Genomic DNA, 287,068 nt, shown 5'->3' with positions numbered 1-287,068 from the left:
CAACAAGAAAATCTGCTCTTTCAGTGGCCACAAGGACAGCATGGATTTCTTGTGAACCTTGTAGGAGTTCAGGGCCAGTCTGTGGGGAATCTTTTGGGGGCACATTAGGGGTGGGCTCCAGACAGAGGACCAAGTTCAGGGGAGTCTGCTGACTGGGCTCGGGTGAAAGGGGAACTGTGTGGAGCAAGTGCTCCTGAGGACTTGGCATAGGAGGGGATGAAGCCGAGTTCCACGCTGGAATTCCACAGAAAGTTCCTGCTCAGGGTTGGCCGAGAACTGGTATATGCTCCTTGCCTGCAATGGTCTCAAGCTCATGGAGGAATCACCTGTCCTTGCTGGCCCCCTGAGGCTCATTTCCATGGGATGGGTCTAAGCAAGCAAGGGCTAGGGTAGCAGATGCTGTTGAAATCAAGGTAGGCTCACCCCAGAGCCGCTCAGAAAGCGAGCTTTGGGATCATATATATGTGGCAGGAGGGGATGGGAGGTGATCTGGTTGGCTGTACTGTACCCAAAGGCGCCCACAGGACAGGGTTCAGTGGGATATCTACCTAGGGGTGATTTATTTATTTATTTCAGGCCTTAAGACAAAGGACCAGTGTGGTTGCAGTGACCCAACCGTATTATTATTATTACGGTCCTCTAGAGTCACAGCAGCAAGAGAAGCGGTGACTTCATTTGCAGTTCAGTCAGTATAAACAGACTGGTGTTAAAATGTGGTTATGAGGGAGGGCCCTAATTCAACATCCTGGCATCAAAAGGCCATGCATGACTCATAGACAGGTGAATACAGGGAGCAGACACCCTGAGTCTGCGGGTAGAGAGGAGGTGATGAATCTGTGAGGCAGGGAAGGCCAAATGGTGTCACAAATCAGCCAAAGTGGGGGAGAATGGGAGTGGAAGGGAGTGCGCTCTCGCTCCCAGCTCGCATGGGATGTGGCCCTGCTGACCCTTGACCTCAGGCTTCCAGCCTGCGGAATGGAGACAATTCATTTACTGGGTGAGGTCCTTTGAGATGGTGGTCACAGGAGACTAGCTGTGGGGGCCAGCTCTGTCATTCAGTGACCCTAATGGAGACGCTCCTGTCACAGCTTGCCTCAGGTGGTATCTTTCCTTCTGAGGGTGGAAGTTCTGTGAGGTCAAGGTCTGCGTCTGGTTCACCACGGTTCACTCCTCCTCTGTTCGGTACACATAGAGGTTTGAACACACCATATGCTCAACATGCATTTATTACACGAGTGAATCCAAGTGTCAAGATTCCATGTTTGCTCCCTCAGCCAATAAGCACTCCATACAGGGCTGTCCCTGGAGTGTTTGCCCCATTTCCCCCCGTCCCCCCCAGATGCCCATAGCACACTGATACAAGTGTGCTAAGATGACTCTCTTTTGTTCAAGTTCACGGATGACCCACAGGACTAACCTGATTGAATCACAGCAGGAGGTTCAGGGTGAGGAGTAGGAGAGAAAAATCTTCCTCTGTGTGTCAGGAAATAGGGCCTTGAGGTCCGGGGCAGGGAGGAGTTCTTTGGGGTCTCTGTGAAAGATGTTTCGTGAGTCTTTTGTTCTGCTTAACTGGGGTACTGGACTCCATGGGAATAACTCGGTGTCGTGTTTGGTGGTTGTGGGATGGCCACTGGGTTTGCTGGATACATGTTGGGGAGGATGGCATCCACCTGGAAGACAGGTGCATGGGGTGTAGATGATGGTTTGGATGCCCTTCAGAGGCTCGTATCCTGGAACCTCATCCTTCTATTTGGTGGTGTATGAGAGGTGGATTTGATTCATGCTGGTCTCAGGGAACTAAAGGGAGGTCTCAGGGGCCAGTCAGTTTTCACAAGAGGGGGTTGGTTGTTTTAAAGCAAGCTTACCTCTTGTGCCCCAGTTGTTCCCTTATCACTGTGATCTACAGCCAGAGAGGGCTCTTGCCAGCACCAACCAGCCAATGCCATTTGGACTCTCTAGTCACTAGATTTGAGGGCTCAATCAATGTTTTACTTTATAACTTGCTCAGCCTCAGGCATTTCCTTATAGCACCAGAAAAAGGAACTCAACACACCCAGCAATAAAGGCAAAATAAAGAGAGACATGCATGGAAGCCTTTGGAGGTTGCATGCTTTCTCCTGCTCCTGGGCAAGGAGGGGGAGAAACTTCGCATCTGGTTTTCCCATCATCTGGGGCGAACCAGGGACTCACGTGGCTGTACCGACAGCAGACCACTCGGCAGCCAAAATGGGAGGCTACACACGCCACGCACAACTCCAGGACGCAGAATATGAGCAGCACACTGGAAATAGCCACACCTGCGCTCTGAAAGCAGAAGGAATCGGGAGGGGGGGGGGTCTGACTATCTGCGCTCAGGCACAGGCTTTAGCCTCACCTCCCATCCTCTCTTGTCCTCATGAGGACAGCAGCTCCCCAGGTTGTTATGAGGAGCAACTGTGTCTCTTATTCCCAGGATAGGGGTCCAGGCTTCAGGGAGAGTTTGCTCTGTGAAATGAGTTTTGAGCAGGGAAGTGCCGTCACCTTGCAGGTGCAAGAAATTCGCTGAGTGTGAGCAAAGGAGAAGGTTGAAGGGTTCTTTCAGAAGCAGCTGCATGGATTGGGTTGTTATCCGTGGGAATGAAAACGGAGTGGAGGTCTTAGGATATGGGGTTTGGGGATGGGAGTTCGGAGCTCACGAGTAGACCAGTGGGCACACATGCCAGAAGATTGGGGTAGAGCTGTGTATTTGGGTATTGCTGTCATGGGGAAAGTTGTTTTGAGCCTTTGGACAGAGAGAGAGGGTGGGGGAGGGGAACAGAGATGAGAACAAGAATGGAGCAGCAAAGGAGATAGAGAAAAGAGAAAGCAGCCGGTGTGGGGTCTGGAGTCAGATACACAGTGCAGGAGGTGGCTGGAGGCAAAGAGTAGCGGAGATTTATGGAGAAGTAAGGCTGAGGAGGGAATTGGAGATGGTGAATGTGTATAGTTCTTTTGTGGATTTTTTCTGCCAAGAGGACTAAAAAAAAAAAAAAAAAAAAGAAAGAATGGTAACTGACAGGGGAAAATAAAGCCAAGAGGTAGGATTCTCTCTCTCTCTGTGTGTGTGTGTGTGTGTGTGTGTGTGTGTGTGTGTGTGTGTGTGTGTGTACTGGGGCTTGAACTTGGGGCCTGAAATAATGTTACATCAGAACACAGCCATACCTGGGCACCAGTGGCTTATGTCTGTAATCCTAGCTACTCAGGAAGCTGACATCTGAGGATCAAAGCTCAAAGCAGTCTGAACAGGAAAGGCTATGAGCTTCCTAATTCCAGTTAACCACCAAAAAGCTGGAGGTGGTCTTTGGTTAAGAGAGACACTTACCACATCCCAGCTCCAATGGGGAGGATAGTAACTGAAGTCGGAATACGTGCTGGTGAGGCCTAAATCTGTGATGAGAAGTGTTATTCCAATGGCAGAGAAGATGGCGCTGAAGATGTTCAAGCCCACACTGCTGCTCAACTGCAGAAGAAGGTGCAGAGGGTGAGCGTAGAGGAGGAAAGGGCTGGGCACGCGAGCGTCTCACAAGGACTCTTTCCCTAACTCCTTATTGTGTTAAAATACACAAAACCCAAACTTGACCATTTCTGAAGTTACAGTTCAGAGGTATTGAATATATTTATATTGTTAGGCCATCCAAACTACTTCCATAACTCTTTACCAAAATGTTTTCTATTTTTTTTTAAGTGTGAATAGCTGGAACCCCTAGCTCTTTAACAAGAAGCGTGGTGTTCTGTGTAAAAGTGCTGCAGTAAATTAGCTTTGATAAAAGTAAGCAGGTCTTTGCTATAGGACTTTTCATAGCCTTTTCTTTTCTTTTCTTTTTTAGGTCCCAGAGTAGGACTTACACTCAATATCTGACACTTTGGTTCACTGCCTAGTGCTCTACCAACTGAGCTACTCCCCACAACCCCTTTTCCAAGCTGTTCATGGGAACCATGGATATTCCAGAGAGGATGATTAATAGATTTCCTCCACTTCATCTCAAGATCTTCACTGAGCATACTGGGCCTAAGTGAGCTTATGAATCATGATTGGGAAAACGCAATCCACAGATGCCTAAGGGGGAAGACAGTCCTGTTCGTTTGCTGTCTTGGAATATGACAGGCCAATCATGCACCATGATTTTGGGTCATGTACCAAATAAGATAGGCCAATGCATAGGAAGCAAACTCTTGGAGGTTTTCAAATAGGTCTTATATACAGGATCATAGGGACATGGTTACCCCGAGGCCTTTACCCCGAGGTCTTTACCCAATGAAGGTTGGTCCATGGCTGTAGAAGGACAGAGTGTTGCCCATGTTGGTGTCAGAGCTCAGTGTTTGGATCTTTAGAGAAGCAGGTGCCAGACCAAACCCTCAGGGCCCCTGCACCCCTGCTGGGATGGCAGGAGGTCCACTCTGTGCACCCTGGGCAAGCATGGCTCCTTGCTCTGCCTAGGAGAGCCCTGAAATTTTTCCTGTGAGGGCCTCTTAGAGAGGCCCACTGTCTCTCCCTCTGCCTCTCCCTTTCAGATGGCTTCCTCTGTCACCCATCCTCTCTCACTCCTCGGGGGCTGTGTCTCTTGTGCCTCCTGGGCAGGGTAGGTGTGGCCTGGATGTGGGAATGGGCATGTATGTCAGGGCCCTAGGACAAGGACAAGGAAGGGGGCATTGGTTAACCTTCCCCATGGGGGCCCGTGCCATGGGATGCAGCACGGAGGGTCAGCCCCAGGACGCACCAGGCAAGATGAGTTCCGCTGAGTTTCTGCAGCCATTGATATGGACCCTGAAATGATAAACTGGTACAAGAAAGAGGGGCTTAAAAGAGTTCAGGGTAGGATTACTCCCCCCCCACCTGAGGGGCTGGACACACACATTCACTCACACTTGGAGGGGGGCTATTAACTCAGCATCAACTCAACATGGGAGTGGAAGGGAGCAGCTGATTAGCATAGCCTGACAGGGCAGTGGGTGGGACGGGACAGACAGAATTTAGGGTCCTGAAGATGTGTGTGTGTGTGTGTGTGTGTGTGTGTGTGTGTGTGTGTGTGTGTGTGTATGTGTGCTCTGATGCTTGAATTCAGGGCCTGGGCTCTGCTCCTTAGCTTTTTAGCCCAAAGATGGTGTTCTACCCTTTGAGCCACATTCTATTTCCAGCTCATTGGTGGCTCATTGGAAGTAAGAATCTGATGTATTCTCCTGCCTAGGCTGGCTTTGAACTGTGATCCTCAAATTTCAGCTTCCTGAATCCGTAGGATCATAGATGTGAGCTTCAGAGCTGGTTTTATTATTTTTATTTTTATTAAGTTTGTTCTTTAAATTATCTTTAGGTAGTTGTCTAAAGAAGGTCTACCCCTTTCCAGATCTGGTTTTAAATTCTAGCCTGAACTGTATATGTCACTTTAAATTCTTGAAATATTTATAGTTCTTCATCTGAAACATGGGCATATTTATGTCCCTCACTTCCCTTTAAGGTTCTCTGATTAAAAATAACCTTATTCATCTCTATACTCACATTTATAATGGGCATAACATCTAATTCACCTGTTTAAAATGTGCATCCCAATTATTATTATTATTATTTTGCCAGTCCTGGGGTTTGAACTCATGGCCTGAGCACTGTCCCTGGCTTCTTTTTGCTCAAGGCTAGCACTCTACCTCTTGAGCCACAGCACCACTTCTGGCCTTTTCTGTGTATGTGGTGCTGAGGAATTGAACCCAGGGCTTTGTGCATGCTAGGCAAGGACACTACTGTGAAGCCACATTCTCAGCCCACATCCCAATTATTTTTTTAAGCAAATTTACAGACCTGCAGCCATCACTAGAATCTAAGTTGAAAACCTTTTCTTTTTTTTGTTTCCATTCTGTAAAAGCTTGCTATACTTTTCTTTCCTCATAGGGCAAAGTTATGTACTGGGAGTAAAGTTTACATGGCATTATTGAAACCAGTTTAAGCTGAAAACATTTTTATCTCTAAACAACCCCCCTCCCACCCACTAGTGACCACACTCTACCCCTACCTCATTCCTCTCCCCACAAGGACGCATCTTCACCTTATATAGCAGTGCAATTGCAGTGCAATTTAAAGGTGGGCAGATTGAGGCTGAGTCACCCAAGGCCGTCTGGTGAGTAACAAAGCTAGAGATCAGATCCAGGTTGCTTGTCTTGAGAAACAATCTCATCCTGTAGCCCAGGCTGGCCTTGAACTCCCAATCCTCCCACCTCTGCTTCCTGAGTGCTGGGATTACAAGTGTGCCCTATAATACTTAGCTCACATCCACATTCTTAACCCTTGCCCTGCACTTCTTCCCACTTAGGATAGGCTATAGGTGTTTGTGCTATGGAGCAGAAATGGTCATCTACAGTTAAAAACGTCTTCCAGCTGCTTCTGCCATCTAAGGAGAACGCTACATGTTCCCATGCCTGGGAACACAAATCTTTGTTTCACAGCCTTCCTTTTCTTGAGGCTTGACAGGAAGGGAGGGAGGCAAGGGCTGGCTTTTCCATGTTCTTAATGAGGAACCTGAGCAGCCAGGGCACCTCTATATTGTAGCTTGGGCCTGACTGGGCCCTGAAGCTTCCTGGAATAACTGCAGAACATATCAGTATGAAGCCTGAACAAAATGCAGTCTAAAATAATCAAGGTAGCCAGAGAGACTTCATTTGACCAGAAGTCAGTTTAAGTTAGGATGCTGTAGCTATTGTTTATAAGACACTTCACTGCCTTGTTTGATAATTGTGCTGTGCACTGGAATATCAGCAGATAAATATTTGAAGTGCCAGGTGCTCCACCAGGCAATCAAGCCCCTGACAAGTTACTGCCCCAATAAGTAACTAATGTATACATAGCAGGAGGGGACTGGCACCAAAAGTCCCTTGCAGCACCCCCCACTAACAGTCCCGAGGTCGATAACAGGTGAAGGCTGACCCCAGATGTCTTTTGCAAACTTTGACCATCTAGCTCTTAAGGGACAATGCCCCAGCTAATCAGAAATAAATAACACACTAAAATAACCAATCACATGTCTTTTTAACTGGGAATCCCCTAGACTTGTTTACTATAAAGACCCAGTGTAATCTGTGCTTGGGGCCTTTGTCCATCTTGGCTGTGTCCTTGTGGGTGTGAGTCCGAGCTCAAGCTTGCTAATAAATGACTCTTTGCTTTTGCATTAGAATTGGCTTCTTGGTGGTCTTTGTGGGGGGGGGTGTCTCAAATTTGGGGCATTTCATTATCAAGTCCTGAGGTGCCGTAGGAAAGAGCCTTTGCTATGGAGGGGGATATTACTGATCTTTTGGAGACAGGAAGTCTTGGAGGTGGTCAAGAATCAACCTGTAGAGCAAAGGGAGAAGCAGGGTGGGGGTGGGGAGGAGGGGAACTGAGGGTCCGGAGGGAGGGGCCGGCTGGCCATTGAGGCGCTGGGCTCCACAGCAAGCTATTGGTGTGGCTGTGGCCTCCTGGGGTGGGTGGGGAAGGAAAAGGAGCTGAGTGTCTGGTTCCTTGCAGAGCAGAGAAGAGCCACAGCCTGGGAAGATGGGCCTTGAAGGGGGTGGGATGGAGCGTGGCGGGAGGGGGGGGGGATTGGCCGTGAGTGGGAAGGGGAGACACGGCCCTGCCATTCTGTAGCTGTGGGCAGTGGTGGAGCAGAAGCTCTGGGCTGTTGGATTGAAATCTTATGAGATAGGCTGACGTGGGTTAATGAAGTCACTCTTGGAATTTTGTTGTTGGGAGTGGTAGGAAAAGTAGCATTTGAGCCACACGTGGGGGTGGGAGCCCAGAGACAATGTATGTAACAGAAGAAAGGAGAAAGAGAAGAGGTGTGTGTGTGTGTGTGTGTGTGCACGCGTGCGCGTGCATGCACGCGTGCACGTGTGCATGGTGCAGGACACTGGGTAGACAATGAACACATCGGAAGGCAATAAATGGGAATGGAGGCAAGACTCAAGTTCAGAACTTTCCATGGGGTTCCAGATCATCCTGAGAACGGCAGAAGCCATGGACTTTTCTGTGTCCCCTACTGACAGAACCAGGGCTTCTTGTGAATTAGGAAATGCTGCCCCTTGTGGCGAGCTGGAGAATAGTTTAGAGAAGGCACATAGGGTACCAGGACGGCCCACAGCATGATATTGTGGAACAGATTGCGCCATCGACAGTTTCCCTTCCAGTTTGATATGTTGAAGGCCCAACCCGCTAACACCGGTGAGTGTGCGTGTGTGTGGAGATTCAGCCATTGGAAAGATCATGGAGTGGGCTTCATATTAGAGTGGGCTCGAATCCCATTGGTTCTTACAAGAGATGAAAACTCAGGTAGGCACAACGGGATGGTACATGGAGACAACCAGTGAGCCCAGCTCCGGCCCGGGGAGACAGCACATTTCTATTGTGGGAGTCTTAATACCAAATGAAGGCACTTGGTGAACACAGCTCCCCACATCCCCATGGGTGGGAACCCCTGCAGGAGGCAAGCTGCCCCGCTTGGCAAGGTGGCCCCTGGCACATCAGCACCTCCTGGAAACCCACGTGAGGGGCGACTCGACTCACTTACCCAGATGCCTCCCCAGAAGGGGAAGCCCCCATAGAAGGAGACGGCTTCGTAGTTCCCCAGGAGCACGGTGGCCATAATGGCGCCCAGGCCCATGTGCACCAGGCCAATCAGGATCTGCATGACCTGTCAGGAGAGCACAGCTGCAGCATCTGCCTGCTGGGCGAAGGGGCCCCACCCCCCACCCAGTCTCATTATTTGAATATGTGCTTGCTTTTCCTGGTCTAGAAGGTACTACGAGAAATGCAAGGGCGAGATTAAACATTATTCATAATGGATCTGCGCCTACCCTTCCGTGACTCTTCTTCTAAATGCATACCATGGAAGAATACATAAGCACAGTGGCTCTATATGTCATTAACTTAACATTTTACCATGAGTCTTACCCTCTGGGGTTAAGTATTCTTCAATGTCTTTTTCTTTTTCTTTTCCATGGTGGTTCTGGGTTTGAATGCAGGGCCCCATACTTGCAGGCACTCTACCCCTTGAGCTACACCTCCACTTTGTTTTGCTTTTAGTTATTCCTCTCCCTTCCCCCTCCCCCCAGTGATGTCTCACATTTATGCCCAGGCTAGCTTGGACCACCATCATTCTATTTACACTTCTGGATAGCTGGGATGAGAGGTACATGCTGCCATCTCAATTTTTTTTAAATTGGTTGAGATGGTGGCCACCAACTTTTTACTGGGCTAGCCTTAAACTGGGCTAGCTCCCAATCCCTGCTTCCCAAGTAGCTAGGATTATAGGCATGAATCACTGTGCCTGACCTCTAGCCCAGAGTGTGTCAGATGGACATTCTGTGACATAGCTGTACCAGAAACACAGGACAGATAAAATTGTTTCTAATCATGGGTGACAACATTGCCACCAGTGGCCATCCCTGTGTGTAATGTTTTTGTCCTTATTGATTTCTTTTACCTTTAGGATATTGCCATGGGTACAGTTATCTTTCCCTCTGTTCTTCACAAGTTCATATACTGAAGTTCTACCCTACTGGCCCTCAGAATATAACTGTATTGCTGTGCACTGGTGGCTCACGCCTGTCATCCTAGCTACTCAGGAGGCTGAGATCTGAGGATTGTGGCTCACAGCCAGCCTGGGCAGGAAAGATCGTGAGAGTCTTATCTCCAATTAACCACCAGAAAACCGGAAGTGGCTCTGTGGCTCAAGTGGTGGAATGCTAGCCTTGAGCTGCAGAGCTCAGGGTCAGTGCCTAGGCCCAGAGTTGAAGCCCTATGACCAACAGAAAACAAAAAAAAGAATATAACCTTATTGTGGATATAGGGTCATTGCAGATATAACAAGCTAAGGTTAGGTAATATATACATATGTAAATGTCTTTTTCCCTTAGATTTGGATGAACAGTACAAATTACCCCAATGTCTGTCTCAGACTTTTTTCCAATAACAACATATCTTTGGGCTCACCTTCATCATTGCATAACAATCTTCCTTGTTCTTGACATAACCTTGCTACGCTTCTTCCATTCACTGAGTGACAACACAGTGATTTAGCCAGTGTTCATCTAACTTACAAATAAAACCCATTCTTTTGTCCCTCCCAAACCATGATGCAGTGAATAACCTCCTATGTATCACATCTCTTGTGAGCACAGGCATAGGAGAGTAGAGTCTTAGGGCGCTAGTGGCTCATGCCTATAATCCTAGCTACTCAGGCAGTTGAGATCTGAGGATCACAGTTTGAAGCCAGGTTGGGCAGGAGAATCTGGGAGACTCTTATCTCCAATTAATCACCAAAAAGCTACAAGTGGAGCTGTGACTCAAGTGGTGGAGTGCTAGCTTGGAGAAATAAAGCGCAGGGACCAGCACCCAGGCCCTGAGTTCAAGCCCCAGTACACACACACACACACACACACACACACAAACACACACACCACACCACAGAAGGGTAATCTGAGTTCAAGCCCCAGTACACACACACACACACACACACACACACACACACACACACACACACACACACCACAGAAGGGTAATCATTGTGTTTTTGGAAGTCTGGAAGGGACAAATTGCGTCGTATTCAGGCTACACCCGTGTCTGTGCCACCAGCAAGATCAGAGGATGGAGCTAGGACTATAAGGGTAGGCAGTTGGGGGTCAGAATCCATGCTTGCTACCGTTGGCTACAGGAGGTCCCCTGTTCTTCATAGGGAGTCCTGCAGCCTTGAGCAAAATGAAGCCAGGGACAGTGCTCAGGCCCTGAATTCAAGCCCCAGGACTGGCAAAAAAAATGTAATGCTTGGCTCATAGGGACTCCTGTATTTGTTATGAATTCTTACTTTGCTACTTGTCTAACTGGCCTTTTTTTTAAAAACAACAACAACAACAACAACACAAAATCAGTATCAGGCCAAGGTTTGATTTAATAACATAACTTTGTCTCCCTCTTGTGGCTTACTTGGTCCTTGCAGGCCCCTCTTTCTTGCTGAGACCACAAGGATTACAGGGATACTGGAAACCGAATCCATGTTTAAGGGCCCTCCTCTCCCATCTCCTCTCTCTGTCTCTCTCTGTCTCTGTCTCTCTGTCTCTGTCTCTGTCTTTCTGTCTCTCACTCTCTGTCTCTCTGTCTCTGTCTCTCTCTCTCGTCCTGGGGCCTGAGCACTGTCCCTGGCTTCTTTTTGCTCAAGGCTAGCACTCTACCACTTGAGCCACAGTGCTACTTCTATATATGTGGTGCTAAGGAATCAAACCCAGGGCTTCATGTATGTGAGGCGAGCACTTTACCACTAGGCCATATTCCCAGCCCTCCATTCACTTTTTAAAATGTCATACTCAGAAAAGTCAAGGTTACATACCACAGCCTCTGCTGTTACTCAGCTGAACACTTTAATAGACTTAGGATAGGCCAGGCCTGGTCAGCTCCCTCTCTACCTCCTGCAGCTTTCCCGTAGCACTCCCAACCTGCCTTCTCCTCTCACTACCCCAGCCACGTGGCCTCCTCTGACTGCACAGTGAAGCCTCACTTACCCCTAAGACTTTGCCTTCCTTCAAGATCTTCTGGGCAGGCAGCACATTTACAGCCGACATTAAACCAGGTGGGTTCTCAGGGACGAAGTGGACTTGGGGTTGGCTGTTTGGATACAAGGGCACCTGAGACATGACTCCTGACATCACAGGATAACCGTTGTGAGGAGTCACCACAATCACAGAGCTGTCCATGGGGCTGGCCAAAGGCATTGCGTTCATGTTGCTAGAAATAGAAATGCAATACAAGGCTGGTACTCCATCACTTGGGGCACACCTCTGTTTTCAGCTCTTAGTGGTTCATTGGAGATAAGAATGTCACAGACTTTCTTGCTTGGGCTGGCGTTGAACCATGATTCTCAGAGCTCAGCCTCCTGAATAGCTGGGATTGCAGATGTAAACCACTAGCACTTGGCTGTATTTACATTTAAACAGGACTTTCTTTTCTTGCCTTATTTTTTTTTTAAAAGTAGAAGTGATAGGAAAATTCATTACAAGAAGATGTACATCAGAGAAAGAGAGGTTGTGACATCTATCTGCCACTGTAGGCTGCAAAAGGACTTCTCAAAATAAAATAAACATGTAAATGGAAATATTTTGCCCTTTCTCTTTCATTTGAGTATCTCAACCTACTATGAGTTCATTACTTTCATTGTAGAGATAAAATTAGACCCGAGTTAGAGGGTCCTTAAGAACGCTTGGCATTCAGTACTGCACAAACTAGGTCTCCTTTCGTTGTCATACCTGTCCAGCCTCACAGGTGAGCAAAGGACAGTCTAGAGAGGTTAACTGTGGCCATAAGACAAAGGCGGCGTCTTTTCCATGAGTGCCTTGGATGTGAGTATTACCTGACCACAGAATGTCACAAGTGCCAAGTCTCCTGCTGAACATTGAATTGACTTTCTTACTTTCTGCAAAAGGGAGAGAGAGAGAGGACTTGACTTTTCGATGTCATGTACCGATTGGAGCTGAGTGCTGGTGGCACACGCCTGTGGTCCTAGCTACTCAGGAGGCTGAGATCTGAGGATCATGATTCAAAGCCAGCTAAACAGGATAATCTGTGAGATTTTATCTTCACTAAACGATCCAAAAAATCCAGAAGTGGCGCTGTGGTGCCAGTGGTAGAGTGCTAGCCTTGAGCAGAAGAAGCTCAGGGACAGTGCTCAGGCCTTAAGTCCAAGCCCCAGGGCCCGCATCAAAAAGAAAGAAAAAGAAGGCTGCCAAGCTCAGAGAGACAAATGACACTCTCAGATACATCGGAAACACAACAGGGCATGATAAATCATACATGTGTCTAGGTTCTCACCCACAGTGAGGCCCAAGGAGGATACTCTTAGGGGAGGAACACAAAGGCACAATGCCTATCCGCCTCTGAGTGTATACAATAATATTTACTGAAATGAACTCCAGGAAATGGAAACAAGAGGGTTTTTCCTTGTTTTTGTTTCCTTTTCTTTTTGTCCTGTTTTTTAAGTTTATCTGTCTTTGGGAGGGTAAAGGGGGAGGCACAGAAATGGAGGGGCAAAGGGTGAACAAAGGCAGCAGTGGTACTCGCTAGACACTATGTTGAAAATTAACTACACAGCCTGTGGGTGAGGATAGGAGGGAAAAACTGGTAGAGAATGAAGGAAGGGGTGACACTGTCCAAAAAGAACTATACTCATTATCTGACTTATGTAACCGTAACCCCTCTGAACATCACTTTTTTTTTTTTTTTGCCAGTCCTGGGGCTTGAACTCAGGGCCTGGGCACGGCACTGTCTGTGACTTCTTTTTGCTCAAGGCTAGCACTCTACCACTTGAACTACAGTGCTACTTCCAGCTTTTTCTATATACGTGGGGCTGAGGAATCGAACCCGGGCTTCATGTATACAAGGCGAGTGCTTTACCACTAGGCCATATTCCCAGCCGTGAACATCACCTTTATAATAACAATAAAGAAATGAAAACAATGGGAGCCCTCATTCTCCAGGCCATCCCACTGGTGGTAGTTGTTCCTCCAGTGACTGACAGTGCTCAGTGTTCTAGACCACTTCTGAATTCCAGTGTGGCCTTAAACCTCTTCTTCCTCCTTCCCTTTTTATTTATTTTTTTGGAGCACACCCCATTAAATGAATTCCATAAACCCTGCCATGTCTTCCATCCACAATCAGATTCCCTCCTGGTCTCATTTGGCAGATAAACCTCATTGCCAACCCTCAGTGGTCCACAGGAACCACAAGATGAAGGCCACTCACCTTTTGCTACCAGCAACCAGGTCTGGCCTCGCTGCTTCTCCCTCACTGCTTCTTTGCTGTGGGGAATGTTTTCCGTGGGAACGAATGCACTGGTGCACCTGGTGGATGGCTCTAAAGTCCTTTCTGATTCTTCCTGGGCGTGGACAGGTCTCCAGCTGTCCAGGGCTCAGCTTCTCCACCCATATTTGCTTCTCTTCTTGGTCAACAAGCCAATGAAATGCAGTTCAATTTGATATGTTGGATGTTGCCTGGAGGCGAGCAAAGAGTTGTGTGGGAGACACAGGAATGATGGAGTGTAACCAGGGATCATTGTCATAACGTCAGCACCACAGGCAAGAAGATAAGTGTGCTCCACGAGAAAGATTACATATTGATTTTGAAGAGATCAAGCCTTTGACATTGGGGAACTGCAGCATGGAAAGGGTGGAGCCAGAGCAAGGGCAATCAACTTGCATCTGTTTTTAGCTGTGTCAGAGCCTACAGAAAACCCAAACCCACTGATAGCAGGGCATCCAAGTTACCTGTGAAAATACCCCAAGTGATCTGGACATGTAACTTGCAACAGCACTGTTGCAACAAGCCTCTTGTTGGAATTGCCCTTTGAGTTTCTTTTTTTAAAAATAATTTATTTATTAATTAAACAAATTGTTTTTGACAAGGTGTTGTGCAAAAGGAGTACAGTTACATAGTAGGGCAGTGTGTACGTTTCTTGTGATATCTTACACCCTGTTTTTCTTTCCCTTCCCTAGGTCAGGTAGATATATATACAATACACAGTGTACCAAGAACATATACAGTAGCCACGTGGCCTACGCCAAAGAAAATTCACCTAGGGCTTTAAATGTAATGTCGACAGTAGACAATATGTCAACAATAGTCTTATATGAACGTACATACATAGCTTTTGAGCTATTGTGATCCACTGAGAGGTCAATTTTTGACCTTTATATATTGAGTAGTTGTTTGGTTTTAGTTACATAATGTAGGGTCACTGACCCAAACCTGTGGGAAATACCATTTGACAAGAAGTTTTTAGTTTCGCAGACCTGGTCTCTACTGTCTCCCCCTCCCCACTCCTTAACAGTCATATATCAAGGAGATCATGCCCCTTTGTTTTCTGTGTTTTAGGCTTGTCTCGCTCAACATTATTTGTTCAAGTTCTGACCATTTCCCTGCGAATACCAATATTTCACCATTTCTAATCGCTACGTAGTATTCCATTGTGTATAGGTACCATATTTTTTGGATCCATTCATCTGTGGAGGGGCTTCTGGGTTGTTTCCATATTTTGGCTCTTGTGAATTGTGTAGCGATAAACATGGAAGTGCAGATGTCTTTTTGATATCTTGGGACCTGCTGTTCAGGATAGATGCCTAGGAGTGGTATGGCTGGGTCATAGGGTAGGTCAATATTGAGCTTTTTGAGAAACCTCCATATTCTCCAAAGTGGTTGTACTAATTTGCACTCCCACCAACAACGGAGAAGCGTTCCTCTTTCCCTGCACTCCCGACAGCATTTGTTGTTTCCTGAGTTCAGAGTATAGGCCATTCTAACTGGAGTGAGGTGGTATCTCAGGGTTGTTTTTATTTGCATTTCCTTTACTGCCAGGGATGTTGAACATTTCCTCATATGTTTCTTTACCATTTTTATCTCTTCTCTTGTGAAGTCTCTCTTTAGCTCCTTTGCCCATTTCCTAATTGGTTTACTGGGCTTGGAGGGGCTTAGTTTTTTGAGTTCTCTGTAGATGACAGATATTAGGCCTTTGTCTGTTGCTGTGCTGGTAAATATCCTTTCCCATATGGTTGGCTGTCTTTCTAGTTTGGTGGCTATGTCCTTAGCTGTGCAGAAACTTTTTATTTTGTAGTAGTCCCATTTGTCGAGTCTTTCCCCTAACTGTTGTGCCCCTGGGACTCTATTTAGGAAGTTCCTTCCTGTGCCTATAAGTACTAGCGTCTTTCCTACTCTGTCCTACAGTAGTTTCAAGGATTCATGTCTGATGTTGAGGTCCTTGATCCATTTTGAGTTGATCTTGGTACATGGTGATAGGCTAGGGTCTACTTTGAGTTTTCTGCATATGGCTGCCCAGTTTTCCCAGCACCAGTAGTTGAAGAGGCTATGTTTATTCCATTGTATGTCTTTAGCTCCTTTGTCGAATATCAGCTGACTGTAAGAGTGCGGTTTTATTTGTGGATCTTCAATTCTAATCCATTGTTCTTCAGGTCTGTTTTTATACCAATACCAGGCTGTTTTTGTTATGATGGCTCTATAGTATAGCTTGAAGTCTGGTATTGTGATACCTTCTGCACTGCTTTTTTTTGCCTAGAATTGCTTTGGCTATTCTAGGTCTTTTGCTGTTCCATATGAATTTATGGGTTGTTTTCTCTATTTCAGTGAAGAATGTAGCTGGGATTTTGATGGGGATTGCATTGAATTTGTATAACAATTTGGGCAATATGGCCATTTTCACTATATTGATTCTGCCTACCCATGAGCATGGGAGGTCTTTCCATCTCCTTGTGTCTTCTTTGATTTCCCTTATTAGATTTTTATAGTTCTCATTAAATAGGTCCATCACGTCTTTGGTCAAGTTGATCCCTAGGTACTTTATTCTTTTTTTTTTTTTTTGGCCAGTCGTGGGCCTTGGACTCAGGGCCTGAGCACTGTCCCTGGCTTCTTCCCGCTCAAGGCTAGCACTCTGCCACTTGAGCCACAGCGCCGCTTCTGGCCGTTTTCTGTATATGTGGTGCTGGGGAATCGAACCTAGGGCCTCGTGTACCCGAGGCAGGCACTCTTGCCACTAGGCTATATCCCCAGCCCCTAGGTACTTTATTCTTTTTTTGGCTACTGTAGATGGAATTATTTCCATATTTCCTTTTCTGCTTGTATATTGCTGGTGTACAGAAAAGCTGCTGACTTTTGTGGATTGATTTTGTATCCTGCTACTTTGCCAAAATGGTTTATTAGGTGTAGGAGTTTGGGGACTGAGTTTTTTGGGTCCTTCAGATATAAGATCATGTCATCTGCGAATAGTGATAACTTGATTTCTTCTTTGCCGATGTGGATCCCTTTGATGTCCTCCTCTTGTCTTATTGCTATGGCTAGGGATTCCAGCACTATGTTGAAAAGAAGTGGGGAGAGTGGGCATCCTTGTCTTGTTCCTGAGTTTAGGGGGAATGATTTTAGGTTCTCCCCACTTAATACGATATTAGCAGTTGGTCTGTTGTATATGGCTTTTATTGTTTTGAGGAATGTTCCATCTATTCCTGTTCTCTCCAGAACTTTTAATAGGTATGGATGTTGTATTTTGTCAAAGGCTTTTTGGGCGTCGACTGAGATAACAATGTGATTCTTGATTTTAGTTCTGTTGACGTGGTGAATTACATTGATTGATTTACGGATGTTGAACCATCCTTGTGACTGTGGGATGAAGCATACTTGGTCATGATGTATAATTTTCTTGATCAGTTTCTGGATCCTGTTAGCTAATATTTTATTGAGGAGCTTTGCGTCTGTGTTCATTAGTGATATTGGTCTGTAGTTCTCTTTTTTTGGCTGGGTCTTTGCCTGGTTTGGGGATGAGTATAATATTAGCTTCATAGAATGAGTTTGGGATTTCTCCCTCTGTTTCTATTTCGCGGAAGAGTTTGAGGAGTATTGGTATTAGCTCCTCACTAAAGGTTTTATAGAATTCGTTGGTGAATCCATCTGGGCCTGGGCTTTTCTTTGTTGGGAGGCTCTTGATTACCCCCTGTATCTCGCTGTAAGTTATTGGTTTATTTAGTTGATTTATTTCTTCTTGGTTCAGTTTGGGCAGTTTATACTTCTCTAAGAATTGATCCATTTCTGTAAAATTATTGTTTTTTAGTGAGTAGAGGTTCTGGAAATAGTTCCTTATGATTGTGTGAATATCGTGTGTATTTGTTGTAATTTTTCTTTGTGATGTATTTTCATTGTTGTTGTGACTTATGAATTCATTAATTTCATCCTTAATTTGGTCTGTGGCCCAAGTGTTAGATAACAGTGAGGGGTTTAGCCTCCAAGAATGTGTATAGCCTCTGTGGTAACCGTTGTTATTGAGGGTTACCTTTATTCCACTGTGGTCAGATGTAATACATGGGATGATGTCAATACTTTTGTATTTGCTGAGGTTCTCTGTGTGGGCTAAGACATGGTCTATTTTGGAGTATGATCCATGGGCTGCTGAGAAGAAGGTGTATTGGGTCTCTGTAAGGTGAAAGATTCTGTATAGATCTGTCAGATCCATTTGGGATATGGTGTTACTTAAGTCCCCAGCTCCCTTGCTAATCCTCTGGGTGTTGGATCTGTCTCTTGGAGAGAGTGGGGTATTAAAGTCTCCCACTATGATTGTGTTTGGGTCTATCTTGTTTTGTAGTTCTGTGAGAATTTGCTTGACATATGTAGGGCCTCTTTTGTTCTGTGAGTATACATTTATTACCGTGATGTCTTGATTCTGAATTTTTCCTTGTATTAAAATGTAGTGTCCTTCTTTGTCTTTTTGAGTTGATTTTAATGAGAAGTCCAGCTTGTCTGAGATCAGGATGGCTACTCCTGCCGTTTTGGTAGGTGCGTTTTCTTGGAAGATCTTGCTCCATCCTTTCATTCGGAGCCTGTTTTTATCCCTTGCTGTAAAATGGGTCTTTTGTAGACAACAGATGGCAACTTTTTGTTTGCAGATCCATTCTGCCAGTCTGCTCCTCTTTATCGGAGAGTTTATACCATTTATATTCAAAGAGATCAAGGATAAGAGTGTTTTTTCCTCTTCCATTTTCCTGTTAGGCTGTTTTTTCCTCTCTTTTTTTTTCTTGTCTTTAGTGAGCTCCTCTTTCTGTTGGGCTCTGGCTATTGTAGTTCCTTTCTGTTTCTGTCTGTGTGTCCTGTACGGTTTCTGTTGGGTGGGTTCCCCTTTTAGAATTTGCTGTAGGGCTGGTTTTTTATTCACATCCTCCTTTAGGTCCTCTTTGCTATGGAAAGATCTGGTTTTTCCCTCAAATATGAATTCTAGTTTCACTGGATATCTAATTCTGGGTTGGCAATTGTTGGCCTGTAGGACTTGGATTGTGTTCTTCCACTCTTTGTGTGTGGTAGGTTTGTGTGGAGAGGTCTGCTGTTATTCGGATCCTTTTCCCATTGTAATAAATATCTTTCTTTGCTTTGGCTGCATTCAAAATTTGCTCTTTATTCTTGAGATCTGAAGTCTTGATTATTATGTGCCTTGGCAAGGATTTTCTAGGGTCTGGTCTGCCAGGCGTTCTATAGGCTTCGGTTACCTGGGTGAGGTCCCTTGTGAGATTGGGGAAGTTTTCTGCAATCACTTTATTGAAAATATATTGAAGCCCTCTGCTCTGGTATTCGGCTCCTTCTTCTATTCCAATTATGCGCGGATTATATCTCTTGTCTTTGTCCACTAACTCCTGGATTAGTCTGCCCTGGAGCTTTACCGTTTCTTGGAGTGTGGTAATTTTCTGGTCCTTATCGGCTGCATCATCGTCCAAGAGAGAGATTTGGGATTCAATATGGTCAATTCTTTGTGCTGTGGATTCAAGTGTGGAGTTTATGGATGTCAGGGAGCTATTTATGGTTGCCAGATCAGCTCTGATCGTGGAAATTTCTTCCTTTAAAGAGTTGTATTTTAAATCTATTTTTTTTTTTTTGGCCAGTCCTGGGGCTTGGACTCAGGGCCTGAGCACTGTCCCTGGCTTCTTTTTGCTCAAGGCTAACACTCTGCCACTTGAGTCACAGTGCCACTTCTGGCCATTTTCTATATATGTGGTGCTGGGGAATTGAACCCAGGGCCTCATGTATACAGGGCAAGCACTCTTGCCACTAGGCCATATCCCCAGCCCCATTTTTAAATCTATTTTTTCATGCATTTTGCTTCTCAGGATGTTAAGGTCTTCTTTAATGGAGGTTTGCACTGTATCCATTTTTGCTTTCATTTCTTTCTTGACTTCCTGAAGGTCCTTTGAGACTTCCATTCTACCACTTGTGCCACAGTGCCATTTTAGCTTTTTCTGTGTAATTTATTGGAGATAAGAGTCTCAGGGATTTTCCTGCCCAGGCTGGCTTTAAACTGTGATCCTTAGATCTCATTCTCCTGAGTAGTTAGGATTACAGGTGAGAACCATTGGCACCTAGCTCATTCTTGTGATTGACATTGGATAGGGAACTCATTTTACCTTTCCTCAAAGGATACTGAACTGTCCTAGAACAATGTACAAAATAGTCCATTTTGATAGTAGTGATTTGATATGGCACCTTTGTATCATTACATTTCTATATGAATTTGGGTCTGATTCTGATTTTTTTCTCTTCTATGCTACTGGTCTATTTGTCTATTCATGTGTTATTTTGCAAATGTTTTAATCATAGAGGCTTTATCATGTAGTTTAATGTCTGGTAGGGTTAGTTTCCTTATTGTAAGTTTCTTTGTCATTATTTTCTTGGCTCTTCCTGAAGGTTTGCATCTCCAAATGAGTAACTATTCATTTTCATGTGCATAGCTTCATAAAATAGTTTGATAGCTCCTATAAAAGGAACAACATGAGTCACCTTGCATTGGAGAATGTAATAAGATACCTGAGCAGGGATATATAGGCAATTAAACCCTAGTTTACACCAGTCAGTGAGATCAAGTTTATCAACTTGGGGGCTGGGGATATGGCCTAGTGGCAAGAGTGCTTGCCTTGTATACATGAGGCCCTGGGTTCAATTCCCCAGCACCACATATACAGAAAAAGGCCAGAAGTGGTGCTGTGGCTCAAGTGGCAGAGTGCTAGCCTTGAGCAAAAAGAAGCCAGGGACAGTGCTCAGGCCCTGAGTCCAAGCCCCAGGACTGGCGAAAAAAAAAAAAAAGTTTATCAACTTGTATAGAGAATAGAATTTTTTTTTTTTTTACCATACCAACTTCCTAGAAATGGTGCCAACTGCCTAGCAGTTCTCAGGAAACAGTTACTGAGAAGAGGAATCCTACCCAAAACTAACATAGTCGGTACTGCTGGTTGTCCATTTCCTTATCTACCAAGAAGTCTCTGCTTCTGTTTTCCTGAGGATACATAGGTGTGGGACAGGCCAAAGGTTCTGGAAAGTTCAGATCCTAGGAAGTTTTCTTAACCAATGAAATGTGGGTTTGGTGCATACTTTCCCTGCCTTTTATGAGTACCCCCTCAAGGCATGATTCTGAAGCATACTGTATCTTGCTTCAACAGGATGGAGACCCAGATTCCTTTAACCATGACCTAGTGACCAATACCCACTTTACTGTCTGTTCTCTCCTCCCACTCTTCTGTTCTTTCCCAGCAGTACCTCCCAAACAGCAGTTTCCGCCTTTGGGGAAACCCCACATAAGATACCTACTGCACTGGATGGGGTGTGAATGGTGATTACTCCCTGTGGAATGGGGAAATGGAAATGTATTCAGTGAATTTTTTGTACTGTGAGATTCACCATTATATGTTCAGCCTGCCAGTCATATGAAAGTATAGCACATATGATTATGTCCACTACATAGTTCTTGGTAGTGATAATAAACTGTGGCATTTTTCATTTCTATCACTTGAGCCAGCTCCACTTCTGGCTTTTTTTGGGGGGTAGTTAATTGGAGATAAGAGTCTCATGGGTATTTCTGCTTGAGTTGGCTTTGAATTTTGAATCATGGTGCTCAAATCTCAGCTTCCTGATAGCTCAGATTACAGGCATGAGCTATCAGTGCCTGGCATTTACCACTATTTTAGAAAGTATTCTTTTTTTGTTTGTTTTCCAGTCCTGGGGCTTGTCCCTGGCTTCTTTTGCTCAAGTCTAGCACTCTATCACCTGAGCCACAGCACCACTTCTGGCCTTTTCTGGTTATGTGGTGCTGAGGAATCGAACTCAGGGCTTCATGCATGCAAGGCAAGCATTCTGCCGCTAAGCCATATTCCCATCCCTAGAGTGTATTCTTTCTACTTACAAAAGAATGCTACCTGGAAACCCACCTCAGGAAGGCCCTTCAAGAGCTGATCCTGAAGGAAGCATTGTCACACTGAGACCACAGCTGTGTGTATGCATGTGTATATGTATGTGTGTGTGTATGTGTGCATGTGTGTGTATTTGTCCCTGAAGAACTTTCAGCGGGACAAGTGTTGTGATAGAATACATGACATGGATGGCCCTGTGCTAATGAGTATGTTTATGTCCTAGGTCTTTAATAAAGAAGTTCAAAGAGTAAGAAATTAATTTAAAAACTAAAAATGAGCCAGGCATCATAGCTCATGACTATAATCCTAGCTACTCAGAAGGTGGAGATTTGAGGACGGTGGTTTGAAGCCAGATTGGGCAGGAAAGTCCAGGACACTCTTACCTCCAACCACCAAAAACCCATTAGTACCCATTGAGCTGTGGCTCAAGTGGTAGAGAACTACTAGCTTTGAGTAAGAAAGCTCAGAAGACAGCATCCAGGTCCTGAGTTCAAGCCCCAGGGCCAGCACAAAAAAAAAGGGAAAAAAAAAGAAAATGGCTGCCGGGCTTAGCTCTACCTCCGTCCACGTGGAGGTCATGGGTCTGTCCGCCTCCGTGTGGTCCTCTATTGCCCTCAACGCATCCTCTGGCCAGAAGGAATTAACTGCGGGAGCAAAAGCCACGTGCAGCCTCGGTCAGCGAGTGGTCGTGGGATGCCCTTCCCCCTTCCCCATACTTCCCAAGGAAGACACAGGCGCGTGGGGTCCCGGAGAACCCTCAAGGGGTGTTCTGGTTTAATAAGGGGGAGGGCAAATACACTTATACCAGCAGTGACACGCAAAGGAGAGGGACTGGCCAGGTGCTAACCATAGGCTAATGAGCGTGTCCATCATGGTGATGTCACGGAACTTCCCACAGAGGCGGAGACCTCTTGGCTCCGCCTCCGTGCTCACCGCTGAGAGGCGGGGGCTGGCCCACCTTCTCTTCCAGTTGAAGCGGGAAGGAGGTGGGACGGGCTAGAGCCAGCCATCCCCTCTTAAAGGCATAGCCATCCCCTACAAATGGCTTATAGAATATTTTTTCACAAGTCTACAACTGAAATATATGCATATTTCAGTGTTATGTGAAAGAGCCCAAATTTAAAAAAATTAAAAAACGATATCCACAATATTTAATGAGTACATATGAAAATAGAACCAGGTAAATTCAAGTTATAAGCGAGGTGAGATGGAGGAAAATGATGAAAAAGGTGACAATGATCAAGGTGCATTGTACTTACAAACTGACATGTCGAATTGAAACACTTGTGTACAACTACTTAAGGATTAATACATAAAGTAAGATTACTAGTGAAGACAGATTTGGGAGTAAATTTAATATAGCCTAAGTGTATGGTTTATTTGTAGTAAGTGCTAAATGGTAAATTATTAAAGGGTCACAATGAATTGGAGCTGTGCTTAGCTCTTTAGCTGATATGCTGTACTCTGTGGACTGGGGTTGCTGTGCTTTATAGGCGAGGGAATAAAAGTAGAGAGAGATCAGCATCTTGCTTTTGCTCCACCAGCCTTCTTTCTATATCTTTTCAAAGTTAGAATATTTCCTCCTCCCAGATGAAGGGTCCTGTCCTTCCTGCCAATCACTCTCTCCTTCATGCTTCATGCCTTGGGGGTGGAGGAAGCCATGCTTATCCACGTTTCCCCCACGTTGGGCTGTGAAAAAGGCGGAGTCACCTTCTGATCAAATTGAATCCTTTATTGAGGAAACGGGGAGGGGGGAGGGAAATAAAAACAAACGACAACTGGAAAGGACTTCATTACAATTGTATTTTTCATGAGGTGTCTTGAAAAACAATAATGACAGGGTGCGTCAGTAATCCGCCATCTTTTGGTTTCCACTGGAGCCATGGGGTTCTTTCCATGGTGTCAGTGCCTACTGTAGATTGATATGGTTACTGATGGTAATGAAGAAGTTGAGGAGGGACCTAGCGGGGGTTGAGGGGCAGAAAACCGATCATTAATACCTAAGGTAAGAGCCTTGTCCTGAGCCAGTGAGCTACAAAGGAAACACCCTGAGTTGTACAGTTGGTTTACAGCATATAGTTTTTATAAGTATTGCTGTTGCATTGGTTCACCTTTTACCCTTTGTCTCTCCATTTTTATGTTCCCCTTCCCCTCCCTACTTCCAATAAACAAATATGTAATACCCAGGGTACCTAAATCAGTCACAGTGACATCAGGGGTAAAACTGGGTACAGATTTTTGTATATGTTGTTGGATTTATTTATTTATTTATTTTGCTGAAGGATTTTATAACTATGTTTATTTGGATGTTCATCTGTACTTTTCTTTTCCTTGGTCAATTTATCTATTTTTTGCTTGTACTTTTTTCTTTTGACGTTATTCTTTCAGTGTATATTCAATAGCTGGGTTAGCTTTTTATTTAAAGATATTAAATCCACAGAGGCTTTCTCAGGGGGGAAACTTTGTGATTATTCCCTTCTATGTAGGCCATACTTTCCCATTATTTTATAAATATGGTAATTTTTGGGTTAAAATCGCACATCTACAATAATATATTGGAAACACTGGATGTCATGGCGATCCAGGGACTTCTTTATGGTTATCCACTTACTGTTTTCATTTGTCATGTGTGACTACTAAGATCTCTGCTCTGTTAACATAGTGGTAAGCTGATAATTGGGTACAAGTGCTCCAACCTGCCTAGAACCAGGGCGTTTCTCAGTCTTTGCAGGAAGGCTGTGTGTTTTGGACTCTGCCTTTTAGCCTTCACTTCCTGCTGGCAGACACCTTTAGATGAACCAGGCTGAGGGTCATCCTCACATCTCATCTGCACATGCACACAGGCATGCACACCTGCGTGTACACATGCACGACTTCCTGTGTTTCCAAATAGTGTCCTAGCTTCCGAGTTTCCTTACACACCTTCTTCCCCAAGATTTTGGTCTGAATTTTGTTTTTTCCACCTGCTACATCTATGTTAGGCAGGGTGATAGTACTGAGAAGCTGTGCACAACAACTGCGGTGCGGTCAGGTTAAGAAGCAACACTATAAACACAAGTGTGTGAGTGTCTGTATTGTATGCTGAATCATATTCCTTTGGATATATGCCTGGGAGTGGTATAGCAGAGGATTTTTTGAATATCCACCATATTGATTTCCATCAATTTACATTCACATCAATTAATTGACACTCATTACATTAATTTACAGGAACAGCAATACTGGATGAATGTTCCTCCCTCCCGTCTCCCCAGTATCCCAGGAACCCATGCCAGCCTTTGCTGTTTGTTTCCTTAGTGATGGCCATTCTGACTAGAGTGAGATGGGATCTCAGTATCTCACTATCATTTTGATTTGAATTTCCTCAACTGGCAAGGATATTGAACAAATATGTATTTATTTGCCATTTGTGGGTTTTTGAGAATTTGATCTTTGGAAGCAACGATTTTGATCCCCAGTTCTAGTTAACTGAAGCCATTAGAGATTTTGCTTTTGTGTGTGCCAGTACTGGTGTTAGAACTCAGAGTCTTGGGACTGGGAATATGGCTTGGTGGTAGAGTGCTTGCCTCATATACATGAAGCCCTGGGTTCGATTCCTTAGCACCATGTATGTAGAAAAAGCCAGAGGTGAAGCTGTGGCCCAAGTGGTAGAGTGCTAGCCTTGAGCAAAAAGAGGCCAGAGACAGCACTCAGGCCCTGAGTTCAAGCCCTGGGACTGGCAAAAACAAAACAAAACAAAAAAGCCCCAAACCCGAAAAAACTCAGGGCCTTATCCTCTAATTTCTTTTTTCTGCTCTAGGCTGGTTCTCTATCAGTTGAACCACAGTTCTACTTCTGGCTTCCTTTCTCTCTCTCTCTCTCTCTCTCTCTCTCTCTCTCTCTCTCTCTCTCTCTCTCCTTCCTTCCTTCCTTCCTTCCTTCCTTCCTCCCTCCCTCCCTCCCTCCCTCCCTCCCTCCCTCCCTCCCTCCCTTCCTTTCTCTTTCCCTCCCTCTTCCCTCCCTCCCTTCTTTCTTCCTTCTTTTCTCTTTTGGTGGTTAATTGAGGATATGTCACAGACTCTCCTGCCTAGGCTGACTTTGAGTTACCATCCTCAGATCTCAGCCTCTGGAGTAGCTAGGATTACAGGGGGTACAAACCACCAGCACCCAGCAAGAGCTACTTCTAAATGGGAACTGTCTTAGCTTCATGCAACAAACAGAAAGAACAATACTCAGGTTGGGATGTAGCTCAGGGGCATAGCACTTGTCTAGCAAGTGCAATGGCCTGGGTTTGATCCCTAGTACAGAGAGAGAGAGAGAGAAAGAGAGAGAGAGAGAGAGAACAAAAAAAAGAACAATACTTCCTTGGAGGATTGACCCCATCCTGTTTTCCCGTGCACACAGACATTGGGCAAGCCACTAGAGGTATGTGCAGACTGCTTAACGATACTCACTTTCTTCATTGAATTCTTCATAATGGAATGCTTTCCTCATCCAGTGGATGAGTATGCGAGCCAAAACCAACACTGAGATGGTGCTTAGGACTAAAAACTGCAGCAGCATCATACTGGCCACCTGGAGCAGAAAGAAGGAACAGCCCTCCCATTAACAAGCCATTAAAAAAAAACAAACCTATTGATCATCCAGGGCTATTTCATTTTAACACATGCATTGGTGAATGCAATGCATCTTAATCAGAATCAACTCCTTTTTTTCTCTTTCCTCCCCTTTCCCCTTTCTTTACCAGTCTGAGCGTTGGTTTTCCTTGTTTCATTCACACACACACACACACACACACACACACCCCTTACCTTTAGTCTCTGATAATTGCTAGAACAACCCCCATAGAGCGGCTCATGATCTGTGGTATATCTGGAGAACTTGGTGGAGTTTAATTCAGTCACTAAGTGTTTTGGCCAAAGGTTTAAACTGTATTCTCCAAGCGTAATAACCAATCACAAAGCCGATAGTTTTGCCTACTCTGGGGCCTCCCTGTCCTCACTTCAGAGCTTGAAAGAAGTCACAGGTGGCTATTTACTGGCCTCCTGTATTCATTGCCTCAGAGAATTATAATAAAGCCCTCAGTGGCTTGGCAGGACAGGTCTCTTGTCTCACAGTTCTGCTGGCTGCAAGTTCCAGATCTGTGTGTGAGCACCCATCTTGGATGCCTCTGGAGGAGGATGCTCTCCTGAAAGCCCCTGTGAAATTCCTCCCTTCCTGCCCCGCCTCTCCTCTGTGTTCCTGTGACTGTCCTCCGTATAGGTCCCTGTCCACACTCCCCTTTCCTTACAAAAGACATCAGTCACGTGGGATGGACGGTCCACTCTATTCCAGTATGGTCTCATGTTTACTGAGCTAATCACATCTGCAGTGACTCTCTCTGCTTCCCCTGATGGATGAAGGTTTCAGTATGGCTTTCTGAGGGACTCAGTTCAACCCATACCATGTCCTTCTAGGAGCAAATTCCATTGCACTTGATTCCAATATCTGCAATTGTTTTAACCCATTCCAGCATCCACGCTAAGTCTGAAAGAAAGTCTAAATCTCATGAAATCAATGAAGCTCCAAATCAGTTATGGAAGAGACAGATGGTTGTGTTTATTCTGGAGTAAAATTTTCTTCACCTGTGGACTTAGGAAACCAGAAATAAAGGTATTTTTTTTTCTACCAAGATACAAGGAAACACAAGATACAAAAGATTCACTCTTATTTCCAAAAGTGAGAAATACCAAGGCATCAAGGGAGGTCATGGGCTCTACCGAAAGTCTACAACTTAATATGGTAAAATTTGGGAGGTTGTACGGTCTGAGAATAATTATCATAGCTTAATGTTGGGGGCCACAAGCTCTCTGGCCTGCTGAAGATGGGCCCAGAGCATTTAGCTCTCTCAGCTACTGGCACGTCAGTTTCTACTGCATGAAAAATACAAATACTTATGACATGCCATATACTACCTTTTCTTTCTGCTTGATTTCTTTTCTTGCTTGTGAAGCTAATATACAAACGTGCTCTTGGCATTAAATTTTTAAATATGTTTTTTGTGCTTTAAATTTATTCTGTGACACACACACACACACACACACACACACACACACACACACACATATATAGAGAGAGAGCACAATGTAGGTGCCCATTTGAATTTTCTTTGAAATGAATAGTTCCTTGATTCAAATCCATTTATTTAAGTTCTATTTTTTACCTCCTATTGAAATTATCATCTCCCATAAAACAATGTGCTTCTACCAATACTGGTTTTATTTCTCAACTCTCTACATTGTTCTGTGGTAAATTTTTTGTTTAGTGTGTAAACACTATTGGTTTTTGCTATACTAGCTTAATAACAAGTTTTAGTATCTAGTGCAGCAGGTTTTCCTGGCTTTTCCCAGTAACTATGTGAGTTTTAGAGTGCTTGGAAATTTTCATACAGTTATTCCTCCATCCATGTTATTCCCATTACATTATATCCATTTTATTTTATTAGCCTATATTAGTTGTACAAAAGGGTTTCACTGTGTTATTTCCATCAATGCATACAGTAAACCCTGATCAAATTCACCTACCATTTGTCTTTCTCTCTCATTCCCTCTTTTCTTTCTTAAAACAATTTCAAACCAGGTGCTGGTGGCTCCTAGCTTCTTAGGAGACTGAGATCTGAGGACCATGATTTGAAGGCAGCCCAAAACTAGAAGTGGAGCTATGGCTCAAGTAGTAGAGTGGCTAGCTTTGAGCAAAAAAGTCTTAGGTACAGTGCCTGGGCCTTGAGTTCAAACCCCAGGACCCACCTACACACACACACACACACACACACACACACACACACATTAAAATCGTCCAATTGGTTTCATTGTTCTATTCTAATAAATGCACATAAAATACTTCAACCATATTCACACTCCTCCCTACCATCTCCCTTCATCTTCTTCTCTCTGCTGGGTACCACTCTCAAATAGAACCTGTTTTATATTCCTGTCACTCACTTTTAAGAACTGGATTCTAAACGGAAGACAGACTATGCCATGTTTGACTTTCCCAGTCAGCCTCATTTCACTTAACATTAGGATCTCTACTTCCATCCACTTTCCATAATTTTATTGAATTACTACCAAAAGCTTTGCTGAGATTCTAAAGCAAATTGGATCACATCTATGTATTAATTTGTAGAAGATTTCATTTTTAGGAGATTGTAAATGTATGTTTAAGAACTTATTTAAAATGTATTGTTATTTTTGTGTCTTCATTACGTTTTTGTGGTTTTCTTGTTATTTTGGTTAGTTTTTTTCTGCTTTAAAAATCTATAGTGAATGATTTTTGCAGTGTTTTCTTTTATCTAGTTACTTTGCTGGACTGTATCTTTTGCTATCTATCTATTTATTTTTTGGGTGGGGGGGTTTTAGGTGGGGAAATCTTTTGGGGTTATTCTAGGCATCTTGTCATTTGACTTTCAAGTACTGATAATTTTATCCCTTTTTGACGTTTTCAGTGTTTCTAAATTTTAGAAGAAAGCTGCTTGTCTACAATGCTTATATCAAAATTATTTAGAGGAAATGAAGTTTTAAAAAATGTATCTATGCCATAGGTAGTTGCCAAGTTTGATTATATTTCCTGTGCCTTACTATTAAGACAACCTACTCACAATAAGGTTATTTATATATAAAATTTGTATTGAGTTACAAGTAAAATAGGTACTTACGTTTATCCACGTGAATTCATTTCCTCTTGATTCAAAACTTATAAACCCAATGCTCAATATAATTAAACCACCAAGAGACATGAGGACACTTATGATGTTTGTTACAATTGCGAAAGTAAGCTATAAGAGATATACAAAGAGAAACTAGTCACAAGTAGCATAAAGTTATCTTTAAGTAGTGTAAAGGAGTTGCCATTTAACAAAGCAGTTTATGAATAGGATGCATCTTGATCCGTATCACCCCTTTCAACGTTCTCACCATCTCCCTCCTACTCACTCCTTCCCTCACACTTCTTCATTTTGTAGACTATGCATTTTTTTTTTTTTTGCCAGGCCTGGGGCTTGAACTCAGGGCCTGAGCACTGTCCCTGGTTTCTTTTTGCTAGCACTCTGCCTCTTGAGCCACAGCGCCACGCCTGGCTTTTCTGTTTACCTGGTGCTGAGGAATCAAACCCAGGGCAAGGCAAGCACTCCACCGCTAGGTCACATTCCCAGCCTCTGTGCGTTGATTCTTGACCGAATTCTCCCACTCTTTTCTTTATTCCTCTATCCTTCTCTCCTCGACTCTACCCCATCCCTTTCAAATAGTCACTTCCGGGTGTTTTATTTGGTTGAACTTTGACTTTGCCTTTCGAAGGAATTACACAATTTGAGTTCTCCTTTGAATTTACCGTATTTCAGTTAATCCATTTGTGTACATGTGCATACCACCCACTGTACTTACACTTGTAAGTTTGTAAGCTAAATCTAGCTTCCATATATAAGGGAAACCATGCATCCTGGGTCTCTCTGGGCCTGACTCACTCCGCTTAACATCACTCCTACCCCCCCCACCCCGCCCCAGGTCTTTCCATTTTTTACAAATAACACAATAAATGGTTTTGGGTAAAGTAGTCAGTCTGTCTTACTGGCTACAACAGTCAAGGTGATTAAAAAATACAAACTGATTTTCTGCAATCTTGCAGTAGTTGAAATCAAGACTCCACCTCAGATCTGTCTAGAAGCCATTTAGACACATCACTTTTTTCCCATGCAAAGCCTTTATTCATTTAAATATGATCAGCTTTCCATATAAGAACGAATGAAACTTTTCAATGTTCTACTCTGAAACTCCCTCTCCTCAATCTCTTAGAGCCCCGTTAAGTTAAATGATAAATGGAGTGCACCTCTCAAAGACTGTACCTCCTGAGTAAGGGTCCTAAAGGTGAAGAAGACAATGGGGTTAATTCTAAACGGAGGTAGCTGGGGTTTTAGGTGCTGAGGGTGGTGATGACCTTGGGCGTCAAGAGAGTCACTCTCATGTTTGAGGTGGTCTTGCTCCAGCCATTCCCTCCTGGTGTTTCACTAATGTGTCCAGCCTTTCTAGCCAGACTGTTTATGATGATGGCAAATGTTAGCAAAGTGTATCATAAATGAGGGAGAAGTGTGTATAGAATTCCAGAAGCATGGGGGAGTGGGTTATTGGGGGAAACATATGGCATTGGGTGCAGCAAAATAAAGGTGTTGTATAACACATGGCTAGAGAGGTGGGCCGGGGGTAGAAATGAGGAATCACTATTGTGTGTAATGGGTATAATCTGATCAAGAATGGTCAACTATAGTTGTAAGGCTACACAATACATATGGTTGGAGGATTTATAGAGGCAGCTGCTACAGAAAAACTCTTGCTTAGTTCAAAATCAGGTGTGTGTAATCCAGGAAATGCACACTTTACGATACCTCTGCACACAGACCTGTGTATGTTTGTGAAGACAATGAGGCCTGCAAACTCTTAGGATGTGTCAGACAAAGATATTTTCTTTGTCATTTGTAAAACAGAGCATATATTACAACTTTCAAAGGTTTTAGTTTCCAGTGTGAGGCTGTGAAGAATTCCAACCAACTTTCCAGCCTCACTTGTGAAAATGACTAAAATAACTGTAATCACTTAAAACCTCTGGGGACGATCCTAGGGCCATATGGAAAATGAGGAAATATTTATTGAAGAAAAAAAGTTCACATAGATGAAAAGAAGTGGGACATGCTGGTGTATGCCTATAATCCCCAGATCCATGAAAGGCAGAGTTAGGATGATCATAATTTGAGGGCAATATGGGCAATGGAATTAGAGAGACTCTATCTCAAAAAACGACTGGGCATGGTGGCTCACACTTGTAGTCCAAGGTACCTTACATTCTGTAGGAACTTGAATGATGCTGCTGGATCCTGAGATGAGGAACTGGGAATAGAAACAAGCATTTATAAATACCAGTGTAGAGGTGATAGAACTTAGGGATTTCACATTTGTTTTATGAGAAACAGGGAATAGGGTCTTTGTTTTGTTGTCCTTTGAGCCTGTGACCTGAATGACTAGAAATTAAGCCTTCATGTATAGTGAGGTTTTCACTTTTAAGAGTCTCCATTTTAACTGGGGTTACCAATGGCTCACACTTGTAAACTAGTTACTCAGGAAGCTGAGATCTGAGGATCGAAGCTTGATGCCAGCCCAGGCAGAAAAGTCCTTATGAGACTCTTATCTCCAATTTAACCACTCAAAAATGTGAAGTGGTCTGTGGCTCAAGCGGTAGAGTGCTAGCCTTGAGCACAAAGAGGCTCAGGGACAGTGCCCAGGCTCTGAGTTCAAGCCCTACAACCGACCTCTCCCCCCATAAAGAGTCTCCATTCTCCTGAATAATATAGGAGAAATATCTTCATGAAAAATATTCTTAGCCTTAGATCTGAAGATTTACAGGCTGCCTCTCATACAAATGTTCTAAGAGATGCCATCATTGGGGGCTTGGGGAAGGGGGAGGAGAGTTATTGTATCCTCAATTAATTTTCTCTTCAATGGTGTATCTTACACCTGCTTGCACCGCCACAAGACTATTCAACTTATGTAAGGAGAGACTCAGGGATTCCCCACTAGAGAAAAATGGATTCCCATCACATAAGCAGAAACACCTTAATTTTTTTATTTTAATTTTTTTGGCACTTTAATGCTGGGAATTCTGTAAGAGTTACTTAAGTTCTCTTGGCTTTAACTTTCTTGTTTGTAAAATGAGGATCACTAATAGCTATCTTATGAAATTACTGTTACAATTAGGTGAAATGAACTTGATATGCCTTTGGAAAGTGTCTGATACATAGAGATATAAAATCAAATACTTCTTATTGGGGGGGTTGGTGGTATAAACTTTTTTTCTCCATAAGCTCATCTTCTATGTCTCCAATGTGAGAATCTTTATAGATACCCCAACAATACTATTTTATCTTAAATGTTTTCTCTCTGTTACACATGCCTCTTTCCAGAAAGTTCTCCACGTTGTTAAATGCCTTCCTTTGGAAGATACTGGCTTGCAAGCAACCCTCTAAAGAAATGTACCTCACGTGGAGCAGTGTGACTCTTGGGAGTGGAATGTTTATACTTGCAGTGTGGGATCTGGGTTACACTGAAATCTTTCCTCTCTTGATGCTTCACTTTTTGGTTGAGAAGTATGAAAGTGTGGGAAAAGACTTGTTGAAACCCTTTCACCAATAAGGAGAAATTTGTTTCTGCTCTGTCAGGTATTTGTGGCGATAGGAATATGAGTTATTGTACTAGCACACGTTGCTTATATATAAAATGACCTCTTATGGGTAATGTTCTTCTGGATTAAATATCTCTGCGACCTAGAACAGTCTGTGGGATGGCATGGTTTTGGGCTTCTCTGAGTGTAAAGTCTCGTAAATGAGTCTTTCTCTGGCAGGTACCTTCACAATGATGCCAGTGGAATTATTATAAAATTTCTACACAAAAATACCCACTTTAGGAATGTTTGTTTAATTTCCCCAAATTCCTTCAACTGCCAGGTCTCTCTTTTAAAAAAAATTTTTCTAAAAATACCCTCTACTCCCCCAGACTTAAGCTCGGGCCTTAGGAATTTCACTCTGAAAAATAAAAGCTTCAAAATCATGCTAATAACCTCTATCTTCCTTAATCTACCAAGCATACTACTTTTCTGTGTGTGCATTTCGTGCCAAAAAAAGATTTTATTTTTTACAAACTAAAGTGAGAAATTCAGATGAGATTGCTTTTTTCCTCCTGTCCATTGCTGCATTACCACAGTGATTTACTTGATTCATTTTTTTTAAAAAGAAGAAATCAACAATATGGTTTACTCACAAATAAGGATGAAATGAACAAGTAAAGTATTAGCAAAATCACAGGGATATCCTTCTTTGGGCTTTCATGTTGCTCTTCGTTTTGTACTTTATATAAAAACACCCAGAGAATTCCCAGTGCAAGGTGGATTAGGCTAATCATTATCTGTGAAGCCTGTGAGAAGAAAGGGCCAGCATTATTGTTTGAGCTGATTATATTGCAGATAGTTACAATTTTGGTGACTGAGAGAGGTCATGAGAACATTTATTTGCTCTGGGAATTCACTCCCCATCCCTCCATTATTTGACAACATTTAAATGAGTTTTATTATTCCATCCTCAGCTATAGCAAGTCTGGGCATAAAAGAAATGGACATTTCATCTCACACTAGTGAGAATGGCCATCATCAAGAACAGAATCTACAACAAACACTGGTGAGGATTTGGGTGGCAAAAGGAACCTTTATAGACTGCTGGTGGAAAGCAGGTTAGTGTAGCCACTATGGAAAACAGTATGGAGTCTCCTCAAAAAGAAAAAAAAAGTACCATATGATTCATATGAAACCACTGTTGGGCACCCTGCCAGAAGGAAGAGGTGTAAATAGAGGCACTTGCACACTAATACACATTTATCGTAACACTATTCATAAAAGGCAAGCTATGGAAGCAGCCAGGATGCTCTGTCATTGATGACTGGATCAAGGACGTGTGGCCCCCACACACAACATAGGGTAGTATTCGGTCATAAAATCATGTCATTTGCAAGGAAATGGACAGAACTGGTGATCATCATGAGAAGTAAACTAGGTTTAGGAGGACAAAGGTCCCATGTGTTTTCTTTTTCATATGTGAAAGCTAAACCTAAAAGATACATACATGCATAGAAATACACATACACACACATAAAATGTGTGTAAGTGTGGGCTGTTTGAGGACATTAGAGAGAGAGAAAAGAGAAGGATGGAGAGAGAATAATATCAAAATGCTTCCTTGTAGAGGACCATGTGCAACAACTTACCCTTTACCTTAGAAGTGATAGCTAGCTTGACATGCTTCAGGCCACTGGATCCATAGAACTGAGTGAGGCTCAAGACTGTTGACTTTAAAAATAATTGCTTTCTAACCCCCTGGCACACAAATATCTCACACATCTTGAGTAGTTGCTATTTCTTGCTCACTAAGCCCAGTTGGCATAATACCATCCCCGAAATGGACCAAGGTGATTGCTTGTGAAAGAGTGATCAAGGGATTAAGACCTCCGCAAACTAAATTATGACACAGAGCTTGGGGAGCTGATATACTGCTGAGACAGGACAGTGCAGATGCACTGCTGGTCTTGTCAGATGAAAGCAAACCCATTCTGAAGGCCTTAACAAAGAGGGGTGGACAAAGGAACCCCTGGCCAGCTTAAGTAGCTGTGTGTTGTATACTTGGAGATGAGTCAGTTCTCAGTGAAACCACATCTACCATAGAAGTACAGTTAAAGTAGCTGCTTGACTGAGCCTAGAGTAACCACTGTCTTTAAGTAGGGTACACACATCTTCCGTATAGGCCAGTTGAATGTGGTGGGAATCACTCTCCTGTCTCTGTCAAGTCCCCCAGGTAGCATAATCTAGAGGCACACAGTACTCTCCAAGGTTATGATTTTTCTAGAGAGGGGCAGTCCTAATGGATTCCACTTGGCTTTTCTCATTGTCACAGCCTTCACTCTAACATGTGAAGAAGCCAGGGAGGGGGTCTGGTCACTGCTCAGTATGCAGCGATGCGTTTTGGAGTGGAGGGAATATCCATAGATTGGGTTCCTGTGGGATGGGTGTGGGGATCCATTGGATGCAACATGAGATAGGCTTGAGCTGAAACTTCACTGGCCATGTCACCTCTGAAACCCCCTACACTCTGCCAGATGCATGCCTGTGATCCTCACTACTCAGGAGGCTGAGATCTGAGGATCATAGAAAAAAGCCAGCCTGGGCAGGAAAAGTTGTAGGACTCCTATCTCCAACTAACACCATAGCTGTGGTTCAAGTAGTAGAGAGAACTTTGCCTTGAGCACAAAAGCTCACGGATAGCATCCAGGCCCAGAGTTCAAGTCATAGGACTGGCAAAACAACAACAATGAAAACAACCCCCAAACCAAAAAAACCTACCCTATTCTGTTGGTTTTGTCAGTGTTTAGTATTTTCTCATTATCACACTTGCCCAAAGTGTGGTAAGCCTTGTTAAGGCTACCATGAGGGGGACTTTAGAGATTTATAGTATAATTTTGGCAATGTGTTCTAGATCTTTTTTTGCCAGTCCTGGGGCTTGGACTCAGGGCCTGAGCACTGTCCCTGGCTTCTTTTTGTTCAAGGCTAGCACTCTACCTCTTGAGCCACAGCACCACTTCTGGCCTTTTCTGTGTATGTGGTGCTGAGGAATCAAACCCAGGGCTTCATGCATGCTAGGCAAGCACTCTACCACTAAGCCACATTCCCAGCCCCTGTGTTCTAGATCTCTACACATTTTAAGACTGAGATCAATTGAGGAACTATGATCTCCTGCTCTTAAGATTTATGATACATTTTTATTCACTTGACCTAGAACTTCCCAGCTTATTCAATCACCTAAGAATTTAGGAGGATTTCTATTTCTCTTCTAGAAAAACCATGATCAATGGAGTCAGTAAGCCTTTCATGTCAGACTATTCTCACTACTGTTTTGAGTCTCCTGTCTATTGCATTAACCATGCCCACTTTACCTCTCAGAGCATTCTGCTAATTTGTCTCTATTACTCCTCTGCCACCCCAGGAATCCAGTTATTCCCATTGTGTTTATGTTTCCCAATTGTGTGGTCACATTCCTTCCCTCCCCCCTCCTTCCTCCCTCTCTTCCTTCTTTCTCTTTCTTCTTTGTGTGTGTGCAGTTCTGGGCCTTGTGTGCTGTCCCTGAGCTTCTTTGCTCAAGGCTAGCACTCTACCACTTGCCCCACAGCTCCACTTCTGGCTTTTTGATGGCCAGCTGGAGATAAGAACCTCACAGGCTTTCCTGCCTGGGTTAGCTTCGAACTCCAGTCCTCAGATCTCAGCCTCCAGAATAGCTAAAATTACAGGTGTGAGCCACTGGCATCAGGAACCATTTATTCTTACAGTATACCAGGGAGGTCCCAAACTATTGGAATTTTTCTGGTGCAGGCTTTGTTATTGGCTTGGATCGAAAAGTAATTCAAGATCCTACAAATCTCTGTGAATACTACAAAAGGGTTTATTATTTTGAGACTGAGGAGAGGTGAGGAGATCATCCATGCAGTGTATGAGCCCCTTTAATTGAACATAGGTGTACGTGTTGACAACACAGTACCTCCTAGCCTGTAGCCTCTTCTGATGTGGATTGCTCAATTAACAATCGGTAAGCTTTGCTCTAAACTGTTTGAAAACAAGATTCCCCAAAAGAGGTTAAAAGAAAATGAACCCCTCAAACACACAGCCACCTCAGAGTATATTTCCTACAGCCCTGAATAAGTTGAGCTCACAGGGAACGATTCAAGAAAGGTTTGTGGATCCCCAATCTGTGTCTATTTGTCTGATGGTCTTCACCTTAGAAGATCTTTCATCCATTTTCCTCCTCTGGGACATTCATTGCAAGTGTGGTCAATGCCTCTTCCCTCATAACTAGGAAGGGAACACTAATGATTTATTAACCCAAGTAGCACTTAGTCCTTACCCCCAATGCTTTGGCATCCTTTTTGATGACAATTCTTCTTGCCATTTTAATTAAAATATGGTACAGAAGTTAGAGAGGATGGATGGATTCCTTTTCTGTAGGGAAAATACAGAGGAGAAAAAGAACACAAATTATGGTGGAGAAAGGCACTGAGAAAAATGGAAGTTTCTGATGTCTTACTACTTGACAATTGCCTGAAAGAAACTTCCTTACATCAGCCCACTGAAATTGGTCTTTGCGAAAGGGCTAATAATTTCCGGGCAGAAATCTTCCCTCATGGCCTTCAAAAGTGACAGAGGAGATTCATTTTGATGAAGTTACCCAGCTCTTGTTCTCTTCCCCTTGGCAAGGAATTACCTGCTTTTTAAAGTCCATTAGGGTCTCTTAGGTTTGGGCTCCTGGCCAGCATGTTTGTTCTCCACAAGAATGTCTCCCTACTGATCTACATATGCTTAGGTATTCTAATGAAGCCAGTCATAGTTCCACACCCAGAAAACTGCGTTCAGCATGAGGCCAATACAGTCTCATTATTGGCTTGTCTTTTAAACAACAAGTGGGCAGTGATGCCATTTTCTCCCTTGTGGAAAGAAAAAAAGAGGGAGTACTCAGTGTGAGGAGATGGAAGGAGAGAACTTCCTTAAAACATTGCAGTTGCTCTCAGCTTACAGATTTCAATTTTTTTTTCAGACTTGTCCAGGAGAGATCCTCAATCTTTAAAACAGATTCCCCAGTTTCCCCCCCCCTCCACCCCATCCCACTCTGGTATTTAAAAACTAGTGGCGGAGGATGAACAACAAGTGAGAAATTTCATGATATCCCAGGAAAGGCCGATTCTTAAGACTTGGCACCAAAAAAAAAAAAAAAATAGTAATTTTCATCTTCAACTAATGAAATTGCCAGGGATTGTGGTTAGGAGCTTTCTCCTGGGCTTATGGGTAGGTGATGGCCAAGAGAAGTGGTTGTGGTCAACTGAATCATTGTCCTACATTGGTCTATATTGTCCTGTATCAGTCTTTGCACATTAGAGAGGCTTGATGCTTTTGCATGTTGCCTTGTGCCTTACTCCATGGGAGGAATAGCTCGCTGGCATTGGATTTCACCTTGTGGGCCTTGACCTTCGCCTGATGGAATGGTGCATGTCGCATCTGAGCCAGAGCCTTGTAAGATACTGTAAGTTCCTTTCACTTATTTATCTCTGCTGTTAGAATATCACTCGCTAGGATTTTGCTGTAGTCTTGTGTAGATCCCAGAAAGAAAGACATATGAGCAAGCCTTGTGTTCAAGCCTTTTGTTCAACAGCATGGAACTAAACTCCCGTAAAAGTAGAAAAAGTATTTTTGTAATCCTGAAATTTTTTGGGGTTGTTATGTCAACAACATTGACTAATTCTCCATCACTAATTAACACTCTGGCAATATGGAGGGGCATTTTGGGAAACACATTGTTGGCTAAGCTAGGGAAGATAGAAGAATAATACATAGAAAGTTGGGGTCAGTCAGGTGCTGGTGGCTCATGCCTGTAATCCTAGCTACTCAGGAGGCTGAGATCTGAGGATTGAAGTTCAAAGCCAGCCCAGGCAGACAAGTCTGAGAGATTTTTATCTCCCATAAACTACTCAGAAAAAGCTGGAAGTGGTGCTGTGGCTCAAGTGGTACAGGACTAGCCTTGAGCAAAAAGAAGCATAGGGACAGCACTAGGCCCTGAGTTCAAGTCCCAGGACTGGCAAAAAAAAATAGAAAATAATAAGTTGGGGGTCCTTCACAATTTGGACTCTTCTGTCGATGTCTGTTTGCCAGCTGATGTGATAGGAAGCACAAGTAGGAGGATCAAGATTCAGGGCGGCCTGTGCAAAGAGCAAGAGCTATCTCAAAACGCAGAACAGAAAGATCAGGGGATGTGACTCAAGTAGTAGTGTACCTGATTAGCAAGGGTGAAGCCTTGAGTTCAAATCCAAGTTCCACAAAAAAAAGAACCCTGAGCTCTTATTCTATGAGGGCTGGCCAGCTACTTGGAAGGTAGGGCTAGGAAACTTAGTGAGAACTCATTTCACAAAAACAGGCCAAATGTGGTGGTGCATATATGTAATTATAGCTACTGTGGATGCCTTAAGCTATTCCTGGGCAAAGGTGAGGGCTTATTTGAAAATGAAAAGAAGCTGGAGGCCCTAGCTCAAGGAGTAGAGTGAATGCCTGAAGTTAAACCCTGGTGCTGCCAAGTAAGAGAGTTATTATTATACAGCTAGGAATGCTACTATAATAAAAATTTCAGGGGAGAGAAAGAGGGAGGATTGAGGTTAGGAAGAGAGAGAGAGAGAGAGAGAGAGAGAGAGAGAGAGAGAGAGAGAGAGAGAGAGAGAGAGTTTATTTAAAGATCTAATGGCAGAAACACCTCAAATCTGGGCAAAGATATGAACATCCAAGTCCAGAAGCTAAAAGACCTCCTCCAAGTGAATTCAGCTCAAAGAAGAGCTCACCAAGATACAGCCTAATCAAATGATCAGAAATAAAGCACAAAGAATTATGAAAGCTTCAAGAAGCAGATCATATACTAGGGTCTAAATACTGCTATCCGATTCCTTAACACAAACTCTGCAGGCCAGAGATAATGAATAGTGAAATATATTTTAAGTATGGGAAGAAAAATAGCTATTCAAGAATATTTGACCCCATAAAATTGTTCCTCAGTAGTAAATAACAACTTTCCTAGACAAACAAAAGCTGAGAGTGTTCATCATTTTATCTTACAGGAAATGCTATAGAGAATTCTCTATGCTGACGTGAAAGGTTCCTAATTTGTGAAAAGAAAATATACAGAAAAAAACTCACTGGTAAGGTGAATAGCAAGGTAAATATATAATGAAATTCAGAATATTTTAATGTTTCAATGATTATATATAGAGTTATTACCTTAGTACAAAACCATTAACATAACTGTAGCTACAATAAATTGTTAACATAAAACAATGATAGCATCAAAAACATAAAATATAAAACTGTAGACCTTTTGTGAGTAAAGATTATTGCCACCAGTTGAGAACAGCCATAATATATTTTATGCAAGGCTCAAGGTGACTACAAAGAAAAATTCTGCAGTAGATGCACAGATAAAGGAATCAAAGCATACCACAACCATAATTCAACACACCACAAAGGCACCACAAATGTTTTAAACCCCACTATGTTGCTCAGGAAGCTCCTGCCTGTATTTCTGAGTGTCCCCACATTTAAGAGCCTGCATGAGATGTGCCTTCTGGCTTCCTTTACAGAACAATTCCTAAACCACACTCCTGCCATTTTGGATCAGCTTCAATTCTACCCATAGATCATTTGGGAGGGGGGTATATTTGTGTTATATTCATCTATTTAACTCCAGACTGTTAATCCTGGAAATGGCATATATGGGGAACTCCATGACTGACAAGTGTGTCAGTATAATGATTTTCTTCTTTTTTTTTTTTTCAAATTTTTATTATCAAACTGATGTACAGAGAGGTTACAGTTTCATACGTTAGGCATTGGATACATTTCTTGTACTGTTTGTTACCTCATCCCTCATTCCCCCCTACAGCCTCCCCCTTTCCCTTTCCCTCCATGAGGCGTTCAGTTCCCTTACACCAAACAGTTTTGCAAGTATTGCTTTTGTAGTTGTTTGTCTTTTTTTACCCTGAGTCTCTCAATTTTGGTATTCTTTTCAATTTCCTACTTCTAATACCAGTATACACGGTTTCCAATATACTCAGATAAGATTACAGAGATAGTGTAGATACAACCACAGGAAGGTGATATAAGAACATCATCAATAATAGAAGCTACAGATACACATGGGATGTTGAAAGTAGTTACAACTGTGATATAACAATCGTTTCCATAACATGGAGCTCATTTCACTTAGCATCATCTTATGTGCTCATAAGGGTATAGCTATTGGGCTCTTGTGATCCTCTGCTGTGACTTGCCTAAACCTGTGCTAATTATTCCCAATAAGGGAGACCATAGAGTCCATGTTTCTTTGGGTCTGGCTCACTTCACTTAGTATAATTTTTTCCAAGTCCTTCCATTTCCTTACAAATGGGGCAACGTCATTCTTTCTGATAGAGACATAAAATTCCATTGTGTATATGTACCACATTTTCCTGATCCATTCGTCTACTGAGGGGCATCTGGGTCGGTTCCAGATTCTAGCTATGACAAATTGTGCTGCGATGAACATTGTTGTGCTGGTGGCTTTATTGTGATTTTGTTTGTGGTCTTTTGGATAGATACCCAAAAGTGGGGCTGCTGGGTCATAGGGGAGTTCTATATTTAGCCTTCTGAGGAATCTCCATACTGCTTGCCAGAGTGGCTGAACCAGTTTACATTTCCACCAACAATGAAGTAGTATTCCCTTTTGGCCACATCCCCTCCGGTGTAATGATTTTCTTATGTGCCCTTGAAGTCTGCAAGTATCACTGGACTGGCTTTTACTTTATGGTTTTGAGGGGGATAGGTGTTATGTGAGCTCAAGCCATAGATAAAGTTAGTATTTGCAGAGAAATTAGAAAGGTGTTGGGTATGGCTAGGTGTGAAATAAGGGTAATCATTATTACATTTTTACTATAAGATCAAGGTAATTTTTCATTAATTTGGATAGTATGTTTAGAATGGAATCCCTTAAAATCTACGTGAATATGTATGTGAATATTTATGTAAACAGTATGAATCTATTACCTATCTTTCATCTATGTATCATCTTTCTATTTTATTATCTATTTATCTGGCATCTACTTTTTCTGTTGGCATACCAACAAGCTAGCTTAATTTTTAAAAATGTTATTAAGATAAAAGAGTTTACAGAATTTTAATGTAATTCCTAGCATTAATTTCTGAAATATAGAATGCTTAAAGTGTAATTATAAAAGATTTGCCCTGGCTTTTTCTTTTTAAGCCAAACCCATGTGATGTATCACCTCAAGGACCTCTGAAAAGTTATGGCAGCTGCAGTCTTAGTTTAGCCACTGCAGGAGCCGCTGTCCCTCTTTATGGGGCAGAGCCAACCCCCCCCCCCCCACTACTCCCAAGGAGGACGGCAACTTGTCCTCAGTGGGTTTCTTGGGCTTCTCTCCTTTAAGGGTGTCTCCATCAAGTCAGACTCAGACATCTTCCACTCCAGCTGGTCTCTTGTCAGGTTCATGCCATTCCACACACCTGAGGACCAAAGAGCTGAATCTTCCTATCACCTCCAAGGCATAGGAATCTAGAGGGCAGATTCCTATTGGGGTAATTTCTGCCTGCCTATCTATCTATCTATCTATCTATCTATCTATCTATCTATCTATCTATCTATCTATCTATCTACCTACCTACCTACCTACCTACCTACCTATCAATCATCTATCTATCTTCTATCTCTATCATCTATGTATCTGTCTCTATCCATGTATCTCATCTATCAATCATCTATGTCTATCACCTAATATCTCTCTGTCTCTGTCTCTCAGGCACACACCCAGGAGGGACCCTTACAGAAGCATCTCCCGAACCATGAGAACCAGGCCAGAAGACAACAAACAGCTCGCCACCCATGAAGAGGATATCCTCTGATGATCGGAAGCAAAAGCGAAGAGGAAGCGAGAAGAAGAAAAGAGAAGGCAGTGGAGCCAAAGGGAGAACATGGGTTCCAAACAGGAACTTCATGGACGTGACACGGTCCGGGCCCTGGCTGGTAACGGAGGCCCAGCCCTGCCATGTTGACTTACTCGGCAGAAGGAGGAGTCTCGCAGTACCGCCGGGCCGGCCTCCTGGACATCTGAGTCGTTCTGAAGGCCTGAGGACGCGCGTCCGGAGCCTCGACGCCACTACAGTTACCAGACAAAGCTTCCCGGGCAGCCAGGTGCCCCCGGGCGTCACCAGAGCCGAGTCCCTGTGGCAACTGGGCCAAGGCTCCGGCCTCTCACATCATGACCCAGGCCTGGGGGCGGCGATCCTGCAGCCCCAGGGCCTGGCAGCCGCGGAGCCCGGTGGGCGCGGCCTCAGGGGTGGTCCCCCTGCACCCCGGCCTCGAGCATCCACCGCTGCGGTTGTGGATGCCAAGAGCGCCGCCGCGCGCACGCCAGGCCCGCGTGGGCCCTCCCCGAGGAGGCGCGCGGGGACTCCCACTGGGCCCGGCTTGCCCCATCGCCCACCACAGGGATGACCCCTGGGAAACCGCAACCGTGCCAGGCCGCCCTGGCACCGAGAATCTTCTAGAAGACGCGGCTACCACCCTCTGCTTAACTTCTATGACTGATTCGTGCACAGAACGAGAATCATACGTGTTCGTGCTGCAGAGTTTTGCAGACCAAGGCCATCTTGCAAACAGGTGTACAAGTCCTTTGCAGGGAACTTCCATATATTCAGTGTTTAACAACCCTCCCTCCCACATGGTAGGGAGCAAACCAATGCTTCTGGTCTAAATTGTTCTGGTCTGCTGTAAATTGTTCAGTTATTTGTATCAGACAAAGAGTCGATGGAACAGTTGGTTCCACTCCTTTGTATTTCTGTATATTTCCCAGTTGATTAATTCAATAAATTCTCCCTGAGCACCTGGATACAGCCTGATTCTCACACAGCCTTAAAGAAAATAGATGCCTGCTTGGGGATTACAATAAGGAGGGTGAAACCAGTAATAAAGAGAGTACAAGGGACCAGTGGTGGAGGTGTGGCTTAAATGGTAGAGCACCGGGCTTGAGTGAAAAACCAAGCACAACAACAAAACCGGGTAAGAGCACAAGGCCCTGAGTTCAAGTTCTAGTACCTGCACCCACAAAAATGAATATGGTCCTCCTGCACCAAGGGAGTCTTCTAGGCTGAAGAAATTTTCAGAGCCCAGTGTGGTTCCTGCCCGTTGTAATCCTAGCTACTCAGGAGGAAGATTCTTTTGACTCAGGCTGACTGTGTTCAGCCTCAGATATATTTGTGTGACAAAGTAAGTTTATGCTGAGCTTCCCACACAGAGAAAGTAAGAACATTCATCAGTATTAGTTTTTATTAATGAGATAGGAGAATGGAGATGGGACTTCATTAAATTATGTTTGGCAAAAAGTGACTTGGACAAAATGAACTTCTTCATGCTCCACTCAACTACCTTTCTAGGTTGAAGTCACAATGGTTCTCTAATGTGTAGAAGAACGGGTCCTCTTCTGTTATGAACCCGGGTATTAGTATATTGATTTTGAAATGTACTCTAAGATCAATTGCTAGAGGATTTTCAGGAGCATTTTGAAGAAAAAATTCTATAGGAATAGTTTAATTGACAAAAGAGTCTTAAAAAACCATGTGTGCTTTTTTCTTTTTCACTTTCAATGCTAGAGATCAAATCCAGGGCCTTATGCACATCAGGCAAGCACAATACCATTGAGTTATATCTCCAGGTGCTTTTCATCCTTTTGGTTTCTTCCTTTTGTCTCCCTCCCCCTCTTCCTTCCCCCCTCCTCCTTCTCCTTTCTTCTCCCCTTTCCTCCCTTCTCCTCTGCTTTCTTTTCCCTTTCAATCTAATTTAAATGAAACGCTGTATGACCTTATATGTTCAACCCATGTAATTTTCTCTTTTCACTTTATTCAGAGAAGAATTATGAAGGAGAGGGGTGTGTTAACTAACTTCATATTTAATGGTCTAGTTCATTGTTCTTTGATTATGATTATGAATTTGAATGCCTTCAGCTCTTCTTTGTACTACCCTCCCTAAAGAAAACATTGAAAACAGTGATACAGGTTTAAGTGGCAGGCACCCAGTTTCTCTGGAGTGACATCTAACAGGATTAAAAAAATGAAATTACTTTTGTGATATCAATGAAGATACAGCCTCTGAGAATCAAGAGAAAGTGCAAAATGAAAGGAAAAAAATATTATCTCACAGTGTTATTTCTCTTCAACCATTTTATCAACGGATAGAAGAGAGATTATGAATTGGTAGTTCACACCTGTAATCACAGTCGCTAAGGAAGCTGAAATCTGAGGCTTGAAGCCTGAAACCAGCAAGGGCAGAAAAACTGGCGAGACTCTTGGCTCTGATTAAGCAACAAAAAGATGGAAATAGAGGTCTGGCTCAAATGCTAAAGTGTCAGCTTTGATAAGAAAAAAGTCAATTGAGAGCTGAGGCCCTGACTTAAATTTTCAGTACTGGCATGTGCGCTCTTTCTCTCTCCTGTACCCACCCCCACCCCCCCACCCCCAAATGCACTGCTTAAATGTAAGCAGTGCTATCCTGCAAACTGAGACAGTAAACTGAACACCATACATTTGTGGGGCAGAAGTACCTTGATGGGGCTAGAAAGCAGTGTTGTGGAGGGGAGTAGTAGGTGCTAGGGCTGAGAAAGTCAATTGGGGCTAAATCATTACAGAAACGAATGCTCTGCCAGAATCCTAAGCTTTTATACTGCCTTGTCCACATTTGTGGAAGACAAAGGAGGACAAAGATAAAATAGATTGAGGGAATCATGTGATATATTTAGAAGACTATCTGATTGCCAGATTAAATACTTTTGGGGGGAGGGTGTTTCTTTTTTTTTTTTTTTTTTTTTTTTTGCCAGTCCTGGGCCTTGGACTCAGGACCTGAGCACTGTCCCTGGCTTCTTTTTGCTCAAGGCTAGCACTCTGTCACTTGAGTCACAGTGCCACTTCTGGCCATTTTCTGTATATGTGGTGCTGGGGAATCGAACCCAGGGCTTCATGTATACGAGGCAAGCGCTCTTGCCACTAGGCTATATCCCCAGCCCGGGAGGGTGTTTCTTAAGGCCATGCTCAGAGCAGTCAGTTGAATAGGGATACCCTTGAATGGGAAAGAGATGTGGAAATGACTTGGTGGGTGAGGTAATGAGTTGAACATTACACACACTTTATTTGCCATGTTTTGGAATGACCTGGGTATCAGTCTCCAGAGAAGCACTGAAATTAGGAGCCTATAGGCTATAATAACAAAGTGGATCCAGTATAAGGATTGCTCTAAGTTTGTTAGTGGTTATCAATTTGCTATATATATGTAGTTACTCAGAGACATAATTGGACTGTAGTTAAGATACAAGAAGAGCCTAAAGAGATTAAGGCCAAGGTAATAAGCTATGGAAAAGTTGTGAGCTTTCATAGTGATAAGTGGGTAGAGATCTGAAGTTAAACCTCCCTGGTTTAAGATATATGAACAAATCACATTTTCTCATGTTGACCTGAGGTTCCTCCCTCTCTCCCTTCCTCCCTCCCTCCCTTCCCCTCTTCCTTCATTCTCCCCCTTCTCCTTCCTGCCTGCCTTTCTTTTTCTCTATCTTTCAATAACGATGCTGCTGATATGATATTGGGGTTTAAACTCAGGGCCTTGTGCTCTGTCACTTGAGCCGCACCCCAGCCCTTTGAGGTAGTTTCTTATGATCTCATTGATCTCAGGGCCTAGGCTGAGGAGTGGGCACTGAGAGGGGGGGCAAATCTATTATTCACCAGTTTTCTGATTCAGCGGTGAGGAAGAGGAGGCCTGGGAGCTGAAGTTTGCCTTTCAATATGGAAGCATTAGGTGTGGAGGAAGTAGGAAAATAGCTTTGTGGAGAAAGGGTTTTCACTCTCTGTCACAACTTAGTTACCCCCAAATCTTCAGTTCTGAAGATGCTTACATTCTGACACTTTGATATTTATTGTCTCCAAAATTTTGAGAATGAAACATTTAAGACTTCACCATTGCTATGTCCATATGCCTGGTAAAATCTCTACAAAACTTTTGTTTCCAGGGAATTTTCTGTTAAAGTACGCATACCTGATCCAGAAAAGTCATACGTTTTCTACCTTATTCAATCATGAAAATGAAGACCTAAAGATATCCTACAGTATAAAAGCACCTTATGTAGGGAAATCTATGATCTCCCATTGTAGAGGGCCCCCATGTAGTAAGTGTTTTCAGTTACCTGCAATCACAGTTAGAAACAGCACTGTTTCTGCTTTCTTCTCCACCCCTTCCCAGTCTTAGGGCTTGAACACATGGGCCTAGATGCTATCCCTGAACTCTTTTGCTCAAGGCTAGCACTCTACCACTTGAGCTACAGCTCCACTTCTGGCTTTCTAGTGGTTCGTTGGAGATAAGAGTCTCATGGATTTTCCTTCTCTGGTTAGCTTTGAACCATGATCCTCAGATCCCAGCCTACTGGAGTAGCTAGGATTACAGGTGTGAGCCACAGAACTAGGCTTTATTTCTGCTTTATTCTTATCAAAACATTAGCTCTTCAAACAGGGTTCATTACAGAAATCAGTGGCTTCCACTCACCAAGGGAGACATGAGATACTCACGGCCTCTTTACGCTCTGCCTTTTCCTTGGTGCGCCCAGCGAGTGATGAGAATCGACACAAAAAACTCCAATAAGGAAAACAGGAACAAATATCCTGAAAGCAACCTACCAGTTTTCTGAATACAAAAAGACAACAAACATGTTTTACAGACCTTGGTATTTTAGTACTTTTAAGATAATAAAGGTATGAAATTATAGGAAAAAAGATCGAGGGGAGGAAACTACTCATTATATTCAACTGAACAAAAATATGTGATTTTGATCATAATGATACAAAGATAAATAAATGATAAATAATAAATAAATGATAAATTAATACATTTCTGCCAAAAAAAGGTAATGAGGATAAAATGTGGATAAAATCAGCAATTTTCATGGTGGCCAAGGAGAGGATAGGCTTGAGATACTTGTTTTTTTTTTTTTCTGGCCAGTCCTGGGACTTGAACTCAGGACCTGAGCACTATTCTGGAGCTTTATTTTGCTCAAGGCTAGCACTTTACCACTTGAGCCACAGCTCTACTTCTACCTTTTTGGTGGCTCATCGGAAGAGTCCTCACACACTTTCCTGTCTAGGTTGTCTTTGAACCAAGATCTCAGCCTCTTAAGTAGCTAGTATTACAGGCATGAGCCACAGGTGCCAAGTGAAACACTTTTGAGACAGAATTTTCCAATGGAGACATGTATACAGTTCTCTGTTATTTACACATGAATCCTACAGAAGAACTTAGGGAGGGAAGAGGATTTGCAAAGCTGAGCTTGCCACAAGAGATTATGTCTCTGATTGTAAATTCTAGTAGACATGTTGGGGGACAAGAGTATGTCATCCCTTTTCAAGATCCAAAGCTTGTTTGTGACAAGGCCATGATGGTCCATTCAGACCATTTTTCAGGTATAGCACCAATTAATCATAGCTGAACCATGGAAGTGGAAATTATACATGTGGAATCTGGTCTGGTGCCTTGGCAAGGGGGTTCTATTATCTAGGGACTTGGAGTTAATGTGGAACCTTTAGCTTCCAGCACTTGCACTGACTACAAATGCAGTCCAAATTAGATACATGTACAGACTTTATTCTGTCTGAAGACCCTGCTACTTATAATGACTATAAATCCCTGGCTATCACATATACACAAGATTCCATTGTGTTCGTTGGAGATTAAGTCTTGTTAACAAAAAATTTGATCTTAAAAACATTGTGTGTGTGTGTGTGTGTGTGTGTGTGTGTATGTGTGTGTGTGTCATCATAGGCATGCTCCTTGAGCTTTCTTGCTTGCTCAAGGCTAGAGCTCTACCATTAGAACCACAATTCCACTTCTGGCCTTTTGGTAGTTAACTGGAGGTAAGAGTCTCAAGGCTTTCCTTGATCCTTAGAACTCAGCCTCTTGAATAGCTAGGATTACAGGCATGAGCTACCAGCACCTGGCTCAAATTTGATCTTGTAAGGCATTGGAAGAATTGTCCTTAGAGATGCAGGTATCTGAAATGAAAGAGTTGCCCATAAAACATATATCATGGTAACTGGGCAAGTCCAAGATTGAATATTATAATGCTTCATCACTCCAAATATTTCTGTTAGTATGTCTACTGCTTTCCATCTCATTACTTGAGGTGCTGGGTGTGGCAGTGTGCACGAGTTTGAATGATATCTTTGGTAGCTAAGTATGCCACAGAGTAAAATGAAGGGAGCGTCACCGCCATGACTTGTATAATTGTTAAAATACTTGGATTTATTGTCAGTGAGTGTCATGCAAGTAATGTTATAATAACATTTCTCATCAAAACCTGGTACTTACTTGTGGCCATTTAGAAAATCTGGGATTTAAATGGTGCAAGTAAAGTTCAAACATGATTAAAATCAAGCCAATGGCTGAGATACAGGCACTTAAGATGTTCAATCCTATTGTGAAGACCACCTGAAACAGGCCAAAAGCATTGGAAGTTAGCCACCATTCATCACTGGCAAATGTATTCGATGCAGGAGAGATGAAACATCTCTAGAGTTTGCTCCGAGCACTTTTCACTCACCAAGAACTGGACTTTCATCTTCTGGGTTTGTATTGTGATGGTTCCTGTGATGATATACTGTAAACAAAGACCATATTTGTTAAAGACCTCATCCATCATGCCTATTGCTAGACTTAAAGAGTAAGGGATTATCAACTGAGTTCGTTAGTGAGACCATGAAGAAAATCATTCAAGGAAGATTTCAGAGATGGGAGAAAGCCATGAATGTCTTTGGGCCGCCCCAATAGAACACAGATGTTGCAAATGGAATCCAGGGCACTTTGATGTGAATTTATCAGAGGAGTACCAAAGTTTACTTCATTTTTGATCAGTCATAACTTATTGTGTCCCTAAGGTAAGTTACAAGAAAATATGCTCAATTAACAAATGTACTACTTGATAGTACATCTTGGTTAATTTATATGCTAGTCTCTTTAAGAAAGGTATACGACAGTACTGAGAACTTAGAGCCTTTGTGCTTTGTATGTGACTATTCTACCACTTGAGCCATCCCTCAGTCCTTTTGTGTCTAGTTTGATTTTTAGGAAGGATTTTGCACTTTTGCCCAGGCTAGTCTCAAACTATAGTCCTCTTATTTCTGCCTCTCAAGTAGATGGAGTTACAGACACATGTCACTGTGCTCAGCCCAACAAGCAGTTTTTATTCATTGCAATTCTGTGGCATAGCACTGAACGGTACTCTCACTGAGGATTATTCAGGGTTAGATTTTTTTTTTTTTTGGCCAGTCCTGGGGCTTGGACTCAGGGCCTGAGCACTGTCCCCTGGCTTCCTTTTGCTCAAAGCTAGCTTTCAACCTCTTGAGCCACAGCGCCACTTCTGGATTTTTCCGTTTATGTGGTACTGAGGAATCGAACCCAGGCCTTCATGCATGGTAGGCACTCTACCACTAAGCCATATTATCCCTGTCCCTAGATTTGTTGGAAAGCTATCATTCTATGCCATGGTAAGTGATTAGATTTCATAAGGCTTCAGGAGATTAGAGGAGGCTACAAGAGTGATTCCAGTAGGAAAATATGTGGTTCCAAGTTTTCCATGATCCCATTAAAAGCAGCAAAAAGAATACTGAGTTTATGTTATGTAACTTCATCTATCCAAACTATTTCCATGTAGAATTCATACAACATGATTAATTAAAAATTTATTGTGTTTTGTACATCCTGGTGCTTGAACTCAGGGCTTGGATACTGTCCCTATTTCATGCTATAATCCTTAGCTACTCACAAGGCTGAGATCTGAGGATCAGTGTTAAAAAGCCAATCTGGGCAGAAAAGTCTGTGAGACACTTATCTCCAATTGAACACTTAAAAAGCAGAAGTGGAGCTGTGGCTTAAAGTGGTAAAGAGCTAGCATTGAGCACAAAGAGGCTCAGGGAAATCATCTAGGCCCTGAGTTCAAGGCCCAGGACTGGGAAAAACAAATGAGTTTCACTTGGGATTTTGTGAGGGCTGGCACATTACCTTCTTGTTTCCTGAAACAAGAAGAATATGAAGAATGAATGACATTCTCCAACACTTATTCTGTCAGCCACAATAGAGTTGTTCTTGTAAACTTCTGTTGAATTCCTTTAATTTTCTTGGACCAACAGAACACAAAGATTTCATTTTTTTTCTCCTACTCAAGACATAGATGTCCCATTCTTCTTCAGCAGTGACATTTCATAGCTTACTTGCCCCATTGGCAAAATAAATGTCATAGGGAGACCCGAGGAGTCAGCTACTTCTCTGTCTTTCCAAAATCCCCCCTGGATCTAGCTTACCAATGCTCCTGCGGAAAATGTGGCCCTTCAACAAAAATAGAACATTATGAAAGAATTTTACAGGTAAGAAATTAATGTGCTTTTCTATTGAGATAGTCCTTTTCACCCAGATAGAAGAACAATTCCCCTGAGAACAGCCTCATTTTAGTTATAATAAGTAAACTAATAATCAACTCTCAGGAATGAGATTGTTTACTCACAACGTCCGCTGACCAGAATGGATATCCTGATATAGCGATAAGAGGTACATATGTCCCCTCCAAACATAATTATTTGTGTGTAGAACAAATATGTCCAGATCAACCCCAGGCTGTGATGAATCAGAGCATTCATTATCTGTATGGCCTGGAAGAGAGAAACACCATCCTTAACTACCTAAAATGTCTAGGTTCAACTTTTTGTTAGGTACTTGGAATTGAATGCCAGGGCCTCATGTTTATTAGCAGCTGCTGTCGGATTTGAGCCATGCTTCCAGCCCCCTTTTACATAAATTCTTTCTTCCCTCCTTTCCTTCTTCCTTCCTTCTCTCCTTCCTTCCTTCCTTCCTTCCTTCCTCCTTCCTTCCTTCCTCCTTTCCTTTCTTCCTTCCCTCCTTCCTTCCTTTTTCTCTTTCATCTTCTTTCTCTCCTTCCTTCTTTCTCTCTCTTCCTCCCTCCCTCCCCCTCACTTGTTCTCTCTCTTTTCTTTCTCTCCTCCTTTCTTCCTCTCTCTTTCCTCCCTCTCTCCTTCTCCCTCCCCCTCTCTCCTCCCTCCCTCCCTCCTCTCCCTCCTCTCCCTCCCTCCCTCCTCCTCCTCCTCTCTTCTCTCTCTTTCTTTCTCTTTCTTTCCTTTCTTTCTTTCTTTCTTTCTTTCTTCTTCTTTCTTTCTTTCTTTCTTTCTTTCTTTCTTTCTTTCTTTCTTTCTTTCTCTTCCTTCCTCCCTTCCTTCTCTCTCTCCCTCCCCTCCCCCCTCATTTGTTCTTTCTTTCTCTCTCCTTTCTTCCTTCTCTCTCTTCCTCCCCTCTCCCTCCCTCCCTCCCTCCCCTCCCTCCCTCCCTCCCTCCTTCTTTCCTTCCTTCCTTCCTTCCTCCTCCCTCCCTCCCCTCTCTTTCTTCCTTCTCTCTTCCTCCCTCTCCCCCTCCCTCCCTCCTCCTTCCCTCCCTCCCTCTCCCCTCCCTCCTTCTCTCCCTCCCTCTCCTTCCCTCCCTTCCTCCTTCCCTTCCTTCCTTCCTTCCTTCCTTCCTTCCTTCCTTCCTTCTTTCTTCCTTCCTTCCTTTCTCTCTCCTTCCTTCCTCTCTCTCCCTCCTTCCCCCTTCCTCCCTCCCTCCCTCCCTCCCTCCTTCCCTCCTTCCCCCTCCCTTCCCTCCTTCCTTCTCCCTCCCTCCCTCTGTCCCCTCCCTCCCTCCCTCCCTCCCTCCCCTTCCTTCCTTCCTTCCTTCCTTCCTTCCTTCCTTCCTTCCTTCCTTCCTTCCTTCTTTCCTTCCTTCCTTCCCTTCTTTCCTTCCTTCCTTCCTTCCTTCCTTCCTTCCTTCCTTCCTTCCTTCCTTCCTTCCTCCCTCCCTCTCCCCTCCCTTCCTTCCTTCCTCCCTCCCTTCCTTCCTTTCTCTGTCATTCCTTCCTTTCTCTCTCTCCCTCCTTCCCCCTTCCTCCCTCCCTCCCTCCCTCCTTCCCTCCCTCCCTCCCTCCCTCCCCCCCTCCCTCCCTCCCTTCCTCCCTTCCTTCCTTTGCCAGTTCTGGGGCTTTAATTCAGGACCTGGGCACTGTCCCTGAGCTGCTTTGTGCTCAAGGCTAGCACTCTACCACTTGAGCCACAGTACCACTTTCAGCTCTTTTGTGTTTTTTTTTTTTTGAGTATTTTATTGTAGTTAAGAGTCTCATAGGGGACTTTTCTGCCTGAGCTGGCTTCAAACTGCTATCCTCACATCTCAGCATCCTGAGTAGCTAGGGTTACAGATGTGAGCCACTGAGCCCAGCCCAGGCCCAAAGTTCATGAGGAACACACATTAAGAAAATTCTAGAGTGAAGAAGAAAAGTGATGACTGCACAGAATGATTATATCATCCATAATTATTGTACAACGTCAGAGAAGTTGATCTTGACATAATGTTGTATGGGGATTAATGTGCCATTTTGCCAAATAACCAAGATTTATCATTAAAAGATGCCCTTTCTACTGCAGCTTTCCTGTATCCCTTCCCCCCAGCAGCTTTAATTTCTCTTAGCCACTAATCTGTTTTCTGAACTGTTATCACCTGGAGAATCTTAGATACATTCTCCTCAATAATCCTGTTAGTTTGGCTTCTACACTAGCTCATTTTCCAACAATTCAAGTGGCTAATGCCACAATGTGGGTGGGAAAAGCACAGTCATCCAGTGCTAAGGGTGGATGCCTGCTGTAGTTGATGAGTTTGGCCTGGGAGAACAGTGACATGGGGTGATAGTAGATATTCTATTGGTAGATATTATGCCCACTGTCCACTGAACTCTGCGGTGTCTTCACAATCTACTTCCCACAATTTGACTCGCTTGGAGTCCCATGTCATAGAGCATGAATAGCAAAAGAGATTTTCTTGCTATTTCCAGACACGAGGTTAGAGTAGGCTATGAGGATGTTGAATGATTTACAGGTCACAGACAGATGCATAATTTCTACCACATTTAGTTTGAGTATACAGCTTACATGTTGGGTCTGCGTGTGGGAAGCACAGACGCTGTACAACCACTGCGGGATGCATTTGGGGATTTCATGATAGAGGTGGTTGCTGTCTCCTCCTTGGATATTTAGAGAGCACAACACTTGTAGGCATTTTTTTCACTCCAAGAGAATTTAGTTCTTACCCCCAGCACTCTCATTTCCTCTCGTAACAGCATATGGTTTTGTGACATTTTCCACTAAGATCTAACACAAGTGAGGGGATAAATGATTTTCTTTTCTGTAGGGAAATATGGAGACAAAAATAACATTAATAATTTTCTCTGTCAAGGTACTTGAACTTGAGATCGAATCTATTCTTACAGCCACTCAGTTTTCTTTACTTATCACTATTTCATAGACCTTGGAGAGTTTTTTCTTTTTGGACATACCTGGAACTTGGACTTGGCCTGAGCACTGTCCTTGGCTTCTTTTTGCTCAAGGTTAGCACTTGAGCCACAGTGCCACTTCTGGCCTTTTCTATATATGTGGTGCTGGGGAATTGAACCCAGGCTTCATGTATGTGAGGCAAGCACTCTACCACTAGGCCATATTCCCAGCCCCTAGAATTTTTTTTTGCATTTAAATTTAACAGTATTATCTAGATAACACCAAATACTTGCTTCTCAAAAGTTTTGTTTACTTACCAAGTAAATTAGGCTATAATAAATTATGTAGTGGTGACCTCAATATCATTGATCATTCTAGAAATCAATGTATCTGGAAATTTGTAGCCCTACATTGTTGCTCAGAAAAATTGGATTTTTGGTTGATGTGGTAATCTATTACATTGTTTTTATCTCTTAAATGGTTTGGGATGCCTGGATTTCATAATTCATGTCATATGCCTATACCAGCTGCAGGAATGGCTGGCAAATAAAGTCCCAGATGTTTTATTTTACAACAGTAGGCTTTGCAAGTTAGGGGCCAATGTAAACATAGAGAAGATATTCAATAGTTAAGAAAATGACACCTTAGAGATGATTATCATTAAAACTGTGGCTAGCATTTGTTATTCTATATAACTTATATTGAATAAATTGTGTATTTCATATCCTTGAAAATAATCCTTCTGTATTTAATATCTAAGAAAAGGACCCCTTGATAATTTAATAGCACCTGTATTTAATAGCCATGAAAATCATCCCTTAATCCTAGCTGACATCTAACTCAAGCTGGGCTCAGGATATATCTTCTCAGATTGTTTGGGTTTTTATTTTGTTGAGATGATAAATAAAAAAAAAACTAGGGGGAAAGGTATTACTGTTTTCTACCCCGAAGTACAGAGTTGTAGAGAAGTCAAGCTTTGTGAGTGACAAAAACAGAAAGGCCCTCAGAGAAAGGGACAAGCAGAACTCTGCTTCTGTATGACTCTCTCTTTTATAGTTCTAAGTTCAGATATTAGAATCATACTACTTCTTAATTTTGCTAATTAATTCTGTCCCTTACGACCAAAACTTTTGTTGGTTTAAAATGGCTGCCTAACTTTTCTCTTGTGGCTTTGACAATGTAGCCATAATCTTCAACATCTGGTGGTTCTTTCCTTTTTCTTTTTAAATTTTATTGTCAAGGTGATGTACAGAAACAATTATATACATATAGTGAGCATATTTCTTAATTTGTTACTCCCTCCCTCATTTTTTCCCACTTTCCCTCTCCCCCCACCCCAAGTTGGTTCACTTCCAACATATTTTCTTGTATCACCACTGCAATCACTATCTATAGATATAAAGTCTAAGATATTATCTTTACATTTATTTATTTATTCACTTTGTGCCAATACTTGGGCTTGAACACAGGCCTGGGCACTGTTCCTGAGCTTTTGTGCTCAAAGCTAGTGCTTTCTACCACTTGGGCCACAGCTCCACTTTTGCCTTTTTTGGTAGTTTAATTGGAGATACGAATTTCCTAAACTTTTCTGCCCTGGCTGGCTTTGAATCACAACCCTTAGAGCCTAGCCTCCCGAGTAGCTGTGATGGCAGGCATGAACCACCAGTGTCTGGCCAAATTATCACAAACTTTCCCTTCTACTTGTACAAACTTATATGAACTGGTATAGCTGTAGTTGCTCTGGGGACATCCCACTGTCGCTCGAGCCAAACTAACTTGAGTTCAAGTCTTACCAGATACTCTGTAATCTTGTCCAAAATCATTGGCTCTTTCAAAGGCTGTTGTCTCAGCAGCGCAAAACATAACACAGAGACAACCACAATCTCCGTGAGGGGTGTCCTGCCTAGGGCCCCAAGACAAGTGGTGCGCAGTTGGAAGTTAAGAGCAAGAAGTGCGGTTACGCCCGCTCTCAGTGTGGCCCGCACTGGCCATGGATCCTGGTTTGATGGAAGGGCCAGGAGGGCGGGTGTGATCCTATGGATGTTACCTTTAGTTACAGCTCTTCTGCCAGGGGCGCGCGCTGGCTCTCTGCGCCCCTCTCCACCCCTCCTGCCATTCTGACGCTGCCGCTGGTGGAGGCCCGGAGCGAGGCTGTCTGAACGGAGCCACACGGATACCAGCACGGAGGGCCCAGGGCCGCCCCCGGACCTGCTGAGCCCAAGAGGGAGTCGGGGAGGACTGGGCTGGCAGAAGCGAGAGGACACGCACATCCTGTTGGTGACTGACTCCAGTCACAGGCTGATTTTCTGGTTGCCTCCGCAGAGGTTTGTCCCCACGCGCATCTCCGCTCTTCCCCGTCGCCTCTAATGAGGTAACAGCAAAAATTGATTTCTAATTCTCTCAAGCAAGCATACTGTGGAACCTGGGTACTTGGGGAAAACGTTGATCCTGCCTGCTCCTTATATTGTTTTTCTGTAACAACTATAATATATGCTTCCTGGGTTCAGACTAGTGTAGACTATAAAGTTTAAAATCTACTGTTGGAACCTGGCACCTGACTTGACAGTCATCTCCATGAGGCCCCGGCAGCAGGTAGAACTCTTGTAAGCAATTATTTTACTTGTTAAATTTTGTGATGTCCTGGGGCTTGAACTTGGGGTCTGGGAGCCGTCGCTGACCTTTCTCGCTCAAGGCTAGTGCTCTACCACTGGAGTCACAGCTTTGCTTCCGACCTTCTGGTGGTTATATGGAGGTAAGAGTTGCATGGATTTTGCTGCCCAGGCTGACTTTGAACTATGGTCCTCAGATCTCAGCATTCTGGACAGTTAGTTTGCTTTGAAAGTCAACAGAACAGGTGATCTAAACAATAATAAGTAGGTAGCATGTTGGGGGGTGGGCGGAGAATGAAGAGACACCAGAGACTTTCAGGATAGAGGAACTTTAATGAAGACAGGGTAAGACAAGGAACAATGAAGAGACTCCAATTGATGGCTGTTTGGATTCATACTTTGTTAAGGTAGAAGCTAGTTTAGGTAGAAGAACTCAGAATGTGAATGTTTCTTATTCATAGGGACATATAGTGTTAATGTTTTCTGTTAATTAGATGACATCCATCCTCCTTGTTTGTATAGCATGCACTAGATAGAATACAAATCTTTTTGCTTGTACAATAGGTCTTCAATGAAGAGTTGACAGCTACTGAGCCAAATGATTTCTTCATTGTAAATCTCATATCTTTTTAAATGGAAAAGCTTTTCCCATGGAACCTAGAAAAATAAGTGTGCAGAAATTTCCTGAACACTGAGGTGAAATATTGACTTGTGTATTTCCTTTTTTTTTTGCATGAACTCTGTGGGCTTTGTAGTAGTTTTGATAAACAGAAATATCACTAGCACCCACATCAGGCATCAGCACAAGTAGAATGTTTGTCAACTTTTCACAACGTTCTCTCCATTTCCTCTGACTCATCTCGAGTAGTAGCTTCATTTCTACTCTGGGGAAAGAATTAAACACATACAAATCAGGTTTCTTAACATCATTCAACAGAAAACACACACACATTGATGCTTACAAAATAAGACTTTGACATTTCCTTTGTTGTATTTATGTCTCAATTCCCACTTACACTTACTTGATATTTCTGGGAGGAGAGTGTGAAGAGGTTGATACTAGGTTTGAACTCTGGGCCTCCACGCTCACTTGGTGTTTTTGCTCAAGGCTGGCATTTTGCCACTTGAGCCATGCCTCCACATTTAGCTTTTTGGTGATTAATTGGAGGTAAGAGCCTCACAGACTTTCTTGCTTAGGCTGGCTTTGAACCACAATCCTCAGATCTCAGCCTCTTGAGGGGCTAGGATTACAGATATGAGCCACCAGTACTTTTTTTTTTTTTTTGGCCAGTCCTGGGCCTTGGACTCAGGGCCTGAGCACTGTCCCTGGCTTCTTTTTGCTCAAGGCTAGCACTCTGCCACTTGAGCCACAGCGCCACTTCTGGCCGTTTTCTGTATATGTGGTGCTAGGGAATCGAACCCAGGGCCTCATGTATACGAGGCAAGCACTCTTGCCACTAGGCCATATCCCCAGCCCCAAGCCACCAGTACTTTCTTAATTCCCTTGGGAACATTTGTAACATTTGGTACATGTCTTGATTTTCACAAAAAAATATTCACTGTATTTTTGAGCATAAACAATGGCAGTAGGTCAAAATTCCATCCTTTCCCTTGAGGTGTTAGTTTGAATTTAAGCTAATTGACATTTTTTCTTTCTAGCTTACCAACTGGCCTTGCATCCTGAACACTAGAGTACAATGTTCATTTTCCCTGGTTTCAAACTTCATATGAATGGAATAGAAATGCATTCTTTTCTGTCTGCCTTTTTATAGTTAACACTAAAAACAGTTCTCCCACATTTTTCAGTGCAGGCGTATGTCATTGCAATTATGATGTAAAATCTTACTACAGTAATTTGTCCTGATTTACTCACCTCTCAAATATTTGTGTTGTTTTCACCTTGGAATTATTAAACACTATTACATATTGTTGGTAGTGTATAAGGACTTAAATTACTGATAATAAAGTTGTAGATGTGGGAACCAAGTGAAAAGTATAAAGAGGCCCCCTTTTTGAGTCCCTAAAAATGGCAGGCCTAGCCAGAATAGTGGGCCTGGGGAAGGGAAAACTTAGGCTGGATAGCAGGGACATGTTCTGGTAAATGTCACCCAAGCCCTTATTGAAAACTAAACAATGGGAGAACAGGAAATGTGGTTTTTCTAACTAACCCGCTGCTTTTGCTTCTGTACTTAGCTGAATGGGTTCAATAGCTTTAATGTAATAACCACTCTGACTACTGACAAAATAGCTTCTTGCAAAGTTTCCAGAGTGTAATGGAATGTAATTATACTGATCTGGGGAGCATGGTAAAAATGGTTAAAACTTAAGTTGATAAATGATATTAGGTCAGCCTGACCGTAAAATTCTGCTTCTGGGAATGGCTTGCTTATCCTGTTTTTGACTTGCTTTGACTACCTGCATGTGGTACATGTCCACCTGCATGTGATCCTTGTGATTTTTGCCTTTAAAAACCTAACCCTACTGAGGTTCAGTGCTGTCCTTCACCATCCTGATGGAGGCGAGCAGACGCTGTGCACAGATAAAGACTCCTTGCCCGATTAAATGAGAGCTGGTGACTTCATTGTTGTGAGTCCTGGGTGACCAGGATACTACAATAGACATCTCAACTTCTTTTCAGATCTTAAGCTCCCGGGTAGTTAGGACTACAGGTGTGAGCCACCAGTACCCAGATTTTGAAGCTTTGTTCATTTCTACTCCCCACCTTCTTTTGTGGACTAGATTATTACTTCTGTATCATATTCTTGTTAATTTTTGTCTTTGGTCAGTTCAAATCTGGCATTGAGCCCTTTTAGTTTCTCTCTCTCTCTCTCTCTCTCTCTCTCTCTCTCTCTCTCTATATATATATATATATATATATTTTTTTTTTTACCAATCCTGGGGCTTGAACTCAGGGCCTGAGCACTGTCCCTGGATTCTTTTTGCTCAAGGCTAGCACTCTACCACTTAAGCCACAGTGCCACTTCTGGCTTTTTCCTATATATGTGGTGCTGAGAAATTGAACCCAGGGCTTCATGTTTGTGAGGCAAGCACTCTACCACTAGGCCACATTCCCAGACCTAGTTACTCTATTTTTAAACTCCAGGATTGCCACTTCATTTTAAAAATGATTTCCCCCTCTCTCTTTTTTTGGATAGTCTTTTTGGATGTCATTATTGTGATCCTTTCAACACATTTCTTTTAGTGTTTAAGAAATCTTTTCTTTTGTGTGTGTGAAGTCCAACATTTTCCCTTTTCTTCTACTAAGAGACCGTATTTCAAGTGCTCTTTTTAAAGGAATACTCTACTGTTAATTTTTTCAAAAATTTTGTTTAAAACTGGACATTTTAGATAACATTATTTTATCTTCACCAGAAGCAGTGGTTATTAGTATCTTTTCAGTGGATTGTCTCCATTAATTGCATAGTCTGTCTCCCTTCTGTCTCGGGCCTGTGGAATATGCACTGCCTTTGTCTTTATTTTGAAGTCTAGTTTCTCAGGCTTCTCTATTTAGTCAGCATAAGTACTTAGTCAATGGTTACTCAGAGGTTGTGCTTAAACACCTTACTGTCTGAACTGCATACCATAATACTCACATTTTAAGGTCCTAAACTTTAGTATCTCAGAATGTAACAATACTTGGATGTAAAGTATTCATAGCCCTAATGAAGTTATTACAAAATTGTTCTATCGAGCCTCAATTCAAAGCAATTATCACATATTTTGGGTACAGACAAGATATAGGGGAAAAGCTATATGAACACACAGGGCAAAGATAGCTATCTGAAAGCTGAGAGATCTCAGAAGAAACTAACCTTGGTAACACTTTAATCTTGAACTTCTAGCTTTTACAGAATCAGAAAATAAATTTTGCTGTCACAGTCTACAGCACTTTGTTCTGGTAGCACTAGCAAGTCCTTAAGTACCTTGGGTCAATGGGACTTCTATTCCTTCCCAGGTATCTGTGTAGCTTGAGAACCGTCATTGGTATGTCCTGCCTATCCCTTTCTCTTTCTCTCTCTCTTTCTTTCTTTCTTTCTTCTTTCTTTGTTTCTTCCTTTCTTTCCAGTCCTGGCCTTGAACTCAGTCAGGGCTTGAGCACTGTCCCTGGCTTCTTTTTGCTCAAGGCTAGCACTTCTGCCACTTGAGCCACAGTGCCACTTCTGGCTTTTTCTATATATATGGTACTGAGGAATTGAACCCAGGGTTTCATGCATGATAGGCAAGCACCCCTAAACCACATTCCCAGTTCCCTTTACTTTGATTTTTGTAAAGTTTCTTGTAAAGTATTATTACTATCATCATCATCATCATCATCATCATCATCATCATCATCATCATCATTTTTGTTGGTTGTGGGGCCTGGGCACTGTCCCTGAGCTCTTCAGCAAGAATAGTACTCTACCACTTGAGGCACAGCACCACTTCCCATTTTCTGGTGGTTAATTGGAGATAAGAGTCTCATGGACTTTCCTACCTGGGCTGGCTTTGAAATGCGGATCATCAGATCTCAGCCTTCTAAGTAGCTAGGATTACAGGCATAAGCCAACAGCGCCTGGCCTAAAATACTATTTTTACGTTGCTGTAAAAGCCGTTTATGAATATAATGCATCTTGATCAATGTCACCTTCTCAACATTCTCATCCATCTTTCTCAACTCACCTCTTCTTAATTTTGTAAGATATACACTGGAAATAAGTAGCTCATGAGGACTCTATGTAGTTTCCTGTGTGAATGCATACTTTTACACACACTTATACTTTCTAGATGATAGGGATAGAGTTTTATCAAGGCCCAAGGCCAATTCTAACATTATTATATCTCTTTAAATGTATGTGCATATATGTATTCATATTAGTATGCATACATGCATTTGTTCTCTGAAAATCTCTGCTGAGTTTCTGACTGTCAGTCAGCTTCTTGTCCCCAATCGTACTACAGTCATCTCACTAATGAGACTGGATAAGGTGATGTCACTGGCTCAGTTGGTATTATCTCAGGTATTATTTGACTCATCTTTTGGACTGCCATGACATCTCTGTAAAAAAAAACCCACACACATTTCTGGTAATGAAACTTTCTGTATTCAGCTTCAAGTAAAATTAGCTCTCAGGTAGCCATATTGCTGGTCTTGAGAGACTGATTACAGTTACATAAACTTCTACATAATTGAACTAAGAAGGTTGGAGGAATGGGAGCCAGCCCCAAGATAAGTTGTCAGAAATATAAAAAAAATTATTATGATGTGGTAGAGTTTTTTTAAATGCCTCTCACTTGTATGTATCAGTCAACTTCCAGAGTATTTTTTTTTTTCAGTTTTAGCATTATTTTTAAAGGGTATTTGCATTGTTCTTAGTCAACCATTCTAGATATGCTAGTCATTCCTTATGTTTCAAAAATCTTTTTTTCCCACCATCTTTATTTAGTATTTTGTCCTTCTGAGTTACTTCTATCCTTCCAGTTACTTCTGTCCTGCACAGAGTGGACTTCCTTAATCATACCAAGTAAGACAATCTTTTCCTTATTTCCTTACTGTCTTTACATAATGACATTTTCCAGTCTTGACATTATTATATTTATATAAACATATATAACTACATATATATGTGTGTGTATATATATATATATATATATATATATATATATATGTTTATTGGCTTTTTCCTTTCAATGAAAAGCAAACTCTCAGTTGAGGCACTGCCATCTTACTCATAGTTTTCTTTTTTTTTTTATTTATTTGCCAGTCCTGGGCCTTGAACTCAGGGCCTGAGCACTGTCTCTAGCTTCCTTTTTGCTCAAGGCTAGCACTCTGCCACTTGAGCCACAGTGGCACTTCTGGCCATTTTCTATATATGTGATGCTGGGAAATTGAACCCAGGGCTTCATGTATAGGAGGCAAGCACTCTTGCCACTAGGCCATATTGCCAGCCCCACTCATAGCTTTCTTAATGTAATGACAATAGGCCTTCCATATATACATGGGAAAGACTGAATGTTAGGTATTTTATTATTTTAAGCTTGTGAGCAAATAACCATTCTCAAAAACCATTGTGGAATATAAATTGTTATGGTGTTAGATGCTGTATTAGATGCAGTTAAACTTGATCTTGCAAATAAACTTCTATCACAGAAAAAGTAGTCTCTTGTATGTAAAGATATTTGTATTGAAATGTTCACTAAACCATTGTTTATAATCTAGAATAGACTAGAAACGAGGTGTTTATAATTTAGAATATGCTGTAAACAAAGCTAGATATTCTGTAGTAAGGGAACAATAAGTAATAAAACAGTTAAGTTACATTTTATAATGGGAAGCTATGTTATTGTAAAAAATGCATGTGGCAAAATGATTATGATCACACAATTAAAAAAACAGGAAACTTGTATCTAGGGTTTTAATAGGTGTGGATATATAAGTGTAACGAGCATTATATTAAGTTTTTATACTATAGTAAAATTTATATTTGTAAATTTTGTTTTCTATTTATAAAATAAGGGGAAAGGGGGAAGGAAATATTACATATACTTTATTTTTATCATTTCCAAACACATTGTACAGTGGACTTCACTTCCTTTTAGAGTATGCTTGTCAGAAATCAAGATCTCTTTATTTGATGGAGTAAACACTTACCAAATGTGAACAGAGGCAGATGGAGTATATAAGTGCAATAGCAAACTCCAATGGGTAGGAGATGAGTAAAATACGTGAAACTTCTCTCCCCAGTTTCTGTATTAAGAAATGGGGTAAAATCTTGTATTATGATCTTTTTTTTTTCTCAAATTTTTATTATCAAACTGACGTACAGAGAGGTTACAGTATCATACGTTGGGCATTGGATACATTTCTTGTACTGTTTGTTGCCTTGTCCCTCATGCCCCCCTCCCTCCCCCCCTTTCCCTCCCCCCCCAGGTGTTCAGTTCACTTACACCAAACAGTTTTGCAAGTATTGCTTTTGTAGTTATTTCTCTTTTTTTACCCTGTGTCTCTTGAATTTGGTATTCCCTTTGAATTTCCTACTTCCAATACCAGTAAACACGGTTTCCAATATACTCAGATAAGATTACAGAGATAGTGTAGGTACAAACATAGGAAGGTGATACAAAACATTATCAATAATAGAAACTACACATACACATAGGACGTTGAAAGTAGTTACAACTGTGATATATCACTTGTTTCCATAACATGGAGTTCATTTCAATTAGCATCATCTTATGTGTTTCTAAGGGTATAGCTATTGGGCCTTGTGATGCTCTGCTATGGCTTGCCTAAACCTGTACTAATTATTCCCAATAAGGGAGGCCATAGAGTCCATGTTTCTTTGGGTCTGGCTCACTTCACTTAGTATAACTTTTTCCAAGTCCTTCCATTTCCTTACAAATGGAACAATGTCATTCTTTCTGATAGAGGCATAAAATTCCATTGTGTAAATGTACCACATTTTCCTGATCCATTCATCTATGGAGGGGCATCTGGGTTGGTTCCAGCTTCTCGCTATGACAAATTGTGCTGCGATGAACATTGTTGTGCTGGTGGCATTACTGTGATTTTGTTTGTGGTCTTTTGGATAGATACCCAAAAGTGGGGCTGCTGGGTCATAGGGGGGAGTTCAATATTGAGCCTTCTGAGGAATCTCCATACTGCTTGCCAGAGTGGCTGAACCAGTTTACATTCCCACCAAAAATGAAGTAGGGTTCCCTTTTGGGCACATCCCCTCCAACAATTGTTATTATTAGTTTTCTTGATATATGACATTCTTGCTGGGGTGAGATGGAATCTCAATGTTGTTTTGATTTGCATTTCCTTTATGGCCAGTGATGTAGAGCATTTTTTCATATGTCTATTGGCCATTCTCATTTCCTCATCAGAGAAGTTTCTTTGTAAGTCTTTAGCCCACTTGATGAGGGGGCTATTGGTTCTTTGCAGTTTTGTTTTGGAAGAAGGTAATTTTTTTAATTCTGCATATATTTTAGAGATGAGGCCTTTGTCTGTTGAATGTCCGGTAAAGATCTTCTCCCAGTCTGTGGGCTTTCTGTTTATCTTGAGAGCTATGTCCTTTGCCGTGCAGAAGCTCTGGAGTTTGATGCAGTCCCATTTGTCCAACCTTTCTTTGATTTGTAGCCTTTCAGGGTCTTTGTTAAGGAAGTTCTGTCCTGTGCCAAGGAGCCCAAGTGTTTCTCCTAAACAATGAGATAAATTCTTTTCTCTTATAAACTCCTAGCCTAGCCTCAGTTGTGTGGTTATACCCATAGGAAATGAGCTAATATAGCCTCCCTTCCCATTTTCTATTCCTGAAGTTAGGATTGAGGAATTCTATACTGAATCCTCAGGAAAATTTTGTTGTGATTTATGGAAAAGTATAATCACATTTCTTTAAATCATTCATTATACACAATCTGTTTCTGGGGCATCATTGTACTTTCTATTATTGTCTTCCTGTCTGCTGGGCTTTAATTTTTCTGTTGGTCCTGGGGCTTGAACTCACAACCTGGGTGCTGTCTCTTAGCTTCTTTCTCTCAAGCCTAGAATTCTACCACTTTAGCCACAGCTCTGCTTCTGGCTTTTGCTGAGTAGTTTACTGGAGATAAGAATCTCACAGACTTTGTTGCCCAAGCTGGATTCAAACCATGATCCTCAGATCTCTACCTCCCAAGTAGCTAGGATTATAGGCAGGAGCCGTTAGCGCCCAGCTCCTCTAGGCTTCTTGTCTCTATCCTTGGTGTCTTTCCACTGATAGACTTTTGGGCAACATATTAAAGGGAACAAGAGTGTCTAGAAGGAGGATCAGGAAGTTTGTCCCTTACCTTTAATAACACTTCTATTTGTTGTTTTATCTTTACCCATTTTGTTCTGCTGTTCATACCAAGGGGTACTCTATTCCAATCTCCACTCACATCAATGGGAGATTTTTCTTTATTTTGAGACAGGATCTTACTATGTAGCCCAGACTAGCCTAGAACTTGCAGTGTTGCCCATGCTGATCTTCACCTTATGATCTTGCAACCTCAGCTTCCTGAGTGCTAGGATTTCAGGCATATACAGCCATGCTTAGCTTAAGTGGAGATTAAAAAAATAAGCCTTGGTAAGTCTTTTGCAGCATTAATATTTGGTAATTCTGAAATTAAAGGCAACAAAACTAAAATAAATCTATTGTATTCCCAGCAAAGACAATCTCCTTTAATGGAGAATCTGATCATAATCTGAGTAACATTTTTAAGACAGTGATTTGATATTCAATGAAATGGAAGCAAGACAGATTTATGTGTGTGTGTGTGTGTGTGTGTGTGTGTGTATACATAAATACACACACAAAATAACTAAGTTACCAAAGATGCTGTTGTGAAAGCTGTATGTTAGATCAGATGACTAGGTATTCACAATTTGAACTGGCCATAGAAGAATTCTTTTGTTTATTTTGAAAATGGTTCTATGTTCTAGGATTGTACTTTAGTTACATTAAGGGAATCATCAATGAGTCTGTGTCTAATGCATAGATATTTCTCATTGAGGTCTTTGTATTTTGTTGTTTTGGGCAAGTCAAGAATTCAGACTTATTTTTGAACACTTTAAACTTGGAGCTGTCTGCTAAATCAAAGAATTTTTAGTGGAACAATAAAGATTTCTCCTTAACTTTTTCAAAACCAAGTTAAAAACAATCTGGTAATTATGAGGTTTTTATAGTGGTCACTTACCGCTTGTCCAAAATTCCGGTATGACACAGAGTGAAAATTTATCAACTCAATTATGGTCAGAGTTGCTGCAATAATTGAAATAATTACACAGAGAATGTTCGTGGACAAAGAACAAATTATCTGAAAAGTAGAAAAAGGGTAAATGTGTTTTATTTAGAATGAACACTTTGATTAGTTGCTTTTGCTAAAATTAGTCATTTAGTTAAAACTCAGTTTGAGTTTGTGAAGCTTTTAGAAGTGTTTGCATGCTTACTATTCATGTAAAATACTTTTTTGATTTGCTTGAAAACCAACTACTTGAAAGGAATCACTAAAAGATCATCAGGCTCAGAAGCATTTATCTTTGAACTTCACTAGCTCAAAAAATCCTATATTTTATAATCTTGTGAGACAGCTGTAAAAAAAGCTTAAGGGATTTCTATGAAAAGATTAAAAGAAGAGAATGATGGGCAGAAATGACTACTTGTAGAAATAAAATCAATCTGAGGACTAGGAACATGGCTTAGTGGTAGAGTGCTTGCCTTGCATGCATAAAGGCCTGGGTTCGATTCCTCAGCATTGCATAAACAGAAAAATCTGGAAGTGGCACTGTGGCTCAAATGGTAGAGTATGAGCATTGAGCAAAAAGAAGCCAGGGACAGTGCCCAGGCCCTGAGTCCAAGTCCCAAGACTAGAAAACAAAAAACAAAAAACAAAAAACAAAAAGAAAAATCAAATTTGACTATTGGGTTCTCATTAACTAGGAAAATGTCTTAGTATCATTAAGCAGACATTAGGTTTGTAAATTTCAAAAATAATAAGATCAGACTAATTTCTAATTTTTTTTCCTGGTTCTGGGGTTTGAACTCAGGACCTTGGTGTTGTCTCTGAGCTTTATGTGCACATGGTTAGTGTTCTACCACTTGAGCCATGGTGCTGTTTCTGGCTTTTTGGTGGTTAATTGGAGGTAAGTCTCACATTCCTGCACTGGGTTGGCTTCAAACTGATTCTCAGGTGTGAGCCACCAGTGCCTGGCTCTAAGATATCTTTGTAAAATTCAGGAAAAAAATTCTTTTCTGGATCTTTCTAACTATGTCACAGCTAGATCTTTCAGGACGAGTCCCTTTGCTAAAAGATGTGGTTCTGGTCCTCAAACTTGATAGTCCAGACAATAAAGTTTTACAGCATTCCAATATTTGTACCTAGAGGCATTAACATTATTTTCTAAATACAATATTCCTACAATGTTAAAATATATCACATCAAAACAAAACAAAAGAGCACTTAGATTTAGAAGCTTTATCTGGGGGCCTGGGCTCATGACTATAATCCTCGCTGCTCAGGAGGCAGAAATTAGAACTCTGGTTGGAGGCAATCAGGCAAAAATATTTGTAGGACTCCGCCTCAACAGTTATAGTGAGGAATGGTGGTATACGCCTGTTAGCCTACCATTTCAGGAGGCTAAGATGGAAAGGACAGCAGTTCCAGGCTACTTTCAGGCAAATCAGTTTGTGAGGCTTCATCTTAACAGAAAAGGCTGGGCATGGTGGCATGCATCTGTCACTCCAGCCACACAGGAAGCATAGATGGCAGGGTTTGATCTAAGCTGGGCAAGGCCAAAAGTGAGAACTTACCTCAAGGGGCTGGGAATGTGGCCTAGTTGCAAGAGTGCTTGCCTCGTATACATGAGGCCCTGGGTTCGATTCCTCAGCACCACATATACAGAAAATGGCCAGAAGTGGCGCTTGGCTCAAGTGGTAGAGTCCTAGCCTTGAGCAAAAAAGAAGCCAGGGACAGTGCTCAGGCCCTGAGTTCACGGCCTAGTACTGGCCAAAAAAAAAAAAAAAAAAAGAGAACTTACCTCAAAAATGAGCAGAGCACAAAGTGCTTAGAGGCAAAATGCAAGCTGTAGAATATCTGCCTAGAAAGTGTGAAGTGGAGTTGAAATCTCAGTACTGCCCAAAGAGTATTAGAAGTTTTTATTCAATAATCATGTTTTAGCTACTATGGCATGTTTTTCTACCTTAATTTACATGATCTTAGACTTTCATTTCTTTCATTTATGTTACAGGGAGAGTTGATATCTTCATTGTTTACAAATGTCTTCTCATTAAAAGCAATTATTTAGCTTTGTGACACATCATTTCTAGAGATGTTCCAAACAGTTAACTTACCCAAGTCTCAGTTGGATGCTTTACTGATTTTATTATGAAGGCTCCTCCTATGATAAACTGGAGAGAAAAACATTTATAAAAATTCAGATAATTCTTGCAAACTTATCATGTATTTTTAAACAACTCTTCCTTCTAAACCAAATAGTTTTAGGAAACTAACAGTAATAAAAAAAAGTTTAGTAGAAGAAATCAGGACAAATTCCCATCTTAAAGTAGTTATGTAATTAAAAGGCAATGGTTAAAACAGTACAATCATGAACAACTTAAATATGTAAGGAACAGTGGAAGAATTCAGTGGTATATGCTAAGTGATGTACCTAAGTGTATACAGATAGCATAAAGCCTAGCTCACTTACATGTGATTGACACTTCACTTATTAATTCAATTGATGATTACATCTAATAATTGTTCCTAATGAGATGATGTCATTGATTATGAGGATATAGTGTACATAACCAAAGTGGCCTGCGAGTCTATTTAGAATTGTACCTATACTAAATATGCCTCTGAACCAAGAGACTATAGCCATTACTAAGGTAATGGTTGCTATTCACAAGTGGGGGGATCTTTGTTTTTTCCCTCCTCAAGAAAAGAGGTTCGGTTATTTTATGTCAGAAAGCCTATTTTCTAAAAAGCAAAAATGTTGCCATACTGTCTGAAACAGAACCACACAATTCCTGAAATATTGTCTTACAAGATTAAGTGGTTTTGACAAGGGTAGACTTTTGGAAAAACACCATACAAATTCTGTAAGGATAACTTTTAACTCTACACATTTTGCACTTGATTCTTTCATGAAAGCTGATGTCTCTAAGAAGGTAGACAGTGAAATGGGAACCAGTTTTGTAAATTCTGGAGTGCTAAGTAAATTATCAAGTCATTTGTTTTAAGAAATGCCTTCCAAATTTTAACTAAAATAAGCAGTTTTTCACTGGGTTACATTTGAAAATTTGTATAACTTAAAGGACTTACGTACGTATACTATTTTTATAACATGGACAGTTAAACGCTAAGGGATAAACATCATTTATCTGAGTTTTGCCTGAAAATTCATTATTTTTCTTTTTTAAAGTTAATACTTAAGACATTTATGAGTCAGTACGATTTATCATTGAGCTTATACACCTCTTATCAATCATGTATTGTTCATCTTGATTTTGCCTTAAAAGTAATATTTTGTGTGCCAGTTCTGGGGCTTGAACTCAGGGCCTGGGCACTGTCCCTGAAAATTTTTTCTCTCTCAATGCTAGTGCTGTATTGTGAGAGGCACAGCTCTCCTTCAAGCTCTCTGATGGTTACTGTAGATAAGACAGGCTTTCCTGCCCAGGCTGGCTTCAAACAGGGATCCTCAGATCTTAGTATCCTGATCCTCTAGGATTACAGGTGTGAACCACGAGTGCCTGGCTTGAAAAGTAAATATATTTATTCTCATTTTTCTCATCGCAATCTTTTGACACTTTTGAGTTAGTGCCTGGAAAAAGCCAGCAAAAAGATGAAAGATCACTTATTAAAAGGGTCACCGAAGTAAACAGTGATTGGACACTTGTCATCGTAAATGTTGATTGCTTCATTTCTTATGCCCCTCACACCACCTTTTTCCATGTGTGGGGGTAAAGTGGTTCCTTTTCTACTTTAGTGATTTCCCACCATTCTTTTTCTCTAGGTTTGCAGCAAGTTTTATCAAATTTTCTTACTCACTATCACTCATGAAGTCATCTGTTGATCCCTCATTCACTTCTCTCCAGATTATTTACATTTTTGTCTCTTTGACTGACACTCTCTGACACCATTTAATTCTCAGTGAGGTGCTTTGAATTTTGCTCCAATTTTTCTTAGCCAGTCATTCCCATATTCACTTTCTTGTTATAACTAAAAATCTCAATTTCCTGTACACACCTTCATCACTACCTGCTATGTTTCTAACTCATGTGCTCTAGTATTAACACTTTAACAAGTCTTTGGCTATCCTCATCTATCTATTATTCTGAGGTTCTTAACTTCCTGTTAATATTTTCTGTCCACCGCTTAAATTTGAAAGCAAGCCATTGCAAACACTCTTTCTTATCCTTTCCAACTCCTAGTCACCATTGCATGGCTGAACAAAAATCACGATTAAATTTAGCATTCTTCCTACTGCATGCCTGCACCTGTGCTGCTGCACACACCCAACCTTCTCTCTAGACAATCATGTACCTAAACCTTCAGAGAGTCTTTTAATGCTATATAAAAATCAAACTTCTCTTCCATAATCCTCTCATTTTTTCCCTAGGTGACTATTGCACTTTCTCTTCTCTCTACAGCCAAACTTGCCCATCCCTACTTTCAGCTTATTATACCTTGCTTCCTGATTAACTGAGTTAGTTGAGACTATGAGATGCAAGCAGTCACAAGCTCCTAAGTGCCATCAAAGCCTACTCTTCCTCCTTCTCTTTCTTGGCCTTTTTATAATCCACCCTGATACTGTTTGCACTAATGTGCATTCTTCTCACAGGATTTCCTGTGAATCAGCATGCTCCGTGGCCCTCTGGGCCTCTGCCCATCAGATGTGTACTCTACAACTCCCAAGCATCTCCAGACATTATCAAATGTTTTCTGAGAGGTAACATTATCTCTAGTGTTGGCGATAACCACGAAAACTCATCATCTCATCTTGCCTACACAGATACATAGTCCCAGCACTCTCCCTATTCATCTCATACATTTTCTTTCTACTGGCTCTTTCCACTCAACAATACATAATTGAAACACATTTCCCCAGCTATTACTTCATTTTTCCTAAGTTCTTTTGGCCTAAATTTCTCTAGCTACCACCCAAACTCTCTATTCTATAATAGTAAAACTGATTCAAGGAGGAGCTGTCTGTTTTTGCTATCTTTTTTCTTAGACTTCTTACACTGATGGAAATCAGGCTTTTGTTTCATTATTCTACTGAAACTACTTGTCATGTTTACATTGGTTACTATGTTGCTAAACCCATAAGTCAATAATCATCCTCATCTTGTTTGACAAACCAACCGAAAATGATAGAGCTGATCTTTTATTTCTTGTAACTCTTTCTTCTCTTGACTTCTAAGATGCCATAATTAAGTTTTCTTTCTACCCAATGGCTGGCTATCTAGAAACAACACAGGAATGGGGGTAATGGCAAATGAAAAATGAAAGCACTGGCTAATTTTGCAAATAGGCTAAGGTGATTTAACCTAAACCTTTTCTTTGGAATATCTAAGGATTGTTGCTCTTCTGGTTATCATTGTGTATTTAGACCTCTATTCATATTGTTTGTAATAACATTTGTAAATGAATGGTGTTCAATGCATATTTCTTGAGAAAAGAATTTGACATTGAACAAACCATTGCAACACTTAGTTACATGAATCTTTGAAAACATTGCTTATAAACTGTCTCTTACTTTCTCTTAGTGATATATTATTTAGTGAAAGACTAAATCAATGAAAGTATATTATACTCACAAAGACTCCCCATAAAGCACACCCTGTTTTGTAAGTTAAAGGCTCGTATGTCCCAAAGAATCCTTTAAGTTGTCCCATATACAAAACCAGTAGGAAATACCACATAAAAACATGAAAGATACCAATCATAATCTGGATAGCCTGGAAAAAGAGAATTAAAAATTACACTGAAAAAATTATACTGAAGCAACGTAATTTTAAACACAATTATTAAAAGTCTTTACAGAAGGCAAAAGTAAAATACTCTTGCACTTAGTGCCATGTATTTCCTGGATGCCCTCACCAGGAAGGAACTGAGGATTCCCCAACAGGATTCAGCCATACTGGGAGTAACAGAATGTTCAGTCATAGTTGCCTGGCCACTCCCTCCATGATATGGTTAGCAGTTTGACCATATCATAGCTGCTCCTGTGACTAGCAAGTGATGATAGGAAGGGAATCTACTGAGTACCTGACAGAAAATGTTTCTAGTCTACTTGGTTGCAGGAAGCAATATATTCAACATTTTCTTGTACATTAGTAATTAACTAAGGGTGAATAATCATTTGATTCTTACAAAGGGATATTTTTTCCCTTCAAAGAATACTTGGTATGGATTTTTTTTTTATAAGCATGCTAAAATGAGGTACAATATAATACAACAATAAAATGAATATCAGGGTAGACTTGTATGGATGAAAAGAGATTAGGGAAGGGGATATAATTAATTTTAATCTAAGAATTGTTATCTCAGTAAATACATTTAATAAATACATACTAAAGTGATTTCTAATTTTTAGGTAAACTCATACTTTATATTCTGAATCAGTTTTAATGACTCTTTAAAATGAAAGTCTTTATAGGTTATTTTAATTTTCATATAAACTTTAACAGGAAGCTATTTCTTTTTTTTTTTTTTTAAAGAATCTAGCTCTTTGCAAAGCAAGTCTATAAATCACCTCAATGTAGTAGGCCAATATTTAAAAAATCATTAAGTACTCTTATATATCAGGTTATGAGTAGGATATGACTTGATCAGTGTCACCCCTTTATTATTCTCTCCCATTTCCTCCTCATCCCTACCCTCAGTTATGTAGCTCAATTTTTATATCATATACATTGGATATAATGACTACATTTGGCCTGCCCTGCCTCCCTACATATATGTGCCTTTCATGGTTTCCCCGACTACATGTTTCCCCATCCTGGTATTCATTTTGTAACTGGCTAATTTAGACACCTATTTCTGTACACTTGGTATTTAAAGGCTTCCCTCTGCATGAAATCTGCTGGGGTGATACCATTTGGATTTGATACTTTGGATTTGATCCTCCAGTAGACTGCAAAATCTTTCAAAGTCTAAACTTTGGTTTTCTCATTTGCCTATAACCAGCCTCTAATATGTTGCCCAGCATGGATCAGACACTGGTGAATACCTCCTGCACCAGAACACTAGCATTGCTGGACATGGTAGCTCAAGCCTGTAATCCTAGCAACTGGAGACAGAGGTGCAGGGATTACACTAAGAGGCCAGCCTGGGCATAAAAGTTGGCAAGACTCCATTTCAACCATGGCTGTGTATGTGCCCGTTATCCTGGCTACGAGGGAAGCACAGTGGCTGGGCGCAGTGTACATCCTGGCTTCTCGTCCCCAGAGACATGCTCCCCTATGGGAGGGTCGCAGCCTAGGCCATTCTGGGTATGCAGTGAGATCCTATCTCAAAACAGGAAGGTACAAAAAGGGGCTGGAGGCATGGCTCAAATGTCAAAGCACCTGACAGCAAGCATAAAGCCCAAGTTCAAGCTCTAGTGCTGTCCTTCAAGAATATTAATTGCCATGAAGTATACTGTGGCCATCAACAGTATTAATTCCACATGCGTTTCCTGGCTTTTAAAAGGGGTGGAATTGGAAAATAATACCCTTTTCCATGGCTAGATGGTGCTCTCTACAAAACTGTAATATTCAAGTAACCAAAGCTTATAGGGAACGGTGCCAGTGTGTGAAGGATAGAACAGATTTTCGTAGTGCAAATGGGTCTTAATCCAGTGAATGGTTTCCATGAGGTCCAACTGCAAAAAAGGAGTGCAAAGGACTGCCGTACTCACACAATTCTGAGAGAATTCACAGCTGTCATTCTGACCAAGGAGCTAAGAGCTCCTCTAAGCAGTCTGGAGACTGCTGACAATTAAGTACACAAGTTTAAATACCACACAGTATGTAAATTGAGAGAAATCCCAGGGCAGTGGAAGGGTTTTCTCCCCTTCCATTGTGAAGGTGGATGATACCCATAACCCCTTGAGGCTTAGAAAGAGAACTGAAAAGTATCGGACTTTGCAGGCTTAAAACCTAATGGAAATACATGGTTATTCTGCTACACAGACATAGTAAATTGGTTAAAAGATCAAGGGTAGGTCTCTCTATAACTTACACACACACACACACACACACACACACACAATGCTTTTACTATTACCCTGTGTGTACTAATCTCTTCAGGATATTTCTTTTAAAGCACATATTTATGTATAAGGGGACATAAGTCAAAACTTGTAGAAAAAAAGGAGTATGTTTTAAAATTGCTTTTTGACTACAAATCAGCCTCTTTTCAGATGTAAAAATACCCATTTTAAAGCTGAGTTGATAGTCTTAAATTTAGTCGGCCATAAGAGGAGTCTTACTTACCCCTAAAACAAGACTATCTGCTGTAGAGATTTTTGAGTTCTTACATCCCATACTACCGGCATTTCCTCTAGTTGATTTTTCTTCTAACCTCTGGTGATATTTTTATTAGCAAACTTCTACAAAACAATATAAACATATATGCATGATTTTTCTCAGAAGTAAAGTTAAACTTTTTTATTTGACAACAACCTTCATGAAGCAATAGTTTTCTTCTTTTAGTGGCTTTATTCTTTGAGGGATCAGCTTATAGCTATTTTGATTATCAACGTCAGTAACTGAAAAGAAAAAAAACCCCAGTGTATTACAGATACTTCTTGGTAGTTAGCAATGTCTCTAGACAGTAAGGTGTAAAGGACAACTAGAGAATAAGATTCGAGAATTTTTAGTAAGGCTTTCAACAATTCACTTGCAATTTATAATCAACTCAATTCATAGTGTTGTGTTTGGAATTTTGAATGACCACATTTAAAGATGTCAAAAATGTGGGTGGAAGGGTGTTTTCCTCCTGACACATTTCTGCTACCTAGTTCTTTTTTCTTTTTGATTTTACTTGTATTATCTTTAAGCAGTTATACAAAGGGGTTGCCATTTAACAGAACAATCTGTGAGTACAATATATTTTTCTATATTAAAAATAACACTTTATTTCATTAACTTGTAAAAGTTGTGTCTATTATCCTAAATAGTGCTTTTGTTTTACCTGTTATTATCTTTCTTTCTAGTGTGTTTAGATTATCATTCATAGTTTTATTAAGCTAAAACTTAGGCTAATAATTATACCCTCGGTGGAACTGTATTCTTTCATAGACCTGATATTCTGGAGGTGGTTTTGACAAAATGACATTGTGTGCTTAAAATGGAAAGATGTGAATATTTTAATGAATCTTCAATTTCTAAGATTTATGTTTTCAACGTCTCTTAATGGCATGAGAGCTAATAATAGCAAAAGGGAGCAGACAAGTAAGCTTTACAGATTCACACACCATCTTTGAGAAAAAACTAAGACACTATTTAGACTTATAGACAGCCAAGTTTAATTACTATGATGACTAAATAAATAATTCATAGAACTATAGAATTCATGTAGGATAATAATAAAAAGAATATAAAGGCACTTCTAGATTGCTATTATTGGTTACTTTTCAGGGCACAGGGCAGTAAAAGTAAGTCCTTTTGTGTATACAGTTAAATTCCTTTCACATCTGTAGTTTAACAGTGGAAGCACTAGGAACTGACTTGGGAAATAAAATGTTTTCCATCACTAGAATCTCTATTAGCTCCTCACCAAAACCACTCTAAGTGAAGTAGTCATAAAATACTGACAAAATAAAAAGCATGTATTCATGTATCTAAAATCCTCAAATTAGTTCTTGGAAGGAAGAAGTACTGGAGTACATCCACTCAATAACTGGTGGGAGTTCTTTCTGAAAACACTCCTTTTCTTCTTTTCCTTTATTTCTTGTTGATTTGTGTGTGTGTGTGTGTGTGTGTGTGTGTGTGTGTGTGTTTGGACAGTCTTGGGGCTTGGACTCAGGGCCTGAGCACTGTCCCTGGCTTCTTTTTGCTCAAGGCTAGCACTCTGCCATGTGAACCACAGTGCCACTTCTGGCCGTTTTCTGTATATGTGGTGCTGGGGAATCGAACCCAGGGCTTCATGTAAACGAGGCAAGCGCTCTTGCCACTAGGCCATATTCCCAACCCTTTCTTGTTGTTTTGAAATAGGGTATTGCTATGTCCATACTCTCCTTGAACTCTCCATCTTGCCTCAGCCTCCCAGTGCTGGGATGGCAGGTATGTATTTCACACCTGGATTAAAAGTATATTCTGCATTTGGCTACTTTGAAACAAAATTAAGCATTTGTAATCACGAAGAAATAATCAAAAACTTTTTATGCTGGTACTTGGGCTTGAACTCAGAGCATGGGTGCTATTCCTTAGCTATTTTGCTGAAGGTTGGCACTCTAGCATTTGGGTTACAGCTCCACTTCTAGCTTTTGGTGGCTATTTGGAGATAAGAGTCTCATGGACTTTTCCTTCTGGTCTGGCTTTGAATTGTGATCCTCAAATCTCAGTGTCCTGAGTAGCTTGGGTTACAAGCCTAGCAAATCCTTTGTTTTTGTGGTGATCCAATCACTAATCCGAGGTACAACAAATTTCCTAGTCATAGTCTTTTTTTTTTTGGCCAGTCCTGGGGCTTGGACTCAGGGCCTGAGCACTGTCCCTGGCTTCTTCCCGCTCAAGGCTAGCACTCTGCCACTTGAGCCACAGCGCCGCTTCTGGCCGTTTTCTGTATATGTGGTGCTGGGGAATCGAACCTAGGGCCTCGTGTATCCGAGGCAGGCACTCTTGCTATATCCCCAGCCCTAGTCATAGTCTTAACCTACTGTCATCCTCTCAACTTTAAATAGAAATCCTGGAACAGGCATAGCGTTCATGGCTGTCATTTACCTTTACCTTCTTTAAGCAGAGATGCAAACAATGCCTGTCTCCAGATAAAAGTAAAATAAACAGAAAAATACTTTTAAAAATTAAAATTAGGGGGAAGAACAAAGGCCAAATGCTAGTGGCTCATGCATATAATCCTAGCTACTCAGAAGACTGAGATTTAAGAATCACATTTCAACTAACAATAACAATTGTTGGAGGGGATGTGGCCAAAAGGGAACCCTACTTCATTGTTGGTGGGAATGTAAACTGGTTCAGCCACTCTGGCAAGCAGTATGGAGATTCCTCAGAAGGCTAAATATAGAACTTCCCTATGACCCAGCAGCCCACTTTTGGGTATTTATCCAAAAGACCACAAACAAAATCACAGTAATGCCACCAGCACAACAATGTTCATCGCAGTGCAATTTGTCATAGCTAGAATCTGGAACCAACCCAGATGCCCCTCAGTAGACGAATGGATCAGGAAAATGTGGTACATATACACAATGGAATTTTATGCCTCTATCAGAAAGAATGACATTGCCCCATTTGTAAGGAAATGGAAGGACTTGGAAAAAATTATACTAAGTGAAATGAGCCAGACCCAAAGAAACATGGACTCTATGGTCTCCCTTATTGGGAATAATTAGCACAGGTTTAGGCAAGTCACAGCAGAGGATCACAAGAGCCCAATAGCTATACCCTTATGAGCACATAAGATGATGCTAAGTGAAATGAACTCCATGTTATGGAAACGATCGTTATATCACAGTTGTAACTACTTTCAACATCCCATGTGTATCTGTAGCTTCTATTATTGATGATGTTCTTGTATCACCTTCCTGTGGTTGTACCTACACTATCTCTGTAATCTTATCTGAGTATATTCGAAACCATGTATACTGGTATTAGAAGTAGGAAATTGAAAGGGAATACCAAAATCGAGAGACACAGGGTAAAGAAAGACAAGCAACTACAAAAGCAATACTTGCAAAACTGTTTGGTGTAAGTGAACTGAACACCTCATGGGGGGAAAGGGAAAGGGGGAGGAGGAGAGGGGAATGAGGGAGGAGGTAACAAACAGTACAAGAAATGTATCCAATGTCACATTTCAAAGTCAGCTAGGATTGTTCTCCATTTAACTAGTAAGATTCTAGTTCTCCACAGAAATGGAGATGTGGCTCAAGTGGCAGAGTGCTAGCCTTGAAAAGCCTCGTGCACAAGTGCAAGTCCCTGAGTTTAAGAACTAGTGGAGCATGCACATGTACAAGTTTTCCAGTAGGTATATAACCCCCTTCATGAACTGTTCTCCTGCCCACTTTGCCAACTTCACCCTGGCTACTGCCATGTTTCATCCTAACAGCTCCAATAGCACTACCTTCTTTTGAAGCCCTGCCGGTTGAAACTCTGCTTATTTTACTATTGTTTCCCCCCTAATTCCTAAGTGTCTCCTAGCTTTTAATTTTCAAGACAGGCTCCTAAATTAACATTGATTGAGCTCCTGGAGGAATCCAGTTCCTTATATTCAGGGACAATACTGTGGTACTGTACTGACCACACATACACATGAGCCCCCTCCTTTTAATTTTACTTCTGATTAGTGTTTTCATGACTTCTTCATTTTGGGGTCACTTTGGTGGGTTCTGATAGGAGATTCTAGAGGTGATACCTATTTTACTTCCGGAGTCACCTTATGGTGATTCCAGGTGAAAACAAATGCATCCATAGAATACAGAGACTCCATGTTTGATAAAATCAAGAGTGATTGCGTCACGAGCAAGTGACTGAATCTACAGAACCAGCTATTTGGTGGTGGGTGGGTGGGGTGGGAGAGGGGAAATCATTTGAGCTTGGAGTTTGCGACCAGCTGGGGCAATGTAGTGAGAAACCGCAGATCTAGAATGAACAACAGTTGTGGATGGGTGAGTCCCACTCTGTGGGGAGAGGGAGGGAGGGGATGAGAGATGGTGATGGTGTGTGTGTGTGTGTGTGTGTGTGTGTGTCCCATAGTGTCTTGTGTCTACACCCCTTCATAGTTCCTGACACTTCAGGGAAGCACAGCGCGGCCATTATGCCATTACCTTGCATTTTACTGGTTCAAAGTCCCACAGATTGACTTTGCTCTCTTGGTCTGGCTCCAGCTGAGGCCTACTGGGCCCGGGATGTTCTTCCAGCATCCAGTCCAGGCTCTCACCCCAGAGCCTGGATGAAGAGGCAAATACCTGCCAATGGCACCCTTAGTGCCAGTTCCTCAGACCCCACTGCGTGGCCATCACAGGGGAGCCTGGAGTCCAGCACCCAGCCGGTCCTCAGGCTCCTCACGCAGCGCACCGAGGGTTCCCAACGGCAGCAGGGTGGTCCTACTGCGCCTGCGCCTGCACGCACGCAGCACGCCATAAGGGCACAATAGAGGGAGTGCGCATGCACGGGAAGATTCACGAGAGTTCGCAGAGGTCCTAATGTGCCAGTGCACGCACGCACGCACGCAAGGGCAGGGTTGAGGGAGTGCGCATGCACGGGAAGGTTCACGTGACTACAAGTCACGTGCTTTGGCAGCCTGGTCAACTACTGGTTTGGAGTTGGAAGAAATGGCTTTGCTTCATCTGGGTTCTAAAACGGAGCCGTTTCTGGCATGCGTATCTACATGGCTGCCACCAGGAGACCAGGGCTTTCGCCTTTCCTGTGCTCTGTGACCATTTTGAACACACACACACCTTAGAAGATTCAGAAGATGTAAAAGGAAAGTATCCGAGTTACTGGCGCACCCTCTGGGCCTCCCTCTTAAGTAATGAAAGGAAGTTCTGAGTAAAGTGGCTGGAATGATAGTTGACCCATCTGTTGAGGGAGTTTACCTTTCAGATGCTCAGCATGGTGTCAGTTTTCTCTTTAATGTAGACAGTGGTTTCACGTTTATGAACAGAAGTAAAGTAGAAGTAGCAGCTAGAAGCTAGAGAAGAGCCAGATCTGGGAAGATGGGGGAGAATGTGGAGGTGGGAAGCAAACTATCCCCTAACAAGTACAGATTCTCCAGTTATGAAATGACAGTGACTTAGCTGTTATTGTACCTGGGCAGCAGACATTCCTCCTGGAAGATTTCAGTTGGCGTTTGTAGCAAGTGAAAGTTCTGATTTTTGCAATGTGAATATTTAGTGCATAATAGCTAGTGAGCATGACATTGAGAAAGAACTGGGTGCTGATTGGTGTCTCATGCCTGTAATCCTGGCTACTTAGGATGTTGAGACCCAGAGGATTGGGATTGAAAGTCATCCTGGACAGAAAAGTCTATGAGACTTCATGTCCAATTAACCAACTAAAAAGCTGGCTGAAAGCATGGCTCAGGTAGTAAATCATGAACCATGAACAAACCAAGTAAGGAGTAGTAGGCTGTGAGTTCAAGCCCTGACACCAACACACACACACACACACACACACACACACACACACACACACACACACAAAATGTCGTTAGGGGAGTCCCAGGAGTGATTAAAAGGAAATGTAACTTTTAGGAAGCAAATATTACAAAGAGTATCAGGTTACTAAATCCATTACTACCTAGGAGGGATAGGTAAGTCAGCTTCTTTCATATTTACTAGAAGTTTACTATAGAGACCATTTTTTAGAGGGTGAGTGATTTGGATTTACAAGAGTCTGATTGTATCCTAGACAGTAAGAATACAGGTCAAGAAACCTGCCCACACTTCGTTGCCAGACTGTCTGTGTCTAAGTCCTCATTTCACCTTTTACTAGCTACATGTTTTAGGGAAAGCATTTTCAGGAGGCCTTGCTGTAGTGGCAACTACTGTAGGTAACCTGCAGTGGTTTGGAAGACATTGCTCCAAGACCATGAATTCTACATGACCCTGCTTACCTTGCAGCTATTCTACTCAGGCCAAGGATGAAGCACTTTTCTGGTCATCCAGTAGGAAGCCTGTGATTGGTTCTTCTTTAAAGCCTGTAATTGTTGGAACTGGAAACTGCACTGTGATTGGTGCAGATTACAGTGTTATATTTGTATGCAGATCATGATGTTTGGCTCACTTTTTGCTCCCCCCCCCATTGCAGAAGTGGGTTCAAGAAAATGCTGCTTCTGAATGGTCTTTTCTCATCTACTTGTGAACTTCATAATATGTACAGCAGGCTGTACTGGCAGCAAGAAGAGAAAGTGGCAGCAACAGTGATAGTGGCAGTGAGGAAACAGGATAAAGAGTTTCACTGAGTGACCAGGAGCAAAAACTTCAGAGAGCATAGACAACTGAGACAACTAAGGGTGGTGGAAGAAGGCAAGAAGAGGTAGACACGAAGACAGAGGCTGTGAGGCTGTAAAGAGCTGCAATACGGGCTGGGAATATGGCCTAGTGGCAAGTGTGCTTGCCTCGTATAAATGAAGCCCTGGGATTCCCCAGCACCACATATGTAGAAAATGGCCAGAAGTGGCGCTGTGGCTCAAGTAGTAGAGCACTAGCCTTGGGCAAAAAAGAAGCCAGGAACAGTACTACTTCAGGCCCTGAGTTTAAGGCCCAGGACTGCCCCCCCCAAAAAAAAATCAGAAGAGCTGATTGGTAGCAACATTAATGTCCAGAGTAATATGGCTCCCTAAAAGAACCATAAATGTTTGATTTCTGAGCAGAGAAGAGGAGGGGATATGTAAAGGAACTCCAGCGATTGGTCATAATGAAAATCCTCATCAAAGAGGCTTGTTCATAGCTAGACATAGTGACATGTGCCTCATCCTAGCTACCAAGAAGCCTAACATAAATGTAGATTACTCTGTGCAGGAAATGAAACCCTATCTCAAAAATAATGAGCAAAAATTAAGGCTGGAGTCATGGCTCAGCAGTAAAAGCAACTGCTGAACAAGCACAGGGCCCTTAATTCTAAACTTAGCTTGTGGAAGGAAGGAAGGAAGGAAGGAAGGAAGGAAGGAAGGAAGGAAGGAAGGAAGGCAGGCAGGCAAGGCAGGCAGGCTTGCTTGCTTCATGAGTTTGCTCTGTTGTATTTATCAGATCTATTTTTGGTCAACTAGTATTAAGTCAAAGTGGATTTTTGTAGAGTGATATAAACAAATCTACAAAAACATTTGTGAAGTTAGGAGGAAAGCTAAGGTTTATAAAAATAGAGGCATTTTGTTAGGAAGGTGGAAGGAAAGGGAAAAGAGGGAGGCAAGGGAACACAGGAGTTAGAGGAGCAATGGAATATGACCGAAGCACACTCTATGTATATGTAAAAATGTCACAGTGAAGTCCCTAACCATGTTCAGTTAATACAAGCCAATAAAAATACCAAAGAGTCATTCCCAATGACTGTTTTATTGAGGAAAGGGTAGCATGTGCAGAAGTTTCTAACTTTAAGAGTTTTCACTCTTTTAATGATGAGAAGGGCACTAAGGTAGTATCATTGCTAACTGCTGCTACTAGCATCAGTTAAGTAGTTTTAAGTGGAGAATTTATGGACCCATGCTCTCTTCTTTCTTCACTCTTTTATTACTATAATAATAATAATAATTATTATTTATCTAGGAGCAGAAGCCAGGTAGCCATCAACTGTAAGAGGAGGTAGTGAGGACTGTGTCATGGGGTTGGCTGCATACATATTTGGAATAGCCAGTGCAGACTAGAAGGAAGGAACAAAAATAAGCAATGCTGTTAGTACAATGCATTTAGTATCTCATGCCCCAGTAAAGTCGAGGACAAACAGTGGTCTGGTAAGCCCACAGCAGGACTTAGCAGACGTGTAGACTTGCATTTCTCCAACACATATTCAGATTATTTTACAGAAAAGAGGCCCAACTCACCGTGGTATTCATGATTGCTTGCTTGGCAAAGTGAGCTGTGGTACTTGTTACACAGACCAGCAGGAGGGAGAAAATCAGCAGTACAGATGATATTCCTTTCCCAGCAAGCTGAAATCAGAAATTTATCTTGAAAAATATTACCAGGTTGTGCTGATATTTATATGTGGCTCACTCCATGCTTATTTCAGGGGATGCAAATTCGTTTTATGGTTCCTTTTGGCAAGTAGTTTATTTTATTTAGAAAGGTAAGAACAGAGCTTATTTTTCTTTGCAATGATGTCTTGTTTTTATGAAAATGACACTTGCATATTTTTAAAAAAGCACTAATATGAAAGTCAACCAATCATCGTAAGCATCACTGCCTAGAAATGACCAAAATTAACATTATAGATAGTATTGCAGATCTCTCTGTATAGACACAAGGAAAAAGCAGCAGTGACTGAATGGAGAAACAGAAGGAGAGAGCAAGCAGGAGAGAATGAAAGAAACATTCTCTAAGAATGGAATTGTACTTAGTATTTTGAAAGTATTTAATTATTTCTAAAGGAGAAGGAGGTTATGTTTGCTCAACTAAAAACCAAGTTTATGAAATCCATGAAGTCAAAATCATTTTAAACCTATAGATTTAATTTTATATACCACAATGTGATAGTTTTCTATGAAAAAAGGGTGAGGGGATTTATACTCTTATTTTATATCACCTTTACATTTCTCTCTTTTCAACTGAGTTTCTGATGTTTATAGAATGTGATTTGAAGAAATGAAACGTTAAGATACTTAACATTCAATTTTGTTAACTTGTTTTTCGAGCTGCTGAGGCTTAGTTGGCTACATAAGTGCTTCCTATGAATACTTTATACAGTTTCTACATGTTTTTATGGTCCTCTCCATTTTTATTAGCATATATGGGTTGTACGAATGCATTTCATTGTGGTATTTCCATATATGCCATACAATGTGTTCCAATCATACCTATTCCCTCTGTCACTTCCCTTCCTACTCCCTTTCTTGTAGAGAGTGCAACAGGTTTCTTCTGCTGTTCTCATACATATGTATAAAGTACTTTGAATATACCCATTCCTTTCATCATTCTCTACCCTCTTGGTAGTCCCAACCCCATAAAAAGAATCTGTTTTACATTTCCACATATGGGAGAGAATATTCTATATTTGACTTTCTCAGTCTGGTTTATTTTACTCAGTATTGCAGTTTTTAATTCCTTTTGTTTTCCTACATATGACATAGTTTTCTTTATGGCTGAATACTACTTTATGGCTGAGTAATAACACCCCCCCGCTTCTCTCCCTTTCCCCTTCCCTTCCTCCTCTCTCTCCAACTTTTTTTTGCCCAGTCCTGGGGCTTGAACTCAGGGCCTGAGCACTGTCCCCCGCTTCTTTTTGCTCAAGGCTAGAACTCTAGTACTTGAGCCACGTGCCATGTCTGGTGCACGTTCCCCCCCCCCCCCCCATATATATATATGCTGAGAAATCGAACCCAGGGCTTCATGTATGTGAGGCAAGCACTCTACCACTAGACCATATTCCCAGCCCTCAAACTTTTCTTTATGTGTTCATCAGTTTGAGTTTACCCGGGCTGATTCCATACTTTAGCCATTATGACTAGTGCTACTATAAACATGGATATATCAGTATTTTGACTCTTATGTTGCTTGGGTATATTCCCAAGAGGATTACAAAGTAGACCTATCTTCAGTAGTCGTTTTTTTTTTTTTTTTTCTTTTTTAGTGCCAGTCCTGGGGCTTGTACTCAGGGTACTAGGTACTTGTACTAGGTGCTGTCCATGAGCTTTTGTGCTCAAATTATAGGATTACACCTGTAATTTGTCTTTTGTAAACCTGGCTGTCTTTAGTATTTTTTAAAATGTTCTGGATTCTTGATTTAACTCATGTATGGCTGAATTTTTTGACACCAGTGCCCACATATTATTTTAATGAGAAGGTATTTTTGTTATCTTTGTATTGACATGAATATTATATGTGATAATCTTGAATCACAATTTTCTTTTCATCAAAACTTTGTAAACATTGTTCTATTGTCTCCCCACTGAATATTGTGATAGAGAATGAATCAAGGTAATTTTTTTCTAGTTTATAGATAAGAGGTTATCTATTTTTCTGGTTAAAATTTAAATAATTATTTGTTTATATATTATATCTTAACAAGGGACTATCTGTCTAAGTGACTCATCTGCCTTATCTTATACACCTCTATTTTTCTTTTTCTTTTTGGCCAGTCCTGGGGCTTGGACTCAGGGCCTGAGCACTGTCCCTGGCTTCTTTTTTGCTCAAGGCTAGCACTCTGCCACTTGAGCCACAGCGCCACTTCTGGCCATTTTCTGTATATGTGGTGCTGGGGAATTGAACCCAGGGCCTCATGTATATGAGGCAGGCACTCTTGCCACTAGGCCATATCCCCAGCCCCTCTATTTTTCTTGATCAACAGGCTTCATTGTGTTTTCCTTATGCCATTTTCTTACATTGCTGCAATGTAATTCAATATTAACACTCTCCATTTAATTCCTATATTAAGCCTTTCAATAGCACAAAGTACTTAGGAAGAACTTTCTTTCAATAGTTGGATAATGTTTTCTCCTGTTTTTCATTTTAAAAAGACTGTACCATTGCAGGCAATTGCAGGTCATACGATAGCCCGCTAATTGGAAGTACCTTTTTTTAATATGTCTTTATGTTTAGTTGAAAAATTGAATGCCAATTTGCCTTTTGTAAACTGATAGAAACAAAACAACATAAAACAACCCTCCTCTGTGGCTTCCCTTTGTTCTCAGACTTAAGATGGAAGTCCTTAATATGGTCATCGATGTCTTAGAGACCAGCTTCAGAACCTTCTCCATTCTTTACACTCAGCATCTCAGCCCTTGGAGCACCCATTTCTTCCTGGGGTCAGAGTCTCTGCTGGGCCTATTTGATGTTAGTGGATGGAGGATTCTGTTCTGAGCACACTCAGAAACACATGTTGCAATAGCTTCATATTCTCAGCTTTTCTGGTGAAATTTGAAAGCCTTCTTCCATTTTCCTCTCACTCTATTCTTACTCTAAAAATCACCCTATTCTTATTCAGAAGATTGACAATCCTTTGCCTAAGAATTTCAAATTGTTGGAGAACAATAGCTGGATAGTCTTAGGGGTCTCTGGAGTCCCTCCCCATTGTTCATGCAGGATGCTCTATTTGTCCTTGTCCTTTGTGAAGGGCATTCTCTCACTTCAGAGTCCTAGCAATCACATTTCTAGTGGTAGGGATTGAATAGAAATAGAGATTTTCCTACTAGAGTTGCTTGTATAGTACTCGGAAATAAACAACATACTCTTCCACATGGTGGATTATAGAATACTTACCACTGCCCAGATGTCTTGTTGACCCACTCCATTGATGATTAGATCCGTCAGTAAAAGACTTATGCCAACTATGGCACAGATAGAACTCACAATGTTCATTCCTAGGCTGCCCTTTACCTAATGGAGACAGTGAGGACAGTAAGTTATATAAATGATAAACAAAATTAAGTGAAATAAAAAGCAATTAGAGTTAATGGAAATTAGAGTTAATGGTTTTTAATCTTTAACATTTTGAAAGAATATTTGGAAGTTGAAATATTGTTTTATCTTCATGTGTAGTTATCACAAAAATTACGATTTCAAGCCTAGATGCTTGGTCTTTCTAAACTGTAGAAAACGTAACTAATATAAAATAGGTTAATATAATATATTGAAAGCCATTTGTACAATAACAATTCTACTTCCTTTTTCAAAATAAGAACAAGAATAAATAAGCTTTCACTGAGTGTTATTCTTTTTTTTTTTTTTTGGCCAGTCCTGGGCCTTGGACTCAGGGCCTGAGCACTGTCCCTGGCTTCTTCCCGCTCAAGGCTAGCACTCTGCCACTTGAGCCACAGCGCCGCTTCTGGCCGTTTTCTGTATATGTGGTGCTGGGGAATCGAACCTAGGGCCTCGTGTATCCGAGGCAGGCACTCTTGCCACTAGGCTATATCCCCAGCCCTGAGTGTTATTCTTCAACAAATCTGTTGGATTTATAAGAGTACACTGTCACAATTAAACTCAGCGCAGTTGTATGAGGTGAATTGTAGCATCTAATTTTACAGATGGGAAAGAATTTCACACATACACATTTTTTTTGCTGGTAGATTTAAAAATTGCCAGAAGCCCTGAAGTTTCTTTAGGAACTAGGTGAGGAACTCCAAATATAAAAGAAGCTGTTTAGGTTTTCGTGGGTAGAGATCTAAATGGATATGAGTACAAAACTTTCTCCAGCTATTATGATAAGATTAGGAGATATGGCTGAAGAATTGTGAAACTAAGTCCCCAGTTGGTTTGCTTAGGGATAGCACTGTTAGAATCCTTAGACTGTGCCTGTGCTTTTTTTGGAGTGTTGTGGTGTTTCCCAAAGACCTTTAAAGGGCTCATAGAAAAATTGCTTTTAGAAACCCTTAGTGCTCAACTTTGCCAGAGGCGTGAGTCTACTATTGGGCAATCTCAGTTACAGGGAAAAACCTATTAAAGGTAGAGAGAAGAATGCTTTATTTTGTTTTGGGATTATAGTATGCTTGGAATTAGGTGCTTTTTTTTTCTGGGATTAGGCTTCTAAAATGTAAATTTAATTTTGTCTGGAAGAACCAGAGAAGTATGGTTATGTTTCCATTTCTCCATTCTTTCCTCTAGTGCTTCAACTTTTATCTTTATTTTTTGGCCAGTCCTGGGCCTTGGACTCAGGGCCTGAGCACCATCCCTGGCTTCTTCCCGCTCAAGGCTAGCACTCTGCCACCTGAGCCACAGCGCCCCTTCTGGCCGTTTTCCATATATGTGGTGCTGGAGAATCGAACCGAGAGCTTCGTGTGTAGGAGACAAGCGCTCTTGCCACTAGGCCATATTCCCAACCCAAATAATGCATTTTTTTTTGGCCAGTCCTGGGGCTTGAACTCAGGGCCTGAGCACTGTCCCAGGCTTCTTTTTTTTGCTCAAGGCTAGCACTCTGCCACTTGAGCCACAGTGCCACTTCTGGCCGTTTTCTGTATATGTGGTGCTGGGGAATTGAACCCAGGGCCTCATGTATACAAGGCAAGCACTTTTGCCACTAGGCCATATCCCAGCAACTTTTATCTTTTAAATTAAAAAAAATGGTTATTGTAATGGTGATGTACAGAGGGGTTATATCTTATACAAGCCAGGTAATAAGTACATTTGTTTTTGAACAGTGTCACTCCTTCCCTTGATCTCCCAGGTTTTCCCTCCACCACAAGTTGTACAGTTCATTTTCAATGTAGTATCTAGTATCACTGCTACATTTGCTCATCCTTTGTCTCACCACTTCTGTGCACCCTCCTTACCCTCTCCAAAGCAGATAAACTTACAAACAAGACAAAAGGTACAGAAAACAAAACTAGCAACAAAGGAAAAAAAAAACCTCTTGTTTCCATTTCTTGGAGTTACCTAGACATTCACAAAGTGAAACCAAAGGAAGATATTCTTAGGAGAGGATCAGAAAGACTCAATAGCTATGTGCATATGATCATATAAGATGATATTTACCAAAATTTTTGTACTCTTGAAACTATTTCTGCTCTAGTTTATGGCAAATCATGTTTTGGTATCAATTTAAACCAGGAAATTGTAACACTTGGAGTACTGTTTGTACTCTGATTTTCTAAGCTCTTCTCATGGTCTGACCTAGATGCTTTTAATGGTTCCTTAAAGAATTTCCCATCAAAACCCAAACTGGATGAAGACTAGCAGATGTTCACAAATAGAAAGTAGACATGCTAAGAAATAGCAAGTGAACACCAGGGACACAGTCACTAAAGAGATGAGTAGTTGTTTCCTGGATTCTTCTTTAGACTTTCCCGAATGTAGTGTGACCCCATTGAACCAGGAAGCTGTTGTGTGAAACCTTTAACCACCCTTATCTTCATGACTACCGACCATTGGGATTCCCAGTGAGGGTGTGGAGCTCTGCCATTTCTGTGTGGTAAATTGTACAGACGACTCCCCACTCCAGCCTGGGCACCGTAGTATCAACAGACAAATCCTCTGAGCAGAGTGCTCTCAGCCACTCAATTTATCTACCCTCTCAATTTATCTCTCCAGTAAATCAAATTCATCTTCAAAGGAGTTTAAAAAGGAGAAATATTCTTACTTACCAGACAAGGGGAAATTTCCTTGGCTGCCGATATAGAGAGAGAGCCAGAAATAATGAACTGTAGAAATAGACAGATTTCTTGGTGAAATGGTATGTCTACTTATTGCTTGGAAATTTATCAGTCTGTATACATTTATTTTTAAGTGGAACTTCAGTTTGTCTATTGTTGAGTTTCCCTTTCCAAATTGCCTCATATATCTCCATTTTCTAGACTAACATGTCTTTGATTTCCTGGGTTTTTTTTTCCTCTTAGTTTTGTGTACATAAGGATCACTTTTTTCCTGTTAAGACCTCTGTTCTGTGATTTATGCTCAGTGTTCTCTTCTTGCAATTGCCTAATTTTTTCGGGGGTGGGGAGAGGAGGGTTGGTCATGGGGGTTAAACCTGGGTCCTGGGTGCTGGGTCCTGTAGATAAGAGTCTCATGAGCTTTCCTTCCCAGGCTTGCTTTCAACTGTGATCCTTAGATCTCAGCCTCCTGTGTAGCTAGAATTACAGGCATGAGCCACTAGTGTCTAGCTTGCAACTGCCTATTTTAAACTGTATTTTCATTTACCTCCCTCTGTGACTCTACTTATCACAAACATTTCAGTCCTCTATGTCAGATGGAACTAAAACTTTGAACTGATTCCTTGATCAGAGTAAACATGAGGAGATGGGTTTAAGCTGCAGATGGACAATGGGAAGCAAAAGTTCTTCCTTCCTTATGCTTGGTCAAAGCTGTTATTTCTCTATAGATTCTCTAGCCCTCAGTTGTAGGGCTTCTCATGACCTGAATTGTGGGCAGGCAGGAAATAGAGGTACTTTCTAGGGAGAGTTATTTCAGCAATCTACTCACACATACTGCACCCCAGAATGGGTATCCACTAACAAAAGTAGTAGAAAGAAAGCCCCACACATCTTCAGTGCGGCTGAACAGGAGACCCAGAACAATCCCAAAACCAATGTGCATCACTCCAATTAGGATCTGGATTGCCTGAAACAAAGAAAACAAACACTTAACATTTCTTCTTTGTTTTCATCCCTGGGATAATAACTTAGTGCTTAGGATCCACAGACCTCATTTAAGCAATCACCTGAGATAAAGGTAGGCTGTGAATGTTTTGATGTATACTGGAATAAGTGCGGAGCAAAGGCCTCTGTCAAAGCCTTTTCTTGAGGTATTGAGTGGATTGTGGAGCAGCCCACAGAGAATTGTCTCCAAAGTGCCTAAGCACTCATTGGTATCTTTTAAGAGCATCTAAAAGACTACTGGAGTAATACCTGTTATAAGTAAAGGAATTGGGGCAAAATCATTTATTGGGCAGTAGTTACATGTTCTGTGATGATCTTAACACTTTACATTTATTGTGTCACATGGTCCTCTCAGTGGCTGGATGGAGACATGGAGACATAAACAAAGCATTTAGTTTTCACACGCTCTTCTCCAGGAGCATCAGTTCAGTTTTCTGGCCATAAACTTTTCACCCTCATTCTTGTTGCCATTTCGATGAGGAACAGTTAGATCTTTGATTTCTAATGCCCTTCTTTTCTCCTTATATAGCTACCTGGCTACCTTTTACTAGTCAAAACTGCCTACAGACTTAATCATGTGGATATTCAATTTGCTCTGCACCTTTGGCACCAGCTCTTGGACTTTGGAATAGATTGATATAGATGCTTTACTCTCATCACCTGTGGTCCCTGCACTGTCAAGGTTGCTGGGGTTTGCTAACGTCATAGATAGACAATCTTCATGGAGAGATTAAAAAAAACTCCCCCAATTAATACAACTACTTAAAGAAAGAACAAAAAGAAAATGTCAGTTTTTTTCTTTTAAAGTACTTTCAGTGCATGCCTCTAAAACCAGGAAGAATGTTCTAGTGGTTCTTTTTTATTTTTAATACTTTTGATCTTTAACTTTAAAAATTATCTTTAAGTAGTTGTACAAAGAGCTTTCAATTTAACATGTCTTGTTATGAGTACATTGCATCTTTATCAGTGTCCTCCCTTCCGTCATTCTCTTCCATTCTCCCAAACCCATTCACACCCTCAATATTTTCTGGTTACAATTTCATATTCTTTATTTCTCCTCAGTAAAAGCCAACAAAACTTTCCTTTTCTTCATGTCCCACAAGTTCTTGCCCCTATTGCCTCTCTGCTTTCTTCCTGCTTCATTCTGGCCTTTTCTCTACTTGTCAAATGTATTATAGACATCTAAAGGCCCTTACTCTGAGTTCCTCTTGTCCTGGTGTCTGCGTGGCTCACTCTTTTTTTTTTTTCTCAAATTTTTATTATCAAACTGACGTACAGAGAGGTTACAGTATCATACGTTGGGCATTGGATACATTTCTTGTACTGTTTGTTGCCTTGTCCCTCATGCCCCCCTCCCTCCCCCCCTTTCCCTCCCCCCCCAGGTGTTCAGTTCACTTACACCAAACAGTTTTGCAAGTATTGCTTTTGTAGTTATTTCTCTTTTTTTACCCTGTGTCTCTCGAATTTGGTATTCCCTTTGAATTTCCTACTTCCAATACCAGTAAACACGGTTCGTGGCTCACTCTTAACCTCATGTATTTGCTCAAATATTATGTTCTAAGGGATGTCCCCTCAGACTAACTTGAAATTGCTACCCTTTCACTGCCTGCTACTACTTTTTTTTTTTTGCGTGTGTGATAATTTAGTTTATTGAGAACATCCTATATGCCAGAATGTTATTCCTAAGCACTTTGCCCTTACTGCCTCATTAGTCCTATGCAATACAGATTTTGCATAAGGTAAAAATAAGTACCTAGTTTGTGGTTATGTAAATAGCAGCCATGAATTCAGGCAGTTGCTTTTCTTTTTTTAAAAAAAATCGTGCTTACACTTTCTTCTCTATATATCACTTATCAGTTTCCATTACAGCCTGTATTTTACTTCCTTATTATAGGCATAGTGTGACTTCATACACTGGGTTGTAAATTCCCTCAGGACAGAGATTATGCCTTCCTTGTACTCCGTGGTATTACCAATGCCTGTGTGGGGAGAGGCTGTGTGGGAGATGTTGTCCTTGTCCTATTTGTTCATATTTCCTCCCTTCAGCATGGGAGGATCTTGAAGTTAGAAGTTACTTTGCTGGTTGCCTTTGGCTGCTGGAGGGGAATGGAAACACTAATACTTGAAATAGGTAGTAATATGGCTAGAAGAGTTCTTGCACCTGATGGATATCCAGTGCAATTTAGAGCTATACACAGGAAAAGACTTAATCCATTTTGTGGAAGAGGGTGCCTAGAAAGCTTAGCATAGGCACTAACAATTCTGCTTAAGTGGGTGGGATCCTCACCAACAAGTGGAACATATTTTGCAATACCTACAGAAACCAGATTGAGGGTATCTAGTCCAAAATACTCTTGGTAAAACTAGAATGGCGGATAAGCCACAGCATTTCTAAATGCTTACGGTGAGAGAGCCACAGTGCATGGCAGTGCCCTACCTCTTTTACACTCAGCCTGTCCCAGCCTGCTCAGTCATAGTTACTTCCCTTTTTAGTGTGGATTCACCAATAGGGAGAATCTGGCTTCTTAACCTTTTCAGAGACAGGGTTGAACTTGTCTAAAGAGCTCTTTGCAGAAGTGAGATCAAGCTGGTAGTGTTGCTCTTCTCATCAACATTGCTTCTGTAACCAATGAGAATCTTGCTTGAATCAAAATGAAATGAACTCAGGGCTGACAGATTATTTCTACCCAAAAGGGACACACAGCTTCTAGGCAAGCATTCAACACTTTTTTTTTTTTTGTTGGCCAGTCCTGGGCCTTGAACTCAGGGCCTGAGCACTGTCCCTGGCTTCCTTTTGCTCAAGGCTAGCACTCTGCCACTTGAGCCACAGCACCACTTCTGGCCGTTTTCTGTATATGTGGTGCTGGGGAATTGAACCCAGGGCCTCATGTATACGAGGCAAGCTCTCTTGCCATTAGGCCATATCCCCAGCCCATTTCAACACTTTTTAATCATGAATATTCTCCCCACCTATAATTGATAGGCCCAAGAAAACATTTGCAAATGCAGGAAACAGACTCACCCCTAGTATCTTTCCTTCTTCTTTCAAGTTTACTGCTGCTGGTACTGCTGTTAGATTTACTATTACATTTCCTTGACCCAGCTGACTGCCAGGAAAGAGCCCTGGAGATGTCATGGGGGGAAATTGCCCACCTTGGGCTTGGTTTTCTACATTCCTAAAACTCAGAGATCGTTGATATTCAGGAGCCACGGGTTGTTGATACCCAGGAGCCATGGTTGGGTTGCCTGGTGGGTAAGGATTGGGCATGGTCTCTTGCATTCTAGGGTAGATTGGCTTGGATGGCTTCATTCTGTCCTAAGTGTTAACAAAACAAATAAAAGCAACACATTTACTGACAATGGAAATCAACGAACATCTTAACAAGTGTCACCTTTCCTTGTAAAGGGAAGAGAACAAGTGAGCAGATAATAACAAATGTGCTTCTTGTTTTTTTTTTTTTTTTTGCCAGTCGTGGGGTTTGGACTCAGGGCCTGAGCACTGTCCCTGGCTTCTTTTTGCTCAAGGCTAGCACTCTACCACTTGAGCCACAGTACCACTTTGGCCTTTTCTTACATGTGGTGCTGAGGAATCAAACCCAGGGCTTCATGTGTACGAGGTGAGCACTTTACCACTAGGCCATATTCCCAGCCCCCACCAATGTGCTTATCAGCTTTAGAATCCCATGTAACCTGTGGTTTGAGGGAACTGTAGGAGGAAAATGGGAATAAATTTAGCTTTTAGCTCTTTGTACCTGATATTATTATTATTATTCATGGGAAAATACTAATGTTGAATGCAGGTTGTTATAATTGCTAGGCAGATGCTCTACCACTTGAGGTACACCTTCAACTCCTTTTGCTTCAGTTTATTTCTCAGAATATTGTGCTTTCATTTGAACTGACCTTGAATTATGATTATCCTATCTCTGCCTCCTAAGCAGAGGGGACAACAGGTAAGCACTATCCCACTCAGTTTGTTTATTGAGATAGTCTCTCTCCAACTTTAGCCCAGAGTGGCCTCAAACCATGGTTATTCTGTCTCTGCCTCCTGAGTTGCTGGGAGTATGGCATGTGTCACCATCTCCAGCTCCCACTTAGTTTTGTGAAGGGTATGTGTGTCTTCCCTGTGGTCATCACTTTTAAAGTACAGCAGATAGCAAGAAGAGACTGCTGTAGGCAGAATAATGTACTCCCTTAAGGACTTCTGGCTATGTTAGTCTATCTGGCAAAGCAGAACTAATGTTGCCAGTGGAATTAACCTTGAAATTGGGAGATTGACTTGAATTATTGAGTAGGCTCAAGGTAATAATCAGCACCCTTAGAAGTGGAAGTGGAAGAGAATCAGAGGAAGAAAACTAGTGAGGTAGGCAGCATTATAATGTTGCTCTATGGCTGAGTTTAAAAATGGAGAAAGATTTAAAAAAATGTGATTATCACCAAACAAGACACTTGTGACCAAATCTACTTGTTCTGTAATAGTAGAGAGAAACAATTGGGGCTTTCCATGCAGAAAGTGGGGTCAGGAGACCAGGAAACAGAATGTGAATGTATGTTCAAGTCACTCAGGAACTTGTACACAGGTGCAAGAAAGTTATGTCAAAGTGGCCACAAGATTGTTTAATAGGAGACAGACGAATGTAATGCCATGTTTACTGCTAGAAACCAAAGCTTTGTGAGAAATCTTGAATTTATGGAGAGGGAGGGTGGGAAAGTCTGTATCTGTTCTTTCTCTGATCCCTGCAGACAAAACTCCCTTGGGCTTTGATGATCCCAGCCCTGGGGTGTTTTATTTCATGATTGATTTTGCTGTACCCAAGTACTTCCTTTCCCCTTTTCTAATCTTTTTTTTTTTTTTTTTGTAATACATGCTGACTCTTCCATTCCCTTCTTTTCCTGGGAAAAATACAATGAATAAATACTTATTGGTACTCAAAAAAATGGAGAAAGAGGTCACAAGTCTCTCTAAAATCTGGATAAACAAGGGAACAGATCATTCTCTGAAGCCTCCAGATAGGACTGTTGCTCTACAACTCCAACCTTAGACCAGGGACCTATACAACTAGCAGATTAAAAAGTCGCATTCTTTTAAGAGAGTAAATTTGTGTTCATTTGCTAGAGTAACAAATAGAAATTTTTTTAAGGGGCAGTAATACAGCTGAGTAGCAAGGAAGACAGTCTAAGATTTAAAGATGTTGTCAATATCTGGAAAAGTAGATAATTTACATGCGGGTATATACCTTGATTCTTCTTTACCCCCTTCCTTCCTTCTTCCCTCCATTTCTCCCTCCCTTTCTTCTTTTCTCTCTTTCCATCTTCTTTTGGTGATATCAATTCTTGAACACATGTCTTCATGCTTGCTCAGCTTGCTTGCTTGACTGGAGCTTTACCACTTGAGCAATAGCTCCAGCCTTGATTTTTCCTGATAATTTAAAAGTTGAAGTCTCTCAGATTTTTCTGCCCTTGCTGGCTTCAAACCATGATCCTTTAGATCTCAGTCTCCTGAATGTCTGGGAGTACATGCATGAATGCCTGGTGCTTGGCAATTCTTTTAAGAAAACTGCTCTTGAGATTACAGTTCCATTGTAATTCAGACCATGGACTCATAGAATCTTGACACTCTAGCATAGGAAAGAATGTTTCCAACCATTCTACCTCATTCCCCTTGGTTTACAGAGGAGATGACTGAAGAGACAGGCCTAACAGTTTGATCAGAGTCACATAGAAACTGGGACAGCTTTCTTGACTATTGGCTCAGGGTCTCCCACTCAAACCCTGCAGCTTCATTCTGGTTGCTCCCTTATAGAACCAGACTTTCAGGCTTGCCTTCCAACAAATAGTCACTAACAATCCTGCTGTCTTCTGATGCCATAGAGAGGGCATAGAATCCAGGCAGACCTCTTAATGGAGGAGCAAGGCTGCTCCTCACGAGGCCTCCAAAGAGCTGTTGGATAAGAAACGTACACATTGCCTTATGTATGAAACTGTAACCCACCCTGTAACCGCTCTTGACAATAAATAAATAAAAAAACAACAGAAAACATCATATTCCTGACAATGATAGGTGCATACTCTGTTTTTATCGATACTTTATCTCCTACTGCTCATTTTGATGCCCCTCCCCACTTAACTGGCTGACTTGCTTTGGCAACAAATAAAAAATGAAAATCAGGGGCTGGGGATATGGCCTAGTGGCAAGGGTGCTTGCCTCGTATACATGAAGCCCTGGGTTCAATTCCCCAGCACCACATATACAGAAAAGGGCCAGAAGTGGTGCTGTGGCTCAAGTGGCAGAGTGCTAGCCTTAAGCAAAAAGAAGCCAGGGACAGTGCTCAAGCCCTGAGTTCAAGCCCTAGGACTGGCAAAAAATAAAAAATAAAAAAAATAAAATAAATCATTTTACAATTAAAAAAAAGTTGTTTAGAGAACTAACAATTTTTAAATACACACTATATGCAACCTAGGTAATGTATAATATCATGTTTACTAGGTAGGCATATCAACCTGGGGTTAGAATATTGCATCTAACACCAGCTATGTGATTCTAGCAAGTATGTTAACCTTTCTTTGCCTTTTTTTTAATTGTCAAAGTGATATACAGAGAGGTTACAGTTTCATACTTTAGGCATTGGATACATTTCTTGTACTGTTTGTTGCCTCCTCCTTTCCCTTTCCCCCCATGAGTTGTTCAGTAGATTTACACTAAACGTTTTGCAAGTATTGCTTTTGTAATTGTTTGTCTTTTTTACCCTGTGTCTCTCGATTTTGGTATTCCCTTTCAGTTTCCTAGTTCTAATACCTGTATATACAGTTTCCAATGTACTCAGATAAGATACAGAGATAGTGCAGGTACAACCACAGGAAGGGATACAAGAGGATCATCAATAGTAGAAGCTACGGTTTCACATCACATGTTGAAAGTAATTACAACTGTGATATAACAGTCTTTTCCATAACATGGAGTTCATTTCACTTAGCATCATCTTTTGTGTTCATAGGGTATAGCTATTGGGCTCTTGTGATCCTCTGCTGTGGCAGCCTAAACCTGTTCTAATTATTCCCTATGAGGGAGACCATAGAGTCCATGTTTCTTTGGGTCCTGTTCTAATTATTCCCTATGAGGGAGACTATAGAGTCCATGTTTCTTTGGGTCTGGCTCACTTCACTTAGCATAATTTTTTTCCAAGTCCTTCCATTTCCTTACAAATGGGGCATTGTCATTCTTTCTGATAGAGGCATAAAATTCCATTGTGTATATGTACCACATTTTCCTGATCCATTCATCTACTGAGAGGCATCTGGGTTGGTTCCATATTCTAGCTATGACAAATTGCACTGCGATGAACATTGTTGTGCTGGTGGCTTTAGTGTGTTCTTTTTTTCAAATTTTTATTATCAAACTGATGTTTAGTGTGTTCTTGTTGTGGTCTTTTGGATAGATGCCCAAAAGTGGGGCTGCTAGTTCATAGGGGAGCTCTGTGTTTAGCCTTCTGGGGAATCTCTTTCTTTGCCTTTTTCTTAACCTGTAAAATAGGGTTTTAAATAAAAATACCTTTCTTATAAGGCTACTTTCAGTATTAAGGCACTATTCTAAATAAGATTCTTAGAATAGTGATTGTTAGAGCTGCATGGGTTAACTGTTGGTATTATGATGTGATGTACATATGTTTTCTATTTCAGTGTTTATAAACCCCTATGTATTAGATATTAAAATTATTCTTATTTCACAGTGAAAGAAGTGAATCCCAAGCCTAGGCTCATAATACTTACTGTAAGCTACGTAGATGCTAAGATATAATTGAAAAAATGTGGAAAACTTAATGGAAAGGAGGAAAAGACATTTCTGAAATATCTAGTTACAAAGGGATTACATATATGATTTCATATATATATATATATATATATATATATATATATATATATATATATATATGGGGCTTGAACCTAGGGGCCCTGTGCTTGCATGGCTTACTTGTTCATGGTTTGTGCTCTACCACTTGAGCCACATCGCTAGTCTAGCTTTTTGCTGGATAATTGGAGATACAGTCTTGTGGACTTTTCTGCTTGGTCTGGCTTTAAACTTAGGGGCAGGAGCTGAATGACTTACCTCTCCCTTTTTGGCCCAATCTTTTTATGTATCTAAAGATGGAATATGAATGATTGACCCTTGCCTTATTTCTCCAGGTCAAGCAAAACACATGAACATGTTTGACACATGCCTGACCACAGGCAGGTCACTCTGACCTAGGCCTGGCCCAGGTGGGACATTCCATTCTGGACCTAATAGAAAGTCCTCTCCCCTAGCCTCTGAGTAACTACAGCCTGATTTTTACTCTTTTGTTTCCTTGTTAAGACCTCTATAAGTTGGACCCCAAATCTACCTCCTCACACAACCTCAGATCCCACGGGAAGATTGCTATCCCTCACTGTTCTTCAATAAACAGGCCTCACCTGTGGAAGATTGAGTGGGGACTTTTTCCTTCCTTTCTCCTCATGTTCCTAACATGAGCCACAGTACTTAGCAACAGGAAAACAAATTTTAATTCGCAAGAGGTTGGTTAAGGAAAAAGAAATTACTCCCATAGTTGTGGTTCTTGGAGTGATTACTTAAATTGTCAAAGACCACATGAAGAATGGGATCAGGATTTGGCTTTTGAGGCCAATATTATTTTAGGTCACTTTTTGAATTCCCTATACTTTCTGACTAACTTTGAGGCCTTGAAAAATCTCTGTTAACTCCTGTACTGTATCTTAACTGCAGAATGATACACAGTGCTATTGAAAAGGGCTGGGGTAAAGATCAAATGATCACAATGTACATAAAGCAGTTGGAATAGTGCCAAGAACAGAATAAGAGCTTGATAAAAGACAGTTATTATATTGCTAGAAAGTTTCAAGTAGAGGGTGTGTCCATATGAAAAGCTTATGCAAGGGGTTGAACTTCAAAAGATAGATGCCAAGAGCAAGAAGATGGGAGATAGGAGTAAACAAGAAGATTCCTAATGCCTTTTAAAAAGTATGTAATGAAGTGATTATAACTTTATTTTTTCTTTTGCTGTTGATCATTACGTTTTTTTTGTTTTTGTTTTTGGTCTGAGAAGTTTGATTAGAAAAATTCAAGACTTTATCAACAATTTCTCATTTCCCATCTGTTATTTAATTTCTATTATAAGATGCGTAGGTTTCATATATAACCAGATTATTAGTAGCTAATTCTACCAAGACAATGGCTAGTCTTAGAATGTGTTTTTGCCTGGCCAAGTCCTGATTTCTGAAAAAAGATAAAAGAGCTTTTACCCAATGACTTCCTTTATAAATAGTTCAAATGCTTTCGGGGCAGGGGGAGTGATTACCCATTTCTTTCCCTAGGTTGCATCTGTTGATTTTGCACAAGACTTTTTCTTGACAATTGGTAAGACAGTTACCATCATGTATCTTATTCTTTTTCTTTTCTAAAAAATGGACACAATCTCAATTAATTTGAGATGGAAGGAAGACATTAAAAAACAGAAGATCTACTGAAGTCTCAAAGATAGGACTAGGGCTGTTAAAGATAACCTTGCTGATATGCAATCTTTGATTAGATAATTTCAAATAGCAACTGGAAAACTATTTTATTTTTATTTTTTGGCCAGTCCAGGGCCTTGGAGTCAGGGCCTGAGCACTGTCCCTGGCTTCCTTTTGCTCAAGGCTAGCATTCTGCTACTTGACCCACAGCTCCACTTCTGGCCGTTTTCTGTATATGTGGTGTTGGGGAATCAAACCCAGGGCCTCATGTATAGGAGGCAAGCTCTCTTGCCACTAGGCCATATCCCCAGCCCCTGGAAAACTATTTTAATTGCTTTACCTCCCTTTCGCACATTAACTTTTCTTTTTACCAGAGTGAAGATGACTGCTATCTTTCAGGATGTATTATAGCATATAGTGAAACATGGCCAGGAAATCACCCAATATATCTGAAGTAGGCAACATATAACCTTACACAAACAAAATTCTTGATCTAGTTTAAAAAAAGTGTTTCTCCACCCCCACCAGAGATTCTTTTTCCAGAAAGAAATACCTTAGTTAAATCACATATGAAAATAGAACCAATGGGACCAGTTAGAATTGTTTTGAGAACAGGTGAGGGTAAGTACTGGTGAGGGAAAGTGGTAAGAGAGGGTGATTTGATCTGGGGACTTCGTTTGGAGTGTCTTGACAGTAAAAATGAGAAAAAAAAATAGTGAAATGCAAGACATAGCAATGCAAAAAAAAAAAAAAAGAATAAAAGTGCTATAGTATATGCTATAGTGTCCTGCATGGTTCTGGAGGAACTTCATTATCATCAAGTACCATTCCTTCTCGGAAGTATTCATTGAGTTGCATCTCTTTGAACTTACTATTTTTTTTTTTAACATTAGCTTCTAACATTCTTTCCCTGATATATCTGTTAGCCATTTTCCTGTAATGGACTTAACTTTTTGATTCCTCTTAGATCAGTCCTATCATGGTTTCTTTTCCCCCACCTTAGCTGCTGGTCTCAATAACGTAAAGTTGAGATTTGTCTTCATTTCTCTGCCCAGAGAACAGAATCCAGCAAAAAACCCACCCATATAGTCTAAGCCTCACTTTACACCCACTGCATTAGATTCAGACACAGGCAGAGCTGTTTCAGTGGACTTACCTTGTTTCCCTGGATTTTCTCGTTGTCTTCTCTATGTTCCAGTTTGAGCTATTCACCCGGATGTTGTCAGTGCCTTTTATTTCTTGGCTTCAAAGCAACTCACATTTTGTCTCCAGGTAAATCCAAAGTCCATTTATGGCCCATCCATTCCACAGAATACACAGTGGATCATATGTTCCTGCAAACACATAGGTAAGCCCATTCGTCCATTTTGGAATGTGCTGTGCGTTTGTGTTTTCCTCTCATTTATGTTTGAAGCCTGTTCTGACAACCTGTAGACACTTAATGTGCATTTCTCCAGCCCCCTTGGGCTTTTTGACACTGATGAGTGCAGTATCTTACTGCATTTTAATGGCTGTTAAAGTAAGTGAACAAAACTGCAAAATATAGATAACTATAAAAAGAACAGAGGGAAAAAGAATCCAGAATCATAATTCCCTTGCACAATTAATGACAATATTTTATTTAGACTTATAGTTTCACAAAGCAGTATGTATCTTACAGAGGAATACATGATTTTTGTAAAAATCACCAAATTAGGATTACATGCTTCACTCATAGTAAGACCTACTAAATGCATATTGAATGAATTAGTCGCCTGAGAATAGATTTCTTTTCCATGATTTTTTTCTTTTGTGTTCTTTGAGCTTTTCTTTCTCTTGTGGGTTAATATTTTTTATGTATTTTTTTCTAAATAGAAGCCATTTTCCTAAATGGGGAAATAGTGCTGAAGATTTGTCAATGATTATGAATTTAAAGAAATGACAATTTTCAGGCAGCAATTTTCAGTACAACAAGGGCTGAATGTAGTTAAAAGAACAAGAAGTCAGCATTGTTTGTAGAAAGAACAAAGAATTCTGATCAACCTGATTCGTATTGGCCAAAGAGCAAGATAAGGAAGTTGAAAAAGAGTTGTGTTCTTTAAAAGCCCCACATTCCTTCCCTTTGCCTGGCGCATTTGGAATCTACCTCTGTGCAGTCAATCTTTCTTTGTAAGACTGCTGTCTCTTTCCTGGTCTCATAACTGTGTGGCTGTTGCCATTAGTGATGTGGTTCTTCCTTGGGTTGGTTCCTTACCTCTAGTCCAGATCCTTGAAGGACAGGCAATACGGCAACATTTCATAATCTCTTTTGAACCATAAGCATAGAAAAATACTTGTATAATACTTGTATACTGAGTTAATTAAAAGTGACTGAGGTCATCAATAATTAAGGTGTTTTTTTTTTTTTTTTTTTTTTTTTTTTTTGCCAGTCCTGGGCTTGGATTCAGGGCCTGAACACTGTCCCTGGCTTCTTTTTGCTCAAGGCTAGCACTCTGCCACTTGAGCCACAGCGCCACTTCTGGCCATTTTCTGTATATGTGGTGCTGGGGAATCGAACCCAGGGCCTCATGTATACGAGGCAAGCTCTCTTGCCACTAGGCCATATCCCTAGCCCAATAAACATCATTTTATATGATCATATGCCCATAGCTGTTGAACCTTTCACAAGCCCATTTCCAAGACTTCCATAGATTGACTTTCTTAAGTGCATCATAAAGAGAGTGATGAGTGTTTCCAGGATCCTAGAGTTAGTAAGGACCAGGGTATAAGCCACCACTTTTACATTTATGAGGACAGCTGACTTTCATTCCTTCTGTGGGAAATTGGGCTGTTCTCTGATTCTAGGAATATTTCTAGAAAATTAAGCATTTCACCCTTAACCAAGCATTGACCAGGCACTGGGGTGCTGAGGTGAGTGAAAATGGCTTTTATTTCCAAAGAAGCTTATATCCTATGGGAAAGGCAGAGCCAGTGAAATATATAGCTCTAGAATTCAGTCAGTCCACAATTAGAAAACAAAACTTGGTGGATAAAGCTTCATAGAAACAGCTGTCAACTTCCTTTGAGCAGGAATTCCTCTGAGACTGGATCTGAGGTATTTCTAGGCCTTGGAGGCAATCTAGGTTTAATTTTGGCCCATACTCTGCACAGTGAATGCTTTCTTCCTAGTCCCTCTTTTGGTGGGCCTCACCTATCAAAGAGGATGAGAACCTCAATCCTGTTTGGTAGTGACCTTTAATATTCTCCTCTGGGATTGAGAGTGGGAGAAATGGAGTGTCCTTCCCCCCCGCTCCGGGGGGGGGCAATTATGGTGTGTGAGTGGGCTGGGCAATATAGGCAGGGCTGGCCAAGTCTCATCTTTTTCACGATCTTTGTTTTGTTTTGTTTTGTTTTTTGCCAGTCCTGGGGCTTGAACTCAGAGCCTGAGCACTGTCCCTGGCTTCTTTTTGCTCAAGGCTAGCACTCTGCCACTTGAGCCACAGCACTACTTCTGGCTTTTTCCACATATGTGGTGCTGAGGAATCGAACCCAGGGCTTCATGTATATGAGGCAAGTACTTTCCTACTAGGCCATATTCCCAGCCTCTGTCACCATCTTTGTACACTAATCACTTCTTCCTTCCATGGCTTCCTGCTCTTGCAATAAACGATACAAAGGTGCAGCTTAGGCACATGCTCTCAAGGCCTGCCTTATCCTTCTCACTTGTACAGGATGCCCCAAACATTCCTTAACTTGTGTATTATTCAAGTGTCTTCTTGTGACTACAACCTGCCTTTTTTTCCAGATAAGCTTTGCTAAAAAAAATGATTGTTTTCTCTAGGCACTAGTGGCTCATGCCTGTAATCCTAGTTACTCAGGAGGCTGAGATAAGGATCACAGTTTGAAGCCAGCCCTGGCAGGAAAGTTTGTTAGGCTGCTTTCCCCAATTAGCCATAAAAAAGCCTTAAATAGAGCTATATGGCTCAAGTGGTAGAGCACCAGCTTTGAGCAAAAGCTCAGGGACAGAGTCCAGGTCCAGAGTTTAAGCTCCAGGGCTGAGTCATAAAAGAAAAGATATTTTCCCAAGTACTAGGAGGCAGAATAAATTGATTTTTCCCATGTTTTGTAAAAAATGCAAGTGTGAAAAAATACAGAACTAAATCAAGCCACTGCTTAGAAATGCTTTTATTCTAGATCCCTTGCCTTTCATCTATCCCATCTTATTGTTGTTGTTATTATTTAAATAGCTCTGCTAGAATTTCCTTCTAGAGTCAGTCATGTATATAAATATGTCATTGTATCTGTCAGATCACAGTTGATAAGATGTACTATTTTTTTGTGTAAAAAAGAAAAAAAAACTTCATTTAACCTAGGAGCCTATAGGATTTCAAAGATGTGGGAGGGGGGAGTGAAGAGTGAATGAAATATGTGGCTCCTTAGATAGAAGGGGAATTTTCTTTTTTTTTTTTAACATTAATGAAGATTTTTTTCAATTAGGCTGAAGTTTGTATCACAATTTCTTCCTCGCAATCTGGAGACCTAGAGAAGTGACACCTCTTTCAGCTCCCATTTTCATCTTTATTTCTTGTAATAGAATTTAAGCAAATTTAAGTCCTCAGATAAAAATTATCTGTGTAGGAATGGTTCTAAACTGAGATGCTTTGGAAGAAGGGGGTCTTAGTATTACCACTGCTCATCGTTGGTTGCCTCTTCTGTCGCCTTATTCATGGCTCTTCTTGTCCCAGTGCTCAAAATGTAGATTTCAGTGATTAAATGTGCTACTACTTTGGACAAGCATCCCCTGCTTGCTGAGTACCTAGTCATGATCATGAATTTTTTTTTTTTGCCAGTCCTGGAGCTTGAACTCAAGGCTTGAGCACTGTCCCTGAGCTGATTTTGCTGAAGGCTAGCACTCTACCACTTATGGCCTTTTCTGTGTATGTGGCACTGAGGAATCGAACCCAAAGCTGCATGCATGCTAGGCTAGCATTCTACCACTAAGCCACAGTCTCAGTCCTAGTTATGATCATGAAAAAGAACAAGTGTCATTGCACTTCCTGTAGACAGTGGTTTGGAGCCTCAAGAGGATTCCCCATACTCCGTGACTTCCTCCCGGATAACGCAGTAGAATTTTCATATTGTGTTTCGAATTTCTCTTTCTTGGTGATAAAATTCCAGCTCTCTACTCTTTCCTCATATGACGATACTATTTCATTGTGTTTGTCTTTCTCAGAGCTTTCCTAATTATAAGATACTTAAGAGGACTCAGGAAAGAGAAGTTTTTTAAAAAAAAAGAATTTCTTATCTTTTCACATTGACATCAGAAGATCTGCTACTGGTACATTCTAGACAGAGTTTAGCTTAGCTTATTATTTTTACAAGCACCAAACTCAAGTTTACTTCAATGGAGATTTTTGTGCTTCTTTCATTTGAAGGGTTTTAGTAAAGTTTCTATCAGCTTGTGACGTAAGTTGTTCCAGTCATGAATGTAGATATGTTGCAGCTGTTTCCTGTAAAATGCAAAAATGTAAATTCAGCAAGTTTCATTTCCTACAAAGATAAAAGCACGAAGAACTATGGAGGGTTCACCATACCGCTCTTTTATCATAGAAACCAATGAAAAATGGGGCAAGGATTATTGTACAGCAAGAGCTTTTTCTTTTCTTTTCTTTTCGACACTTTAGGCCGTGGAGTGATATGAATGCTCTTACATCACATTTATTTTCCAGTGAGTTACAGTCTGTCTGCCCTCATGACTATTTTTCTTTTCTTTTCTTTTTTTTTTTTTTGCTAGTCGTGGAGCTTGAACTCAGGGCCTGAGCACTGTCCCTGGCTTCATTTTTGCTCAAGGCTAGCACTCTACCACTTGAGCCACAGCGCCACTTCTGGCCATTTTCTATATATATGGTGCTGAGGAATCGAACCCAGGGCTTCATGTATATGAGGCAAGCACTTTACCACTAGGCCACATTCCTAGCCCCATGACTATTTTTCTGAAACAGTCTCCCTGATGCTGACCCCCTTTCTACTGAATGTGATGCCTCTATTCTTACTTACAAGTTCTCAACAACACTGCAATTTCCTTGTCCTTCTAAGCCCTGCTTCTGCTTTCTTAGATGTCCTCAACTTCACCTTCCTAATTTCAAGGCTTCTTCTCAGCAGGCAAATGTACACCTTCCTTATGAGCCTCTGGGGAGGCTCAGTCTATCCACGTTAAGTGACTCATCCATGAAATTCATTTTCAATCTGTTCTTTCATCTGGTGTGTAAACATGGATATCTGGTTATGTTATTTAATGAAGAATCTGCCATCTACAACATAAAGCTATAGTACAGATCCAGTATAAGCTCATGATCAAGTCTCCAGGCTTTTCCTTTGTAATTTCCCATCTCTCTCCTTTAGTCATTGCCATTCTGACCACCCATCCCATCTTGCCCATTATCCCAACTCTAAGTAGAGAGAGAATTTGATTTCCTTCCTTTGTACTTTTTATATCTAACAAAATCCTTCATGTTCATTAAGTCCTGTCTTCTCCAAAATAACTCTAAAATCTACCTACCACTCATCCCAATTGGATCTATTTTCTAAATTTTTGGAATTCGTGACGTCTGTACTCAGATACCTCAAAGGATTCTCTAATGTTACACTTCAGCTGGGTGCCAGTGGCAGCTTGTGTCTGTAATCTTAGATGCTCGGGAGCCTAAGATCTAAGAATAGAGGTTTGAAGGCAACCTGGGCAGGAAAGTCTTTGATACTCGTATCTTCACATAACCATCCAAAGGCCAGAAGTAGAGCTGTGGCTCAAGTGGTAGTGTTAGTTCACTGCACTAAGCTCAAGGACAGTGTCCAGGCCCTGCATTCAAGCCCTAGTACTGGCACAAGCAGACAAAAACAGTGTCCCTTGACACATATTTTTAGGTTCTGGTGACATCCAGTTTGTTAATTATAAAGGTCTGGTTTATGAGCTCATAATGATTCATGAGGTGAAATGGGAGGTTCACGGAGAGTGGATGAAGTTTTTTAAATATTTATTTCTTTCATAATTATAAAATTGTATAAAAATTAAGTGGAGATTTAATTCAGAGCCAAAGAACACATCTTTGGCTTTTAGTGGGGTTAATTAAGCATGTTTGCTATTGGTCAGTGTTACTGGATTCTTGGATTTATAGATAGACATTAAAAGTGTTAACACAAAGAATTATGTGGATTTTAAAAAATTCATTTACTTGAGATGTAAGAATGAATACATTTCAAACATATTTGAATCAACAAATATATTGCAGAAGTGGGGGAATTTTACAAAATGGATCTTGCAGTTTTTTAGGTTTTCTGTTTTAGTTCTTGTTCCCCTTCAACTTGTTATTGTCGTGTTTTTTTTTCCCCCTTCTCTAATTCAGTGTAGGAGCACTGTACCCAATGATGAGAGGGAGAAATGTATTATTAATGAGCTATTCCATAATTATTTTCCTTGGAAAGATAAAGATATGCTAACACAAATATTAATGACATGAGATCTCATTGTTCAAACCCAGATTGGGTTGTACAAATAAGTACCCAAGGCTGGAGGAACCTCTCATACTTTGACATTATAAAAGAAAAGAAGAAGGAATCACCCATGTTGTAAGCATATGTCAGAGAAAAGAACTCAAGTCTTATTCATTAAGAATTAATTTCAGGGACTCCATGTAGAGAAGTATTCTATCTCTGTCTCTCCCCGCCCCCCGTAATTTTAGGAACTATTTTTCCATTGGTAATCATTCACATAGTGGAAATGTCACAATGCATGCAAATTACATTATAGCATCTGGCTGGCAGATTATGGTAGTATTATCCTAGGTTAACATTATTTTCCTAGGCAAGGTACTAGTATCTCTGAATATGAAGGGGAATTTAAGAGTAAGGTTTGACATTTTAATTACGTTAATTCTAAGCATAATCTTCCTCCTGAGAATGTCCATAGCACTCCATGTATGCATTGTGACTCTGCCAGCTAATCAACTAATTCTTTGAATGTTGTACATTTCTAAGTGTTTTTGTTTTTGAGGGGTAAAATCTGATTCTAATCCTTTTTTGACTCTCTCCTGGTTTAGTGCTGGTGAGAGTAGGTTTTTTGACAAAACCTGCTGCCTTGGCTCTAGTAGTTTAAACAAGCAGACATTGGGGGTGACAATTTCAAACTTCAAGTATTGCCTGGATTTGAGTAGAAGGATGTGTGATGTGTGTTTGAATGGTCTCCTAGTTAGTAGCTATTGTTACCTTTGGTTGTTTATCTCTTGGAATTACTTGAAAGTAGGGATTCTTTCTTGATCATGAAAGGCCAAAGGGAATTATTGCATAAAATAACTGGCATCTGGAAAGCATTTTCTGGGCACAGCTGTGGACTATTTTTTGAGATATGGATACTCATTATGGCATTTTTACTAGTCATTCTTTTTCTCCTGCCTAAAGCCTATAAGTACATAATATGACCAAGAGCTGAGAATAGGAGTTGGGCAAAGTGAAGACTTTCCCACACATAAACTATGCTGTCTCTACAAATATAGGGCTGGGGATTGGCCTCTCAGACCTTTCCCAGTGGGGTGCACAGGCTCTGAAGAGTGTGCTACAGCGTGAGCCCAATGAGAACATAGCTGTGATTGGCTTCTTATTGTTGCTCATTATATTTACTTTCCTTTAAACATAATGCAAAAGAGGATGGCACCCAAGATGTAGAGTTGAAGATAGTTGGGAGATGGGATGAAACAGTCATATCACTTTTCTATCAACTACAGAGTCTCCATATTGCTGAAAAGACATGCAAAAACTACCTCTACTATTATTACTACAACTACTATTACTATTACTACTGCCAATAAAATGTCTATTGGAGGAAAAGTTAGTGGGAGATTATATTCTGTAGCACTTATTCTGCTTTTGTTCTAATTTAAGAAAGTTTTCTTAAGTGAGTTCCATGAAGGTACAATCTGCTACAATTGCTACATTTTTTGAATGTGAAAGATGGGAGGCTGCAGCACCCCAGCACTGATCAGAAGGATATACGGAACACAACTACTCTAGAGGGCCTGAGTAAGTAGGTTGACAATGAAAAGCTCCAAACACTAATGCTCAAACAAGGAAAGCAGCAGCAGAAGTTTAAGATGAGCTGTCATTTTCTATTGGGGAGGATTCCTGATCTTGAGGAGGTTCTGGAAAGTTTACTTCTGTTTCTTCTTCTTCTTCTGTTTGAACTGGAATAATTTCAATATCTTCCTCATTCTTTAGTTGGGAAGATACTTCAGTTAGCTCAAACATTTCTTCTTTCATTTCAACTGTCTGTTCTTTTTTTTCTTCAGCTGCCAGGAGAACCACACTCTAAAACACAAACAATTTTTTTCTAGACATTTCCATTGAGACCTTTCTCCATAATCTCTATAAATTATTTCCTAGTTTTTATGTTACTTGTGCTATTTACCATAGACCTCCAATTACCAAGATTTTTCAGATGCTCAAATCTTTATCAGATCACTTATTAAAACTTGAGTATGAGTAAATCCTCAAGAGCTTGTAGGCATTTGTCACTTTGCCTAGATTGGTCACACTAGAATTTGCCTAGAATGATCACACCTAGGAAAAGAGCACTTCCAAATATACATGTTTACATTCTAGTACTGATTTTCCTTCAGTGATTACAGCCCTGGGAACCATTGTTGTTGTTGTTGTTTTTCTCTCTCCCTTCTCTTTCTCCTTTCCTCCTCCTCTCTCCCTTCCCTCCCTCTTTTTTCCCCTCCAATCTCCTCCTCACTTCCCCCTCCCTCTTTCCTTCCCTTTCTCCTTTTCTCTCACCTTTTCCACATCTGTAAAACAAAATAATTAGTGACAATCCCTAAGCTCCATTCTTAACTATCCTATTATCAGAATACGCATATTTCCCTCTTTCAGAGCCTTTTAGAAAGTCAGGAGAACAGTGAGAAGTGAAATAGAAGAACTAGTGACTTTAATCAGTCTATCCTTCATCCATCCTGCATTCACACATTAAGCATGTACTCAGAAGCCATGGTGGAAGACTGTGGTATGAAGCAGGAGGAAAGGTTAGTAAGAAGGCACACATGTAACAATATGGAATAGAACAGAATAATTTGTCTAATCACAAGGAGATTTCCAGTTCCAAAACATTTGTGTTCACTACTGGTATTTTCTGCTTTCCAGAAATGTGACAAAACCATTTCTCATGAAGTTCCCAGTCTCCAAGTGTTACCAGATCCCATTCTCCATAAACAATCCTTTGTAAATCTGAATTTTCTAGAAGGATGTGATAGGAAGAGTGTTTCCTACTTACAGCTTTGGCCCTGGAGCACATCCTTTTCCATTCATTCTCAACAACGCCAGCAGTTACAAGTTTCTGGAAGAAGGCAAAGATGAGCATCACTGACAAGATGCCCTGAAAAAAAACACACACACACACAAGAATGGAGGTGGACATGTACCTATGGAAGAGAATGTGATGAATGCTCATTAAATGACTGCTGACTACAATTAAATGATCAAACAATCAAGTTGTTAAGTGAATAATAGCTGCCTGGAGGGACTGCTGCTATAGCCAATAGTATCTTCACAAGCCAAATGGCAAACAAAGTAAGACAGGAATAATCAGTTGGAGAATCACTTTTATGTAGGAAAGAAAACTGAGTCCCAAATTAACTGGTATCCACCTTAAAGTAGTATGAGATTACACCATGTGTGTTTGCACATTTTACAGAGAAAACTCCTTGGGAGAAAAGATGATTATCACATCTTAGAATAGCCATGTTCATCTTACTTAGTAATGGGCTGGAGCCTGGCTGAGATGGTAGAGTGCTTGTTTAGCAAGTGTGAGGCCCTGAGTTCAAAACCAAGTGCTGCTTAAAAAGGTTAAGAAATAGTAGCAACAGCAACAATAATACTAATATGAATAACACTAGTGGTATTAGTAATAATTAATAATGCTATTAATGTTAAAATAAACATGTACAGTACTTTTTATATACCAGACACTGTTCTGACTGCTTTGCATGCATTTACTAATTTATTCCTTGAAACAATCCTATAACTAGTGTTATAGTCCTAATTTGCAATGGAAGAAAGTGTGGCAGAAGAATATGGGTGAAATTCTTGCCCAAAGCTGTAGAGGCATTAAGGGAACAGACTCACACAGTCTGGCTCTAGAGTTGATGCTCATAATAAGAAACACTATTTTTCCTCCGGAGAGATATTTAGTTTCACACTTACTAAGAAAACAGATTGTATGTTGTAACAGAATTGTGTTGATGCAGAGTTTTTCTCAGCGGGATTAGTTGGTTCACAGTTGTATATGTTAACATAAGGCACAGGAGTTTTAATAAGATTCAGACTCTCCATTTTTAAAAAATGAGACATTGTAATATTAAGTATATCCATGATCAAAAGAATTATTCCAGAAATGGCAGAGAAGAGGCTCAGTGAGTTCATGATCACTTTCATTCTGACCTGAAACAGAGAGGAACAGATTTATTAATTAGTTATGATTCCCATTGGAGAATATAGCCTAGGAAGAAACCCGAAGATGCCCTTCTCCTGATGCACAAAAATGCCACATCTAAATCCCATCAAAGGCCTGAGGATCTTAGCCCCTTTGTCAGCATAAAGCACAATCTTCAGTCATCTCTCTCATTCCAAATAGAAACCAGAAGCAGCAGCAATGACTCAACCACTTTCTCCTTATTGATGTAAGTTACAGGCAGTGCCAGTCTTTCAAAATACGGTCAGGGTTCTCATGGGTGAGAGAACGTGAGTGTGAATGTTTCACCTTGCAGGGATGACAAAAGATTGGAACTGAAGGAGTATGTGACAGGGACCAATATGGTACAATTACCAGTGGGTAACATTTTATGAAACGGTAAGGGCTTCATGTACCCAGAATCAGGGGCTCTATTGGACCTGTCTTCTATGTATTAATGAATCTCTAGGTGTTATATGAATGAGATCACACTGTAGCCTTTCCTAGGGTTTGAACTCAGGGCCTGAGTGCTATCTCTAAGCTTTTTATTTTTATTTTTTTTTAATTTGCTCAAGGCTAGCACTGCTACTTGAGCCACAGCTCTACTTGCAGCTTTGGGGTAGTTTATTGGAGATAAGAGTTTCATTGGGGTTACTTGCTCAGGCTACCTTCAAACTGTGATCCTCAGATCTCAGCTTCCTGAGTGGCTAGCAATTCATAGGCATGAGCCACCCGAGCCTGGCCACACCGTAACTTTCTAAAGCTACTGGAATACTATCACACATCTTATTCCATTTCATCCTCATGCCTACTTCCTGGAGTGGCCAGAACTAGTATTTCCATTTCGGAGTGAGAAATGCAGAGGTTTATAGAGCTAAGTATTTGAGGTTATGACTTAGGGTTCTAACTCAACTAGAACCAGAATCAGAAAAAGCTGATTAGAGAATGCTCCTAATGGTGGTCTTTTTCAATGACATTCTTTAACAAATATCAAAAGGTCAGTGGTTTGCATGTAGCACTTAGTATTGACAAGTCTACCAGAATTCTGGGAGATCTCATGTTCAGATACTTTTAAGAATAAAGTCACACTTAGCATAGCCAAGGATGTTTTGCTTTGTAGACTTTAGTCGGTGATTCCACATCTCTTTAAGGGCCCTAGTTGGGATATGAGAAGACAGATACTGCTCTGGTGTGTGGGAAAAGACATTGGGTTACTTGCCAGACTCTTCCTGAAGCTTTTCTCAGCAGCCACCAGGAGTGAACCAGAAATAATGAACTGTGAAAAGAGAAGTGGGGGGAAGAAGAAAGAAGGGGGTGGAGAGATTACTTTTTGACACTGAGAACTGGTCATAAAGAAGCCTTCTACATATTCAGCGACTCCCACTGAAATCTGCACCATATTTTATTAAGCTCATTTATATTTTAGTAGTTGAGACAGACATTTCCTTGTCAGTGTCTACACAAAATAGGTAGAGGCCTCTAGGTCTTTCAAATTGAAATGAAGAGGTGCACCAACAATAACATTATTTAGTCTTTATTGACTAAGTTGCAATCAGCTGCAGTCAACATTTTTCAAAATACATTTAGGGCTGATGTCTCTAGATAGGATAGATAAAAAAATAATCAATGTGAATTAAAAATTTATTTATGGGCTGGGGATATGGCCTAGTGGCAAGAGTGCTCGCCTTGTATACGTGAGGCCCTGGGTTCGATTCCCCAGCACCACATATACAGAAAACGGCCAGAAGTGGCGCTGTGGCTCAAGTGGTAGAGTGCTACCCTTGGGCAAAAAGAAGCCAGGGACAGTGCTCAGGCTCTGAGTCCAAGACCCAGGACTGGCCAAATTTGGCCAGTCACTGGCTTCTTTTCCGGTTGAGGCTGGAAAGGTGGGAGGGGCTCCCTTCCACATTGTCCCAGGGCTGGGCGAAGGGCAGCATCTCACTCTTGGCGCTCTTCCTCCACCAAGGCCATAACAGTCCCCAACACTTAGCCTTCCATATTAAAACGATATTAACGGTCATCACTGTTGATGCCAGTGTGAGGGTTCACTGTGTGCCAGACTCTGTCAGAGATCTTTGTTTTGTTTTGTTTTTGCCAGTCCTGGGCCTTGGACTCAGGGCCCGAGCACTGTCCTTGTCTTCTTTTTGCTCAAGGCTAGCAACCTGCCACTTGAGTCACACAGCACCACTTCTGGCCGTTTTCTGTATATGTGGTGCTGGGGAATCGAACCCAGGGCCTCACGTATACAAGGCGAGCACTGTTGTCACTAGGCCATATCCCCAGCTGCGAATTAAAATTTTTGATTTTCCTTTTCCTCTTGTTGGCATTAACTTGTGCTTACTAGGCAGGCTCTCTACCACTTGAGTCATGCCACTAGCTCTTTTTATGGTCTTTATTTTTCAAATAGGATTTTACCTTTTGCCTGGGATAGCTAAAATCTCAATCTCTGACAACACACCACCTCACTCACCTTTTTATTAGTGGAAAAAGAGTCTTGTGAACTTTTTTTCTTTTGCCCAGAGCTAGCCTTAAACCACTATCCTTCCTTGCCCCAGTCTCAGCCTTCTGGGTAGCTAGGATTACAGACATGAAGCCGCCGTTCCTGGCTTATTTTTATTTTTTTAGTAAAAATATTCCTTGGAATTCAAAGTAACTTAAATGGCTTTGATGCCAATGTAAAGTCAATGTAGAAGGAAATCATTGGCTGGAATATCCTAAAATGGTGCTGGCAAAACTGGTTCAACACCTGCAACAAACTAAAACTAGATCTTTACATATCACCCTGCACCAAATTCAATTCCAAATGGATCAAAGACCTCGAAATTAAAACAGATACCCTGAAAACACTAAAAGAAGGAGTAGGAGAAACACTTGGGCTCCTTGGCACAGGACAAAACTTCCTTAACAAAGACCCAGAAATGCTACAAATCAAAGAAAGGATGGACAAATGGGACTGTATCAAACTGCAGAGCTTCTGCACGGCAAAGGACATAGCTCGCAAGATAAACATAAAGCCCACAGATTGGGAAAAGATCTTTACTGGCTATACAATGGACAAAGGCCTCATATCTAAAATATATGGAGAGCTAAAAAAATTAAATTCCTCCAAAACAAAACCGCAAAGAACCAATAGCTCCCTCAACAAGTGGGCTAAAGACTTAAAAAGAGACTTCTCTGATGAGGAAATGAGAATGTCCGAGAGACATATGAAAAAGTGCTCTACATCACTGGCCATAAAAAAAATGCAAATCAAAACAACATTGAGATCCCACCTCACCCCAGTAAGAATGTCCTATATCAAAAAAACTAACAATGGCAATTGTTGGAGGGGATGTGGCCAAAAGGGAACCCTACTTCATTGTTGGTGGGAATGTAAACTGGTTCAGCCACTCTGGAAAGTGGTATGGAGATTCCTCAGAAGGCTAAACATAGAGCTCCCCTATGACCCAGCAGCCCCACTTTTGGGTATCTATCCAAAAGACCACAAACAAGAACACACTAAAGCCACCAGCACAACAATGTTCATTGCAGCACAATTTGTCATAGCTAGAATTTGGAACCAACCCAGATGCCCCTCAGTAGATGAATGGATCAGGAAAATGTGGTACATATATACAATGGAATTTTATGCCTCTATCAGAAATAATGACATTGCCCCCATTTGTAAGGAAATGGAAGGACTTGGAAAAAAATTATACTAAGTGAAGTGAGCCAGACCCAAAGAAACATGGACTCTGTGGTCTCCCTCATAGGGAATAATTAGTACAGGTTTTGGCTAGTCACAGCAGAGGATCCTAAAAGTGTCAATACAAGAAATGATGGTGGTTATTTCTTAATTCCCTTGGAGGGAAACCGTGTAAAGAGCCTTCCTTATGAAAGTCCAATCTTGCACTCATGGTTAGAGCAGCAGTCATAAGGAGCATGGCAGCAAGATAAACCTCACTGCCCTGTCTGTGCTGCAGTCAGCCAGGTTAATGAGTTTGGGAAACATGCACCTGAAATATAACAAAGGAGAGTTGCTGTACTCCTAAAGTGAAAGAGATTTTGAGGGGATCAGATCAGTTTTCTCAGGTGCCGCAGTCAACAATCAGAATTGGTAGGGAGGAAGGAGTAGATGCGAGAACACAGGGTGTTCTTGTTTGCTTTTGATTTTCAGAACACCAGCTATCTAGATGTTTTTATCTTCTCCACAGAATTAGCTATGTAAAGGCCCTGCTTTAAACACTCTTCTTTCCTGTACAGATCTGGACAGAGCATCTTGCTTTGAAAAGTTCACACAAAGCACCACCACTAATGCTCAACTATGGTATTCACACAGTTTAGTCATGCTCTCTTTCATTATTTTAACCCAGTAATTATTATTCTATCTGTATACTTAACACAAAATAGCTCCATTCCTTTTTAAAGCATTTTTCTTTATTACATCAATGACTACTTAGTTTTACTCACCATAGTGCCTCCCCAGAGAGGGTACCACACCGTCACACAGATGGGTGCATAGACCCCCATGGGGATCATCAGCAGACCCCCCAGGGCAAGATGGAAGAGTCCATTCATGATCTGCACAGCCTGGGGGGAGAGGGACACCATGCACTGAAATAATCACAAGTGGACAGTGAAGAGGTTTGAACCCTGGGACCTGACTTGGGTACAGAATGCATAAGGGAAGTGGTAGAGGTGGCCTGGGTCCTGTCTTTTTCTTCTGTTTCCCCACCAGGCAGGATATTTCCCTGTTATGTCTGGAATTTTAGCAGTGGCTTGGGATGGAAGATCTTTAATGTTCAAGCACAAATATGACCTAAGATCACCTTACAGTGAGCCTGGTGCATACTTGATTTGGGTCATTGTGTCAGACACAAGGACCATATCATTTTGGACCACATCTCTCCACATTTTTCCCGGCCCACAGAACCAGCCTCTACATGCCACAGCATCTCTGGGACCTGAAGTGTAGGGTGACCGACTCACCCCCAGAGCCTTCGATTCTCTCATGAAGAAGCTTTGTGTGGGGCCCACCAGGGAAGACACCCTCCTAAGGTTTGCTTTCTGAGCAGGCTGCAGCCCAGTGGGGCCTTTCATGGGCTCTGCCGGGAATGTTCCAATCACTGAGTTTCTGGGTGCCGTCATTTTTTGTTCTCAAAACTCCCTGGAAATGAATAATATAAGTATAACATAGGCACAGACGTAAAACATTTGAATATCTGTCTTGTAGCAGACTTGCAGCTCAGTAGGACTTTGGTAAGACAAACTATCTGGATGTCCCAGGTCCTTTAAATGGATACAATCAAGAGAGATAAAATCAAGCTGTGACCCTCTCTGGAAAAACAAAAGAGAATTCAGCTAAGTAGTTGCTATCAATAATAAATATCAAAAGCAAAAAGTTGAATAGAGTGTTGAAACTGGAGCTAGGCATTGTAAATCACCTTCTCATTTCAGAAACCAGTCACACATCCATCACACACTCTTCCTGTGCTCTGGGCACAGGAAGGGCATGGACATCTGTCAGTCAGTATTTTCAAAGACCAGCGGGTAGATTGTGGGCTAACCATAGGATTTTCATCATCAGTGATATTAAAATCTGAACTGATCAAAAAAATCACGGTTCAGCTGATCACAAACTTGCTGATTTTATTAGCTACAGCAACTTCTGCATTAAAAAAATTTTTTTTCCTGAAGATGCCATTATTTCTGTGTCCATCCTCTAAAGAAGCTTTCACAGTCTGTGGGTTTGGATTTGAGCAATGACTTGGAGGTCCACTAACCCCATCATGTACTGAAATGTTTGAGGCTGCCTGCCCTGTTAACCTCCACTTCCTCCTTTGCCACTCAAAATAGCGTTGCATTTTCATTCTTTCAGCCTCTGTGCACTTATCGCTGAGAATAAATGTTCTTATCTTCTATTTATTTCCACCAAGACCTTTACCCATTCAGTGAATTGCTTCTTCCTTGTGATATACAGCCTTACACTCTAGGCAGAAAAGTTAATTCCATCATTGGTGCTACATTTGGGATCTCTGTAGAGTTGCGATAATAAGTACCTTGCTTAATTCAAACTATTGTTTTTAAAATAACCTAAGTTATTTTACAACTGAGGTATTACCTACTCGAATTATTCCTATAAATTATTACTATTCCGAACCTTTATGACTAAAATTTGCTGTAATGTCCCCAAACACACAGCCCCGCTTTCTTAAATCTAGCAATGGCCCCAGCTACTACCCCATTTCCCCTTTACCTCAGATTCTTTAATGCTTTATATTTTACCCTCTCCTCCAACTTCCTTCTCACCCACTCACCTCTTTGTACTTTGCCCCTAGTTTCTGTCAGAGGCATTCAGCTGAAAGTGTTTAAAGACCATGCTGCAGACTTGATGGCCACCTTTTCTAGGTGGCGTGCCAAGATTGTCTTAGTCCTTTACTCCCATCTCCCAGATTTAAGAAGTTGTGGCCAAATTTCATGCCAGCTTCTTCATTCCCGATGCTCCATCAGTTGACAAATAATGTTATTTCTACCTCTGCAATGTGTCTTGCGTGTGGACCTTTCTTGGTTTTGTCCAAAAGTTTTTATTTTTTTGGCTTCAGTCATTTTCTTTTCTAATATATCCTACACAGGGGTGCTAGATCCAAATCTAAATCACTGCGCAAGCCATGCTTTTTCTCTGTGTAAATTCTTCTGCTGTCCTGTCCTTGATTAGGGAAATCCTCCATCTGGCCCCTCTAGGTCTTTGCTGTTCAGCTCCATATGACTTCCAATGCTGATAGCTCACCAGAGCCACTGGCCTGGACATACCCTCTGCCTCCTTGTTCAATCTGGAGACACCTTCTCTCTCTCCCTTTCCTCTGAAGACACATCACCCGAAGCCATCCTTGCCCTTACCTGATTGAAAGGAGTCATTCCAAGTCCAAAGCTGTTTTAGCATTTGTTACTTCTCACTCAGTTCTTTTCAGTGTTACGTTACAACTCTAAGGGAGTGTAAAGTCCTTACAGAAATTGGGTGTCCTACTAGGATTTCACAGGGAACCTGCCTCCTGCATAGTAAGAGCTCAAGAAATGTTTGATAGAACACCAAACTCAGTTCCTTCCTCTAAATGGGTGCTCGGGATGCTGGTTTAAAAGGTAAGTTCACTTCACTTGTCCATCAGTGAGAATAAGCTATTTTCTTTATTTTTTTCTTTTTTTTAAAGTTTTTATTATAAAACTGATGTACAGAGAGGTTACAGTTTCATACGTTAGGCATTGGATACATTTCTTGTACTGTTTGTTACCTTGTCCCTCATACCCCCTCCCCCCTCCCCCTTTCCCCCCCTGAGGTGTTCAGTTCACTTACACCAAACAGTTTTGCAAGTATTGCTTTTGTTGTTGTTTCTCTTATTTTACCCTTTGTCTCTCAATTTTGGTATTCCCTTTCAATTTCCTAATTCTAATACCAGTACACACTGTTTCCCATACACTCAGATAAGATTACAGAGATAGTGCAGATACAATCACAAGAAGGTGATACAGGAACATCATCAATAGTAGAAACTACAGATACACATGGGATGTTGAAAGTAGTTACAACTGTGATATAACAATCATTTCCATAAAATGGAGTTCATTTCACTTAGCATCATCTTATGTGATCATAAGGGTATAGCTATTGGGCTCTTGTGATTCTCTGCTGTGACTTGCCTAAACCTGTGCTAATTATTCCCAATAAGGGAGACCATAGAGTCCATGTTTCTTTGGGTCTGGAGAATAAGCCATTTTAATGGAAATTGTAAGGCAATCTTCTTTCTCCTTCTCTCGGACACAAGCTCTCTCTCTGTCTCTGTCTGTCTCTTTCTCACTGGTTGGTCTCAGGAACCCATTATGATATGGTTAAAATGAATCTCTCCCCCTTGTTTCCCCCCACCTTCCTAGGTTAAGGGAAAATTTTGTGCTCAGTTTACTGTCTATTCCCCTGTAGAAAATACAAGCCGTTAGGTTTAACATCATCTAGGTGTATTTACACATCTTAGTATACCTTTGGAGACAAAAGCAATTAAGGCAAAGTGACTGGGGTCATTTTCCTCTGACTGTGACTGATTTTTTTGGTTTTTTTAGGATTAGTATCAGACAGTCCTAAAGGTATTCTTATTTTTTAGCTCACTCAATATACATGACAGAGTGAGTATTATTATTTTCTGTATTGTGGATAAGGAAGCTGACCCATGCAGAGGTTTAGCAACTCATTTATACGGCTAGAGCCCCAGTTGGAACACAACAGGGTAGAAATGGTGCTGTGGTCTCCATGTGCAGTCTACTCCTTTTGTAGCCTGTCTCTGAGTTGATTGCCCATGGTAGCTTTGGAGAGAACAGTTAAGAAGCTTGAATGCACTTCAAGCCTTGAAGCCACCAGGATCAAGCCACAATGCTATTAGAAAGTCTGACTAGGTAAGTCCACGAATGGAAACAGACTCTCTAACCCACCCATCCTTATCTGTCATACCATTTCAGCCCTTTATTATTGTTTTTCCATTTTCACCATTTAACAAAAAAGCTTATGAATACAATATATCTTGATTAATGTCACCTCTTTCAATATTCTCAACCATCCCTCCCTTACCCATCCCTTCCCTCACTCTTCTTCACTTTGTAGGATATACATTGGATTTTTGATAGCATGATCCTCCCTCCCTCTTTTCCTCTTCATTCTCGTACCCCTTTTCCCTTGACCCCACCCTACAAATACCTGCTTCTTGGTGTTTTTTTTTTTTTTAATTTTGCTGAACTTCAATTTTGGCTTTCCAAAGAATTACACTATTTGAGATCACCCTTGAATCTACCATACATTTGTTTACACTCGCATACCACCCAATACATTTAATTAGGAGTTTGTAAGCCAAAATCTAGCTTCTACATATAAGGGAAAACATAGATCCTTTGTCTCTCTCTTGGCTTGACTTACTTAACCTGTATTTTCCGCAAGTATTCCATTTCTTTCTGCCTTTTAAACAGAGCAAACTCACAGATTCTTACCTAAATTTCCAAGGCTTTGAATTTTCAAGGCTTCTAGGCTCCAAGGGCTGATCCGTTTGCAGCTTCTGGTGTCTCAAGGACTTGAGGGTGAATGAAATAGACCAGGCCTGGGGTGGCTACCTCTGAGAGATACCAGGTGACAGGAAATCAGTAGCTGCTGCTACCTTGCTCCAATTACTTTGGTTTAATATAAACTTACCAGAGCCAAAGGAGAGAGAAAAAGTTTCTGCTACACCAATAGGTTTCACTTCTTGAAAAACACCCCCAAGGGACAGCCTGGTGCCCTTCATGCTACCTTAATTAGAAGAACTTCTGCGGCCCCCACCCTGCAAGCAGGTGTGGGCAGCAGGTCCCTAAGGGCTGAAAGAACGCTGGAAATTCTCCCAAGATGGGTTGCTAGAACTTTTTACCTTTCTGCTTTGCTTTTAGGGGTGATAGGTAGGGGGGAGGCAGCCATGCAGAGGTTCTCGGGGGTATTACACTTCTTGGATTCCAAATGGCATCTTTATCTGCTCACACTTCGGGTTTTAGTGGGTCATGTCTTGTCTCCTGTCAGATTTAGCAGAGATGGCTGGAAATACTCATTCACATAGAACACGGATCTTGAGGCAACAGCAAGCCTCCTCCCCATTTGGGTATGGAGAGTGAAATAGCACTTGATAGCACTTGTGCCTGTGAACAAGTGTTTTCCTTCCATGTGTCCAGTTCCCTGGGATCCCTCTTCAGTACCACATAGAGCTGCATGGTTAAGCCTAGGGCAAGTAGGCGAATGGAGGGAGTGGGTGACATCAGGGGTCTAAACCAAAGAAATATTTGTCCAAAGATAGAATCACCCCCATCTCCAAGTATAAACTTTGTTCATATGTTGGGATTTTTTTCATTACTTTAAAAATTCTGTATGCAGTACTGCTTTTGTTGGATACAGAACTATAAATTATTACTGAATCTGAGGTTATCTCTGAGGCTATCCCTCCCTCCCTCCCTCTCTTCCTCCCTCCCTCCCTCTCCTTTCTTTAACATGGTTTGGAATCAGGTGGCTGGAAGCAGTGAATAGAAGTAATTCCGGGGAGGAAGATTTTGGTGAAAGAGAAAAAGGTGAAGTGTGGTGTTAGTGCAACAAGCTACTATTTGAATAGAGCTACTAAAGTCTATGGTCATCCAGAATACTCCAGGGCAATTGATTCATTCAGCTCTTAAAATGCTATAGCAAGAGGGGCAGTGGAAAGAGAAACCTTTCTAGATTCTAGTTGTGGGTCTTTGCTGCTGAAATTCCTGCATGGTTACAACAGGGCTGATATTATATAAAAAACAAAACAAAACAAAACAGAGATTTGGTTATTGTAGTTCAGGAGACTAGAAAGTTTTGAGGCCAAAGATCCCATATCTGGCCAAGGCCTTTGTGCGGCATCATTTCCCGGAGGAAAGCGGAGGGCAAGGGAGGGTGGTGTGCATGAGAGAGAGAAGGTGGCCAAGCTGAGGTCCTCTGACTAGCTGGCACACACTCCTGCGATGCCTAACCTACTTCCATGGTAACAGCAAAGCTCTCCTGACCCAATCTCATCTGGAAAGTCTCTGTCCTCGACACTGTTGTATTTGGGATTGGGGCTGGGTTGCAGATGATGGTGAAGCCTAAGGTTGGGCCCAGGATAGGGTGTGAATAAGCGGTTGTGTGTCTTCAGTGTGTGTGGGAGCAGGGTCTGGATGTGCAGATGTGTGGCCTGAAAGAGGCTGGAGTTGGGGTTGCACAGCCTGTTCTTTGCATTGGTGTCTAGTTTAGTCTTCTTCCCCCCACCGCCTCCAACATTGGGTTGGTTGTTAATCTGGCTTTCATGGCCAGTGAGATAGCTTTAAGGCTATGTATGATTCCTCCTAAATGAACTTGAGTTCAGTTTCTGAGAATAAACTTTTACTCTGACATTGTGGATTTGGTGTGATTGCCCTTTCAATGATGGTGTTTTAATTCTTATTACACTTAGGATTTGACAATGGCATCTTTTTTGATCTGTCACATTTCCCCCAGTTTAGTGTTCGAGGATATTCTATGGAGTTTTATTATTACACATTTAATTATTTTGACTTAGCTTTCTGTCATTATCTAGTGGTATTTTAGTTCCTAAAAGGTGATCTTTTCTTATAGTCTACATAAAACCATACCAACTTTTATTGAATGTTTGCCTGATAGAAAACTTTCTCTTAGTCCTTGCTTCTCCTGGCAGTTTTTCAAAACCTGAATGACCTTGTTGTGAAGATAGTACACCATAATGATTTGTCTCTTGGAAGAAGGGATGGCTTTTCTGATGGTTGAACCTTCTGTAGTGTCATGAGAAACATCTATGCTCCTTTCACTCTTCCATCTACACAATGATCAACAGGCTCTCTGAGAATTAGGAAGTAACATCATGGCCTGTTATCAGCTGCCAACCACACTTAGCTGCTACGGGTGGGCTTTTTGTCTCAAAGCAGTGATAGAGAGATACATGGATCCTCACAAGTAGGGTTGAAAATAGAATTAAATTATAGCCCAGGAATTCCCAACATTGCACTAGTATAGCTCTTTCTCTTTCAAGAGCTTTTACTTTTTTAAATCAGGAAAGTGACACTAATGTAGTATTGTCTTACATGCAGTATAGATTGACTGTCTTTTATACTTTCAGAAATGAAAGTTCGGACAGTGGGAAATGGGCTCCAAATCACACAGCTAGTAATTGATAAAACAGGTGATTTTTCACCTTTCCTGGCTTTCCTGACATTCTGATTTCATATATGGTTGTATGTGACACCTCTACTAAAGTTCCTCAGATGATTTAAATGTGCAGTAAAGCTCGGGATCTACTGCATCAGAGAATTAAAAAAATGTGGAGCAGCAAAGAGGCTCAAGGATAGTGCCCAAGCCCAAGACTGTTAAAAAATAAGTAAATGAAATGAAACAAAGTGAATCAGTGCTAATCTGTATGCTGAAAAAAGTTATTTTTAGGAGAAATATTATTTGTGTTCTTGTGAAATGACTCAATGATTCTTAAGGACATGAAGAGATTCTGAGACCCCAAATCTGGAGAGAGTGGATTGGTACAAGGATTAAGACCTTGAGCATGGAAACCCAGACTGGGGGTTTGTGGCCCAGCCATCGTAAGCTTTGTGACCATGAGGGAATTATCTACCTTTCTGTGCTTCAGTTTCTGTTTGGATGTAACAATGTTTACTGGCTAGGGGCTAGGATTTTGGGTTTGAACTCAGGGCCTGAACACTGTCTTTGAGCTTCCCCCCGCCCCCCTTCATGTTTGGCTTTTTGATGATTAATTGGAGTTGAGTTTCATGGACTTTCCTGCCCAGGCTGGCTTCTAACTACAGTCCTCCAATCTCAGCCTCTTGAGTAGCTAGGATGATAGCATGAGCCACAGGTGCCTGGCTCCTCCTAGGATTTTTGTGAGATTAAATGAGTAGTCAGTACAATATTGAACATGATTCCCGGAACACAGAAATGGCTCTACCAACATTCACCTCATTTTTTTTCCCTATTGTTACTCTAGTTGGTGAGCTCACAAGTTTGGTGATGTTGGCAACATCAATGTAAATCTGTGGATCAGACCACACTTCTATGCAGCTCATCTTCCCATACAATGGAGCTGGAGCCACTGTGTGGAGAAAAATGGAACTGGAGGCTGTCATGAATTGGGGGAGTTAAATGAGAAGGTCACATCCCAATCTTGAGCTTTCTTTCATATCTTTATTTGTGGGGACACAATATACCACTTTAGGGCCCTCAAGAATGTGTGATGCAGAGGCAATGGTGACACCACAATGAATGCTGGGGCCGGGTAGCGGAGGTGATGGCATTGCCAAGGGCAGGGTGCCTTTAGTCTGCCGAATTCTCAGCTTCCTCCCCATCCTTGCTTGTTGCTTGAAAGAATTGCCAGCCTTAAGTTTCTGTGTTCCTTTTGGTGTTTCCTCTCAAGTTGAGTTCATCTCTACAGTTATCCTATACTGTATGTTTATTCTCATAGTGCTGTGCTGTTCAGTAACTACTCGTAGCCTTCCTCTGAGTAGCATCCCCAAATTGAGAAAGCCAGAGAGAGGGCTAATCCAACAATGGTAAATATCATCAGCATAGCCAAACTCCCCTGTAACCAAACAGGAAGAAAGGAAGCCATGGTATTAGCACAGTGATCAATTTTCCAATTAATAGTGAGGCAGCAATTCCCAGATAAAAACTCCCCTCATCACTCAAGTGAATGTACTACTTGGGCATCAAGGTTATGGAGGATCATGGGAATATGCAGACCTCCTAGCATAGCATAGGACAGTGCATATCACTTGAAAAAGTCACACAGAAGAAATTACTTTTCTAAATTACATATGGGTAATATTCAATTTCATAAATATAGCAACTAGAGCAAAATGCACATCAGAAAAATAGCCTGTTGAAGGAGAAGGAAGATGAGTAGGTAGGAAAATGATAAAAAGTAAAATTAGAAAAGGAAAGAAAAAGAGGAAAAGAAAAAAAGAAAACCTATCAGTCCAGAAAAAGAGGAACATGAAGAAAAAGATATATAAAAGAAGCATCAGCCGAGAGTATCATCTATACTTTTTTTTGGCATTTATTTGTGTATTTTTTAAGAAAACTTTTGAACCACTGTGCATTTATAATATATGGGGGTTTCATTGTGGTATTTACATACATGCACACAGTGCAGTTTGAATATATTCATTCCCTCCACCGTTTTCTTCAGGGGTGAATATTCACCCCTGCTCCCTTTTCTGTCCTCCGGCCTCCTCACTGTTCGGTGTTTGGAGGAATTTACCACTGTGATATTCATCACCTTATAACTTTCTTTTTAGTCACTGCAAAAGACTTTTTAAAATGTTCCTGTGCTTTGGCAACTAAGACCACATAAAATGATGTCCACTTGGTCAGGAACCCTGAGGCTGGGTGCTGGCTATGCGCCAGTTAAAGTCTGTCCTTCTGAGAGCTGAGCCTTATATTGATGTTGTAAACGTTAACCTGATTAACATTTTGCCTTCCAGCCATATTTGTCGACCATGTCTTAACTATAGATTGAAAAACTGTTTTAGAGACAGGACTGTTTAATGGCCATATAATAAATGATTGTGTAAAATATTTTAAATTAGCATATGTTAGATGCACAGGTGATTTTATTGTGGCATTTCTATGCATGCATAAAATGTTCCCTGATAAAATTCAGTCCCTTTGTCACTTTCCTTCATCCCTTCTCCCTTTCTTAAAACAATTTCAACAGGTTACATTGCTCTAGTTTAATGCATGTGTAAAAAGTACTTGGAGGGCTGGGGATATAGCCTAGTGGCAAGAGTGCCTGCCTCGGATACACGAGGCCCTAGGTTCGATTCCCCAGCACCACATATACAGAAAACGGCCAGAAGCGGCGCTGTGGCTCAAGTGGCAGAGTGCTAGCCTTGAGTGGGAAGAAGCCAGGGACAGTGCTCAGGCCCTGAGTCCAAGGCCCAGGACTGGCCAAAAAAAAAAAAAAAAGTACTTGGAGCTGGGCACCAGTGGCTCACACCTGTAATCCTGACTACTCAGGAGGCTGCAATCTGAGTATTGTGATTCAAAGCCAGTCTGGGCAGGAAAGTCCATGAGACTTCTCTCTAGTAAACTACTCAGAAAAAGCTGAAAGTGGTGTGGCTCAAGTGGTAGAGCATTAGCCTTGAGCACAAAGAAGCTCAAGGACAGAGCCCAGGCCCTGAGGCCAAGCCCCAGGATTAAAGAAAAGAAAAGAGCATGCTTGTAATTGTAGGACCTTTTGGGAGGACCAGGAGTAAGGGAGACAAGGAATAACCAAGGGTCAATAATATTAAAATACATTACATCTATGTACAAAGCTAGCATAAGAAGGCTGACTAAAAGCTGTTGAATAACAGAAAGTTAGGGAGGAACTGGGAAGATAAAGTAATAGAAGAGGCTGAGCTGATTAAAGCACAGTGTCTAAGTGTGAAATACCATGGTACAGCTAACATTCACTAAAAGCAGATTGATTTCTTTCTCATTTTATTTTTTGTGGGTTTGGTTTTATTTTCATTTGGTCATTTGTTTTACCTCTCTGAATATTAAAAGCCAAATCAAAACCAACATCTATCTAGAACAACAAGTTGTGAATTATGTAGCTCTATTTTTCATTTAGTATGGAACTTCATACTGATTTGTGGACATTTATATTCCTTCCAGTCATGTCTAATTCTCTATATGTGGGAATTATGAGGTGTTTATTTTTCTCTTGTATTATAATTTCTCTAAATTTGTGTGAGTAAAACACATGTCTAGACAACATTATCTGGGTGGTGTTGATTGAATGCTATTGAATCTTTTTGATTAAGCCTTTGGCTTTTCACTCTAAAGTGCAGCATACTCACAGTGAATAGAATGGTAATCGCCTCACATGGAGGTCTGTCTCGAGAATAGCCACAGATATAGTGTCCATCTAGAAGGAAACCAAACACGAGGAGAATGATTCCGGCTGTTGCTCCCACGGCACTAACGATGTTCACCACACGGCTCAAGGTTAGCTGCAAAGGAATCCGAACACAGCACAATGACTCAGGCGCTTCCTGTGCTACAGAGACAAAAAAGTGAGTAGAGCCCCTAGGGAGCAAGATTCTAGTCACAGTGACCCAGTGCCGTGAGCCAGCCAGGTGGTCACATGCAAGTCGATATCCACAGGACCCAGTAGACTTTTCAGTAATATTTCTATTACCACATTCTATATATACCTCAGTTAGCTTCCATTCACATGAGGCAGGGTGCTTAGGGGACAGAGGATGGGACATAAGGGTAGCCACACCTAGGGTTGCCTTCTGATGCTCTGGTAAACGAGTGGCCTGTTAACACCTTTGTTCTAAAACTGGTGTTTATTGTGTTTCTCTGCCATTTTTATTTCTTCCTGGAACTACAAACTTCAGAAGATTCTCTTTGCTGCAAATCAGTTATTGGTCTATTGACTAGCATGTAGTGACTTTGATTCTTGGAGCAAAATAGAATCATGTTCTTTAGAAAACAAATCTTTATGTTACATCATACATTTACTAGTGATTTTTTTTGGGGGGGGAAGTCAGTCATGGGGCTTGAACTCAGGGCCTGGGCACTGTCCTTGAGCTTTTTGTTCAAGGCTAGCACTCTGCTACTTGAGCCACAGCACCACTTCCAGCTTTTTCTGTAGGAATCTAACCCAGGGTGTTGTGCCTGGTAGGCAAGCACTCTACAGGTCCCTACATCTTGATCAGTGTTACCCCTTTCACCATTCTTTCCCATCCCTTCCCTCCCTGTCCCTTTCCTCATTCTTCTTAATTTTGTAGAATATACATTGACTTCTTGGCTGCATTCTCTCCCCTTTCCTCTTCATTTGTCTATCCCTTTCCCCTTGACCCTACCTCACTCCTTTCGAGTACCTACTTCCTGGTGTTTTATTTTGCTGAACTTTGACCTTGCCTTTCTAAGGAATTACAATATTTTGTTCTCCCTTGAACCTATAGTATTTCGGTTAATGCATTTGCACATAGCAATGCTTTCTTTATTTCTTTGTTCTCTACTTGTGATTTAATGAGGATGTTTAGGCTTGACCTTCCTTATGTGGCAAAACCAAGGCCTGTAGAAGTGTCTGGTATGCAGTAGGTGCACAAAATACAGAAAGAGTAAATGAGGAGAAACTGGAGTGCTGAGTGAGCCCTATTGTACTTTATTGGCTGGGGAACTTGGACAAGTTAGTACTCTGCCTCATTGTTGTTGTATATAAAATGGGCTAACCCTAGATGATCTAAGAAACCTCTTCTGGCACCAATGGGACATAATTTATGACCACAGTTAGCAAATGCCATTAATCATCATAGTACTTGACCGATAATGGAATTATAGTGGCCTAATGAGTCTCCATATTCACTTTTAAAATTTTATTGGTCATAGGGCTTGAACTCAGAGCCTGAGCGCTGTCCTTTAGCTTTTTTGTTCAAGTGTAGTGCTCTACCACATTGAACCACAGCTTCACTTCTAAGTTTCTGGTGGTTAATTGGAGGTGAGAGTCTCTTGGACTTTCTTTGCTAGACTAGCTTTTGCACAAACGAGGGAAACCATGCAACCTATGTTTCTCTGGGTTTGGTTTACTTCGCTAATATAATTTTTTCCTAGTCTTTACATTTCCTTATCAATGGTCCAGGTTCATTTTTAAAGCTAGAATGAATCATTTCACATTTACAATTTTTAAAGTAGAAACAACTCACCAGAGTTTTGGTGCTTTTTCTTTTCAATGCAATTAGGAAGGCTCCAGAGATAATGAACTGTTAAAAAGAACAACGATGGATGTATTTGTCTGATGTTAAGGATTTCTCGCAGGCTACATCTCTGTACATCTCTTTGCTGCCCCTCCCTCTGTGTTCACACAGCCCTTGACAAAGCGAGAGAGATGGCCTGTCTTGGGTGATGTTTCCTAAATAAATAGTGAACAAAACCCTGCACTGGAAAAGATTCTAGCCTTAGAAATTGACTTGAATATGTGAATTTAAAAAAACTCCCCAAACTTTAGTTTTCTCATTCAATTTCCAATTCTAGTTATTGTGAACTCAGCTTTGATATAGTGACACATTAGTGTCAACTCAATTTACAACCACTAAGATCCAAAATTTTGTCTTACTAGAGTCCACTGTGTTCTCTTGGAGGGAAATGTGATGTGCTGGTGCTTGTAATCCTAAAAAAAAAAAAAAGAAAAAGAAAAAGAAAGAAACCTTAACTATTTTCATGGAGGTGAGTCAAATGTGGTACCGTCATTACCTAGCAGATCTGATGAGAGCCTATTGGTGCATCAACCTCTAGGCCCCTTGTTGGTGTGTCTCTAGGCTCATCCCTCCACTCTTACTACCTGGGGTAAAATACTTCAAGTTACAGATTATGAAATGCTTTCCTGGACCTTGATCTTTTGTCCTGAAACAAGGCATTCCTGCCTTTACATCTAAAGTCCCTTGTTCCTGTTCTCTGTATGTTCATTTACCCCATTAAACATGTGAAAACATGGTCATGCTGGAAATGGCTCTAAAAATTGTCCCTTGCCCTTTGGTGTCTGTTCTGAATGGAGGCAGCTTCTGCAACCTCTCTCAGTACTCATGGCTCTCCATGGTAATTGTGTAACCTCTCATGTCAGCTGTGACCCAGGACTTCAAGCCTGCCTATTCTCTGGCACCCTTAGATGGAATTACTGTTAATCGAATGTGTGTAAATGTAACAGATTCTTCTGTGCGGCTCAGCAGGGGCATCTGAGGACTTCAACCTACCTCTCTACTTCTCCACAAGTGAATTGCATATATAAGTACTTATATAAGTACTTCTTATTAAGTACTGCTTATATAAGTACTTCCAACACTCCTCTCACATTGCTTATCACACCATCATGACAAGATCTGCTCACATTTTTTTCTTTCTTGCTTGACTGAGAGCTCTCAGAGGATCCTCATTTGCATCAACCTTTGGATTCTCTTTGCTTTGTTCTATGGATCTGACTTAGAATTCATAGCTATTCATTTTGGATGAATTAATGGACAAATGGGCAACTACAAGACCCAAAGCAAAATTCCCAAAGCAATTTCAGGATCCAATGATAGGATATACATATAGCTGGTGATTAAATGGGGGGGGGAGGGGCACTTCAACCAGCGTAATCTTTCTGCTAAACTTTTGCAAAGCACATCATATACCTGAAGCTTTTTAAAAAAAAATTCTTACTGTTTATTCGAATCATACATGATTGACATGGCTTGCAGTGGAACAACTATACTCACCGCAGCAGAGCCCCAGAATGGATATCCAGAAATAAATATAAAGGGAAACCTTGGGTATGGTTTTATCAAGAGGAAAACAAAAATAACTCCGAAAGAAAAAATCATAATTCCGAGCAGGATCTGGATGGCCTGTGAATAGAGGGAAAATTCATGTTTAGATCTTCAATTTGTTAACCTGATTTGACAGTTCTCTTCTCTTGTAAACAAGTAGAAGTTCGTTTGTAATGCTCCCAGGACTTTTCTTTAACCCTCTACATCATGCTCCTGCATGATGTAAAATCTAAGTTAAGAGGGCTATCTGACTCTGGGGAACGAGGTCTCCAAGCTACCTTCCTGTTTCTCTCTTTAGCTTCTAAATATTATTTAAAAAATATGTTGCAAATGAGGGAGGAGGTGACACTGCTCAAAAAGAAATGTACTCAGTACCTGACTTAAGTAACTGTAACCCCTCTGTACAACACTTTTACAATAAAAATTAAAAATATATGTTATTGTGGTTGTGGTAGGAGAGGACCCGTCCTTTCTGAACTGAATGGAAATGGAAGTTGGAGTTGGCTCGTAAAAATTGTGTCACCAGCTAAGCTTGCTTTCTCCTTTCTCAAACAGAATACTGAGGGGGCAGTCTTACTACTTACCCCTAAGATCTTCATTTTGGTAACAAGAAATTTTTGCAGGAGGTTTTGAGAGTCAGAAGTCGTAGCTGTGAATTCTGATGACTTATATTCTGGACTGTTGATCTCTGGAGGAAATATCAGGAACACGGGACTGTGTGCAGTATTTGAACTCATGATGTTGCTGGTATGGTTGATATTTCGAAGTGAGAGAAGATGATTTGCTGGTTCTTCTGTCTAGACCATGTTCTTTTCTTACACTGTCTGTGACAGCAGTTTACGGCACTGGCATTGTTGTGTTTTGACTTGGAATTATAGAACCTTAGAGTCACAGAGTCTTAGAATTTCAGCTCTACTCAAGATCCCAAGAAGGTTACAAAATAACATGCCAGGTCTGTGGCTTGGATTACAGACACTGACTAGTAGTTTTAATTTGATCAGAAATGAACTGTGACCTTGGGGCAAGCCACATACCCTGATGTTTTAAACTTCCACATATATAGTGATATAAAATATAAACATATAAACCTAAATATGTAAACAAACTTATCATATACATTTATACAATATACATCTACCAAATTAATAAATGAATATATTATAAATGAATGTAAATTCAGTTTGATTTGGTAGTTAGCACACAATATGTAGCATATGATGTATATGTGTAATATAATATATATGTAATATATAATTGTATGTACAATATATTTATATACATCAAATTGGGCTGTGTATATTCATTCCTTATTTCTCTCCTCTTCCTCCTCTCTCTCTCTTTATACACACACACACATACACACGGCATTTTACATCCTAGATAAATGACAGGTGGTATCAATTTTCAATTCTCCGTCTTCAGTCAGGTAAAGAAAGACAAAATATTTTAAGCCATAGAAGCAATTTGTCAACTTTTGAAGCACATGCAGCATCCTTGTTTCCTTTCTTTATATTTTTCCACCTGATTAGAGTGGCTTTACCTATGTAACAGACCACCTCAAAACACAGTGAGCAGCTGGGCATCTGTGGCTCACACCTTTAGTTCTACTAATGAGGTTGAGATCTCAGTATAGCAGCTTGAAGCCAGCTCTGGCAGGAAAGTCCGGGAGACTCTTATTTCCAGTTAAGCACCACAAAAGCTGAAAGTAGAGCTGGGACTCAAGTGGTAGAGTGTTAGCAAAGAAAGCTCTTGGACAGCGCACAGGCTCTGAGTTCAAGCCCTAGGACTTTGAGCTGTGATGATCTTCTTACAGAGCTGGGATTACAGCATGCACCACCTCACTCCCCACCTCCCATATACTTACAATGAACTATTTTATTCTCATTACTCATGAGCTTACCTCTGGACTTATTGTAACAAATATGGTCCAGAAATTATTTTACCAAATAAAAGAATTACGTTATTTTTGTCAAATTATATTATCCAATGTATCTAATAAATCTTCTAGGCTTACTCATACATGGATAACAGCTGTTCCCTACTTTGCTCAACTCCCATGTATTTGAATTGTTTTTTCTTATTTTCCAGCGTGCTAAAAGCTATTCTTTTCAGGGGAATGGCTATACTTTTAAGGTAATGGAAGCTTTTTTTCTCTTCTTCAGGTTTATTTGCTAGCTGTTCCAGGGGTGTTACAATGCCCCAGGTGGTTGGACCAAGGTCTGTGGTCTGGTCAGTGAGGTAAGGCCTCTGCTCCAATTCCCTTGGGAGGCTGTTGCAAGAAAGGCTGTGTTGTTCTACTCTTAGCTTACTGCAGATGCTTTTCACTTTGTTTTCAAATTTCAAAGTTATTCATTGTTGTAAAAATCTACCCATCCCGCTAATATATCCATATCTGTCCCCTAAGAATCACCATGATGACATGTGGTGTCTCTATGGGAGTCCCTAAATCCTTTAGGTTCAGATTGCTCTTTTTTATTTGTTACTTGGGCTTGAACTCAGGCCCTGGACATTATTCTGAGCTTTTGTCCTCAGGGCTAGTGCTCTGCCACTTGAGCTTCACTTTGGGGACTTTTGGTGGCTAAGTGGAGGTAGTCTCATGAACTTTCCTGACCAGACTGGATTTGAACCACAATCCTCAGATCTCAGCCTTCTGAGTAGCTAGGATTATAGGTGTGAAGCATGGTGGCATAACCTCTTTAATTCAGATTGACATAGGAACACATATTAAATGTTCCTTTTGTGATTTTTCAGGAATTTTATCCTTAGAGGAAAAGAGATAATTTTGTTTCATGTGAACAGATGGCCTTCCCATGTCCTCACTCTGCCACCCATGAAGAAAAATAAGACACATGTTAATCTGGCTGAGATGTTACGACAAAGTACCATAAACGGGGTGACTTAAGCAACAGAAATTTCTCATAATAATGGAGAATGGAAAATAAAGATCAAGGTGCCAGCTACTTTAACCCCTTGTAATGTCTCTCCTCCTGGCTTATAGCTTTTTCCCATTTCCTTGAATGACATTTCCTTTCTGCACATTTATGCGGGCCACCTCCTTACCACACACACATACACACACACACACACACATTCACACACACACACACACACACAGAGTGAATGTCTCGTGTCTTTTCTTAGGAGGGCACTCACTTTTATATTTTTCTCTAACCCTTCTAAGTGCCATCTCCAAATGCTGTCATTTTAGAAGTTGGGCCTTCATAATAAGAATTTGAGGGAGGAGCAAGGTTTGGTTATAGTAAAAAAATATAGCATGGACCACTCTCACCTATCACTTCATTCATCTATTGACATATGCATCTCAACAGCTCTATAATATTGATCTATTCTCTGAAGATACCTGTCAAACTTTGGTCTCTTGATGAACAGAATTTTAATTTCACCAACATATATACATACATATATATACCTATACATATGTATACACACATCCATGTGTGTGTGCGTGTGCATGTGCATGTGTGTGTGTTCTTTAATTTCTTCAAATTTAAAGCTGATGACAACTTGTTTTACTTGTAAAGGGAACACTGGTAGTCTGTGGCATGACCTGGCAATAGAATCTACAGACTATCTGTACTGGATACACCTACCCAACCACTTTTTTTGTGTGTGCCAGTCCTGTGGTTTGAACTTAGGGCCAAAGCCCTGTCCCTGAGCTATTTTGCTCCAGGCTATCAATCTACCGCTTGAGCCATAGCTCGACTTCTGGCATTTCAGTGGTTAATTGGAGAAAAGAGTCTCAAGGACTTTCCTACTCAGGCTGACTTCAAATTTCCATGCTCAGATCTCAACCATCTGAGTAGTCAGGATTATAGGAATAATAAGCAAGAAATTAGGTGACAGTGTGACATACTGTAAAGCATGTATTTGAAAACAAATGAAGATAATACCATTGAATATTTGCTCCTATAATTGCTGGACAGAGTGGAGCGAGAAAAGGATGAGTTTTGGGATTTGGAATTTCAGGTGAAGCACAGCAGAAAGGATCCGTTTCTTTTGGTGTTCTCAAGGTGCCTCTGTCATATTTGCTAGAAACATCTGCTTTGCTGCCCTTCTGACTTCTTTCCCATTGCTAGGTGTGTATTCCTTTTCCCTCATTGTGCTTCCTGCCATATTCTGTCTCATTAAATATTGAACAAGCCTGTTGTGTATATCCACAATACGAATTTGAAGAGAACAATGAGGGGGAGCTGGGAACAGCAAAATTGGAATAATATTGAGTTTGATTCCTTTCTGACTCCTTTGATTTTTGAACCCTTATGCAACCCGAATAATCTTCCTAGTTAATTTTATGAACCCTCATATTATATACAAAGTTGCAGGCAAAACAAACCCCATTAGTCCTATAAAAAGTTGATCCACTAAAATTATTTTCAAAAGAATTGGTACTCATAAATTGAAACACTAAATTTGATGGCAAAATGTTTACATGAGACTTATTCCTTTACTCCCAGAAAGCTCACATATAGTGTTAACATTTGGTTTGTTGTCCCTGTATTTTCATTAAGACAGAACTCTTTGAGGGTTCTACACACCCTTCATTTCTGGTGATTTTTATCATAGTTAAGATTATAGGTTAGGGAAGACTATATTGGTTTTCCCTTTCATTTGGTTCCATTTTGGGAGGGGCAGCATGGTATCTGGGTAGCTTCTGAATATTAATCAGATTCTTCAGATTGCTGTTGATCTCTTGCATAACACAGGGAAGAAGTTACATTTATATCTTTGTTCGAATTTGAGCAAGTTGGGCTATTTTTCTGCATCTCTTGTTCTGATTCCATGTTGGTCAGACAGGTTCCATAGGTGCTGTGCACTAAGCTTTGGCTGCAAGAAGGTTGATAGTCTGACCTCATATCCTCTAACTCTCCTGGGTTCTGTCCTACAAATTTCTTGTCCTCTGGCTTGCTTGGTCTTGTGTGGGTGTTAGGTGCACACATATCTTGTTTTACAGCGTCAGATTCAGTGCCTTCTTGACACTCACTGACTTGAGACAGAACCTTTCGTGATTGCCAGCCTGGGCTTTGCCGGGATGTGGTGTTTTTGGTTGAAATTTGTTGGTAGAGTGCTCTTTGCCTTAGGGATTCTTGTTCCAGTAGATCTTGGGATTCCCAGTTTAGGGAATCCTGCTTTCCAAATTGCCATTCTTGTGCTTTCCAGTCTTTGTTTCTCCAGCCTTGACTTCTCCAGTCTTGGGTTTGCTGGCCATATGCTTGCAAGTTGGAGGATGTCCAGGGTGGAGATTGCTTGTCTTGGGCTTCATAGTCAAAGCTTCCAAAGCTCCAATCTTGACAGAACTGCTTTGGAGGTTTCTCCACTGGAATTTGTTGTCTCTGGTTTTGGAATTGTCCTTTTGGGCTTTTGTCCTCTTGGGATTTCGGGTCTTTAGACTGCTGATCTTGGATTTCTTTCTTTGGAGGCTGCTCCTTAATCCCCTTCTGGTCTTCATCTTTGGGTGGTTTGTCTGGCACCTGCTCTTTTACACCCTGTTGAGTTTGTTCATCTTGAGGTTTCTCTCTGCTGACTGGCTGGCCTTCAGCCTTCTCAATGTCAGCCTGCTGAGTTTTGACCTGATCTTCAGCTTGCTGATCAGAAGGTTGGTCTAAGGTTTGGTTATATTGTGTTTGTTTATCCATGGAGAGCTTCCTTGGGAACATCCAAGATTTGAGTTTTTGGTCTAGGGATTTTCGTCTTGGAGATGATTCACTTCTCCTTGGCAGGTCTAAGGAAAATCTCTTTTGGTATTGCAAACTTTTCCTTGGCAGGTCTAAAGAATATCTCTTTTGGAATTTACTATCTTTTCTTGGGATGTCAAAGGAAAGTCTCCTTGGGGATTTGATGCCATGGGCTTTCTTCTCAGATTTCCATTCCTGGGATAGTACCATGACTTCTGTTCGAATGTCTTGATATATTATTTCTGAAAATGATTCGTCTTCCGACTCAAGATCCAGGTCTAGCATGAGTGGTATATCATGTGATGATGGATCTTGGTATGGAGTGTCCTGTGGATCATCCTGGATTGGTGTTTCTTGATCTAGACTCTCTTGGGATGATGAATGTTGGGATGGTATGTCTTCATCTTCAGATGATTCATCTTGGGGTGCAATATCCTGGAGTGGTTCTTCTTGGGATGGAATTTCCTCAGATGGTTCATCTTGGGGTGGTTCATTTTGGGGTGGTTCATCTTGGGGTGGTTCATCTTGGGGTGGTTCATCTTGGGGTGGTTCATCTTGGGGTGGTTCATCTTCAGGTGCTTCATTTTGGGGTGGTTCATCTTCAGGTGATTCATCTTCAGGTGCTTCATCTTGGGATGGTTCATCTTCAGGTGCTTCATCTTGAGGTGATTCATCTTGGGATGGTCCCTCTTGAGATGGTTCATCTTGGGATGGGGTTTCTTGGGGTGGTTTGTCTTCAGGTGGTTTGTCTTCAGGTGGTTCCTCTTGAGGTGGTTCCTCTTGCGGTGGTTCCTTTTGAGGTGATTCCTCCTGAGGTGGTTCCTCTTGAGAGGGCAAGTCTTCAGGTATTAGATCTTTTGACTGTGTGAGGTGGGATGATGCAGGTTCAGATTGCAAGACTTGTGCTGATGGGGATTGTGAGGGTGGAATTTCAGATGGTAAGTCACCAGGCAGTGAGTATACGAGCCCTTGTGTAGATGGAGTTGGGGAAGCTTGGGGTGGTGAGTCCAGGTCCTGAAGATAGTCTTGCATTTCAGAGGGTTCTACTAGATTATACTCATTAGTCAGCTTTTCACTCACAGAGCCTTTCTGAGAACGTGTAGTGTCATCTGAGGACCTTGCCTCAAATGAGGGTTCCAGCTCGACTTCGTCTTGTGGTGACTTGGATGGTAGACGTATACCCTCCTGTTGCTCATCTAAAACAAAAAGTGCACGGGAACTTTTCCTGTCTTCATCACTTGGCTCTGATCTTTCTTGGAAGGGAAAAATATTTTTTGAGACTCTTAACTTTAAGAAAGTATAGCCTCCGAAGAAAATGGCTTGTATGTTTGAAGTATCATCAGTGTGACTGCCCTCTTGAAGCTCAAATTGTATCTGAGCATTTTCTTCTTGAGCAGGTTGTTCACCGTTTTGAGTAACATCTGAAGGCAAGAAGAATACAACCTGTAAAACAGGAAGAAAAGGGCATCAGTGCAACAGACAAAATAATCTTTGACGAACATTTCCTTTTGAATTCTCCAACTATTTTTTTTGTCTTTATTTATGACTGTAGATAGGAACTGACATCTACTTGAGGAGTCAGAAAACAAATACATGCCCTATCATCAGCTCATTGGCATTATTTGGGATAAGTAAGTACCCCTTACTATCTCAAATACTGTCACAAATATTTCTTCCATGCTTAATATTACAAAGTTTCTAAGACATTTGAAATCATTTAGTCAGTATTCAAGTATGAAGTTTTCTTATTAAAAAAATCAATCTCCTATGGCACAAACTATTCCTGGCAATACTGCAATAGCAGGTTGATATACAGAGTAGCTGGACAAGCTCTGATTACATCTTTTTACTATAAAAATCTATCATTTATATCCAAAAGGCCAAAATATGCATGATTTATTGGTCACATAGAGGAACTAAATGTTGGTCATCAAAGATAATTAGATGTGAATTTTGCCCTTATAGTGCTCACGATTGTTGGTAGACCAATATACAAGTCAAAACAATAAAACCATTCAGTAAATGATTATATTATGGGTATAAGGAAAGGGGTCATTTCAGGGAACATAGAATTTCAGTAGAGTCAGGAAATGATTTTAATTTATGAATTTTAACAGGAAAATAGGAAATTTTTAGGCGAAAGAGGTAAGATAAGTAAAGCAGGAGATAAAATTCATGTAGCTAGACAATGGAAACCATTATGAAAGGTAAAATTGTGACATAACATAGTATGATAACATTGGTAAGCAGTTAGATATCATTATAGGGTATGGTTGGCTAGGGGATTGGGATTATCTTTAGACTCAAGAGAAGGCTATTGGAGTTTTAATATAAAAAGCTAATAGTAACAAAGACCCAGAAATGCGACAAATCAAAGAAAGGATGGACAAGTGGGACTGCATCAAATTGCAGAGCTTCTGCATGGCAAAGGACATAGCTCGCAAGATAAACAGAAAGCCCACAGATTGGGAAAAGATCTTTACCAGCCATACAATGGACAAAGGCCTCATATCTAAAAAATATGCAGAACTGGGCTGGTAATATGGCCTAGTGGTAAAGTGCTTGCCTCGTATACATGAAGCCCTGGGTTCGATTCCTCAGCACCACATATATAGAAAAAAGCCAGAAGTGGAGCTGTGGCTCAAGAGGTAGAGTACTAGCCTTGAGCAAAAAGAAGCCAGGGACAGTGCTCAGGCCCTGAGTCCATGCCCCAGGACTGGCAACAAAAACAAAACAAATAAACAAAAATATGCAGAACTAAAAAAATTAAATTTCTTCAAAACAAAGCCACAAAGAACCGATAGCCCCATCAAAAAGTGGGCTAAACACTTAAAAAGAGACTTCTCTGATGAGGAAATGAGAATGGCCAAGAGACATATGAAAAAGTGCTCTACATCACTGGCCATAAAAAAATGCAAATCAAAACAACATTGAGATTCCATCTCACCCCAGTAAGAATGTCCTATTTCAAGAAAACTAACAATGACAAATGTTGGAGGGGATGTGGCCAAAAGGGAACCCTACTTCATTGTTGGTGGGAATGTAAACTGGTTCAGCCACTCTGGCAAGCAGTAAGGAGATTCCTCAGAAGGCTAAACATAGAGCTCCCCTATGACCCAGCAGCCCCACTTTTGGGCATCTACCCAAAAGACCACAAACAAGAACACACTAAAGCCACCAGCACAACAATGTTCATTGCAGCACAATTTGTCATAGCTAGAATTTGGAACCAACCCAGATGCCCCTCAGTAGATGAATGGATCAGGAAAATGTGGTACATATGGAATTTTATGCCTCTATCAGAAAGAATGACATTGCCCCATTTGTAAGGAAATGGAAGGACTTGGAAAAAAATTATACTAAGTGAAGTGAGCCAGACCCAAAGAAACATGGACTCTATGGTCTCCCTCATAGGGAATAATTAGTACAGGTTAGGCTAGTCACAGCAGAGGATCACAAGAGCCCAATAGCTATACCCTTATGAACACAAAAGATGATGCTAAGGGAAATGAACTCCATGTTATGGAAATGACTGTTATATCACTGTTGTAATTACTTTCAACATGCGATGTGAAACTGTAGCTTCTATTATTGATGATCCTCCTGTATGCCCTTCCTGTGGTCGTACCTTCACTATCTCTGTATCTTATCTGAGTACATTGGACACTGTGTATACAGGTATTAGAACTAGGAAACTGTAAGGGAATGCCAAATCGAGAGACACAGGGTAAAAAAGACAAACAATTACAAAAGCAATACTTGCAAAACTGTTTAGTGTAAATCTACTGAACAACTCCTGGAGGGAAAGGGAAAGGGGGAAGGGGGGGACTGAATGAGGGAGGAGGTAACAAACAGTACAAGAAATGTATCTACTGCCTAAAGTATGAAACTGTAACCACTCTGTATATCAGTTTGACAATAAAAAAAAGCTAATAGTATCTGATACAAACTTTAGATAGTGATTCCAAGTCTTTCTAAAAAAATAGGGAGCTTAATTGTAACCAAGCCTGCTGATTAAAAAAACTTATTCTTTTTTTTTCTTATTTATTGTCAAAGTGATGTACAGAGAGGTTACAGTTTCATATGTTAGGCCTTGGGTACATTTCTTGTACTGTTTGTTACCTCCAAAAAGTTATTCTTATTGTAAAGGTTATATACAAGGAGTTACAGCTACATAAATCAGGTAATGAGTGCATTTCTTTTTGGACAGTGTCACCCCTTCTTTCACTTTCTCCCAGTTTTTTCCTCCCAGACTCACTGACAAGTTGTATAGTTCATTTTCAACACAGTGTCTAATACCACTGCTGCATTTGTTCAGTCTTTTTGCCCCTCCATTTCTGTGCCTCTCTTACCCTCCCAAAGACAAATAAATGAACAAATAAGACAAAAAGAAAAGGAAAGGAAAATAGCAACAAAGGAAAAAAATCCTCTTATTTCCATTTCTTGGAGTTCATGTAAATAAATATTATTTTGTATGATCAGATGCACATAGGCACTGTACTTTTGTGTTCTTCCCTTAGGAGTTTTTTTCCTTTGGTCTCTGTGTGTGAATACTTAGTCTTGTATAATTTATCATGTCCCAGTATATTTTAGATCTAGCTTCCATATATGAGAGAAAACATATGTCATTTGTCTCTCTGAGCTTGGCTTACCTCACTTAACATGGTTTGTTCTAGTCTATTTCCCTGCAAATGCTGTAATATGTTTCTTTCTAATGGCTGTGTAAAATTCCATTGCATATAGGTACCACATTTTTTGGATCCACTCATCTACTGTAGAACATCTGGGCTGTTTCCACAACTTGGCTATTGTGAATAGTGCAGCAGTGAACATGGATGCACAAGTGACTTTATGGTATTCTGATTTGTGTTGTTTTGGGTAGACGCCCAGGAGTGCTATGGCTGGGTTGTAGGGAGGAACTAGGTTTAGTCCTCCAGACAGCTGTCTGGAGAGTGTTGTACTGGTTTACATTCCCACCAGCAGTGCAGTAGGGTTCCTTTCCCCCACATCCCTGCCAGTATTTGCTGCTGTTCAAATTTACCATGTTGTCCAATCCAACTCTGAGATGGAATCTCAGAGTTGTTTTGCTTTGCATTTCCTTTATGGCCAGCTTTGATGAGCAGTTCCTCATGTATTTCTTTGCCATTCTTACTTTTCTTTTGAGAAAGTATCTCCTTAGCTCCTTTGGTGATGGGTTTGTTAGTTTGGGAAGGGTTAGTTTCTTGAACTCCTTGTATATTTTAGAAGTTAGGTTTTTGTTGTATGTACTGCTGGGAAAGATCTTTTCCTCGTCTGTTGAGCCTGCTGATTTTTAATCAATCTGTGCTCTTCCTGAGGTTCTTTATATAGAGTAGGAAGAGATTTTCTGTTCTATTTTATGTTACATTTGGTATTCAGTGTTTAAATGAATTAACTGTGCTCACCTAGTTGGTTAATAATAGGGCTAGCTGAAAATCCACACATTCTTGTATTCTTTGTATTCGACACCATATGTTTTTTGTTTGTTTTCTTCCATAATTTTTTGTTTATTGTCAAACTGAGGTACAGAGAGGTTACACTTTCATACGTTAGGCATTGGATACATTTATTGTACTGTTTGTTACCTTCTTCCTCATCTCCCCTCCCCCTTTCCCTCCCTCTCTGAGTTGTTCAGTCCATTTATACCAAACAGTTTTGCATCTACACCGTATGTTTTTATCCATTAGTGCACTATTTATGTGGGGACAAGTGGTACTTTGAAGAGATTTCTGTATTTTTAAAACTCATCTTCAGCCTTTATTTCATTGGTATTATCTTACTAATTTACTCCGAGAGCTTTGGGGGCATGGGTTATACTTTATAACGTATTCAGCTGTTAAGTGCCATGGTTTAAAAATTACTCATGCTTAGTGTTGACTGTTTTACAACAGAGGGAGCTGAGATTTTGAGATGTAATGTAGTCACCCCCAATGAGAACAGTGCCACTGATCCGTAAACTGTGAAGCTGGGTAGAAGCTACACCTTGTAGTAGAATCCTGTGCCTGTGTTTTCCTCTCTAACTTATTTCTTTTATTAACCACTTAATTACTTTACTTAATGAACCAGTTCAATCACTCCCCATACTAGGATGGTAATAACTGAAGATCATATGATATAATACTTTTAAGCATACCAGTCAGAATCCTGATGTCCCCAATGATGTTGGGGACATTTTTTAACCTTAGTTCCTTCCTTTATATGTAATATCAGCATATTATAATAGCTTTAGTACTATTGAATTAGTTCTCAGTGATAATAACAATGACTGACCACTTAGTGTACAGTTGGTAAACACAAACTGCAATTATTATACATGGCTCTTGGTATCACTTAATGTTTTTCTACTTCCTCTCTAGGAAGAGAAAATAGGAAGTAGGAAGGGTATGTCTCACATACCCTTATGACCCATATGTAAGCTTCCTATGTCACAGTAATTTGGATTCTTATTAAATCTGATATTTTGTATATTTTGCTGTGAAGCTAAAGACCTGTGCATGAACAGTAGGCAGCACGAAAGGAAAGCGCAGATGTCCTATAGGGTTGTGGAGACCTTAAGTCTTAAGCTTGTCCTGCTCCAGCCTTTCTGCATGTGGAAGTTTCATTTCAACATCTGAGCATGCTCCTCCACCTACTCAGAGACTGGGAGGTTACCTGGGATAACCTCATAGGGATCAGTTCTCATTTGAACGCACCTTATTTGAATGTGTCCAGCATTTGCTTCTGAAAGATGCGATAGTCACAGCGATGCCGAACTCTGCTATGCTGAGAATTAATAAGATTGACAAAGCTCCCTGAAAGTAAGGAGGGAAAGTAAACAGCATTTGGAAACAAAGCCAGTGTCATTTTAGAGGTAGTACCTTATACTCCATGACCAAGTTTGGCATTAGACATTGAATAGTTTTCATATCTTTCTGATGAGACAAGGGTAACAACCTTTAACATCTATACCCACAGAAGCAAACACTATTTTGAGTGCAATGGGAAGAGACAATAGAGAGTAATGATATTGGTGGTACAGTGAATTGTTGCTACATGGCATCATGATGCCTTTTCCCTTTCCTTAAACTTTAAATGATGTCTCTGTAGACAGTGGATTGATCTTTATGAGCTATCTATAGCGCACTGTCCTACTATTTTAAGCTTAATTTTAGCAGGAAGTTAAAACAGGCCTAGGGATGGATTTTCCAAGACTTTCTATGCAGGAAGCCTATTCTGAAATACCCATCCTTGGAGGGCAGGAAATAACAGAATTTCAGGTAGCTGAAGATATAACTCTTTCATATATAATTTGTTCCTGGCATATACAATTTATATAAATAACAAATATGTAATATGTATTATATATATTTATATGTAATATATAATCAATAATATATATCAGGAAAGAAGTATATACATAATTATATAATATAACTATATATTATACATACACATACATATCTCACTGTAATGAAGAATAGTGGGATCCTAAATATGAATTAAGAGGGTAAGAATTTAAATTTGGTATCATGCATAAGGATAAAATTAGAATTTTATTCCCTGCATTTGCTTCTAGCACTCCACAGTAATCTGAGTCTAATTTTAGAGTTTACCTCAGAACATATAAGAAGGTCATTTGCGGGCTGGGGATATGGCCTAGTAGCAAGAGTGCTTGCCTCGTATACATGAGGCCCTGGGTTCAATTCCCCAGCACCATATATACAGAAAATGGCCAGAAGTGGTGCTGTGGCTCAAGTGGCAGAGTGCTAGCCTTGAGCAAAAAGAAGCCAGGGACAGTGCTCAGGCCCTGAGTCCAAGCCCCAGGACTGGCCAAAAAAAAAAAAAAAAAAGAAGGTCATTTGGCCCACTTAAACAAGTGACTAAGTAAGATCTTATATACAGTCACTGGTAGTTCTTTCTGCATGTCCTTTTTTATTGAGAGAGATAATTTCCCCCAACTCTGTTTTACTTCCATCCTAACTGGTTCAAATCTTAAAATTCTAGTATTCAACCCCTTAAGACACAGCAGGTAGAAATAGAATGAAACCCCAGGACTTGCTTAAGGAACTAGAGGGAAAGGCCTACTGAGATCTTTGACATTATTAAAAATAGTATCGTTTATTACTTCTGACATAAGCATTATTCTGTGTGAATTATACCTCTTGGCAAAAGTATATTCCTTATTGAATAAAATTACTGGAAGTTATATAAAGTGATTTATGTTCTAAAGTTATTAAAATACCCCTCTTGCCAAACATTTTTTCCACTGTATGTTGGTGTTTTTTAATTTAAAAATTTTTTTTAAAACATTGGTGTCAGGGCCTGGGTGCAGTCCCTTAACTTTTTTGCTCAAGGCTAACACTTAAATTCTACTACTCTACTTGCACTCTACCACTTGAACCACAGCTCCATTTCCAGCGTTCTTTTTGTAGTTAATTGGAGGTAAGAGCCTCAGACTTTCCTGGTGAGGCTGGCTTCAATTCACAACCCTCACATGTCAACCTCCTGAGTAAATTACCAGGATTACAAGCATGAGCCACCAGTGCCCACTTTAATTGTGTTCCTTTTTAATAATGAAAAGATAAAATCCATTTGATGTCAACAAAAAATGTGATAGCTAAAACCATTAACCATTATTTACATTAGACAAGTTATGATTTGTATGCTTGGTTATATAAGCAAGGAGTCATATAGTTGTGTAAGCTCAGTGAAGCAGATATAATATTCATTTTCTATAAGAGGCATAGACCACATGCAATGCTAGGCCAAAGTCACAGGACAAAACCAGTTAAAATCCAGAGTAGAGCTCCTGAACCATCTTAACTACCAAAGTTCAAAGGTGGATACAACCTCAGTTACTAGAATAAAAATGAATGCACCATTGTATTATGGACAGAGTTTGGATAAGACCAAAAATAAGATAAAATCACTTACAACAAGAATTGTTTTGCCAAAAACACATAGTCCTTCAAGGGAAGGCATCTGGCAGAACTTGTGTTGCTGTGTAAAGCTGATAATGGTGAATACAATCCCAGCTACAGCGACCACAGAACTGATGACATTCATGATCGTGACTGATAGTCCCTGGAACATAGTTTCAACATATAATAAAGTATAAATTACACCAAACCAGAAATATCTTGTGAGAAATGCTTAGTGCTTTTATCTTTGTCCATATGTTTTAGGGGTAAGTTTGTCCATTAGGTCAATGACTTAGAAAGCTCAATGAGATAAATTTTAACTCATCAAAGTTAGAAGACTAAACAAGAATAAGTTGAACTGAATAAATGAGCTGGTTGCTGGTGGCTCACGCCTGTCTGTAATGCTAGCTACACAGGAGGCTGAGATCTGAGGATTGTGGTTCAAAGCCAGCCCGGGCAGGAAAGTATGTGAGACCCTGATCTCTCATTAGCCAGCAAAAAGCTGAAGGTGGAGCCTAGTTTAGATGTTTATAAAGCACTATCCTTGAGTGAAAAAGTTCAGAGATAGCACCTCAGGCCCTGAGTTCATCCCCCTGTGCTAGGCTTGAATTGAACTCTGGCCTTGTGCTTTTGCTTTATGTTTTTTTTTTTTCCCCAAGGCTGTCTGCCCCTTAAGCAATACCTTCACTTCTGGCTTTTTGCTGGTTAATTGGACATAACACTCTTGAATTTGTCTGTCTGGGCTGGCTTGAATTTCAATCCTTAGAACTCCACTGCTTGATTTGTTATAATTCCAAGTGTGAGCCACTAGCACCAGCTTAAAAATTGTTAGTTTTTCAATCTCAGCAAATCATTTCTCATAACTTGCAAGTAGTATGGTATATTGGAAGGTATCTTCACTTTGAAATCAGACTTGATTTTGAGTCCCAGTTTCATTAGAATCTTGTACTTAATATTTTATTTTTTCTTCTTTTTTATAATTGTCTATAATGGGGCTTAGGGGCCTGAGTACTGCCACTGAGCTCTTTGGCCCAATGCTGATACTCTATCACTTTGAGCCACTGTGCCACTTACAGTTTTCTGGTGGTTAATTAAAGGTAAGAGTCTCATGGACTTTCTTGACCCTCAGATTTAGGCATGAGCTACCAGCACCCAGCTTAATCTTTTGAAATACTACTCTCTACCTTTAAAAATGAGAAATGCACCATGTGCCTTATTTCATAAACAGTTTGTACTGAATAAGTGTCACACTGCATTAGGTTGCAGAGACACCAAGAGAATGAGGAAGAGGACATTCTGCTATCTTGTGACTTGTATTCATTTCCCCAGAGGAGTCACATAAAATCACTGACATGGTTAAAGATAATTAAATCTTTGGATTGGGATTTAAAGGTGTTGATCTCATGTTCTAAAATGAAAAGTACAAAATGTACAGATTTCTCCATTCACTTTTCCATTCATTCCCTTATGGTGTTTATTTTGAGAGTATCTGCATGTATATATATGCACTCCCTTTAAAAGGGATGTCTTATTTTCATACTCACTCCTAGCACTGATCTTATTATTTTAAAGGAAAAACAAAGAAAAATCCTGTCTCACTTGAGCTTGCATGTAATTACTGCTCCTTTATTGATGTGTTGTGTCTGTTGTGGCAAGAAATACAGTGAATCATGTCTACTCTGTTCTTGCTGGAGTGGTTTGTGGCTTAGTTGGTGGCAATTTGAACATATGCTTATGACTTAAAGCTTCATCTTTAATATGGCATATAAAAATAGAAAGAGGAAGAATCATGCAGCGAGAGATGTCATCGCTCTCAATTTTCAGATTGTTGCTCTTGCCCAGCTCTGTTTTGTCTCTTGAGGGACCTTTGGTAAAGTATGGTCTCTAGAGAGGTGGTGGTTGGCTGGGTGGTTTAGGATGTGAGGCAGGACACTTGCTGTCCGTGTTTCACAAGTGAATGAGACTGGGGAATTTAGTGACTGCCGTAATCCCACTGGTGGTGGAAGAGCTGTGAGAAACAGTCAAGTCTTTCCATGCCCAATTCAACATTCTTGCCCCATGCCATCCCGCCCCACTTTCATCAGTGTGGTTCCTTTTATGAGTCATGGAGAGTTTTGCATTAACCTTAGTATATTTCTCAGCTTTGGAAAGATGGAGGCCTTCATCCTTTCCTGTTGTCTGAGAATTTCTCTATGGCTTAAAACTTAACTACCTGTAGAAGAAATTGGCAGAGGACCATTAAAACAAAGACAAAATGGCTTTGACAGGGGGCTCACATCCCCAGGACCTTCACAAGGTCAGAGTGGTTAGAAGGGACTATGAACATTTGGGTATCATTATGCCTTCCTATGCATTGATTTGGGCTGGAGCAGGGTTTCTTTACTTTAACGGTATAGACATTTTTGGTCATGTGATTTGACTTTACTCTGGGAGGCTGTGTGCATTTTAGAATGCCTAGAAACATCTCTGGCTTCTGCACTGTAGAGGCCAATAGCATCTCATCACCTAGTCATGACATGCACTTAGATCTTTATTATTAAATACTTCCTAGGGGAGGAGAAGGGACAAAATGACTCCCAAGTAAGAACTACTTAGAGGGAGATAAAGAATGTATCAATTTACTTGGCCAAAAATGTAGGACATTGGCAAATAAGAATGATCTAAACTTCAAATCTGATGTATTCAGATTTTCTTGAGAATCTACCACAAAATGGCTTATACACTGAGATGGTATAAAACAATTAAAAACTTTAAATGGCATAGAAATCACAAACGTGACTTACCCGAATTTTATTTAATTTCCCATTGGTCACAGTGACTAATCCTGTAAGAAAGAACTGTTTGGAAAACAAGATACAGAAGTTAATGTGAGGAGTAGGATTGCTTCACAGTGCAGTCTCTGTGGGATACATGAATTACCTATGTGGGAATCTCCCAGACCATCTTGCCTTTCCATCCATGCATTAAGAAGAGACATAGGCACAGTCCTAAGAATAAATCTGGACCAGACTTGCTTATCACCAACCAAAGGCTCTCTACCAGCAATAGCTGGGAAAATAAACCCTTTGTAATGTCCAGAATGTACTATGAAGATGTTTGCTCCAGCTGAGATACAAAAAAAGAGATATTCTTGGGCTCTTGGCCTAGGAGGAGCGGGGAGGGACTGCATGTTTTCTGACCAGAGGGAGGGAGCCTTTCTAGGGGAAGACCTCTCTCCATGTTGATATGGATTCTGAAGCCCAGTGTCAACAGAGCATACTCTAGTACTGGCTAGGGAAATGGAGAATTCACCCAAGGCAGATGCCTTTGCTTGTGTTAGTGCTCTGGAGAAAAACATCTCCTTTGTGGGGAATGACACTGTCCTTGGGAACATCTTGGGCTCATCTTGGGCTTGGAGTCTTGAGATGATATTTAGAGACTGGAAGTTCCTTTTGGTGCCTTCCTCTGTCAGATCACCAAGTCTTACTAGTTCTACCTCCAAGTCAGTCTCAAAGCTGTATGCATCTATCTCCGTTGCTGCACAGCGAGTTCAGGGGCCATCTTCCCTTTCAGCCTCCCCCTAGTGGATTCTCCAAGGTTTCTGTGAGTCTTTGACTTGTTTCTCAAACAAAACCCAACACATTTCAATGAAAAAAAGCCTTCAAATGACATTGTCCTTTAAAAAATTATCTGTGGATTTGCCTTATGTTAATTTGGAAGTTTTGTTTTATTATTTTATTTTTCAGATCTTGGGGCTTGAACTCAGGGCCTGGGCACTGTTCCTGAGCCTTTTGCTTAAGTCTAGTGCTCTACAAGTAGAGCCACGGGCTTCATTGCTTAGATTCTGGGTGATTAATTGGAGACAATAGTCTCACGGATTTTCCTGCCTGGGCTAGCTTTGAACTACCATCTTCAGATCCTAGCCTCTTGAGCAGCTAGGATTAAAGGTTTGTGCCACCGGCATCTGGCTGGTTCTCTGTTTGTTTTGTTTTGTTTAAAGGAGATGTTTTTCTCCAGAGCACTAACACAAGCAAAGGGTGAATTCTCCATTTCCCTAGCCAGTACTAGAGTATGCTCTGTTGACACTGGGCTTCAGAATCCATATCAACATGGAGAGAGGTCTTCCCCTAGAAAGGCTCCCTACCTCTGGTCAGAAAACATGCAGTCCCTCCCCGCTCCTCTCAGGCCAAGAGTCCAAGAATATCTCTTTTTTTGTATCTCAGCTAGAGCAAACATCTTGATAGTACATTCTGGACATTACAAAGGGTTTATTGTTTTGTTTATTGCTACAGAGTTTGGTACATCCTGATTCAAGTCCCACTTACAGTCTCATTTTTATGTCATTGTCATGAAATTTTTAGGAGCAGCCAGGATTACAAGCATGAGTCACCATAAGAGCATAAGCTTTTAATAGAGACAGTGGTTCTTATTTCATTAATTGCTTTGTTTATTCATTTGTACAAACTTTGTCTCAGTATGATTCTAGTTTCTGAGACTATAACAGCAGGTAAAACAAAACAATACTCTTGCCTTCTAGTGTGAGACACTCTAACAAATCTACCCTTAGGTAAATCAGGGACTGAGGATAAATTTAATTGTTCTCAGAACAATATTATGGCTCTGTTATTACCTTTAAGAGTTATTACCTTCATGAGTCTATCAGACTGAGAACAGCATAGAACTTATATAAAATCTTGACATGATAAAATATATAATAGTTATAAAATTCTCTCTTAAGCTGTCTTTGATGCTATGAATGCTAGCTAGATATGTTTGGTTTATTACCTGTTATCAAACTCAGTTTCAGTATTTGCTAAGGAGAAAGTCTTGTATTATTTGTTCTTTCAGATCAACCGCATGGACTTTGGGCCCTCTAAGCATTTCCCAGTAAGGGTCGCTGTTACCAGAATGAGAGTAGTACATGACCAGAGGAACCACTGGTTTGTCAGGGAGGGGAATGCCTCTTTGGTTTTCTGGAGGGGTCACACATGTAACAGTCACAGTCATAGGTCACGAAGCAGTTCACACCCACCTTCATAGCAATTTCTTTAAAGCTCTTACTGCACAATACTCACAATTGATGCTCCCCAGAATGGGTATCCTGTGAGGAAAACAAAGGGAAATTTTTTGGAGAAAGTGATGACATTAAATGCAAATATAATTCCAAGGCTCATAATGACCAGAGCAAACAGGATCTGGATAGCCTGTGTGGAGAAACAATGCAGAAGGTTAACCTGTGCTGGAGGCCTTGAGGCTGCCTGTCCCCTCCCCCCCCCCCCCCCCCCGCACCCGCCCACGTGCTTTGTGCACATTTCCCTCGTCTGAAAGTCATTCCCTCCGTTACCAGCTATGCTCCAAGTGTGAGGAGCTGGAGGCCAAATGTCTTTCTCTACCGTGCTTGGCTCACTCTTGTACAGCCCTTCCAATTACCAATTTATTTTGTGCCATGCATATTTGAATATCTGGCTGCCCTGGACTGTAAACTTCTTGAGAACAGAGCCTCCAAGCTATTCACTTTATATTTGTGTCCACTTTGGTAGCACAGCATTTTAAGATTACTCTCACAGCCTGTTCTTCACAGTGTCTACATTGATCCAGCTGTCCTTTGGTGTGCATGGGAATGCAGTGGGGCAAGAAGAATAAGACCAGCTCTACCAAAGTCTGTGATGTGTAAGTCCTTTATGCAAAATGGCATAACGTCTCCATCCTCTCATATTTCTCATTTTTCTTTTATTTCCTCAGTCCCCATCACTTTTCTTTTTCTCCCTTCTATTTTTCCTTCCTTCCTTCTTTTTTTTTTTTTTATCACATTTACCTCTCCCATAGTCCCCAAGTCATCTCCAGGTTACTTATAATACTTAGGAGAATGTAAACATTACAATAACCATTGTTTTACTATAATTTTTAGGGACTGGTGACAATAAGAAAACAGTGAGTACACTTTTGGTGCAGACTTTTTTTTTTTTTGAGCATTTTGACCCACGGTTGGCTGAATCTGTGGCTATAGAACCTGTAGATTTGAACGGCCCATGGGATATACTTTTGAAACTAGGCTCATTTCAATTCCTAGAAGATGATAAATTTGCTGATATATGATGGAGAGATGGGAGTGGATGGTGTGTCTTATCTCTTCTCCATCTAAGGGCCTGACTAGAAATGAGAATAATCTAGTCAGCTTCTTAGCATGTCAAGAGTTTGGAAGATATGGAAAATGCAGGGCCAGTAATCCTTCTTGGGGCCAGATTTCTCCTCTAGCATTCTCAGTTGTATCCCCCAGACTATCCACCCTGGAACCACACAATGAATGATTTCATTGCTTTAACAAGGTTAGGACTGTATCTTCAGCTCTCCCGTAGGTTGATGGTGAAAAAAATTGCATATGTGTAAATGAATATCTGTGGGTCACTATAGTGCTTTGGATATGAATTTCAAAGAATTTCTGATGCTTGTTTTAACTGAAAGAAGTGTAGCCTCTGCATTTACCTGCTTGTTCACTCCAAGGCGGACACCACACATTTCCTCAAAAGGTATTTGAGAGAAATTATGATCTTCTTTTCTGTCCTAGAATGTCCTCAGATTTAGAGGAGTTGTTAATTGGAGTAAAATATTCTATTTAAGTAAGTCCCCAGAAGTATTCCCAAGACCTGAGGCAAACTGTATTTCTACTGAGAACTTTTATTCGCCTTGCTTATCAAAATCTGAAGAAGTGGCCTATCATTGGCTATGATTGACTGTCCCACTGATGATCCAATTTTTTGTACAAGCAAATGACTTTGAAGTCATGCTGATGGCTAAGGAAAGATACATTGAGAGGAAAGGTGAGAGGGGAAAGGAAGAAGGGACCAGTCTCTTCTCTGGTAACAATCACTTAGTGGTGTCTCTGTAGATAAAACATGGAGACACCACTTCTTTTTATCCCCTCCAGATGACACACAATTGGAGAGAACTTACCCCCAAAAGTTTCGGCTCCCCCTTTAGAATATCCAGCAGAGAGATGTGAGGTCTGTAGGGAAACGCAGTTAACACTGTCTCATTTGGTTCTATCGTGATGACCTGGGTCCCTCTTTTCTCCTGGGATGGTGACTCCATGGTTCACTGGCAGAATTCTACTAAGAGAATATATGAGTGAATATTGTGGCCCAAATCATGATTTCCTTTTCCACCAGTGTCACATGGAGTACTTTGCAATGCACCCTTAGCAATTACTCCACTCCATACTAGAACCACAGAATCTCAGTCAATGAGTCACAGAATCTGAGAATTCTAGAGTGTACCCAGCCCCTTCACTTCCTGGAGAAGGAATCAGGAATCTAGAAGATCTTCCCCTCCTCGGTTTGTTTATTGATGTACAGCAAACACAAGATAAAATAGATGGCTTACATACAAATGAGTGCCTGTGTACCTATTAACCCTGTATAGAAGCCTATATTATATTTACATTGTATCAACTACTAATGAAAGAAACATAATATGCTGTTTTGGAACCTTGTTTTCCACATTCATCCTTGTTCGTCTTCCTTTATGTTCTTATAACTGGTATGATCTTTGACTACTAAATCATGGAGGTAAATGGCCTCGTATAACCATACACAGTACGTACAGATGTTAGGCCTAGTTTATGCCAACCATGAATCCCAGGGCTCCACACCTTTACACTGCTGGCATTTGGACCAATAATTGTCTGTTGTAGGGATTTCTGTTCATCAGCATCTCTGGCCTATACTCATTTAGACACCAATAGTACATCCCTAATTGTAAATTCTAAAAAATTATGTTCAAACATTGCTATGTTCCTTGAAGCCAAACAGTTCCACTTTAGAACAACTGCTGCATATGATGCTGAATCCATAGGCTGCAAAGAAATCCCTGCATTTAAGCATTGTGACTATTTAGTGACTGAGGAATTATACTGTTTTAAGCATTGCCTAGCTTAAAATGTTTATTATTGTTATTATTTTTATTTTCTGATTTTACTTGCATCTTAGGGAACTTGAATGGGTTGGCAAACAGTACATATATGCATGTGAACATACATAGCTATGAACATATGTATTCTCATTTAAAATGTTGGCAGAGGTGTCTTCACACCGATTATGTGTGAAACATACAGTGCTGTGTTAGATAGTTTAAAATTCATCTCATGTCTTTTCAATCAGGTAACAGATGTCAGCTTGTGCTTTTTCTTTCTCACTTTCAAGCTCATCAAAGTTCTATGCTTTAGTAATTATTTCTGTAGACTTAGAACAGAAGACAAGAACTAGTCATTAAATAGGTGAATTTTATTCTCAATGAATTTTTTTAAAAAAGCTTTTATAATCTCTAATACCTAATACAAGTATTATGAGTATGAAAGTAAAACAGAAATAGGCTTTGCATAGCCACATTAACTAACCAGTTCATATGAGCACAAGAGTTTACAGTTTCCTTGTAATATATAGGGATAGATGAAGCATTTTATGCTCAGCTTCCACAGAGAAATTTGTCGTTATTTATACCATTTTAGTGACATAGGCCTTGGCAAAATTACTTTTCAGGAGAATTAAAAAATCTTGTAGGGAAAACACAACACAGAAACTTTCAAAACTTTATTGCTGTATCTAAAATGAGTTGAGATTTTAGGAGTCTAGTCACACTGCCATTTGCACTAGGCTTTCTTCTGAATCGAGAGACACTCATAATCCACGATGAACTTGTTAGATTTGCTCATGTGACTGAGGCAAGGAGAGTGCACTCTAGAAAAGATAAAATTTGTTAGTAGCTGTTGTGATTTGTATATGTTGTGTTCCCTCCTCTTGCTCCCCCTCCCCCAGCTCTCATGTGTTTAAAAGTGTGGTCTTCAGCTTGTTGATTGAACAATGAGAGTGTAACCTGTACCATGAATTAAGCCTCTGATGAGCTCATCGCTGAATATGTGATTAGGATAAGAAGATGGCTGGAGGAAATAATCACTGCTGGTGGTGCGCCTTTGAAAGGTCAATCTTGCTCCTGGCCTTTTATTCTCTCTGCTTCCTGACCACCGTAAATTGATCAGCTTTCCTCTGTCATGGACTTCCACCATAATGTTTCCACCTTGTCACTGCTCCCAAAAGCACTGGAGATGGCCAACCCTCTGGAACCTTGCACCCAAATAAATATTTCCCTCTTTAAGTTGACTTTCTTAGGTATTTTGTCACAGCAGGAAAGCTGTGATTAACAGTAGCTTTTGCTATTTGATAGGAGGTTTTAAAAATAATTTATTTGTAACTTATCCCAATTGTGCATAGTAGTTATTCTTCCAACTTTACCATAACAGTATTAATTCAAACAAATGATCATCTCTAGTCTGGTAATCATTTTGTTACTTTCTACAAGGATCATAATTGAACCATAATTTGTACAAACCCAGTACAGTGTTTCTTTTATTAACTATAGATTTTAGGAGAAATGAGAACAATTAAACATGATAAAGTCACGAGGTAAGAGGAGTCAAACACTGGTTGCTCACACCTGTAATCCTAGCTACACAAGAGCTGAGACCAGAGGGTCACTTCTGAAGCCAGCCAGTGCGGGAAAGTCCATGAGACTCTCATCTCCAATTAATCAGCCAAAAGCCAGAAATAGAGTTGTGGCTCAAGTGGTACAGTTCTAGTCTTGAGCTAAGGGACAGTGCCCAGGCCCTGAGTTCAAACCCCAGTACAGACACACACAAACACACACACACACACACACACACAGAGAAAGAGAGAGTGTGTGTGTGTGTTAAAAGGAAGTAAGGAAAAGTACAGAAAAGCATAAACTAGAGAAAACCTTGTAAAATAACATTAGCAAGGAGAGTTGGCTATAGAGAATCCAGTGAGGTAGTTGGCTGTGTTCATAAGTTCTTATCTTCAGCTCAGTAATTTGTATCATTCATTTCATTCAAGCTGTGGTTCTTCATGAGGAATTGGGCCAGATAATTTCTACAGCCAACTAGCTTCATATTATTTAATATCTGATTATCTACTTCTCTTTCTATATATATCTGCTGATCTCAGATAATTAGAGAATCCTCCTGTAGGAATGCACTCATTAAACATTTTTATTCCACCATAAAAGTCATCTTGTACATATGTCTCACGACCAGTTATTGATTCTTTGTGACACTTTCTGGACCTAGATCCTGGTAGCTCAGACTTGGGACATAGCAGGTGTCATGTGTGACATCAGCATACTCACCTTGGTGTTGCCGGAGTAGATATGTTTCCACCAAAAGACAGAAGCATAGGCAGCTAGCAGAAGTTCCAGCACACTGAAGACAAACATCAGCAGCAGAATACACTGCAAATTGGAGTATCATTGGTCAATACCTGACACAAGTCACTTGTGCCTACTTAGAGGAGACTGGAGATGAAGGCTCCTCCAGCGGAGACAAAAAATGATATGGGACAGTGAAGTTTGTTCGTACTGTTTTGGGAAGTAAGAAGGGGGTATCAAAGAGTGATGGAGGAGATGAGTCTTATCAAGGGACACTATGTATATATGGACATGTCAAAATGAAACCCTCTATACAACTAATTGATGCTAACAGATATAAAGCAAAGAAAATAGTCTGAATTAAAACCAGGAACTCTTCCCTCTCTTAAGTTGTTAATGTCAGTTATTTGTTATAGTAACACAAAGCTTGAATAACACACTTCCTTTGCTTGAAATACTCGTTTTATGTGTGACTTGGATACCAATGCCTTAAAATACTGAGTAGCTATTTTCCTCATCTTATTGTCAAATATTGGCTTCTAGATTTTTTTAAGGTACTCAGGAGTTCCTGTAGTTGTAGCAAAGTTATAACTTTTCCTGGGCATTAAAACTTTATGACCCTAGCCTTTAACACAAATGTTAGAATATATTAGACATCCATGCAGACATCCAGGTACAAAAGAACAAAGGAAAAGTTTATTGCTAGCAAAAGGATCAGCAAGACCCTTTCTCACAAAGGAGAAGTGAGAAGTGCCATCTATTGTCTGGGGTGACACATATAACCTAGTAGGTCTTAGAGGCCCAGGGCTTCATTGTTTATGGCTGCTGCCCAAATGGTCGATAAGGGGTCCTGCAGCTACCCAGGCCTGGAGGTCACTCTGAGGGGATCTTGTTGCCTTTTATGGTCATAAGTGCCCTAAAGGAATGCCTTCTCAAGGTAAAAGGGGTGGAAGCTGATTATTTACTGCCCTCACTAGATGGGCCTAGTGTTACCTAGTAAAGGAGCATGCTAAGCTACTGGAGAGGAGGCTGTTGGGCTTACCACAAATTTCTCATCACTTACTTAATAATTTGACTTTGTAATTCTCCTTAGATTCTGGAATATGGAACAATTTCTCTTTTGAAACAAAGCCTCACCATGTAGCACAGGCTGTCCTTGAACTCCAAATTCTCCTGTCTAGCCTTCCAAGTACTGGGTTACATGCGTGAATGATGATGCTCTGGTTATTTTTCCTTCTTAATTGCTTCTTCCTTCTAGTTTCCCTTTCTTCTTCTAATCATATATATCAACATGCTAAAAACATATATATGTATATATATACATATATAGTTTATATGTAAGTGTAATGTTTTTTAATGTATTTGCTTGGGTTATAGCTGCATTGATTAAAAAGAGGTGACCCTTGGGATCAGATTAGTCTGTTCTATTACAACTTTGTTGTTACAAGAAGTTTTTTGGGTCTAGTCCGAGTGGGAGGCAATTTGTTGTAATGGGATTAGGTTTCCTTGAAATAAACCCCAATTATCCCAGTGGGACTATCCAACACTCATTCCTTTACCATGTCTTTTTTTGTACTATGATTATACTACCTCCTGAGATTTCTCATGTTGATTTCTAACTCAGTGAGTCTCTGCACGCTTTCACTTCCTCAACATCCTGGATCGAAATGACTGCTTTTAACAAGTTTTAGGTCACACAGACAGACTCAGGCAGACATGAGTGCAAAAATGCTCTTAGATTTGTGAGACAGTTGGACTCAAGGAGATGAGACATAATGCCTTTGTCTCCTCCTATCCCTATAAATGTATAGAGGACCATGAGTTTATGGTATTGATAAGCTGGCTTTTATCATGCACCCTCTTTGCCAGCCTTGTTGGGTCAAAATATAGTAATCATGTATTTGGGCTTAATGTTCAATTTTTGTAGCATATGTAGGCATGCATTTGAAGAAATTAAACACTGAGTGAGTTCTAGTCTTGTTCTCTTCTCTTCCTCTCGTCCTCCCTCCCTCCCTCCCTTCTTTCCTTCATTTCTCTCCTACCTCCTCTCCTCCCCCCTTCTCTCTCTTTGTTTGTTTCTTTCTTTGATTTGTTCATTTGTTCTTCTTTGCTAGGCATCAAACCCAGAGCCTCCAGTAGGCTAGGCAAACACATTCCCATTGGGCTACCCACTCTGCTTCTTTTATACTTAACTTCACTGATTAGAAAATAAGCATCTCTAAGAAGCAAGTTCTTGAACTCTAGGGAAGAGCCTTAAGAGAAATAATCTGAAGACTGAAAATAATTTCAATAAAGAAAACTATTTCTACCTATGTTTGAAAAAAATGTTTGCTCAGAAAAGGGGAATGTGGACAGTTCAACAGTTCAATTGACATTGGAACACTTGTAATCTTAAGAAAGAACACCTAGGGGATAGAATTTCCATTGTCCTCTTTTGATGTACTTTTTTGACTGGATTCCCCTTATCACACAGTCTGGTTACAGGCCTCTTCCAATCAAGAATTGTTTCTGTGTGACTGAGATATCCAGACAAATAGGAACAGAAACTGTTGAAAAAGCAGAAATTGGGTGAAGAAGAGGCATGTTTCACATGACAGGATTTTCAATCTAAAACCACTTACTGTTATACTGACATCAGCCAGGAGACAGTCCTTGTCTTTATATGTTGAATAAGGCAATAGAGATAAATGCTCCTTTCTTGAATAACAAGGTGGAGAAGCAGTCCTCAGGACCACCAGGCCATAAACAAGGAAGAAGATACCTGTCCCAGCAGTGGCAGAACTCATTGCATTTGAAGTCAGGCTGCTCATGGCCTGGAAGAGAAATTCTGCATTAGGCTGTCATCACAGAATCGGCACACACTGGGATTTCCCCTCTGCCCATTGTACAGCAGACATGTTTCCCTGGCTGTGTTTCTTCCTTTAGCTTATGTTCTCCAATTGGGGATTTATCTTCCATCCTCTATCACTCTCCACTATCATGGAATATAATTATTAGTGCTTATCCAATGAGGAAACACATTAATAACTCTTCTTAGCGAAGAAGGGTTCTGGCCTTTCCTCTCTGGAAAACCCAGTGTTTGGGGTTGCCCTACTCAGAGGAGCAGGTTTATAGATAAATTGACATAAACTGGAGAAGTTGAATGCCTCAGAGAATAATTGGTCCTATTCAATATTATATAACCGTCATATGGCATGCAATTGACCTTCAAAGCAGTAGTTGTCAATATGATAAACACACACCTCCAGTTTTCCTTAATGGCAAACTGATCAGTAGAGACATGTGGGGCTAGTCCCTGTGCTTTTCTCCTACCCACTCATAAATGGTAACCAGTTTCCTCACAAACCTTGATGACATGGTAAGAGGAAGCACCTACACAGTTTGCTCCTGTCCATAGCATCCTTCCCTGTTTATCTGCCACACACCTGCATACTTAAGGGAAAGCCGTATTCTGACTCCAGAAGACACAGGGTTTGGCCAGCCATGGATGAAGACACATGGGTGGCAGAGACTGGCCTGTGCCCCTGCTGATTGAGGCTACAGGGTAAGCTCAGGAGTAGGAGTAGATGTGTATGTGTGTGCGTGTGCGTGTATGCGTGTGTATGCTGATCCTGGGTGCTGTTCCTGAGCTGTTTTTTCTCAAAGCTAGTAGTCTCGCACTTGAGCTACAACTTCAATTCAGGCTTTTTTGGTGGTTAATTGGAAATGTATCTTCAGGATTTTCAAACCCTAATTCTCAGATCTCAGATCTCAGCCTCCTGAGTAGCTAGGATTATAGGCATAGCCACCCGTGCCCGGGTCAGGAGTAGGTTTTAAAGAGTTCATAGCATTCGGTAGGCATCAGGATTTTGGATATAAAATCAGGACACTTGGGCTTCCTTATTACTGATGGATTACTGTATGAATTACTGCCTTTATGCTGGAGGAAGTTATTTTCTTCTCTGGGATTCTGTTTTCTCACTTAGAAAATGTGGAAAATGAGCAGGCTGATCTCAGAAGTGGCTTCCTGACTATCCTACATACACAAAAGACAAACAGACCCCAGTTTTGGTTCTGCCAGTTGGCCAGCCAGATGAATTTAGGCACTCTAACCTCTTCTGAGCACCATTTCTCAAATGCTAACATGAAAATTTTGAACCAGAATTCAAACTGATTGTAATCTGATGATATGCTTACTTACAAAAGGCTTGGTTGATATTTTTCCAGAGATAATTGAGAGAGATCCACTTGTTGCAAACTGCCCAGAAAAAAGAAGAACGGCCATTTCAGTTGTCTTGAAGGATGTAGTTTTTATGCCACCTTCAATCATTCAGCCAAAAAAGTAATTAATAATGGGGAAAAATTAGGGCGGTACCACTGCAGAAATGACATGAGTTCACATTGATCAAGGTTTATATTGATTTTGAAGAATAGGCAGATGTTCAGAAGAATTGGCTTTACTTTATTAGAAAAAAGGAGGAGCTGAGGAGTCCTGGAGAAAGACAAAAGTTTTTCAAACTCCCAGGTTGAAAGAGAAAATTGAGGTAGACCAGTGGCTCGAAGCATTCAGGATTGTGGCTCTGATAGAGCAAGTACAGAAACCTGTGGGCATGAAGCTGTCTGTGTGGGTGGCCTAAGACTTTACATTGAGGGAATTGGAAACTAGCTCAGAAGTTACATCTTCACCATTAGCCCCAGGGCCCAGTGTTTGATCCTAGTGGAATCAAGGATCCTGATGTTAGAAGTAGGATATTCTGGGAAGCTGAGCCATTGGTTACGCTTGTGATTTGGGTACTGAGTAACCACAAAGAAAATCCAGCATGAACCAACACTAAGGAAACATGGAGGTCTCAACCAGTAATTCAGATAAGTCAAAGATAATTTATTCTGTAGAGGATAGAGCAAGACCTTGCACAATTGCATAATTTGTGCCCACATAGGGACCGAGAAGATGTGCTTTGGTAGTTAACCTGCTTAGAATATGTGCCTTTTTCTCTAGTGTTCAGGATATTATTGAAAAAAGAACTTTGGTGTAAGTTTGTGTTTACTAATAAAAAAAATACACACTAGGTCCTTTCATGATCTGTTAGATGTCAGCAAGCAAGAAAGAGCTTTAAATGACTCAGGACTACAACTGAACACATAGCAAGAATGACTGTACTTTCCTTGAGTTTTGCCATTGCTCATGTAAATGTCTGCAAACTTTGGTAGCCACTAGTAATTTCCCTTGATTGTTTAAACATGGCCTTCTTACTCTCTGCCTTACAATGGCCTTTTGAAAGGCCCAAAGAGGCAATCAAAGGCTCTTCTGTTTTCCATCAGGAAGCTATAGTGCCAGCTCAGAAGTGCTGCTCTGATACACCCAGTGCATTGACTTCCTTTTGTGCTTTTTGTCCTAGTCAGTCCCTATCTGAGGTCCTCACACAACAGGAGGACAGACTAAGCTTCTCTGCTGCTCTTGTCGAAGGGGAGAGGCATGATGTGGGATGATAACAGAAGGAAGCTTGGGGCCTTGGCCTTCTCCCATCTCCCCTCTTCTTTTTTTTTTTTTGGCCAGTCCTGGGCCTTGGACTCAGGGCCTGAGCACTGTCCCTGGCTTCTTCCCGCTCAAGGCTAGAACTCTGCCACTTGAGCCACAGCGCCGCTTCTGGCCGTTTTCTGTATATGTGGTGCTGGGGAATCGAACCTAGGGCCTCGTGTATCCGAGGCAGGCACTCTTGCCACTAGGCTATATCCCCAGCCCATCTCCCCTCTTCTTGAAGACTGTGTCACCCAGGCCTAAGTTCCCAGTTAGCATTTATAAAAACATGCCATCTCTTGAGATCCCACTCTACTTACACACAAGGCTCCGAAAAATGGGTACCCAGATGCCAACATTGTGAAAACTTCAGGGTTGAAGCTGAAGGAGTAGGAGGTTGAAACCCAAATAGCTCCCAAACCTGAAATCATCAGGCAGCACAAGATTTGGATCACCTACAACAGACCAGAGGGAAGATTCTGGAATGCACTTAAAGTAAAAAGGATTACTCAAATACATACTATGAATTGTAGAGTATCAAACATTAGGGTTTCATAATTGAAAAGGGAAAATTTTTCATGTTGAAAAAGAAAAATCCACAAGGAGTTAAGTTTTACACAGTTATAAGCCAAATTACACATAAGTTAAGGAGAGACGTTATATATAATTTCTTGTAAAAAAAGTATATAGGACTTAACCTCTTTTCTGAGATGATGATTAAATTAAAAAATCAGGGACTGACCATATATATATATGTATATATATATATATATATATATATATATATATATATAATTATAAATGGTATATGCCAAAGATCTTTTCTAAAAGGAGTTGGAGAAAAGTTGTCTCTATAATAGTCCAGTTAACTGAATACAGAGAAGAAACTTATTAAAAGAATATGAATGAGGGGATCAATTTCAACTGACACCAAGAAGAACAGCAAGTTTGAGTTACTGTCATTCATCTTGATTCATTTAATTTTTAAAAGAATGTACTGCTCTTGAACTCAGGGCCTGGGCATTGTCCTTGAGCTTATTTTGCTACAGGCTAGTCCTCTACCACTTCAGTCATAGGTCACTTCTGGCTCTTGTGTGTGTGTAGTTAATTGGAGATTAAGGTTTCGTGGACTTTCTTGCCTAGGCTGGCTTTGAACCTTGATCCTCAAATCTCAGCCTTCTGAGTAGCTAGGAATGCAAGAGTGAGCCACCAGCACCCAGTTCATCATTTCATTTTCATCTTGCTAATTTTAGTAATAATGTATATTTGTTGAAAAACTACATTCTGCACACTATCAATCGTACCTATTTCTTTTTCCAAATAAGGAAAATCAGAAAGTTAAAGTAGGTGGTACAAATCTGCACAAATGCTAATTGGCAGAATGGGAATTTTAACCTTATTAGTTTAAATGAGATCACATATTTTTAGTCACTGCTTAAAGCACATAGCTATTGAAAGATGACATAACAGACAAAATAATCTAAAGTTTAGAGAAGTTAGCCATTCATACGATTAATATTTATTCAATACATGTTGTATGACAAGAATAATGAAGCAAATGAAAGTCACTATTTATATCTGTACCTATATATCACATATGGTATATATTATGATACATATATTTGTATATATAATGTAACATGATTTACGATGGATTCCATGGAAAGCAGAATGGAATGGCCAAGGACATGAGACCTGAGAAGCACTAAAGGTATGACAAAAACTACTTAGGGATTTGTCAGCCTTTTTTTTTTTTTTTTTTGGTTTGTTTTGGCAGTACTGAGGGTTAAACTCAGGGCCTTGTACTTGCTAGGTACTCACTTTAGTACATGAGCTATACTCCCAGGGCCTTCCCTTTATTTTGTCATGGCTGTCTTCAAGCTCACAATTCTCCTACCTTTTCCCAGAAGCACTGCAGATGGAGGGTTAAGACACATTCACAGTATATTTCCTCCAAGTTCCCTTTATAAGGAGATGGACTTACCCCAAGAACCATGGCTTCATGTCGTAGACTGTTCTTTAGGTCATTCTCTTTGGGGTAATTGTGTACAGATTTCTCTCTTTGGGTGCTGATGCTACCCTTTGAAGGGAAGCTGTTAGAAGCCCTCTTGGTGTTGGGCTGTAACCACATGATGCTCACCATGCTGAAAGAGGCAGTGAACAGGCTCAGTTCCCAAGGTTTGGAGTTTCCTCCAGGAGCAGAACTGAGGGAAATTAAATTAAAAAGGGGTGGCCTGTCCTTTAGGAACAAAACCAAACATAGAGCCCTGGAAGGCTAGCATGCTTGGCATAATCCATTCATTGTCGACATGAAGATTGCCACTGGAAGAATACTGCAAACATTCAGAGCTGCTCAGCAGTTGGAAAGTGGACAATTCACACAGAACTTGCTCTGTACCCTGGGAGCAGATCTACCTCTCTCTCTCCATCCTGCAGCCCCCACTTTCTACTTGCTGTCCCTACCCCTCTGCGCCCCCTCGTCACCTGCATCTCCCAGGACTACATTTTGATGCTGTATCTGCACAGCCCACTTCCTTATTATAGTTATTGTTTTATTTCCATAAAAAATTGGGTAAATACTATTGTGCTTGCTTTCTTAAATACAGAGACAAAGTCCTTCCCAGAATGTTTCCCTTTACTTCTATTGGCTTGGTAATTATCGATATGAACTCTTTCTCTTTAGCTCTTGCTGAATTCTGAACAGTAGACCATTGTAGCTTTCATCCTTATAACAACACTACAATGTAGTGTTACTAAATGCATTTTATACATAGGTTCAGTGGTTTTCATTTATTAAATTAGTCATCTGCACTTAAGTCATAGCATTTAACCAGGCATGTAGAATGTGTGTAATACATGAAAGCAAATATCATTATTATTAGGCTGTATTTGCATATCTGGCAAGTGCCTGGATTGGGTCTGTTTGGCCCAGAATTTTTCTCTATACATCAAGCCATCATTCTTTCTTTTCTTCCTTCAAAAAACCTTGGCAGCTCCACTGTCAACTCAAGGAGTAAGCAATCTGCTGTTTGCCAGCTCACAAGCATTACTGGGCAATACCCTGTGGTAGCGGCACAAGGCTTGCTGGAAGGTAGCACAACCTTCTCCCTCCTGAAAGACACCATTTGGGTATGGGCTTGTGATCATCTGCTGGTGTCCACTTCTGTTTTCTGACACTTTCCCTCTGTGTTTTGGTATTGCAGGACTAACTCCAGGCTCTCACAATGGGGTGCGTAGCATACAAGTTTGAAAAGGACATGCAGAACCTCGTGACTAGTGGAAAAGATGCAGAGAACACTCAGATGGGAATCTAGTACCTCAGTGTCTGATGGCCCTCGAAGCATGGACTGCTGTTTGTGAGTTTTCATCTTTATGACCTCGGGGTGGGTGGGAGAGTTCTTTTTCCAGAACCACCTCCGGACCATAGAAGCATGGCCCCTGTTTTGATCCTACATATTCCGTGACTCACGCAGGTCACCTTGACCCCTTACTAATCGTAATAAGCAGCTTCCCTGGTTCTGGATTGCATTTTGTATTTTCCAGGCCTCATATCCAAAGATAATGTTGCAGTCTAGCCCTGTGTTAGGGCCTGGGGATCCCCTCTGGTCCAGAGCCCCACTCACATCATGGGAATTCATTTCATTGCTTATTTGGTTCAAAAGGGCAGAAAACACAATTTAGGCTATAACAAAAAATTCCCTAATCCTTTATAACTACCATGAAATAACTGTTGTTACATACATATCCTTTATATCACTTTTTTTCTCCACTTTTTTCAATCCTCTCCTTAACTCTGTGTAAACAATGGTCATTCTGTAGTCATGTTGTTTATAATTCTTTTTTTCACTTAACATTATTGACTGTCTTTACCCTTTAATTTTTGACTATTTATTATCTTTGACTAATGAATATAGATGACACAAACTCAAATGCTAAATATAAAATCCAAATAGTGAATTCTGATATATGCATATGATTCTACTTATATGAGTCACCCTAAGCTCAGTTTCACAGAGCTAGTAGAAAGAAGGTAGTTGCTGTTGGCGTGAAGGAGAGGGAAGTGAAGAGCTTCTGGGTAGAGTTTTACTTTAGAAAGCTGAAAGCATTCCAGTGTTGGATAGTGGTGATATAAGTATAACAATGTAATATGGAGCCAACCCAGATGCCCCTCAGTAGATGAATGGATCAAGAAAATGTGGTACAATGGAATTCTGTACCTCTATCAGAAAGAATGACATTGCCCCATTCGTAAGGAAATGGAAAGACTTGGAAAAAATTCATACTAAGTGAAGTGAGCCAGACCCAAAGAAACATAGACTCTTTGGTTTCCCTCACTGGTAATAATTAGTACAGTTCTAGGATAATCCTAGCAGATGGTCACAATAGCTCATAGGAACACATAGGACGATGCTAAGCAAAATGAACTCCAAGTTATGGAAATAAGTCATTTATCGTTGTTGGTGTTTTCAATGTACCATGCCATTTTCTTTTGTATTTCTTCCCCAGGGTTTTACAAACCCTGATGTTACTGCAACTGATTTTGGTACCCTGGGTATTGTATATACATTTATTGTAAGTAGGGAGGGAAGGGGAACGTGAAAATGGAGAGTCAAAGGGTAAAAGGTGAACCAATGCAGCAGCAATACTTACAAGACCATATGCTGTAAACCAACTGTACAACGGGGGTGGGAAATTGGGGAGGGGGGAAGGGGGGAGAAAAGTGAGGGAGGAGGTAACAAGTTTGAAAGAAATATACTCACTGCCTTACATATGAAACTGTAACCTGTCTGTACACCACTTGGACAATAAATTAATAATAAAAAATAACAATATAAATATACTTAAGCCATTTCACCTAACATTTGAAATGCTAGAATTCTTTGAAATACATTTGCCATCAATTTTTTTTAAAAGTGGTATATTTAAAAAAGTGGTGTGGGGCTGGGGATGTGTGCCTTGTATACATGAAGCCCTCGGTTGGATTCCCCAGCACCACATATACAGAAAATGGCCAGAAGTGGCGCTGCGGCTCAAGTGGCAGAGTGCTAGCCTTGAGCAAAAAGAAGCCAGGGACAGTGCTCAGGCCCGGAGTCCAAGCCCCAGGACTGGCAAAAATAAATAAATAAATAAATAAATAAGTGGTATGTTTGAGAATGATTTCTGGATTCATTTCTGGTTTCATTTAATGAGTCACTGGCTTATAACTACTTCAGTTCTTTCTACCCACCATAAAAAAATAAAGGAATAATAAAGACTTTTGTACTTTTGCATTGCTTATTCATTCATTGATTTCCTAGAAATTGTAGGCAGAAGTAGGTTTACTGGATTTCAAGCCGTGCTACTTAAATGTCGATACGTTTGCTATTTTAAGCATAAATTCTGTATAGTCAGGATTCTCTAAGTTGTTTTTTTTTTTATAAAGCTGTCTCCCACCTAATGCCATTTCTGCTGCTAGTACAACAGAGAAAATGCTTAGTCCTTCCTCCACACCAGGTGAAGACAAACCTGGAGTGGCTCATGGTCTCCAGACAGTCCTACAATCACCACTTTGGGGACAAGTAGCAACTTCCTTTTCCTTTTATATTGTTATTATAAAAGATATGTACTTAGGGGTGACAGGTACACAAGTTAGGTACAGAGTACATTTCTTTTTGGACAATGTCACCTCTTCCCTTGCTCTCTCCCAGTTTTTCCTTCCCGGCCCCATTCACAAATTGCCTAGTTCTTGTTCAACATAGCATGTAGTCAGTACCACTGCTGCATTTTTTTTTTTTTTTTTTTTTTTTTGGCCAGTCCTGGGCCTTGGACTCAGGGCCCGAGCACCGTCCCTGGCTTCTTCCCACTCAAGGCTAGCACTCTGCCACCTGAGCCACAGCGCCGCTTCTGGCCGTTTTCTGTATATGTGGTGCTGGGGAATCGAACCCGGGGCCTCATGTATACGAGGCAGGCACTCTTGCCACTAGGCTATATCCCCAGCCCCACCACTGCTGCATTTGTTCACCTTTGTCCCTCCATCCCTGCGCATGGTAATTTTCTGTGATGCACACTGAAATTAGATGAATGGTGCCCTAAGGCAGCATTCAGTCAGATGGCACAATATTTAGTCACTGTCTATTCCATTTAAGACCAAGTAGCCTGCCAGGAAACTGAAGAATGTTGTAGGAAATCCTTACTTCATATGTTGAGTAAATCCTTACTTCATATCTTCACTCTGGCAACCAGTTTTCTTCTTTGGCAAGTAAAGAAACTGAGGCCAGAAAGGGAAAGTGACTCACCCAGTTCAAGCTCAGCAGCGGAGACAGGGTGAAAATCTAGTTGCCTGGCTTTCTGTCGAAAAGCACAAAATCTCCCCCAAAATTAATGATGCAAACCTAGAGCTTACCTGGTTGTTCACTTAGCTCATGTTGGGGAAGCTCTCATCCAGATTTCCACTATCTATTCTTTCAAGAACCATGAGTATCTCGCTCTCTTCTTTCCAGACATTAGGTCTTCCTTTTCCTTTCTCAGAGAAGTGTCTGTGATTATGCAGGAAATGAATTTTGCTCTAACGACAAACGGTTGATGTATAAAAAGTACCTCTGCTTCCTCTTTTCTAAATTTTGAGGTCTGGGAAAATGACAGAAAATGGAAATAGCACATGAGAGAAAGAATTATGATCCCAGTGACACTTCATCTCCTCCATTTTGAGGTACAGTTATGTAAATCAAGTTTCTCTTAGTCTGTTTTTTTTTTAATTAAATAGGGGGTAGATAATAATTATTTTGCTATCCAGCTGTTGGAAGAATTAAAAAGAAAGAATAGGAAGAGTTCATGAAAAGTAGACACTGAATAATGATAATGGTAATCATCATCATCATCATCATCATCATCATCATCATTTGAATTTAGGAGAATTCCAGAATTGAGGGATCATTCTTTATTTACTCTAATTTGATCTTCCTGTGCATTGATTAAGTGGAATATCATCATTTCTAATTTAGATAGATGCCCAGGAATGATAAAACAGGATCATATGGTTGTTCTATTTTTAATTTTTTTGCATGCCAGTATGGGGGCTTGAACTCAGGACCCGATTTTTGCTCATGTCACTGGTGCTCTTATCACATAAGCCACCTCTCCTGTTCCCTAGCTTTAAACTTTTTAAATGCAACCTCCACACTGATTTCCAGAATGGTAACACTAATTTCATTTCTATGAACATTGTATTCCCTTATTTCTTACTTAAAAAAAATAACTTTGCTTTACTTCTCTCCTTCTGCCATTTAGAGGTGTGATGGAAAACAGAAAATAATCACTTGCCAAAACTGACTGAGCTCGCTTCCTGACCTTGGACTTCTGGCCTCCAGAACAGTGAGAAATAAAAATATCTGGTGTTTAGGCCACCCAGTCTGTGGTGTCTCATCATAGCAACCAAGGCTGGTGGAGACAGGCCTGAGAGTACCTGGGGCCCTGAATGATCTCCATTACAGCAGATGGTTCCTTGACTTGGAAGATGTTGGCATTTTAGACCACACTCTATGCATCATCTTGGAATGATTCCTCTATGGGATTGTGACCCAGGAGAGAATGTTTACAGGAAAAGAAGGAAATGTTTGATTGGTTGCACCACCCATCCATATGGCCCTATGCTGTTCATGAATCCTTATCTTAATTCTGCATTGTAATTATTACGTCAGGTATGTGACTGGACAGCATATGTGGCTCACATCTGTGAGGTGTTTCAATGCATTATGTACCACAAATGAGAATTTAAATAAATGGGAGTGTTTCAAATTAGAACAAACTTGTATTCATATTGCTAAGAAAATGCTCATGACTGGGGCATTTCTTCACATTATCCCTTGTACCACCTCCTTTTCTACCTTCCTCCTGTCTTCTGCATCTTTGTCATGGGGTTTATTCAGTCTATCATAGAAATATTTTGAGCTTGGAGCCAGAAAATTTATGCTCAAGTCATAGTATTTATTTGGCCTTGAAACCAAATTTTATGAATTTAGGTAGAACCTTGGATGGTCCTGATTTTCTTTTCCAGAAACACATAACTGAGCTCTGTTTCCTTTGAATAAAGCTAAAGTCATGGAGGGCTTCACTGAGAAGTTACAGAAATAAGATTCTTGCTCTGCACACATACTTGGGTACTACAGTGTAAAGATATTGAGACTGGGTTGTATGAGGGAAATTTGGTGCATATCTTATAAATATAGAACACTAGAGAGACAAAGGCTTGGAAATCTTCTCTCTCCTATGCTTGAAAGATGGGCAAAACGTGGCCCAGAGAAAGTGACTTATGTCACAATGGTAATGGATTTAGAGCTAATCCGGTTTGCCTGATGCTGTTTTCCAGTTCTGGTTTTTTCTTGACATTGACATGATGTATTTCACTAAAGCACAAGAGGGAGATAATGAGCCAAGAAATGTGCTCTGCATTCTTGCCTGAGCTTTGTGTGTTTTGGTGGCTCTTAAGAGAGGCAGAACTACATGGAGTTCTGGGTTAGTGAAATGAATCTGGGTTGGATCTTGTTTCTACTGATATTATAATTGAGAGTAGAAATTAAAAGTGCATTGCAAAGTGGATTCTCAAAATAATGCATAAAATTGAGCCCCATCTTTGTGCCTCCAGTCTCCCACCCCCAAATTCACAATGAGTACATTCAAATAAATCGCATGGAATTTACTTAGCTTTCACCTACACTAAATTCTACTCCTCCTCCAACTTTCTCTACGTTTTGGAAAATCTGGGCCTCTGCAGGCAGGAGGAGAGTATGGAAAGAGCTAGAGGGAGAATCCACTATGCTAAATCTAACCTGATTTCATGCTGTGAGTAATGTGAGCTCTCAGAGAGATTTCCATGTCCTCATGTGGACAGAAGGTGAGGACTTACGAGTCCAGGGGGAAGTGGGCAGGTGGCCCCCTGTGCGCTTAGCTTCCTCCTGTGTTAGTGGGAGAACCACTGCCTGTCACACAGTCGAGGTCACTGACAGGACTTGCACCAGGTCCTCTGAGCTTCCTGCAGGTGTTAGACTGATAGACTATGTAAATAAAATAAAACACTGAATCTGACTTGTGTTTTCGTAGGATCACTCTGGAATTCCGCCATGCTGACAGCAGATTGAAAATGGATCAGAGAAGACAGAGGAGCATTGGAGCAAGACACAGCAACAGTCTGGGAGAGAGAAGAAGGTGAGTTGAGTGGAAGGCAAGGGAGCATTTCTGCTTGCCCAGGATAAACACTGGTGGGTGGGAAGACCCTTCACTTTTCTTCACTCTCACTCCTGTCATTTAGAAGAACACTGTGAGCATCAGAGCGTACCCAGGAAACAAGACTCATCTTCTGTGGTTCGTTTCAATGGACTTTAAGGAAGACTACACAAAGGTTGGACAGAATTTTGGGAAGACAGAAGACGTTGGGAGGCATCAGAGAAAAGACAAAGCAGGAATCTGTTACCTCCTCTAGGGCTACGAGAAGACGTCTTGTTTTCATAGTCCAGTAGGAGCAGAAATCTTGGAAGAAAAGATGCCCCATGGTGTAATTGTGGAGGAAGTATCTTATACTAATGCAAGGAAAAGTTGAGAGAAGAAATACCTTGCCCTTAACCCTACTGCATTGTTGGTGGGAATGTAAACTGGTTCAGCCACTCTGGAAAGTGGTATGGAGATTCCTTCTAGCTAAATATAGAGCTCCCCTATGACCCAGCAGCCCCACTTTTGGGTATCTATCCAAAAGACCACAAACAAGAACACAGTAAAGCCACCAGCACAACAATGTTCATGGCAGCGCAATTTGTCATAGCTAGAATCTGGAACCAACCCAGATGCCGCTCAGTAGACGAATGGATCAGGAAAATGTGGTACATATACACAATGAAATTTTATGCTTCTATCAGAAAGAATGACATTGCCCCATTTGTAAGGAAATGGAAGGACTTGGAAAAAATTATACTAAGTGAAGTGAGCCAGACCCAAAGAAACATGGACTCTATGGTCTCCCTTATTGGGAGTAATTAGTACAGGTTTAGGCAAGTTACAGCAGAGGATCACAAGAGCCCATTAGCTGTACCCTTATGAACACATAAGAAGATGCTAAGTGAAATGAACTCCATGTTATGGAAACGATTGTTATATCACAGTTGTAATTACTTTCAACATCCCATGTGTATCTGTAGCATCTATTATAGATGATGTTCTTGTATCACCTTCCTGTGGTTGTACCTACACTATCTCTGTAACATTATCTGAGTATATTGGAAACCATGTATACTGGAATGAGAACTAGGAAATTGAAAGGGAATACCAAAATTGAGAGACTCTGGCTAAAAAAAGAAAAACAACTAAAAAGCAATACTTGCAAAATTGTTGGGTCTAAGTGAATGGAACACCTCGTGGGGGGAAAGGGAAATGGGGTGGAGGAAGGGGGGTATGAGGGACGAGGTAACAAACAGTACAAGTAATGTATCCAATGCCTAATGTATGAAACTGTAACCTCTCTGTACATCAGTTTGATAATAAAAATTTGAAAAAAAAATAAACCATGTAAGTCTTGGGGTTTTATCTCATAGGGTGGGGTTATGACAGAATGTGAAGTTAATTCTTATCACTGTAGGCCTCTTGAAATGGTTTGACAAGTACCCGGTGACTACCCAGATGTGAGAAGTCATACACCTATGCTTCTGAGAACAAGGGGGCTGGTGTCTTTACATTTGATCCTCTTTGACATCACTGGCCTAGCGCCTTTAGTAGAAAGTCCCTTGTGGTCATTACACCCTCTAGGCATATACCTGGCCTTGATGTGGGCTCCATAAGAACATGAGGGTACTGGTCCAGGGTGTGGGCCATCTCGGTTTTTTTTAAAAAAAATATTGCCATTATAAAGGTGATATACAGAGTAGTTACAGTTACATAGGCAGGTAAAAAGTACATTTCTTTTTGGACAATGTTACCCTTTCTCTTTCTCTCCCAGTTTTTCCCTCCCATCCCAACCACAAGTTCACTCAGCATCGTGTCTAATAAATCCATTGCTCCATCTCTTCATCCTTTTCCCCCTCCGTTTATTTCTGTGCCCCCTTTACACGTCCAAAGATAGATAATTGAACAAATAGAACAAAAAGGAAAGAAAACAAAAATAGTACCAAAGAAAAAAAGACTGGTTTCCATTTCCTGGATCATCTAGGTTTCATGATTCTATTTCCTGCAATAGGAATAGAATCTTATAACACAGTCCATGTCCCCTTTCCCATGCCCCCTTTCCCGCTCACATCTGTGTATATGCATGCCTGTGCTAACTGCTGAGCTTTCGCTCACTGAGATGATGGGCAAAAAAGTGTCTGCTTACTCCTTTGTATTTGTTTAAAGGGGAGAGAGAGAGAGAGAGAGAGAGAGAGAGAGAGAGAGAGAGAGACAGACAGACAGACAGACAGACAGAGACAGAGACAAAGACTGAGAAAGAGAGAGAGATAATCTGATAGTATGCCAAAGTCCCAAGTCATACTGAGACATTCTCTCCGATGCTTTTCCCATTGTTCTGCTTGATATATCATGTGACTTTCATATCAAGAGATCTCTTCAAACAACTGAAAAAAGATAGCTTTGGCTCACAAGGTGATAAATAAGGAAAATTTAAAGTATAAATAGATGAGATGACATAGTGCCTGCTTGCTCCTTCTCTTCTATTCTAGAATGAAGAAAAGAAAAAGGAGTGAGAAGAGGAAAAAGGGAGAGGAGGAGAGAGAGGGAGAAAGACTGAGAGAAACTCTGACATTGACAGTAGGCTGAAATCCCAACCTTGTATGGAGAAATTTTCTATGGTAAATTTTCACCGTTGTTCTTCATGTTTCATGCAGCTTTTATATCTAGATTGCCTTCTCATCAAAATAAAGACTTGGACTTGATTTTTTATGAGAAGGTAATAAAAATAAAATTGTAAATTATTTTTTGATTTCACAGGTATGAAGCATCTAACTTGTTTTTCCTGCTCTCATGAAAAATGAGAAAAAAAAAAAAGTCCAACAAATCCTTCTGACATCTTTAGAGAATTGAGGTCACAGGGCCAAACAGTGCCCCTAAATGTGGGGAAACAGACAAATTCAAACAGGGCAAAAGCCCACCCGGAATACCTACATTGGACTTGAGGTTGGATCCTAATGTGGACCCAATCCTGGACTAGGGAATCCCCGAACTTAGGCATTTCACCTCCAAGACTGCTCTTAGGCTTCATGGTGAAGAATAAAGCGAATGTCCCTTTGCTTCTAGTTAGGGGAGTATATAACTTCCATATTCAAACACCTCAGAGGTGACACAGAAATATGTAAAATTCTGAAACTGGGGCCTCAAGTGCCTTTAACTAATCTGTGCGTGTTAAGACTATTGAATGGAGTCTGGCACAAAGTGACCATGGAAGGCAGCTAGCGCCTGCCTAGCAAATCTCCTCTCATTAATCACACCCATATTATGGGCCCCAAATTAGTCTGCACTTCAGGCATACACAAAGGAAGTAGTAGTGGTGTTAGAAATTTTCAGTGCAATCTGTATGCTTCCTAAAAGTGCTAGAGGAAGGACGCCCAGTGAATCCCAGTGAGGGGTGAGTAGGGGAGGGGAGAGTACTTTGCAACTGAACAAAGCCACTGGGGTTCAGAACTGCTCAGAGCCTCACCCAGGTTCCGTCCATTGGACACACAGCAGTCACTGCAGGCTGGAGAAAGGTAGGTCTAAGAACGGAGCTGGCTTTCCTGCAATTTGGGCTTGATGGTTTTATTATTTGCAGTTTCTAGAGCCCCAGGGAGGACAGTGAGGAAGTGACGGAGGTGGTATTCTGGTGTTCTGGAGTGGGGTAGGTTGAGTGAATCTTTAAGGGGAGCTGGACTTCCTAAATGCCTACATTTTAGTTCATGCTTTACTTACTTTAGTTCTTAGATCCCCAGTATATCAAACATCTGTGCAGCATTTTAAATTTATGACAGATGATTTCATGGTGTTTTTTTTTTTTTTTTTTTTTTTTTTTTGGCAGTACGGGACTTAAACTCGTGGTTTTGTGCTTTGTGCTTGGTAGGCAGGCCATGTACTACCTCAGCCTCCATCCTTTTTCTTTCTTAATTTTTCAGGTTGTGTTTCATGATTGTGTTTGGGGGCCCACCTCAGTCTGTAATCTTTCTACCTACAGCCTCCTACACAACTGCGGTGACATTCATGGACTGCCACATGTCATGTTTCTCAGAAAGTCTTATTCGTTGAAATGGAGTCTTTCAAGCTTTATGCCTTATCTGACCTCAAAGTGCCATTCTCCCAATTTCCACTTCCCAAGTAGCTGGGATTACAGACAGGAGTCACTGTAGCTGGCAGTTTCATGCACTCTCTATGCTCCCCCTTTCACAGTCTCTCTTCTCTGTCTTCAGTGCGTTGTTTTTAATAGCTCTGCAGTTAAGAGAAAATCTGCCTGGTGTTGGGCTTGTTGGAGATGGTACAGGGTGGAGGCAGGGTCCCCAGTGTACAACACTGATCTGATCCAGACATAGATTGTGGGCTGGCTTATCAAGCCATGCACTGAAGTGCTCTTGAGAAAGTCTACCAGTGGAAAACATCCTGTAGGTAGATGTTTACCATAGTGGCAATAAGCAAAACACTTGCAGCTCGCCTAGCTCTGGTGTTCACACCTGTAATCCCAGCTGAGACTGAGGATTTCTGCTCATAGCCCTGAGAGAAAAGACTAGCAAACACCCTCTCTTATTCACCTGAAGAAATTCTGAACTAGCTCAAGTGACGGAGCACCAGCTTTGCAAGGACTTTGGGGCCAATTACAGAGGAAGGAAGGGCTTCTTCCATTTCTTCAGTTCAGTTCCAAGAGTTATACTTTGTAATTTTCTTGTGATGTCACAGTCTGGCAAAAATTAGTTTCAGATTCTCCCCTAACCTTGAAAAAAGAAAATGTCCCTTGTAACCTTCAATAATAATCTCTGCAAATTTGTTTTATTATTATTTGAAAGTTATTTTTTGGCCCAAAACAAGAAGCATGTTTTTATATCCTTGGGCCAATTTACTTGGCTTGGGTAATAAAAACAAGGGTTTTTATGACGTGAAGACAAAGGATAGCAATATAACTTGATAGCATTTCTTAGGAGGATGTAGCACCAGCTTGTGGGTTTGCCTCACCTAGTCCATCAACATCCAGAGATTTATCAAATGATCCTAGGAATCACTTGATATAGATCTTTAGTACAGTGTCTTGATCATGGGGAATCTTACCATTGAAGCACTAACTATAGAAGAAAAGTCACCAGGGGAGATGGTAGACAAAACCTGCACTTCCTAACTCAGTCCTGGAGGGAATCAAGTGAGTAAGTTCTTTTATTAAAAGAGAATGCATGAGAGTATGCATTCAACTGGAGTAGAAAAAACCCCCCAACACCTTTACAACACCTTTGGTTTCTATGGTGTAAGAGGAAAACCAAGGGATTTCTTAAGCCCATCCTTACTGTCACAGGTTGAGCAAAACAGGTGCAGTGGGAAGTCGTATCTGAGAGAAGGCAGGGACTATATGAGGCTGTCACAGTGCGGGAAGATTAGATGTTGGGTGAGTTTTATTTGTGCTAGATGCTTAGGAGACTTATTAGCAGTGGGAAACCCCTGTAAGCAGATACAGTATGTGTGGAGACTCCTATAGGAACCAAACTAAGTCAAATAAAACAGAAACTCAAGAGAAGTTTGGGATAATAGGCACAAGCCCAAGTAACAAAGTTTCTCTAAACAATTTTAAAATATACTACTCTTTTGTTGACTGGTAATAAGAACTGACAGAAGTTTCTCTAATTCGCAGTCTGTTTACTGTAATTCTATCCACATTTCCTGCTTCAGCACATCCACCATTAACACATGGTAGTCTGTCTCTCTCTTTTTGTCTTTCCTTCCCACTCATTAATGTGTTATTTCTTATACCTTCATGTGTTGTAACATATGAAGGTAATGTTGTCCAGATTTGTCATGTATACTTGCATGATCCATTTCATGACTTCATCCTAAATTGTGTTTCTTATTACAGCACATTACTGCTTGCCATGACAACCATGCAAGGCCCGGGACAGACCGCCCTGGATGCTGGCTTTGGGGTGCAGCAGCTGGGGCAGCCTGAAGCTCTGCACTCACACCTATGGAAAGGGCTGACAGAGAAGTTCTTGAGGGGGGAGCCCAAAGCCCTGGGGGTAAGTCAGCTGTGGATCTAAAGAAGAATCACCGCGGGCTGAAGTGTACTCTCCCCACCAGGCTTGCTAGGCGTCGGCAGTCTGGGTCTCAGCCATATTTTATTTTTCATGTCTTCTCATTTGAAAAATGGTATAGTATTCTTTCACACCACACTTGGTTTAGTTGTAATTAAAAATGAAGTGACTTCAGCTCTAGTCTGCCCTGTGCATCACCTAGGATAAGTATATTAACCTCATGATGGACAAACAGCTAAAGAAAATGCTGAGCACAACCACTGGTGTCCCTGCACAGTCTGCCAATGGATCCATGTGGGCCCTATACATCCCGCCCCCTCTCTCAGCCTGCTCCCCAGATCACAAGGAATCTGGAATCCCTTCACCATTTACAGCCACAGTCTCAGGAGGGGAGCCGACAAGAACAAGTGTGCAGAATGGCAGCTTAGGGCAAATTAAGAGACATTGAATTATATACAGGTTTATCATTTGCACAAACTCCAAACCACTGGGAGAAAACCTTATTGTGGTTGCTTTTTTCCCACCAGCATGGGCATTATTACTGTGGTCATTAACCTGTTGTGTTTTTTTTTTTTTTTTTGGCCAGTCCTAGGGCTTGGACTCAGGGCCTGAGCACTGTCCCTGGCTTCTTTTTGCTCAAGGCTAGCAATCTGCCACTTGAGCCACAGCACCACTTCTGGCCGTTTTCTGTATATGTGGTGCTGGGGAATTGAACCCAGGGCCTCATGTATAGGAGGCAGGCACTCTTGCCACTAGGCCATATCCCCAGCCCGCTAACCTGGTTTTGCTTTCTTATCAATTCTAGGTCGTCCAGATCGTGACTGCCCTTATGAACCTCAGCACAGGAATAATAATGATGAGTAGCACATTACCATTCTACAGACTTGCTCCAATATCAGTGTATTTGGGGTACACAGTTTGGGGGTCAGTGATGGTGAGTAGCAAACCTTCAGGTATAATTAGAGATATGATAACACTGTTAGTATATTCTGGGTTTTGGATCGAATCCTTTTCTAAGTCTATTTTGTAAATCCAATACTTTGTGAGAAGTGTATTTAATCTTCACATGTTTTTCTCATATTTATTAGGGCATTAATAACAAACTTGATTTTTTTCCCTCCTATTACTAGTTTATTACTTCAGGATCCTTGTCAATTGCAGCAGGAATAAGAACTATAAGACCTCTGGTGAGTTTTATTTTTTTAAAGAAAAAGATGTATTCAGTATCAAAAGAATAAGAATAAACATAATGTGCTTCTTTAAAAAATTTTATTGTAAAGATTATGTACAGTTATGTAAGGTAATGAGTGCATTTCTTTTTGAACAGTGTTACCCCTCCCTCATTTCCCTCCACTTTCCTCCCCAATTCCCTTCCCCCCAAGTTGTAAAGTTCATTTCCAACATAGTGTCTAGCGAGTATCACTGCTGCATTGATTCACCCTTCACCCCACCATTTCTGTGATTTCCCTTCCCTTCCCCAAACCAGATAAACTTATATACACAACAGAGAGTACAGAAATTAAAAGTAGCGACTATAGGGAGTAAACCAAAGGGGGTGGGGAGAGGAGAAAGAAGAAGAACAACAACAAGCTCTTGTTTCAGGTTGGGAATGTGGCCTAGTGGCAAAAGTGCTTGCCTCATATACATGAAGCCCTAGGTTCAATTCCTCAGCAACACATATATATATAGAAAAGGCCAGAAGTGGCGCTGTGGCTCAAGTTGGCAGAGTGCTAGCCTTGAGCAAAAAGAAGTCAGGGACAGTGCTCAGGCCCTGAGTTCAAGCCCCTGGACTGGCAAAAAACAAAACAAAACAAAACCCTTGTTTCCATTTCTTGGAGTTCATTTCAATAAGCATCATTTTATATGTTCGTATCCATATCATTGTTGAGCCTTTGTTTTTGAAAAGGCAAGAGACACTTGGAATTTTATCTAGAATTATCTGTCTTTAAATTTTTTAGCCACCCTATTATCTAGTGATAGCGTTTCTCACATAGGACTGAATGTTGAGTGAAGGTTGTTGCTCAGAGAGCATATGTGTAGAATGCTGGAGAAGAAACATCGAGGCAAGGGCAGTTAAACAAAGCTTGGGAAGTAGCCCATGCCAATGACACCCAGACCACCAGATTCAAATATGTATTTAAATTCTATCCTGAAAGGATTTTGAGTTTGCAGTAAATTACACTCACACTCAGCTTTTACTGTAGAAGAATCATGGTTCAATAACCAACCTCCTGTCTGTTTATCAGTTACAAAGACAATAAAATGAAAAATGAAGTGTGGATCCAAAGTATTTTTCTGGCAGAAGATAGTAGCTGAGATTTCTCTCTCAAGATAGATATCAACACTGTGCAGAATTTTTATTTTGACCTTTTGAAACTGGCCTCCACCTGTCTCCTGGCATATCTTCCACCTATTCTTATGTAAATGAGTCTTGTGGTAAACTCATATCAAACTGCCTAGATTTTTTTTCAAATTTTTATTATCAAACTGATGTACGGAGAGGTTACAGTTTCATACGTTAGGCATTGGATACATTTCTTGTACTGTTTGTTATCTCGTCCCTCATTCCACCCTCCTCCTCCCCTTTCCCTTTCCCTCAATGAGGTGTTCAGTTCACTTATACCAAACAGTTTTGCAAGTATTGCTTTTGTAGTTGTTTGTCTTTTTTTACCCTGTGTCTCTCGATTTCCTAGTTCTAATACCAGTATACACGGTTTCCAATATACTCAGATAAGATTACAGAGATAGTGTAGATACAACCACAGGAAGGTGATACAAGAACATCATCAATAATAGAAGCTACAGATACACATGGGACGTTGAAAGTAGTTACAACTGTGATATAACAATTGTTTCCATAACATGGAGTTCATTTCACTTAGCATCATCTTATGTGATCATAAGGGTATAGCTATTGGGTTTTTGTGATCCTCTGCTGTGACTTGCCTAAACCTGTGCTAATTATTCCCAATAAGGGAGACCATAGAGTCCATGTTTCTTTGGGTCTGGCTCACTTTACTTAGTATAATTTTTTCCAAGTCCTTCCATTTCCTTACAAATGGGGCAATGTCATTCATTCTGATAGAGGCATAAAATTTCATTGTGTATATGTACCACATTTTCCTGATCCATTTATCTACTGAGGGGCATCTGGGTTGGTTCCAGATTCTAGCTATGACAAATTGCGCTGTGATGAACATTGTTGTGCTGGTGGCTTTACTGTGATTTTGTTTGTGGTCTTTTGGATAGATACCCAAAAGTGGGGCTGCTGGGTCATAGGGGAGTTCTATATTTAGCCTTCTGAGGAATCTCCATACTGCTTGCCAGAGTGGCTGAACCAGTTTACATTCCCACCAACAATGAAGTAGGGTTCCCTTTTGGCCACATCCCCTCCAACAATTGTTATTGTTAGTTTTCTTGATATAAGACATTCTTACTGGGGTGAGATGGAATCTCAATGTTGTTTTGATTTGCATTTCTTTTATGGCCAATGATGTAGAGCACTTTTTCATATGTCTCTTGGCCATTCTCATTTCCTCATCAGAAATCTCTTTGTAAGTCTTTAGCCCACTTGATAAGGGGGCTATTGGTTCTTTGCATACTGCCCAGATTTTGATGGCAGTTTTTGTTTTTGTTTGTTTGGGGGGAGGGGATTTGTTGTTTTCTAGAGCAAGATCTTGCTCTGTAGCCCAAACTGGCCTCAAACTCTTGATCTCCTTGCTTCAGCTTCCTAAATGATGAGATTACAGGCACACATTAATATAACATATAAAACGTCTCTGTACCTTACCATGAGAAGAGCATGTGCAGAAAGTGATGTCCAGTAGAGCTATACAGGCACCTAGAGTAGAGCATGCCAGCAAGCGATGGACAAGGCCACCCAGCTTAGATGGAAGGGAGTTTGGAATCCCTGCTAGGAAACGTAGAATTTAGCTCTCATTCCTCAGGGAGTCACTTGATGTATTTAACGTAGAAGGGTCAATGCCACATGTTTGTTAGGAGGTTAGAGTCAAAACCACAATATGGAAAGAGACAAGTCAGGACAGTGTTGCAACAATCAAGATAGAGAAGATGAAACACAGGGGGAAAGAAATGGAGGCTGTAAAGTGATACGCAGATGTATGCCCGAACGGGTGAACTGGTAACGATTTTCACTCCTTTCAGGTGCAATGCAGTCTTGTCTTGAACACCATCGCCTCTGTGTTTGCTGCGGCAGGGATCATAATCAGCGCGATAAGCTTGACGACCTTCTTCTACCATTTTAACTATGGTCACACACCAAATAGCCAGTCTATTATCTTTTTAATGGTGAGTGCTTCCTCTTCTCATGGGATGCTACGGTGGGGGCCAGTCTCTATAGTACTGCTGGTAGCTAAAGCAACAAATCACACTTTACAATCACTGTGTCCTTCTGGAAGGTTGGGAATGGTTGAGAAACAGACCTCTATTTGATTTAGGCTTCAAGTTAAGGCCTCATTTCGTTTTGTTCCTCCTTTACCTATGATGAAGTAGGCTTGTGTTATAGAATACTTACTCCTTAAGAATTTCTCTGTGGGGCATTTGGTGTGATTTTTTTTCCTATTCAGTTTACAAACACTGATCAGTCAGTTATACCTTCTAAAAGTAGAGCCCAGATGCCTTGCACCCTCACCCCCAGGGCTTCTTGATGGATCCTGACTCTAGTATTAAATTAAAATGGTCTTAAACATCATCTTTCAAATTGAGAGAAAGCCAGTATCCTCAATATCTCTGAAAATCCTTGCAAGACTAATCGCTTTATACCTCAGCAATTAATACCCACAATTCCAAATCTCTGTTATGTTTGCTCTGAAGTTGGCCTTCATGGAGATACTACCTTTATTACTGCATCCTCCAAATGATCACGTACACAGCATTTTGTAAGTGTATGAAGAAGATTTATTGTGGCACATCATGGAAAACTGAAATATGTTACTGAGTTTTACCATTAAAATGTTGCTTGGCCATTCTAAACACCACTCTATGTTTTATTGTCTTCCTTCCATATTTCATTTGCTTGTTTTGTTATTCCCTCATTGTCTTCTTCGCTTTCTTACTGATGTAACTAATTACTACCCAAGTAGTGTCTTAAGACAATTCAGACTTATTTTCTTGGTCATATAGCAATCATAAGTGTGAATAGAATCCAATCTTAGAAGGGCTGTATCTCTTTCTGAGAGCTAGTGGGAATATAAGTTTTGATTTTTTCCCAGCTTCCAGTGGATGTCTCCAGTTCCTGATTGACCTTCAAATGAAGCATTGCAACATATTCACATCTCTTGGGCTTTGGTACTTTTCCCTGCTTCTGCTTATGTAACTACTCTAGATCCCCCTAAACTATCCAGAATAATTCCTCCTTTTAACTACTATCCTTAATTCCATCTCAAAACTGGATTCCATTTTACTACATAGCTGGATGTTTCCACAGATTATCTTCTTGGGAACCATTGCCTACAATAATTCACATATTATTGGGTCAGTGATATGGAATTTCTAGTTTCCAGAAAGCCTGAGATGACAATTGCCTTACAATTCTTTTTGCCTAATACTCCTTCACTTTTTTCCAGTTCTATAATGAAAAATGATTGGGTGGGAGGAAATCTATTTTTGTTCTAAGCAGTGAAAAAAAGTGACATTGAGAAGGCTGTGAATTGGCCAAGGCTAACCCATAATAATGGGCCAGGTTTCCAGCCTCCAGGCCAGTGTCTTTTCTTACAGCCATGGTAATTAATAACATACAGTTTATACCTATGATCTCGTCAGTGCCTCACATTCCTCTGTTATGGAATGATTTCAGGGTTTGGATGGTGTGGTGCTCGTGCTGAGTGTGCTGGAATTCTGCATTGCTGTGTCCATCTCAGCGTTCGGATGCAAAATAACCTGTTGTAGCCCTGGTGGGGTGAGTGTTGATCTTCATGTGAATATGACACTGGTTTGTCTTTGCTGTGCAGTCAACTACACACAGCTATAGGCTGAAAACAACACATTTTTTTTTTATCTCTCAGCTTCCACAGCTCAGGTGTGTGGGTGCAACGTAGCTGGGTCCTCTGCTCAGTCAGCTCTACTCCACTTTGGTGGTCATCCGGCTGTATGCATTGAGTTGGCATGGCTGGGATCTCCTCTGGAGCTTCTATTTCTTTTCCATGCTTATGTTGCAGAATTCATTTCCTGTCAGATGTAGAATTTGTGTCAATGTAGTTCTTCTCTGAGGAAATCTTGAGGGCAAAGACTTCCAGTGCTTTCAGGCTTTTGGCTCACATGATAGAAGTTCATCTGAATAATTTGTTGTTGTTTTTGTTGATGTTTGTAGGGCTTCAACTCAAAACTTGGGCACTGTCCCTGGGCTGGCATCAATGCCTGTAATCCTAGCTACTCAGGAGGCTGAGATCTGAGGGTCCTGGTTCAAAGCTAGCCAGGACAGGAAAGTCCGTGAGACTTTTTATCTCCAATTAGCCACCAGAAAACCAGAAGTGGTGTGGTAGCTCAAGTGGTAGAACACTAGCCTTGAGCTGAAGAAGAGCTCAGGGACAGTGCCCAGGCCCAGAGTTCAAGCCCCATGACCGACAAAAAACTAAAACCAAAAAACATATTCCTCAGACCTTAGCCTCCTGAGTAGCTAGGATTACAGGCATGAGCCCCCAGCACTTTGCTCGGATAATAGCATTTTTAATACACCCAGAGTCAACTCATCAGTGACCCACTCACAGGTGTGTTAGCCATCTTCTCCTTGGTCCCCTTCACACTCAAAGAGAAGCAGTCCATGAGCTTTATCTTAGAATTGTGCATACTGCAATAACCAATGAAGTTACTTTTCCATTATTCCCATATCAAAGGACATCTCCTGGGTTTGGGTCCAAGAACATTTCTCAATAGAGAAGTCCAGGGAGAGTGCCAGAAATTTATCTACTGTCTTATTTTTTATCTTTTAGCTACTATACCTTTTATCTACTACAACTATGGAGGAAATGTTAGAGATGAAATTTCTCTCAGCTTGTGTACATCTGGCTGTTGTCTTACCCTAGAACCCACAGCAGATTCTCCAGGCTGCTAAGCAGAAAGGATTTTGTACCTAGAGAAGGGAAGTGGAAAATAAGAGGAGAAAAAGGGTTCCAGAAAGAGGACCTAGGAATAGCAGGGTCAGGGAATCCTTTAAGCAGTAGGGTTTCAGGGAAGGGAAGTGGCTAGTGAAACCTTAGCAGTTGCCCAGACACCCCTTCCGGGCAAACAATAAAATGATGATCATTGATGAGAATGTTGGGTGCTTATTTGTATAGATGTGCACACTGTTCATATTTTGCCTATTTTCTTTTGCAAGAAAATACTGCCTTCCACAACCCCCTCACAGGCCACAGAAGGGAGACAGACTCAGTCACACTCTAGGGGTTTCCCATTGCCCTCGTACTTTGCTCTAGAAGTATGAGTTTCTCAGAAAGTATAGAAAGCTCGGAATACCATTACATTAAGCATTTTGGAGATGAGATAATTCTTTATGATCAAGGCTAGCCCTCTACCACCTGAATGAGTCACAGTTCTACTTCCAGCTTTTTTGTGATTAAGTAGAGATAGGAATCTCACAGACTTTTCTGTTTGAGGTGGCTTCAAATCCAGATCCTCAGATTTTGGATTACAGGCATGAGCCACTGGTGCCTGGCTCCCAGTTAGAGAGTAGTTAAATGTTACCCCCACTGAATCTCTGTGTGAAAGGAGAAGGGCGATGGTCTTGTGGCATGTGATGTCTATGTTGCCGTATCATTTATCTTCCCTTATCCACCACTGCCCCCAACCAGCTGTATGTCCCAGGAAGTTGTGGAAGAACAACCAGTGGTGGTTTAGTTTGGTAAGAATTTCTGACATTACATGACAGTATGGTTTTGCAGTAACCAGAAAACCATGTTTGGGTTCTCTTCCTGTCATCAGCAGTGCAAATAGTTTTGGAAGCATGACTGCCTTCTATGTAACACCTTGATATCCCTGCCTCACTGGACACCCACATCCACACACTAGATTGGTGCACTCCAAGCCTCAGCCATAGCTATGAGTATCACAGGCCAGATCCCTTACTGAATATGAGTTCAAAGTCCAGCCTGACCTAACAAATGACCAAACACCTACCAGGTTGACTGAGAGATTCAGAGACAAGAGAGTAGGCTGTGGAGGTTATGACATTATGTTGTCTGCAGGGAATGGAAGTTCTGAGGACCTTCAGTGAATCAATGACGTTCTGATTGATTCCACAGGTTGTGTTAGTTCTGCCATCAGATCTTCACACAGTGAAAACAACGTCTCCCGCACCATTGGAATGACATTTGAATGCCACCAAACAAATTGACAACAGATTTATTCTGAATGAATTCAAGAATTGTATTTGAGAGTCACAGAATCCAGTTTGCCAGGAGGTCAGCGGCACTTTGAATGCATTTCCTTCATCCTAAAAGATTTTATGTAAGAGCATTAAATTGTCAGAGAGTCAAAGAAGCAAAAAGATATTACTGAAGTGAATTAGTGATGTCTTTTACAGAACTCATATTTCTGCTTTGCTGTTTAATGTTCTTACCATTTGCCTGACCTGCCTTTGTGGAGTTTTTCATATTTCTTGTTTTGTTTTGTTTTGGTTGCTGGCCCTGAGGATTGAACTCGGCCTAGGCACTGTCCCCAAGATTCTTTTTCTCAGGGCTAGAGCTCTACCACTTGGCTTTTTCTTAGTAGTTTATTGGATATAAGAGTTCCTCTGACTTTCTTGCCTAGGCTGGCTTTTTTTTTTTTTTTTTTTTTTGGCCGGTCCTGGGCCTTGGACTCAGGGCCTGAGCACTGTCCCTGGCTTCTTTTTGCTCAAGACTAGCACTCTGCCACTTGAGTCACAGCGCCACTTCTGGCCATTTTCTGTATATGTGGTGCTGGGGAATCGCACCCAGGGCCTCATGTATACAAGGCAAGCACTCTTGCCACTAGGCCATATCCCCAGCCCCGCTTAGGCTGGCTTTGAACCACTATCCTCAGATCCTCAGATCTCAGCCTCCTGAGTAATTAGGATTACAGGGGTGAGTCACCAGTGCCTGGCTGTTTTTCTTTCCTAATCAACCTTTAAGGATGCACTTTCCTCTTCTTCAGGAAGGTAAGATGCATGGCTCTTTTCTGTCTTTCCTCCAGCTTCTTTCCATAGTTCATGAAAAGCACCATGGGCTAGTATAGTGCTTATTAGGTATGAGTGCATGTGTATAAAATCCAACTCATAATCTAGTTTCTCTCTCCCTCTTTCTTTTTTTCTGTCTCTCATTTGCTCTCCTCCCCCTTTCCCTCTCCAACTTCTGCTACTCTTTTTTTTTTTTTTTTGGCCAGTCCTGGGCCTTGGACTCAGGGCCTGAGCACTGTCCCTGGCTTCTTCCCGCTCAAGGCTAGCACTCTGCCACTTGAGCCACAGCACTGCTTCTGGCCGTTTTCTGTATATGTGGTGCTGGGGAATCGAACCTAGGGCCTCGTGTATCCGAGGCAGGCACTCTTACCACTAGGCTATATCCCCAGCCCCATCTGCTACTCTTGTCTGAGTAAAACTCTTCCATATTTAAATTTATATTCATTGCCATATATGAGATTGTGCAGACCCATAGGAACATCTAGTAATTGTTTGAATTATGAAGCAAAAATGAATAAAATTAGCAACAGTGCATTAGTGTGCTCATTCAGATGCAGTATCAGATAAAATAAAAGTAAGCACTGATGTCAGAAAATATAGGAATGTGGTAAAGAGTGTGGCTTTTCTAACTATTTGGGTTTGCATTTTCTCATCTGGTCGCTGTAGTGACAGGCCCACCGCACACTTTCCCTGGGCCTCCTGTTTCTCCAGCAGGGGTGAGGACCAGCCAGCCAGTAGGACAAATAAGGCTCTCGGAATCATTTGATATGAGCAAACAGGCAACATATGCTTCTTGTGTGATTCTCATCAGCTGTCTATAGTATTTACCTGTACTGGTAATTTTGTATGGTCCAAGAATGATGTTATAAACACCCAAGTTGCCCTCAGCAGGAAAATGGTTCCCCAGTGATACCAGTAAAAGAATATCACCTGGCTCACTGCTCTGTGCTAATTTGGAAGTATAAAATAGATAGATAATGTAGATAGAGCTGCGATCCTCTGGCTGTCATCTGTTGAGTCTATAAAGCTTTACATTATATATAGACACAAATCTATGTGCATACATATGAATCTATGCATACATTACATCCATTTATTATTTTATTTTTTTTTTTTTTTTTTTTTTTTTTTTTTTTGGCTAGTCCTGGGCCTTGGACTCAGGGCCTGAGCACTGTCCCTGGCTTCTTCCCGCTCAAGGCTAGCACTCTGCCACTTGAGCCACAGCGCCGCTTCTGGCCGTTTTCTGTATATGTGGTGCTGGGGAATCGAACCTAGGGCCTCGTGTATCCGAGGCAGGCACTCTTGCCACTAGGCTATATCCCCAGCCCCATCTGCTACTCTTGTCTGAGTAAAACTCTTCCATATTTAAATTTATATTCATTGCCATATATGAGATTGTGCAGACCCATAGGAACATCTAGTAATTGTTTGAATTATGAAGCAAAAATGAATAAAATTAGCAACAGTGCATTAGTGTGCTCATTCAGATGCAGTATCAGATAAAATAAAAGTAAGCACTGATGTCAGAAAATATAGGAATGTGGTAAAGAGTGTGGCTTTTCTAACTATTTGGGTTTGCATTTTCTCATCTGGTCGCTGTAGTGACAGGCCCACCGCACACTTTCCCTGGGCCTCCTGTTTCTCCAGCAGGGGTGAGGACCAGCCAGCCAGTAGGACAAATAAGGCTCTCGGAATCATTTGATATGAGCAAACAGGCAACATATGCTTCTTGTGTGATTCTCATCAGCTGTCTATAGTATTTACCTGTACTGGTAATTTTGTATGGTCCAAGAATGATGTTATAAACACCCAAGTTGCCCTCAGCAGGAAAATGGTTCCCCAGTGATACCAGTAAAAGAATATCACCTGGCTCACTGCTCTGTGCTAATTTGGAAGTATAAAATAGATAGATAATGTAGATAGAGCTGCGATCCTCTGGCTGTCATCTGTTGAGTCTATAAAGCTTTACATTATATATAGACACAAATCTATGTGCATACATATGAATCTATGCATACATTACATCCATTTATTATTTTACCATACAGTGTATACGATGAAAACATTATTTTAAGGCCCTGAGAAAACAGTGAACAAGAGAGACAATGTCCTTCCTTTTGTTGGGGTTATCATTTTAAGGGAAGGAGATATATTAACATGTAAGCAATCAAACTATTTGCTCTCCAAGTGGACAGCAGAGCAATTTCATGGGCTGGAGAGAAGTTGTCAGTGGTGGTGTCAAGAGTCATGGGCCAAAGAGGGAGGAAGAGGGAAGGTTCACGCTGTAATGCTGTGTCACGTAGTACCTGTGTCTGGATTTCTCCGTCTGGGCTACATTTCCATATTTGTGATATTGTCCACCCTTTTTTCTTTTTATTTGGTAGTACTGGGGTTTAAACTCTAGATTGGCGATCTGCTGGGATCTACCATTTCTAATGCACAATTTCCATGGGACCTCTGCTCCCTCAGGCCATTCGGTCCACCTTCTCAACTGTCATGGATAAACAACACCCAGAAAAAGCCAAATGAGAATTTCATTTATTCAGAAATTAAAAAGTCACCTAACATGGTCCTCTGGGGGAGAATATTCAAACATGGCTTCTATGTCAGTAAGATGTTCATCAATGAGGACACAGATGGTCTTGCTTTGTTTTTGGCAGAAGTGTGACTATAAAGGAAATAATTTGAAGATAGAGCCAAATATAAAAACCAGGAAATAAGGAGCATTCTTGATTTGAAGTTGAGAAAATGGATCTTGAAACTTATTCTAACTCTCCTTATTAATAAATGATTTTATCATTTAAGACCCTTCAACTGAATTTTATCTTAATTATATCACATTTGCTTTGGTTTGTGATGTACTCACTTATACTCTTTATCTATTTCTATTTTGCCTTTTGGTTATCGTGTACAAATATGTAATACTGGGCTGGGATGTAGCTCAGTGGCAAAGCACTTGCCTAGAAAGTGCAACGTCCTGGGTTCAATCCCCAGAACCAAAAAAGAAAAAGACAAAAAAATACAGTTAAAAAATATGTAATACTGGTGATAATGTATCATTAGTGTACTACCATGTAATTATATCTTCCATCAACTCATTCTTTTAAATTTATGGTTATGTCTCCTTTAATAAAGTTATTTTATATTTAAGAGGCATTTATCATTTTACTTATCACATAATATTTATTATTTCAGTTCACTTATCAATAGTTGGCATTGCTAACAACCTTTTTTCATTTGAACTTTAAAATATATTCTTCTATGCTGTCTTCCATTACATTACACATTTTTATAGTATTGTTATGTTGAAATTTAATGTTTTCTATACTGCTAGGTAGTTGCATTAAGAGTGTTTACTGAATAACCCATCATTTCATTAACCTTAAATAAAATATTTTCTATTTAATAGATATTAAAAATGAGGGACAGGCCATGTCTGGCTCAGGGGTCCTTGTGTGAGGTGGGTGCTTGTGGAGAGGGGGGAGATGGTCAACAACTGAAGATAGAGCAACAGCGACCGTAATGGTGTTAATAAAAATGCGAATGAAAACCATTAACTGTCTGTTCCTCTACCTATCACAGTATTTAAATCAATTCATGTTTCTCTCTTGTATGACTATCTCTCTGTAATATTTACATTTTTATGTAGAACTTATTTCCATTCGTTCTGCTGGTCCTATCCAGCTCCCTTTAAAGACTCCTTATTTCCTTACCTCAGGTTTATATAGAAGTGTGGAGAAAATTCCATCCCCTAAATCAGAGGTTGATCTGGTAGCAATTGTGGACACTAGTCATAGGACCTCAGAGTGGTTGTGGGGAACAGCACAACCTCGTTCAACCCAGCTGCAGTGGGTTCTGGCTTAGATTTGCGACCAGTGGTGTGAATAACACATTCTGCTCCAATCTAACCATTTCTGCTCCACTGAGCTATAAAACATCTCTCTCTTTGCTTTCCATGTTGAGCTCAGAACTGTAACGATATCAATCTGCCACTTTGAGCTGTCCCAATCTATTACACATGAAGTCTGTGACAGAGAACTACTAAAGATAGGAGAGCTGAGAGGTTCCGGCGAAAGATCTGATTCTGGTGGGGTGCTTTGAAGACTGAGTCAAGACGACTGGGGAGTGGGGCATCCCTGGGGCTCTATAAAGACAGGAATATACAACTGATGGGATAATTGGAATTTCTTCCCAAGGGATTCCTTCCCGATTCACAATAAAAGACAAATGCTCTGCATTTTCTTGTATTGAGTAAAGCACCTTATATGTATAATTCCAAATATCATATTTTGGGTTTACTTAAGATGGCCCATACACACGTGGTTGGTGAAAATTATTGTAAACAAAAGCCTTTGAATGTTAAAAATCGATTTTTAAAACTCAGCCTAGGGGCTGGGGATATGGCCTAGTGGCAAGAGTGCCTGCTTCATATACATGAAGCCCTGGGTTCGATTCCCCAGCACCACATATACAGAAAATGGCCACAAGTGGCACTGTGACTCAAGTGGCAGAGTGCTAGCCTTGAGCAAAAAGAAGCCAGGGACAGTGCTCAGGCCCTGAGTCCAAGCCCCAGGACTGGCAAAAAAAAAACAAAATAAAACAAAAACAAAAACAAAAAAAAACAACTCAGCCTAATGATTCTGAGTTCTAGGCATCAAATTTCACAGTAACACTGGGAAAGATATTATGATTCTCACTAACATATAATTTGGCCTATATTATTTCTCATCATATTGCTTCATACTTTATTTCCTTGCATTTGAATATTTTAGGTCCTATGGATTTGAGTTTGGGATATAAATCTATATGAAAATGTTCATGAGGTCATCTCTGACTAAAAAGGCAATAATACAATCATTTAAAAAATTTTGATGTTCATTTATATGAGTGACCTTGGAGAAGTTACCATTATAATTTATTATATAAAAACCACAATTGTTTCTTTTTATAGGTTTTTATGGACACTGAAAATTGTGAATTACTTAGGATTACTTAGGTTACACTGGTAGGTGATGTACAAGTATTGTAAAATATTGAAACAAAAACAGATTACAAACAATATGAGAAACAAACTAGTATGTCTTAATCTGAGCATTTAATGGGTCCCAAAGACTTGATTTTTACTTTGGCAACAAAGAAAAAAACCCTTTTGTTTCCATTTCCCATAGTTTCTTCTGATAATTATTATTTTATATGATCAGATGCACATAGGTAGACTTTTTATTTTTAAGGAAGAATAATACTGGTAAGTATAAGACTAATATCAACATGGAAAACAAGGATAAAGTAGATGTTCCATTCTAAAAAAAATGATGACTCACATCAAGTTACATTTACAAGATTGGGTTTATAATCTAATTGTATCTAATGTAATTCCAAAGTAATCTGTGACCTAATAACAGTGGGGACATTGGATTCCATTTTCATTTGCTTAATGACTACAAGTAAGGAGCTGGTTGATCCAGTTGAGAATTGAGCCAAGAATTGCCTTTGGAATGTGTTATGGGACCCTGGAAAATTAATGATTATGGTTTAGCCATAGCATATAATTGTCTTTCTTTCCCAACACTGAAAACTCACCGATCCACAGCTTGAGAAGGATGGTACATATGTTGTTTTTTCTTCAGGGTTCTGGTTCTATGCTCTTCACTGATTCAATACAACAATACTGAAGGAAGGCAAATTCAAATACTGAGTGCTTGCTGTGTGACTCCATTTACTGAAATGTCCAAACAGACAAAAATAGAAATCATAGAAAGCAGCAAAATGGAACAGTGTCTATAAGATGTTGGCTATTCTTTGTGCTGGAAAGTAAGGATAGAGTTGTGCTTACTGTTTGATAATTGATTTTATATACTTTATGTCTTTGTACAACTGAAGTATCAACACCAAATCTCCATCTCAGGAAGTATTTTCTCCCAGAGAATCAAAGTAATACAATTAAAAATAACTTTCAAGAAGGTTGTCCATATAGACTATATAAGAAGAAAACTGTCTCTAGCTAATACATACAGATGAACTCTCCTCATGAATTCTCCTATGCTAATATATACAGATAATATATATGGATGCTAATACATACAGATGACTTCTCCTCATGAATTCTCCTATGCTAATATATATGGATAATATATACAGATGCTAATATGTACAGATGGATTCTCCTCATGAATTCTCCTATGAGCTCTTAGGATTCTCTAATTTCCCTTGCAAATAATGTGTTGTCTAGTATTCTAATGAAATATTAATTTGCCTGTTGAAATGTTTGACTATCTTAGTGGTGTATATAATCTTTGGGGTCAGAAGACTATGTCTATCATTTATTTTAAAATTTGATCTGTGACATAATTTTTTTCTGTAATTTTTTCCCCAAGTATGGGTGAATGAAAACTTTTTTCCCTCCTTATTATGGTATGTCCTCCAAGGGCTCATGTGTTGCAAGAGGGGCCCTCCATGTGACAGTGTGGTAGTTATGGCAGTTCCAACAGGTGGTAGATGGGAGTTTTGCCCTCAGAAAGGGTTAAAGTAGTGTTCATGAAACCCTGGTTGGTTCCCATAAGAAATTATAGAGCTGAAAGCTTGCTTCTGCTTTCCATCCTTCTATCTTGCATGTGATCTCAACCTTTCACATACTCTTCTGCCATTTTGTTATCTGCCATGTTGGGACGTAGTTGGATGACTCTTAGTGGAGCCAGCAGGTGCTAGGGCCATAATTTTGGAACTCCAAAACTATAATCTGAATAAACCTATTTTCTTCACAGACTATCCAATAACAAGTGTTAGGTGATGGAAATGGAAAAACGGACTAATTTACTCTTCCATTAGAGTGAGGCTCCTTTTATTTGACAATTGAAGAATCTTAGTTTCTGGAGAACTAACATCTCAATGGTGTCTGGATCCTTTGGCTTTGGGAAGGGGCCTATTAGTTATTATGCCACCAATTTGCTTCCGACCATCCCTGTGGATGTTGATGATGCTGCTTCAGTGGTAAAATTTCAGGTAAGTAACACATCTAAATTCAAAATTGGGAAGACAGGGACAATCCAGAAATGTATGAAAGCATGGAAATGGGCCTTCTGAAAGGATTCTGTTGATGATTGAGTCTGATGCACGGTCCATCCTCCCCCTTGCACCACAGGATTAATCACTATGGTTTTCAAAGCAAAGACTAGAAGTCCCAGCCACTGCTCTTTGACTGAATTTCACAATAGTTATACTCATCCCTATTAGGGATGTATAATCCTCTCACACTTCCGAAATAAAAAAGGAACTAGCTGGGTGTTGTGGGTTTTTGTTTTGTTTTTTTTAGAAATGCTAATGCTAGCCTTCAGAATTTAGAAAAAAACTTACAGATTAAAACTGTGTAACAGAAAAGGGAAAGGGGATCTTATCTGGATCAAGAACCTAGTAGACTTTCTGGAAGCCTCCATCAGACACCAAGCAGACATTGCAGGTGGGAAGCAGGTGAGTTCTGAATCTTACTTTCCAGGTATTTGAGGCTGGCTTTTATTTTCAACTCTTCTAAGATTTCTGGGATTGGAATGGGAAAAATGACTTCATCTTCCCTGGCACAAGCTGGAATGCTGAATTGAGTGGGTTGAGGGAACTTTTAATATACTCTTGTCGCATTTGAAACAGACTTTGGGACAGATAAAAGAGGGGCAAGGAAAAAATAAAGATCCCCCTGAAGGCCAAAGTTAGGTGTCATATGAATTTGTTATAGTTGATTAGTTTTTATAAATCTATAGATATAAAAAGTGTCAGAACTGTTCAAACTTTTGACTAAGCATTTCATGTACCCCTACTGTTTGTTCTTGCATAGTGTTTATCTCTGTCTCCTACTGTGTCACTTCTTATAATTTCCATCTATTAAATGCTTTCCTTAAAGCACTGCCACATGCAGAATTTGGTGGAGATGGTACAGGGTAAAGGTGATGTCTACCATCTGAGATCCTTTCCCTGATCTAACAGAGATTGTGGCCTAATCTCATTTTCCAGAGATCTGTGACATCATTCGCATGGCTCCATAAGCTCTCCTGGGGAAGTCTACCAATAGCAACATTCATACACTTCCCCTTGAAAATCCCTAACCATGTGGAGATCAGAAAGACACTCAAGAGAAATTCTGCCCAATATACTCTTTCTCAGCTGAGAGGAGAGACGCCTAGAGGAGGAAAAGAGATACATGCTCATGTGTTAATAAAATGGGTAGTAATAACCCCAAACATACTGGATATTAGTCCAGGCTTTGCTCGGCCCAGGTCACCATTTCTACGTGACCACCACCATCTACAACAAACCATCTAGGTTCAGTCCTCTTCTGAGCTCTCTATTTTATGGGATTTTGAAAAGAGGATAGCCATTGAGATTACTTTATTGATTTCTCCCTGGTGATTGGGGTCCATGATGGATCTATTAGTACAAAGATGAGTAAAGTTAAGCTTGGTGGTGCTGCTGTCCTACAGGAGTTAATTATAAGAGGGAAGATGGTCTAGCCTTCCCCATCTCTGTACCATGGCAAAAATAAGGAGTCTGTATTTGCCAACCATCTCGCTAGATTCCAAACTATCTGGGGAAACTATATGTTAGATGCTCCCCCTATCTCGTATCTATATAATCTCTACAACTTTGGGTTATTTGATTTTGGAGGAAAGTGGGAAATGACTCCTAATTAATAAACATTTAGTTTTCCATAGAGAATTGACTTGCCCTGTGTCAGAAATAAGTGAGTAACTATAAAAGAGGATATTCTTAGGAGAGAAACAAAGGCACAATATCTATATGCATCTGATCCTAGAAAATAATATTTATTAAAAATGAAATCCAGGAAATAGGAACACGATTTTTATCTTCATTGCTTTTTTTTTGTTTTCTTTTCTTTTTTTTTTTTTTTTTTTTGCCAGTCCTGGGCCTTGGACTCAGGGCCTGAGCACTGTCCCTGACTTCTTCTCGCTCAAGGCTAGCACTCTGCCGCTTGAGCCACAGCACCGCTTCTGGCGGTTTTCTGTATATGTGGTGCTGGGGAATCGAACCTAGGGCCTCGTGTATCCGAGGCAGGCACTCTTGCCACTAGGCCAGATCCCCAGCCCTTTTGTTTTCTTTTTGATTACTCATCTGTCTTGGGGAGGACGGGAGCACAGAAATGGTGGAACATAGGATAGACAAATACAGCAATGGTATTCACTAGACACTATGTTAAAAGTGAGCTATACAACTTTTAGGTGAGGATGGAAGGAAAAAATTGGGGGAGAGAGCAGGGGAATGGGGTGACATTGTCCCCAAAGAAATGTACTCATTACTTATGTAACTGTGACCCATCTGTACATCATCTTTATAGTAACAATAAAATGCATTAAAAATAAGTGGGTTACTTTGTGGAAAAGTAGGAAGCAGTTAGAAGAAATTGTTGCTAGTAGTTCTTAGAAAGATAACATCAGATTGAGAATACAGAACATGGCCTATGTTAAGAGAGAATTATGGAAAGAGGTAGGAGTTAATTGAAGACATTATTTTTATTATCTTTAAGTACAAGAGTTGCCATTTAACAAAGCTATTTATGAATACATCTTGCTCAATATCACCCCTTTCAACATTCTCACCCATCCTTCCCCTACCCACCCCGTCCCTTATTCTTCTTCATTTTGTAGGATATACAGTGAATCCTTGACTGCAGTCATCCCCTCTTCTCTTCTTCCATCTTCTTTCCCCATGACCCCACCCCTTTCAAACTGTGTCCTGATGTTTATTTCATTGAACTTTGACTTTGCTTTTCTAAGGAATTATTTTCATACAGTGTGCATCCTACAGAAACTTCCAGTCTTCCTATAGAGGTTATATTCTTGGAAGAAGAATTACCAGCAGTGTTTTAAATTTGCTATCCTTAAGTTCATTGTTCGGTAGTCTTAAAGGCCAATGACTCTGAGGCCACTGGTCAGGATATGGACAAGGATTCATTTGGAAGTCTTGTAAATGAGACATGGAGGCCATTGCCAACAAAGATCATTGGGCTCAGAGGTTGTGACACAGGCTTCTTCTGTAGGCGAGTATGTAGAGGTCTAAGAGATACAGGAATACTAGATTTCATGGCAGTTAAAAAATTTGGGATGAGGGGCTGGGAATATGGCCTAGTGGTAAAGTGCTCACCTCGTATACATGAAGCCCTGGGTTTGATTCCTCAGCACCACATATATAGAAAAAAGCCAGAAGTGGCACTGTGGCTCAAGTGGCAGAGTGCTAGCCTTGAGCAAAAGGAAGCCAGGGACAGTGCTCAGGCCCCGAGTCCATGCACCAGGACTGGCAACAAAAACAAAACAAATAAAAATTTGGGTTGATCTCATTCTTCTGTTATTTGTAAGTTTACAGATATTCTGAGTTTTGTAAGTGTAAAGAAAATTTACTGGTCAGGAAGTCTTGATGATAATTTCTTGTTTTCCCCCTTCATTTTCCCAGGAATAACTAACCTTGTAGCTAATCATTAGGATGAAAAAGTATGTCTTGAAAAATATAATTGTATTGTTATTAAGGTATGGTGCAGAGGGGTTACAATTCCATAAGTCAGGTAATGAGTACAATTCTTCTGGGGCAATGTCACCCCTCCCTTCCCTTTCCTCCAGTTCCTACCCCACCCATCCCTCCCACAAGTTGCATAGCTCATTTTCCTTTACGTAGTGTATATTGAACACCATGACTGCACTTGTTCACCCTTCCCCTCTTTACTTAAAAAGGTATATTTTTTTTATCAGAGAATGGTGAAGGTAGGAATAAGGTAACACTCACTATAGAACAGCTGGGCAGGTGGCTACCCACAGACGCATGATGTACAGCTAAGACAGAGGAAGAGGAATAACGTATTTCTTAGCTGTGTGACCTAAGACTTAACATTGTTACCTAGTTACAATAAAATAGGAAATAAGACCTAACTTTCCCAAATCTTTGGTCTGAAAATAGATCTGAGAGCAAGAGTATTCTCTTTGCAAAAAGAGAATAAGCTAAGCACACATTCAATTTTTACCTTGACAACATTTATACCTCCTGTGGCAGGAAGTAACACAGGTTTCCTAACCCCTTTTTGAGCCCAGTTAAGTAATTTGTGTGCAATGTGCAGTTGTGTGTGTTTATTTTTTTGGTCAGTCATAGGGTTTGAACTCAAGGCCTGGGTGCTATCCCTGAACTCTGGCTCAAGGGCAGTGCTCTAGCACTTGGAGCCACAGCACCACTTCCTGCAATGTGCAATTGTGTTGGAGAAAAGGCAGAGACTGCAGTACCATTAGAATCCGAGAAGAAAAAAACGATGGCAATGTATTTCTGTTGTTGCTGTGAACAGACAAGTGAAAAATTACTGTAATTGGGCTTAGCATGGAGATGTCACAATACAGGATTAAAATTGCTGGTTTGGAAAATGTATATAACGTACTTGGAGCTTCAAAAACAAAAAAGAGACAGAATCAAGATAAGGTTAAGATAAAAGAAAAGTGGTTGAATATGTTTCTCTTATTAAGAAATGAGATTGCAATTGCTTTTTAACATAATCACTCTGGTCATTTAAGTGGAGGATGGATATGAGGGAAGGCTAAGAATATTAAATGAGATGGTGACTTCTTTTATTTATTTGTTTATTTTTGCCAGTCCTAGGGCTTGAACTCAGGGCCTGGGCACTGGCCCTGAGCCTTTTTAGCTCAAGGCTAGCACTCCACCACTAAGCCACATTCCCAGCCCTATGTTGACTTCTTTTGACAAGATGAGAAGAATATACAAATTTGGATAATGATTGTTTAGGATTACAAGCACATGACTGATTTGGCAGAGGGCAGTTAAGACAGGACATTGATGACAAAGTACCAGGTTTCCAATATGAACAACCAAGACAAGTATTCTGCCTTCCATGAAGACCATTTTATGTGTCCTTGCTAGCCATTGGCTTTCAGGATCTAAGCTATGGCAACAGATCAGGGGCTTATGTTATTTGGTGCTTACCATATACCCAGGAGCCGTAAATTCTATCCTTGAAGTCGAGTTTATAGGGAAAAAAATTTAAAAAGCACACTCAGTAAAGAAGGCCCTGGAAAGATTTCTAGCTTTTCGTGTATACCTTTGCTCTGATCAGACAAAAAATACTATGAAACCATTAGTCTAGGGAGCAGATTCTGTGTCAATCACTACTGATGATGGAAGTAAATATTCAATGGGGAAATGGCTGTGTGAAAGCAATGGGGGATAGCAGGTATGGGGAAAATCTGAGCAGACTCAAGATATGAACTGGAAAACATTTCCATAATTTGTGGGGTCTGGCCTACTTAACTAAATGCTATCTACAGGTCCCTCTCACATTTTCTAGGATTTCTAAGTCTGTCTGTCTCTATCTCCTACTTTCCCAATCTTTCTGCCTTATTCCTCCTCTCCCTCCATCTTTACTAAAAATCCATCTCTTCTTGTACTTGCTTGGTTTAAAAAAAGAGAGAGAGAAAAAAATTGCTACCATATAACATAGGAGGGGAAGTTATTCCAGAATTGACCCTGAAAGAGGAACTAACTTCCAAATATCCTGTCTTTAGATGTTTCCAGAAGTGTGTGCTTAATTGTATTTCTTATTCCAGCATATTACTGCTTGCCATGACAACCATGCAAGGCCAGGGACAGACCGCCCTGGACACTGGCTTTGGGGTGCAGCAGCTGGGGCAGCCTGTAGCTCTACACTCACTCCTATGGAAAGGGCTGACGGAGAAGTTCTTGAAGGGGGAGCCAAAAGTCCTGGGGGTAAGTCAGCTGTGGATCTAGAGAAGAATCACCACCTCTGTGAATGGACCACTGCACAGGCTGATCCCAACTTCTTATTCTTTCTTTTGGGACCATGTCACCCCTTCCCTCGCTCTCTCTCCCAATTTTTCCTTCCCATCTCCACCCACATGGTGTATAGTTCATTTTCAACATAGTGTCTAGCAAGTACCACAGCTGCATTGGTTCACCCTTTGTCACTCCATTTCTGTGCCTCCCTTACCTTCCCTAAGATAGAGAAACAAACTAGCTAAAAAGAAAAGAAAACAAACAAACAAAACTTCTTATTTCCATTTCCTGGAATTCATTTCAATAAATATTATTTTATATGATCAGGGGCACATGGGCATTGTGCCTTTGTAACATAACACATTGAATGGAAAAAGAATGAACACTATCTTCTGAGGATCAGGAAAAAGCCACTTTCCTCGCTGATATTCAATATAGTATTGGAGGTTCTGGCTAATGTAGAAGAGCAAGAAAATGAAATAAATGCATATGTGATGGATAGGAACAAAGAAAGACTGTCCTTATTTGCAGGTGACACAATCATCTATGCAGAAAATAGTAAGGATTTTACAAAAAGATTCCCAGATCGAATGAGCGCAGCAAGTCACAAGAAATGGGGGAAAAAGTGCATTTCCATATGCTAGTACCATTATTTATTGTTCAAGAAAAAAACTTTAGACCTTTTGTTGGCTTTATCTGCTACATTCTTGTGTTTCAGTACATTAACTTACACTTTAATATTTACTTTCTCTTCTGTTTTATTCAGATTTACTTGTTCTTTGTAGTTTTCTAGTATGAAAGCTTAGGTAACTGATATTACATCTCTTGTCTTTCCCAGTATATTCACCCCACATGACATATTTCCCATGAGGCACTGCTGTCACTGCACCTCACAAATTTGGATGAATTCCTTTCATTCTTTTTGGGTCTGTTCTAATGCACTGGTGATGGTTGCCCTGAAATTCCTCCACAAAGATGCCATTGTAATCACAGTTTTTCCTCAGACCCCAGAACAGACAAGTCATATTTGTTCTTCATCCTGTATCTAATTTCCTTCACGTTACTGTTGGAAGAATCACTTCCTATGACCTGGGTATCTTCCAGGTGAGCATGTGACAAAGAAGGACAACAGAAAAGCATACCTGGATAAGATTCAGCATATTCCTAACTTTGAAATTTCTAAAATAATGATAGATTTTTTTTCTCTCCTGAGGTATACTTTGGCAAGTCATTGTATCCACAGTTCTTTAAGACCCTTTAGTTCCTTATTTATAAACTGTGAAAAGAGACTATCCAGAAGTTCATCTGAGTCCATAGAAACTGGGAGAATGTGAATAACTTAGTGACTGAGAGCCTAGACACCATTTCTGTGGTAAATAATCTGGTTTTATTTCCCTTTTCACTTCTAGGTTATGCAAATTATCATTGCCATTATGAACCTCAGCTTAGGAATATTAATAATGTGCATCACGGTTCCTTATACTCCGATACGTCCTATCTCAGTCTACGCAGGATACATGATTTGGGGATCGGTGATGGTGAGTGGCAGATCTGCTGACAAGATGGCTGAGAGTACGACATTGCTATTAAATCTCTGTTTTGGATGAAACCGTAGTCTGATCCTATCCCACACTTCCTTAACTACTCGGTTTTCATCATACTTACATGGTAGTGTCAATGTAAAACTCACAGGAAGTTAAGGAGACTCACCACTTAAACATGTGAAATTAGGACATATTGTAGTTACAGTGTAGCCACAAGCTCCATCTAGAATGATTTCAACTGGTGACAGCTTTGCTTTCTTCGTGAGAAGCCCAGTGGTTTATCACTGCTAAGGTTGGTTCACTCAGCAGTTCAAGGACCTTACTAAGCACTGCTAGTGAGCATGTCTGACATGGTCACACATCTTCTTAATACCTTCTCCTGGGCCCTATCTTGTAGGAGTCCTTTGTTCTTATGATAAAAAGAAAAAAGTCATTACCAAACCCCTGTGTTTCTTTTAAGATAGTCTCTTTAGCATGTGTATTTAAAACTTTAGTAAGTTATGGTTTTCAATAACTTTAAAGGTTGTTTTTCTTCCTAATTTTGTTTCTCTTATTACTAGTTTATTATTTCAGGAGCCCTGTCCACTGTAGCAGGAATAAAAACTACAAAAGGTCTAGTAAGTAATAATTATTTTACTTTGGTATCAAAAGAGGAAAGATTAGATCAAATACATATTTTGGAGATGGGTGTCAGTGGCTTACACCTGTAGCACTAGCTACTCAGGAGGCTGAGATCTAAGGATTGTATTTCGAAGCCAGTTGGGGCAGAAAAGTCCCCATAAGACTCTTATCTCCAGCTAACCACCTAAAACTGGAAGTGGTGCTGTGGTTCAAAGAGGTAGAACACTAGCCTTGAGTAAAAAAAAGCTCAGGGACAGTGTCCAGGTGCTGAGTTCAAACCCGTGACCGACAAAAAATGTTTAAAAAAGATATATACATACATTTTCCCCCATGGTGTGTGTGTGTGTGTGTGTGTGTGTGTGTGTGTGTGTGTGTGTGTGTGTGTGTAAAACATGAAGAGAGTCAGATGCTGGTGGCTCACACCTGTAATCCTAACTACTTGACAGGCTGAGGTCTGATGATTGCATGATTGCAGTTCAAAGCTAGCTTGGGCAAGAAGGTCTGTGAGACTTTTCTCTTTAATTAACTCTCAAAAATCCAAATTGGAGCTATGACTCAAGTGGTAGAGATTAGCCTTGAGCAAAACAGCTCAAGGACATCACCTAGGCTCTGAGTTCAAGCAGCAGGGCTGGCACAAAAAAAATAATCAAGAGAGATCATGCTTTTTACCTAGAAAAGTCTGCTTTTCCAAAATTGTAATTCAACAATTGGCCTTTGACAGGGGCCCCCATGTAGGATTGGATGTTGTATAGAGATCAGTGTGGAGGAAGCCTTCTTCAGATGCAGAGAATTCTGGGGAGGAAATGTCAAACATGGCCAACCAAACACACAGTGAAGCTTGAGGTCCAGCCCACAAAAATCACACCAAGGATTAGAGTAGCAGGATGGTTTTCTTTTTTTTTTTTTGCCAGTCCTGGGGCTTGGACTCAGGGCCTGAGCACTGTCCCTGGCTTCTTCTTGCTCAAGGCTAGCACTCTGCCACTTGAGCCACAGCGCCACTTCTGGCCATTTTCTGTATATGTGGTGCTGGGGAATTGAACCCAGGGCCTCATGTATACGAGGCAAGCACTCTTGCCACTAGGCCATATCCCCAGCCCGATGGTTTTCTTTTTAACTGATAGTTAAGATATATATTCCAACTTCAGCCAGAAAGGGTTTTGAGCTTGCCATAAAAAAGGTTCACAAAAAGCTATTACTCAGAAAGAAGCAAGTTTAACATATAACTCTCATGCCAAGATATGGGTCATAGACCATAAAAAAAGCAAAAATCAAAGTCTATGTCAAGTAGTAAACTAGCTACATAACTTCTTTGAGGTTTTTTTATTTTGTTCAAAAATGTAAACAAGAAGTTCTATAATATAATAAATATGGCGGTTCCAAATCTGGCTCCCATCTGCCTTTCTAGCATCATCTCTAAACGACTACTTTTTAAAGGTACCTCATGCTCATTCCCACCAAACCACACATGTTTTTTCCAAGCAATTTTAGTTCTTTTAAAAACAAACTGTGAGGAGACGATGTGGGTAAGGACATGACAGAGAGATGGAAGGGACAAGAGGATCAGAGGCATGAGTACTAAGTAGCGTTTTAGAAAACATTTTGTCAGGCATCTGTATCAGAGCATGGTTAGAAGACAGACAAGACAGTGCTGTCCAGCTAGAGCGTAAAGGAATTTGAAATGTTTGTTATAAAACTCAGAGTTCATCTTTTGTTGTCAGAGGACTCACCTGAAGATTTACTCTTGAGAATGACAGGAGGATATTTTTGAGAAGAGGCTTGAATTGAAAGTACAAGAAGGAAAGAGACAAAATGAGAGGACAATTGGTATATAGAACTATAGAGGGTGGAATAAATAAATAAAGAAAAGAGACATTCAGTATCGGACACAAACGTATTGGAGGAGGCTATTGCATTGTTTAATTGATTTTCATTACTTTTTTTTTTTTTTAAAATTTTAGGTCCAAGGCAGTATGGGCTTGAACATCGCCAGCTTTGTGGTAGCGATAATAGGGATCATAGTGACTGCACTGAGCCTGAGCACCGCTCCATTTAGCTATTACTGTGGCTATAGTGATGTCTTCAATGGTTGTTTTTTCATTTCAGTGAGTATTTCTGCTTTTCATTAGATGAGATGGTGGAAGTGACTATGTTGAGAACTGGCTGTGGCAAAAGCAACAACTCCCTTTCTATCATTGCTCAATCATTTGAGGAAGTTGGAAGTGATTGTGAAATAGGCCAAATCTTTTATTTAGGAATTAGCATCTCATTTCTCTTTGTTCTCCATCTTCGTCTGATAAGACCAAAGACATAGAAGGCTTATACTTAGAGAGGACCAACTCCTTGTTAGTAGTAAGAAGATATTTTCTGAATTTCATGATTAGTCTGCATATGTCTTGTCTCTGGGCTTCTGGATGGAGCCAGCTGGAATTATATGGCTCTCAAATAATAAATGAAATTTTCTTGAACTCTGTGCTAGAGTGATGGGCAACCTAATGTCTTTCTTAATCATCCACTGTTCTCTCCAGCCTAACCACTTTTAGCACCAATTCCTGGCCCCTGATAAATTTTCAGTGCATTTCCTGTGTTTTACTCCTTAGTTAGACCACTTTTCATCATCAACATGCCATCCTACTTGCTTTGTTGTCCAAATCGTTGCTTCCACAACTATTTTAGGCAGTAAAACGTTGACGTTTTTGGCTTTTGATTCTTGCAATAAGAGTTATGGTAGTATGTTACTGGTGACTAAAATGATCGATTGGATATTTGCTTTCATTGTGGTACTAGAAATTGAACTCAGGCCCTTGTGTTTGCTAGCCAGATGCTCTACTACTTGAGCCATTTTGTCAACCTAATATTTAGTACTGATACATCTACTGACTACTTTTTAGCAGTACTGGGATGTCATGCATGACTTAGAACTTGCTAGGCAGGCATTCTAGCTAAAGGCATGCCTCTAGCTCATTTTTTTTTTTTTTGCTTATTTTTACCAAAATAATGCCCCGAAAGTCTTTAGTGACTTCATTAAATTCTGAGATTGCTAATAGTTTTTAAAGGAAGCATTTTATTGCTTGCCATTTATTCCAAATAAGGTTATTTTGAATGAACCTAACATTTTCCTAAAGTTTCTTAGAAGCTGGCAAAAGTAAGACTAGATTCTGAAACTTCCTGCCTACAATCCACAATTGTAAAGCTTGTTCTGTGTAGCAATCCTGAAGAGGTCCTAACTTTTTATTTTATGAAGGTCTGTTTACTTACAGACTTGACCAGAATGTGGACTGGGTTAAAATTCTGGGACTCACTAGTTTCTAAGGGTTAGATTCCACGGGCATGAGATCTGTACACTCTCAGAGTAACTGCTATTTACAAGAACGTTGCCCTTGGTTTAATGCTCTGCTGCTATCCTGAAATGATCAATATAATTTTTCCTTTTTCCTTTTTATTTCTTAAAAATGAAATGTAATGTATTTATTTTAAATGCAGCACATACTAGTAGACAAGCCAACAACTTAAGATCACTAGAAATTATGTGTATCTTAATATATAAAATAAAAATTCCATCCTGTAAGTCTGTGTAAGATACTTCAAAATAAGTTTTTAAAAGGAGATTTTTTTTGCAAGTACCTAGCTGAACCCTTGGTTTTAATGCTTCACTACTGCTGTCCTGAAGTGCTCAGTATCATTTTTAAAAGGAATTTTTTTTGTAAGTACATAGCTGTATCTCCATTCATATCCATCAGTCACTCTCTCCAAGTTCATGGTGAACTCCTGGAAATTGTGTGAGTTTTGTTTTGGTCTGCCTCTTCTTCTAGAAGAAGATTTCCATGAGGACTTTTTACATTTGAAGTGCCAAGTTCATTTCTCTGTGAGCCCCTGCCTGGTCAGCTCATATTTTATGCCAGTTCTCAGGATCGTCTGTCTCAGAGATGTTAGGTGGAGAAGAGAGACTCCCGAAGTTCAAGAAGCTCCAGTATTCTTGGGAGAAAAAGATATTACAAAACACATAATGGTGCATAGAAGTCAGTTCTCTGTAAGAAAGAGCAATGAGAGAGTGCATTACTTAGAATTGTTGCACCAAAGCACAGGAATTTGCCAATTATCTCCTATGGTTGACCTTGAAAGATGGCATAAATGGATACATTATGTATCTTTCTAAATGTAAGAAAATAAGTGACATTCAATAGGCCACAATTTGGGAAAGGTATATGCTATATTAGGAGGGAGATTTCCGGATGCCTGGCCACTGCCTTTTCTCTGTAGGCATGGTAATGAGTAGTAAGTGGTTTGAACTTGGGATCTCTTCTATTCCCACTCTGATGCTATGAATTTGTTTTTAGGGCCTGGATGGTGTGGTGCTCCTGCTGAGTGTGCTGGAATTCTGCATTGCTGTGTCCCTCTCTGTCTTCGGATGCAAAGTAACCTGTTGTAACCCTGGTGGGGTGAGTGTTGACCTTTAACTGAAGATGTCTTTACTAGCATTTTATTGGTGCATAACCTGTTATAGAAATCTTGGAAGCATAATGTAACACATATTTATTATGGCTAGTTTTTGTGGATCAAGACTCCAAGCACAGCTTGGCTGGTGGCTCTGCTCAAGTTCTTAGGGGGCTGCACTCACAGAATTGGCTGGGCTGTGGTCTCATCTGAAGGCTTCTTTGGTTGTTTATTTTTGTGTGTGTGTGTGTGTGTGTGTGTGTGTGTGTGTGTGTGTGTGTGTGTGTGTGTGCCAGTCCGGGGACTTGAATTCAGGGTCTGGGTATTGTTCCTGAGCTTTTTTTTTTTTTTTTTTTTTTTTTTTAGCTCAAGGCTATCTCCCTACCACTTGAGCCACAACTCAAACTTTTGGTTTTCTGATGGTTAATTGGAGATAAAGAGTCTCACAAACTCACCTGCCTGGGCTGGCTTTGAACCATAATCCTCAGATCTCAGCCACCGGAGTAGCTAGGATAACAGGCACAAGCCACCAGTACCCAGATAATCCCAAGTTTTTCTTTTTCTGTTCTTATACTGAAGAATTCAAACTCATGCCAATGTTTTCTTCTTTGAGGAAAGCAGGAGAGAAAAAGCCTCTCAAATTGCCTCAGGATGTTTGGAAATTTCCAAATTATTAGATTGCATTCATCAGAATAATGGCTTTTGGATACACTTAGAGGAAACTGATCTGTAGTCTACTCATGGGAGTGAGGTATTGTCACTTATAAGATCCTATGCTTAATCAAGAGGAGAAAATGACCCGAGGGTGTGTCAATGAATGTCATCTCTGAATTCTGCCTACCATCATGGCAGAGCAAGAGCTATTTTTCCAACTTTACCTGCTCAATGGACATCAAAATTGTGTCCAATTCTAAATGAAGTGGTGTCCTAGACTTTTCTCTATGAATATAGCACCAGCATACTTCCATGAGAAATGTCAAGGATGAGCCTTGTGTTAATAGTTAAAAGATACCTGGCCAGTATCTTACCCTGACACCTTCAGCAAATCCTTCTGGCTGCCATACACTGAACATGTCATATACAGGGATGGGGGAAGTGAAATGTGAAAGGAGAGAAAAGATCAAGAAAGAGGGCCTGGGAACAAAGAGAGCAAGGCAATCCTTCAAGCACCAAGGGTTTCAGCATGGGGAAGTGGGAAATGAAATCCCAATGGTTGACCATTACCTTTATTATCCAAAGACCTTGGAACAGACATAGATCATAGTCAAATAAGATGACAATAGTATGATGAGATTGGGGGGCCAGGTACAAGCTTTGTACCTATTTACATCTTTTTGGATTTCCCAGACAACATCACATCCCTCACCCCCAACCTCTGACCCCTAGAGAAGAGCTGGACTACATTACATTACCATTTTATTGGGCCTCCATGATGAAGCACCCAGAAGTATGAATTTCTTAGAAGCTACCAAAGACTTTGTAACTTTCTTTGAATGCCATGTTGCATTTTTATTAAGCAGAGCATTTGAACAGGAGGGTACATTCCTTAGTAGGAATCAAACCTTAACATCTTGAGTACATGTTCCTGCTGTTGTTGAATAGTTGTAGAGCTGAGAAATATGGTTGCTGTTGATACATGTCAACTCCAGAAGGGCAGAGGTTTGGGGCCTGTAATTAAGTCTGTCTGTCTCCCTGTTCTACCACTGCCTCCATCCACCTCCACATCTATGAGTTTATAGAGTAAGACCTAGAATTTCCTTTTCACTCTTAATGATTCCTGCCATTCTGGACAAGTGTGGGTTTTGTAGTATTTTATCTGTGGCCAGACAACCATGACTTGAATCTGCTGCTAGTATCAGCAGTGCAAATTAATTTTGGGAGGAGACCTAGGCATTTTTCTTAACATCATCACAGGTAAGATTAGTGACTGAGTCCAGACTTATCACCCAGGGTGTGGTCTGAGGTCCATGCTGACCCAGCGAGTGCCAGATAAGCTCACCAGATTGATCTTGAGGGTCAATACAGAGGTGATATTTTAGGCACTAATAATGATAATATTATGTGGATAAAAAGAAGGAAGTCCTGACTATATTTGAATGACTCAATGGAATTCTGATTGATTCACAGGTTGTGCTAATTGTGCCATCAAATCCTCAAAGGACAGAAAAAGCTTCTCCTGTTCTTCTTGAAGGAGGGATGGTCCCACCAACAGGCCAAGACCAGAATGTCCCAGGAAATATATTCTGAGTAATACAAAAACACTTGTGGCAAAACAAACAAACAAAAAAACCATAAATGGACTCTGATTTGTGTGTGTGTGTGCATGTATGCACAAGTGGATGTATAAATTCAGAAATCATGCTCTCATTTTTCCCCAGAAACTTAACAATGTATTCTACACATTCTGCTGAATTTGTGTGATATCATCAGAATTTGAACAAATAAATCATGCATGTAATGGGTTACAGCACTTGACTGGTTTTTTAAAAAAAATTAAGCCAAGGCTTAATTGCACCTTTTAGTAAAAGAAGAAAATTAATTCAAAACCTTTGTTTTTACATATTATATCTTTTCTGCCCAAGTTGAAGGCTATAATTTCCCCTAACTCAGATCTTTGAGAAGACTCAACAAGCATACTCACAGAGAGTTTTTCTTTAAGAGAAATGGCTGGGGTTGGAAATGTGGCTTAATGGTAGAGTGCTTGCCTAGAATGCATGAAGCCTTGGGTTCAATTCCTCAGCACCACATAAACAGAAAAAGCTGGAAGTGGCGCTGTGGCTCAAGAGGTAGAGTGCTAGCCTTGAGCAAAAAGAAGCTCAGGGACATCACCCAGACCCCAAGCCCCAGGACGAGAGAGAGAGAGAGAGAGAGAGAGAGAGAGAGAGAGAGAGAGAGAGAGAGAGAGAGAGAGAGAGAGAGAGATGAGGGGTATTGGAGACACCCATAGTATGGGCTCTCCAGGGGCTCTGCCAGACAAGTGAGTGGTGCGGGACTCTGACTTAGATTTCCCAGATCTGTGCAAGTAAACATAAATTCAAGTCAATTACAACACTAAAAGTTAAGTTTCAATTTTCGTTTTCTTTACTAGATTTAGATACTTTTTGGTTCCTATATGTGTTGTCACTTGTGGCAAAAAGCCAGTAAATGTATCTATTTCAATGTTGATCTCTGATGCTATCAATCTTCTATCAAATCTGTCTATTATTGATCATCTATCTATTATTGATCATCTATTCATAGCATTTTCTATTGCTGATATAAATACACATATACTAAAGCATACATGCGCGCGCACACACACACTGAATCATTTGAAAGTGTGTTAAATGCAACATGGCTAATAAGTTCTTAGCATCCCCACCCCCACCAAGACAATGAATAAACAAATATATATTGATGCAAATAACCAGAGACGGTATGTTGCGTCCTGGGGAGCACTTTGAGGAATTAAACATGATATCAATTTCCTCTCTTGCCTCTTAAGGAAATGAAACCTTGGCAGCCTTTCCTCTTGGAACTTGAGCTGATGCACATTCTGCTTCCCAGTGTCTGGAGAATTCCGATTTCCTGCGGTAGCATGGCCACCCTTCCTGCTGGGGAGGTTGTGGGTTTTTTTTTTTTTTGGCCAGTCCTGGGCCTTGGACTCAGGGTCTGAGCACTGTCCCTGGCTTCTTTTTGCTCAAGGCTAGCACTCTGCCACTTGAGCCACAGCACCACTTCTGGCCATTTTCTGGGGAATCGAACCCAGAGCTTCATATATAGGAGGCAAGCACTCTTGGCCACTAGGCCATATCCCCAGCCCAAGGTTGTGTCTTGATTGAGCTTAGCAGTTATACCTTTCAGGGCCTGAGGTGCCATAGCGGATCCACGTCCTTGGTCATCATGGAAGCTTTGGCTAAGCAGTGTGACTTTGATCTCCCATCCCAACAACCAGAGTTACTTCTGCCTTGCTGGAATCTCTGCTCCAGAGGTACCATGCCTCCCCATTGTGGAGGCATCATTTTATCACTCTTTGCTTCTCTGGTCCTCACCACAGCTCTGCCCCATCTGACCCCAAAACATAGATGCCACTACACCTGGCTTCACAAAGCCCACGCTTTTGCAAATTACAACCATCCCAGGGTCCAGAGTCACCACTGCTGCTTTGTTCTCTAGGGTCCCAGTTGCTTCTGCACCATGTTGGTCAAGCATTCCAACTGCCCATTTGGATCTCTGATTCCCTGGGCCCAAATCCCTGCTGTGGACAGCTCTGCTGATACCAAGGGCAACACTGATATAGAGCTTCTGGAATGTCCTAGAATTACAGACCACATTAACTAATGATGTGCAATCAACTTGTTGCCATTTCATATATATTCATGACAAATCTTCAACAGTGGAATCACATGTAAATAGTGTGTGTGTGTGTGTGTGTGTGTGCGTGTGTGTGTGTACTGATCCTGGGACATGAAGGTTCTATGCACTTCCTCTGAGTTTTTTTGGCTCAAGTCTAATGCTTTACCACTTGAACCACAGCTCCACTTCCAGCTTTTTGGTAGTTAATTGGAGATAAGAGTCCCACAGACTTTCCTGCCCTGGAGTTGACTTTGAACCACAATCCTCAGATCTCAGCCTCCTGAATATCTAGTATTACAGGCTTGAGTCCAGCTTGTAAATACATATTTAAGTTCTGTTCTCTAGGAAAATATGGGTAACACAACATAGAAATGTGTAAAATTGGGAAAATGAGACTTTCAAGAGGCTTGAAACACCCTCAGATTAATCTGTGGGTGTTAAGATCTCTGACAGAGGAGCTGGGAATATGACCTAGTGGCAAGAGTGCTTGCCTCATACACATGAAGCCCTAGGTTTGATTCCCCAGCACCACATATATAGGAAATGGCCAGAAGTGGCGCTGTGGCTCAAGTGGCAGAGTGCTAGCCTTGAGCAAAAAGAAGACAAGGACAGTGCTCGGGCCCTGAGTCCAAAGCCCAGGACTGGCAAAAACAAAACAAAACAAAGATCTCTGACAGAGTCTGGCACACAGTGAACCCTCACACTGGCATCAACAGTGATGACCGTTAATATCGTTTTAATATGGAAGGCTAAGTGTTGGGGACTGTTATGGCCTTGGTGGAGGAAGGGGCCAAGAGTGAGATGCTGCCCTTCCCCCAGCCCTGGGACAATGTGGAAGGGAGCCCCTCCCACCTTTCGGCCTCAACCGGAAAAGAAGCCCCCCCCACCCCTTGGGAGGCGAACACGTGCATGCCACCAAGATAGAGTTGCCCAGCCCACAAAGGAAGTTCCAGGATCACTTGAGTGGCAGCACAGTCAGCCAATCAGTCAGTCACCCCAAGTCCTTCCCCTTCCGCCTGTGTCATCGTAATCAATTTCTCTGGCCCGCCCTCGGGGGGCTGAGACGCATCCCACCATCGCAGCGTGTCCCTGATGCCTTCTTTCCGCCCCCGCTCCTGGTAACATGTGAGGGGACTGGGGGGAGGGGAGGCCTCAGCAGCCTTTCCTCAACTTAGCGCAAGTCCACGAGAGTACACCTTGGCCTTCTGCCGGAAGGCAAGGCCGAGTGGTCTTTCATAGATTTTAGGGTTCAGGCATTTTCCCCGGGAGATCGGGGAGAAAGGGATCGATCAGATCCCAACAGCTAAGGGGCCAATCACTGCTTGTGCAAAAAATTTCACAATAGGTACACACTAATGTTCAGGGCACCAAATCTATAAACTTCTGACATGAAAAAGGAAGTAGCAGTGTACCTCATAAATTCTCCACACAAGCAGTGTGTCTCATAAATCCCCCCACACCCTTAGACCACAAAGGGAGCTTTGTAGTGAATCTGATGGATGTCCCCAGAGCTTTGCCAGCATCAGACACCCAACAGACATTAACAGGTGAAAGCAGGTAGATTCACAAACTTGCTTCATGGGCTATGGGACAAGGGCTTTATGCATATACACTGGATGTGAGAATATATATATATATACACATACATACATACATACATACATATATATGTATATATACCAGATGTAGGAATATAAGGAATAAAAATACATGCTGAATGTAGGAATAGATATATTTATATACATATATACTGGATGTAGGAATATATACTGGCTTAAGAATATATACATATATACTTACATATACTGGATGTAGGAATAGATATACTTACATATACATATATATATACTGGATATAGGAATATACATGTATCTATTGTAGGAATATATATATGCATATATAGGCTAGATATGGGAATATATATATGCATATGTACATATACATATACACAGACACTGGATGTAGGAAAACACACACATGCACACACATGCACACAGGTACACTGGACACAGGAGTTCTGGGAGTGGAATGAGAAAAAGATAAAGCTAGACCCCATGGCACACATTGGTATTCTGCCTTGGGTTGAGGGAACCTTTAAATATAGCTATGGGATATTTGAGAAGTAGACTTTGCCACAGAGGGTGGTGGTGAGGGAAGGAAAAAAGTCTCCTGAAGGTCAAAGCTAGGTGCTATGTGAGGTTGTTGTAGTTTTCTTCTGTTTCCACATTTCCAGGCTATCATAATATAGAAGAGTTTGAACTTTTAAGCTATCATTCCAATATTGAGTCAAACTAAAATGCAGTAATTATAACCTGAAAGTTTCTTGTATGTTGTGTATTATATTCTGCTTATGTGTTAATGGCAGATACCTATCTATATCATCTATATCTATATAAATAAATGTAGCAGACATATGTAAACAAAGGTATGTATCATCTATCTGTCTTCATCATCATCTATCTAGATAGGTTTGTTTATAAATCCATATGTTGCATTCACAAAAGGAAGACATTTTTTAGAGAACAAAGTATGACTACTTTATCTGGAGTAAAGGCAAAGTCAGATGATGTTAAATTTGGCTCTAAGTACTTTAAGGTACAAACTTTTGACCAAAGATCCAAAATATGAAAATCTAACTCTTAAAATTCAACCTTATAGGAAATGACATTTTGAAGAGCAAATGTGCTGTTGAATAATTATGCCACCAAGCAACTACAAAGACATTGAGATTTCAGCCTTTCAAACCAGAATCTTTGTGTGTGCTCTTTAATTTACTTGTAATCACTGTGGTATTTATTATCCTTAGAAAGATAAGAGAATATATTCCCAAATCATTGAACTTTAAATATCCAGGTAGGAGGCTTTATGAATACTTTCACTAAAAAAATAAATAAATAAAACAATAGAGGCTGGGAATGTGGCTTAGTGATAGAATGCTTGCCTAGCACACATGAAGCCCTGGTTTCAATTCCTCAGCACCACATAAACAGAAAAAAAAATGGAAGTGGCACTGTGGCTTAAGTGGTAGAGTGATAGCTTAGTGCATAAAGAAGCCAGGGACAGTGCTTAGGCCCTGAGTTCAAGTCCCAGGATTGGCAATAAATAAATAAAACAATGTAAAGCAATGATTTGTTTTCCTTCTGCCTTGAAATGATAGAAATTAACTCTGGTCCCTCCTTAGAAACCAACACATTTCACTATGTTTTCACATTGAAATTGCAGTCATCCCAGAAAAGTGATGAAGTAAGTGAGTGGAGTCTTACTCAGTTAAAAATGTGGATCCATTTAAAAACAAAAGCCAAAGGCTGGGCGTGAGTGGCACACATCTGCAATCCTAGCTACTCCTTACTCAGGAGGCTGAGATCTGAGGATTGGCATTCTAAGCCAGCCTGAGAAGGAAAGTCTGTGAGACTCTTATTTCCAACTAACCAGCAAGAGGCCAAGTGGAGCTGTGGCACAAGTGGTAGAGTGCTAGTCTTAACCACAAAAACTCAGGGACAGAGCCTAGGTCCAGAGTTGAAGGCTGGCACAGTTCAAGACTGGCGCGCACACGCCCCCCTGCCCCCCATCAACAAACCAAACAACAAGCTAAAATCCAAAAGAAGACCAAGGAATATTAAGAAAATCTTTGCGCCCTCCCTCCCTCTCTTTCTTTCTTTCCTACTCGATCATGAGGCTTGAACCTCAAGGCCTAGGCATTGTCCTTGAGCTCTTTTGCTAAAGTCTATCTAGCACTCTACCACTTGGAGCTACAGCCCTACTTCTGGTTTTCTGGTGGTTAATTGGGGATAAGAGTTTTGTGGCCTTCCCTGCCCTGTCAGGCTTTGAACTGTGATCCTTAGATCTTGAACTTCTGATTGGCTAGGATTACAGGCATGAGCCACCACCACCACCAGCAGCAGCAGAAGGAGGAGGAGGGGGGGGGAGAGAGAGGGGAAAGGGGAGGCAGAGGGGGAGGGGGAAGAAGGGGAGGATGAGGAGGAGAAGGAGGAAGAGGAAGAAAGCAGGAAGAGAAGAGGAGGAGGAGGGAGGGGGGAGGGGGAGGAGGGGGAGGGGGAGGAGGAGGAGGCGGCAGCGACAACCCTTTGGAGAATTGAAAAAAAAGAAACGAGTGTGTCTTGCTGCTGCGTGTGTCCTTGTATCCTCTGGGGGACTGACCCCTCTCTCCATGTTGTAAGACTCCCTTTGACACTGGTGTCCATGCCACTGTAGCATCTCTGGGAAGATGGTGCGCTGTCCCTTCCTTCATCGTCTTCCTAGCTCTGGCCCTCCTTTGCATTCTCCAGCTTCTTAGCAGGAGGTGAGACTTGCTGTGAAAATTGACATGGATTCTTAATGTTTAAAAAAGCAAACATACTTTTTGGGGGGGGGTGTCTATGATCCATTTATTTATTCTGGGTGGGGAAAAAATCACCTGGATTTCTGTGATGTAAAAATTCTCAGGAGCTCCATGAATTGGTTACAAGAGTTTCTTTGGGAATGTGAAGGTCACAGAAGAGAATATGGAGATCTGAAGGCATTACTCTCTTAAGACCTCACTGTGCAGAATCCCACAGTCTTCTAGACAGGCACTACATACATATTCACCAAATACATACAAAATGGTGCTCTACAATATTGCCACTCACAGTCACACCAGTTTTAGAAGAAAAAAAAAAGATGAGGAAAATGGCTCTCACCCACATATGCACACATATACACACACATTCTTACATGATCTTAATTAGCCATTATAACATAGGAGGAGAAGCTAATACCTAATTTGTGATGATGTAAGCATGATGGTCAACTTGACTGGCTGACAAGATGCCTAGGTTAGTAAAGCCCGCCCTGTCCTTCATGAGGTGAGCCGCACTGCTCTGCCACACACCAACCTTGCCACATGGACCCACAGTTCTGAAGTCGTGAGCCAAAAATAAAAAGACTGCTCCCTTTCGGTTCTGCTGTTTTGGTCACAGCTATGAAAGAGTAACTAAAAGAGTGAAGACCTTCTACTAGCCCATCACATACCCTTCTTGCCCTTCCAGGATCTGCATCCCAACTCCTGTTTCTAATTCCAGCACTGTGTCTGCTGTCATGGCAACCAGATGCGTTTCAGAAGAGACCACCCTGGAGGCTGCTCTGGGCGCAAAGAATTTTGGGAAGCCTGTTTCTCTCAGGTCTGAGCTGCGGAAAGGCATGATAGGAAAGTTTTTGAAGGGAGAACCCAAAGTTCTGGGGGTAAGTCGTTTGCATATCTATCTGAAAGAATAACAGTATTGTAAACTCACAGCTGATGAGGCGAATACCAGATATTCTAGATTGCTAAGCTGAAAGTACATTACCGTCCTAGTCATTCCTATTTGATTTTCAAGACTCATCATATGGTATTATACTGCATTACATTTATTTTTGGTTATATTTCAGTTATTGCAATTTTATTTCAATTGTAACAATTCCAGATGTCTCCTAGGTTGTGGTTAACCCAGGATAATTATAGTTAACCCCAGTGTGTAAGAACACCAAAAAGAAAGGTTATGTGTTTCCTAGGTGAAGCTTCTTCTACACCCTTGCACACTATCAAAAAGATACTCACTATGAAAAAGAAATATCTATTCCAGTTACACAGGTCTTGAAGATTTTTATTATCTTTGTGCATGAGAAATGCTGCTGTGTAAGTTTCTTTTACTTTAGTAATATCTGTCTGGTTTTGTAAACATGGTGAGAGTTGACTAGGAAGCATTCTAATTGTTAAGAATTTGGTGGAATTCATCACTGAAATCATCTGAGGCTTTCTCTTGTTTGAATATCACTATTTATTCATTCTATTTCATGACATTGGGGCTATTCAAATGGGTTAACTTCTGTTTTGAGGTTTGATTCATTGGGTAGTCAGGAGGTTATACATTTCATTGAAGCTATCACCTGTGGAAAGTTTCTCCTATGCCTTTGTTGAGTTTTTATGTCCATGGGGTCAAAGGTGATGTCCCTGCATAATTTCTAGTATTACTAATTGATAATATCATTCTTCTTTTTCTTAACCTAGCTATCAGGCCATTGATTTATTTATCCTGATGGGAAAAACAGTTTTAGATTTTGTTGTTTTCTTGTTTTCAAGCTCATTGATTTGTGGCCTACTTTTTTCCCTTGGATAAAATAGATGAAATCCTTCATTTTGCCAATGCAAACACCTAGTTCTGCACATTTATCCCTCCTCCTCCTCCTTCTCCTCCCTCTCCCCCCCTCCTCCTCCTTCTCCTTTTTGCCAGTCCTGGGGCTTAAGGACTCAGGGCCTGAGCACTGTCCCTGGTTTCTTTTTTTGCGCAAGGCTAGCACTCTACCTCTTGAGTCACAACTCCACTTCTGGCTTAGAATCTGCTTATGTGGTGCTGAGGAAAAAACCCAGGGCTTCATAAATGCTAGGCAAGCACTTTACCACTAAGCTACACTCTCAGCTCCGCACATTTCCTTCTAAGCATGGCATTCTCTGCATTTGACAAATTTTCACAAGTTCTTTCCATTCTCTTGGGGTCTTTTTTGAATTCCACAGGCTAATATTCACCTACTTTTAGGCCACTGCATTCACGCTCTTTTCTGAGGCCCCAGAATCCAATAAAATGCAACATTTGCTCTTTGATTTTTTATTTTTCCTGAATCTTTCTTTCTTCAAGTTACTTCTTCTTGTTGGGAATTACTACAATTACTGAGGCAATGCTAGATTTTCAGAAGTGGTGTGATTTTGGGTGAAGATATCTCAAAGTCCTTGGGGGAAGACAGTGAACAAGAAATGATTTCACAGTTCATCTGTGTTTATGAAAAGATGGAGAATGAGAGTAACTTAGTGATTAGGTAGATGGTAGCATGGATTGCATTTTTATCACGAATGATCTGTGTTTACCTTTTCATTTCTAGGTTGTGCAAATTATGATTGCTCTGATATCCCTCAGCTTCGGAGCCATAATGAAGGAGGCTACAGCTCTAAGTAACAGTAGATGTATCTTTTCATTCTGTACGAGGTATTCGTTTTGGGGGCCACCGATGGTGAGTAGCACACCTTCTGACATCATTGGTGAGATCAGAACGTTTTAATGTCCTTAGCCTGGATAGGACTGTCTCTCAACTCTTTCATGTAATTTTATAACTTTCAGAAACATTCTCAGAGTAACTTTGAGAAAACCTTTATCCAGTTTTCTCCCAGTTAAGTGGCACTGAGCCATGAAAAACTCACAGAAAGCTCAACTACAGTTACTTAGTAATATGAGTTAGGATATACTGTAGCAGCATGTAGCCATAAACTACAGAATGACCTCAACCCTGACAATACCGATTCCCTACAGTGAGAGGCCCCATGGCTAATCATATCCAGAGTTGGTTAATTCATGGTGTAAGGATCCCACTGAAAGATTGCTAGCAGAGGGCATCTGTTAGGTTAATGTATTTCTTTATTCATGAATGTTTTAGGAGCATACATTCAAACCAACTATGGACAAAGTTAAAAGGCTTTCTTTCAGTTGTTTGCACTAATTAAGATTATCTTGCTTGTCTGGGGAAGAATATACCCTGTTCTAAGCTAATGGGAGATTGAATGAAATGAATGGGTTTTTTTAAGCAAGTTTGAAGAGGCTAATATGCAGGAAAATTATAGTCCAGACACTATATATATATATATATATGAACTAGTTCATCAACACTGAATGAACGGTTATCTTAAATGACAGAATTTCATTTCAAAAGTTTAATAAGAAATGTACTCACTGCCTTACATATGTAACTACAACCTCTCTGTACATTACTTTGACAATAAAAATAATATTTTAATAGTAAATAAAAAATAATAAGTAAAAATTTAAATCATAATGTAATAGTAAAATAATGAGTAAAGTTTGTATAGCAAATTAAAAGTTAAAATTAGAATTTTAAATGTTTAAAAGTTAGAACAAATTAAACCTTTAGTACAAACAAAAATAGGAAAGATAAAACAGGAGAGCTTTATTTGGCAAGTAAATTAGGTATAAATTAAGTATGAAGTTTTAGACAGAGGAAAATAAAATTCATAAAATAGACTATAGTCAAATCAGGAACCTATTTAAATATTGCATTGTTTCTATTTTTCTGTAAATCTGAAAATGAGAAAGTTCAGCATTTTACTAGAGGCCCAGAATTTTAAATCTTCTGTTCTGTTCTAGAAAAAGTTTAAGAATGGAAGAAAAGAATATGACCATCTACTTCTGAAAGTTACAATGAACTTTATATACTTAGTAAAAGTAATTCTATAGCTTTTATTGAACTTTTACTGTGGTCGGGGGGTCCTTCTGAGGGCTTTATCTGTCCAAGTCCTCTCAAACAATCAACATAGCCTCTTGGGTTGGATTTAATGCCACCAGCATTGTATGGGTGAAAATCTGTATCTATTTGGTTCATGAATAGTCAATTACCAGAAACTCATTTAACTTACCACTCTAGTTTTATTGTTTTGAGTTGCTTTCTTTATCTATTTTGCTATGGCAAGGTTCTCTTATTTAATATTGCCTTTAAATACATATATACATGCATTTATTATTTATGTATTGCATACTCTCTGTATATAATGATTTTTTCATATGCCTTATTAAAATTTTAGAGTTGTAATAGGTTTTACTGATATTGTTGGATGTTCACAATAGGAATTGTATTCATATTAAAATAAAAATTATTTGAGCCATTTTGCTGAAGAATTTTTCATACAGCATTATTTTGTTTAAAGTATTGAGCTTAATATGATATAATCATCTACATCCTTACATTGATATTAATGAGGGGCCTGGTATTTCCCTATTGACCACAAAATGTGCCTAGACTGTGATACTATACCATATAATGAAGAATACAGTTATTCATATTTCATGGATCATATTAATTCAAGAGTAACTTAAAGCTTATTAAATGTCTCATCATTATGTTAATAAGAATAACAATTATGTCATACTTTCTTCAATTCTATTCATTTCTCAAGTTATAATATTTCAATATTTAAAATATGTAGATATTTTTATTAATCAGGTTTCCATCACTGTCACAAACAATCAAGATGATATATTGACAAAAAGGTTCTTTTGGCTGACACTTTGGGAACTTTGAGTTCCTGGTTGATGGACTCCACTGTTGTGGGCTATGCAAAGCATTAAACAGAGTATAACTGCATATTTCATGGCTTGTGTACACTCAAAGAGAGGTAAGAGAAGCAAAGGGTGAGGCCCCACTGTTGGTCTAGAAAGTCTCACCTCTCAATGTTTCCACCACCTCACAATGACACTGTGCTGTGGATGCAGTCTTTAGTACATAAACCTTCGAGAGACCTCATGACCCCCAAATTAGCACATTTGCAGACCCACTCCACACATTCACGATTTATTCCTGGTCACATGACAGATTATTTCATCTGCTATATAATTTATACAAATCATCTTTCTATCTTGGAGTTTAGAAATGGATGGAAGCAATTTCTCTAGTTCAGTCACTGTGATATTAAGACATAATACTTTGGCCTTGACAAGTCAAATTTGGAAAGCAAAATAAGAAACTTATAGAGTTCAGTGGTGTTGCAGCCCTCTAGAGGGGGCTTGAACCCGGGAACTGAAAGGACGAAAATCAGGACAGGAGGGGTGCAAAGGCAGATGAACCAATGCACGTTTATTTTTAGAAGGGCCAGGACTTATATACTGTTTTAGGAATAGGGTCATAAGACATGTGGGTCATAAGACATCAGTTTACAACTTCAAGAGTAAAGTTCAAACAGAAAGATATACATATCAAAGCATGGCTACATTTACCAATACATCAAAAGATCAGACTGGGGGCTGGGGATATAGCCTAGTGGCAAGAGTGCCTGCCTCGGATACACAAGGCCCTAGGTTCGATTCCCCAGCACCACATATACAGAAAACGGCCAGAAGCGGCGCTGTGGCTCAAGTGGCAGAGTGCTAGCCTTGAGCGGGAAGAAGCCAGGGACAGTGCTCAGGCCCTGAGTCCAAGGCCCAGGACTGGCCAAAAAAAAAAAAAAAAAAAAAAAAAGATCAGACTGGTCAAGGCAAAGCTACAATTACCCCCTAGCTACTGTTTACCCTTATGCTAACTATCTTAATAATAAACTTGCCTACATACTGTAAAAACCCTTCCCAGAGCAGCTGGGTAAAAAGTCTCCCAGGAACTCTCTAATCAGAGGAGGAAAAGTCTCATGACCAAATGGTTTCTTTCAGCCATCAAACACAGGAAATTCCTTAATGGGGGTGTGCCCCCATTGGCCTTTTAGTGTGCTAGTAAGGCTTTGGAAAATTAGTGCTGAGGCTGAGGTCACCACAGGTCAGAGAATCATTCACCCACACAATGGTATAAAGAAGTGGGTTTTATCAAGTGATGCCAGCTATTTTAGCTTAATAGAAAATAATGTTCAAGTTGATGGAGTAAAGTTAACTACTATATCCTAGTAACCAGTTAATAAAGAATTTAAAATTTTCTTTGGATTTATTTTGTTTACAACTTTGAATAAGCACATTTTAGCCTGTCTTCCCGTTCAAGTATGTATCAGATTACCAATAGGCTGGCTCAAGAGTTTGGAAGGTTTATCTTCCAGTGCTCTCGGATAATTTTAAATATCATTGGAGTTAGGCAGGCTTTGAATAACTCAACGAATTATACCATGGGTTCACATGGTACAATTAGAAAAGGAAACTTGTTTTAACTAACTTTTGTTTCAGGATAACAAATCTATTTCATATATCTAGCTAACTTTGAAGTGAGTTTTAATAAGTTATGCTTTGAAATAATTATTTAAAGATTTTTTTTAACTTGAGATTTTCCCATTATTATTAGTTTATGATTTCTGGATCGTTGCCACTTGCTGCAGGAATAAAAACCACAAAAAGTCTGGTGAGTTATATTTCATTTCATTTTCTATTGGTATCAAGAGGAATGATTTATGATTTATTGATGATTTATGATTTACTTATTGATGAGTTATCATTTGTTCGATACCAAGAGGAATGATTTACGAATTCTGACATGATATAAATAGACTTTTTTACTTTTAAAAGATCATCCTTGATCTTCTGAGTTTTACTTAGAAGGATCTCTCTTTCCAAAATTGTAGGAAAGCAGTAAGTTGATGAGAGGGTTCTTAGCATGGGACCAAATCTTGTGCTAAGAGAACCTTTGTGCAAATAGGCGACATTTTGTAGAAAAATATCAAGCAGAGTCAATGAAAAAACCCTTGAAGCTTGAGATCCAGTCCATGACAATGACAATGAATATTGGAATGGCGTATGCTTACTGATGAATTGGTTACAAGGTGTATTACATGAAAATAGGTGTTTGTAATAAATCATCTATTACTTTGGAAGGAGCAAACTTATAACACATTATGTTAGTATATCTGTCCCAAAGCTGATAAAAATGAAAAGCCAAGATTTTAATAAATAATATTACACCAGCTAAAAATAATATGTGTCCTTGCATAAAAGATAAACATTAAGCTTGTTTCATAATCATGACGCCTTTCTGAATCTACCTTCCAGTCCTCTCCTCTACTGTCTCCTCTAGTGACAGTTATTAAAAATATACCTACTGCTTCATCTCCACTAAATGACAAGTGCTTCCTGAAATTGCAAAACTTCACCGTGAGAAAAGAATTTGCAGAAAGACATACAGGGTAGAGACAAATCTTGCACAAAGGGTTGAAGCATGCATTGCAGACAGAATTTAGAGACATAACGAGTATTCAAGTTTCTGACGTAGAACATGGTAGGAGTTGGGCATAGACGTCCAACTACCATGTAAAGGACTTGGAAATCTCTGCTAGGAGATCGTGATATTAACTCTTACCCCCCCCCCCCAAAGCCCTCTGAATGATTTTATCTTGAGAATGACAGGATCATGTTTTTGTTTGAGCAAGAGATTAGACTTGAAATGACTATAAGAGACAAACGAAGGGCCTATTCAACTAATGTAGAGAGAATGAAATCTGCCAACAAAGTCAAAACCCAGTAAATAAGCACTAGGAAATGGGTACTTGGGGCTGCGGGGAGAGGGGTAGATGAATGAAGAGGAGAAGAGGGGTAGAATGCAGTCAAGAATTCAAGATAGATCTTATAAAATTAAGAAAGGTGAGGGAAAGGGTGAGCTGGGAGGGAAGGATGAGAATGGTAGAAGAGGTGACATTGATCAAGATGCATTGTATTCATAAACTGCTTTGTTAAGTGGTGGCTTCCTTGTACAACGACTGAAAGAGTAGTTGTGATTTTAAAAATTATGCTAAGGAAAAAAAGAAGAAGAAGAAGGCTTTTAAAAGATCAGTATAACGGAAGAAGTTGCTGAGTTAATGTAGCTTTATTCCTTTGCAGGTCCAAGGCTGTCTAGTGATGAATGTCATCAGCTCTGCGTTAGCTGCAGGAGGAATGACAATCACCGCTTTGAGCTTTTTATCTGATGGCTTGTTTTTCAAAAATCTTCTGTTTAGTAACTTCATTTTTCTTGTGAGTTTTCCTTCTTTTCATGAAAGGCTATGGAAGAGGCAAGCCTGTTGAGCATTGGTTGTGGGGGGAAAAACAACTCTACATTTTTCCTAACTGCTAGATCACTTTGAGTAGTAGGGTTTTTTTTTGTTTTGTTTTTTTTTTTTTGGCCAGTCCTGGGGCCTGAACTCAGGGCCTGAGCACTATCCCTGGCTTGTTTTTGCTCAAGGCTAGCCACTCTGCCACTTGAGCCACAGCGTGCTAGATTACTTTGAGAAGTTGGAAGAAATTGGAGAAATAGAATCCTCTTTATTTCAAGGAAGGTTGCTTATTAACTTACACTAATCATAGAAGGTGGCGTTCCTCAGGACTCTTCCACACAAGCCTACTGATCAGTCTCTCTCCCATCATGGGGCCTCATTCCCCCTCCCCCTTCCTAGAACAATCTCAATAGGTTTCATTGTTCTACTTTCACATGTGCATAACCAGTATCAATTAGGTTTGTCCATCCCATTTGATCTTCCCCCTTAGGCTGGCACATGCCCTCCCACACAATAGTGTTTTACTTTCCCATCATCCCTTGGGTTTCTATAACAATTGTATCAAAGGGTTTCATCATGGTATTTTGCAAATTATCTATCTATCTATCTATCTATCTATCTATCTATCTATCTATCTATCTATCTATCTATCTATCTTATGTGTATGCCCCTGAAGCTCTTCTGTTTAAGGCTGGCACCCTAGCACTTGAGCCACAACTATATTTCCAGCTTTGTTGGTAGTTACTTCATAGACTTTCCTGCCTGGTCTGCCTTGGAACTGCAATCCTCAGATCTCAGCCTCCCGAGTAGCCAGGATTATAAGCTCACCCGTGTCTTGCTTTTCAATGAGATTCTTTATAAAATTTTTCCATGCTGACATAATGTACGCTGATGTTATTCACCGTCAGTCTCTTTCCTTCTCTCCCAAACAATCCACAGTGGAAATCATATAGAATGCCACCATTTATGACTCAGGTGCACATTTCACTTCTCTTCTGCCTGTGTTCTTCTGTCTGTGATGAGAAGTTAATAGTCGTAGAACACTTATGCTTTAGTAGTTACTGTGTATCATATTTTCTGTTCTATTTTTAAGCATTCATTGGAAGATGAATTTTTCTCTTTGATGCTTTAAATAATTTTTAGAGAAATCGATTTTAGTTTTGCCAGTGATTTTGATAGTTAATTGGAAGCAAGAGTCTCATGGACTTTCCTGCCTGGGCTGGCTTGGAATTGTGATCCTCAGAATGTTAATAAATAATGTTAACTATTCCAAGGTCACACTGAATTGGTAAAAGTCAGAACAGGTTCTAGAATTTCTTGCTTCAAGCTCTTTTTCTATTTGGGATTTTTCTATGCAGTTACTCTGAATAAGAGCATTCCTTTCTGTTTCTGAAAATGTGTTCACTCACAGACTTAAAGTGTATGATAATATCGTTGAAATTGGATTGGCCAGTTTCACATGGCTCTCATGGATCTGGGATCTTTGGCCTTCATAGTTACAGGAGCCTTGTCCTGCCATGTCTGTTGTGAAAGTATCAGCATTAACTTAAAATAGGTGGATCTCCACTAATCTCAGTCAATCACTCTCTGCCTAGAGCCATCTCATAAGGCCTGCCACACGGACATCCTAAGAAGTAAAGTATCAGTCTCTTAAATCAGTTCATACAGGAGCCCAATTTTATGTGAAAAGCTTAAGGTTGGCACTCTGGGAGACATCAGAAAGGAGAGCAACTCCCCAGCTTCCTCCAGTCCTCTTTGGACACACCTATATTACCAGATTACAACGATTAGAAGAGGTTGGAAAAGTGAGCAATCAGCAAGTAGAGATCATAAAACCTGGACTTGTTGGGCTGAACCATATGAGATTCCAATGATCACATGTAGTTGATTCAGAAAGACAGACGTTTTATATTGCTTAAACAAATATGTTCTATATGCTTCTACCTATGACATATTCCTATACATATTATATGTTTTCTGCCAGAAATAGAGCCTATACTCATTTTTTGCCTAGTTTTTAAATTTATTTATTAATTGAACACAAATTTTTTTGACAAGGTGTTGTGCAAAAAGGGTATAGTTACATAGTAGGGCAGTGTGTACATTTCTTGTGATATCTTACACCCTGTTTTTTTTTCCCTTCTCCTATACTCATTTTTAAAAACACAGTTACATACTATGTGAGATTGTTTTTATATTATTAGGCAACAGTTGAATATTTGAATCAGAGGCCGTATGACATACATACCTAAAATACATATGGTTTGGTTCATTACAGTATTTTTGCCAACTCCTCCTGGTCTATCCTTTTAAACAGTCAGCTTGCTGACATTAGGGAAATTGTCTGTTATATTTTCTGCTTTACATCAATGCATACAATGATACCTAAAATATAGATGCTATTGAGTAGATGATGCTTTAGTAGAGAAGTAAAATTTATTTTCTTTGAGCTTGGGTGGCCAGATTTCAAAATGATTCTCACCTGGCTAAAAAAAAAAAAAATGTCGACAGTGTTTTCCTTTCGTACTATTCCAGAAGGAGTATGGGAATCGATTTCTTTTTGCTTTAATTAAATGTCTAGTAGCTGCCTTCATTCCTTAGTTCATCACACTCCATCTTCAAATCGAATATTGGGGACTCTTCCATTTCCTAGACTTTGACTCTTCTGCAGTCTGCTCTCACTTTCTTAGAAGGTCCCAGTGACTTCAGAGCTACCTGATCACTCACACAAGTGAATAAACAACATTAACTCACCAGCAAACTGGTCTCCTCTACTAAGAAACTGGATATATATGTATATATATATATGCACATACCTATATGTATATATTTGCATATATATGTATATATGCACATACATATATACATGCATACACACATATCTTGTACATATCTGTGTACAATAACCAAAATATAGGATTGTATTATTGTGCCAACCACTGGAATTTCTAGTGCTCCAAAGGTGGACAGTAACCGTTATATAGTCAGCCCCCCATAATCCTATTTTTTTCATGTAAAATGCTATTTATTTTTATTACTTATTTTAAAAATGTATCTCTCTCCTCCCCCTCATTGCTCAATTAGTCATTTATACATATATATGTGTATGTATATGCGTATGCATACATATGTATATGTGTGCCTATGCATACATTTTATATTGTGTATGTACATATATTTTATATGACATAGAACCTGCATGTGAGAGGAAGTATGCAATCCTTGTCCTCTGAATATGACTTACTTCACCTAAAACAATAATTCCTAGCTCTCTTCATTTCCCAGCAATGCCATACTTTTTAAAAGCACTTCCAATTCTATTTCAGTAATAACAATAAACACTAGAGTGTGGGATAGCTATGATGATTTTTTTTAGTGACAAATGGACTCAAGAAGTGACAGTCAGTCAGCCAAGACTTGGCTAAGATTAAGCCAAGATTTCAATATTAGCATGGCTTCCAGACTCTGGCCAGTGCTCTTTCTCTTTCAGCATGGGAATTAGTAGTAAAGGTTTGGAACATGTGATCTCAGATCTCTCATATTTCCATGTCATAAATTTGTTTTCAGGGCATGGATTGTATCCTGCTTCTTTTAAGTGTGCTGGAATTCTGCATTTCAGTGTCCACTTCAGCATTTGCATGCAAAGTCACCTGCTGTGGCTCTAGTGAGGTGAGTATTGGCTTTTTTGTTTTTGTCGGTCCTGGGGTTTGAACCCTGGGCCTGAGCACTGTCCCTGAGCTCTTCAGCTCAAGGCTAGTGCTCTTCCACTTGAGCCACAGCACCACTTCCAGTTTTCTGGTAGTTAATTGGAGATAAGAGTCATACAGACTTTCCTGCCCAGGCTGGCTTTGAACAGTGAGCCTCAGAACTCAGCCTCCTGAATAGATAGGATTACAGCAGAGTCATCAGCACCCAGCTTTTTTTTTGGTTTTCCATGTAATCAAGCACAAGAATGTTGGAGTCTTAACTCAACACCTATTTATTATCTCTGAGTCAAGATTATTCTCAGCACTGTTTGGCTGTGCTTGGGATCTTCCAGCGTTGTACTCACAGGACTGGTTGGAGTCTGTGCTCATCTGAAGCTGCTCTTGCTCCTCATGGCTCATGGTACTGAAGAGATTTCCTCTCAGATGCAGAAATCATGTCAGTGCTCGTCTCTGAGAACAGGAGAGGGCCAACTCTGCTAAGTTTTGGGCAGCTCGTTGGAAGGGCTCACATAATAGGTCACATTCACCCAGAATAATGTCATGGATTAAACTTCTCTATGAGTTTGTGTCCACCTGGCACCAACAGAGCTTTCTGGCTGCTAATTATAAAAGTCACCAAAGAGGGCGAAAGTGGGGAAGAAGGAGAAAAGAGAGGAAGTGGGAGGCTCTGTGAAGATGGCAGGTGTGTTTTCCTGGGCTTGAGGGTTCCGGAGAAGGGAAGTGGGAGTGAAACCCAAGCTGCTGCATATCAGTGTCATTAAAAGACACCCTGAAGCACACACACACAAACTCACAGTCAAATGATAAAATGGAGTAGCAGGGTGAGGCTGTGGTATGGTCATTTACACCCTGGGGTGCCTCTTGACTGTCTTCCAGTAAAAAGACCACATCCAACAATCCACCGGTCCAGCCCCTAGAACAGCATTGAACAAGTACTATTAGCAGTTAGACTGTTAGGAAGGCCTTCAGTGTGGGAGCAGGTGTTTCCCTGAAATCATCAAAAGGTTTGGACGTCCCTGAATGAAACACAAAATAAGTGTAGCCTTTTGGTTTGAGAATGCACTCCTAATCTGAAACCTCAAATCACGGTCCCCGAGTACCTGCCCTAGAGCAGTTCTGGGCTGAGAATTCATTTCCACTACTCTCGTATGCCACACCAGGAGAGCAGAGGCTTGAGTCAGCACTCAAACCTCATCTATATTTTTGGGTTCTACTTCTGCCCCCTAGCCGACTTCCTGTTACATGAGTTTGTGAAGGAAGGAGCAGAATGTTCCTTATTTTCATGACAAATCTTGCCATTCTGGGACAGGGTGAGTTTGGCAGGGCTGTCTTTATTTGTGGAGCATACATGACAACTTGGAATCAGCTGCTGTTATCTACAGTGCAAAGGTTTGGAAGAACAGATCTGTATTTTCCATGCTGCCTTGATTTGTCCAGCTCACTGGGTGCCATCGGCATCCACATGGAAGAGCCGTTCACTCGAAGACTCAGCAACCACCAAGGAACTTCTCAGGACACACTCTCTTACCAGATGTATGTCTCCTAGGCCTAGCCTGAGCTAAGGAATCTAAGCCTGATGAAAGCACCAGACTGGTCTTTAAGATTCCACTCAGAGATGAAAGTGTATACACGGATCGTGATGGAGTTCTGTGGGTAGGAAAAGCATGTGCTCAGGGTGTTTGAGTGACTCAGTGACATTCTGTTCGGTTTCACAGGTTGTGCTAATTATGCCATCAGATGCTGAAATGGCAGGAAGAGCTTCTCCTGCTTTTCTCGAACAAGGTGTGAGGCCACCAGAAAGTCAATGTAAGAATGTGCCATAACATTGGCACAGACTTCCCTGCGGGAAACACACATTGGAAGCACCAGAATCCAGCTCTGATTTGTACCTGTCTGTGTCAGTGTGTCTGGGTCAATTCTGAATCATAGTCTCATTTTTTTTCTCTAGGAACTTGACAGCTCACCATATTAGCTCCTTATTAAAATCTCAAAAGTTATAGAAATTCATAAAATTTCATCCATATGGTTTTACACTCATGATTTCTAGAACTCTCTGTCTCTTTCACCTCTCCCTTCCTGCCCAGTGTTTCTCACTGGGCCATATTATATCTTAACCAAATTTGTGTGCTATTTGTAGTACACAAAATATGGTACTAACTCAAAATTTATTTCAAATGCTTGCTTTAGAACATTAATTTCATCAATTTTGGAGGCTTTCTAAGCAATTAACCCTGGATTTTTATGTTGTGAACCCCATATCTCTCCTCTCAGACTATGAGAAATAAATTTCTGATAAATTATCCAGTCTCAGATAATTTGTTATAGTAGCACAAACAGACTGAGACAACAGTCAATTGATTTTTTAAAATAAATATGCTAGGAGGCTACACTGAGGGGGAGAAACACCTCTTCAATAATTGGCACAGTGAAAAATGAACTTATGTATGCAAAGTTGAACACTTGCATCACATGTGCAAAATTCAACTCAAGATGGATAAAAGACATAAACAAGAGATAATAAAATTAGCAGCTGGGCACTGATGGCCCATGCCTTTAATCCTAGCTACTCAGGAAGCTGAGATCTGAGGATCACAGTTTGAAAGCATCCCAGGCAGAAATAGTCCTGCCTTAGACGCTAATCTCCAATTAACTACTCAAAAAACTGCAAGTGATGCTGTGGATCAAGTGATAGAGTGCTAGCCTTGAGCACAAAGAAGCTCAGGGATGAGCACCCAGGCCCCGAGTTCAAGCCCCACAACTGACAAAAATAAATAAATAAAATAAAACTTGCAGAAGAAAGCATAGGGGAAAGGGCCCTTATCTTGGTAACATTTTTCTTTTAGAAAATCACATCTAAAAGGCTCAGGCTACAAAACCAAAACTAATTAGCTAACTAAATAGGTCTATATCAAACTAAAAGTCTTCTATACATCAAAGGCAAATATATTGACATAAGGTAAAACAAATGTATGAGCTTGGGAAAATTATTTCAAAACTATAAACATACATATATTTATATGATAAGGGTTAATATCCAAAATTTATAAATAAATGTATAAAGCTTAATCATAGAAAATATGACCAAGTTTTAAAAAATGAGCAAATAACATGAATAGACATTTGTCAAAATAACACACACAAATGTCTGACAGGTGCATAAAGATGCCAAATATCACAAGTTATCAGAGAAATTTCAAGTGAAAAAATAGAATACTGTGGTGATAAGGACACATATAACATCTGGCCATTCTGTGAAGAGGAAAAATGTGAATATTATGTCCTCAAGCAAGTTTTCACTGAATAGTTTTGGCTTCTGCTCAATTTGCCAATATATTTCTCATCCTCAGTCTACATTTATTAAATATCCATCCTATCATTCAAGTTCAAAGTTAATGGCAGAAACTTTCCTGTAGTAAATTCTTAATCGATCCTAATTATAGGTCAATATTTATTATTTGTGTGAGAATTAGACTGCTCTTACGATGTGGTGTAAAGCATTTATATGACATCTCTGAAAAGTTCAGATAGTAAGCGCAAATAAGATTATTCAGAGTTGTGACCTGTTAAAATTAAACACTGCTGTTTCTATATTAACTGACTTATAAATAATTTTAACAAAAGTGCTCCTAGGTAGTTTTCAGTTACAGGTTATTAAAGAAAAAAATAGACGTGATTCATAAATAGAAAGCAACTGGCCTGACACTATTACTTTGATAGGTAAAATAATCGTGATCCCTTTGTGTATCAACTTTAAAATAACAATAAAGTAATTTTTAATACATGTTTTCTTCATGCTAAACAATTACTCTACTACTACATTATGTCTTCAAGAACAAATATTAAAATTCCAAAAGAAGTCTGGCGCATTGTCTTTAACTTGGCATATAGAACGAATATATTCGTTGGTAAATTTCATCATAAAATGGAAAAATTGCAATCTTCCATTGTTAACAGAGAGTAAATTCTAGTCTACTTTGCAACATACAAGTGTTTGTCTAAGCAACATTTATCACCCTCAACTACTGTGCTTTTATTCATGAATTAATTTTGAAATACCCTGACAAAATAAGGCAGTGTAGCATAAATATATTTCAAGGATAGATCCAAGCAAACTTGATAAGTTTTCATATAAAAATAAGGTGTTTTATTTTGGCTAGAATCACACAAGTAAAATCCTACAAATAATGTGATAAAGCATAGCCAGAAACTTTAGCTTTCTAGCTGTTAGTGTTTCTTATTCACAGTGAACTTGGGCACTTTGCTTAGTTCTCAGTATTAGCTTAATTCCTTTTCTTTCTGTCTCACTTCCTTATTATTCTCTGCTATTGGAAGAAACTACCCACTTATGCTTTATGAAAAAACCATCTGCTTCATGAAATAGCTTATGCTGAACTCCAGCCCTCCCTTCTTGAAATCAGCTGAATGTTGAAGTGGGTTGGAGTTTCAACCACAGACTTCCTGTTGCCAAAGGGTAATGTAGCCATACACGTTTCAAGCAAGGATAAAATTATTGCAAAATAAAAAGATGTTTTACCTTCCCTACCCCAACTGTTCAGAACATTTTTATGCACTTAAGATCATCTATGTGAATGGAGATGCATGGGAATTAAGAGAAGAAGATAATTCAAGGAAAGAAAAGGATACTTGGCCTATTAATTGCTAGCTTATATTTTCCAAACCTTGCCACCCCACTAAAGAAACAACAATAAATGTTGCAGGCAGATATATTAATAGGGATGACTTCCTAACATATGGAACAGGACAGGGAGTGGGGATTTGAAGAGCTCATCATGCTCTGCTCTTTCTGGAGAGAGTTTGGAGGATGGGTGATGAGAATTTGAGATACAGAGGGGATGTGGATCTACTTAAGAAGCAACAACACAATTGGTTGGTTGTACCCAAAGAGTTAGGGCTTTCTTATTTTCCTGGAGCAAGAAAGGCCAAAAAGAAAGAGAAGATAGCCCATGGGAACAAAAAGTGTTTTACCAAAAATGTGCATAGAAAGTTGTATAGTTAGATGAACACTAACTTCGGCCCCTGATTGTCACACTTAAACACCTGTTTTGTGGCTCTGCCACAGGAAAATGGGATGTTTCTAGCTTTAAACCAAAAGGATCTAGTAACAAGACATGACCTAGAGCCCAATCAGCAAAATGGAGAAATAGGAAGCCTGAGACCCTCAGTCCCCTAGATTGTTTTCTGATATGGCAATTATGAGATGAAATAGCCTTTGTGAAAACTCCAGAAATGAGTTAGCAAGCTGCAGCACCTCCAGTGGAGTAGAAATCCAAGAAGCACGACCTCCAAGTGGGCTGTATGGTTCCAATCATATGAGTTATTGCAAATGGTCACCAAATGCATATGAAAAAGTAGGTACAGTGGCTGTTGCCAGGCACTGGAGGGGCAGGGAATGGGGAGTTGTAGCTTTGTGTTTCCATGGGTATGGAGTTTTAGTCTCACAAGATGAAAAAGTTCTAAAGATCTACTACAAAGCAACACGACTACTACAATGAATTCTATTGATTTGCACATTGAAAATGGCTAACATACAGAATTATATGTTTTTTGTTTTTTGGTTTTTTTTTGGCCAGTCCTGGGCCTTGGACTCAGGGCCTGAGCACTGTCCCTGGCTTCTTTTTTTTTTGCTCAAGGCTAGCACTCTGCCGCTTGAGCCACAGCGCCACTTCTGGCCATTTTCTGTATATGTGGTGCTGGGGAATCGAACCCAGGGCCTCATGTATATGAGGCAAGCACTCTTGCCACTAGGCCATATCCCCAGCCCAGAATTATATGTATTTTTAACACAACTGAAAACTTTATGTAGAAAAAAACTAGAAAAGTCAATTGGCTTAAAGAAGATGATGCTGATTCTTATCCATGCACCATTACCTAGAAAAGCCTTTTGCGCTTGAGTCAGTGGTTTTTTTTTTTTTTTTTGCCAGTCCTAGGCCTTGAACTCAGGGCCTGAGCACTGCCCCTGGCCTTCTTTTTGCTCAAGGCTAGCACTCTGCCACTTGAGCCACAGCGCCACTTCTGGCCGTTTTCTATATATGTGGTGCTGGGGAATTGAATCCAGGGCTTCATGTGTAGGAGGCAAGCACTCTTGCCACTAGACCATATTCCCAGCCTGAGTCAGTGGTTGTTAAGATGAAGGTGGAAAGGATTTTGTTTGTCCTTCATTGTGGGTCTTTTCACAATGTTTGCTGACAATGCTTGGTGTCATGCCTGGGGGAAGATATGTGATATCTGAGTTTATATGTCCACATATTTTGGAGTGAATCTCTCCCTTTCTCTCACTGTCTCTGTCTCTCTGTCTCCCTCTCTCTCTCTCTCCCTCTCTCTCTCTCTCTCTCTCTCTCTCTCTCTCTCTCTCTCTCTCTCTCTCACACACACACACACACACACACACATCCCTAAAAAGGAAGCCAGTCCCTTTCTTCACCAGAAGAGTTGGTATGTGCAGTTAATGACTTACTCAGCACCTGCTGAGTCTCAGTGACTGTTCACACTGGAGTCCTGGTAGCTCAAGGGAAAGCAGAAGGAAGCCTGTGCGCTGAGCCCTGCATTCTCTGCAGCTGGCTTGGGTCCCCTTGCTCAGACTCAGAAAGCCATCCCAGTTGCTGGAGTGAGTCCAGTCTTGCTGCATCTTCCCACAGCAGCCATTTTCTTCTTTCTGATTTCCCTTGGAAGGCTCAAGCTGTCTTGAGGGCAAAGCTCTATTGATAGAGTGGCTTGAGGAAGGAGGAGGCTCTAGAATAGCCAGTGTGTGTGTGTGTGTGTGTGTGTGTGTGTGTGTGTGTGCGCGCGCGTGCATGTGTATGTATTTTTATCTATCTTTATATGTACATGTATATACCTACATGTGGAGTGGTATAGATAAATAATCTTTGTACATACACTCCCCCACACATACCCCCCCACACACACATACCCCACACACACATATTTTCTAAGCCAGGTGCCAGTAGCTCACACCTGTAATCCTAGCTACTCAGGAAGCTGCTATCTGAGTACCAAAGCTCAAAGACAGACTTGACAGGAAAGTCTACAAGACTCTTATCTCCAATTATCCACCAAAAGGCTGGAAGTGGAGCTGTGGCTCAAGTAGTAGAGGGTCAGTTTTGAGTGAAAAATCTAAGGGCTTTTCTATGTCCTATTATTAATGTTCTTAGTTACATAGTGTTGAATGTCCTTGAGAGTCATAAATAATTACTATTAGTCATTACCTTTATATTATAATTGATATTAGTATGTATTTTTACATTTATGTTATAATATATATTTCTTATACTTACCCTATATTTGTTCCATATATGCTTATATTTATTATTCATTTATTATATTTATTGTTGTAGTAGACATTTAATTATATTATGAAATGTTATTATTTATCATTATTACCATTACTGCCAATATTATTAGTACGGTGCTAGTTAAAGACCATCCAGAAACAGTTTCTCTCCTCTACACAACAATTCTTGCTTTTGTTTTGTATTTAACATAGGGAAACATAAATTTGGCTAACGATAGGTAGTTAGCAAGTATTAATAGGTTAATTCACTTGTGTAAAACTCCATGACTCCTACACTCTCTGAGCATTAGTTGTTCTTGTTTTTTTTGTTTTTTTTTTCTTGTATATATATTTATTTGTTTGGAGAAAGGGTAGGGAACAACAAAATGGTGAGACAAAAGATAAAAGGTGAATGAATGCAACAACAATACTCACAAGAAAATATGTTGGAAATGAACTTTACAACTTGGAGGAGGGAGTTGGGGAAGGAAAGTGGGAGAAAAATGAAGGAGGGGGTAATACTGTTCATCAAGAAATATATTCATTGCCTTATATATGCAGCTGTAACCCCTCTGGTACAATATCTTGACAATAAAATTAAATTTTAAAAAATAAATAAATGATAGTTGTTCTTGTTTTTTTAGGTGATTTTTCCCCCTGAATTTACTAAAGCTTTAGAGAAAAGGGAAGTGTGGGCACATTTCTCAAATCCACGGGTCTGTAAAGCCTCACATCCTTTGCCTCAACAGCCCTGAAGGAAGGAAGAACTGGCGACATTCAGAAGACCACAAGTAGAACCTGCTCATTAGACTTGGAGAAGACAGAGTTAGAGCCGCTTGTGGGGGCTTCTGGGAGTTCAGCAGGGACCAGCCGGAAGGGCCACGGGCCAGGTAGGCAATGCAGTAGCATCTTTCTCTGCTCACCTCTCCTTCTGAGGCAAGGATACAGGGGAATCCCATCGAAGCACCTTGAATGCGATGATCACCCTAGCGTTTCAGAATTCAAATGGGCAAAGAAAAATGACATCTGATTTTAACTACTCTGCTGTTTTCTTCTTTAGTTAAGATATAGCATACATCTGTTGCATGGGTGGTTTCATTATGATATTTCCATACTCCACATACCCAGTGCACTTTGAACAACTTTGTCCCTTCCAGGATATTTGTATTCTCATCTTCCCTCTTCCCAAACATGATATTTGATGGGTGAAATCTTCATATGTGTGTGTGTATTCATACATATAGTCATATATATATATACATATAGAGAGACAAATACATGTACAACCACAGATACATTCACATATATACATACACAAACATATGTAATTTCCTATCTTTTTTATCCTACCATTTATCAAGTGAATAATCTTGGTGAGTCCCATGGCTATATGTTTAATGGGAACACAGATCTTTTTTTTCTTATTTATTGTCAAAGTGGTGTACAGAGAGGTTACAGTTTCATGCATTAGGCCTTGGGTACATTTCTTGTACTGTTTGTTACCTCCTCCCTCATTCACCGCTCCCCTTTCTCCTTCTCCTTTCCCACCATGAGTTGTTCAGTTGGTTTACACCAAATGGTTTTGCAAATATTGCTTTTGGAGTTGTTTGTCTTTTTATCCTTTGTCTCTTGATTTTGACATTCCCGTTCACTTCCCTAGCTCTAATACCAATATATACAGTTTCCAATGTACTCAGATAAGATAGAGTGATAGTGTGGGTACAACCACAGGAAGGGCATACAAGAGGATCATCAATAATAGAAGCTACAGTTTCACATGGCATGTGGAAAGTAATTACAACTGTGATATAACAGTCATTTCCATAACATGGAGTTCATTTCACTTAGCATCATCTTATGCATTCATAAGGGCATAGCTATTAGGCTCTTGTAATCCTCTGGTGTGACTAGCCTAAACCTGTGCTAATTATTCCCTGTGAGGGAGACCATAAAGTCCATGTTTCTTTGGGTCTGGCTCACTTCACTTAGTATAATTTTTTCCAAGTCCTTCCATTTCCTTACGAATGGGGCAATGTTATTCTTTCTGATAGAGGCATAAAATTCCATTGTGTATATGTACCTCATTTTCCTGATCCATTCATCTACTGAGGGGCATCTGGGTTGGTTCCATATTTTAGCTATGACAAATTGTGCTGTGATGAACATTGTTGTGCTGGTGGCTTTAGTGTGTTCTTGTTTGTGGTCTTTTGGATAGATGCCCAAAAGTGGGGCTGCTGGGTCATAGGGAAACTCAATGTTTAGCCTTCTGAGGAATCTCCATACTGTTTTCCAGAGTGGCTGAACCAGTTTACATTCCCACCAACCAAGAAGTAGGGTTCCCTTTTGGCCACATCCCTTCCAACATTTATTATTGTTAGTTTTCTTGATATATGACATTCTTACTGGGGTGAGGTGGGATCTCAATGTTGTTTTGATTTGCATTTCTTTTATGGCCAGTGATGTAGAGCACTTTTTCATATGTCTCTTGGCCATTCTCATTTTCTCATCAGAGAAGTTTCTTTTTAAGTCTTTAGCCTACTTGTTGAGGGGGCTGTTGGTTCTTTGTGGTTTTGTTTTGAAGGAATTTAATTTTTTTAGTTCTCCATATATTTTAGATGTGAGGGTTTTGTCCATTGTATGGCCAGTAAAGATCGTTTCCCAATCTGTGGGCTTTCTGTTTATCTTGTGAGCTATGTTCTTCGCCCTGCAGAAGCTCTGCAGTTTGATGCAGTCCCATTTGTCCAACCTTTCTTTGATTTGTCGCATTTCTGGGTCTTTGTTAAGGAAGTTTCGTCCTGTGCCAAGGAGCCCAATTGTTTCTCCTACTCCTTCCTTTAGTGTTTTCATGGTGTCTGTTTTTATTTCGAGGTCTTTAATCCATTTGGAATTGATTTTGGTGCAGGGTGATATGTAAGGATCTAGTTTTAGTTTGTTGCAGGTGTTGAACCAGTTTTGCCGGCACCATTTGTGAAAGAGGCTATCTTTCTTCCAAACTATTGTTTTAGCTCCTTTATCAAAGATTAAGTAGGCATAGTTCTGTGGGTTCATTTCTGGGTCTTCAATTCTGTTCCATTGGTCTTCAGTCCTGTTCCTGTGCCAATACCAAGCTGTTTTTATTACTATAGCTTTATAATACAGCTTGAAGTTGGGTATTGTAATTCCTCCAGCATGGAACATAGCTCTTGGGTCTTTAAATTCTCTCTGGCTGTTTGTCAACCGGATAGAACATGAGCTGCCAGGCTGAGCTCAGCCACCGATTCCTTGGGCAACTTAGTTGTTATGACTGAAAAGTGGAGTTCTTTAACCTAGGGTTCTGACTCCTACACATCTTCTCATATTACCACATGCAGCTATTTCTCCACGTGGGATAGACTCAGAAGTAGGCTTCTGCTGGCAGGTAGGAAAGTAGAAAAAAAATAGCTTATATAGAGAATTGTGCAAGTGCTCCAGGCTGTAGCTGGAGTCCATCACCCAGCACTGGCTGACCAGTGATTATAACTTGAACCTACTCTTCAGTATTTCACTAAGTGGATACCATTCCCATCCACAACTTAAACATTTTATTCAGAGTTTCCTTAAAACTAAGATACATTTTACTAGCTAACTTGCTAACATTCAGGACTGGTGTAAGGCTTAAAAGTACCATGATAAAATATGAGGAAAGGGCTGGGGATATAGCCTAGTGGCAAGAGCGCTTGCCTCGTATACATGAAGCCCTGGGTTCGATTCACCAGCACCACATATACAGAAAATGGCCAGAAGTGGCGCTGTGACTCAAGTGGCAGAGTGCTAGCCTTGAGCAAAAAGAAGACAGGGACAGTGCGCAGGCCTTGAGTCCAAGGCCCAGGACTGGCAAAAAAAAAAAAAAAATATATATATATATATATATATATATATATATATATATATATATATATATATGAGGAAAGTCTCTAGGATGAATTCAAATAAATGTTAACATTAGACAAAAAATAACGTGCAGTTTGATTGCATGAGTAGTACAGAAATTGGAAAGGAGAAGAATGAAGGTTGAATCTTCATCATCTCTCATGACTTGAGGGGAGTGTGCTTGCTGTTGAGTGCTGGAAGAATGGAAGAGAGAAGGCTACACATTCCAAGTTTTGTAGGGCCTTTGCCAACAAACATTGGAGACCTTTTTTTTTTGGCCAGTCCTGGGGCTTGGACTCAGGGCCTGAGCACTGTCCCTGGCTTCTTTTTGCTCAAGGCTAGCACTCTGCCGCTTGAGCCACAGCACCACTTCTGGCCATTTTCTGTATATGTGGTGCTGGGGAATTGAACCCAGGGCCTCATGTATATGAGGCAGGCACTCTTGCCACTAGGCCATATCCCCAGCCCCTGGAGACCTCCTTTAAGGGGTTTATTATCTATAGTCAGTAGATTATGTCAAGCCTGGAGAAATCCTCATGAAAGCATAGCTTTGTGGTTTTATTCTCTTTGGGCATTGGCAGCACCACCATGATACCACAAGTGGTGACCAGGGAGACTGTTACAGTAATCAGATCAAATGGAACCATCTTTGACCAACCTCAACCTACCCACCAGATGGACTACAGCCTGAAGAAATACATCCTGGATGAAATCAAAGTTATTGGGGTAAATCCAATTTGGAACATGTTGGGATGGGGTGAAGGGCAGGGGAGAGAAGTATTATGACTTGTGTGATCCCTTGTGAGTGTGGAGACCAAAGGGTTTTGCTGGAAGGACAACAACCTGATCTTCAGGCCAGTGGAATTCACTCAGAGGGCTGTTGCAATCTTCTGCAGAACTTTATTCCACAAATGAAAAATGTTTATTTCCCCCTTATCCTGAATTTGAGTGTTTTTATTGTTTTAATATTTGGGGAGGAGGGAAATTTTTTTTACAGTCTAGTTCTTTATACTTTCTTTTCTGAAGCTGATGATAAAGAATTACATCATGTTTACCTATTGCGTGGCACTCATTGGTATTGATTTTTAAAAGAAAAAAAAAGTCCTTTGTTGTAAATGATAGGAAAATACATACCTTTTTCTTGTTTTCTCCTTTTGGGAAATGACTAGGGTTGTTTGCCTTTGGTTGATCTCAGTCTTCTCATGCAGGGCTTATTAAAGAAGCTCAGTTGGATCCAAGCCAAGATTGATTGCCTCAAAACCTAGGAGGAAAATATTCCTCAAAACTCCTGACTTTGAAAGCTCTCTCTCTGTGTTAACAGCTGTTAGGCTCAGGTGGCACAACCTTGAAAAGCTTGATACACGTCAAAAGCACTGTGCCTATGAGTTGAAGGTGGATGTAAAAACCTTCCCATTTGAGGGTCCTCAGGATAGGAGCATGAACTGAAGACCATGGATTGGATAGGCACCTGGTGCCAGGTTGTATCTAACAGGACATGGGAGATATGGAAAATGGCGTCCATATTTCCTGTGCTCAAGAGAGCATGATGATTTTCATGTGTCCCTAAAAGGTAGAAAAGGGGTTTCTAGCTGTGGACTCAAGAGAGCCCACCATTTGCATAAACTGAGGTACCCTGGCCGCTAAGCACTTGCCTGGAAGCTCCAAGTAGTGATATTGTGTAGCAGAACAGCTTTTCCTTCACAACGAAGGCTCGCTTACTGTCTTGTGCCTGTGGTCTCCCTGGAATCTTCTAGAAGGTGCTAAAACATGAAGTTCTAGGATAGTTCTAGAAGTTCTAGGCATACTGTCTTTACACATGATGATTTGAACTTTGGTTCCCTTTCTCTCCCAACAGGCAATCCAGATCCTATGTGCTATCATGGTGTTGATTTTTGGGATCCTTTTGGCATGTGCTCCCTTCTCTCCAGATTTCACTCCAGTATTTTCTTCCCTAATAAAATCAGGCTATCCATTCGTTGGACCCGTGTGTGTAAGTAGAATTCTGCTGGACAGAGGCATGGGGATGAGGAGAGAGAAAGTATCAGTGCTCACTATAGATTCTTCTACTGCATTGAAGCATTTCTGTTTGCCAGGAGTGGTGGGACATGGTGGGGCTGTCAGTCTGTATGAGTTTTCAGGGGAGAGAAGCACACAGGAGGATAGGAAGAATCTGATTTTAGGTGTGTTCCTCAGCTGACTTAACCATTTCTTTTGAATGTCATCTGATTTTCTTCATTCTATCATATAGGATGATCTTAGAGGCATCGTTCTGGGCTCAGCTAAAGTTTCATAAAGTAGGACACAGGGGAGGAAGGAATTTCTATATGGCAACTTTCTGAGATCAAATCAGACAAAGGATTCCACAAGAAAAGAAAACCGCAAGCCAGTATCCTAAGAACATAACATTCTTTAACAGAACCCCAGCACTCAGAGTTCAACAGCACATTAGATACATCATTCAACAAGATCAGATGGAATTAATCTCAGGAATAAAGGCTTATGCAAATCAGTAGATATACTATAGCAATGAAAGGAAGGATGTACATTACATGAACATCTTCTATCTTTTCTCTTTCTTCCCTAAAGACTACCTGATTCCAAAATTTCTTCTTTCATTAAAAGAAATCTATTTATTGGCTTTTAAGATCTCCATTTTGTTTATTGGGACCTATTTGTATTCATATATGACATTTCTCCTGCCTTCTGAATGCTACTTTGGAAAAAGGAGCAAATGTATGTACTTCAATGAGGCATACATCATTGATCATTTGTTCTGTAGGGATTTGGGGGGAGGGGCTCTTCTTGTTTTTTTTATGAATATTATGATGGGAATATTGTATCTCTCTTGTACCAGCAGTGGTCTTCACAGTGATTTTTTTCCTTTCCTGAGTAGTTTATCATCTGTGGATCTCTGTCTATCATCACAGATAAGAAGTCAACTAAACCTTGGGTAAGTATGAGAACCATAACCCACTAGCTGTGAGTCAAGAAACACGATTCTTTAGGGTCAGGGTCTCCATTGAAAAGCTGGAAACTAAACTGCAGAGTAGCTAGTGGGTGTACTTAGAAAATGACTTGGGACCCTTCACAACCCTGTCCAGATGACAGTATTCTGATTGTGGGTCCCAAAACAAAGTCTGTATTTAGGATGTTGTGGCATACCCTGGACCAGTGCCCAGAAATCTCATACCAAAAAATACTTCTTTTTTTTTTTTTTTTTTTTTTTTTTGCCAGTCCTGGGCCTTGGACTCAGGGCCTAAGCACTGTCCCTGGCTTCTTCCCGCTCAAGGCTAGCACTCTGCGACTTGAGCCACAGCGCCGCTTCTGGCCATTTTCTGTGTATGTGGTGCTGGGGAATGGAACCTAGGGCCTCGTGTATCCGAGGCAAGCACTCTTGCCACTAGGCTATATCCCCAGCCCCAAAAAATACTTCTTACTTGTGGTAATATACGGCAGGTAATAGACTTTCAAATTTAGCTCTGTACTGATGAAGAGGCTCATAATATGTTATTAAAAGGTGTATTTGTTGTAGGTTCAATGTTAAAAATCCTTCAGCAAGTCAAGATGAAGTTCTGGTTAATACAAAGAGTTAACTTTCTGTTATTTTGAAAGTCTTATATGGTCCATTTCCACCATGATCTTAAGCAGAAACTGCCTTTTTTTCCTTTCTTTTTAAAAAATTATCTTGGTTGTTGTAAGTTTAAGTTTATGAACATAATGAATCTTGATCTGTGTCTCCTCCTACAACAATCTCATCCCCCTTCAACCTCTACCGTCTCTTCCTTTTCTTAGTTTTGTGGTATATACAATGAATTCTTAACTGTGTTCTTTCTCCCTTTCCCATTTCATTGTCTATCCCCTCTCCCCTATGGCCCTATCTTCACCAACCCCCATTAGGTCTCATATCCTAAAGCTTTGACTGCCTGGGCAGAGTATGGACCACAGGATTAAGGCATGGAATTAGTTCAATGGGGAAATGGGACATCTCAAACTACAGCACTGGCTGAGTGGAGGGAAAAGGAGATGTTTAGTTTCTATCCCCAAGGGGGATTTGTAGGCAAGGCCTCTTGGAACAATCCTGTCAGTCTCTGGGGTGAAGAACCTAAGGAGAATCTTGGCTGCCACTTCATTGGCGTTCTGTCTGTGGGGAGAGGCATTGCATGTATGCATTTCCCCCACTTACAACTGACCTAGGTTCAGATTTTTTTTCTGGATTCTTAGAAATTAATCATGAATACCGAAATAAATAATGAGCCCAGACCTCTTAAGGCAGACAAGAGAAAGTCTTTGCCCAGCAAAGAGGTAGTTAGAGATGTTTGTAGCTCCTGAGAAGGATCTACACTCTACCTTTTTCATTCAGGTTCACAGCAGTCTGGCCCTAAGCATCGTGAGCACTCTATTTGGTCTTCTGGGTTTCATTCTCCTCTCTCTCAATTTGAGTGTCATGGATCCTGCAGTACATAAGTGTGAGCTGACTATTCCACCAACTGAGAGTAGTTATCACTATTACCATTGGAGCAGATATAATGAATGCTACATGACCAAGATCAGTTTGGCTGTAAGTATTTCTATCCATTTTGTGAATTTTGTTTTTTTGTAATTTATTTATTAATTAAACACAAATTTTTTGACAAGGTGTTGTGCAAAAAGGGTACAGTTACATAGTAGGGCAGTGTGTACATTTCTTGTGATATCTTACACCCTGTTTTTCTTTCCCTTCCCTAGGTCAGGTAGACATATATACAATACACAATTCACATTTTGTGAATTTTTTGAAGGCTGTGTTTTCTTCATATTCTTTCTTTTAAAAATATTTACAATCTAAAAACATACAAATAAAAATATTTACAATCTTTCATGTGTGGGCATCTTCGGAGGACCAGAGCTATGGAACAGAAAGGGAGCCATGAACATGAAATTCAAAGGTTTACATACTAATAGGACAAAACTGAAGAGTGAATTTCAATGGAGGTCAATTTTCAAAAACAAATCTAAAATGTATTATTAGTAGAGTGAATTAGGAATCCAAAATATTCCATATTAGAGGCATAAACTGAGTTTTTCAACCTAAGGATCTTGATACATGGACTGGTGAATTAAAATAGGCAAACACAGGAGCTGAGGATATAGACAGGAAGGAGACCATTTGCAGGCTGTGGGCAAATCTCTGGGATTTTTGGTGCCCAGAGCTGAAGAGGGGGAGGGAGAGAGAGAGAGAGAGAGAGAGAGAGAGAGAGAGAGAGAGAGAGAGAGAGAGAGAGAGAGAGTGATTTGAGCAAACATCTAGATGATCCCTGAAAAATGGAGAACAGGAGATAATATATATACATATATATATACATATATCACATATATATACATATATAATCACAGTAATGAGCAACCCTAATTATATGCAAATACTTTGGGGTTTTTATTAAACTTTTTTCCTTTATTGTCAAAGTGTGGTACAGAAAGTTTACAGATTCATTTGTAAGGCAATGAGTACATTTCTTGTTCAACTTGTTACCCCCTCCCTCATTTTTCCTCCACCTCCCCAAGACTTTGTTTTATCACAGCCTAAAGAGATAGAATTCATTAAGTTAGGAGGTAAGGAATATAGGGAGATGGAGAATGGTAAGGGTTAATATTTATAAGAGAATTCTACCTTATTGGAAGAAGGAAAGCAGTGAAGGTTGGCTAAAAATGTTATGTCTTTTGATTGTTTTTATATATACTATCATAAGTTAAGTAGCACAGGGAGGTTTCATTTTGACTCATTCATAATATATATACACTGTACCTTCATCACCCTTTGGTACCGGAACTTATCCCTTCTGCCATTCTCCCCCATTGTCTCTCTTGCTAAATCTCCATTCCTCATAGAGCTGGCCTTAGGCCATTCTCCTTCAGTTCACAAAATCATGAGAAAAAGTATTTAAAACTGAGGCTGAGGGTAGTTGGAATAAATTAACATCTGACATCACTAATTCAAGTGTGGGAAAGAGAGTTGAGGAAAACTTTGTGCAGTAGATAAACTATGAATGCAGGGTGGGAGGTTGTGTTTTGTAAGTAAGAGAGATTGATTTGAGCTCCTTGGCTGGGATAATGCCTTAGTAATGTAGAGGAATTCTTTCTCCTCTTTAAGAGAACAAGAGATGGAGGCAATCACTATATCTCTGTTTTCTGTCAAGGGGCCTCTGACTCAGGACAGAAATGGTAGCACCCAAACTGTTGCTGTGTGGAGTCCTGCTTGAGTTGATTTGGGTTGTTAAAAAAATACCATTTTGTTACCTTGATAGTTTTCTTGGGGCGGGGGAGTGGGGGAGGCCAAAGAAACACCCTAAGGATTTCATTTCCACATATGTGTCTACCATATACCTTTTCATATATATATATATATATACACACACACACACACATATATATATATGCCAACTCATTGATCCTCACAAATCCTTGAGAAGGAAACACCATTTTGCATAATTTATAGACAAGTCAATAAAAGCTAGAGATGCAGAGATACCAGGCTAGGCCCATACTGAGCAGTGAAGTTGAATGAGAAACGATTCGCTCTCAATCCTGAATGTTAGCTTAGCATTCTGCTCCTTTATTGACTGAATAATGCAACCAAGGTTGCCTATCTCTGAGGGATAAGAAGGAAGGGTATAAAACATCTTTGTGAATTTAACCACTCTTCCCATCCCTCTCCTCTCAATGAAATCAAGGAATAAAGAGATTGATTTCAGCCAATGGCTAGACTTGTGAGCATCTCAGTTTCCTTCCTTGTGAAGCCTTTACTCTCTGATGGTGGAGGTGATCTTCATCTCCTCAAATCCCTCCCAGCTGGGCCTGAAGACGAAGATGACTCAATGACTCCCAATGTCTCATCTTCTTGACCTCAGGGGGTCCTGGGATTGATGCTGGTCTGTACACTGGTGGAGCTGGGTCTGGCTGTCCTGTCTGTTGTGCTGTGGTGGATACAGTCTAATTCTGACTTCCCCGGGGTGAGTACACTTCTGGCCTCCCTGAATCTTTCCTGCTACTTCTTTGGAGATGTGTTGAGTTTGGACATCAAGGAGGAGTGATAGAAGGAACAATATGTTGGCATGATATGTCCAAGGGAGGGGCTTTGATGGAGATGCAGGGAGTCAAAGACAGTTGACCAGCTAAGGCTTCAGAGCACGTGTAGGTTGTTGAACATGAGAAATCACCTGGTCCATTCCTTCTATGTTGCTAGCAAAGAAATGGAGGCACCAGGATATGAAGTGTTTGTCCTGGCATTATGCTGTGAGCTTGTTCCTTTGTTTGGAACACAAAAACCAGATGGCTTCTCTTTAAGTAGAAGGACTTCTGGCCATGGCAACTAGTGTCTTTAAAGGCCATTTGCACATGTGACTGTGTGTACTCGGCATCTTATGCTCTTCTTTTCCTTCCTTTGGACCTTAAATTACCTTTGTGTCCCCCAAAGTTATTAAAGAGCTGTTAAATTAATTTACAAGTGTATATGCTTATTACCTCTGTGAACTCATGGCTTCGTTTAACAGAATTTAAAAGTTTGCTTTACTAAAAATTTTAATTGTAGAGAGCAGACCTCAGTTATCGAGGGAGCTCAATGCTGTGTTATACTCATGTTGGGGGTAGTTAGGGAATCCATGTTTTTAAAAAAAGAAGGAAATTGTATCTATCTATTTATCTATCTGTCTATCTACATTCAGTGAATCCAAATGAAGTCTGAAACCTATTTTCTTTCTTCTAGAGAGTGCATTTTGTGTCCCAGACTTCATATGATAAACTCAACTTCTCAAACCAGGAGATATCTCAAAACACATACGAGGAACTATTGAAGAATTAAGAATAAAAAAGGAAAATATCAAACAGAAAGGTCATGTAGACTAACCATCACAAAAGCAATTCTTGTGTTCTGTAAAATTTAGGTCATTTATATAGCGAATAATAAAAAAGTTTTTGAATGTATATGTTCAGTGATAGTCTTTCATTCTATCTCTTTCCCTCTCTCCTTCCCATCTCTTAAACCTCTCTCTATCTCTCTCAGTGATACTTTAAAACCTAGGCCTCACACTTTCTAGACAACTAAACCCACTCTCCTAATCTTCTTGATTTTAGTTTGTTTATCAGATAGCCTCTTACCTTTGTGATCCTTTCACCTCCACCTGTGAGTAGTTGGGATTACAGGTATCCACCACCGTGCCTGTCACTCAGTGAAATTCTCTTGACTTATATAACCTTGTGTTCAGCAAAAGCAAAGGCCTATAATTTCCCTAGAGTTCCAGACATTATCCAGAGAACTGAGCAGAATCTGCCCTTAGAACGTAATGATATGGAATCATCCCAGATACCCTTCGAAGGGCAAATGGGTCAAGAATGTATGATATGTATGTATGTATGTATGTATGTATGTATATGTGTGTATACAGTGAGTGGAGGAATTTTACTCATATATTAGGAAGAATAATATTGTATCATTCATAAGGAAATGGAAAGACTTGAAAAAAATTACACTAAGTGAAGTAAACTAGACTCAGAGAAACAAAGGTTGCATTGTTTCCCTCATTTGTGGCAGAGCACATGTGCCTATAAATCTACAAGTAAACACAGTGGGTGGTAAGAAAGTGGCTACAAATGAATTAACTGGCATATAATAGACTCTATGGAGAGCTCAAATAGTATAATTCTGTAGAAAGTCTAAGTCAATGCCCAACCAAATCAGCACCAGGATGTGGATTTACCCAAGAGGACCAAAGGGAGAGGGGAAGACCAATGTGGGGGTGGGGAGACAGAATGCAGTCAAGAATTCATTGTCCATAAAACTAAGAGCTTGCATTGGAGTCCCATCCTGCTCCTACCTTCATTGCTCCCTTTATGCTCCTGAATGAATTTTCAAGAGAAACAGAGGAAGGTATCAACAGATGACCTGAAACTGGAGATCACAATGACTGATACTCACAGAGAAAGATCCCCACAGATAGTAGCCTGTTTTAGTCAGAAGGAAACCCTCCATTTCAGATGAAGTATGAGTAAAAATAGGCATTATAACACCCAGCCACGCTGTCATCAGCCCACTGTGAATCTGAGCCACGTGGAAGGTAAGAAAACACCCTCTGAAGAGGTGGAGCTCTTAAAAGATGCACGTGTATTACTGCATATGTATTCCTGCTCTTCTCTCCCCTCTCCCTTCAAAATTCCAAATCTGGGGAGACATCCTAGGAATGCCAGAGTCTATATATACATCAGTACTTCCCAACCCAGCACTGAACATTGCCCTGGGTTTTAAAGCATGTATTCATATTTGCTATCTGGACAAAAAGTGCAGCTTCTTCCATTGATGTGGAGCTTCATTCTACCCCTCCATTTTCTGAGTTTTCTTCAGGCTAGCAGGAGACACATGAGTAATTATAGAACTAAGATATGCTTTCATCTCAGACCTGTCACTAGAAGTGTTTCTTTTCCCCAGGCCTATGCTCCACTCACATAGCCGCTCACCCCTAGGACTTGAGGCTGCCCCTTTGAGAAGAGCTGCTGGGAGGGCAGGAGCCAAGCCCAGGCTGGCCTGGCTGTAGTATGTTCTCCCTCCCTGGAAGGGTTGTGGTCATTCCCTTGTCTGCATCTGTCCTGGATACCCAGTTATTGCTGCTGAACTGGGAAAGAAGGCATTTCTCAGTATAAGTCCATTTTCAAATCGCCCCTCATCCATGTCAAAACCCATCCAACTGGGAATTTGTGTTCTCTAGGGAATGAAATCATAGTCATTTGTATCTACTTTTTATGAGAGCACACTGGATTTTTTTTCCCTTTAGCCTCATTGTCTTACATTCTAAAGGAGTCAACTAGAAAAACTCTTAAGTAGCCAGGCGCCAGTGTCTGGTGTCTGTAATCCTAGCTATTCGGGAGGTTGAGATCTGAGGATGGCATTTTGAAGTATGCCCAAGCAAGAAAGCCCATGAGACTCTTATCTACAATAAACTACTCAAAAAGAAAAAAAAAGGCAGACATGGTACCTATGGTTCAAGTGGTAGAGTGTTTTCCTTGAGCAAAAGAAGCTCAGGAATAGTGCCCAGGCCCAAAGTTCAAGCCCCAGGACTGTCAAAACAAACAAACAAACAAATAAAAAGGGGCTAGAATGTGGCTTAGTGGTAGAGTGCTTTCCTTGCATGCATGAAGTCCTGGGTTCGATTCCTCAGCATCATATAACCAGAAAAAGCCAGAAGTGGTGCTGTGGCTCAAGTGGTAGAGTGGTAGCCTTGAGCAAAAAAAGCCAGGGACAGTGCCCAGACCCTGAGTTCACACAGAAGAAGAAGCAGAAGAAGAAGAAGGAGAAGAAAAAGAAGAAGAAGGAGAAGAAGAAGAAGAAGAAGGAGAAGAAGAAGAAGAAGAAGAAGAAGAAGAAGAAGAAGAAGAAGAAGAAGAAGAAGAAGAAGAGGAGGAGGAGGAGGAGGAGGAGGAGGAGGAGGAGGAGGAGGAGGAGGAGGAGGAGGAGGAGAGAAGAAGAGGAAGAAGAGGAAGAAGAAGAGGAGAAAGAGGAGAAAGAGGAAGAAGAGGAAGTAAAGAAAAACCAGAAGAAGAAGAAGAAGAAGAAGAAGAAGAGGAGGAGGAGGAGGAGGAGGAGGAGGAGGAGGAGGAGGAGGAGGAGGAGGAGGAGGAGGAGGAGGAGGAGAAGGAGAAGGAGAAGGAGAAGGAGGAGAAAAAGAGGAAGAGGAAGAAGAGGAAGAAAAGAAAAACAAACCAAAAAGCAAAAACACTCTTCATTTGTTAAAATTGGAGCATCTAGCAATGAGTATACAGTGGTACTCATCTTGAAGCATAGTCTATATCTAACAAAACCAAGAACTTTCCCATCCAATTCCAGAACAAAAGCAAATTGCCTAGTTGCAGAAAAATTGTCGATCATTTCTATTCTTTAGTTTTGTTGAGCTCTGATGGCACCTCCCCATAGAGCAGGCACTCTCATTCCCCTGACTAGACCCCCTTCTAAGAAAAAAAGAGAGAGGTTAAGATGAGGAGAAACTTCTTCCTACCTTTGCATCTTCAGAGCACACATATGGAAGTTAGCATCCTTTGTATTTACATAGACACTTTGCAAATTATCAAAGGATGCAACCAGTGTGTAGCAAAAGCACGACCAAGTGTTGGCCACTTATTTCCTGTAATTTATCTCACTTTACTCCCCAGACAAATGTCTGCAGGTGTCTAAGCATTGTTTTGTATCTATAAGACACACATCTCTCTCAACATCTTACATGCTAAAAGATTAGGAATCTGTCTGAATTGTTTATAATGGATGGATGGATAAAATATGATACATATACAACAGAGCACAGAGAAAGAATGAAACCACAGAGAAGAATGAAATCCTCCCATGTACAGAAAACAGATGGAACTGGAGAGCATCAGGTTAAGTGAAATAAGTCCAACCTAGAATGGATGCAAATGATGGATATTCATATCTCAAAGCTCAAAGAATTCTTGAATTCCTTGTTTCGATTTTTCTATCTCACATGCTCAATATATTTTTTGAGCACAAAGCATTGTAAACTATGCAATGCACATGCTACATAACCCTTCAGGTTAAATAGAAAACCTTTATCATAGTCTATGTGACAGGTAAATTTAGTAATGCTAATCATGAGGCCTTTCACGGGTAATTTTTGTGTTCACCAACTCAGTGTCATTTTTCCTTCCATCATTCACACTTGACCTTCACCCCTTTCAGCATTCTCACTCACCCCTCCCAACCTACACTCTCCCTTACTTACCTTAATGATAGGTTATGCATTGTGTATTTTGCAATTTAACAAAGCAGTTTATGTGTACAATGCATCTTGATCTGTGTCACCACTTTAACATCTTCGCCCCCCTTCAACTTACCCCTTCCCTTATGTTTCTCTGTTGGACCTGGGTAACTGCAACCGTAGTCAGGACACGGGGGATGCAGGCGAGTGGACCAATGCACACTTTATTTCAGGAGGGCCAGGGTTTATATATGGTTAGAAATCAACTTACAACTTCCAGGGTAAAAGTTAATACAGCATGATATCCATCTCAAATACAAAAATTGAGGATGATACTACTGGGAGGAAGGAAACTAATACAAAAGTTTACCTACTACAAAAGGTGGCTACTTCAAAGAGTGTTTACTATTAAGGGCTGAGCTACATCAAAGACTGTTGACAGAGGAGTAAACCAGTCAAGGCAAAACTTTACCTCCCAGCTACTATTTGCTCAAGACTTTGACCAAGACTCTCTTAACTGTGAAGAGACTTTCCTATTTACTGTGAAGAGACTTTTGCTAATGGCAGCTGGTCAAGCAAGTCTCCCAAGGGAGGCTTGGTACAGGGAAAGGGGAGATTCTCATAACAAAGAGTGGTTTCCTTTGGCCAGCAAACACAGGAGACCCTGAATGGAGATGTTTCCCCATAGGCCTATTAGTTTGCTAATAAGGCATCAGAACTTCTGTGCCACCAAGGCTAAGTTTTCCACTGGTCAGAGAAGTTATCCTCCCACATTTCTCAATTTGGTGGTATATACAATGAATTCTTGCTTGAATTCTCCCCATTTCCCCCTTTATCCTTCTATCCCTCCCCCCTTGGCCCCACCTTCCCCTCTTGCAAGTACTCATTTCTTGGTACTTTGTTGGGCTTTGACTTTTTAAAGAATTATACTATTCACACTCTCCATAAAGTCTATTACACTTCGGTTAATTCATTTGTAACTCCCTGCTTACCACCCAGTGTGCTTACTTGTAGATTTGTAGGCATATTCTGGCTACCACAAATGAGGCAAACTATGTAGCCTATGTTTCTCTGGGTCTGGCTTACTTTGATTAATATAATTTTTCCAAGTCTTTCCATTTCCTTCCTATACATGGTACACTATCATTCTTTCTGATGGATGACTAGAATTCCATTGTGTATATATGCTGTTTTTTCTTCATCCATTCATCTGTTAAGAGGCATCTGGGCTGATTCTGTATCTTGGCTACTATAAATACTAAAGCTACCAGCACAACCATGTTCATTGCAGCATTATCTATTATAAATATATTCTTAAATCTAAGTTAATTAGATAAGTCTTATATTAAAATATAAGGCAAAATATTATAAAACCTTTGGAACACCAGTAGGATAGGAGAACAGAACATCTTTGTCCCCAGAACAATATGTAAACCACGAAAGATGACATGAGTAAAGTGAGGTCAAGAGATGTAAACAAATGAAGGTAAGCTGTTATTAGCTTAAAACTGGTTGTACCTAAAGCCAAACAACTATTAAACATAAAAATGTCTAGAATAAACCTATCAGTGGATCACAATAGCTCAACAGCTATGTATACATGATCATATAAGATGAAGATAAGCAAAAATAATTCCAAGAGAAGGACACAGGAGGATTCTACTGTTGACATTATCTTTAAAGTTCTGGGTGAATTTCCTGTGGTGTACCCAACGTGGTTACTGTATATGATTTTGGTACACTGGATATTGTATATATGCCTACCTGATCTAGGGAAGGGAAAGAAAAATGAGGGTGTAAGATATCACAAGAAATGTATTCACTGCCTTATTATGTAACTGTACCCTCTTTGCACAACACCTTGTCAATAAAATTTAATTTAAAAAAGCAATATAAAAAACTGGTTGTCCTTATAACTATAAGGTATTTATAATCTCCATGGTAACAGTGAAGAAAATCACCACAGGAAACACATTGAGGACAATGAAAAGGAGCATTGGCAACATACAGCTCAGTGAACTCGAGGATATCCCTAGCACAACTGGAGATATTAACTCAGGTGTACAGAACTTTTGGGTATATAATCAGTAAAGGTAGTGTTGATCTCAAAACATCATTAGCCAACTAGATATGATCATATATTGCTTCATCCAGTAAGAGCAAAACATTTCTTTCAAGCTTCTCTTTCTTGAAATATTCATCAAGATAGGCCACATTCTGGCTCATAAATGAAAGCCCAACAGAACTGAATGTATAGAAATCATGCATTGTTTCCTCTCAGACCACAAGAGAATTGGCCAGAAACCAAATCTAAAAACCTAATGACAAAATCCCCCAAACCATGAAGATGAAACAATACTCTTCTCTTCTCTTCTCTTCTCTTCTCTTCTCTTCTCTTCTCTTCTCTTCTCTTCTCTTCTCTTCTCTCTCTCTTTCTTTCTCTCTCTCCTGTGTGTGTGTGTATGTGTGTGTGTGTGTGTGTGTGTGTGTGTGTGTGTGTGTGTCGTGCCAGTCCTGGGGCTTGAACTCATGACCTGGTGCTATCCCAGAGATTTTCTTTTCTCAAGGTAGTACTCTTCCAATTGAGCCACAGTTCCACTTCTGGCTTTTTTGTGTGTGTGTGGTTAACTGGAGATAAGAGTCCCGTGAACCTTCTTGGCTTGGCTAGCTTCAAATCAAAATCTTCAGATCTTAGCCTCCTGAGTAGCTAGAACCACAAGCTTGAGCCATCAATGCCCAGCTGAACAATATATTTCTTTTTTTTTTCCTGGGAGAATTTTAATTCGCTGACCCCTGCCTTACAGATATCTCAGTGAACAATATATTTCTAAATCTCACATGTCAAAGAAGTCACCTGAAAAGAAAATTTCTTAATTTTTCTTTATTATTAGTTATGAGTTAACATACATTTTAATATTTTTAATATGAAATGGTTTTGTTATGATATTTCCATATGTACACAGTATACTAAACAAATTCATCTCTTCCATCATGTTTTATTCCTCCCCTCTCCCTGCCCAGGTCAAACAGCATTTGGTGGGTTTCATGATGCTGTCTGTATGTGACTATACAGAAAAAGAGAAAACACAAAGTGAAAACACTTTCATATCACATAGCAAATAATTAAGAGTTAGAAACAATGATGAAGATGTGATTATTCATGATCCAGCTTCCTTTCAGCTTTAACTTACAGTTCATTAACAAAAGAGGCTTGGCATTATTCCTCTACACTGTTTTCTTCTGTCTCTGACATTAATTAGAAGTTTTCTAATTTGAAATAGGGTTAGTGGAATTCAGAAAATAATCTGGTCCTTGTCATTTATTTAATTGGTGCTAGATTCTCTTCTCTTTAATCATTCCTTCAGCTTCATGTGTAAACACAAACAAAAAATCAAGTTAGAGAATTCCAATTTATTACACAAATACTAATATAATAGTTGAGGACACAAACTATAAAACCAGGAGTAATTGTGATATAATGTGTCACAGGACAAAGTGGTTGTGGACCAAATAATAGATGCTCATTAGATGGCTATTTCAGGGAAGACAACCTTTCAGTGGAAATTTAGAAAGGTAACTCCAAGCAATGAGAAAGAAAGAAAGAAAGAAAGAAAGAAAGAAAGAAAGAAAGAAAGAAAGAAAGAAAGAAAGAAAGAAAGAAAGAAAGAAAGAAATTAAGAAAGAAAAGAATGCAGAGTTGTGTTCTTTGTGTGCCTGAAAACAATGGGTATGGAACAAGGGACTGAAAACCACACATCAATATTTTTTCTTATTTATTGTCAAAGTGATGTACAGAGAGGTTACAGTTTCATACATTAGGCCTTGGGTACATTTCTTGCACTGTTTCTTACCTCCTCCTTCATTCACCGCTCCCCATTCTCCTTCTCCTTTCCCACCATGAGTTGTTCAGTTGGTTTACACCAAATAGTTTTGCAAATATTGCTTTTGGAGTTGTCTTCTTATCCTTTGTCTCTTGATTTTGACATTCCCTTTCACTTCCCTAGCTCTAATACCAATATATACAGTTTCCAATGTACTCAGATAAGATAGAGTGATAGTGTGGGTACAACCACAGGAAGGGCATACAAGAGGATCATCAATAATAGAAGCTACAGTTTCACATGGCATGTGGAAAGTAATTACAACCGTGATTTAACAGTTGTTTCCATAACATGGAGTTCATTTCACTTAGCATCATCTTATGCATTCATAAGGGCATAGCTATTAGGCTCTTGTAATCCTCTGGTGTGACTAGCCTAAACCTGTGCTAATTATTCCCTGTGAGGGAGACCATAAAGTCCATGTTTCTTTGGGTCTGGCTCACTTCACTTAGTATAATTTTTTTTCCAAGTCCTTCCATTTCCTTATGAATGAGGCAATGTCATTCTTTCAGATAGAGGCAAAAATTCCATTGTGTGTAGATTTTGACAAGACGGCGGAGGAGCAGCAGAGCCCTAGCTGAGCTCCCTCCAACATCGCAGTTTTCTCACCCCATAGAAACTTTTACTCCTAGAAAGACAGCCAGAGTAAGTTCTAACAGTACAGGGATTCTGGCCAGGAAGGAAATATAGACTTTGCTTGTCTGAAAACACAGATTTGAGCTCTGGTCGGCGTCCCGCCACAGCACCAGTGCCGGCGCCAGCACAGCGCCCAGCACAGCAACCCGCACTCCACGCAGCTAAAGCACACAGCGTAGACCAGGGAGAAATCCTCCAGATGGCAGCTAAGCACGGACGACCTGAAATCACAGAGAAAGCATGAGTACCCCATGAAAGATATTCTCACTCGCGCCCACAGAGCAGCTTCTGGAAGGTAGCCCTTCCCCCACTGCCAGAGGAAAGCGCCATCTTTGCCACTGGCATAGCGTCAGACCAGATTGAAACTAAAGCAGGCCTGGGGAAAGCGAGGACAAAGGAGCCATCTTTGAAAAGGGCAAGAGGGCCCGACCAGTGAGAGCCAGCTCTGCCCAGGAGAATGCCCCCTGCCTAGGCGGGAGGCGAGTCCTGGGTCGCGGTTTAGCCAGAGGTGCCCCGCCGTGCCCACCGGAATTTATAAATTTAAAGCGAAAGTGGTGAGCAGCTCCCGGCGGCACGGAAACACCAGATGGGGGAACAAACAGTTCCTGAGACAGCTAAACGGTCCCGTCGCAGAGGAAGCCCAATTCCCAGGCTGAAACAGAGCTGCATTCCATAGCCACCTCCACCAAGGAGGCCACCCCTCCCAGGAGGGAGGAACCTCCCCAAGGCAGGCAACTCTCAGCCGGGTAAACCAGGCCAGAGGTGCCCCGCCCTGCTGAGTCCACAGACTATTCAAAGCCAGGCGTTAAAGGCCGCGGTCCCACAGCAGGCAGAGGAGCCATGGTTCCCGAGACTCCTCAAGTCCCCATCTACAGAGGATGCCCAAGGCCTACCTGCAAGCTGTGCAAACCACAGAGACCCAGGATTGCACCAACAGTGGAAAAGGGTCAGAACAGATCCACCCCCTGCAAACTGAAAACAAGTCAAACCAGCCAATCAGGAAAATAGACTGCAGACCATCGCAAGGAAACCAGAGACTGGGGAAAGACCACCCAAACAAGGAGGACTCCATTTTTTTTCTTCTCTTTTCAAACATTTTTTAAACTTAAAAAATTTTTTTTTAATTTTCTCACTTCTGAAACATTGGTTTTTTTGTTTTCCATTTTTACCTGTTTGTTTTATCAAGTCTTTTTTTGTTTGTTTGTTTTGGTTGTTTGTTTTTCTGGTTTTTTTCCTTTTTAAATAAATTTTCTGTTTTGCGCAACTGTCTTCTGTATTTTTACTTTATTTCTCTCTTTGTGTTCTCTTTCTTTAAAAATTACTTTCCTATGAATAACACCTCCACACTTTTCTACTAACTCTCCATTGTTTATCATTTTAACCTTGTTCTCTCTACTGATTCTACTCCTCTACACATTTCCACATCACTGAAACTAAACCAAAATCACCACCCCCCCCCCAATACATTTTACTCTATTCTCTTTACTACCTCTAGCTTACACTCCTGAATTACTGCCTGGACCTCCAGGTTCCATTGACTCCTGGTTATTGGATAGAGAGTATTCCTGCTTAATCCTAGTGAATCAAAGGGGTTCATAGAGAAAGCCAGTCCAAAAAGAACTTAATATAAGAACAAGAATTGCTTATAGGGTTGTAATAGTAAATAAGTAACTACTGAATACAGGGCCCAGGATCAGTTGTTATATTGAAATTGTATTCTTTAGGAACACCAAATCTAATTTTATAGACAGGTATACAAGGTAGCTGTATATAATTGTGAACTTATAAGATTTACACAACAGCTCTTGGTAAGGGCTGCTTTGGGTCTTAAACGGTGCTCACAGGTGCTTGTAGATTGGCATTCCCAATCCAAATGGGCAGAAGAAACACAAGAAAGATGGAAAACAATGGAGTTTTTTTCTCACACTCAAAACAAGCAAGAAGGGCTGGGAATATGGCCTAGTGGCAAGAGTGCTTGCCTCTTATACAGGAAGCCCTGTGTTTGATTCCACAGCACCACATATACAAAAAATGGCCAGAAGTGGCGCTGTGGCTCAAGTGGTAGAGTGCTAGCCTTGAGGAAAAAAAAAAAGAAGCCAGGGACAGTGCTCAGGCCCTGAGTCCAAGCCCCAGGACTGGCAAAAAAACAAAACAAAACAAAAAACAAACAAAAACAAGCAAGAAACAGAGCAGTCAATCAAAAACATAGAAGAGAACCCCAAAAATGATCTACAAAGTCTACTGATAAACATGATAAATGAAAAGTTTGAATCTCTTCAGTCAATTATTCTAGAGCGTGAGGAGGCAAAGCAAAAATTAATGGAGAATTTCATGGCCTCAACAAATAGAAAGATAAATGAACTTCAAGAGTCAAATGAGGGGGCTGGGATATGGCCTAGTGGCAAGAGAGCTTGCCTCCCATACATGAAGCCCTAGGTTCGATTCCCCAGCACCACGTATACAGAAAATGGCCAGAAGGGGCGCTGTGGCTCAAGTGGCAGAGTGCTAGCCTTGAGCAAAAAGAAGCCAGGGACAGTGCTCAGGCCCTGAGTCCAAGCCCCAAAACTGGCAAAAAGAAAAAAAAAATAGTCAAATGAAAAGATAGCTACCCAGGTAAAAGATTTGAGAGACAGCACTCAAAACCAAATTAATGAAGTAAAGAAGTCCATGCAAGACCTAAGAGATGACATGGAAATCATCAGGAAAGAACAGTCAGAAGGAAAAGAGATTCGAAATCAAGTAGCTGCCTACAGTCCTGACTAACTGAAGCAGAGGATCCAATCTCAGGAGCTGAAGATTCCCTAGATTCTATGGAGAAAGATAAAAAATCAATACAAATCCAGTCTAATCAACAAAACAGATCGCTACAGGAGATTCAAGACACGATCAGGAAGCCCAATTTAAGGATAATAGGTATTGAGGAAAACTTGGAGAAAGAAGTTAATGGGATAGGCAACCTATTTAACAGAATATTAGCTGAGAACTTCCCAAATATCCAGAAGGAAAGGCATATACAGATACAAGAAGCATTTAGAACCCCAAACCAGGGCTGGGGATATGGCCTAGTGGCAAGAGTGCTTGCCTTCTAGTGGCTAGAGTGCTTGCCTCGTATACATGAGGCCCTAGGTTCGATTCCCCAGCACCACATATACAGAAAATGGCCAGAAGTGGCGCTGTGGCTCAAGTGGCAGAGTGCTAGCCTTGAGCAAGAAGATGCCATGGACAGTGCTCAGGCCCTGAGTCCAAGCCCCAGGACTGGCCAAAAAAAAAAAAAAAAAAAAGAGAGACACAACAACAAAAGCAATACTTGCAAAACTGTATGGTGTAAGCGAACTGAACACCTCAGGGCGGGAAGGGGGAGGGTAGAGGGGGGTATGAGGGACAAGGTAACAAATAGTACAAGAACTGTATCCAATGCCTAACATATGAAACTGTAACCTCTCTGTACATCAGTTTTATAATAAAAACTTAAAAAAAAAAAAAAAAAAAAGAGTGCTTGCCTTGTATACATGAAGCCCTGGGTTCGATTCCCCAGCACCACATATACAGAAAATGGCCAGAAGTGGCACTGTGGCTCAAGTGGCAGAGTGCTAGCCTTGAGTAAAGAGAAGCCAGGGACAGTGCTCAGGCCCTGAGTCCAAGGCCCAGGACTGGCCAAAAAAAAAAAAAAAAGAAGCATTGAGAACCCCAAACCGACCAGACCAGAATAGGACATCCCACTGACACATTGTGATCAAAACAGGATCAGTAGAGTACAAGGAAAGAATCCTTAAAGCTGTTAGGGAGAAGAAAACAATCACATATAAAGGAAAAGCAATCAGAATTACCCCAGACTTCTCAGCAGAGACCATGAAAGCAAGGAGAGCCTGGTATACCAAACACTAAATAAAAATAACTACCAACCAAGAATTCTGTACCCAGCCAAACTCTCATTCATAGCCGAAGGTCAAATAAAAGTCTTCCACAGTAAGGAAAAACTGAAACAACATATCTCCACCAAACCAGCTTTACAGAAAATCCTCAAAGATGTATTATACAGGGAAAATAATCGAGATCCCAATACAGACAGAGAAATGAACCCTAAATAGTTAACATCAGATCAAGAAACGGGAAGACACAGCTTTTAACAAGATAGTGATAATGAAAGGAACAAACGATCATCTCTAAATCCTAACTCTCAACATTAATGGACTTAATTCTCCAATCAAACGACATAGGCTCATAAGTTGGATCAAAAATCAAGATCCATCTTTCTGCTGCCTCCAAGAGACACATCTATCCAGCAAAAGTAAACATCTTCTAAAAGTGAAAGGCTGGAATCAAATCTATCAAGCAAATGGCCCACATAAGCAGGCTGGAGTTGCAATCCTAGTATCAGAGAAAATTGACTTCAAATTAAAAAAGGTAAGAAGAGACAAAGAAGGTTACTACATACTAGTAAAAGAATCTCTCCTACAGGAAGATATAACCATTCTAAATATCTACACTCCAAATGCAGGAGCACGCAACTTCATCAAAAAAACACTACTGACTCTAAAAACACTCATAGACCCAAACACAGTGATAGTTGGGGACTTCAACACTCCACTATTGCCTCTGGACAGATCAAAACGCCAAAAACTGAACAAAGAAACCACAGAACTAAATAATTGCATAGACCAACTAGACTTAACCGACATCTACAGAATATTCCATCAAGCAACAACGGAATACACATTATTCTCCACAGCACATGGAACATTCTCCAAAATAGATCACATCTTAGGACACAAAGAAAATCTGTACAAATTCAGAAGTATCAAAACCATTCCCTGCATTCTCTCAGACCGCAATGGAATAAAATTAGAGCTCAACTCAAACAGCCACCACAGAAAATCCTACAACTCATGGAGACTAAACAACACATTGCTGAACCATCAGTGGGTAATTGAAGAAATTAAAACGGAAATTCAAATGTTTATGGAATTCAACCATGAGGACACAAAGTACCAGCTCCTTTGGGACACAGCAAAGGCAGTACTCAGAGGAAAATTTATATCTCTGAGTGCATACACCAACAAACTGGACAAACAGCAACTCAATAATTTAAGGAAGCACCTTAATTTCCTTGAAAGAGAACAACAAGCCAAATCCCAAGTCAATAGACGGAAGCAAATAATTAAAATCAAATCAGAATTAAATCAATTAGAGACGAAAAAACTATTGAAAGAATCAACAAAACAAAGAGTTGGTTCTTTGAAAAAATCAACAAGATAGACAGACCCCTAGCAAACCTGACCAAAAAACGAAGGCAGCACACTCAAATAAACAATATAAGAGATGAAACAGGTAACATCACCACAGAATTAACCGAAATTCAAAAAATAATAAGGGACTATTTTGCAAACCTTTATGCTAACAAATTCAAGAACTTGGAAGAAATGGATGATTTCCTAGAAAAAATTCATTTCCCCAAACTTAACCATGAAGATTTAAACCTTCTAAACAGACCCATATCCAGTATTGAAATAGAAACCGCAATAAATGATCTCCCATCCAAGAAAAGCCCAGGTCCAGACGGATTCACTGCAGAATTCTACAAGGCCTTCAAAACAGAACTCACACCAATATTTCTCAAACTCTTCAATGAAATTGAAAGAGAACATTCACTACCAGACACATTCTATGAAGCCAGTATAACCCTCATCCCAAAACCAGGCAGGGACTCATCACGGAAAGAGGACTATAGACCGATTTCCCTGATGAACATCAACGCAAAAATTCTCAACAAAATTCTGGCCAATCGACTTCAACAGGTTATCAAAAAATCATACACCACGATCAAACTGGATTCATCCCAGGGATGCAAAGTTGGTTTAATATACGCAAGTCAATTAATGTAATCCACCACATCAACCGGAGCAAGGTAAAGAACCATATGGTTTTATCTCTGGATGTGGAAAAAGCGTTCGATAAATTACAGCACAAATTTATGCTAAAAGCCCTGGAAAAACTGGGGTTCCAGGGAACATTCCTGAATATAATCAAGGCAGTTTATGACAAACCAACAGGAAGTATAACTCTACATGGTGAAAAACTAAAGCCATTCCCTTTAAAATCAGGAACAAGGCAGGGATGTCCACTCTCTCCCCTGCTCTTCAACATAGTACTAGAATTCCTAGCCAGAGCAATTAGGCAAGAAGAAAATATAAAGGGGATCCAAATAGGAAAAGATGAAGTTAAACTTTCTCTCTTGGCAGATGACATGATCCTATACCTAAAGAACCCCATAGACTCTACCCCCAAGCTACTAGAGCTGATCCAAAACTTTGGCAAAGTTGCAGGATATAAAATAAACCCTCAAAAATCAACAGACTTTCTCTATGCTAACGACCTGAAGACTGAGGCTGAAATCAGGAAAGCAACTCCTTTTGCAATAGCCCCCAAAAACATAAAATACCTAGGAATAACCTTAACCAAAGAAGTGAAAGATCTCTTTGATGAGAACTTTAAAAGCTTGAAAAAACAAAATTAAGTCAGAACTAAGGAAATGAAAAACCTCCCATGCTCCTGGATTGGGAGGATTAATATAATCAAAATGGCAATATTGCCAAAGGCTATCTACAAATTCAATGCAATACCCATTAATATCCCAACACCATTTTTTAATGAAATAGAGGAAGCAATCCAGAAATTCATATGGAACAATAAAAAACCTAGATAAGCAAAAACAATCCTAAGCAGAAAGAACAGTGCTAGAGGAATTACAATATCCAACTTCAAGCTGTATTATAAAGCTATAGTAATAAAAACAGCTAGGTATTGGCACCGGAACAGGCCTGAAGACCAATGGAACAGAACTGAAGACCCAGAAATGAACCCACAGAACTACGCCTACTTAATCTTTGATAAAGGAGCTAAAACAATAGTTTGGAAGAAAGATAGCCTCTTTCACAAATGGTGCTGGCAAAACTGGCTCAACACATGCAACAAACTAAAACTAGATCCTTATATATCACCCTGCACCAAAATCAATTCCAAATGGATTAAAGACCTCGAAATCAAGTGAACTGAACACCTCCGTGGGGGGGGGGGGGGGAGGGAAAGGGGGAGGAGAGAGGGGGATATGAGGGACAAGGTAACAAACTGTACAAGAAATGTATCCAGTGCCTAACGTATGAAACTGTAACCTTTCTGTACATCAGTTTGATAATAAAAATTTGAAAAACAAAACAAAACAAGAAAAAAAAACAGACACCCTGAAAACACTAAAGGAAGGAGTAGGAGAAACACTTGGGCTCCTTGGCGCAGGATGGAACTTCCTTAACAAAGACCCAGAAAGGCTACAAATCAAAGAAAGGTTGGACAAATGGGACTTCATCAAACTGCAGAGCTTCTGCATGGCAAAGGACATAGCTTGCAAGATAAACAGAAAGCCTACAGACTGGGAGAAGATCTTTACCAGCCATTCAACGGACAAAGGCCTCATATCTAAAATATATGCAGAACTAAAAAAATTACCTTCCTCCAAAACAAAACCGCAAAGAACCAATAGCCCCCTCATCAAGTGGGCTAAAGACTTACAAAGAGACTTCTCCGATGAGGAAATGAGAATGGCCAAGAGACATATGAAAAAGTGCTCTACATCACTGGCCATAAAAGAAATGCAAATCAAAACAACATTGAGATTCCATCTCACCCCAGTAAGAATGTCATATATCAAGAAAACTTACAATAACAATTGTTGGAGGGGATGTGGCCAAAAGGGAACCCTACTTCATTGTTGGTGGGAATATAAACTGGTTCAGCCACTCTGGCAAGCAGTATGGAGATTCCTCAGAAGGCTAAATATAGAGCTCCCCTATGACCCAGCAGCCCCACTTTTGGGTATCTATCCAAAAGACCACAAACAAATTCACAGTAAAGCCACCAGCACAACAATGTTCATCGCAGTGCAATTTGTCATAGCTAGAATCTGGAACCAACCCAGATGCCCCTCAGTAGACGAATGGATCAGGAAAATGTGGTACATATACACAATGGAATTTTATGCCTCTATCAGAAAGAATGACATTGCCCCATTTGTAAGGAAATGGAAGGACTTGGAAAAAATTATACTAAGTGAAGTGAGCCAGACCCAAAGAAACATGGACTCTATGGTCTCCCTTATTGGGAATAATTAGCACAGGTTTAGGCAAGTCACAGCAGAGGATCACAAGAGCCTAATAGCTATACCCTTATGAATGCATAAGATGATGCTAAGTGAAATGAACTCCATGTTATGGAAACGATTGTTATATCACAGTTGTAACTACTTTCAACGTCCCATGTGTATCTGTAGCTTCTATTATTGATGATGTTCTTGTATCACCTTCCTGTGGTTGTACCTACACTATCTCTGTAATCTTATCTGAGTATATTGGAAACCGTGTATACTGGTATTAGAAGTAGGAAATTGAAAGGGAATACCAAAATCGAGAGACATAGGGTAAAAAAAAGACAAACAACTACAAAAGCAATACTTGCAAAACTGTTTGGTGTAAGGGAACTGAACACCTCATGGGGGGAAAGGGAAAGGGGGAGGAGGGTGGGGGGAATGAGGTAACAAACAGTACAAGAAATGTATCCAATGCCTAACATATGAAACTGTAACCTCTCTGTACATAAGTTTGATAATAAAAATTTGAAAAAAAAATTCCATTGTGTATATGTACCACATTTTCCTGATCCATTCATCTACTGAGGGGCTGCCGGGCTTCGCCCTACTCCTCCCCATCCACGTGGGGAGGGGTCCTGGGCTTATCTATCTCTTCCATGTGGGATCCATAATCAATTTCTCACGTCCCCCTGGCCGGTAGGGTTTAGACATGGGAGCTGGGCCCCGGGTGAGCCTCGGTTCGCGTGTGGTCGCAAGAACCCCTTGCCCGCCAGCCCAAGGAAGACACGGGCGGGTGGGGTCTTGGAGACCATCTCTGGGACGATTCTAATTTTATTCAAATGAGAAGCCACAAAGATATACCCCAAAGGCGGGCACAGAAGAGGGACAACAGATTGGCCACGAGACCTGTTTGTCAAGTGATGTCAGGGGACTTCCCTTGTTGGTGGAGGCCCAGCCCCCTAAGGATTGGGTTTCTGGGGTTCCCCTTGCCATTGCACACGTGCTTGCCCCAGGAGCAGGGGGCTTCTCTTCCTGTTAAAGGTGGAAGAAGAGGGGAGGGGACAGGTCAAGGCCAGCTGTGGCCTCTTAAAGGCACAGCTGACCCCAGCAAGGGGCATCTGGGCTGTTTCCATATTTTAGCTATGACAAATTGTGCTGCGATGAACATTGTTGTGCTGGTAGCTTTAGTGTGTTCTTGTTTGTGGTCTTTTGGGTAGATGCCCAAAAGTGGGGCTGCTGGGTCATAGGGGAGCTCTATATTTAGCCTTCTGAGGAATCTCCATACCATTTTCCAGAGTGGCTGAACCAGTTTACATTCCCACCAACAATGGAGTAGGGTTCCCTTTTGGCCACATCCCCTCCAACATTTATTATTGTTAGTTTTCTTGATAAAGGACATTCTTACTGGGGTGAGATGGAATCTCAATGTTGTTTTGATTTGCATTTCTTTTATGGCCAGTGATGTAGAGCACTTTTTCATATGTCTCTTGGCCATTCTCATTTCCTCATCAGAGAAGTCTCTTTTTAAGTCTTTAACCCACTTGTTGAGGGGGCTGTTGGTTCTTTGCGGTTTTGTTTTGGAGGAATTTAATTTTTTTAGTTATCCATATATTTCAGATGTGAGGGTTTTGTCCGTTGTATGGCCGGTAAAGATCTTTTCCCAATCTGTGGGCTTTCTGTTTATCTTGTGAGCCATGTTCTTTGCCCTGCAGAAGCTCTGCAGTTTGATGCAGTCCCATTTGTCCGTCCTTTCTTTGATTTGTAGGAGGATTAATATAGTCAAAATGGCAATATTGCCAAAGGCTATCTACAAATTCAATGCAATACCTATTAATATCCCAACACCATTTTTTTTAATGAAATAGAGGAAGCAATCCAGAAATCATATGGAACACTAAAAGACCACGAATAGTAAAAACAATCCCAAGCAGAAAGAACAGTGTTGGAGGAATTACAATATACAACTTCAAGCTGTATTTTAAAACTATAGTAATAAAAACAGTTTGGTATTGGCACAGGAACAGGACTGAAGGCCAATGGAACAGAATTGAAGACCCAGAAATGAACCCACAGAACTATGCCTACTTAATCTTTGATAAAGGAGTTTAAAAAAATAGGATGAAAGAAAGGTAGCCTCTTTCACAAATGGTGCTGGCAAAACTGGTTCAACACCTGCAACAAACTAAAACTAGATCCTTATATATCACCCTGCACCAAAATCAATTCCAAATGGATCAAAGACCTTGAAATAAAAACTGATACCCTGAAAACACTAAAAGAAGGAGTAGGAGAAACATTTGTCTCCTTGGCACAGGATGGAATTTCCTTAACAAAGAGCCACACATCATTTTTTTTTCAGTGCCTCACAGACCTTTTCTACTTAGCTTAAAAATATGACCTAAATATTCTTTCTTTTAAAAATATGAATAGCAGTGAAACTAGTTTGCTTGGTTTCATTTTTATTCACTCTCCTCTACTTAAAATAGTCTGTCTTATTGCTCACATCCCCCCCCCCAAACTCTGTCTAAATCTCTTTGCAAATATTTGTATTGTCTGCTCTGTCTAAATAATGCAGGAATATTTTGTTCGTCTACTCATACCCCTGTATGAAATTCCTATGCATCGTTTGCATTCTTTCATGGCTGCTATTGTCTCTCCCCCATCTCCACATACTATCTGGATTCAATTTATCACTGTAGATTTTTCTCTTGTACAAGCGGACATGCACAATTTCTGTTGGTTATTTTTTTCTCTTTGTTTAATCTTTATCTACTTTGAACTCTTTATGGTCTAGTGTTTTGCCATGTATTTTTCTAACTCATTCTTAACGTTTTGTGGGGTTTATCTTTACTTTTCCCTGTTGTTATCAGCAATTGCAGCTTCCCTTGGCTTTGCTCCTATCTCAAAATAGTTATCATCATAAGCTCTGGATGGAGATATGTGATGGATCATTTATTTTCACCCTTGTGATAGGATTTGCAGTAGTTGCTCCCTCGTCTGCCATTTAAATTCAACAGTTCCTGATCAACTAAATATATTCTTCTCCATCCTCTCTATTATGGAAAGTTCAAAAACAAATCCTATTCAATATAGAAATTGTTAGAGCCATTTCAAAAAATACTTTAAGAAGCATTCACTTGGCAGAAATTCTTCAAAATTTTTGCTGAACATATCTAATCTTCTAATCTTCAAGTGAAAGAAGAGAAATTTGTTTTAGGAAATAGGTACCTTTTGTGTATCTTGAGTTTGGAAAAGTAAACCCCACCAAGCCTCTCATGGACAGGATTTATTGCTTAATGTTTTCAAATAAATATTTTCTAAATTTACAAGAATTCTGAGAAGACAATAACATTTTTTTTGGCATTTTATTTAGAACAAAATGGGAAATCTATCATATGTATCTACTTACTTTTATATGAGGTAATAAAAATATATACCAAAAAAAAATAATTCCTTTGGAGGTTAATGTCCACCATGTAATGACCTTTTTTAAGCTTCAGTCATGAAATTGTTTCATTACTACAACTTATGGTTGATGGAGTCAGGCCCTTTTCAACACTTTGCCTTCATCTCCTCAAAATCAAATCCTAAAACTGAACCTAACGATGATCTGTTCTCCACATTCATATTTCGGAATGCCTACACTTTTTCAGCATTACTAGTAGTTTCCTTTGATCTTATATGCAAACACATATTAGTCAAACAATTGCTTAACTTCAGTGAACTTGCTTAAAAAAAAACTATCAGTTTCCTTTGGTGAATATTCTTCTACATGTTTTATGCAATCAGTCTTCTTGATTCCTTTTGAATTCATTCAACTCAGGTGTTCATAATTTATTCATCTTTCATCACAAGTCTTAATAAATGGTATCTTCCATTTTTACCTATCTATTCCATCAGATACGGAGTAACTGAATAGTAAAAATTCCCTCTACCTATGCACCAATCTGGGAGACTATATCCTGTCAGTAAATGCACTCATGCAATAAAGATTTTTATGAAGTGTTATTTCTTGAACCAGGTTCCAGTGGCTTATGCCTATACTCCTAGCTACTCAGGAGACTGAGATCTGAGAATCAAAATTTATTTGTTTTGTTTTTGTTGCCAGTCCTAGGGCATAGACTCAGGGCCTGAGCACTGTTCCTGACTTCTTTTTGCTCAAGGGCTAGCACTCTACCACTTGAGTCACAGTGCCACTCCTGGCTTTAATCTGTATATGTGGTGCTGAGGAATCGAACCCAGAGTTTCATATATATGAGGCGAGCACTCTACCACTAGGCCCTATTCCCAGCCCCTGAGAATCAAAGTTTGAAGCCAGATTGGACAGGTAAATTATTGAGATTCTTATCTTTAATTAAGCAGTCAGAAAGCTGGAACTGGAGACATGGTATAAGTGGTAAGGCATCAGCCATGAACACAAAAAGCTGAGCAATGCCCAGGGTTCAAACCATAATACAGGCATACACACACACACACACACACACACACACACACACACACACACACATACACCATAAAAACTATTCTAAAAATACAGCTATTATCATTAAGGGGAGTGTAAACTATCTGTAGAGAGAAAAGTTTATGTCACGTAAAGAATCCCACATATGGGATGTGGGTATGAATTGATGGGAGCTTGTTATTCACAACTGTATGTGTTGAGAACTCTAACAGAAACAAATAACCAAATACGCTCTCACAGTGTCAATTTAGTCCAACTCTCAGCTATCTTCCTTCTTCTCTTCTCCATTTACACAATTGTAAATGGGTAAAAATCTCCACTTCTTACATGTGGGCTTCCCAGAGGAATGGGTATGAGATTATAATACAAAACAAGAAGCTTAGTGTCTAAGTTTCTATATATGTATACACAAGAGAGGAAATAGGGGACTAGAATCCACAAAATAAAAATATCACCATTCTAGAGCATAAATGTAATACTGGTAGACTCTGAAGAGAAGAGACATTTTGACAACAGCCTCTTAAAAGTTATTGAAAAACCTGGGCTCTCTAAAATCTTCACTGTGAATCAGAATGCTCTGGAAAGATGATTCTTAGGAGTCAACTGGAGAAGATGTTTCTCCTTTCTCTTCCAACTCACTGTAAATTGGTGAATAAATGTTTAGTTCTTCATAAATACGATCATCTGGAACCTGATAAGAGAAAAATAATTCTGTATAAGTCACCAAGAACTTTCTACAAGCCTTGTTCTACAAGCTTACATGCTCTCCTTTTGTCTTTCTCTCCCTCTTCCCTTTTCCCTGATACTTGACATCCCCTACATCTCCAAAACAAAAACAAACCAGAGTTCCAGGACGACTGAGTCCAGATGAAATATTACCAGTCAATGACATGCTGGTGTGATTTTGCTGTCTGAATAATTTTCTGGGGGTCGAAAAAGTGTTGTAGAAAATCTAGTCCATATTTTTAAATTCAGATTCTCTAGATAGCCATTCACAAGTTCATACCATGCTTCTTATTACCTTATTTCCATCTAACTCTTCTCCGATTCCATAGATTGTGAGGGACACAGCACTGCAAAATCCCAGGACGGTAAGAAACAGCATCACAGACACAATTTCCTATTGAAAAGCAACCAATCACAATCAAAGTGACAATCCATATGGCAGCTATCCCAAAAATATATTTCTTCATAGTAAGTCCTAATTTTACCATTCCCATCCCCCGCCACTTGATCATATAAAGTGACACCCACAGGGGAAAACCAGGAGGTGACCATTTGGGGAAGGTAACTTAGACAGGGGCGGCGGTCCTTACATTCTTGGATTGCATTATAAAATGGGCTTCCAAAAAAAGAGATTGCATGTATATGGAAAAAGAAAACAAGGATTCCCCCTTTGAACAGTAGCCAGAAACTCTACTTTTGCCTAAGAGATACATACAATGGTAAAAGAAGCCACAAAGCAGGTGTCATCTTCTTGAAGGTCTTCGCACTGGCTGATGTAAGCTGCGCTGTGGCTTAGGTTGAGGATCAGAATGACGATTCCTATTCCTGCCGCAATGCTGCTGACCGCGTTTGCTCCCAGGCTGCCTCTCCCCTAGTGAGAAAGAGGAATGCTCAATCCAGCTTCTTCCCCTGCCAGCACACTTAATCAATCCTCTGATCGACATTTCAGAAGTGGTCACCTCCAGCAATCTGCACTGATCACATTCTTAGATCCAAAGGGAATTTTGGGACAGAAAGGGAGGGACAAAGGGTGAACAAATGCAGCCGTGGTACTCAGTGGGAACTATGTCGAAAATGAACTGTACAACTTGTGGGTGGGGGCGGGAGGGGAAACCTGGGAGAGAGCAAGGGAAGGAGTAACTATGTCCAAAAAGGAATGTACTCATTACCTGAGTTATGTAACGGTAACCCCTCTGAACATCACCTTCATAATAATAATAAAATATTTAATAATTTTAAAAAGTTCAAAGATATACTCACAGATTGGGAAAATGTGGTACATACATATAATAGAATTCTATGCCTCTATCAGAGAGAATGACATTGCCCCATTTGTAAGGAAATGGAAGGACTTGAAAAAAATTTTACTAAGTGAAGTGAGCCAGACTCAAAGAAACAAGGACTCTGTGGTCTCCCTCATAGGGAATAATAAGTACAGGTTTAGGCGAGTCATAGCAGAAGATCACAAGAGCCTAATAGCTATGCCCTTTTGAACACATAAGATGATGCTAAGTGAAACGAACACCACGTTATTGAACCAAATGTTATATCATTGTTGTAATTATTTTCAACATGCTATGTGAAACCATACCCTTTTTTCTTTCTTTTTTTCTCTTGTATCCCCTTCCTGTGGTTATCCTGAGCTATCACTGTATCTGATCTTAGTACCCTGGATATTGTATATATGTGTATTACAACTAGGGAAGGGAAAGGGAATATCAAAATCGAGAGACAAGGGATAAAAAGACAAACCATTCCAAAAACAATATTTGTAAAATCATTTGGTGTAAACCAACTGAACAACTCATGGGGGCGGGGGGGGGGGAGGGGAGAGGAAAAGGGGGATGGGGGAGGGGGAAATGAGAGAAGAGGTAACAAGTTGAACAAGAAATGTGCTCACTGCCTTACATATGAAACTGTGACTCCTCTGTACTTCACTTTGACAATAAAGGGGGGGGAGGAAGAACATACTGCTTCCTAAGCAGCTCTTACTTTCTAGCTAGAACTGCACTGAGAAGCAGTATTACTTTCTTGCTAGGACTGCATTGAGAATACAAGGGCTGGGGCTGCAGTTCAGTTGTAGAGCATGTTCTTAAAGCAGGCCCAAAGCCCTGAGTTCAATCTCCAGCACCAAATCAGAAAAACAAACCTCAACAAATATGAATGGTCAGCAAATGCTATTGCCTCCTGCCTAGCTACTTAGGAAACTGAGATATAAGGATCACAGTTCAAAGCCAATCTGGGTAGATAAACCCAAGAATCTGTTATCCAATGATCCAGTAAAAAGTAGGAAATGAAGGTGTGGTTCAAGTGCTAGATTGTTATCCTTGAGCAAAAGCAAAGCAAGAACAAATGGAAAATGGTGAGACAAAGGGTAAACGTCGAACCAGTGCAACAGCAATACTTACAAGACAACCTGTAGTAAACTAACTACAAATTGAGGCTGGGGCAGGGATTGGGGAGGAGGGAAAGTGGGAGAAAAATGAGAGAGGAGGTTACAGTTTGACAAGAAATGTACTCACTACCTTATGTATGTAACTGTAACCCCTCTGTACATCACCTTGACAATATTTTTTTTTAAAGAACAAATGGCCCTTCAAATGACAGTACTGGCTTGGCTTACACTCACACACACACACAAGTACATGCACACACATGCACATGCCCATGCACACGCACACAGTGGCCTAGATAGTTTTCTTATTTTGAAATTAATTTACTCGATTACCTGACTATATTTAAAGACTTAAATAGGACAACACCTACATGGGAGTTTTTCAAACTGGTGTCAAAGAATTTAAACATGTGCTAAATGACCCAACTGATATTTCTAATGATTATATCTAAGTATTATTACCAAAAGACTTCCAGCACAAATAGATTGAAAAAAAGATCACAACTCCAGTTACTGCATATGGCAGTTGGAAACAGGTCTCCCTTAAGGCTTTTTTTTTGCCAGTCCCGGGGCTTGAACTCAGGGCCTGAGCACTGTCCCTGAGCTTCTTTTTGCTCAAGGCTAGCACTCTACCACTTGAGCCATAGCACCACTTCTGGATTTTTTTCTATATATGTGATGCTGAGGAATCGAACCTAGGGCTTCATGTATGCGGAGCAAGCACCTTACCACTAGGCCCCATATTCCCAGCCCCTCCCTTAAGGTTCTTAAAGTGACATAATTGCTACCTTCTAAGGATAAACAACTCACCAGATTCACTGCCTTCTTCTTTTCAGATACGATTGACAACAATCCAGAAACAGCAAACTGGCCAGAAGGAAAAAGGAATAAGACATAATAGGCATCTAATCTCCACTGTGCTCCTTTTCCTGTATCCTCCAATATAAAGTAAGAGTTGGGGTACTTCATAAAGCTATAGACACTAATGATGATGGTGAGGATCAAACTTTGGCCTTGCAGATGCTCTACCACTGAGCTATTTTCCCAGCCCAGATGAACATTGTTTTTATTCTTATCTCCTATAAAGTATCTCTCAAAATTACAAGCATATATAAATGATGTGAGAATCTTTAGAAGAATGTAGCATCTTGCTCATCAGGGCCTCTGTGGGTATTGAGATTCTTGGCTTTTTACCTAGCTTTGGGGTAAAGATTGACATTGAAAGTCCCTGGGTCACCCCTGGAGTGGGAAGGGTAAGCAGCTGGTGCATAACACTGGTGTTCCAATACTGCTGTCATTGCACTGTAGTGGTTTGTGTGTGCATCCTCAGGATTACACTGTCAACTCTCTGGAGATGTACATCTCCAGAGCCCAATATGTTTCAGACTATGATAACCATCACAGAGTGCTCATGACAGTATGAAATATGATTACAAATGGCTCAGACCTGTAATCCCAGCTACTCAGGTAGCTGATCCAGAGGAGTTCAACTTGAAACCAGCCCAGGAAGAAATATCCATAAGACTTTACTTTCCAAATAACTAGCAGAAAAGGAAGGCTAGAGGCTTTGTAAAATGTGTGTGAGTATACATACATGTATAGATATATGTGTTTGTAAAATGTTTGTATATACACATATATAATATATGTAAACATATGGAGATAAGTAATTGGTTAGAGTGGAGTAAAAGAAAATCTATGTTTAGTTTTGTTTCAGAAACAATCACGGAAGCTGGGTGCCAGTGGCTCATGCTTGTGATCCTAGATACTCAAGAGGGCTGAGATCTGAGGATCTCAGTTTGAATCCAGCCTGGGCAGGAAAGTCCATGAGACTCTTATCTCCAACTAAGTACCAAGATAAGTGGTGATGTGGAGTTGTGGCTCAAGTGAGAGAGCTCTAGACTTGAGCCCCAGAACCAGCAAACACAAAAGAAAGAGAAAGAAGGAAAGGAAGGAAGGAAGGGAGGGAGGGAGGGAGGGAGGGAGGGAAAAAGTAACTACAGATACATACTCACCAATACAGCTCCCCAGAATGGATATCCTGCTCTAAATGATAAAAATATTTTTTCTTCAAAGTCTGATATATCAAGTACAGCACAGACAATTATGCCTAAACAAAGGCATATCAAGCCAATCAGAATTTGTATCACCTGTGGGGGAAGACATAAAATTTGTGAAGAACCCATTTTCCTTAGATCACATTAATTTCCTTACCATTGAAACCAAATGGAAGCAATTGCTTTAGTGTTGTACACTGTCCAGACCACTACAAAAACTGAATCAATGCCAGCATGATCGGATGCATCAGTAGCTACAACATAACCTGTGGACCCCAATTTATGAGTGATGAAGGCACCAGTGATTTTTCTTCCCGTGGAAGTGATCAGAGGTCCGGAATACTTTGCCCTTTTCTGCCATGTGTGTCCCATTCATTTGGGATTAGCCTGGAGGACAGGTGTCTCTCCTCCCAACAGGGCTCAACTGGTCTCAAGTGTTAAGCAACCTAGAACGGCAGAGGGCCTTTCCTTGCTTATGAACTCAGGAAACAGATATCTTTCCTGGAGCAATCTTTACCTCCAGGCGAGGCTAGAAGACACAACTCACCCCCAGGAACTGCAACTCTCTCTTCAAAAAAGTCAGCCATGTCTGTGGTGGTGGTTGGGGGGAGACCGGCTTCTTTGGTAGCGGTTTTTCACTTGACACGTCCAAGACTTCGATTTCAGAGGCACTGTGAAATTTACCAGAAATTCAGCCATAAGGAAATTATTTCTCTCCTGTAAAGAAAAAAGTGTTAACTGTCTGAAAGGGGAGTTTTATTTGCTTACTTTAGAAACAAAAACAAAAATGAGTCCTACATTTGAAATCTTCAGGGTCATGACTGAGACACTGAGGCTTAGCAACGCTAAATCACTGGACAAAATGACTTGAACACAATCCAAGGGATTAAATGGAAAAAAGATAGAACAAAAATCATGCCAGGGCTGGGAATATGGCCTAGTGGTAGAGTGCTTGTCTCCTATACATGAAGCCCTGGGTTCAATTCCTCAGCACCATATATATAGAAAATGGCCAGAAGTGGCGCTGTGGTTCAAGTGGTAGAGTGCTAGCCTTGAGCAAAAAGAAGCCAGGCCCAGTGCTCAGGCCCTAAGTTCAAGCCCCAGGACTGGCCAAAAAAAATCATGCCAAATATTTTTTATTCTTTTTTTAGTTTTGGATTCTTCATCCTCTTCATTTCAACACACCAGGTATTTACTTATTAGTGAATACAATGCATCTTGATCAGTGTCACTCTTTCCACCATTCTTCCCAGTCTCTCCCAACACCATAAATATTTGTCTTCTTACTTCACAGTTACCCAACATCATCTCCCTGTCATCTATGTTGATAAGTAAAATCAAAAATAGACAAAGAAAAGTTGGCTGTGGCTTTCACTGTCATTTTAAATAGAATTTTGTTATTACTAAGGTGTTGTGCAGAAGGGTAACCTTCTCATAAGTAATTAGTCCAGGTAATTAGCAGATTTCTCTCTCTCTCTCTCTTTTTTTTTTTTTTTTGGACAATGTCACCTTTCCGCCTTCCAGTTTCCCAGCCCACAAGTTGTATAGTTCATTTTCCACATAGTGTATATGGAACACGGTGATTATACCCATTCACTCTTCCTCCCTCCCTTTCTGTACCCTTCCTTTGCTCCCCACCCTAAAAAATACAAAAAAAGAAAAAAAATGTTTCTACCACCACTACAACAACAAAACAGGTTTCCATTTCCTAGAATTCATTCCAAAGAATAGTCTTTTAAATGCACTTACACTTTTGGGTCCTTTCCCTGAGGGTATCCTCCTTTAGTGTAATTTCATGGTCATTTTTAACATAAAAATTTTTCTGACTGCATTTTGTCAATGGTCCACCTATCTTCATGTGCACCAAAGGCCGGTGAAGGAATAGCTTTTGAGGTGTCAGTTGCATCTGAACTCCTATTTTCATCTTCAGAGTGATATCTTACAGCTAAGCTTTGTGAGGACCAATGAAGTAGGAGATCACTTTAATAAAGACTCCTCAGCTCACATCAGACCAAGGGGTTAGGAGAACCAAATGAGTTGTATAGTCTCTTATTTCATACCTAAAATACAAGCTGCTAGTGTCAGAAAACCTACTTCCAGTTCACAAGCCAAGTGAACAATCTTCCCACCAGTAAGAGAAAGTGACTAGGGAAGTATAGCAAATAGTTTTCTTGTACCCAATATGTAAACCAAAGTAGGTGAGTCAATGTACAAATCTCACACACATTGGCATCTGTCTGTGCCTTTCTCTGGGCTGATAAATGATGGCATAGAAAAAAATGGTAGTTTTTGCTTACCTGGAAGGTCCTTGTGGGTTTGGGAGCGTGACTCCTGCTCTGCTCCTATGTTCTGTGCTCATTTTCCCAGGCTATGCAGCAAGGGATGAAATTGTTACACAGAGGCTTGGTGGACTTTGCTTGCAGTGTACTCTTGATAGATAGCTAAAATGGCTTGACTCATACCACTGATGGTTATCTACAGCAACCATTTGTCATGTGTTTCCTAGCTGATTAAGATCAATAGTCGTTTCTTTTTTCTTTTTTTTTTTTTTTTTTTTTGGCCAGTCCTGGGCCTTGGACTCAGGGCCTGAGCACTGTCCCTGGCTTCTTCCCGCTCAAGGCTAGCACTCCGCCACTTGAGCCACAGCGCCGCTTCTGGCCGTTTTCTGTATATGTGGTGCTGGGGAATCGAACCTAGGGCCTCGTGTATCCGAGGCAGGCACTCTTGCCACTAGGCTATATCCCCAGCCCCGATAGTCGTTTCTTTTTTCTTGATAGAATAAATAGACAAGGTAAGTGGTCTACTGAAGAACAGCAGGATTTAGGAAACCTAAACTGGAAACATCTTAGCAGGAGTCAGGAAGGTAGAAGACGACTGTAGACCAGAAAGTGTTATACTTCTGAAGTTTTCTGTGCTTGTTTCCCAGTTCAGCTATTTCTAGATCCTAAGTTCTCCAGTTGCACCCAAGAATAAAAAACCTTATCTCCTTCTCCCCCCCCCCCCCACCCCACCAACCGGGAAAGGAATACTTGGCTCCATACACAGGATCAAGGCTGAGACCCTCTCTATGTGCATTAGTGTTATTCTCTACAGCTGTCTCACTTTATGTTCTATTATGTCTTTCTCTCCCTGTCTTTTCCCATGTGAAGGCTAAGAAATGTGTATACCAAGGACTCTAGCTGGGTTCTGGTGGCCCATGCCTGTAATCCTAACTACTCAGGAGGCTGAGATCTGATGATCACAGTTAAAGCCAGCCAGAGTAGGAAAGTCTGTGAGACTCTTATTTCCAAATAACCAGGGGCTGGGAATGTGGCCTAGTGGCAAGAGTGCTTGCCTCATATACATGAAGCCCTGGGTTTGATTCCTCAGCACCATATATATATAAAATGGCCAGAAATGACACTGTGGCTCAAGTGGCAGAGTGCTAGCCTTGAGCAAAAAGAAGCCAGGGACAGTGCTGAGGCCCTGAGTCCAAGCCCCAGGACTGGGAAAAAAAAAAAGAGTGAAACCCTGGGCTCAATTCCTCAGCACCACATAAACAGGAAATGGTGGAAGTGGCATTGTGGCTCAAGTGGTAGAGTGCTAGCCTTGAGCAAAAAGAAGCCAGGGACAGTGCCCAGGCCCTGAGTCCAAGGCCCAGGACTGGCAAAACAACAACAACAAAAAAACCTACCCCAAATGACCAAAAACACAACCCACAAACAAACAACAACAAAAAACACCTCAGAAGTAGAGGTGTGGCCCAAGTGGTAGTACATCAGCTTTGAGCAAAAAAGTCAAGCAAGAGTACAAGAACCTGAGTTGAAGCCCCAGTACTAGCATGCGCGCGCGCGCGCACACACACACACACACACACACACACAGACACACACAGACACACACACACTCAAAGACTCCATAGTCTGCTTAAACATTAGAGGAGCTCTATAGCTTAGATTTCTGTGAGGGAAAGAATAGGACAATGAGCACGCTGACGGACATGAACTTGGTGGAAATAAAATCCCATGAGAAACTTGGAGGAGCGCAGGACTGAGCGATGTGCTGAAACCGAAGTGCTCATTCCGATAGCGAAAGGAGTCAGGGGTCACTCACAGGCCTGCATTGCTTATACTTGAGTGTCACCACAGACATAACCTTGAGTGGCTCTTCAGTAACTGCTTCCACCACCTTCATCTGGCCTCATTCTTTACGTGCCCACAGCCACGTCTGGTTACCTTTCGCAATAGTGGACATTGAAACATGGAGGGAAATGATCGAGATAAGTTTTAACCACACCTCTGCCTGCAAGGAAGAGATAGCAGCACACCATGGTATGAATATCTTTCCTCCTCTAGCACACACGGCCTTTGCATACGCCTTGCACTCACTCCTCATCTCTAGCTTCCTCTTTTGACAAGCCCAATTGCTTCTCTAGGTTATACCACTAGGTAGTCGATCTCCTCAAGCTCAAAACGGAAAATGCTTTCAGATTCCACATGCACAACTGTTTTCTCAAACTATATGTTTGATCTGCTTAAAATAAATGTGCGTGACTTTGCAAGTTACACCTTCTGCTAGTGCCATCTCTTGGGAAGCATGTTCTGATACTCTCAAAGGAATCACAGGTTCTGACCCTCTCCTCATCTTGCCCTTCTACTACCACCTCCTCCTCCTTCCTCCCTACTCACACACGTGCAGGCACACACAGAGCAAATTCTGGGTTCAATAAATGTGGCAAGAGATTGAAAGTGTCTGAGAGTGATACCAACTTCCAGTGTTCCATGAGAAATAGGAAAGAGATATAGCGGGCATGGTAACACAAGCCTGTAATCCCAGCACAAGGGGACCTGAGGCAAGACCATCATGAATTTGAGGCCACCTTGGCTATTTAGGGAGATGCTGACTCAAAAAAAAAAAATGGGGAAATGGGCTAGGAATGTGACTTAGTGGTAGAGTGCTTGCCTAGCATGCATGAAGCCCTGGGTTCAATTCCTCAGCACCATATAAACAGAAAAGGCTAGAAGTGGCGCTGTGGCTCAGTAGGTAGAGTGCTAGCCTTGAGCAAAACAAAGCCAGGGACAGTGCTCAGGCCCCAACTCCCAAGCCCCAGGACTGGCCAAAAAAAAGGGGGTGGGGAGGGAATGTAGATGAGAAAATATATTGTTTACAAAACAAGACAAATTGTCTTACCAACGTTTTGTTCCTTCATTTATAGGATTTTTTTAGAAACATAAAATGTACAATAATTTGTACAGACTATCCTGGCACTAAAAAAATCTCCTTTTCTTTTTGGTGGTAATTGTGTCACTAGATAGTCAGGAGGAGGTAACAAGTTTGATAACAAATGTACTCACTACCTTATGTACCTAACTGTAACCCCTCTGTGCATAACCTTGACAATAAAAGTAAATTAAAAAAAAAAAAAAAAAGGTCAATGCAGCTAAACCCTAGTTCTTATGTCTTGACGAGAGACTTCAAGCAAGGCCTGAAGCCTAATGAAAATGATAGAGAAAGTTACTTCAAAGAAAAAAGTATGCCTAGGGGCTGGGAATATGGCCTAGTGGCAAGAGTGCTTGCCTCCTACACATGAGGCTCTCGGTTCGATTCCCCAGCACCACATATATAGAAAACGGCCAGAAGGGGCGCTGTGGCTCAGGTGGCAGAGTGCTAGCCTTGAGCGGGAAGAAGCCAGGGACAGTGCTCAGGCCCTGAGTCCAAGGCTCAGGACTGGCCAAAAAAAAAAGAAAAAAAAAAGTGTGCCTAGTAAGAGCTGAGGGGCAGACACAATATCATATATGTGTATGTGTATGATGTATACAAATCATATATATATATATATCAATTTTATTGAATGAAAGAAATGAGTCAGTCATTAATTTCTTCAACTTCCTAGAAAACTTGGACTTAGTTCTGGACTGAACTGTGTCCCTTTATAAAATTTACATGTTGATGTCTTATGGGACTGCATTATTTTTTGTAGAGCCTTTAAGGAGGAAAAGTTAAAATAACATTGTAAAGATAGAGATTTGACCAATGGGAAGTAGAACCTTAAACTTCCTAACTTAGTCGGAAGAGGAAAAGAGCCCAGAGCTCATTGTCTCCATCCTGCTGGTTCTAAACAGTAGATACCAAGATAACAGAGGAAGAAATGCCCATGCAGTGATACCTCATAATTAATATTAAATCATTAATATTCCAATACCACCATGGGGTGAGGAAGGAGTTTGATCAATGGACATGATTGAACTGAAGAAGTTTCCCCCCACCCTTTGCTTTTAAAGGCTCCCATTGTCCCTTAAGGGACATAAGGGAACAGATCTAAAGAGCACATTCCATGAAGTAGATAACAGGATATCAGAAATATCAATAATATTAGTAGCTGGGGTAACAGATCCAAGATACCAGAGAGCAGTAAAAGGGTTCACATGCAGGCAATCACCCCTGGCTTTTGACAAGATCGCTACAGAAGGTCAAACACTCAGCAATTATACAGCCAGAGATTTCTGCTGGCCTCATCCATTCTCTAAGCGCCATCAATCAAGTCTTCTGCAGCCAACCACAACCCCTTTCCAACCCCACCCCCCGCCCCCAGGCCTTAGGGTCCCATACATTCCCCACCCCCACCCCACACATAGCATTGAGGCCAAAAAGAAGCCTCACCGGAAACTAAACCTTGCTGCTGCTTCAACCTTGACTTCCAGCCTCACAACTACTGAAAAAATAGAGTTCTGTAGTGTAAGCCATCTAGTGCCAGCATGTGAAAATAACAGTATGTTATTAGGTAGCCTAAGCAAGAGACAGTACCAGCCACAATGACACTGAAGGCACATTTTATAAAATGCTTAAACGGTGCTTTTTAAGAATCATCAAATCTATTAAAAATGAGAATATATACAGTTGAAGAACATAACATAAAATCCAGCATAAGTGTATGTATGTTGATGTGTAGTTATATATATTGAATTATAGTATATTTAATTTGATAAGTTATATGTTTAAAGGTCCTAATTCAAAATTTATGTCACAAATACAATAAAATGGGCCAGGTGCCAAGGGTTCATGCCTATAATCCTAGCTACTCAAGAGACTGAGAGCTGAGGATTGCAGTTTGAAGCCAGCCCAGGCAGGTAAATCCATGAGACTCTTATCTCCAATGAACCAGTGAAAAAGCCAAAAGTGGAGCAGTGGCTCAAGCAGTAGATCAACAGCCTAAAGTTAAAGGGCAGTGCTCAGACCCTGAGTTCAAACCCCAGTACTGGCATACACACACACACACACACACACACACACACACACACATACACACACACACACACACACACACACACACACACAGAGGGCAGAGAGATGAAATCACTTGCCCAAGTTCATACAGACGACCAGTATCAGCATCGGGATTTGAACCCAGACCTGCCAGATTCTAATGCCGGTACTCTTTCCTTCTCTGTTTTACATTTCCTCATCTTCCTTCCAGTGAGAAAGGCTGACTTGCTTTCAGTGACTCCCTGAGCCACTGTTAGTGTCAAATCAGAGGTGAATCTCCAAAGCTAATGAAATTAAATACAGCGAAACTTCATTTTGATGATAATGGCTTGTGACTGACTGGTTTGTTGTTTTTTTTTTTTTTTTGTTTGTTTTTTGCAGCACGGATGCCAGCTGTCATCGAGAAGCACTTTTTTCTGTGTTGAAAAGCAGCTCTGACTCATCTTCCTTCCCACTGGGTGGTTGGGATTTTCATTTTAGGGAGAATCCATCAGATACAGAGTACACTCACTACTATCCTTCCTCAAATGGCTTCAAGCAATGGAGTTGGGCGGGTGGGGGGGGGGAAGTAACAGAGATCCTATCTCTGGACAGAACTTTGGAGTCATAAGTCACCGAAGACACAAACTCAAGGATGTCTAGGGAGACAGGTTTATTCATCCACATTCAGAACATATGGCAGAATTGACTTGTAGTCAGGGCAGAAAGGATGAGTCAAAGACCCAGGTTTCTCATGATTAGGGCCGCGAGCAGAGACCGGGGTTCCTCAGCTCCCATCCTCTTGAGCACTGGGAGGAAGCGCTGCCTCACTGGACACTGGAGGCCGAATGTTTATGCTCGCAGCATTACTTTCATCAGCAGGTATTTCTGAACCCCCAGGATTCGAAGGTGGGTAAACTTCCTGGAACAGAAAGCAGTGAGTGTATTTCAAGAACAAGACCATCTTCCCTCTCTCTTCCCATTCTTTCCTGTTACTACCATGGTTGTTCCCAGTAACACTCAACTCGCTGGTCATTACTGCATTAAAAACACTGTTTATGGGCTCTCTGCAGAGGCTTCTTGTATCAGCAGAGAATAAATTCACTATTTTTAATTTGGAGTTCGAATACATAAAATCTAGGAAGAATGTGTGATTTTCCTGAGTCATACGGCTAGAAAATAACACATCACAAGAAACTAATTGTGTTTCCTAAAGGTTTGTTCTCTTTAAATTCTAAAGGTTTGATTTCTGTTAAATACTCTTTTTCACCATGCACTGGTAGCTCACACTTGTAATCCTAGCTACTTAGGAGGCTGAAATCTGAGAATCACAGTTCAAAGCCAGCCTGGATAGGAAAGTCTGTGAGACTTCAATTAACTGTCAGAAAACCAGAAGTGGAGCTATGGCTCAAAGTGGTAGCATGCTAGCCTTGAACAAAAGAGCTAGGAGACAGTGCCCCAGGACCTGAGTTCAAGCCCTATGATGGACAAATAAATAAATAAACTTTCCTTTTGTGCTTTCACTTTTACCTTTTCTGGCATATTTATAGCCATTTTTTTTATTCATTTGTTTTGCTGATGGATACAGATATGACGTCTGATTCTGAGCAGTGGGGTAGATTTTTATCTTTTTTTTTGTTTTTCTTTAAGTAGTTGTATAGAAAAGGTTTCAATTCAGCATGTCAGCTTATGAGTCCAATTGATCCTTTGTGTTTTCATGTCTGCATTCTTTCCCAGCCTTCTTCCTATCTCAGATATTGATGCAATCTCTTCTTCAAGGAATCGTGCCCATCATTTAACACATAAAAGTTTCTCTGCAATTCTGAGTCAGAAACAATTGCAAACACAAGAGAAAAGTCTGAAGATCGTGTGACTTATTAAGCATTTAAACAAACCCACCTCTCTTGAATCACAGAAGTTTCCTTGGCACCACATAACAGACATAGTGATAGTAATGGCCAGTTCCAGCAAAGTCAGGATCAGCATTAGGGACACCAGGCCCTAGGAGAGATGATGGTTCATATTAAATCCAGCAAAAGCACCCCAAAGCAAAATGTCAACAGCAGGCCTCTCCTCCCCACAAAATGGAATAAAAGAAACTACATATTAGATTGAAGATGTAGACACATAGATGCTGAGATCCAATTTCAATCAAAAAAGCATGAGGGGCTGGGAATATGGCCTCATGGTAAAGTGGCAAGAGTGCTTGCCTCGTATACGTGAAGCCCTGGGTTCAATTCCTCAGCACCACATATATAGAAAAAGCCGGAAGTGGCGCTGTGGCTCAAGGGGTAGAGTGCTAGCCTTGAGCAAAAAGAAGCCAAGGACAGTGATCAGGCTCTGAGTTCAAGCCCCAGGACTGGCAAAAAAAAAAAGCATGAAAATATTTTCTCTCGAGAATGAGATATATGTTATGTCTAGCCATGTGAACTACTCAAGAGGGAAGAAATTGTACAAGAAAAAAATCTGACACCATCAGACTTATCAATATGAATAACAGTAAACTAAAGAAATAAGCAATAAAATGGACAAATGATCCCTTGACTCTTTCTCCAACAGCATTTCTCAGAAGGCTAGGAATGTGCATCAACCCTACAAACCAAAAGAAAAGATAAAGCTGATATAAATACACAATAAAATTATCATTGCACCAGTAATCCTTCTATTATCACTGAAACATCCAGGAGAAACACAAAATCCAAATTTCTTTGGGGAAGCCCAATAGTGAAAGGCTCAGGTGGCTTGTAATTCTAGTTATTCAGGAGGCTGAGTGAGAAATGTAGTTCAAAATGAGAAAAAGTCATCAAAACTCCACCTTGAATTAACTTTCAAAACTTTGGGCTGGAGACGTGGCACAAGTGGTAAAATGCAGTCATGAGCAAGGAAGCAGAGAGAGAGAGAGAGAGAGAGAGAGAGAGAGAGAGAGAATTGAAAGTACTGAGTTCAAGCTAAGGAAGCAAAGAATACAAATAAAAAGAAGTTCTCTGAGGAGAAAATATTGCTAAGTCATCAGAAAAATCAGACTTAGAAAAACTTAACTCATTAAAAACATAATAAAGAAAATGAAGATACAAGGGGGGGATATGGCCTAGTGGCAAGAGTGCCTGCCTCGTATACATGAGGCCCCAGGTTCGATTCCCCAGCACCACATATACAGAAAACGGCCAGAAGTGGCGCTGTGGCTTAAGTGGCAGAGTGCTAGCCTTGAGCAAAAAGAAGCCAGGGACAGTGCTCAGGCCCTGAGTCCAAGCCCCAGGACTGACAAAAAAAAAAAAAAGAATTTAAGACAATTTTTGGGCTGGGAATATGGCCTAGTGGCAAGAGCGCTTGCCTCGTATACATGAAGCCCTGGGTTCAATTCCCCAGCACCACATATATAGAAAATGGCCAGAAGTGGTTGCTGTGGCTCAAGTGGCAGAGTGCTAGCCTTGAGCAAAAGGAAGCCAGGGACAGTACTCAGGCCCTGAGTTCAAGGCCCAGGACTGGCCACACAAAAAAAAGAAAAGAAAAGAAAAGAAAAGACAATGAAGATACAAATTTTTATTAGAATAACAAAAAACCCAGAAGATTAAGGATGAGAAAATAATAGTCCACAGATCATTAAAGTAATGCTAAAATAATAACTTCTGAACTGATCTCAAAAGAGGTAGAACACTAAACACAGATTTTAAAAATAGGAAGGCAAGGACATTGAAGAGCTTCCCTTTAAAATACCATCGTCAAACTCAAAAGCAAAATCATTCAAAGTGTCAGATCATCGTTTGAAAATCAGAACACCGCAGATTATACTTTCCTATGTTTGCTTTATCAGTCAAGAATAAATGAGGTCAGTGACTTTTAAAAATTAATCTCTCTTGATAGGGTCAGAGCAGCAGTAATGATAATACTACTAATATAATATGACTGCTAAGTACTGTTTATATGACCTATCAAATGTTAATGTATTTAATTATTATCCTCAGCCTATGAGATGGGTACTACTGTTAACTTCAAGTCACTTGAAACTTCAAAAAGTCATCTAATTTGTCCTTCACTAACAGAGACCTAATAAGCAGCAAAGTCAAGAAGCAAGTCATTGATTAGGATGCATTGTACTCATAATCTGACATAAAGACTCAAATCATGAGCTCGGTGCTAGTGGTCACACCTACAATCCTAGCTATTCAGGGTGCTTGCAATTTGAGGCTCATGGTTCAAAGCCAGGTTGGGCAGACAAATCAGAGAGACTCATCTCCAATTAATCACCAAAAAGCCAGAGTTGTGGTTGAAATGATAGAGCCAACTGTAAACAAAAGTGAGAGTACAAGGCCCTGAGTTCAAGTCCTGAAGTGGCACACATACACACATAATTGCAGCATGATAAAAGATATATTGGTTTTTATACATCATCTAAAATATTTTATAAACATATTTTTAGAAACATACATTTGACGAGGAACCCATGTAGATGCATAAGTCTGGAGACTGTGAAGACTGACAACCCTTGAAAGACTGGCTGTTCAGTGCTAAATGGACTGAGAGGAAAGCAGTCCCAACCAAGGCAATTGTAGCGCTTGCAATGTTCATCCCAAAGCTGTTTTGCATCTGTAAAAGAAAAGATGACTTTTCCATCCATTTATGTTGAACACCCCCTATGTGCTCTCTTGGACTCAAACCACTTGCACAAATACTGATAGAATGTAATTTACATGTCCACCTATATCCTAGATGCAAGACAAACTTCCATCAACAAAAATTCCCTACTGCCCGTGGCACTTACATTCTATCAATAAAGACAAAGAAAACAGCAAATGTATTGATGAGCCATTGCTACCCTGTTTGTGAAATCATTGAGTAATGTAGGATGATGGAATAGTTAAAGAAAAAAACCTAAAAATCCAGAGAAAGGAGTCACCATTAAATAGGAACGATACATAGGGGGAGGGGAAAAAAGAATTGCTTTGTTTCCCGGATGATTAAGAGGATGTCTTGGAGAATTCCCTGCACTCAAGAGGGGGGAGGAGATGAGCCATAAAATCCAATGCATATCCTACAAAATTAAGAAAGTGTGGGGGTGAGAAGTGTTGAGACGGATGAGGAAGAACGATGAAAGGGGTGATATTGACCAAGATGCATTGTTCTATACACTATGTTGTTGAATGAAAACTCCTTTGCACAGGTGGATGTGTAAAATATATTCAATTGAGAGGAGAAGGAGGTGTGGGAGGTAAGGGGGGAGGGTAGGAGGAAGGGGAAGAGGAGAACTCAGTCCAAAGCCTTGAGACCACAGTGTTTCTAGGAAGCTAAGGAATCAAGGTAGTTGGAAGCAAGCAAACAAAATTCAGAACAAGAAACCATAGTATAAGGCCCTGTAAGTCATCAAATCTTCTTGGTCTTATGAAGGTGATTGTAGATAAGAAAGATAGGAATTGGATAGTGAAGAGTAGATAGTTAGGGATTGGAGAGAGAGTATGGAAAATTCCTTTAAGGGAGTTTACCAAAGGAAAAGTACTGTGCCTCTAGCTAACAGGGAAGAAAAATAATGTTAGACAGACAGATAGATAGATAGATAGATAGATAGATAGATAGATAGATAGACAGATAGATAGATAGGCAAGCAAACAGACAATATGTAGTAGGTATATTGACTTGAGAATAACTGCTGATTAGAAAGGTCTGGTAGGAGAAGACAAATTGGAGTGATAGACTTGTTTGACAGGTGTCGGGGAGGGTTTCCACAAGGATCTGCTTTAAAGAAAAATCACAGGGGCTGGGGATATGGCCTAGTGGCAAGAGAGCTTACCTCGTATACATGAGGCCCTGGGTTCGATTCCCCAGCACCACATATACAGAAAACGGCCAGAAGTGGCGCTGTGGCTCAAGTGGCAGAGTGCTAGCCTCGAGCAAAAGGAAGCCAGGGACAGTGCTCAGGCCCTGAGCCCAAGGCCCAGGACTGGCCAGAACAAATTAAAAAAATAAAGAAAGAAAAAATAAAGAAAAATCACAGAGTTCATCTGTGGTCAGAGCTGGAATGGAAGTACATTGACATCAATCTATCCCATAGAGAGCAGATAGTACAAAGAGGGTCTGAAAATTCCCTTCTGGTAGTTTCTTCTTTCTCAGAATAGGAAACAAGAGTAAGGATGCCATTAAAGAGAATTATATTTGAAGATAGAATACAGTGGTAAGACAGTCATTTTGAGGAGCAGGGCAAATGGAGGAAAAAAAATGTCCAGATGACTCTGTAAGAGCACTTCACAAGGACTTAGTACTTATTTAATGAATGACTAACAAAATAGTCTTATCATTTTCACTTGGGGAACTAGTGGTAGGAGGCCCTACACTGAAAAGAGTTACAGTGGGTTAAACCTAACACACACACAAAAATTAAGCAGCTTCTTTTCCTAAGCTGCAGATAGATCAACAATTAAGAATCATCATGCTAGATATTCACAGCCACACTCTGTATGATTTCTGGTGACCCACCATCTGAAGGTTTTAAGAAAATGCAATTTTCCTGTGCATTTAACAAGACTCAGTGTCTCACTTGATCTCTCCAGCTTCTGCTTTCCCTTTGTAATTTTTAAATTATAGTATGAAGGAGTTGCCATTGAACAAAGCAGTTTATGCACATAATGCATCTTGCCTAGTGCTATCCCTGTCCAAATTCTCACCCATCCCTTTCCTACCCACCCATTCGCACACGCTTCTTAATTCTGCAGGATCTACCCTGAATTCTCAACTGCGTCCACCCCTCTCCTCTTCCTTCATCTACCCCATTCTCCTTTCCCCTTGACCCCACCCTTTTCAAGTACCTGTTTCCCCTGCTGTTTATTTGATGGAATTTTGACTTTAATTCCTAAGGAACTATACCATTTCAGTCCTACCTTGAATCAACCATATTTCAGTGGATATATTTGTATACACTTGCATACCCCCCAATGTATTTACTTCTAAGTATATAAGCTGAATCTAGCTTCCATGTCTAAGGGAAAACATGCATTCTTTGTCTCTCTGGACCTGACTTACTTCATTTAATGGTTTCCAGGTCTTTACATGTCTTTACAAATGGTGCAGTATCATCCTTCCTAATGTGTAAAATCCCATTGTGAAAATAGACCACTGAGAGTGAAAAATTCATTTCAACACCTGTGGTCATTGAAGAGGAAGAATTCCCACTTACCAGCATTCTCGTAGGATTTCTCCCTGCAGCAACAGACAACGATCCTGAACTGATAAACTGTTTGAAAATAAGAGGTTAAGCAGGTAAAGAAATATTAAGGCTCATCCATTTTCTTCTTGGACCTCCCTCAATTAAATGATATCTAGAAATAGTTACACAAATGTCATTTAAAAAAAATTCACAACCCAGCAGACAAAACCATACTTGATGTTGCTCATTATTTTATAGGACTAAAATCTACAAGCAATTGAAATTCTTTGTCAATTTATACTCCTTTCATTTTGTTTGATATCTAGCTTTTAATGGGTGTATGTGAGTCTGGATTCTTTAAGAGCATATGTACATATAGTTAATATAATATTATAGTTAGTATGTTGTGCTCATGTAAATGATACTGATTTATACACACAGACACATATGTGTATATGTGTCTGTGTGTATAAATCTAATTTTCACATTTAGGCTTCAGTCATCTGATTTATTCCTCCCAAACATCTTAAAAACCTTTCTATATACCAGCTAGATTTTATTATTTCAGTATGTTCTTATCCCCTTGACTAATATTAGAAATTAAATTCTCTCTCCACCTACAGTGGTTTTCAAAACCTTCATTCTATCTTTGACTAACAGGAGTCTCACAACTCTTTAGCAGGCCACTCCTGAGGATGGAAGAAAAAGTTAGCAACATCATGGCTAACAGAAGGTTACTTAAAATTCTCTACTAAATTCTGGCTGAACGTGAAAGTATAAGCCTTCAGAATCCCATCAAATAACAAAGAGGGTGTCACAGGGACTCCTGAGTCACTGTAGCATTGTAGACAAGCAAATTCCTATGCGTCAACCCCAGCTTCATCTCATATTCATCCTGGAACCTTAGCCAGGTGACTAGGCCCTTCCTTGCCTCTGTTTCTTTTCTAGATAAATGGCGATGTGTGTATTCTCACAGTAACATTGCTTACCTGTTAGCTATGTGGGGATGAAATGACATTATACAGAAGAGGGGATTCCTAGAGAAATTATTTAGGTTATAAATAATACCTATTTACTAATATCCATTTCAATGTATTTTACATTGAAATCCATACATTGAGAAAATATCCATATCATTTTGGAGATCCCAGGAGGCCTTTCTTAGACTTGGTCTGTCATCCTGGTGCAGAAGCAGAAGGGAAAGTGCTCATATATTTTTCTCTCATTTGATGTTGTTGATAAGAACCAGTAGGAAATGATGAACAGACAGCAAGGAGCGTGTCGTAGTCAGTATTCAGCAAGGCCTACATCCCAGGAGACGAGGGGATTGCGAGGCTAGTGTGGGGGGCAGAGAAGGAATCCCACAGACCTGAAATGCTGCCTGTAGGTGTTTCAGGGACAGAGAGAAACTTCCAGCAGCAAGTGGCAATGGTCAATTCGAGTTCTGGTGGCAATAGTGCAAAACGGAGCAATAGTCTGGCCATCGTTCTTTGTATTTTCCTTCCTTCTTTCCTTTCTTTCTTTTTATTTTGACAACCTGATCTTACTTCCTGGGGGGGGGGGAGGTGGAATCTATAGCTTTTGTAAAACATAGCATGAAAATTCTCAAGACTAAGTATGCAGAGCAAATGTGTGTCCTGAATTTCTAAGAAAAAATCCGTTTATCTACAATGCTATTAACTATTCAACAATTTCAGAAATATAACATTCAAATTACAAGTTTCAGACTGGACCTGAAAAGTATGTAGACTATGAGATCTAATTTGGGTTTTTAGAGTTAAGAATAATATCATTGTAAAGAACATTGAAGGATAACAATTTAAAAAATAGAAATATGATTAAGTTGGAGTTCAAAACTTGTTATAACTTTATTTCACTTTCCAACAACACATTCTGTTCAGCATTTTCAGTGAAGTTTTCCCATCTTAACATCTCCTCTTTGTTTTTCAATGTTCAGCTAGAACCGAACATTTGTAAATTTTCAAAGATAGAACAGACCATATAGGAAATTAACAATGGCGAATTAACAAATAATTTATATTCTCTACTTTAAAAAAAAAACCCATGCAGTAAGTAGAACTCAAGTGTCAAAGCTCATGAATAAGTTTTAAAGATTACCCAGGCTCTGATTATATTTTTTACTGAAATATGGAGAATGACTATTCTGATTTTCTGACAAAAATCAGAAGACAAATTATTTTATCTCTCAAGGTGCGAGTCTCACCTCTCAATTCACCAATATACATTTATTCATCCACATTTTTAGTATCTATGTATTTAGCAGAGATATTAAGCTAATGTTAGGGTCTTAATGCGTACTCCGGAAATGGGATATTGTTTAATCAGAAAGGGGTTTTTATCTTGCTTCTATCAGAAGTTATAAGTCAAAACTAGAGAATATGACTTTCCAATAAAGCACACTTGCAGTAGTGCTATATGAGACAGCCGGTAGCCAAGGAAACCAGTACTCACGAACACAGGGCCCCACAGTGGATAGCCTGTGTAAAAGGTGAAGAAGAAGAAGTGTCTGAAGAGGTGAGACAGATACAGTAAGGACGCCAGCCAGATACCCAGAGCCAGAACCATTGCTCCATTCAGGATCTGGACGGCCTGTGCAAAGAAAAAAAGTACAAGACAAAAATGCTATTTTAATTTGCCCCAGATAGGAAATTGCATGGCTTTAAATGGTCAAGCCTAAATCAACTGAGCAATACCTTAGTACAGAGGTTCCATACCCTTCTCTTACCCTGCCATTCCATTTCTACCCATTCTCACAAACTCCCCAGATAATGCAAAGTGTAAAGAAAATGATGGTTGGTAAAATAGAGTCTGAATGTCTTCCCAGCATGCTTTGGGGCCACGATAC

At 40.6% G+C, this 287,068-nt stretch overlaps 13 protein-coding genes and 2 long non-coding RNA genes across 20 annotated transcripts in view; 5 read left to right on the top strand and 10 right to left on the bottom strand.

The window, feature by feature from the left end:
* Positions 1–1,565: 1,565 nt before the first annotated feature.
* Positions 1,566–11,745, bottom strand: LOC125362605 (membrane-spanning 4-domains subfamily A member 8-like). Its single transcript, XM_048361423.1, has 6 exons — positions 11,527–11,745; positions 8,541–8,663; positions 4,737–4,796; positions 3,341–3,478; positions 2,191–2,304; positions 1,566–1,670 (listed from the first exon to the last, which is right to left on the bottom strand). Exons 1-6 carry the CDS (start codon positions 11,743–11,745, stop codon positions 1,566–1,568), a joined length of 759 nt encoding a protein of 252 aa, XP_048217380.1.
* Positions 11,746–57,645: 45,900 nt separating this feature from the next.
* On the bottom strand, positions 57,646–79,633 carry Ms4a13 (membrane spanning 4-domains A13). Its single transcript, XM_048360407.1, has 7 exons — positions 79,372–79,633; positions 74,864–74,979; positions 72,203–72,343; positions 68,732–68,788; positions 66,575–66,698; positions 63,517–63,612; positions 57,646–57,772 (listed from the first exon to the last, which is right to left on the bottom strand). The coding sequence occupies exons 2-7, from the start codon at positions 74,912–74,914 to the stop codon at positions 57,768–57,770; spliced, it is 474 nt and encodes a 157-aa protein (XP_048216364.1). The 5' UTR covers positions 74,915–74,979; positions 79,372–79,633; the 3' UTR covers positions 57,646–57,767.
* A 3,161-nt stretch (positions 79,634–82,794) lies between these two features.
* Positions 82,795–93,594, bottom strand: Ms4a12 (membrane spanning 4-domains A12). Its single transcript, XM_048361063.1, has 5 exons — positions 93,307–93,594; positions 89,274–89,330; positions 86,458–86,574; positions 83,085–83,192; positions 82,795–82,903 (listed from the first exon to the last, which is right to left on the bottom strand). Exons 1-5 carry the CDS (start codon positions 93,592–93,594, stop codon positions 82,802–82,804), a joined length of 672 nt encoding a protein of 223 aa, XP_048217020.1. The 3' UTR covers positions 82,795–82,801.
* Positions 93,595–108,385: 14,791 nt separating this feature from the next.
* Ms4a1 (membrane spanning 4-domains A1) lies at positions 108,386–120,404 on the bottom strand. Of its 2 annotated transcripts, none has more exons than XM_048360562.1 (7): positions 120,238–120,404; positions 116,206–116,383; positions 115,687–115,806; positions 112,457–112,513; positions 110,991–111,227; positions 110,062–110,124; positions 108,386–109,097 (listed from the first exon to the last, which is right to left on the bottom strand). In XM_048360562.1, exons 2-7 carry the CDS (start codon positions 116,362–116,364, stop codon positions 108,879–108,881), a joined length of 855 nt encoding a protein of 284 aa, XP_048216519.1. In that variant the 5' UTR covers positions 116,365–116,383; positions 120,238–120,404; the 3' UTR covers positions 108,386–108,878. The 2 variants fall into 2 exon arrangements, with proteins under 2 accessions (XP_048216519.1, XP_048216518.1); XM_048360561.1 differs by having other exon boundaries at positions 110,062–110,163; positions 120,238–120,400.
* Positions 120,405–124,256: 3,852 nt separating this feature from the next.
* On the bottom strand, positions 124,257–130,814 carry Ms4a5 (membrane spanning 4-domains A5). Its single transcript, XM_048361422.1, has 5 exons — positions 130,662–130,814; positions 130,027–130,155; positions 128,479–128,535; positions 126,622–126,774; positions 124,257–124,355 (listed from the first exon to the last, which is right to left on the bottom strand). The coding sequence occupies exons 1-5, from the start codon at positions 130,812–130,814 to the stop codon at positions 124,257–124,259; spliced, it is 591 nt and encodes a 196-aa protein (XP_048217379.1).
* Positions 130,815–134,756: 3,942 nt separating this feature from the next.
* On the bottom strand, positions 134,757–151,756 carry Ms4a14 (membrane spanning 4-domains A14). The gene is made up of 7 exons (XM_048361421.1): positions 151,619–151,756; positions 149,743–149,871; positions 147,472–147,525; positions 144,702–144,851; positions 142,481–142,579; positions 135,621–137,213; positions 134,757–135,581 (listed from the first exon to the last, which is right to left on the bottom strand). The coding sequence occupies exons 1-7, from the start codon at positions 151,754–151,756 to the stop codon at positions 134,757–134,759; spliced, it is 2,988 nt and encodes a 995-aa protein (XP_048217378.1).
* A 1,484-nt stretch (positions 151,757–153,240) lies between these two features.
* Ms4a7 (membrane spanning 4-domains A7) lies at positions 153,241–166,924 on the bottom strand. The gene is made up of 7 exons (XM_048360002.1): positions 166,782–166,924; positions 162,361–162,522; positions 160,697–160,831; positions 159,060–159,116; positions 157,501–157,692; positions 154,862–154,963; positions 153,241–153,399 (listed from the first exon to the last, which is right to left on the bottom strand). Exons 1-7 carry the CDS (start codon positions 166,794–166,796, stop codon positions 153,361–153,363), a joined length of 702 nt encoding a protein of 233 aa, XP_048215959.1. The 5' UTR covers positions 166,797–166,924; the 3' UTR covers positions 153,241–153,360.
* Positions 166,925–172,988: 6,064 nt separating this feature from the next.
* Positions 172,989–196,373, top strand: LOC125361715 (membrane-spanning 4-domains subfamily A member 4A-like). Of its 2 annotated transcripts, XR_007212980.1 has the most exons (8): positions 172,989–173,071; positions 175,402–175,561; positions 176,382–176,510; positions 176,707–176,763; positions 179,741–179,884; positions 181,392–181,493; positions 183,832–184,205; positions 196,356–196,373. XR_007212980.1 is itself a non-coding variant. In XM_048360296.1 (7 exons), the coding sequence occupies exons 2-7, from the start codon at positions 175,418–175,420 to the stop codon at positions 183,895–183,897; spliced, it is 642 nt and encodes a 213-aa protein (XP_048216253.1). In that variant the 5' UTR covers positions 172,989–173,071; positions 175,402–175,417; the 3' UTR covers positions 183,898–184,275. The 2 variants fall into 2 exon arrangements, 1 of the variants encoding a protein (XP_048216253.1); XM_048360296.1 differs by lacking the exon at positions 196,356–196,373 and having other exon boundaries at positions 183,832–184,275.
* On the top strand, positions 192,045–206,565 carry LOC125361714 (membrane-spanning 4-domains subfamily A member 4A-like). The gene is made up of 7 exons (XM_048360295.1): positions 192,045–192,177; positions 197,318–197,477; positions 198,914–199,042; positions 199,609–199,665; positions 201,628–201,771; positions 204,004–204,105; positions 206,228–206,565. The coding sequence occupies exons 2-7, from the start codon at positions 197,334–197,336 to the stop codon at positions 206,345–206,347; spliced, it is 696 nt and encodes a 231-aa protein (XP_048216252.1). The 5' UTR covers positions 192,045–192,177; positions 197,318–197,333; the 3' UTR covers positions 206,348–206,565.
* Positions 206,566–213,502: 6,937 nt separating this feature from the next.
* Positions 213,503–216,058, top strand: LOC125361716 (membrane-spanning 4-domains subfamily A member 4A-like). The gene is made up of 2 exons (XM_048360297.1): positions 213,503–213,655; positions 215,327–216,058. Exons 1-2 carry the CDS (start codon positions 213,512–213,514, stop codon positions 215,501–215,503), a joined length of 321 nt encoding a protein of 106 aa, XP_048216254.1. The 5' UTR covers positions 213,503–213,511; the 3' UTR covers positions 215,504–216,058.
* Positions 216,059–220,988: 4,930 nt separating this feature from the next.
* On the bottom strand, positions 220,989–226,941 carry LOC125361719. The gene is made up of 3 exons (XR_007212982.1): positions 226,427–226,941; positions 225,832–225,837; positions 220,989–220,998 (listed from the first exon to the last, which is right to left on the bottom strand). It is a non-coding gene; the product is annotated as an uncharacterized LOC125361719 (long non-coding RNA).
* LOC125361717 lies at positions 224,143–226,396 on the top strand. The gene is made up of 2 exons (XR_007212981.1): positions 224,143–224,609; positions 226,363–226,396. It is a non-coding gene; the product is annotated as an uncharacterized LOC125361717 (long non-coding RNA).
* A 5,697-nt stretch (positions 226,942–232,638) lies between the features above and the next one.
* Positions 232,639–243,779, top strand: Ms4a6a (membrane spanning 4-domains A6A). Of its 2 annotated transcripts, XM_048360829.1 has the most exons (7): positions 232,639–232,828; positions 236,408–236,552; positions 237,682–237,816; positions 238,720–238,776; positions 240,187–240,384; positions 242,711–242,812; positions 243,565–243,779. In XM_048360829.1, exons 2-7 carry the CDS (start codon positions 236,415–236,417, stop codon positions 243,658–243,660), a joined length of 726 nt encoding a protein of 241 aa, XP_048216786.1. In that variant the 5' UTR covers positions 232,639–232,828; positions 236,408–236,414; the 3' UTR covers positions 243,661–243,779. The 2 variants fall into 2 exon arrangements, with proteins under 2 accessions (XP_048216786.1, XP_048216787.1); XM_048360830.1 differs by lacking the exon at positions 238,720–238,776 and having other exon boundaries at positions 232,641–232,828.
* Positions 243,780–264,852: 21,073 nt separating this feature from the next.
* Ms4a2 (membrane spanning 4-domains A2) lies at positions 264,853–276,629 on the bottom strand. 2 transcript variants are annotated; one of them, XM_048360219.1, is made up of 8 exons: positions 276,489–276,629; positions 272,147–272,217; positions 270,397–270,520; positions 269,808–269,942; positions 268,603–268,659; positions 266,113–266,268; positions 265,693–265,791; positions 264,853–265,362 (listed from the first exon to the last, which is right to left on the bottom strand). In XM_048360219.1, exons 2-8 carry the CDS (start codon positions 272,206–272,208, stop codon positions 265,264–265,266), a joined length of 732 nt encoding a protein of 243 aa, XP_048216176.1. In that variant the 5' UTR covers positions 272,209–272,217; positions 276,489–276,629; the 3' UTR covers positions 264,853–265,263. The 2 variants fall into 2 exon arrangements, with proteins under 2 accessions (XP_048216176.1, XP_048216175.1); XM_048360218.1 differs by lacking the exon at positions 276,489–276,629 and adding an exon at positions 274,217–274,688.
* Positions 276,630–277,728: 1,099 nt separating this feature from the next.
* Positions 277,729–287,068, bottom strand: part of Ms4a3 (membrane spanning 4-domains A3) — a 12,710-nt gene continuing 3,370 nt past the window's right edge. The window contains exons 3-7 of one of the 2 annotated variants that reach the window (XM_048360040.1): positions 286,675–286,812; positions 284,233–284,289; positions 281,496–281,654; positions 278,970–279,071; positions 277,729–277,992 (exon numbers count right to left, since the gene is read on the bottom strand). In XM_048360040.1, the coding sequence (XP_048215997.1) occupies positions 277,858–277,992; positions 278,970–279,071; positions 281,496–281,654; positions 284,233–284,289; positions 286,675–286,812 (591 nt within the window). In that variant the 3' untranslated portion in view covers positions 277,729–277,857. The remainder of the gene's footprint in view (positions 277,993–278,969; positions 279,072–281,495; positions 281,655–284,232; positions 284,290–286,674; positions 286,813–287,068) is intronic. The other variant, XM_048360041.1, reaches the window with a different exon arrangement.

This window comes from Perognathus longimembris, chromosome 13 (genome assembly GCF_023159225.1).
Source record: "Perognathus longimembris pacificus isolate PPM17 chromosome 13, ASM2315922v1, whole genome shotgun sequence".
Classification (NCBI taxonomy): Eukaryota; Metazoa; Chordata; class Mammalia; order Rodentia; family Heteromyidae; genus Perognathus; species Perognathus longimembris.
This window is presented reverse-complemented; position numbering and strand designations above follow the sequence as displayed.

Bases quoted from the DNA above. Each gene is read 5' to 3' on its own strand.
- Ms4a7 (XM_048360002.1), bottom strand. The intron at 160,832-162,360 runs GTAAGTCCATCT...GGTCTGTTGTAG, and splicing joins ATGAAGCCATGGTTCTTGGG to GTGATCCAAATCTTGTGCTG. The intron at 159,117-160,696 runs GTAAGTAGAGTG...TTTTCTGGGCAG, and splicing joins CATTTTTCGGAGCCTTGTGT to TTTGCAACAAGTGGATCTCT.
- LOC125362605 (XM_048361423.1), bottom strand. From the start codon at position 11,745: ATGAACGCAATGCCTTTGGCCAGCCCCATGGACAGCTCTGTGATTGTG. The intron at 4,797-8,540 runs GTAAGTGAGTCG...TTCTTGTACCAG, and splicing joins CCTTCTGGGGAGGCATCTGG to TTTATCATTTCAGGGTCCAT. The intron at 3,479-4,736 runs GTGCGTCCTGGG...CTTCTTCTGCAG, and splicing joins AGCGGAACTCATCTTGCCTG to TTGAGCAGCAGTGTGGGCTT.
- Ms4a13 (XM_048360407.1), bottom strand. From the start codon at position 74,914: ATGGGATGTAAGAACTCAAAAATCTCTACAGCAGATAGTCTTGTTTTA. The intron at 72,344-74,863 runs GTAAGTAAGACT...CTCTTTTTCCAG, and splicing joins CAGATAGTCTTGTTTTAGGG to GCTATCCAGATTATGATTGG. The intron at 66,699-68,731 runs GTAAGTTAACTG...TCTACTTTTCAG, and splicing joins AGCATCCAACTGAGACTTGG to ATAATTTGTTCTTTGTCCAC.
- Ms4a2 (XM_048360219.1), bottom strand. From the start codon at position 272,208: ATGAGCACAGAACATAGGAGCAGAGCAGGAGTCACGCTCCCAAACCCA. The intron at 265,792-266,112 runs GTATGTATCTCT...GCTTTTCAATAG, and splicing joins TTGTGGCTTCTTTTACCATT to GAAATTGTGTCTGTGATGCT. The intron at 265,363-265,692 runs GTAATAAGAAGC...TTCTCTTATCAG, and splicing joins AAGAGTTAGATGGAAATAAG to GTTCCAGATGATCGTATTTA.
- Ms4a12 (XM_048361063.1), bottom strand. From the start codon at position 93,594: ATGAAGCCATCCAAGCCAATCTACCCTAGAATGCAAGAGACCATGCCC. The intron at 86,575-89,273 runs GTAAGTAAGAAT...TGTCTCCATTAG, and splicing joins AGGAAATTTCCCCTTGTCTG to GTAAAGGGCAGCCTAGGAAT. The intron at 82,904-83,084 runs GTGAGTTGGGCC...CCTTCCTTCTAG, and splicing joins AAGCAATCATGAATACCACG to TCTGCACTGGCTATTCCAAA.
- LOC125361715 (XM_048360296.1), top strand. From the start codon at position 175,418: ATGACAACCATGCAAGGCCCGGGACAGACCGCCCTGGATGCTGGCTTT. The intron at 175,562-176,381 runs GTAAGTCAGCTG...TATCAATTCTAG, and splicing joins GGGAGCCCAAAGCCCTGGGG to GTCGTCCAGATCGTGACTGC. The intron at 179,885-181,391 runs GTGAGTGCTTCC...GAATGATTTCAG, and splicing joins AGTCTATTATCTTTTTAATG to GGTTTGGATGGTGTGGTGCT.
- Ms4a5 (XM_048361422.1), bottom strand. From the start codon at position 130,814: ATGAGTTCAAATACTGCACACAGTCCCGTGTTCCTGATATTTCCTCCA. The intron at 130,156-130,661 runs GTAAGTAGTAAG...CTCTATTCACAG, and splicing joins CCAAAATGAAGATCTTAGGG to GCCATCCAGATCCTGCTCGG. The intron at 124,356-126,621 runs GTGAGTATGCTG...GTTTGGTTACAG, and splicing joins CGATTACCATTCTATTCACT to GGGAGTTTGGCTATGCTGAT.
- Ms4a6a (XM_048360829.1), top strand. From the start codon at position 236,415: ATGATACCACAAGTGGTGACCAGGGAGACTGTTACAGTAATCAGATCA. The intron at 236,553-237,681 runs GTAAATCCAATT...CTCTCCCAACAG, and splicing joins ATGAAATCAAAGTTATTGGG to GCAATCCAGATCCTATGTGC. The intron at 237,817-238,719 runs GTAAGTAGAATT...TTTCCTGAGTAG, and splicing joins CATTCGTTGGACCCGTGTGT to TTTATCATCTGTGGATCTCT.
- Ms4a1 (XM_048360561.1), bottom strand. From the start codon at position 116,364: ATGACGGCACCCAGAAACTCAGTGATTGGAACATTCCCGGCAGAGCCC. The intron at 115,807-116,205 runs GTGAGTCGGTCA...CTCTCCCCCCAG, and splicing joins GAGAATCGAAGGCTCTGGGG to GCTGTGCAGATCATGAATGG. The intron at 109,098-110,061 runs GTAAGTAGGAAA...TTTGTGTTTTAG, and splicing joins TGTGCTCCAGGGCCAAAGCT to AGTGTGGTTCTCCTGGCAGC.
- LOC125361714 (XM_048360295.1), top strand. From the start codon at position 197,334: ATGACAACCATGCAAGGCCAGGGACAGACCGCCCTGGACACTGGCTTT. The intron at 199,043-199,608 runs GTGAGTGGCAGA...TCTTATTACTAG, and splicing joins TGATTTGGGGATCGGTGATG to TTTATTATTTCAGGAGCCCT. The intron at 199,666-201,627 runs GTAAGTAATAAT...TTAAAATTTTAG, and splicing joins TAAAAACTACAAAAGGTCTA to GTCCAAGGCAGTATGGGCTT.
- LOC125361716 (XM_048360297.1), top strand. From the start codon at position 213,512: ATGGCAACCAGATGCGTTTCAGAAGAGACCACCCTGGAGGCTGCTCTG. The intron at 213,656-215,326 runs GTAAGTCGTTTG...TTTCATTTCTAG, and splicing joins GAGAACCCAAAGTTCTGGGG to GTTGTGCAAATTATGATTGC.
- Ms4a14 (XM_048361421.1), bottom strand. From the start codon at position 151,756: ATGGAGTCACCATCCCAGGAGAAAAGAGGGACCCAGGTCATCACGATA. The intron at 149,872-151,618 runs GTAAGTTCTCTC...TTCTCCACACAG, and splicing joins GGGAGCCGAAACTTTTGGGG to GCTATCCAGATCCTGTTTGC. The intron at 135,582-135,620 runs GTCAGCAGAGAG...CAAACTCAACAG, and splicing joins AGAAGGCTGAAGGCCAGCCA to GGTGTAAAAGAGCAGGTGCC.